Genomic DNA, 257,079 nt, shown 5'->3' on the forward strand with positions numbered 1-257,079 from the left:
AAGATGTTGGTTTGTTTTAAAACCTTAAAACACATATCTGGATGTGCTTTGAGTAAAATGTTTTTTTACTAAACAATGCATGGCTTATTATTTCAATGCTCAATACCAGTGTATTTGTTAAGTTGTTACGGTGACAATGTGCTCTTAAATGTGGCCAATTTGTTGGCCTCCAAAAAATTTAAGGAGTTGAAAAGCCATAATGTTTCTGAAATTCATACATTAGATCCATTAAGAACAAAAACATTGTGTGTAGCAGACCCACAGCACACCATTATAGTTAGCTGATGAAGAGATTATCACCTCAGGTATCATATAACCACTTTCAGACCGGACCAATTTGCTGGTCAAAGACCAGACCACTTTTTGCGATTCGGCACTGCGTCGCTTTAACTGACAATTGCGCGGCCATGCGACGTGGCTCCCAAACAAAATTGACGTCCTTTTTTTCCTACAAATAGAGCTTTCTTTTGGTGGTATTTGATCACCCCTGCGGTTTTTATTTTTTGCGCTATAAACAAAAATAGAGCGACAATTTTGAAAAAAACGCATTATTTTTTACTTTTTGTTATAATAAATATCCCCCAAAAATATATAAAAAAACATTTTTTTCCCTCAATTTAGGTCGATACGTATTCTTCTACATATTTTTGGTAAAAAAAATCGCAATAAGCGATTATTGATTGGTTTGCGCAAAAGTTATAGCGTTTACAAAATAGGGATAGTTTTATAGCATTTTTATTAATAATTTTTTATTATTTTTTTTTTTACTAGTAATGGCGGCGATCTGCGATTTTTATTGTGACTGCGACATTGTTGGGGACCCATCGGACATTTTTGACACATTTTTGGGACCATTGTCATTTATACAGTAATCACTGCTATATAAATGCAGTGATTCCTGTGTAAATGACACTGGCAGTGAAAGGGTTAACCAGTGGGTGGCAGTGTAGGGGTTAAGTGTTCCTAGGGGCGTGTTACTAACTGTGGGGGGGTTGGGCTTTCATTTAGTGTACACTGATATCTGCTCCAATCACATGGAGCAGAGATCAGCGTCACTAGTTGCTAGGCAGAATGGAAAAATGTTGTTTACACAGCATTTCCTCCATTCGGCCGCTCCGTGAGACGATCGCGGGGATGCCCGCGGCGATCGAGTCCGCGGGTCCCGCGACCGGACTCACGGGGGTCCCAACCAGCGCGGGAGCGCGCCGCCGGCGGCGCGCTCCCGATGGCAGGGCGGCATCGAATATTGGACGTACCTGTACGCCAATATGCCTGCCCGTGCCATTCTGTCGACGTACATCGTTGTGCGCTGGTCGGGAAGTGGATAAGGTACGTTTGCACTATTGTAGCAAGTGGCCAAAATAAAGGTAATTTGAGAGTATATTATACAGATAAGAAACACAGACAACAGTAGATAAAATGAAATATAAGTTTATGATCAAATAAAATTATTATTCAGGATCAGCTCCAATTTGCTGCCAAGACACTGCCCCCCATTTTTTACTTATATCTCTGGCATTTTGGGAGGGCAATCCAGCACGGCCAGTTTCTAGAGCTGTCATCATGCCCACAAATGGCCGAGCTGCAGCCTCTTCAGCTGGGCCTGCCACTGCAGGGTCTGCATCAGTTGAGACAAGATAGCTGCTAGCATTCCTCTGTAAAAAAATATGGAGTATACAGCAGCACAATACCACGTGGTTGATTTTGTCTAGCGCCAGGTTAATTGGTGTTAAAAACAGCCTGAACCGACTGGAGAGGATGCCAAAGGCATTTTCAACATCCCTTCTGGCACAAGAGAGCCTGTAAATAAATATTCTCTGCTCTGGGGTGAGGTTCCTCATAGGAAACGGCTTCATAAGATGTTCCCCCAAAACAAAGGCCTCATCTGCAACAAAAACAAAATTGAGGCCCTCAACATTCTCTTTAGCAGGTGGCAAGTTTAAGGTGCCATTCTGGAGCTGCTTGTAGAATTCTGTCCGCATAATGACTCCTCCATCAGAGTTGCAGCCGTTCTTCCCAACATCAAGAAACAAGAACACCACCACAGTTGGGAAAATCCCACTGATGATGGAACTGGGCTGCAACATCCTGCCATTGCTGTGGGTTGGAAGGAAACTGTGGATTAATAAAAAGGAAAAGTAAATTACTACTTCTGCTCAAAACACTGCAAGCAGATTTGACACAAACATGCTTGGCCAACATAAGTATAAAACTTAAAAGAGTATTTAAAGACAAAAGTGGAAGGTCAATTTATCTGTTTCCTCACCCCCTCTGGTGGCCCATTCTAAAAATGTTATGGTGGATGGAGGTAATGGGTAAATGTTTTGGACAGGTAACCCCTCTCTACTTCCATGAGAGCTGTTTGCATAAATAATGTGTGATACTTTGGCCAGCCCCTCCTTACTTACACTATTGGCAGCCCAGTGGACAGGTAAGAAGTGTCATAATCAAAAAATATGGATACACACTGTCCAAATTGCAGCACATTTTGACATTCAGAAATAACCTATCAAGATAATAGGAGACAAAAACTTTCTATGTTGCAATTTGAAGGTAATCAGGCAGGCTCTTGTACTACATACTTTGGTGAATTCATCCAGAAATATGACCACAAAAGAGGGATAGTGTGTATGGGTTTTGCAAAGTCAGCAGATAGACTATTTGCATACCTCCCAACATTTTAAGATGGGAATGAGGGACACCTACTAACAAATGTATGTAGGCATAGGACACGCCCCTGCCACCCCCCATTAAAGGAGAATTAACCCCAAAAAAAGTTAATTAAATCCACAAGGACTTTTTTTTACCACTACTATTCCTTTATATTGGCTTTTCAAATGTACACATATAGCAATTTAGAAATTGGATGAAAGGTTTAGCACTGGTAAACACTTTTGAAAGATAAAAAGTACATTTTATATACAGCTATATAGATTAGACCAAAATTAGGGACAAATGAGGTGGAATGAGGGACAGAGGGACATTGCTCCAAATCAGGGACATTCCTTCCAAATCAGGGACAGTTGGGAGCTATGTATTTGTATCTGTTGACTTTTGGGGGGTTACAAATGAGTTTGGACCCCAAAATATGGCCTCTTGCACTCTGCCTGTATTGGAGGACAACAATAACATTTGGACACATTTTAGGGGTTGTTTAGGGTAAGCACAAAAATGTAGCAGACAAAAAATATTGTTAAGGAACAGGAAAAGCTTACCGCATGAATGAGGACAAAGGGACATTCACAGCATATTACAATAATGTTAGTTATGGAATTAAGAAATTATTTCAATACATTAGCAAACATTAAATACATAGAATGTGATGTTACAGGAAAAAACCTACCCGTATATGGTCCTTCTGCAGGACTTGAAAAATGGCTGAGCAGGTCTCTAGAATAATGAATCCCAGAGCCTGGGGGGAAATCCCAGTGGTAAACTTGAGGTCCTGGAGACTTCTCTCCGTCGCCAAGTACAGCAAGGTGGCTATGAGCCTTTGCTCAGGAGTAATGGCAAGCCTCATGCATGTGTCCTGCTTCTTAATATAAAGGGGGTCAACAATGCCAAGAGTTGGTGAAAGCAGGGGTCCGTCATCTGGAGATAATTCCGAAAATCATCCGGATTATTCTCCTGGAGCTCCCGTAGCAAAGGCATATGAAATAATTGGTCATGATTAAGCAACCAATTTTTGGTCCAAGAAATGCTCCTGTTCCTGGACTGGACTTGGGTCAAAACAATAACTCCAAGGCCAATAATAGCACGTTCTCTCCTCCGATTCTGCAACATGGCTGGTTGACGAACAGCCATTCAGAAACGAACTGAAAAGCACAAACTGAAAAGCACGGATCAATACTCACCAAACTTCTACTAACACGAAATTAGCAGAAGGAGCCCAAGGGTGCGCCTGACAATTGAACTTCCTCTTTATCGGCTCGTAGTATGTCTAGTATGTCACTACATTTGTGTTTGTTGGCTGACAATTGTGTACCATTTGTATGAAAGACAAGTTCCTGGCACATGCCCTTTGGACAAAAGTCTGCCGCTCTGTTGGCCACCAATACGATCATGTGTACGAGACTTTAGTGTGAAGATAAGTGTTTACAGATTACTCTCTATGTATAAATCAGTATGCTTGGGGTATAGAGGAGTGCTCTTAGTGTGTTCAGATTAGAACTCTTGTATAGATAAGTACTCTGGGTGTACAGATCAGTACTGTTGGTGTATAAATGGGATATCTCAGGTACAGATTGGTAGTCTTGAAGTGTAGATGAGTACTCTAAAGCTATACATTGGATATCTCTCTGGGTATAAATCAGTACTCTCAGGGAATAGATTGGTACTTTTGAGGTATAGTTCAGTATTCTCAGGGTGTGGATCAGTACTCTCTGTATATAAATTAGTCATTTTGGTGTATAGATCAGTATTGTTAGGGTATAGATAATTACTCTTGATGTGCACTTTAGTACTCTTTGGTAGGGATAAGTACTCTGGGTGTACAGTTCAGTATGCTAGGTCAGTGGTTCTCAACCTCAGTCCTCAAGTACACCCCAACGGGCCATGCTTTCAGGTTTTACTTTACTTTGCACAGCTACTTTTAATCAATATAAATAGCATGGTATTGATGAGAGCTATTTTTTCGAAGGGATGTTCCCAAAACATGGCCCAAGGACTAAGGTTGAGAACCACTGCTCTAGGTGTATAAATTGGATATCTTGGGGCATAGATTGGTACTCTTGCAGTGTAAGATGAGTACTCTGAAGGTATCCATGGATCTCTCTCGGTATATATCAGTACCCTCAGGGAATCGATTAATACTTTTGAGGTATAGTTTAGTATTCTCAGGGTGTAGATCAGTACTATCTAGACATGTACATTAATTTTTGTCCAAATGCATTTTCGTCTGAATTTCGGGTATTTTTGTTATCGTTTTAACAAACAATAACGAATGTGCAGAATCCGAAAACCGAAAGATCCGACATAAACAAATGCAAAAGTTCGATATAGATAGGAGATTCGACATGACGCTGACAATAGCGATCTGTGTCCATCGAACCTGTGGTCGAATGTGCCTAACCTTAGCTCTATTAGTTCAAGATTATTTGACATAGAGAGAAAAGATTTGACATAGAGAGAAAAGATTTTACATTATAGAGACAATAGCAAAAAAGGTTGAATGTGCCTAAGCTACCTCTATTAGTCCAAGATTATTCAACATAGAGAGAAAAGAATTGACATGAAGATTCGACAAAGCAGTCAAATGCTCTGCCCATAAGCTATAGAAGAATTCTAATGTTGGTTGACTAGCAATAATAATTAATAAATATAATTATTACTAGTGCCATACAACATTAGAATTCTACTATAGCTTATAGGTGGAACATTCGACCGGAAATGGACGATTGCGGCGTCGTACAGTTTAGCTGCTTCATCGAATCTTCTTAGAACATTCGACAGACACCATAAGTACAGTTTAGCTGCTTCATCGAATCTTCTTAGAACATTCGACAGACACCATAAGCCTGATAGCCAATGACAGATTCAACCTTAATTATTTCGGATTTTCAGACTACTGCATTTTTTAACTAAACAAAATAAATAAAAACACATTTCGGGAGTAACTAAATAAATGTATTTTTTGGACGAAAACAAAATTCCGAAACAAAATATTTCAGTGTGCACATGTCTAGTACTATCTGTGTATAAATCAGTAATTTTGGGATATAGATCAGAACATTTGGAGTAAAGATGAGTACTCTCTATGTATAGACTAGTAATTTGGGCTATAGATTAGTACTCTGGGTGTATAGATGTGTATTATTATAATTATTCAGGATTTATATAACGCCAGCGCCTTGCGCAGCACTTTACACTATAAAGGGAGACAGTACATTTAGATTGCAGAAGTAGTAGGAGGGCCCTTAGAGCTCATGGAGCTTACAATCTGAATGGATGGGGGAAGTAGACATGTGCAAAAGGAAAAAATTAGTTTAGTTTAGTTTCATTTTAATTCGTTAATTCATTAATTTCGTTTAGTTATATTCGTTAACTTCCTTAAATTCGTTTTCGGATTTCATTTAGTTTTCTACCGAATTCGAAAAATCGGCCACATTCGAAAATATTTCAACCAAATTCGAAAATATTTCTACCGGATTCGAAATTATTTCAACATGATTCGACATTATTTCAACCACATTCGAAAATATTTTGTGACCCGACTTTAAGGCCATGTACCTCGGGGTCACTTGGTGCTAGAAACTCCAAATTTGGATATTTTGTAGTGCTAGTACTATTGTTTTTGCATACCATAATTTCGAATGCAGTTGAAATAATTTGGAATGCGGTTGAAATCATTTCGAATCATGTCAAATTCATTTGAATTCATTCGAATTCATTCGTTATATTTCTTTCGTATTCGTTGTAATTTGTTATTTTTTTATTCGGACATTCGGATGCATCCGAATGTCCGAAAGATGCAAAATTCGGCCGAATTTCGATTCGTTACGAAACTAATTGCACAAGCCTAGGGGGAAGTACTCCAAATTTGGATATGTTGTAGTGCTAGTAATATTGTGTTTGCATACCAAATTTGGGGTTTCTAGCTATAAGTGACCCCGAGATATGTGGCCCCAAATTCGGGTCGCAAAATGTTATTCTCTGCTGTAATAACTAATAACATTTTGTGACCCGATTTTGGAGCCACATATCTCGGGGTCACTTATAGCTAGAAACCCCAAATTTGGTATGCAAACACAATAGTACTAGCACTACAAAATATCCAAATTTGGAGTTTATAGCACCAAGTGACCCCGAGATACATGGCCCTAAAGTCGGGTCACAAAATATTTTCGAATGCGGTTGAAATAATGTTGAATCATGTTGAAATCATTTCGAATGCAGTTGAAATAATGTCGAATCATGTTGAAATAATTTCGAATGCATTCGAAATTATTTCAACCACATTCGAAAAATTTTTGTGACCCGACTTTAGGGCCATGTATCTCGGGGTCACTTGGTGCTAGACACTTCAAATTTGGATATGTTGTAGTGCTAGTATTATTGTGTTTGCATACCAAATTTGGGGTTTCTAGCTATAAGTGACCCCGAGATATGTGGCCCCAAATCAGGTCGCAAAATGTCATTCTCTGCTCTAATAACTAATAACATTTTGCGACCCGATTTTGGGGCCACATATCTCGGGGTCACTTATAGCTAGAAACCCCAAGTGTCTAGCACCAAGTGACCCCGAGATACATGGCCCTAAAGTCGGGTCACAAAATATTTTCGAATGTGGTTGAAATAATGTTGAAATAATTTCGAATGCATTCGAAATTATTTCAACATGATTCGACATTATTTCAACTGCATTCGAAATAATGTCGAATGCAGTTGAAATAATGTCGAATGCAGTTGAAATAATTTCGAATGCAGTTGAAATAATTTCGAATGCGGTTGAAATCATTTCGAATCATGTCAAATTCATTTGAATTCATTCGAATTCATTCGTTATATTTCTTTCGTATTCGTTGTAATTTGTTATTTTTTTATTCGGACATTCGGATGCATCCGAATGTCCGAAAGATGCAAAATTCGGCCGAATTTCGATTCGTTATGAAACTAATTGCACAAGCCTAGGGGGAAGTACTCCAAATTTGGATATGTTGTAGTGCTAGTAATATTGTGTTTGCATACCAAATTTGGGGTTTCTAGCTATAAGTGACCCCGAGATATGTGGCCCCAAAATCGGGTCGCAAAATGTTATTCTCTGCTGTAATAACTAATAACATTTTGTGACCCGATTTTGGAGCCACATATCTCGGGGTCACTTATAGCTAGAAACCCCAAATTTGGTATGCAAACACAATAGTACTAGCACTACAAAATATCCAAATTTGGAGTTTATAGCACCAAGTGACCCCGAGATACATGGCCCTAAAGTCGGGTCACAAAATATTTTCGAATGCGGTTGAAATAATGTTGAATCATGTTGAAATCATTTCGAATGCAGTTGAAATAATGTCGAATCATGTTGAAATAATTTCGAATGCATTCGAAATTATTTCAACATTATTTCAACCACATTCGAAAAAAATTTGTGACCCGACTTTAGGGCCATGTATCTCGGGGTCACTTGGTGCTAGACACTTCAAATTTGGATATGTTGTAGTGCTAGTATTATTGTGTTTGCATACCAAATTTGGTGTTTCTAGCTATAAGTGACCCCGAGATATGTGGCCCCAAAATCAGGTCGCAAAATGTCATTCTCTGCTCTAATAACTAATAACATTTTGCGACCCGATTTTGGGGCCACATATCTCGGGGTCACTTATAGCTAGAAACCCCAAGTGTCTAGCACCAAGTGACCCCGAGATACATGGCCCTAAAGTCGGGTCACAAAATATTTTCGAATGTGGTTGAAATAATGTTGAAATAATTTCGAATGCATCCGAAATTATTTCAACATGATTCGACATTATTTCAACTGCATTCGAAATAATGTCGAATGCAGTTGAAATAATGTCGAATGCAGTTGAAATAATTTCGAATGCAGTTGAAATAATTTCGAATGCAGTTGAAATAATTTCGAATGCGGTTGAAATCATTTCGAATCATGTCAAATTCATTTGAATTCATTCGAATTCATTCGTTATATTTCTTTCGTATTCGTTGTAATTTGTTATTTTTTTATTCGGACATTCGGATGCATCCGAATGTCCGAAAGATGCAAAATTCGGCCGAATTTTGATTCGTTACGAAACTAATTGCACAAGCCTAGGGGGAAGTAATACCTGCGAGTGATGATCTGATGGAGGTGATCAATGTACAGTTTTTATGTAGCAAAGTCTTTTAACTCTTTTGGTCTAATGAGAACCTCCAAGGCCAAATAGCTGACATCCTTCAATATGTGGTTGCTTGTGAAGCATAGTGGGTGCAAAGATGGTGAAAGTCATTGGGCACCAGACACTTCTTGGATGTAAAAGAGTTTTTATTTCTTTTGACAGTCCTTTTTATATAGTTTGGGGGAAAGAGGGTTAGGGACAGGACACCCTTAGATAGTTGCAAACTCAATTGGCAGACTCGAGACTTAGATAGGAGAACAGCCGTGTAGGGAAAGGCCCCAGAAAGGCGTCACTTCTGGACGTGCATGATTTCTGCCTCCTATGGTAACAGTCCTTTAACAGTTCCTAACTCAAACATATCCGTTCTTTCAGCTCCACTACAACTATTAATTGTAGTTCTTCAATACTGAGCTCCTGGTCACTCACTAGACTCACTGATTCATTGACTATGAATCCCTTGAGCTCCTCCAAGGCTTGCGGTGGTATCCTCACAAGCGTCACCCCCGCTTCTCTGCTGGGTCCCTAGCTTGGCACTCCAGATACTCCTCAAGCTTCACCCCTGATAATTGGCTCGGTCCCTGGCTTGACACACAAGGCTGCTCTGCAAGCATCTCTGCTGGTTGGGTCCCTGACTTGATCACCGCTTGAAGTTTCCAGATCCTCCACCGTGCCCTTCGGTGAGAATATGGTTCCGGTACTTGCTTCAGTTACTCACTGTGGTCCCTGGTAGCAGCCCAGGGCGTACGACACACATCCACCCAAACAGCCGTCCAGGTGGCACAAATCACAGATCACCTGAACTCACCCGAATATATAGGCTCTCCCAGCAGGCCAAGGGATTCAAGAAAACCCCTGCCCATTGGCTGGGACACCCACATACCCATAACCTGACCTTGAGTTGCCCTTCTCGTATCTAATACTACCAAGTACCCGGCCACCTAGTGGTAGAAGAGAAAAGTGCAACAAGGCCAAGCTAAGGGAGAAATTAGTAGATCCCTATCAATCAACCAAGATAACTACTCTTGGCAAATAAATTTGTATGGAGCTCCCTGACTAAACTCCAGGGTGCTACATTTGGATGGAAGCAGTGTGGGCTTTTCTGAAGAACTGAGTTTTAAGGGGTCGCCTGCAGGCAGATAGGGCAGGAGATGGTCAAACAGATTGGGGTAGAGAGTTTCAGAGGATGGCTGAGCATTGGAGGAGGTGATGAGGGAGCTGAAGAGCAGGAGGTCAGTTTGAGAAGAGGTTGATGGCTTTGTATGTTGTGGCTACTATTTTGAATTGTATATGTTGGGCTAGTGGAAGCCATTGGAAGAATTGACAGAGAGGGGAAGCAGCCGTGGACCAGGTAATAATGTAGAGTCTGGCAGCAGCATTTATGATGGACTGGAGTGGTACTAATGCCGCGTACACAGGACCGGACTTTCTGGCAGACTAGGTCCGACGGTCTTCCAGACGGGCTTTCTGCTGCGTTCTGACGGACTTTCCAAACAAACGGACTTGCCCACACACGAACGGACTAAGTCCGTTTGAAAGTCCATTCATTTTGAATGTGATGATGTAAGATGGGACTAAAAAGGAAGTTCAATAGCCAGTAGCCAATAGCATCCCTTGCGTCGTATTTGGTCCGTCGGAGCAGTATACAGAAAAACTGTTTTCCTGATAGGAATTGAGTCCATTGGACAGATTTTAAACATGTTCTATTTCTAGGTCTGTCAGATTTTTAAAACGAAAAATGATCGGATTAGCCCACACATGATCGGATTGTCCGACGGACTGATTCCGTCAGGCCTAGTCTGCCGGAAAGTCCGGTCGTGTGTACGCGGCATTACATGTGCAATATAGGCCAGTGAAAAAGGAGTTGCAGTAGTCAAGGCAGGAGTTAGCCAATTGAATACATTGTTTTGTGGTCGTTAGTTAGGAAGGGGCAAATTCTGGAAATGTTATGGGGGTTAAGTTGTCAAGATTTAGCCAGTGATTGGATGTGGGGCCTCAAAGAGAGCTCAGAGTCCAGGATTACACCTAGCACCCTGGTGTGTGAGGTGGGACCAATAATTTTGCTATTGAATGGTAAAGTCATGGGGAGGGGATCGGGAGAAGGAAATATTACAAGCTCAGTTTTAGACATATTGTGTATGAGGAAGTCCTGCGCCAGTGTCCCAGTGTGCCAACCTGTGCTTGAGCCCCTCCCTCTACCCGGCCCTTACCCCCACCTATGCAGGGCTCCACTGCGGTGGTCCGGAGGTGCCAGTCCAGTGCTGATCCTCAGCCATGGTGCTGGCACTGCCTGCTGATTGGCTTCTCCGCTGCTATCTCCCTCACTGTCTGAAACCAGCAACGCAATAGAGACTGAACACTGACACCAGCACCGTGATAGAGAGCACTGACACCAGCACCGAGATAGAGAGCACTGACACCAGCACCATGATAGAGAGCACTGACACCAGCACCGTGATAGAGAGCACTGACACCAGCACCGTGATAGAGAGCACTGAGACCACCCCAGCACCAAGATAGAGAGCACTGACACCAGCACCGAGATAGAGAGCACTGACACCAGCACTGTGATAGAGAGCACTGACACCAGTACTGTTAGAACACTGACACCAGCACCGTGATCGAGAGCACTGAAACCACACCAGCACCGAGATAGAGAGCACTGACACCAGCACCGTGATAGAGAGCACTGACACCAGCACTGATACCAGCAACTCACTGCGGGACCCAAAAATATGACACCGCTCAACCTCTTCAAACAGGAGGGTACAGGCATATAGTACAGTGTGCTTTTTCTGTACAAGGAAGTGAGCCAAAGGTAGAAAAAAGGTCCGTGTGCTAGATTAAATAAATCGTTTATAGAGTTATGCATATACATGGTCTACTGGTCACATGGGTTGAATTCCTCCGAGATCCATGCCTCATTCATTTTTATAAATGTGAGGTAGTTAACACTGTCGTGAGCTAGGCGAGTGCGCTTATCAGTTACGATCCCCCTGCTGCGCTGAATGTCCTTTCGGACAGGACACTGGATGAGGGGCAAGCCAACAGTTCCATTGCAAATTGGGCAAGCTCTGGCCAGAGGTCAAGCCTGACCACCCAATAGTCCAGGGGTTCATCACTCCTCAGTGCGTCCACATCGGCCGTTAACCCAATGTAGTCGGACACCTGTAGGTCTAGGCGTTCCCTGATGCTGGATCCGGATGAGACCTGTGGATGGGTCAGCTGAAAGAATGATCTCATATCAGAAGGGACCCACACATCTTCAAACCGCCCTCTTCTTGTAGGTGCTGTTGGATTGGCACCCACAATTCTTTCTCTGGGAGTGGGAATTCCTCCTCTGCCAGCGCACGCAAAAGCAGAATGCAGCATTTCTCGAAGCAAGGCCTGGAAGTGCTCCATTCTGACAGCCTTCTGTGATGGTGGTAACATTTCCACCATTTTGTGTTTATACCGGGCCCTTGACCTTTATGCTTTTATACGGGGGTCCCTGTTAAAACACTGGAGCATGAAGGCCTCCATTTGCACTAAACTGGAAGCGGTGTGATGGCCTGGCTCCTGCTCATCATCCAGTATAATGTCGTCCTCCTCGTTCTCCTCTGCCCATCCACGGACAACAACAGGGATCCCAGAAAGGTTTAAAGCATCCTCCTCTGACTCCTCTTCAGACTCCTGTTGTTGACTTGTCTCAGATAGAGTAGCACCCTATGGGAATTCATCCAGCATTGCGACTTCCTCATCTTCCTGCTCCTGCACAGCTTGATCAATGACACGACGCAATGCACGCTCCATAAAGAAGGCATAAGGTACGATGTCACTAATGGCGCCATGGCTGCGACTGACCAGTTTGGTGATCTCATCAAATGGCCGCAGAAGTCTGCATGCATCACGCATAAGCAGCCACTGGCGTGGTGAAAAAAAACCAAGCTCCCCAGAACCTGTTCTGCCGCAGAGTTCATACAGGTAGTCGTTAACTGCACGTTTCTGCTGGAGCAGCCTATCAAGCATATAGAAGGTTGAGTTCCATCGCGTTGGGCATTTGAAAATAAGACGTCTGACCGGCAGATTGTGTTGCCGCTGAATGTCAGCAAGGCGAGCCATGGCCGTGTAAGATCTTCTGAAATGGGCCGAGATTTTCCTTGCCTGCCGCAAGATGTCCTGGACCCCAGGGTATTTGACAACGAATCGCTGCACGACCAAGTTTAAGACGTGTGCCATGCATGGCACGTGTGTAATTTTGCCCTGTTTCAATGCGCTAAGCAGATTGGCACCATTGTCACACACCAATTTACCAACTGTCAAATTGAGCGGTGTTAGCCACTGATCTGCCTGTGAACGCAAAGCTGAAAGGTGTGGCTCTTGGCTTCCAGGCACCTGGCATGTCGAATGGGTTCTGGGGATCTTGGGCGGCGCAGCAGAAGAGATGCTAGCAGCGGAAAAGGAGGAGCCGAGGAGGAGAGGGAGGATGGAGTAGGAGGAGGAGAAGAGGCAGGCCTGCATGCAATCCATGGCGGTAAAACCAAATCTACATGGGTGCCACGGGTTACATGCTTGACGGCTGTCAGAAGGTTCACCCAGTGGGCAGTAAAAGTTATATACCTTCCCTGCCCGTGTTTGCTAGACCACGTGTCTGTGGTCAGATGTATCTTGGCACCGACACTGTGTGCCAGAGATACATTCACTTGCCGCTGAACATGGCCATATATCTCTGGGATGCCCATCTGTGAGAAATACTTCCTTCCTGGGACCTTCCATTGTGGTGTTCCAATGGCCACAAATTTTCGAAAGGCCTCTGAGTCCATCAGTTTATATGGCAGTAGTTGGCGGGCTATCAGTTCTGACAAGCCAGCCGTCAACCGTTGGGCAAGAGGGTTATCCGGCGTCATAATTTTTTTTTACGCTCGAACATTTCGCCCACGGAAGCCTGCCTTTTTCCAGAAAAACGTGAGGACGGCATGATGGAAGGTGGAGTGGAGGACAATTGTGAGGAGAGAGGAGAAGGAGAAGTAGAAGACAAGGCTGGACGGTGAGATCCTGGAGTGTGGCTTTGTGGGTTCCGTTGCTCCCACTGGGCTCGGTGATGGCAGCTCATGTGCCTTCTTAAGGTGGTCGTCCCTAGGTGAGTGTTGGGCTTACCGCGACTTATGCGTTGACTGCAAAGGCTGCAGATGGCAACACTATTGTCAGCAGCGGACACGTTAAAAAAAGCCCACACTGTGGAGCCATGTGCCGGCGTCCTAGGAGCACCAGATGTGACCGTACATGGTTGATGCCTAGTTCCTGATACATTAGCAGTCTGGTTTGTCCCTCCTGTGCAATCTAAGATCCGCCTGCTTCTCCTCCCTATCTGCTGGTCCATATCTCCCTCTGAACTCTCCTCCTCTTCCTCTCTCGTGGGCACCCACGTGACATCTCTAGACACGTCATCATCGACGTCACCTTCCCCACCGCTATAATTAGAGATCTTGGAGTAGGCAGCAACACCGGGGGCCAACCTCCTCCTTGGGCTGATCTGGGTACTGTCATCAGACTGCTGAGTGGCAGTTGTTGCTACCTCCTCTTCCTGATCCAATGCCAAGAGTGGCTGTGCATCGGCAATGTCTTGTGATGGATCGGAAAATAATTCCTGTGACTCAAGCGGAGGGTATATGGTGGTGGTAGTATCTTTGGGGGTGCACACAGCAGAGAGTGAAGCAGAGGGTGCAGATCGAGAGGATGAGGAGGGTGCAGAAGAGTAAGGCTGAGTGAGCCACTCAACCAAGTCTGGTGCATCCTTTGACGTAAACGAATGCACCTTCTGCAATTTGCCACTTTGGCTCAAGCCTGTTGCTCCTGCCCTACCCCTACCACCCCTGCGGAAGGGCCTGCCTCTTCCTCTGCCTGTCATTTTTTAAATGACCTTGTGACAAAAGTCTCTAGAGAAGTGCAGTATGTATGTGGAAGAAGGTATATAACACCCCGCTTCAATCTGTCATTTTGGGGGGCCACTGGTCTATCACACCAGTTATAATACTTTTTTTAAAATTGCGTTTGTCACTCTTTGTAGTATCGCTGCAGAACCGCTCAGCAGTCACAATGCTGCATAGTGGAAATGCACTATACTATGCTTTCTATATTTGCAAGTATTTTATACGTGTATTACACCCCTATATACTGCACACCAAATAGTACACCTATACCAGTCCTTAAAAGGACCTTTGTGGACCTAATAGTAGCTTGCTAGTAGCTAGTGAATTGCAGACTGTCCCTGCTCCAAACACCAAACTGTCCCTCCCTACACTGAGAAACGACAGCTGCAGAATCGGTCAGCAGCACAGCATAATATGCTTTCTATATTTAAAAGAAAGTATATTATACGTGTATTACAACCCTATATACTGTACACCTATACCAGTCCTTAAAAGGACCTTTGTGGACCTAGTAACTAGTGATTTGCAGACTGTCCCTGCTCCAAACACCAAACTGTCCCTCAGTCCCTACACTGATAAAAGACAGCTGCAGAATCGGTGAGCACTCAGCAGCACAGCAGTCAGCAGTGCACCATAATATACTTTCTATATTTGAAAGAAAGTATATTATAAGTGTACAACCCTATATACTGTACACCTATACCAGTCCTTAAAAGAACCTTTGTGGATCTAGTAGCTAGTGATTTGCAGACTGTCCCTGCTCCAAACTGTCCCTCGGTCCCTACACTGATAAAAGGCAGCTGCAGAATCAGTGAGCACTCAGCAGCACAGCAGTCAGCAGTGCACCATAATATACTTTCTATATTTGAAAGAAAGTATATTATACGTGTACAACCCTATATAATGTACACATATACCAGTCCTTAAAAGGACCTTTGTGGACCTAGTAGCTAGTGATTTGCAGACTGTCCCTACTCCAAATACCAAACTGTCCCTCAGTCCCTACACTGATAAAAGACAGCTGCAGAATCGGTCAGCACTCAGCAGCACAGCAGTCAGCAGTGCACCATAATATACTTTCTATATTTGAAAGAAAGTATATTATAGGTGTATTTCAACCCTATATACTGTACACCTATACCAGTCCTTAAAAGGACTTTTGTGGACCTAATAGTAATATCTATTAGCTAGTGATTAAACTGACTGTCCCTGCTCCACACAGCGTCCTTTCCCTACACTGACAAAAGACAGAATGTAAAATGGCCGCCAGATCAGTCTATTTATAAGGTAGGGGGTATGTCCAATTTTCTATGCTTTGAAATGTCTCAATTGGCTGTTCTGTACCCCATGATGGATGTGTTATGGGTCAAAGTTCTTCACAATGTAAACGCATATGTCCGCCGCACGAACAGCGCCAGAAGTCCGCCGGTTTGTCGAATTGCGAACGAGCAAAATTCACCGCGAACCGTCCGCCGGGCGAACCGTAAGGCCATCTCTAATCCAGACTGATATGTTACTCTGTAAATTAGTGATACATGAAGAGATCAAGGCAGTAACCTGAGGAGATCTGGGTGTCATAAGCGTAGACATGGTATTGGAAGCCATGAAAGGTTATCAACTGGCCCAGGGAGGAGGTGTAGAGAAAGAATAGAAGGGGACCAAGGACAGAGCCTTGGGGGATCCCAAGAGAAGCAGAGGAGATAGGAGTTGTAGGTGACCCTGAAGGTGAAATTAAATACATAGGAAGAGAACCACAAAAGAGAAGAATCATGGAGGCCAAGGCAGTGGAGTATATTGAGGAGGAGCGGGTGGTTGACTGTATCAAAGGCAGTGGAAAGGTCTAATGCCGTGTACACATGGTCGGACTTTCTGGCAGAAAAGGTCAGATGGAATCATTTCATCGGAATATTCCGATCGTGTGTGGGCTTCATTTGACTTATTTTTTAAAAAATTCTGACGGACCTAGAAATAGAACATGTTTTAAATCTTTCCAACGGAATCAATTCCTATCGGGAAAACCGTTCGTCTGTATGCTGTTCTGACGGACCAAAAACGAGGCATGCTCTGAAGCAAGTATGAGACGGAAGCACTCGGTGTGGTAAAACTACCATTCGTATTGGAGCTAGCACATTCCTCAAGCTGCTAATTCTGTGATCTTTTAATGCAGCACATTCTTTTATGCTTTAGAATGCTGTAAGAATGAAGTTGTTTTGCTGCTCATATTCACACAGAGTTCTCACAAACTTCTTTTTTCATTATTTATCCTCATCTCATGACTAATATTCTACTATTCTATAATCTCCATACAGTTTCTTTTTACAGTTACTTTTTATACTCATCTTTTATCATTTTTTATTTCATCAAGATTTATTTTATGATTACTTACATCTTTTTTTTTAGTGATCTCCATATAATTAGTTTTTTGGAGTGTCAAGTTACCACAATAACATTATTATCTTATATTTTTTTATTAAGCTCAAGGAGGTTGGTGTCCCTTGTTAATTTGACATTGCCTTTTTGAAATGTACCTACCTACTCACAAACAAACAGTCCTTTTTGAAAGAAAAAAACACATAGGAAAGTATTTTGTGCAAAGAAAATATCCATTTATTCTGGGTAAAAAAATAAAGAGGAAGTCAACGCTGGACAAACTTTTGGAATTTGCAAAGCCTTTTGGGCCCCATGGCACACATCAACAAGCCTGTGAAGAAAATTGGTAGCTTGAGGAGTCCATATAATAGGGAGTACAATCTGGTCCATGAATCCCAGAAATCGGGACCAGCAGCAGATGACATATCTGTCCCTAGTTTGTGGTACTACAACAGCCTGCGTCTTCTGTCAGACCAGATTGAACCCAGGACATCCCTTTCTTCTCTTCCCTGCCGACTTCCCTGCAGCCTTCCTTGGAGGCTGTGGCTCTGGTGGTGGACTTATTATGTAGAATAGTGCTGTGCAAAAAGAACTGAAAAGGGGATAAAGTGAGCAGAGGGTGCTAAAAAAAGTGGGAAAATGTGAAGGGGGGGGGGGGGAGGGAAGGGGAGTTGAAAAATATTGTGTCAAATCAGAGGCTAATTTAAATCAATAACACAAGGGTATGGGTAGTATACCATTCACTACCTGTCTGTATAAATACAAGGGTTAAAAAAAAAAATGTAAATAAATGAAAATCTATGCAATAAAAGGTCTCCAATCACAAATCATTTCATATGAGACTCAACAAAATTCATGTGCACTGATATCATATAAATTGTTATATTTTGATAAAGTGCAAGTGCCAATAATAAACGCGCAAACACTGCAAGCAATGTGCAAAATCACAAAATAAGGAGATTATAAGTGTCAGTGTAAGCAGCATAAAATACTATAAAGTCCTTCAAATGTCTTGGAATATTTCCCATAAAGTGCTGGTGCTTCCAAATGGTGTCCCAACAAAGAGAGGGGGGGGGGAGTGTGATGTGATATTCCTTTTCTTTGCGTTTAGGTGAATAATGTCCCCTTACCTTACTGCTGTAAGGTTACAGCAAAAGAGTGTCCCCACACGGGGTTTCCCCTGGGCGATTATACTGTTAGCTGATCATCTCTGGATGTATTTGGGACAACCTCTTCTTTCTCCTCAATATAGGGGGGGACCTCATGAACAGGGCAAAGAGGGATGTTTGATAGTGTGATATCATTTTTTAGACTTTTATTAAAATCATTCACAGGGTACTCACATTCAAATAGTAACAATAATCAGAAACACAGACGAACGGCGAGCTCGTAAAACGTCACTTTCGATGTCTCGGTCTCCGACGCGTGTTCGTCACGGTCACGTGACTTCTTCAGGGATTTTTTTTTTTTTTTACACTTGTATTTATATAGACAGGTAGTGAATGGTATTCTACCCATACCCTTGTGTTATTGGTTTAAATTAACCTCTGATTTGACACAATATTTTTCAACTCCCCCTTCCCTCCCCCCCCCTTTTCACATTTTTTCCCACTTACTTTAGCACCCTCTGCTCACTTTATCCCCTTTTCAGTTGTTTTTGCGCAGCACTATTCTACATAATAGTTCTTACTTTTGAGTTTGAATAGCTCTTTCCAGTGCATGCAGCAACATCCTCCCCTATCCATCTAACTGGCCAGCACAGAGATACCTCTATCTGATCTGGTGGTGGACCTGTGGCAGGAGGAGGAGGAGGAGAATGGGCGAGTTCACATATGTGGCTGTTCTCAGTCAGCTGGCCCCTCAACCCCTTCTGAAGGGCATCATAAATAAATGCCTCACAGATGAGGCGTTGACCCTTCTCCAATTCCAGCACCTGGTGGCTGGATAGCAGCCATAGGCCTCTTCAGCATTGGAGATTGCTGGCTTCCTTAATGAGGCCCAGTGCTGCTTCCTCCGTCATAGTCCCCTTCCTGGGCCTTTTCGTGGTAAGGCAGAGGGGAGGCACCTGGGATTGAGTGAGGCTCCTACTGGGCCCAGCCACCTCCTGGCTGACACTGGGCACGGCCTCCTCCTGGCTGCCACTGGGCAGGGCCTCCTCCTTGTTGACACTGGGCATGGCCTCCTCCTGGCTGACGCTTAGCATGCCCTCCTCCTGGTTGACGCTTTCCGGACCCTCCTTCTGGCTGAGCTCATCCTGTGTATAAATAAGGAACATAGTTTTAGTTTTTGCTTAATCAATCACACACAATTTTCAGCTCATGACTTGAAAATTGAATGTTAATAAATAGAAAAAAGTCTATCATTCTGACCCCAGCATTTTTCAAGCTGGTCACCAACATTTTTGACCACTACTGTCTAGTGATATGTATACATCATTATTGGTATAAAATCATTGATTTGTAAGCAATTATAACATCTAGTTAACATCATTAATATTAGGACAATAAATATGTCTAAAAACGAATATACCTGGCTCCAGCTGGGTGCATCCACTTCTTCCAGGATGGAAGGCCCAGGTTGTTCCTGGGAAGCATCTGCTGGGGTGGAGGGAAGGCTGCAGGGAAGGGTCGAAAGAGATTCCCTGGCTTCATTCTGGTCGTCCTGAAAACCTCAGTTTGTTGAAATACCACAGCCTGGGGACATAAACACTCTCTGCTGATGCTCCTGATCTGAGTGAAGCCTGGATCTTCTTGTGCTCCTTCTTATACATGTTCCTCAAGATCCCAATTTTATTTTCCAAAAACGTTATGTTTGCTTCGGGGACCCCAAGTCTTCACAAATACCAGAAGTATATCCAGCGTTACCTTCCTTACTTGTTTATTGTAATATAAACTGTGTTTGACCTCCCACAGATTCCTCATCTCCCTGTACTTGTCAATAAAACTGGACAGAAATTCTGGGTCCTTAAACTGATTAAGTTTTTCTGTCAGACAATACACAAGACAAAAACAAAAAATGTCAGTCTAAACTCTCATAATCTTATCCCAATATAGGCCTCCAACTTGAAGCAGTATAGACCACTGTGATGGGCCAAGTTCAAATTTTACCTTAGTTTAGAATGCTCGCCACTTCCATTCGTCCTTCACCCCACACACAGATTGGACATACAATGTGCGTTAGCTTGATAAGACAAAAACACCAATGTCAGCCTAAGCTCAAATTCTTATCCCAATATAGGCCTCAATCTTGAAGCAGTATAGGCCACTGGGATGGCCAAGTTCAAACTTTACCTTCATTTAGCTTTGCTCGCCACTTCCGCTTGTTCATCCCACACACAGATCATACGTACGACAGATGCGTGTTAGCTTTATATACACTGCCCATGTGACAAACTTCGCCCGCCCCTGACGTTCTTTTTAATGACCTTCAACTTGGTGCCATACCCCCTCATGGCTAGGTTTACCCTTTGTCGGTCTTGGAGGATAAAGCCATGGAGGAGTATGTTGCAGACGCACTTTCTCGAGGTTTCATCTGCAAATCCTCATCTCCTGCTGGTGCTGGTTTCTTCTTTCTGAAGAAGTATAGTGGTTAACTGAGACCTTGTATTGATTATAGATGTCTCAATCGTTTCATGATTAGGAATGCCTGATTCCATTGATTACAGAATTATTTGACCTCCTCAAGGGAGCAACGATTTTCACATAGCTTGATTTGAGAGGGGCATACAATTTCATAAGGATTAAGGAGGGCAACGAGTGGAAAACTGCATTTAATACCAGAACAGGCCATTATGAGTACCTCATAATAGTTTCATAGTTAGTAAGGTTGAATAAAGACACCAGTCCAACCTGAGTGAGTGTCCACAATTGTCCCTGTACATTGTACACTCACATCAGTCCCTACCCTCAAGGAGCCCACAATCCAAGGTCCCCATTCATACACTAGGGCCAATTTTGGACAGAAGCCAATTAACCTACCTGCATGTTGTTGGATTGTGGGAGGAAACCCACACAGGCACAGGGAGAAAAGTGCAAACTCCAGGCAGGTAGTGTTGTGGTTGGGATTTGAACCAGTGACCCTTCTTCCTGCTAGGCAAGAGTGCTAACCACTACACCACTGTGCCACCCATAATGACTTTTATAACACCCCAGCAGTTTTCCAGGAGTTTATTAACGATGTCCCCTGAGATTTGTTGCAGTTATGTGTGGTGGTTTATCTTGACGATATCCTTATATTTTCCAAGTCACTGGAGAGCCACCACACAGATGTCTGTTGTGTGCTTCATAAACTAAAGCCCCATACACACTATCAGATTTTCTTGATTGATTGTTTCCTTCAGATTTACCAAAACCATATAAAATGAGGTCAAACCTTAAGAGTTTCAATTTGTATGCAACCAGGCAGGCCCTTGCACTACATGGTTTTGGTAAATCTGAAGACAAAAATCAGCAGAAAAACTGATAGTGTGTATTGGGCTTTAGAGAGAACAATCTCTATTGTAAACTGGAGAAGTTCCATCGTGAACAGGTTAAATTCCTGGGTTATGTAATTTCCACTGCTGGTTTTTCAATGGACCCAGAGAAACTTTCAGCAGTTCTACAGTGGGCCCGACCCTGGGTTTACATCCTCTGCAGCATTTCCTGGGCTTTGCCAAATATTATCGTAAATTTATTCGTAATTTCTCGTCTCTGGTCAAGCCCCTGCCTGATATTACCAAAAAAGACAGTAACCCACAGAGTTGGTCTCCGGAGTCTATTAAGGCCTTTGAGAGTCTCAAGGCTGCCTTTGTTTCTGCTCCTGTGTTGGCACATCCTGATCCTACGTTACCTTTTATACTTCAGTTTGATGCTTCTGAGACTGGAGTTGGCGCCCTTCTGTCTCAACGGCCTACCTCTGAGAGCGCTATGCATTCTTGTGGCTGCTTTTCCAAGAAATTGTCACCTGCGGAGTGCAATTATGAGATTGGTGACAGAGAGCTGTTGGCGATCATTTTAGTCCTGAAAGAATGGAGACATCTCCTTGAAGGTACCACTGTGCCGGTTCTCATTCTTACTGACCATAAAAATCTCACATTCTGATGTGAGGCTAAACGCCTCTCTCCTAGAAGGGCGCAATGGGCTCTTTTCTTGTCAAGTTTCAATTACATTGTCTCATGCTTAACCAGTACTAAGACTGTAAGGGCTGATGCTTTGTCAAAACAAATTTCCTCCACTTTCAATTTGGAGTTGGTTCCGGTTCCTGTGATTCCACCTGCTCGTATTCTGGCTACGGTTCGCACCAGTCTCACTTCTCCTTTGGGTGACAAAAGTCTTGTTACTCAGGCCATGCTCCCCATGAGAAACCCTATGACAGCTGCTTTGTCCCAGAGATTCTCCGTACTCCGTAGAGGCTACAGACTTACCATTCTCCCAAGGCTGCTGGCCACCCTGGGAGGAATCAACTCTTTTGGGCCATTTCCCAACAATTCTGGTGGCCTAGGCTACGTGCTGATGTAACTTCCTACATAGCTGCCAGTTCCATGTGTGCTCAGAGTAAGACTCCACGTCACCTTCTAGTGGGTCTCCTACAACCCATACCCAATGGAGAGAGGCCCTGGACCCACCTGTCTATGGATTTCATTGTGGAGTTACCCAACTCCCAGGGCAACACAGTTATCCTTATGGTGGTTGACCGGTTCTCAAAGATGTGTCATTGTACTCCACTTAAGAAGTTGCCCACCTCTAAGGAACCTGCTTCCATTTTTGCTCGGGAGATCTTTCACTTACATGGGCTGCGCAAGGTGATTGTCTCAGGCAGGAGTAGTCAGTTTGTGTCCCGGTTCTGGCGAGCCTTTTGTGCACAGTTGGGAATTCAGTTCGCTTTCTCCTCTTCGTATCACCCGCAGTCTAATGGGGTCGTAGAATGGGCCAATCAGTCGTTGGAGCAACTCCTACATTGCTATATTTCTGGCCATCATAACAACTGGTCAGACCTATTACCGTGGGAAGAGTTTGCTCACAACAGTGCCTTGAATTCTGCTTCTCGATTATCCCCGTTTATGGTGAATTATGGTTTCCAACCTTCCATGTTGCCTTACTCGTTTGTTCTGCAGAATATTCCTGTGTTAGAGGAGCATCTCCATGGTCTTCATTACACTTTGGCACAAGTGGCTAATTGATATGATAGGTACAGACTCCATGCTGACCGCAGACGCCTGCCTGCGCCTTCCTACCAGGTTGGGGACAGGGTCTGGCTGTCATCTCGCAACCTCCGACTTTGTGTTCCTTTACTGAAGTTCGCACCTCAGTTTATTGGGCCTTTCTGTATTCTTCACAGGACTAACCCAGTGGCTTACGCATTAGACCTTCCTTCTAATATGCGTATTTCTTTTTTTTTTTTTGAAACTCCGTTTTTTATTAATAATATTTGGCACAGACATATATAATAAGCAGACTGTATACATCTTTGTGGGATATAAACAAAACTTGATAAACAATGACAAGCCGTACAACAATAATTGCCCTGTACCTCAGTTATAGCAAAATCCTATTCCACTTGCATTTTTTATTTCCACCCTCTCCCCCCACCCTCCCAACAACAACAAACAACCCAACAAAGAACAGATGCACTCATAAGGATACCAATTAGGTGGGTATGAGGTCTAGAACCTCAAATCATCTTGTCAAGGGCCTAGAAATCCTATGGCCGCGTTAATTACCGTATATCAACTCATAGAGGAGCAGAATTACATGTATCTATCCCATCCACCCAGTCTCCCCATATTTTGCGGAATTTCCCTGGCTTACCCCTTGTTTCATACGTTATTTTATATATTGGCAAGTCTTGGTTAATCAAAGCTTTCCATTTGTTCAGGGAGACCAATGATGTGCGCGTCCAATGTAATAGGATCGTCTTCCTAGCATAATAGAGGAGAAAACGCAAAAATTGTTTCTGATGGTTACTAATGCCAACCTCCTCAAAAACTGAGAGGAGGCACCATTTAGGGCTACAAATATTGGGGAGGTCAAAGGTAGTCGCCACAAAGTGGGTCACCTGAGACCAAAATGGTCTTATCCGCTCACAGTCCCACAACATATGTAGTAGGTTACCTTCTTCCCTACCACATTTATGACACAGAGGAGAAGGCAGTTTCCGCATACGGAAAAGGCGTAGAGGAGTATAGTATATCCTATGAAAAATGCGTATCTGAATCATTTTATCTCTGGCGGAAATAGCAGTGCTAAAATAGGTATCTAAAAGTTCCTCCCAATTATCGTCCGACAGGTCGGGCACATCCCTCGTCCATTGTTGTCTCAGGATTTGCAATCTAGAAATTTTAGGCTCATTCAATAATTTGTAATAATTGGAGACCAGTTTAGTATGTTCTGGTTGGGCAAGCGCCCCTTCCAAAGTAGAATTCTGAAAGGTAACAGCCCGGAGCCCAAGTTGTGATTCGGCCGCATGCTGCAACTGTAAATATCTAAACCTCCAGGATTCAGGTATACCCAACTCTTGTCGGAACGCCGGGAAGGTTTTAAATCTACCCTCCTCGTACAATTGGTGGACATATTTCAAACCCCTTTCGGCCCAATTGCCAGTGAAAGGGAGATCTCTAAAATGTGGGAACACCGGATTATTCCATATGGGTTGATTAGGAGAAATCGTGGGGTGGGGTTCAGGCACCAGTGTCTTGCATATCTTAAAGATTTTGAGAGAGTTTGCGATCATATCTGTACCCCTCCTTTCAGAAATCGCTCCTCTAAAAATCACATTTGATAGTGTTTCATAGGAGGAGAGCAACGCTGCCTCTGTTGCAGTAGCAGCATTGTTCAACTGTGGAAATAGCCACCAATGAACATATACCAACTGTGATGCATAGTAGTATAATCGCAGGTTCGGTATTGCTAGTCCCCCTTTGTGTATAGGTAATTGTAAAGTAGTCAATGCAATCCGTGGATTCTTGGGAGACCATAAAAATGTAGATATCAAAGAGTCAATCTCTTGAAAGATCTTCTTTGGTACGTACACTGGGCAGTTCGCCAAGACATACAGCAACTTAGGGAAAAACACCATTTTAAATAAATTAGCCCTCCCCATCAATGTAAGAGGTAAACCCACCCAGTTATTGAGTTTAGCCTTAAGCGAAGCTATACAAGGAAGAAGGTTATCCTGGATGTATGCCGAAATCGGTAGCCTAACCACCACCCCCAAGTATTTAAACGATGTTGTGAATTGAAGCGGACAATGTTGTGGCAAGTGGGCAGGGGACTCTGAGTCTAACGAAAATACAGTGGACTTAGTCCAGTTAATCTTCAGGCCTGAATATACGCCAAAATCAGTGATCAGCCTCAGCATTTTGGGAATCGTGTATTTAGGGTTTGACAAGTAGAGCAACATATCATCAGCATATAGCGAGATACGTTCTTCCAAGGAGCCAATCCACATGCCCTGAAGTTCCGGAGAACTCCTCAACAACCTCGCTAGAGGTTCCACTGCCAGGGCATACAACAGGGGTGACAGAGGACAACCCTGTCTGGTCCCCCTGTGGATTCTGAAGGGTCTAGAGATAATCCCATTAAGCCTAAGACGGGCAATAGGTTGATCATACAATATCCTAATCCAGGTGATAACATTCTGTCCAAAACCGAATTTTTCCATAATATATATAAGATACGGCCATTCCACGGAATCAAATGCCTTGTGGGCATCTAAAGATACAATAGCTCGGGGGACAGACAGTTTATTGGGGGCTTGTAAATTAGTGTATAATCTGCGAATATTACTATAAGTGGACCTACCAGGGATAAAGCCAGTTTGGTCTGGATTAATAAGAGCAGTAATGATGGTATTTAGACGGGTGGCCAAAATCTTAGATAAAATTTTTAAGTCCGTATTAATTAACGAGATGGGTCTGTAGGATTCACAGTATTGTGGGTCTTTATTGGGCTTGGGAATTAATACAATTAGGGCCTCCTTCATAGATGATGGTAGGCAGCCTTGCTCAAAAATAGTCGAGTAAAGTTTACTTAGTCTAGGGATTAGGACATCTTGATATTCTAAATACCATTCTATAGGGAAGCCATCTGGGCCTGGAGTTTTATGTTTAGCAAAACTTTTAATGGTAAGCAGTATCTCCTCAGCGGAGATAGGTGCTTCTAGAGACATCTTTTGTTCTAAGGATAGTACCGGGAAGTCAATTCTATCCACATATTCATATAATTCCGGGATGGTATAATGGGCTTGTGAGCGGTACAATTCCGTGTAAAATTTGTAAAAAGTTCCTACGATCTCCTCCTGTGTATCCCTGAGAGTGTTTGAAGTATCATAAACACAAGGGATGAAAATAGGGTCCGGGAGCGGAGCGGCCAAAAACGCCAGCAATTTCCCGCTTCTGTCCCCCATCTCAAAAATCCGTTGACGTTGGTATAGATTTTTCTTTTGTGTTTTCGAGAGTAGTGCGAGTTCATACTCCCTACTAACACTTTGCAGAGTTTGATAATGTTGAGGAGAGGGATCTCTAACGTAAGAGTCCTCTGCCCCCTGTAACTGATTGGTCAGAGTTCTCAAACCGTCCCCAGTCGCTCTCTTGAAGTCCGATACTCCCTGCATATACGCCCCCCTAGAGACTGCTTTGAAAGCATCCCAGGTGATTAGGTCGGGGACCTCTTCCCTGTTTTCCTTCCAAAAGTGTGTCACTGCATCCTTACAAATTGATGCTACCATGGTCTCCTGCAACCAATATGGGCTCATCCTCCACACACGCTCACCCAGGACAATGCCCGCTCTCATAGTCAGTTGTAGAGGTGAGTGATCCGATATAGCCCTGGGTAGATAGGAGATAGCCTCCACCTCTGGCAATGCAGCCCCAGGAAGGAAAAACATGTCCAATCTAGAAAGCGATCTATAGGATGCCGATGCACAAGAGAATTCTCGGGTATTCGGGTGCTTCCATCGCCAGACCTCCTTGAGGTCATAGGACGCAGCCCAGTCACTTAACACCGTAGATGATGGTCTAGTGCAGCGTAGCCTATCCTGATCAGCATTCATGACCTGGTTAAAATCCCCTCCCATAATAAGGTGACCACGCAACATGGGGAGAACCACCGCCATGCAGGCTCCCAATCTTTGTAAATCAAATGGAGGGGGCATGTAAAGGTTTACCAAAGTATATAACACACCCAGGTATTGCAGTATGACCACAACATAGCACCCCTGCGGGTCAGTCCTAACCTCTATTATCTGGACAGGCAGGGACCGTAATATGAGTATAGATACCCCTCTAGAATAGGTTGAGTAAGTGGCATGGAAAGCATGAGCAACATGCCTCTTTTTCAGGGCCATAACCTTTGAACCCATCAGGTGAGTTTCCTGAAGCATAATTATTTGCGCCTTAGTGCGTTTCAAATAGTCAAAGACCAGTGATCTCTTAATCTTCGAGTTCAGCCCCCTGACATTCCAAGTAAGACAGTTAAAGCTCATTCGTATAACGCAGTAGTCACATGGAGGGGGGAGAGGAGAGAGGGCAGGACATCAAAAGGGTCCCACTCCCCTCCCCTCCCCCCCCGACACATTATAGACAATAAACCTAAGATGAAAAAGTTGAAACTCCCACCAATATTTTCGGTGTCGTTGCGTGCATGCATCAGGTATAACAAGGAAAAAAAACAGGAGCAAACATCTCCAGACTAACCTTCCCCATTCCCCCCTCCCCCCTCCCTGCTCATTACCCCCAACCATAACGAGCTTTAGCCCTAAAAGAAAAACCAAAGGGAAGAAAAACAGAAAAACTGTTTAGTCCAGGGAGTGACCAGTCGTTGCTCCCAGTGTCAGTTTAGTAAAAAAAAGGGGAAAAAGAAAACTATGTCAGCTCAAAAAAGAGGAAGCTTGTGCCTCCTCCGGCAACACATATCACAAATAAGGCACCTGATACAGTAGCCAAAGAAAGATATGCGCATCCCAAAGTAATTGTAGACACCAGGTCCGGGTCCGCCAGCAGGGCAAAATGGCGGTTCAGTGTCAATGCCGGTGCTTTGGGTAGGACAACTGCAAAAAGGAGCAAGAACAGAATAAAGTCACCCAGAATGTACCGTATAGAGTGGTCGTCCTCCGCCATGTGTATAGAATTCCATCAGAAACTGTAGGGAAGGCCCACAACGTGACGATCATGAGAAAGCAGTCAGGGACCGGAATGTTACAGCCCATCCAACCAATCCGAGGCTTCATTTGGTGAAAGGAAAAATTGTACCTTGCCGTCATTAACAACTCGTAATTTGGCCGGGTACATCATACTATATGGAAGATTTTTCTCTCTGAGGCGTTTCTTAACGTGGAGGAAAGCCGCTCTTTGCTTTTGAGTAGTAGCAGAAAAATCCGGGAAAATGGAGATCTTTTTTCCGTTGTACTGTATATCTTGTATGTTCCGCGCGGTACGGATAATGCATTCTTTATCCCGAAAATGAAGGATCTTGGCTAAAATGGGTCGCGGAGGGGCTCCAGGGGGCATAGGGCGCATGGGCACCCTATGAGCCCGTTCGATTGCGAACAGAGGTGACAGTGCCTCCCGTCCCAACAGAGTGCTCAGCCATTGCTCCAGGAATTGCTCCGCGTCCTTGCCCTCCGCTCCTTCAGGGAATCCCACAAAACGTAAATTATTCCTGCGCATTCGGTCCTCAAGGTCTCCCAATTTAGCAGCATGTTCAGTAATCTCTTGTTGATGTGTGCGGAGAGTAGCAGACATAGGTTGCATATTGTCCTCCACCTCACTGATTCTTTGCTCCGCAGTGGAAATCCTAGAGCGAATCTTTTGCATGTCATGCTTAACAATAGAGAGATCCAGCCTAACTGTTTCAATCTGTGTGGTCAGAGTGGTTTGGCATTGATGGATAGCGTCCATAACATGCTTCAAAGTAAGTTCCTCCTCACCCTCTGCCGTTCTCTCCCCCTCCGACCCCCTGTCCACCTGTGGAGTAGGGTACCCCGGATCGCTGTCTCTCTCCCAGGCCTCACCCTCCTCCCAGGGGTCTACGGCCTGCTCTGCTCTCGGGGACGCTGGGGGGGGGGTATGCTGTCCATGCGGAGAATCCGCAAAGTGTTCCCTGATAGTTGTCGGTGGTTTTGGCTTACCCGGAACACCGGAGGGCACTTGTGAGTTCGCCGAGGGACCGGAGTCAGCCTTCGCCTGTGCCTTGCCTTTAGAGGATTTCCCCGTGGCGGAGGACGCGCCGGCGCCATCTTTGGCCTTGCTGCCCGTCAGCGTGGCCGCCCGGTCCGCGGCGGATTTCTGGCTCGCAGGACCGTTCCGACCCATTCCAGCGGGTGCCCGTGAGGGTAGTGGGTATTGCGGTGGTGGCTACAAGGTCGGTGTCTAGATAGGGATACCGGATGCTGTTCAGGATGAATCGGTGCCGGAGGAGCTCCGTAAGCTTGCTGCTTACATGTCCGCCGCTGGCCACGCCCCTAATATGCGTATTTCTAATGTATTTCATGTCTCCTTATTAAAACCTTTAAAACCACCTCGGTGCCACGTCCTCACCCTGTACATGTTGAAAACCATGAGGAGTATGAAGTACAGTCCATTGTTGACTCCTGTAGGTTTCGTGGGAGCATACAGTACCTGGTGCATTGGAAAGGGTACGATCTGGAGAAACGCTCTTGGGTCTCATTCTCGGACGTACATACCCCTGTCCTCCTCTGTGATTTACATAGACATTTTACCCTCAAGCCTGATGGTCCTCCGAGGGGGAGGGGTTGTTGAGTGAGGGGGTACTGTCAGGGCTGGGTTCAGCCCTTCCTTCTCTGAGCTGGCCGCTCAGCTGTCGACTAATTGCCAGCTCCTATCTCTCCACAGTTACTCAGCTGTTGATATCCTGCTCGTCAGTCCTGCCTACTTAAGCCGTCCAGAAGAGCTCTGCTTTCGCCTTAGTTAACATCACAGAGACATTCTCCTGCGATCCTGTTCAAGATTTGCTTTGCTGACATCCCTTCTGGCTCCAGATCCTGCTTGCTGTTCCACTACATTGATCCCTGGCTTCTGACTTGGCTGACTATCCATTCCGGATACTGAACTTTGGCTATGTTTTGACTATGTTTGTTCTTTCTACTTTTATTATTAAACAAGTGTAATTTAATTGTACTTCTGTCTCGGCCTGATTTCTCAGAGGGATAGATGAGTTCTCTCTGGGGTTAGATGAGTTTTCTCTGGGGATAGATGGGTTCTCTTTGGATATAAATGAGTTCTCTCTAGGGATAGATGAGTTCTCTCTGGGGATAGATGAGTACTCTCTGGTATAGATGAGTTCTCTCTAAGGATAGATGAGTACTCTCTGGGGATAGATTCGTACTCTCTGGTATAGATGAGTACTCTCTGGTATAGATGAGTACTCTCTGAGGATAGATGAGTACTCTCTGGTATAGATGAGTACTCTCTGAGGATAGATGAGTACTCTCTGGTATAGATGAGTACTCTCTGAGGATAGATGAGTACTCTCTGGTATAGATGAGTACTCTCTGAGGATAGATGAGTACTCTCTGGGGATAGATGAGTTCTCTCTGGGGATAGATGAGTACTCTCTGGTATAGATGAGTACTCTCTGAGGATAGATGAGTACTCTCTGGTATAGATGAGTACTCTCTGAGGATAGATGAGTACTCTCTGGTATAGATGAGTTCTCTCTGAGGATAGATGAGTACTCTCTGGTATAGATGAGTACTCACTGGTATAGATGAGTTCTCTCTGAGGATAGATGAGTTCTCTCTGGGTATAGATGAGTTCTCTATAGGTATAGATGAGTACTCTCTGGTATAGATGAGTTCTCTCTGATAGATGAGTTCTCTCTGGGTATAGATGAGTTCTCTATAGGTATAGATGAGTACTCTCTGGTATAGATGAGTTCTCTCTGGGTATAGATGAGTTCTCTATAGGTATATATGAGTACTCTCTGGTATAGATGAGTTCTCTCTGGTACAGAAGAGTACTCACTTAGTATAGATGAGTTCTTTCTGGGAATAGATGAGTAATCTCTGGTATACATGATTTCTCTCTGGTATAGATGAGTTCTCTCTGAGGACAGATGAGTACTCTCTGGGGATAGATGCGTACTCTCTGGTATAGATGAGTACTCACTGGTATAGATGAGTTCTCTCTGAGGATAGAGGAGTTCTCTCTGGGAATAGATGAGTTCTCTATAGGTATAGATGAGTACTCTCTGGTATAGATGAGTTCTCTCTGGGTATAGATGAGTTCTCTATAGGTATAGATGAGTACTCTCTGGTATAGATGAGTTCTCTCTGGGTATAGATGAGTTCTCTATAGGTATAGATGAGTTCTCTCTGGTACAAAAGAGTACTCACTTAGTATAGATGAGTTCTTTCTGGGAATAGATGAGTAATCTCTGGTATACATGATTTCTCTCTGGTATAGATGAGTACTCTCTGGAAGAGATGAGTACTCTATGAGGATAGATGAGTTCTTTCTCTCCCCGGATTAGGAGTACTGTGTTGATCTGTCACACTGCACATTGTCTGTCACACATTCTATTTCACGTGTTCCCCCACATTCTGCTCCTCCGGCCAATCAGCGCGGTAAGGGGCGGATCCAGGTAACTGGGACAACCAATCATCGCCCCAGTGGGCGGGGGACACAGGACTGCACTCACGTGTAGCACGGAATGGTTGGGAGAATGTGCGAGTGAGAGAATCAGAAGAGGAGAGAGAAGAGAAGAGACCATAGAGGAGCGCAGAGGACAGACCGACATCCCTCCATTCTCACTTCTCTCCTGGAATTCACATCTTATATAGAAGAACAATGTGATCACCCCCTGAGCCCATCACCCACCATTATCTTCACCTCTCTGATCACTCTGCTATCCTGAGACCAGCACTCTCCATACTGTAAGTACTCAGCCTGAAATATGTGACTGTCAGGGTGGTTTTGCAGGGTTGTCATTAGTCACATTCTCATCATCTCCCCCATTACATTTGTACCTGTGTCTGTGATTGTGTGCCCCCTCCTGATTATGTGCCCCCCTCATTGTGTGCCCCCTCCTGATTATGTGCCCCCCTCATTGTGTGCCCCCTCCTGATTGTGTGCCCCTCCTGATAATGTGCCCCCCCAATTGTGTGCCCCCTCCTGATTATGTGCCCCCCTCATTGTGTGCCCCCTCCTGATTATGTGCCCCCCTCCTGATTGTGTGCCCCTCCTGATTATGTGCCCCCTCCTGATTGTGTGCCCCTTCTGATTATGTGCCCCCCCAATTGTGTGCCCCCTCCTGATTATGTGCCCCCCTCATTGTGTGCCCCCTCCTGATTATGTGCCCCCCTCCTGATTGTGTGCCCCTCCTGATTATGTGCCCCCTCCTGATTGTGTGCCCCTTCTGATTATGTGCCCCCCCAATTGTGTGCCCCCTCCTGATTATGTGCCCCCCTCCTGATTGTGTGCCCCTCCTGATTATGTGCCCCCCTAATTGTGTGCCCCCTCCTGATTGTGTGCCCCCCCTCATTGTGTGCCCCCTCCTGATTATGTGCCCCCTCCTGTTTGTGTGCCCCTCCTGATTATGTGCCCCCCCCTCATTGTGTACCCCCTCCTGATTATGTGCCCCCCTCCTGATTGTGTGCCCCTCCTGATTATGTGCCTCCCCAATTGTGTGCCCCCTCCTGATTATGTGCCCCCCCTCCTGATTGTGTGCTTCTCCTGATTATGTGCCCCCCCAGTTGTGTGCCCCCTCCTGATTATGTGCCCCCTCCTGATTGTCTGTCCCCTCCTGATTGTGTGACCCCCCTCCTGATTGTGCCCCCCTCCTGTTTGTGTGCCCCCCTGATTGTCTGCCTTCTCCTGATTATGTGCACCCCTCCTGATTATGTGCCCCCTACTGATTGTGTGCCCCCCGATTATGTGCCCCCTCCTGATTGTGTGCCCCCCTCCTGATTAAGGGCCCCCCTGATTGTGTGCCCCCTCCTGATTATGTGCCCCCCTGATTGTGTGCCCCCCTTATGATTATGTGCCCCCTTCCTGATTGTGTGCCCCCTCCTGATTGTGTGCCCCCCTGATTGTGTGCCCCCCTTCTGATTATGTGCCCCCTCCTGATTGTGTGCCCCCTTCCTGATTGTGTGCCCCCTCCTGTTTGTGTGCCCCCCCCATGATTGTCTGCCCCCTCCTGATTGTGTGCCCCCTTCCTGATTGTGTGTCCTTCTCCTGATTGTGCCCCCCTCCTGTTTGTGTGACCCCTCCTGATTATGTGCCCTCCAATTGTGTGCCCCCCTCCTGATTGTGTGCCCCCTACCTGATTATGTGCCCCCTCCTGATTGTGTGCCCCCCACCTGATTATGTGCCCCTCCTAATTGTGTGCCCCCCCTCCTGATTGTGTGCCCCCCTGATTGTATGCTCCTCCTGACTATGTGCCCCCTGATTATGGCCCCCCTGATTGTGTGCCCCCCTGACTATGCTTCCCTCTGATTGTGTGCCCTCCTGATTTTGTGGTAAGGGGTAGCTCTGGTTTACAGTGGGTGGAGTGCCATCAACCCTCTAGGGGTGGCACTATATGGGCACTGAGCAAACGTTTAATATTTAATAAAAATGTTTATTGGTGAAAAATTATAAAATCTGATAAGACGTACAGATCATCATACAAAATATAACACAAGATACAAACAATTCATAAAAGAGGCGACACCTTTTGATTTTGACCTCCTGATTTTGTGCCCCTCTCATTGCGTTCTCTTTGATTGTGCGTCCCTCTGGTGTGTCCCATGATTGTGTGCTCCCCCTGATTTGGTGCCCCCATGATTGCGTGGTGCCCCCATGATTGTGTGCTCCCCCTGATTTGGTGCCCACATGATTGCGTACTCCCCCTGATTTGGTGCCCCCATGATTGTGTACTCCCCCTGATTTGGTGCCCCCATGATTGTGTACTCCCCCTGATTTGGTGCCCCCATGATTGTGTACTCCCCCTGATTTGGTGCCCCCATGATTGTGTACTCCCCCTGATTTGATGCCCCCCATGATTGTGTTCTCCCCCTGATTTGGTGCCCCCCGATTGTGTGCTCCCCCTGATTTGATGCCCCCCATGATTGTGTGCTCCCCCTGATTTGATGCCCCCCATGATTGTGTGCTCCCCCTGATTTGGTGCCCCCCGATTGTGTGCTCCCCCTGATTTGATGCCCCCCATGATTGTGTGCTCCCCCTGATTTGATGCCCCCCATGATTGTGTGCTCCCCCTGATTTGGTGCCCCCCGATTGTGTGCTCCCCCTGATTTGATGCCCCCCATGATTGTGTGCACCCCCTGATTTGGTTCCCCCCTGATTGTGTGCACCAGAAGACATCAGATCTACATCCTTATGTGTGAAGCGGATCTGAAGTCAGATATGAAAGATGCCTCAAGCTGAAAAAAACAAAACAAAAAACCTGTGAGAGATGGCGGCTCTGATTGATTGGCTTATAAGAACGTTCGCCTTCAAAGGCCAATCGAATTATAACAGCTGAAATGTATTCTGCTTTCCGTTCTCATTATACATCTTGTTCTACATCATCACTGGGTCTCTGTGCTTCTCTATGCAATGCTGGCAGATCACAGTACTGTACATAGGATCCTGGAAACATCCCAGCGCCTTGTCTCTGTGCCCCCCAGCCCTGATGCAAGGGGAGGGAGGGGCTATGCAAATATCAAATACACCTTGATTGGGGGGGGGGGTTGTCAGTTTGGGTATTCCTAGGCTGTATTTGGAATCAGTTGGAATAAATTAAATCCAATGAATGAGGGGGGGGGGGGGGGGGCTACAGGGACAGTCAGGCTTGGGAGGAAAGTGCTAGATGATGCTGGGCGTCTTCCAGCCAGGAAATTAGGTGGGCTCTGTCTGACTTGCAGCTTTTAATGCACATTGTGAGAAGCTCACAGTGTGCAGTGACATCAGATTGGCCTGAGCAGTGCAAGACTGAAGAGCATTATATATATAGATAGAGGGGTGGGAAGATATTAACATTTGTTGATTCAATGTTTTTATATTTACTTCATCTCTTTTATATGTAATATTTACAAAACAATCATTGTTATTGTCAATTTTCTTTTATTTTGTTATATAACATTTTTAAAAAGTGAGGTTTTTTTTTTGTTTTGTTTTTTAATATATGTCTGTATTTAATATATGACTAAGGATTAGCTGAATAGGCAGCACAGCAGTAGTTACCTCCTGTTAGGCACCCTGTCTATCATTGAAACCTCAGCAGGGGGAAAGGGGGAGGAGCCACTGCGCTGACTCATTCAGCCTTAGCATTATTAAGCTCAGTGTACAACCAGCAGATAGGAACAGGCAGCAAAGCAAGTGAAAAGTAGTCGAGAGCTCCACCTAGTGTCCTGAAAAGTGAATTGCTCCACCTGCTGTCTTAAAAAGAGAATTGCTCCACCTAGTGTCATGAAAAGTAAATAGCTCCACCTAGTGTTTAAAAAAGAGAATTGCTCCACCTAGTGTCTTGAAAAGAGAATTGCTTGTCTTGAAAAATTAATAGCGCCACCTAGTGTCTTGAAAAGAGAATTGCTCCACCTAGTGTCTTGAAAAATTAATAGGGCCACTTAGCGTTATTAAGCTCAGCATACAACCAGCTAATAGGAACGGGCAGCAAAGCTAGTGAAAAGTAGTTGAGAGCTCCACCTAGTGTCTTAAAAAGAGAATTGCTCCACCTAGTGTCTTTAAAAGAGAATTGCTCCACTTAGTGTCTTGAAGAGAAGTAGCTACACCTAGTGTTTAAAAAAGAGAATCGCTCCACCTAGTGTCTTGAAAAGTGAATTTCTCCACCTAGTGTCTCAAAAAGAGAATTGCTCCACCTAGTGTCTTGAAAAGTAAATAGCTCCACCTAGTGTCTTGAAAAGAAATAGCTCCACCTAGTGTCTTGAAAAGTAAATAGCTCCACCTAGTGTCTTGAAAATAAATAGCTCCACCTAGTGTCTTGAAAAGTAAATAGCTCCACCTAGTGTTTAAAAAAGAGAATCGCTCTACCTAGTGTCTTGAAAAGTAAATAGCTCCACCTAGTGTCTTGAAAAGAAATAGCTCCACCTAATGTTTAAAAAGAGAATCGCACCACATAGTGTCTTGAAAAGTGAATTGCTCCACCTAGTGTCTTGAAAAGTGAATTGCACCACCTAGTGTCTTAAAAAGATATTTCCTCCACCTGGTGTCTTGAAAAGTAAATAGCTCCGTCTAGTGTCTTGAAAAGTGAATTTCTTCGCCTAGTGTCCTAAAAAGAGAATTTCTCCACCTAGTGTCTTCAAAAGTGAATTGCTCGATTGGCTTGAAAAGAGATTTGCTCCACCTAGTGTCTTGAAAAGTTAATAGTTCCACGTATTATTTAAAAAAGAGAATCGCTCCACCTACTGTTTAAAAAAGAGAATTGCTCCACCTAGTGTTTAAAAAAGCGAATTGCTCCACCTAGTGTCTTGAAAAGAAAATAGCTCCACCTAGTGTCTTGAAAAGCGAATTGCTCCACCTAGTGTCTTGAAAAGGGAATTGCTCCACCTAGTGTCTTGAAAAGAGAATTGCTCCAGATAATATTCCTTATATACTATACAAGAAATGTGAATTCATATAATATAATTATTATAATAATAAATAATATTTACCTTTTTTTAAAATCCTGTCCCTAGTTAGAGAAAGGGGGTACTGCCCCTGCATCGCATAGTAGCCCATTATTTGTCACTTACCCGAAACCAAAGCCTGCGATGTCACTGCTGTCCCTACTAGCGGCGAGCGTCCTTCTTCGCCCCTCTTCCTTCTGAGGCTGCAAACTCCGGCTCTGTGACTGGCTGGAGTTGCGTGACGCCAGTCATTGCATGACCCCTATTAGAAACGGCACGATCTGCCCTAGGCTATGATTAATACCAGGAAGAGTGGTGTGAAACGCGTCAGTGAGGTGCATTCTATTCTGATTTGTATGGACTATGTCTTCAATAAAGGTATTTTCTTGGAGTGCGGCCATCCGGATTGTTTCTGCTCACATGTATCTTGCATACTGAGCCGGCACCCTCAATTGGCGGGGGGGGGGGTAATATTTTGGAACGGCCCCCTTGAGCGGGTTCTCTTGTCTACTGGGATGGGGTGGGTGTGGTGCTTGCAAAGACATGGAGCTACCAGGAATTTTGGGTGACATCCTTAACAAAACTTGGTCACCACCTGGGATTACTGGCGGTAAGCCTAAATGACTGCTGCTGGGAGTCAGTCATTTGTCCAGCAAGGGAGGGCAGAGAGCAAGTGTGTGTAGCGCCCCCCTCCTGTACTATAGCAGACCATATGCCTTCCAACATTGTCCGGGGGCGAGGAGTCTTATCTTGCCATGGGGGCCACCAGTCATTTCGGGTGACGTCCTTAACCAAACTTGGTCATCACCGGTGATGCCTGTTGGTAAGCCTAAATGCCCGCAGCCGGGAGTGAGTCCTTTGTCCAGTAAGAGAGGGCAGAGAGCGTGTGGCGCCCCCGTTCTGTACCATGGCAGGCCACATGCCTTTAACATTGTTGGGGGGGGATAGGTTATCTTGCGAGGGGGGGCACCAGGAAATTTGGGATGATGTCCTTTAACAAATTTGCTCAGTGACATTACCCAGGATTCCTGGTGATATATTTAAATGACTGCAGCTGGGAATCTGTCACTTTTTTTGCGGAAAGGTGGCATGTACAGCCCATCCCAGTTCACTCACAATTGACTTCAATGGTGTTTGAGTTTTTTTTTTTTTCCAGATGTTTGACTGATTGACTTCTTTAATGGCTCCAATTCTCCTGAAAAGCAATTGGCCCTTTCACCTCTGTCCTCAGCCCCCCCCCGCCCCCCCCCACCCTTTGTCTTACAGCACCCCCAAGCTGTCCGTTCAGCAGCACCTGCTACGTCTCTGTTCTGTAACAGACTGCTGCCTCCTGTTATGTCATCCTCCTCCTCCTGCTCATTCTCATTATATAACACCATAGTGACTTGGATAACACTCCTCACATAGTCATCCCCATGTTTCCTCGCAGACAGAGAACAGCGGCGAATGGGAACCGCTGTCTGCATTCTATAGCACACTGAAATGATAACAACCTTCATCGCTGTCTAAGTGTCCCGGTATTACCTCCAGTTTATGGAAAAAAAACAAAAAACATTAATATGATTTTTTGTTCTTTTTATGCTGCTAAATATGTAACCCATTAACCTCTTCTATACCGGACACTTAAACCCCCTTCCTGCCCAGGCCAATTTTCAGCTATCAGCGCTGTCGCACTTTGAATGACAATTGCGCGGTCATGCAACACTGTACACAAATGAAATTTTTATCATTTTCCCCCAAATAGAGCTTTCTTTTGGTGGTATTTGATCACCACTGCGATTTTTATTTTTTGTTAAAAAAATGTACAAAAAAAAAAATATATATATATTTTATTTTGTTATACAATTTTAAAACAGTAATTTTTGTCCATCATTGATGTACGCTGATGAGGTGGCAGTGATGGGCACTGATGGGTAGGAGTGATGGGCACTGATTGGTTACACTGATAGGCAGCACTTCCTTGTAGCACAGATTGGCACCACTGGTGGGCATAGATAGGTGGCACTTGTGGGCATAGATAGGTGGCACTTGTGGGCATAGATAGGTGGCTGTTTACATCACATGATCAGCTGTCATTGGCTGACAGCTGATCACGTGGTAAGAAGTCAGGATCGACCCCTTACTCCGATCTAAGATTAGCCGAGTCTCATAGACTCGTTGATCACAGAGCGCTCTGCGCGTGCTCTGCAGGGGGCGCACAGGCCACTCGAGCACGGGAGGACGTCTATGGAGACCCTCCCGGCAAATTAGGTCTGCGCTGTAGCCATCTTTTGGCTATAGCGTGGATGGGAGTTGGTTAAGGATGTTATCCAGGGCAAACTAAAAATCAAGGGGTCTATTTTTAAAAATAAAATCGTCCTGCATGTACGTTAGTTGTGCGTGAACAAGGGCAAAAAAGGAACATTACTGGGCTAATTTTCCTCCAGGTCGAATGTTTTTCATTCATACAGAATAGAGTGAATTAGGAGAGTACAGTATGGCCACTGTATGGCGCTGATGAATACTATTAACCTGCATAGTAGGATTTTATATACCACTCCAGTGAGCACAAAAAAATACATCAATCCTGTTAAAAATCGTTATTTCATCCAATAAAACATTTGGTATTTTGTATGTGCTTGCACACTGATATCCTCAATTATCATCCACCAAATAGGTGTAGACCATAGTGGTTTAGTCTAGACCAGGGAATTGCAATTAGAGGACCGCCAACTGTTGCAAAACTACAAGTCTCATCATGCCTCTGCCCCTGGGTGTCATTCTTGTGGCTTTCAGAGTCTTGCAATGCCTCATGGGACTTGTAGTTCTGCAGAAGCTGGACGGCCATAAGTTTGAGACCCCCTGGTCTAGACTAAGAAATTAGGTTGACATGTTTTTGCTGAGTCACCGCTTCTTCAGGACCCCCTATCGCTTACATAAATGCAAAGCGGTATAATAGGCCTCCGAAAACAATAATACTTACTTGGTTTACTTCATTTGCATAGTTTTGGATGGCGCTGATGGTCATAGTAAATAAGTATGTATTTGCTAGGACCATTAGCTCCATCTAGTGGCCGTGACATAACATTTTTCTGCTTCACTGTATTCTGTATAAAGAATAACATCCGACCTGAAGAGAAAATAACCTAATACATTTGATCTTTGTTGGCATTCGCTCAGATCGAATGTACATGCGATTTCACAGGGTTTATAGCTCAGCAAATTTTTTTTTTATAAATATTGAAATAGGCCTTGCAATAGGACATCAGTCCACCCTTCTCGCTGTGATTGGTGATGTGGGAACCCCTTTACCTACCGGTATGTAATGCGAGAAGGAGATTCGCAGACACACCCACCACAGGCACCTTGTTCTCTCTCACTGGCAAGACAGCCTGAGGTCTTAAACACTCCGATTTACTATAACTGGAGCACTCAGAATCTGGTACAGCTGTGCATGGGAGCCAATCGGCCAGTGTTCATTTTGGAACCAAATTTCGATTTCGTTTTAGTCTTAGGACTAAAATGGCATTTTAGTTTTAGTCCCATTTTTGTCTTCTGCAAGGATTTTAGTTTTAGCCATTTTAGCTTTCTTCCCATTTTAATCATCGTATTTTAGTCGACTAAAATCTCCAGTACTTTTTTGTCTAATAAAATCAAATCAAATGTGTTTAGTTAAATTGTAATGCCTTATTTAACCACCTGGCATCCGCGCTATGGCCGAATGACGGCCACAGCGTGGATGTGAATTCCTGGGACGCCGTCATAGGACGGCCTCCCCTGTGCACGCTCCCTGCACGCACCCTGCAGGGCGTGCGCAGAGCACGCTGTGATCACTGAGACTCGGGTGATCACCCGGCCCCTTACCATGTGATCAGCTGTCAGCCAATGACAGCTGATCACATGATCAAAACAAAAGCTCGGTGATCGTTTTTTTTTCTCCTCACGCTGACAGTGGAGGAGAAAAGAAAAGCCGATCGCCGGCTTATCCTAACAGGATTTTGGTCCCGAAAAGGAAGAGGCAATTATGCCTCATAATTGCCACCTATCAATGCCCACAAGTGCCACCTATCTATGCCCACAAGTTCCACCTATCTATGTCCACAAGTGCCACCTATCTATGCCCACAAGTTCCACCTATCTATGCCCACAAGTGCCACCTATCTATGCCCACAAGTTCCACCTATATATGCCAACAAGTGCCACCTATCTGTGTCCGCAAGTGCCACCTATCTCTGCCCACAAGTGCCACCTATCTGTGCCCGCAAGTGCCACCTATCTGTGCCCACAAGTCCCACTTATCTATGCCCACAAATGCCACCTATCTATGCCCACAAGTGTCACCTATCAATGCCCACCAGTGGTGCCAATCAGTGCTACATAGGAGTGCTGCCTATCAGTGTAACCGATCAGTGCCCATCACTGCCACCCATCAATGCCCATCACTGCCTGATTTTTTTCCTGGAGTAAAAAAAATCAAATATAATGTTATTATTTATGCTATTAAAGCGGAGATTCATACAAAAATTGAACCCCTGCTTTTCAGGAACCCTCCCCCCTCCGGTGACACATGTGACACCTTTCAAGGTGGAGGGGGGTGCAGATACCTGTCTAAGACATTACAGACAATTGGGCCTTTGAAAAGTTTGGAGACCTCGGCTCTAATGCCGCGTACACGCGATCGGAATTCTCGTCAGAAAAAGCGCTGATGTTTTACCTACACACCAAATTCCGATTGTCTATAACGCGGTGACGTACAACACGTACGACGGGACTAGAAAAAGGAAGTTCAATAGCCAGTAGCCAATAGCTTCTGCCTCATAGTTGAATCTGAGCATGCGTCATTTTTTTAGCGTGTCGGAATTGCATACACGCGATCGGAATTTCCGATAGAAAGTTTTTCCATCTGGAAAATTGAGAACATGCTCTCAATTTTTGGCTGGCGGAAATTCAGACAGCTAAATTCCGATGGAGCCTACACACGGTCGCATTTTCCGATGAAAAGCTCTCATCTGTCTTTTTCTGGTCGGAATTGCGATTGCGTGTACAAGAAGTCAGATCACAAGAAGTCAGATCACAAGAGGTCAGATCACAAGAAGTCAGATCACAAGAAGTCAGATCACAAGAAGTCAGATCACAAGAGGTCAGATCACAAGAAGTCAGATCACAAGAAGTCAGATCACAAGAGGTCAGATCACAAGAAGTCAGATCACAAGAGGTCAGATCACAAGAAGTCAGATCACAAGAAGTCAGATCACAAGAGGTCAGATCACAAGAAGTCAGATCACAAGAAGTCAGATCACAAGAAGTCAGATCACAAGAGGTCAGATCACAAGAAGTCAGATCACAAGAAGTCAGATCACAAGAAGTCAGATCACAAGAGGTCAGATCACAAGAAGTCAGATCACAAGAAGTCAGATCACAAGAGGTCAGATCACAAGAGGCCAGATCACAAGAAGTCAGATCACAAGAAGTCAGATCACAAGAGGTCAGATCACAAGAAGTCAGATCACAAGAAGTCAGATCACAAGAGGTCAGATCACAAGAGGTCAGATCACAAGAGGTCAGATCACAAGAGGTCAGATCACAAGAAGTCAGATCACAAGAAGTCAGATCACAAGAAGTCAGATCACAAGAGGTCAGATCACAAGAGGTCAGATCACAAGAGGTCAGATCACAAGAAGTCAGATCACAAGAATCACAAGAGGTCAGATCACAAGAAGTCAGATCACAAGAGGTCAGATCACAAGAAGTCAGATCACAGAGGCGAAAAAAAGACACTTGGAGGAGACTGGGAGAAACAGAAGGGACTTTGTAAGATAAGAATACACAATTGCATATAATCTTTAAAGCGGGAGTAAACCCGCAGAATTTTTTTTTTTCATTCCTGCAAGGCAAAAGGCATAATGAGCTAGTATGCACCGCATACTAGCTCATTATGAAATACTTACCTTAGAACGAGGCCCCGACATCTCGTCCTATAAACGCAGAGGGAGCTGACATGTTCCCTCGGCGTGCCTTCCGGATATCGCGGCTGCGGCGCTGTGAGTGGCCGGAGTGGCGATATCGTCACTCCCACGCATGCGCACGGGAGATTTCTTTCCGGCAGGGTCCGGCATCTGCCGGGCTTCCAGCCGAGAAACCCCTGTGCGCATGCGCCGCTGCAATCAGCGGCTCATTGCCAGGGGGATATCTCCTAAACCAGTGATGGCAAACCTTGGCACTCCAGGTGTTTTGAAACTACATTTCCCATGATGCTCCACTACACTGCAGAGTGCAGGAGCATCATGGGAAATGTAGTTCCAAAACATCTGGAGTGCCAAGGTTCTCCATCACTGTCCTAAACCATACAGTATATATTTTTTTACCTACAGGTAAGCCTTATTATAGGCTTACCTGTAGGTAAAAGTGAAAAAATATACTATACAACCGCTTTAAAGTTTAGAGTCACTTACCTACCACTTTTTGAAAAAGTTTCAGCCAGTGCATTGAAATGACCTATCCCGGGATCTACAGAACAAAATCCGGGCCGGAAAAAAAAAAATGAGTTGGTAAAATTCCGATAAAATCTCCTGCGATGTAAATCGTTGATCTGGAGATGATTGTTCTCTATTAATGAAGTTTGACGTTTAGTCCTCGTAGCTCTTTGCCTTTTGTGATCTTTCCATAAATAATAATAACGAGCGTTTTCTATTTTATTCCGATGATCTTCCCCTTCCGGCTCTCCATCCATACATGCGTCCTTTCCCCCGCTGACCTATTGAATGTCAGGTCTCTCTGTGACGCAGTTTCTCACCGCGTATCACCCGCCCCCCCCCCTAATGCGTGCCCGGCCCCCCCCCTAATGCGTGCCTGGCCCGTGTGGTTTCACGTTGAGCGCCACGCGCTGATTGGATGACCTACTAACCTAGACGGAGTGTTACGGAAAAAAATATTTTTGGCAGAATGCGGAAGCAGACAGACAACAACGCAGTCCCGTGTGAGAGAGCGAGCGGGCGGATCGGTCAGCCACGCCCCTGGTGTTCAAAGCATCGGGAGAATGTCCCCTCTACGGTTGTGAGGTCACCAGTTCTTGCTGCCAATTCAGGTGAGAACCTAAAAAAGAAGAACAAAACAAAAAGTTTTATTGCTAACGGAATTTTTTCTTTTTTTGGCACACGGAAAAAAACTACAACTAAAATAGCCGAGAAAAACGTAAATACTTGCTTTTGTGTAAATTCTTATTCATGCAGGGGGGGACCTTGATCCGAATTCCTGATTTTTGGAGACGATAGCATTTGCCCGAAGCCATTTGGCGTGAAGTCAAAAGCAAAACAAAAAAATGCGTTTTTTATTTTTTTTAATTTGTTGATTGCAGTTAAGGGCGCACAAAAGTCACATATATATTCTGTTCTCATACTACAGCGAGTAGTGAGGGAGTGCACATTTTAAGTTAATGTTGTAACATTTGCTGGAAATTAGAGCTGCACGATTCTGGCTAAAATGAGAATCGCGATTTTTTTTTTTTGCTTAGAATAAAGATCACGATTCTTGTGGCATAACATCATCTTTCACATTATACCAAAAAAAATAAAAATGTTTACTGTTTTGTTTCTTAAAGTTAATTAAATTAAAGTGTATGTTTTCCCCAAAACATTGCGTTTAAAAAAACGCTGCGCAAATACAGCGTGATGTAAAATATTGCAACAACCGCCATATATATATATTAGGGCTGTTACTGATTAAAAATGTTGTGTTCGATTAATCAATTTTTTTTAATCGATTAATCGACTAATTTCGATTAATTATGACGCACATGCAGATCCAACTACTTTTAGCTGATCTCCTTGCATTGCAACTCTGCATTAGTCAGTGGTAAATGTGGTTACACTATATACAATCACCCGACACTAATTCATTTCCACAATCCATGACATAACGTCACAGTTCACACAAACGTTTTAAATTCAAACTTTAGCACTGAAGTCAGTAATTTTTTTTTCCCACAGTAGTGCGACAATCCCTCCACCTCCGGTCTAACTAATCACTCTTACCTTATGGCATGGACCCCTGTGCAAACAGGTGGTCATGCAAGCGGGTATCAAAAGGGTTAACACGGACCATAAATTCTCTCACAATCTCAGGTCATGGGTAGAAAGAAAAGATGCTCACCGCTTAAGTATGCGATTTAATTTTTGTGTTCAAACACAAACTACTCACATAAAGATTATAAAAACACAGCATGTAAAGCCGACAATCGTGTTAGTTACGTAGGGCAGCAGCGGGTGACGTCATGCGTAGCTCCTCCCCCGTACGCGTTACGTTCAATCAGAAACTTCAACATCACCGGACTCCTCCCCCCTTCCCTTCATTAGCAGACAGAGGCACTTGGGGAAGGGGGGAGGAGTCCGGTGACGTCACTGGATCTCCGGCGGAACTCCCTGAAGACCCGGGAAGTCAGCGGAGAGGTGAGTACTGGTCAAAAGAATTTTGATCGATCAAAAAAATTAACGATTAATCGAGGAATTAATCTTTAATTTTCACAGCCCTAATATATATATATATATATATATATAATGTTTGGGGGTTCTAAGTAATTTTCAAGCAAAAAATACTAATTTTAACTTGTAAGTGTCAGAAAAAAGTTTAGTCCTTAAAGCGCAGCTCCAGCCGCAAAAAAATCTTTTTTTTACAAATACTGCAGCTGCTGACTTTTAATATTAAGACACTTACAGTGTCTTGCAAAAGTATTCACCCCCTTTGGCATTTTTCGTGTTTTGTTGCCTCACAATCTGGAATTAACATGGATTGTTTGAGGATTTACAACATTTAATTTACAGAACACGCCCACAACTTTGAAGATTATTATTATTTTTTTATTGTGAAGCAAACAACAAATAGGACAAAATAAAAGAAAAAGTCAATGTGCATAACTATTCACCCCCCTAAAGTCAAGACTTTGTAGAGCCACCTTTTGCAGCTATCACAGCTCCAAGTCACTTTGGATAAGTCTCTATGATCTTGCCACATCTCACCACTGGGATTTTTGCCCATTCCTCCTTACAAAACTGCTCCAGCTCCTTCAAGTTGGATGGTTTGCGCTTGTGAACAGCAATCTTTAAGTCTGACCACAGATTTTCTATTGGATTGAGGTCTGGGCTTTGACTAGGCCATTCCAACACATTTACATGTTTCCCCTTAAACTGCTCAAGTGTTGCTTTAGCAGTGTGTTTGGGGTCATTGTCCTGCTGGAAGGTGAACCTCTGTCCTAACCTCAAATCACACACCGAGTGCTACAGGTTTTGCTCAAGAATATCCCTGTATTTAGCACCATCCACCTTTCCCTCAACTCTGGCCAGTTTCCCAGTCCCGACTGCTGAAAAACACCCCCACAGCATGATGCTGCCACCACCATGTTTCACGGTGGGGATGGTGTTGGTTGGGTGATGTGATGTGTTGGGTTTGCGCCAGACATAGCATTTTCTTTGATGGCCAAAAAGTTCAATTTTAGTCTCATCAGACCAGAGCACTTTCCTCCATACATTTTGGAAGTCTCCCACATGCCTTTTCACAAACTCAAAACGCGCCATTTTGTTTTTTGCTGAAAGTAATGGCTTTCTTTTGGCCACTCTGCCATAAAGCCCAATTCTATGGAGCGTACGGCTTATTGTTGTCCTATGTACAGATACTCCAGTCTCTGCTGTGGAACTCTGCAGCTCCTCCAGGGTTACCTTAGGTCTCTGTGCTGCCTCTCTGATTAATGCCCTCCTTGCTCGGTCCGTGAGTTTTGTTGTGTGTGGCCGTCTCTTGGCAGGTTTGCTGTTGTGCCATGTTCTTTCCATTTGGTTATGATAGATTTGATGGTTCTCCTAGGGATCATCAAAGATTTGGATATTTTTGTATAATCTAACCCTGACTTGTACTTCTCAACAACATTGTCCCTTACTTGTTTGGAGCGTTCCTTGATCTTCATGGCAGTGTTTGGTTAGTGGGGCCTCTTTCTTAGGTGTTGCAGCCTCTGGGGCCTTTCATAAAGGTGTGTATATGTAATGACAGATCATGTGACACTTAGATTGCACACAGGTGGACATCATTTCACGAATTATGTGACTTCTGAAGGTAATTGGTTGCACCAGAGCTTTTATGGGCTTCATAACAAAGGGGGGTGAATACATATGCACATGCCAATTATGATTTTTTTATTTCTGAAAAATAGTTTTATGTATATATTTTTCTAATTTTACTTCACCAACTTAGACTATTGTGTTCTGATCCATCACATATAATTCAGATTAAAAAAAAACATTAAACTAACGGCTGTAATGTAACAAAATAGATAAAAAGCCAAGGGGGTGAATACTTTTGCAAGGTGCTGTACCTGTCCAGGGAGCCTGCGATGCTAGCCCCTCCCCCCCAAGGTGGATTTGTCCACTGGCTCGGGTGCAGGTGCTGCCATTCCAACTAAGGGAAACCGGCAGTGGAGCCTTCCTTAGCCAGTTTTCTTCTGCACAAGTGCAAGTCGCGCGGCGCTTTGTGATTGGCCAGCATGTCTTCTGGGACACACACAGGTCCCAGAAGGCAGCTGGGGAAGAAGGAGGAGGGGCTCGCCCGAGGAAGAGGATGTAACGTACTGCGCCGGGGCTGGGCTAGGATGGAAGTAAATGTATTCTTTCTAAAAAGGTAGGTTAAAAATAAAAGTAAATATCTAAAAACAAGGGGTGGAGGGGTGATCTTTAGTTTAAGACCACCTTGTAAAAGTGGGTGGAACTCTGCTTTAAGTGGTTAAACTGACCTCATTTACAGACCGAAGTTCATCCTTTTGATCTAAAAGAATGAAATGATACATTGTTTGTTTATAGTTATTTCCCAGCACCGGGCAATGTTCATAAACATTTGCCACCTTTTTTTTTTTGACAGCTGTGAGTGAGCAGAGAACAGCTCTGCACTGTATGAATCATGGAATTGCTGGATTCAGATCGTGTTTTTTTTTTTTACAGATTAATCGTGCAGCTCTACCGGAAATATCTTTTTAGGTGTTTAGGTTAATTTTCTACTTGCTTGCTGGGCCATATTTGTAAACTGCCCTGGGTTCTGTTCAGCAGGGGTTCGCTGAACTTCAAAATAAATTGGTTGCCAAACCCCAACCCCATTTTCTGGGCTAATATGCAATGGGGTGCCAAAAAAAGAGCATGGGGTTATGTACTACCCCGGAGAACACGTACCAATGGAAAAAAAAAAAATACCATGCAGTTGGTATGTTTTTTTTTTTTCAAATTGCTGGCAAATTAATTTGACAGCTGTTGGCATCTCTGTTTAAAAAAAAAAAAAAAAAGCAGCACAAAGACACCCCCCCCCCCCCCCCCGGGATCGTATGTGTATTTTGGGGGACTTTTTGGACTTTTTGGAAAGTTTTGTGTGCTTTTTTTATTTTTTTTTTTTTTTTTTTTTTTAAACACGAAGCTGCCAATGAATGTCCTTGGCAGGCAATTCAAATAGTTTCATCTATTTACTTAAATTAAAAATAAAATGTTTCTCATCGCATGTCACACGCCCCCACACGTGCCCGACCCGTGTTTTTTCCTCAGCGCCACACGCTGATTGGTTGCCCTACTGACCTAGCTGTCATCCTGCGGCGAGAGAGAAGTTAAGGAAGAATATTTTTGGCAGAATGCGGAACCAGACAGACAACAACACAGTCCCGTGTGAGCGAGCGCGTAATTCAGTCTGCCATGCGCCTGGTGTCCAAAGCTTCCGGAGCGTGACCCCTCTACCATTGCGAGGTCACCGATTCTTGCTGCCAATTCAGGTCAGAACCTAAAAAAAAAATAAAAAAAAAAAGTTTTATTGCCAACAGAATTTTTAAATTTTTTTTTTTTTGATACACAGAAAAAACTACAACTAAAATAGCCGAGAAAATACAAATATTTGTTTTTCCATTCATCCAAGTGACCTTGATCTGAATTCCTGATTTTCTGAGAAGATAACATTTGCCCGAAGTCAAAAGCGAAAAAAACAAACAAACAAAACAGTTATTTTAAAGTTTTAAAATTGCTGGAAAATGACTTTGACAGCTTTTGGCTTCTTTGTTTTTAAGGCGTCGTCTATGTATTTTGGGGGACCTTTGGAAAAATTTGTGTGCTGTCGTTTTATTTATTTATTTATTTTTAAACACAAAGCTGCCAATGAATGTCCTTTGCAGGCAATTTAAATGGTATCATGTATTTATTTAAATAAAAAAAAAATAAAATCGAGTCCCCCCCCAAAAAAAAAAAAATGTGGACCATACCCTTTAAATCTGGTGTGGATTTCAAGGTGGTACGTCACACAAAAGAAGAAAATGTGTGAAGTCCCCCTAGAAATCAGTACCAGATCCTTGAGGTAATGATTTTTAAGTCTCACCTCCCCTCTTGAAATGCATTGAAAACGCAGCAGTAATGCGTCAAAAATGCGTATGTGTATATATATATATATATTTATAGATAGATAGATATAGATAGATATAGATAGATATAGAGATAGATAGATAGATATGTAGAGATAGATAGATAGATAGATAGATAGATAGATAGATAGATAGATAGATAGATAGATAGATAGATATGTAGAGATAGATAGATAGATAGATAGATAGATAGATAGATAGATAGATAGATAGATAGATAGATATGTAGAGATAGATAGATAGATAGATAGATAGATAGATAGATAGATAGATAGATATGTAGAGATAGATAGATAGAGATATATCTATCTAATTAGATATAAATAATAATATTCATTTAATTATATCATTTTGCTTATCAACAGAAAGTGAGAGGAAATCTTCTAATGGGGACACCTGTTCCAGTAACCAATGGCATTTGTCTTAGCCCTTGTACACACGGTCGGACATTCCGACAACAAATTACGTCGGATTTTCTCCGAAAGTTGTGTTGCATACACACGGTTGGACAAAGTTGTCGGAAAATCCGATCGTTCAGAACGTGATGATGTTATTTCATTACGACTGGACTACGTTCAGGCTAGTAGCCAATAGCTTTGATGTAGGAATTTGATCTGAGCATGCGTGGCACTTTGTCCGATCGGAATTCTCTACACATGATCGGACTAAGTCCGATCGGATCATGTTGTCGGAAAGTTTTATAGCCCAGCTCTAAAACTTTGTCCGTCGGATATTCCGACGGAAACAGTCCGATGGAGCCCACACACTGTCGGATTATCCGACAACACGGTCCGATCGGACATTTTCCGTCGGAATCTCCGAACGTGTGTACAAGGGCTTAAGCCCAGCCATAGAAGGCTTTTAAAGCTGCACCCATGAACAATTTTAGGTACCGTGTGTTTGTCACCGATTCACAGGCATTCACAACATTCTTGTCACGTTTGGTATCTATTTACTCGATGCAATGCCATATTTTTATGTTTTACCCAAAAAATTGGGTAATGTATAATGTTTGTGCGCACTAACGATCATTTTTAGTGTATTTTTCCTGAAAATTTGGTTTCGATAAACAGTATTGCCAATATTGTGCATCATTTTATTCTCCAGGGTCTCTGCTTTAGAAAATATAAAATGTTTGGGAGTTCTAAGTCATTTTCTAGCAAAAAAAAAAACAATGCAGATTTTTTTTTTTTTTTTTTGGTGAAAAACATGAAAAATGTCAAAATTGCTCCCAGCAGCAAGCGGTTAGGGACCATCAAGGGGCAATATGTGAGCGTTTTGGGTTTAGGTTTGCTGTAAACGGCCATCAGAAGCGAGAACAGTTTGTGATGTTGTTGGATATGTGATTTATTTATATTTTTTTTGTAGTGAGAATTTAATGTCATGAATTGCGGGGTTGTCTTGTTCTCCTGTGGATGGTGAATGGTGCGGTATTTCACTTTTTTATTCTACACTTCGTGGATCACATATGACAGAATGAGTCACCCCATCCCCCGCACATACCCGCTTCCGGGGGGAGCTGTGTATTCAGACACTGGTATCCCTTATGAAATCCTGTTAATTACCCGAGCCGTGATATCAGTATCCACCCATTCCTCTATGTATGACTCTAATAACAGAACCTCATTATAGGGTTCCGGTATTTGGAGTGTGGAGGAACCAGACTGATGTCACAACCACCAGCCCTTCTCATGGGAAACCTTCTTTTTTTTATTTTTTTTATGGAAAACGATAATAGATGTGAGCCTACTTTAATTTTTTTAAAGTTTTTACCAGTTTTTTATCTATTTTATTTTAGTATATCAGCCTTTTCCATATTAAAGCAAATAGCCTGAACACTGGCAACCTGTGCAAGTACAGTTGCTCAGAGCTTAGTAAATGAGGTAAGGTTTCACTTTGCAAGGAAATAAAAAATAAAAAAAATCATTTTTGCTTGCACATGATTGGATTTGCCTTTAGTAAATCAACCCTATAGCTTCCTCTTGTTCAGCCCCTGGATTGCACAGGAGAAATCTAATAGGTTCCTCCCTTGCCATCTATTGTATTCTGACAGCCAGGACCTGCAGCTGCCAGAATACCCAAACAGTAACTGCATCTGATTGGAAAATTCAACCTCTGTTTATCCATCTAAACCAAAACACATGTACGATGAAAATATTCCCTTCCTTTAACTACCACCCTACCAGCCATTATACTAAAATGGCCAGTAGGGGGAGCAGTTATTTTGACAGGCCATTTAAAGTGGTTGTAAACCCTTACAACCAACTTTGATTAAGGCTTACCTGTAGGTCCAAGAAATATCTCCTAAACCTATACGGTTTAGGAGATATTTACCCGAAGACAGCCACCGCTGTAGACAGCGGCGCGCAGGCTCACTGGGCAGGCCGCAGATCGCTGCGATATGCCCCTCGTGTCGGCTCCTGTGCGCATGCGCTGGAGTGACATCATCGCGGCTCCAGCGAATCACAGCGCCGGGATACATGGCAGTGGCGAAGAGGAAGACGGAGGACCGCTTTGGGGGCTTTGTTCTCAGGTAAGTTATTCATACTAGCTCATTATGCCTTTGCCTTACAGGGTGTGTTTTTTGTTTGTTTTGTTTTTTTGCCTTTACTTCCTCTTTAAAAATGGGCTCTATGTTAGCCTTGGTGTGCCTGCCTATGTGCACGCAATGCTACTGCGCCTGCTGTCCTTGCACAGCGGAGATCATAGGCAAAAGGCACAGAGCCTATCAGAGCACCTCTGTGCCTCGTGATCACTGTTATTGCCAACCACAGCAAACATTGTCTTCAAGGGGATTTAAAGCGCTGCTGTCTGTGACTGCGTGAGGAAAGGAATGTCGATAACCGGCAAGTGTGTTTTACATCGTGATCAGCTGTGATTGAACACAGCTGATCATGTGTGGTAAAGGGCCGTGGGGATTGGCTCTGTACCCCGATCACAGAGCGCGCCGCAGCGAGCGTGCAAGGGGCGCGATCATGGGAGGAAGTCATATGCCCTCCCAGAACTGGCCGAACGCACTGTAGCTGCCATTTTGCTATAGCGTGGTCGGCAAGTGGTTAAATAAAAACCTAGTGGTTATTAGATACTACCAAAAGCAAGCTCTATCTGTCTCTGATATCAAAAAAATTGGGTATAGTGCTGCAAGACCTGTCAGCCAAACTATCACAGCAGTAAAAAAATGGCCTGGACAGATAGGGGGGTGTAACATGCTGGCATTTAGGGGGTTAAGCCATTTATCCCACCGCCTATGTATCGTCTGATTATTGGCTCCAATATCTCCAAATCTTTTGTTCCCGAATGTGTGATATTAGGGTGGATGTTTTCTTACCTCGGTCACGAATCCGGCATCTGTTCCCCCAGAAATCTCGGGATTCGGTATCTTCTAGAAAAGAGGAAGTCTTCCTAATATAGATCACTTGATCTATAAATACTGCTAATTACAGTTAAGGAAATGATGTTCCGCTCTTCATACTGACAAGTAAAGAAAACAAAGTGACGCGATTCTTCCAATACATATCCTGGAAGCTCTTGATACGAATTCTATTTTTTTAGCTGGTAGGAACCCATAAATATTCATTGACTTCCGGCTCACGCCTAAATTCTCACTGCTGGTTGCAGGAATTGGCAAAATATATTCATTCTGCGATAAATGTCAACCATAGAAGAAGGATGAACGGGCTCACAGTTTTCGGTTAAAATCTGCAGCCTTTATTCAGAATTCAAGCCGAGTATGGACCAACCGTTCATCTGACCAACATGCTGACTCCGGGTAGCCTTATTTCTCCTATCCCCATTAAAGTGACCTGCTTTGTAGCCCTTTAGAGCATAAGACACAAAAGAAACGCCAGATGATTAAAGTGGTCCAGTCGTTTTGATGACTCATAACATGATCACATAGAAAAGACAACACGCGTCGGGGGGGCAATGCTCTCCCTTTTCGTTAGGGCTTGGAATCATCATGAAGGCTTCAAGTGGTGGACCCCATGGAACAAGCCCCAGTTTGGTTGAAATGCATCGCTCTCTGACTGATCTGTAACTTATGTTGTGCTGCTTTTAATGGAATCAATAAATGTGAGATGTATACACTGCATGCAACTACTCCTTGCAATGAAGCCCTAGATAGCTCTGTGCTTGTGAAACAAGACCCAGTTGGGTCGAAACGCATTGCCATCTGATTGATCTGTAATGCCGTGTACACACGAGCAGAATGTCCGACAGAAAAAGTCAGACGGGAGCTTAACGTATTTTCCGATCGTGTGCATGCCCCATCAGACTTTTTAAGTCAAATTCTGATGGACCTAGAAATAGAACATGTTCTAAATTTTTCACACGGAACCAATTCCTATCGGGGAAAACCACTCGTCTGTAAGCTGTTCCGACATTCCAAAAGCGACGCATGCTCTGACGCAAGTACGAGACGGAAGCTATTGGCTACTGGCTATTGGACTTCCTTTTTCTAGTCCCGTCGTACGTGTTGTACGTCACCCCGTTATTGACGGTTGATCTTGATGGTTAGAATTTGGTGTGATCGTGTGTACGCAAGACAGCTTCATCAGAATTCCGTCGGAAAAACCTTCAGAGTTTATTCTGACGGGAAAACGGGTCGTGTGTACGCGGCATTACTTCTGTTGTGTTACTTTTTTTTAATGGAATCAATAAATGTGAAATCATAAAGCCCAGCATTAGCTCTGCACCTAACTATTCCTGCAGACTGAAGACCTAGAGAGCCCTGTCCTTGTAGAACAAGACCCAGTTTGGTTGAAACTCATTGTTCTCTGACTGGTTTGCAAATTTTGTTGTGTTGCTTTTAAAATAATCAACAAATTTAAAATAGGAAAGCCCAGTAATAGCACTGCACTTAACTATTCCTGCAAAGTGAAGAATTAGAGAGCCCTGTCCTTGTGGAACAAGAGCCAGTTGGGTCAAAACGCATGGTCGTCTGACTGATCTGTAACTTCTGTTGTGTTGCGTTTAATGGAAGCAGTACATTTGAAATAAGAAAGTCCAACATTAGCTCTGCACTTAACTAATCCTTCAGAATGAAAACCTAGAGGGCACTGTCCTCGTGGATAAAGACCGAGTTGGCTCAAAACACATCACCGTCTGACTGATCTGTAACTTCTGTTGTGTTGCTTTTAATGGAAAGCAATACATTTGAAATAGGAAAGCCCAACATTATCTCTGCACTTAACCACTCCTTTCGGAATGAAGACCTAGAAGACCACGTCCTTGTGGATCAAGACCCAGTTGGGTCAAAACACATCACCATCTGACTGATCTGTAACTTCTGTTGAGTTGCTTAACTAAGAAAGCCCAGCATTAGTTCTGCAATTAAATTCCTGCAGAGTGAAAACCTAGAGGGCCCTGTCTTTGTGGAACAAGACCCAGTTGGGTCAAAACACATCACCATCTGACTGATCTGTAACTTCTGTTGAGTTGCTTAACTAAGAAAGCCCAGCATTAGTTCTGCAATTAAATTCCTGCAGAGTGAAAACCTAGAGGGCCCTGTCTTTGTGGAACAAGACCTAGTTGGGTCAAAACACTTCGCTGTGTGACTGATTTGTATCGTCTGCTGTGTTACTTTTTATGGAGTCAACAAATTTGAAATAGGAAAGCCCAGTATTAGCTCTGCATTTAACTATTCTTGCAGAGTGAAGACCTAGAGAGCCCCGTCCTTGTGGAACAAGAGATAATTTGGTCAAAACGCATTGTCGCCTGACTGATTTGTATCATCTGTTGTGTTGCTTTTAATATAATCAATTACAAATTGGAAAGCCCAGCTTTAGCTCTGTACATAACATTTCCAGAGTGAAGACCTAGAGGGCTCTAGAGTTGCATTTAATGGAGTCAGTAGATTTGAAGTATCTGAAACAATAAACCCTCTATTGCTAAGTACGTAGAAGGTTGGTTGATTTCTGGGTGATGCCACACCGGACCTGACAGGGGTTTAGGAGAAGAGCCACCCATTGCAATTCAATAATTTCTACACTTTAAGTTACAAAGCTTCAATGGGGTGAGGCACCCAAATAAGCATATATGAGGTCTCTGAACTCATAGTCCTTCTCAGTGTTCAGAGCATTACAGCTTGGTCAAGGACCTGCACCAATCTGTAATTGGTTGATGAATGACTTGCACATAACTGAAGAGATCATCACTTCTCTCTTAGCCCTTGTACACACACGATCAGAGATTCCGTCGGAATGTGTCCGATCGGAGCGTTTTGACGGATATTCCAACTGTGTGTGGTCTGCATCGGACTGTTTCCGTCGGAATATCCGTCGGACCAAATTTTCCAACTTGCCGGAAATATTTTCTGCCAAAATGCTCCGATCGGACATACTCCGATCATGTGTAGAGAATTCCGATCGGACAAAGTGCCACGCATGCTCAGATCAAATTCCTAGACCAAAGCTATTGGCTACTAGCCTGAACGTAGTCCCGTCGTAACGAAATAACGTCATCACGTTCTGAACGATCGGATTTTCCGACAACTTCGTCCGACCGTGTGTATGCAACAGTTTGGGACAAAATCCGTCTGACAAAATCCGACGGACAAAATCCGACGGATTTGGTTGTCGGAATCTCTGATCGTGTGTACAAGGGCTTATTAGGATGTCTCTTATTGAAAACTTTAACAGAATTGTTCAAAGGGAGCAGGAAAGGAGGATAAAGAATTCAGCTTGAGCTATTGAATTCTCTAAACTCCGTGTTTACCCCAACAGTAACTGGAAACACGAAAAGGAGCAACCCATTGACTAGTACAAAAAAAAAAAAAGCAAAGTTATCATAATTTGATATTTACTGAACAACACTTTTTAAAACATATTTTTATTAAATGTAGAAATTCACTAAACATTCTTTTTAATATACCAGCAATTTTTATATGATCGATTTAATGAATAACCGCAATTTTTTAATATACAAGTTTCTATTTCTTCGATATTTTTTTACATTGACGTCAATGTTTCCTAATCCTCTGCTGGGATAATTGCTGTGTCATGGAAGAAATTGCAGATTTGCTCGTGGTTTATGGTCTCGAGGCGGCTTATTTTTGTTAAAGTAGTTGGCAGTATCTGAATGCACAGGGTCCTTTTTACGCAACGCAATCTATTTGAACGCTCAGAGCTCAACGAGATCCAGGACCAGCGAGAGTTCACCGCAATTTTTTGAGAATTTGCCTTCTCCACAGTGAGTTTCATTCAGTTTCACTCCTGGCTTATATCTGTAATGGCACCAGATAGATTGAACGAGAATATAAATAGATCAGACGTTTGTTCAGAAGTCAAAGAGACAAGCGGCCGCATTGGACTTTGGCCACAGGTCTCTTTATCTCTGCATGAAGCTTGTTCAGGAAAATATTTTGTGGTAGGCTTGTGTGTAAGCAAAAGATTAAACACTCAACAGATTTCTAAAGGTTAGCATTGTAGTGGATATGAGTGTTTTTCTCATTAGTGCTTGCTTTTGTCACCTGTTGCCAAGCTCTTCACACCTTGGTACAATGGGCACATATCCTGTTTGTTTTGGAGCAGGGGGTCTCCAAACTTTCTGAACAAAAACGCCAGCTTATTTCCAATCCAACACATTTTGGACAATTTCATGCTCCCAACTTTATGGGAACAGTTTGGGGATGGCCTCTTCCTGTTCCAACATGACTGCACACCATCCATAATGCATAGATGAGCGTGTTTGGTGTGAAGAAACTTGACTGGCCTGCACAAAGTCCTGACCTCAACCAGATAAAACACCTTTGGGGTGAATTAAAGTGGAGAATGCCAACCAGGCCTTCTTGTTCACATCAGGGCCTATCCTCACAAATTCACTTCTGGAAGAATGGTCAAACATTCCCATAGACACACTAAACCTTGTGGACAGCCTTCCCAGTTGAAGCTGTTATAACTGCAACGGTTGCTCCAAATCAATATTGAACCCTACGGACCAAGATTGGGATACCATTAAAGTTCATGTGAGCATAAAGGCAGGCATCCTAATAATTTTGCCAGTATAGTGTAGGTGTCAATGGGAGGAATGGCACCCTATCGTTGATGACAGTGGGAGGAATAGTGCCCTATTGGGGTGCTAGTGGGGGGGAATAGCACTCCATTGTTGGTGTCATTGGGTGGAATAGTGCCTCAACATTGGCGTCAGTGGGAGGAATAGAGTCCCATTGTTGGTGGCAGTGGGAGGAATAGTGGACTCCCTCCAGCAATACCTGCCCTTAATCCATTATTATATATGTGCTCCAACTTTGGAGACTCTCAAATTATAGAGCTAGGACTGCAGTACACTGGGTTTCCGGGATGCGGCCTCTGCAGCTTACGCACGTATTTGCAATTGTGTGCAAACTAAACCCCTTTGGTTTTAATGTGAACTGTTAGACGGGGCATTTCAGTCTGTTGCAGGCTGCCTGGTAAGTGAGCTGAGAATTTTTGTTGGTTGAGTGGGAGGAATAGTACCTCAACATTGGTGTCAGTGGGGGGAATAGCTCGTTGAGTGGGAGGAATAGTACTTCAACATTGGTGTCAGTGGGGGGAATAGCTCGTTGAGTGGGAGGAATAGTACTTCAACATTGGTGTCAATGGGGGGAATAACGCCCCACTGTTTTTTTTTCAATGGGAAAAATAGTGCCTTGTATCAGTGGGAGGAATAGTGCCCCAAGGGCCAGATAAAGGCAAGCAAAGGGCCGTATCTGGCCCAAAGGTCACAGTTTGGAGGCCACTGTTTTAGATTAATAATAAGCTAAATCTGACTTGCACACCTTGTTGAAAAACGGAATAAGAGTATACCATGTTAGTTACATAGTTGTAACTAACATGAGCAAAATGCAAGTCAAACATGAATACATTCAAGTTATAAACTAGGACATTCTTTCTTAATCAGGGTTCTGTGGAACGCTAGGGCTCCTTCAGAGTCTGCTAGGGGTTTCTCGACTAACCCCTAATGTAGCCAAAAACGTCTCCAGCTGTCTACCAGTCTCCTTTCCCAGTGACCACCAATGTAAGGAGTAGTCTTCTCCACCGATCACTAATGTAAAGGATATACTATTCACAACTGCCCACGGAAGGTCTCATTAGTCTCATTGGACACAAATGTAAAAGAGACCTTTCTTAACTGGCCATTAATTGGGGGACATTTTTCTACTGTCTACCAATGTAGGGTCTTCACCACTGATTATTAGTGTAAAGGACATACTACCTTCAATTGCCCACCATAGCTATCTATTGTCTCACTGACCAGAAATGTAAGAGAGAACCTTCCTCACTGACCATCAGTGGTGGTAGTAGGGGATTCATTATTTTACTGCTCCCCATTGTAAGGAGGAGTCTTCTTCACTGATCATTAATGTAAAGAACATACTTCCTCCAATGGTATTCCTTATCTCACTAACCACAAATTTAAGGGAGACCCTTCTTCCCTGGCCATCGATGGGGGGGACACTTTTCTACTGCCCACCAGCGTGTCTTCTTCACTGATCACTAATTTAAAGGACATAATTTCTCTAACTGTAAGGGAGACCCTTCTTTACTAAGGATCCATGTTGGGGACATATTGGTGGACGTACTGTTCCATGCGTTTGTGACTCGGCCTCCTAGTTTGGAAAATTAGCCTTTGCATGCATTGAAGGTCATCCTGTCAGATTAGTCTCTTATGCTGCGTACACACGACTGGACTTTTCAACACCAAAGGTGTGAATCCGCTGGACAATTCGATCGTGTGTGGGCTTCATCGGACCTTTGCTGTCCAAAAATCAGATGGACTTCAGAAATAGAACATGTTTAAATTTTTCTGCCGGACTCAGTTCCTATAGAGAAATCCGCTCGTCTGTAATGCTAGTCCGACAGATGAAAACCGTCGCTAGAGCAGCTATTGGCTACTGGCTATGAACTTCCTTATTCTAATCCGGCTGTACGTCATCACGTTCAAATCCGTCAGACTTTGGTGTGATTGTGTGTGGCCAAGTCCGTTCGTTCGGAAAGTCCGTCGGAACTCTGCCCAAAGTCCGTCGGGAAGACCGTCGGACCTAGTCCATCGAAAAGTGTGTACACGGCATTAGACACATTGGAAGATGAGTCTTCTTATGCATTTGGAGGGCATCGCCCATAATGTATTGAAGGGCAGCTTCTGAAATTAGTTGGGAGGCAACTCACTTTGATGTATTTGAGTTCCGCCTCCTTATTTTGAGGGATGAAGCTTCCAATGTATTAGAAGGTCAGTCTCATTGATGCTTTTGGAGGTTTGCCACCTATATGCATTGGAGGTCAGCCCCTTCAGTGCATTGGGAAGTCACTGTCCTCGATGTATTGAAGGTCAACTTCTGAAATTAATTGGGAGGCTAGCCTCCTTGATGTATTGAAGTTCAGCCTCCTTATATTAAGGGGTGAAGTTTCCCCTGCATTGAAAGGTCAGTCTCCTCAAGGCATGTGCAGGGTTGCCTCCTTTATATATTGGAGGTCAGCCCCTTCAGTGCATTGTAAAGTCACTGTCCTCAATGTATTGAAGGTCAGCTTCTGAAATTAATTGAGAGGCCAGCCTCCTTGATGCATTGGAGTTCAGCCTCCCTATATTGAGGGGTAAAGCTTCCCCTGCATTGGAAGGTCAGTCCTCCTCGAGTCATGTGTAGGGTTGCCTCCTTTATATATTGGAGGTCAGCCCTTCAGTACATTGTGAAGTCACCATCCATGATGTATTGGAGGTCAGCTTCTAACATTAATTGGGAGACCAGCCTTCTGGATGCATTGGAGTTCAGCCCCCTATATTGAGGTTAAACTTCCCCTGCATTGGAAGGTCAGTCTCCTTGATGCATTTGTAAGGTTGCTACCTTTATGTATTGGAGGTCAGCCCCTTCAGTGCATTGTGAAGTCACCATCCTTGATGTATTGGAGGTCAGCTTCTGAAATTAATTGAGAGGCCAGCCTCCTTGATGCATTGGAGTTCAGCCTCTCTATATTGGGGTGGGGGGGGGGGTAAAGCTTCCCCTGCATTGAAAGGTCAGCCTCCTCAATGAATTTGTAAGGTTGTCTCCTTTATGTATTGGAGGTCAGCCCATTCAGTACATTGTGAAGTCACCATCCTTGATGTATTGGAGGTCAGCTTCTGAAATTAATTGGGAGGCCAACTTCCTTGATGCATTGGTGTTCAGCCTCCCTATATTGAGGGGTAAAGCTTCCCCTGCATTGGAAGGTCAGTCCCCTTGATGCATTTGTAGGGGTGCCTCCTTCATGTATTGGAGGTCAGCCCCTTCAGTGCATTGTGAAGTCACCATCCTTGATGTATTGGAGGTCAGCTTCTGAAATTAAGTGGGAGGCCAGCCTCCTTGATGCATTGGTGTTCAGCCTCCCTATATTGAGGGGTAAAGCTTCCCCTGCATTGGAAGGTCAGTCCCCTTAATGCATTTGTAGGGGTGCTTCCTTCATGTAATGGAGGTCAGCCCCTTCAGTACATTGTGAAGTCACCATCCACGATGAATTGGAGGTCAGCTTCTGAAATTAAGTGAGGCCAGCCTCCTTGATGCATTGGAGTTCAGCCTCCCTATATTGAGGGGTAAAGCTTCCCCTGCATTGGAAGGTCAGTCCCCTTAATGCATTTGTAGGGGTGCTTCCTTCATGTATTGGAGGTCAGCCCCTTCAGTGCATTGTGAAGTTGCCATCCTTGATGCATTGGAAGTCAGCTTCTAGTTCTAACATTAATTGAGATGCCAGCCTCCTTGATATATTGAGGCCAGCCTCCCTATATTGGGCGAGGAGGCTTCTCATGCATTGGAAGGTCAGTCTCCCTACAGTATTGGAGGTCAGCTTCCTCAGTACAATGGGAGGTGGATGTCTCCGACACTTCGGAAGGTCATTTGCTTTGTTGCAAAGGAATATGGGCCTTAGCTGGCCTTTTCCTCCTCCTCCTCAGTGACGGCGAACCTTGGCACCCCAGATGTTCTGGAACTACATTTCCCATGATGCTCAACTACACTGCAGAGTGCATGAGCATCATGGGAAATGTAGTTCCAAAACATCTGGGGGTGCCAAGGTTCACCATCACTGTCATCACTGTCCTATGTAGTGACATTTGTGTGTTGCAGGAGGAACACAGACCTGTCTGAAGCCCCAGGAGGCCAGCAGCCTCTTTGGTGTAGTGAGGAGGCCACTCCTGATTGCATTAGTGAATATAATCTGTTTTGCCTGTAGGCCTGTCAGGTGGCTGCACTGAGGAGTTTTGTAACCCTCCAGGCCGAATGCCTCCAACATGTGCTAATGATGTAAACTCATATTATGACAAACTAAAAAAACAAAAAAAAAAGAAGAAATCTTCATAGAACAGCCGCAGTCGTTGGTCCGGCGATGCTGAAGAATCTCAGTATCTGCTGTCACACCGCACTGCACACTTTTACATAATTGCCTTTTATATAAGACGCTATCATGACACCGTGGGCCGCAGTGCCCTCTCGTTTATATAAGACCTGGTAACCTGATCAGATCAGCATACGGCTTGTGTGTGGGCTCTATTATGTTGGAGTCTGCCATGTCACCCGGGGGGATCCCAGAGATTTTCTCCTCCCCCGCAGTCGCTCTCCCCGCTTCAGCTCCGCAGCTTCTCCCTTTCTCTCTCCTGAAGCTTCTCTCACCACCTTCCATGATTGCTTTCCCTGGAACGCTATGTACTTGGCAGCGGCCCTGTCTGTCTCATGCTCTGGGTGTGTCTCTGATGAGGGTTTTTTTCTTTGTATTTGGCGAGAGAAGGGTTAAAGGAAAAAAAAGCAATTGATCTGCCTGCTGGCGGAAATTGTTGTTAAAGGGGAACTCCAGAACAAATCACTCTCTATATACCCTCCTGATTAGCAGCAGAATGCAAAAGCAACAGATCCCTTCTAATAGGGGGAGGCTGGGGAACTGCTAAACCGTCTACTAACTGCATTGTGTCTTGTCAGATAGTGGAGGAGGAAGCGGTGCTGGGTCAGTAATCTGTATATAAGGGGACAGTGTGAGTCTTGTCAGATAGGGGAGGAGGAAGCGATGCTGGGTCAGTAATCTGTATATAAGATGACAATGTGCGTCTTGTCAGATAGAGGAGGAGGAAGCGGTGCTGGATCAGTAATCTGTATATAAGGGGACAGTGTGCATCTTGTCAGATAGTGGAGGAGGAAGCAGTGCTGGATCAGTAATCTGTATATAAGATGACAGTATGCGTCTTGTCAGATAGGGGAGGAGGAAGAGGTGCTGGATCAGTAATCTGTATATAAGGGGACAGTGTGTGTCTTGTCAGTTAGAGGAGGAGAAAGCAGTGCTGGATCAGTAATTTGTATATAAGGAGACAGTGTGTGTCTTGTCAGTTAGAGGAGGAGAAAGCAGTGCTGGATCAGTAATCTGTATATAAGGGGACAGTGTGAGTCTTGTCAGATAGAGGAGAAGGAAGAGGTGCTGGGTCAGTAATCTATATATAAGGGGACAGTGTGTGTCTTGTCAGATAGAGGAGAAGGAAGCGGTGCTGGATCAGTAATCTGTATATAAGGGGACAGTGTGAGTCTTGTCAGATAGAGGAGAAGGAAGCGGTGCTGGATCAGTAATTTGTATATAAGGAGACAATGTGTGTCTTGTCAGATAGAGGAGAAGGAAGCAGTGCTGGATCAGTAATCTGTATATAAGGGGACAGTGTGTGTCTTGTCAGATAGGGGAGGAGGAAGAGGTGCTGGATCAGTAATCTGTATATAAGGGGACAGTGTGTGTCTTGTCAGATAGAGGAGGAGGAAGCGGTGCTGGATCAGTAATCTGTATATAAGGGGACAGTGTGAGTCTTGTCAGATAGAGGAGAAGGAAGCGGTGCTGGATCAGTAATTTGTATATAAGGAGACAATGTGTGTCTTGTCAGATAGAGGAGGAGGAAGCGGTGCTGGGTCAGTAATCTGTATATAAGGGGACAGTGTGTGTCTTGTCAGATAGAGGAGAAGGAAGCAGTGCGCTTTTCATTTCGTGCTTTTCAGTTTGCGCTTTTCATTTTGCGCTTTTCACTTAGTTTCTGAGCGGCCGTTCATCAACCAGCCATGTTGCGGAATCGGAGGAGATAACGTGTTATTTATTATTGGCCTTGGAGTTATCGCTTTGACCCAAGTCCAGTCTAGGAACAGGAGGAGGAGGAGGAGTTCTTGGACCAAAAATTGGTTGCTTTATTAAAGCGGGAGTCCGCCGGGACTCCGTTTTTTTTTTTTTTTTTAAAAGCCAGCAGCTACAAATACTGCAGCTGCTGACTTTTAAAATAGTGACACTTACCTGTCCAGCGCGCCCGCGATGTCGGCACCCGAAGCCGATCTCTAGATCGTCTGTCGGGTGCTGCCGCCGCCATCTTGGGTATGGGAATCAGGAAATGGAGCCTTTCGGCTTCATTTCCCGGTTCCCTACTGCGCATGCGCGAGTCGCGCTGAGCAATAAGGATGGTCCCCGCTGCCTCTGGGATCTGTGTGTTTCCCAGCAGGCAGCGGGGCACTTGCGGAAAGGGGCGGGCACTTGCGGAAAGGGGCGTAATCTACGCCCCTTTCCGCAGAGAGCTATCCCGGAAGTGGGTGCAGATACCTGTACTGTACAGGTATCTGCAACCTCCTCCCCCCTGAAAGGTGCCAATTGTGGCGCTGGAGGGGGGGAGGGTTCCAATGAGCGGAAGGTCCACTTTAGGGTGGACCTCCGCTTTAATCGTGACCAATTATGTCACATGCCTTTGCTGCGGGAGCTCCGGGAGAATAATCCAGATGATTTTCGGAATTATCTCCGGATGACAGACCCCTGCTTTCACCAACTCTTGGCATTGTTGACCCCCTATATTAAGAAGCAGGACACATGCATGAGGCTTTTATATTTTTTTTTGGTTTCTATAATGATTTGATTTGGTATATTTTCTATATTTTTGGATGCATAGAATGCACTTTTTGGTTAAGTTCTATTGGCAGAGAGCATGTCTAATTTTATTTGTTTTCTTTTTTTAATACGTATTTTTTATTTTTTTTATTGTGCATTAAAATAAGAAAACAAATGAAATAATAATTGTTTTCTTTTTTTAACACACAATAAAAAAAATTGTGTAGAATAATACTAATAATATTGGTGATGTGTTTTACTTCAAATGACAGTTTGGGAAAAAAAAAAAAAAAAAAAAAAAAAAAAATAGAATGTAAAATTGACAAGGGACACCAACATAGTTGTATCTTTGATCGTAAAAACTCCGGGATAATGGTGTTGTGGTAACTTGCCCAAATAATAATAATAATAATAAAAAAAAAAACATAATAATATTATTTTTGATATACGGTAACTAGAAAAAAAAAAAGCCTTTGAAAATTATTTTGCAATAACTCCATCAGTATCACCAGCAAAGCGGCTTCATTATTATCCCATTAAAGAAGAAGAGAATTGTGCGCTGCATTTCCAGATCTCATGGAATGTTAATTCTCCATTACGATCGCTGTTGTTTACAAGACCGACCGCCTCTGCTTCCGAGCATGCGCGTTTGTACTTTGGACTTTTGACCGATGGACTTGTGTACCCACGCTGGGAAAATCCGACAACAGACACTTGTCCGCGGCAAATTTTAAAACCTGTTTTAAACCGCCGAAAATCCGATCGTGTGTACGAGGCTCTGGAGTCTGCGATGCAGAAGAAGAAGAAGAAGTGCAGACAAGGACTCTCCTGCTTTCCTCTGGCTTGTCATCGGTCCCTGTACATGACAGGTGCAGCGTACCAGACGCACGCTCTGCGGTGATGTAATCGGGAGGTCGATCGGCACACCAACCCTCCGGCGTCCTCGCTTGCAGCCAGCGCGGGGTTAATCCATGTCCAATCCACGCTCCTCTATTTGCATGTTATGCAGGAGCTGCTCTCGGATTGGGCCGCTTCCAGGTTTCCAATCACAGAGCGGGGAGAGGCAGCACTGTTTTCCACGTGTGAGGGCGATTACCGCACGGGGGGGGGGGGGGCGGGGTCAGTGACATCACAGGGGCCGAGCACCTATAGGGAGGCAGAGAGGAGAGGATGGATGTTAGAGGGAGAGCGAGGAGACGAGGAACGCAGAACACAGGAGGAGGAGGAGGAGGAGACATACAAGGTGAGCTCCCATCTGGTCATTGTACTACACAGTGCACAATCAGATTGTATAGTGTATGATCAGCTTTAATCCTCTACTACTGGCTATACAATCTTATTGTACAATCACACGTGTGTGGTGAGCTTAGTGTAGATTGTCCAGTCTCCTTTAGATGTAGTACAAGGGCTTGCCTGATTTATATACAACTTGATTGGATAGGTAGAGCCTCTTAGTACATTGTTTTTGGTAGATGTATAGTGATTGTAATGTGTATGGTGACCCTTAGATCCACCATCGATTTATATAGTATAAGGGCCTGTCTGATTTGATACAACAGAACGAATTGTTCAGGTGTGTCCCCATATTAAAACCGTTTTCGGGTAAATCTGCTTTGTGTAAAGATTGTACAGCGATCGTAATGTGTATGGCGACCCTTAGATCCATCAAAGATTTATATAGTATAAGAACCTGTCTGCTTTGATACAATAGAACGAATTGTTCTGGTGTGTCACCATATTAAAACCGTTTTTGGGTAAATCTGCTTTGTGTAAAGATTGTAGGGCGACCTTAAAGTCTATGGTGACCCTTAGATCTACCATCGATTTATTTAGCATAATGGCCTGTCTGATTTGATGCAATAGAACAAATTGTTTAGGCGTGTCCCCATATTAAAACCGTTATTGGATAAATCTGATTTGTGTATAGATTGTACGGCGATCGTAATGTGTATGGCGACCCTTAGATCTATCATCGATTTTTTTTTTGTAGAGGGGTCTGTCTGATTTGATGCAATAGAACAAATTGTTTAAGTGTGTCCCCATATTAAAACCGTTTTGGGTAAATCTGAAGGAGATAAGATGGTACAATCAGATTGGATCGTGTATGATCAGCCTTAATCCTCTGCTATTGGTTACAAAAACTGTACAATCTCCTTCAGGCTTACCAGCAAGCCTGTCTGCTTGGATGATCATTTGATTGGCTAGAGTAGGTGGGTCGTCATAGTTTTTGGTAGATCTATGGTTGATTGTATAGTGATTGTAATGTGTATGGCGACCCTTAGATCCACCATCGATTTATATTAAAACCGTTTTGGGTAAATCTCAAGGAGATAAAATGGTACTATCAGATTGGATCGTGTATGATCAGCCTTAATCCTCTGCTATTGGTTACAAAAACTGTACAATCTACTTCAAACTTTCCAGCAATCCTGTCTGATTGGATGAAAATTTGATTGGCTAGAGTAGGTGGGTCTTCATAGTTTTTGGTAGATCTATGGTTGATTGTATAGTGATTGTAATGTGTATGGTGACCCTTAGATTCACCATCAATTTATATAGCATAAGGACCTGTCTGATTTGATGCAATAAAACAAATTGTTTAGGTGTGTCCCCATATTAAAACCGTTTTTTGGGTAAATCGGATTTATGTAAAGATTTTACAGTGATTGTAATGTGTATGGTGACCCTTAGATCTACCATCAGTTGTATAATATAAGGGCCTGTCTGATTTGATGCAATGGAATGAGTTGTTTTAGGTGTATCTCCATGTTAAAACAGTTTTGGGTCAGTCTGGAAGAGAGAAGATTGTACAATCAGATTGTATCATGTATGATTAGCCTCTACTACTGGCCATGAAGTCTGTACAATCTCCTTTAGCTCTACCAACAGGTATGTAGTATAACGTCCTGCCTTGTTGGATATAAATCGATTGGGTAGGGTAGGTAGGTCCTCATATTGCATAGTTTTGGTAGATGTCAGATTGCTTGTACAGAGATTGTACAAGATTGTAATGTGTATATTCTGACCCTTAGATCTACCACCCACATTCTATAATATAAGTGCCTGTCTGATTTGACACAATGGGATGAGTTGTTAGTGTGTGCCCCCTGTTTTTTAAAATGATTTTGGTAAAGTCCGAAGGATCTTGTATAAAGATTGTACAGTCAGATTGTATTGTGTATGGCCAGTTTAGGATGTAATGAGGACAACCCTGAGAAAATCGATTCAGGTAGTATCCAATTGGGTGGTCCCTTGCACTACATAGTTGTATAATCAGATTTTATAGTAAATGGTAAGCTTTACCTACTGAGTACTTTACCCCTGCAGTTCTGGGGGGGGGATTATGGGTTGGCGGGCCCTTTTCAAAGGTATTTTTTTTTTTAATACCGGAGTTTGGTTTTAAATTTAAAAAACGGCTTTTTTTTCATCCTCTGTTGCCAATGCTGCTGATCTCCTGCTGCCTCTTTGCAGCTACTTCATACCTCCATTTACTTGCACTATGGTGGCACGGCGGGTTCCCTGATTGGTGGTGACCACAGTGGACCATGCCTGTGCAATGGGCGTCAGGAACAGCTGCTTGTAGTCTCCACCAAAAGCCATGTGACAGGGTGACACCTGATAGGTGATGGGACACCTGATGGGACCTGGTATCTGCCTCTTGCAGTCCCCTGTACAGCAGGGCTGGAGTGTAAGAGGAGGAAGAAGCAGCACAAGAAGCCAATCAGTGCATGTGCCGACATAAAGCATGCTGATAGGAGGAGAGAACAGAGTGACAGAAACACCAGCTCATCGTTGTGCTGCTTATACTTTCACTGTCCAGTTACAGGCCGGGGGCTCGTCCGGGATGACCTAGTCTCAGATGAAGTGGGTTGACCGATGTTGCCCATCAGTGCAAGTACCTGGATGGGACCTGGTATCCGCCTCTTGCAGTCCCCTGTACAGCATAGTTGGAATGTGAGAGGCAGAAGCAGCACAAGAAGCCAATCAGTGCATGTGATGACATAAAGCATGCTGATAGGAGGAGAGAACAGAGTGACAGAAACACCAGCTCATCGTTGTGCTGCTTCTCCTTTCACTGTCCAGTAACAGGTTGGGGGCTCGTCCGGGATGACCTAGCTTCAGAGTAAGTGTAAGGAATAATGCTGGCCATCAGACTGAGGGCATCTAGTGGCAGAAAAAAGTACTGCAGGGGGAAATCTCTTAATGAAAGGTGTGCAATACATTGGGGGAGAGTGAGATGTGTAAAACATGGGAGGAGAGAGCAATACATGGGAGACAGCCAGAGCCTGAGTTTCCTTTGTGTAATTTCCACTGACCATTAAATGAGTTTGGTGTCTGCTGGATGCCGTCAGGGCATTGGTGGGTAGAACTGTCTGTTCACCAATCAGAAAGCAGGATATTCCTTAGGTGGCTGTCCGCACTCTGGCACGGAGCAGATCCTGAGATGTTGATAAAATGATTCCCACAGGTAAATCCTCCACTGAACGCTGCCCGGAAAAGCCCATTAACGAACGCCTTAACGAGCCGACCTACCGGTGATTTTTCCCACCCAGCTGCCAACTAGATGCTCTGAGGCACGGAGACGATGATTGGCGTGTGTCTGCTAAGGCTATTGCAGTCATTAAATGGCCTGTTATCCTGCTGGCACACACCGCGTAGCTGGCACTCCGTGATGGTTAAACGGGGAAATCTGTAGCTAATTATGGTGGCTCATACATGGCCTGTATTTTACCATTAACGAGACACAGAGCTTCTAACTTCATTTTTCACTCTACCTGTTTTTCGGTTTGGTAACTCGTGACATGAGAGGGACACCCCTCTTTGAACCCCATTTTTCATGATCTCTTCATTCTGGTATCATAATACTTGATGTGAAAAATGGGCTCTCGCATTTCTTAACTGATTTTTCCACCTTTCAGTACAATAAATCTTGACTTGATTTTCATGGACTAAGGTCCATATCCATAGGGAGGATAGTTCAGGTGATTGTAGGAGTTTACCTGAAGGTGGAGAGGCAGTGGAGGGTCCTGATGATGGTGAGTAGTAGGCCAGACAGCTGTTGGGCATGCCGGAGGCTGTGCAGAGACACAGGGGCTCATGGGGAATCATATAGGGGGACAGGGGTACTTTGGAAACACAGGGGTGGACTGGAGACACAGGTGCACTGGGGACACGGGGATGCACTGGTCACTGGAGACACAGAAGTGCACAGGGGTTCATCAGGATTGATGGAGACATAGGAGTCACTGAAGACACAGGAGTGCACAGGGGTCACCAGGATTGCTGGAGACACAGGAGTCACTGAAGACACAGGAGTGCACAGGGGTCACCAGGATTGCTGGAGACACAGGAGTCACTGAAGACACAGGGGTGCACAGGGGTCACCAGGATTTCTGGAGACACAGGAGTCACTGGAGTTACCAGGATTGCTGGAGACACAGGGGTCACTGAAGACACAGGAGTGCACAGGGGTCACCAGGATTGCTGGAGACACAGAAGTCACTGAAGACACAGGAGTGCACAGGGGTCACCAGGATTGCTGGAGACACAGAAGTCACTGAAGACACAGGAGTGCACAGGGGTCACCAGGATTGCTGGAGACACAGAAGTCACTGAAGACACAGGAGTGCACAGGGGTCACCAGGATTGCTGTAGACACAGGAGTCACTGGAGTTACCAGGATTACTGGAGACACAGAATTCACTGAAGACACAGGAGTGCACAGGGGTCACCAGGATTGCTGTAGACACAGGACTCACTGGAGTTACCAGGATTGCTGGAGACACAGAAGTCACTGAAGACACAGGAGTGCACAGGGGTCACCAGCATTGCTGGAGACACAGGAGTCACTGAAGACACAGGAATGCACTGTGGTCACCAGAGTTGCTGGAGACACAGGAGTCACTTAAGACACAGAAGAACACAGGAGGAACAAGGGTAACTGGAGACACAGGAGTCACTGAAGACACAGGAGTGCACAGGGGTCAACAGAATTGCTGGAGACACAGGAGTCACTGAAGATACAGGAATGCACTGTGGTCACCAGAGTTGCTGGAGACACAGGAGTCACTGGAGACACAGAAGAACACAGGAGGAACAAGGGTAACTGGAGACACGGGAGTCACTGAAGACACAGGAGTGCACAGGGGTCACCAGGATTGCTGGAGACACAAGAGTCACTGAAGACACAGGAATGCACCTTGGTCACCAGAGGTGCTGGAGACACAGGAGTCACTAGAGACACATAAGAACACAGGAGGAACAAGGGTAACTGGAGACACAGGAGTCACTGGGGGCACAGAAGCACGCAGTCATCATAGTGTACCTGAAGTTGAAGAGGCAGCAGGGGGTTCTGGCGATGGAGCACCTTGGAGACAAAGGGGTGCACTGGAGACACAGGGATGCACTGGTCACTGGAGACAAAGAAGTGCACAGGGGTCAACAGGGTTGCTAGTGACAAAGGAGTCACAGAAGACACAGGTGCACACAGGGGTCACCAGGGTTGCTGGAGACATAGGAGCGCACAGGGGTCACCAAGGCTGCTTGAAACACAGGAGAACACAGGGGTAACCTGGGTTTCTGGAGACACAGGAGTCAGTGGAGTCACAGGAGCGCACAGGGGTCACCAGAGTTGCTGGAGACATAGGAGTGCACAGGGGTCACCACAAACTTGCTCATCCATGTTTTTGTGTACTGGTGTGCAGTCATGTTGGAACAAGAAGGGGCCATTCCCAAACTGTTCCCACAAAGTTGGGAGCATGAAATTGTCCAAAATGTCTTGGTATGGTGATACCTTAAGTGTTCCCTTCACTGGAACTAAGGGGCCAAACCCGACACTTGAAAAACAACCCCACACCATAATCCCCCATCCGCCAAATGATTTGGATTGCATTTGCACCCGCTTCCCGGAAGAGCTGGATCACGTACAGTGTATATATATATGTTTTTTTTTATTGATTTCATAACTATCAGTTGTTGTTTTTCTTACATCTGCCTATAATTAGCTTAACAATGTTTTTTCTAAGAGGCTTTTATTATTCTTGGTTGCGAGTATTTTTTTTCTTTTTGCTCTACCCTTCCAATTTCTTCTTTTGTTTCTGATCTGCATTGATGACACACAGAATTCTTCATATATACATAATGTTATATGATACAGATTACTTTCTGTGTCATTGGAATGCTTGTGATGACATAAGCAGTCAGTAATAACAAGATTACATCATATAAGTGTAATAGTGTATAGAAAGTCAGGGAGGGAAGTTCTCCACCCCTAAGACTCCTGGTAATAGATAGAGGTTTCACTAAAGCTGTCCATACACTATACCAGGGGTCTCCAAATTTCAAAGCAAAGGGCTTCAGTGAAAGGAATAGTACCCCCCCCCCATCATTGGTGTCAGTGGGAGGAATAGTGCCTCATCATTGGTGTCAGTGGGAGGAATAGTGCCCCATCATTGGTGTCAGTGGGAGGAATAGTGCCCCATTGTTGGTGTCAGTGGAAGGAATAGTGCCCCATCATTGGTGTCAGTGGGAGGAATAGTGCCCCATCATTGGTGTCAGTGGGAGGAATAGTAGCCCATCATTGGTGTCAGTGGGAGGAATAGTGCCCCATCATTGGTGTCAGTGGATGGAATAGTTTCCCATCATTGGTGTCAGTGGATGGAATAGTGAAGATATTTGGCAGCACACCATGGAGCGACACAGATAGCGTCCAAACGGGTGATTTATTGCATGATCACAACACAAGGATGGTGCAGCGTTTCAGAGCCATGCAGGGCCCCTTTGTCGGGCATGTGATGAATGGAATAGTACCCCATCGTTGGTGTCAGTGGGAGGAATAGTGCCTCATCGTTGGTGTCAGTGGGAGGAATAGTACCCCATCATTGGTGTCAGTGGGAGGAATAGTGCCCCATCGTTGGTGTCAGTGGGAGGAATAGTGCCCCATCATTGGTGTCAGTGGGAGTAATAGTACCCCATCATTGGTGTCATTGGAAGGAATAGTGGCCCATCATTGTTGTCAGTGGGAGGAATAGTACCCCATCGTTGGTGTCAGTGGGAGGAATAGTGCCTCATCGTTGGTGTCAGTGGGAGGAATAGTGCCCCATCATTGGTGCCAGTGGGAGGAATAGTGCCCCATCATTGGTGTCAGTGGGAGGAATAGTGGCCCATCGTTGGTGTCAGTGGGAGGAATAGTGGCCCATCATTGGTGTCAGTGGAAGGAATAGTGGCCCATCATTGGTGTCAGTGGGAGGAATAGTGGCCCATCGTTGGTGTCAGTGGGAGGAATAGTGCCCCATCATTGGTGTCAGTGGATGGAATAGTTTCCCATCATTGGTGTCAGTGGATGGAATAGTTTCCCATCATTGGTGTCAATGGATGGAATAGTGAAGATATTTGGCAGCACACCATGGAGCGACACAGATAGCGTCCAAACGGGTGATTTATTGCATGATCACAACACAAGGATGGTGCAGCGTTTCAGAGCCACGCAGGGCCCCTTTGTCAGGCATGTGATGAATGGAATAGTACCCCATCGTTGGTGTCAGTGGGAGGAATAGTGCCTCATCGTTGGTGTCAGTGGGAGGAATAGTGCCCCATCATTGGTGTCAGTGGGAGTAATAGTACCCCATCATTGGTGTCATTGGAAGGAATAGTGGCCCATCGTTGTTGTCAGTGGGAGGAATAGAGTCCCAAGGGCCAGATAAAGGTAAGCGAAGGGCCAGATGCCTCTAACAGCAGCTCTAAAAACATCCAGTATGCATGAAGCCTTAAAGTGATACTAAAGTCTTGTTTTATTTTTTGTTTCTTTAGTTAAACATAACAAACATCATACTCACCTGCTCTGTGTAATGGTTTTGCACAGAGCAGCCCCCGATCCTCCTCTTCTCGGGTTGCTCTTTGGTGCTCCTTGCCCCTCATGTCGAGTGCCCCCCACAGCAAGCAGCTTGCTATGGGGGGGGCACCCGAGATGAGCCACAGCTCCAGGTGGCCATTCAGACATCGAGCCACAGTCCGGCCCCGCCCCCCTTTTCTTTCCTCATTGGCAGACTATAATTGACAGCAGCGGGAGCCAGTGGTGCGGTGCGGCTATCTCAGCCAATGACGGGCAGTCGAGACACTCCTGCAACATTGCTGGATCTAGGTGAGGACTCAGGTAAGTATTAGAGGGGCTGCTGCACACAGAAGGTTTTTATCCCAATGCATAGAATGTAGAAAAAAAAACTTTTCTGCCTTTACAACCACTTTAATCAAATTGCTTTCACTTGTAAAAAAAAATGTTTTTTTAATAGAGAGATGAAAGTGCAGAAATCTGGATTTTGTACCTTTGTAAATAGGCTGCTTTGAGCCTATAGTAGCAGGTGGCAAGAGGTGGCCTTTGACGTGCGTCCTCTTCATCTAGCGGACAATCTTCAGGCCTAGAGAGATCTAGAGATATATATATATATATATATATATATATATATATATATATATATATATATATGTATATATATATGTATATATATATATATGTATGTATATAATATAGATAGATAGAGAGATATATGTGTGAGTGTGTGTGTGTGTGTGTAGATATAGAGATATTATATATATATATATATATATATTTTTTTTTTATTTTTTATTATTATATTCATTTTTAAACATATATTTTTTTGTCTCTCCCCCCCCCCCAGATCGTCTTTATCCAACATCTATTCTCTGGTCCTTCCCACCACTGATTGGCCAAGACGGAGGGGATGAACGGATCCTGTGAGCCCCCTCCCCCAACGAGGAGAACACGGGGGGCGCGGGAGATGGAGGGGACCCAGCGGGACGAGACGGACACCAACAGCCACGGCTCCAGCGGGAACGAGTCCAATGGGAACGAATCTCGGCAAAGCCGGAGCTCCCACAGCAGCACGAGCGGCAACGGGAAAGATTCGGCCATGTTGGAGGCGACCGAGAGCAGCAAGAGGTGAGAGGGGGCGAGAGACCGGGAGGACGAATTGAACCCCTTCCTGCCTTACCCCGGCATCCCTTTAACAGGGCCTTTACACTGGGGGGGGGGGGGAGATCAGTTGACTATTGTGATTGGCTGTCACAGTAGCCACATATTCAGGAGCCACACCCACAGAGACCGAGAGCTGTCTTTGAGAGCTCGGTCACTGTGCTGAGAGCGGGCTCTCCACACAGAAAACTCTGCCTCCCATGGATTCGTATACGCATTATATGTGCGGCAAGAGATTAAAGCCCAACTTCAGACTTTTTTTTTTCCAGTTTTGGGTATGGAAAGAGTTACAATTTCTGCAAACTTTTTTTTTTTTTCCTGTAACTCCATTGGGGAGATATTTTAAAACATCCTGTGTTTAAGACACTCATGCAAGATATTGGGGGGGGGGGGGGAGGGGGAGGGGGGTTGTCACTGTGAATTTAAGGCAAAGACAGCAATAGAAACAGTTAAAAGTTCAAATTCTTTGCGACTTCACCAGAAATTTATTATTATTTTTTTTTGTCTGTGTCCCCATTTGGGAGATTTGTGATCACTTCCTTTTCCGACAAGAAGTGATGGAAAACCTCACCAATATGGTAAGGGGATATCTCTTCAATTGGGACACAAATACCTGGCTCTGACTCATCCTTGCTCTAGGTGAAACAAACAAAAAAAAAATGGACGGAGTGGGTCTTTAACCACTTACAGACCGGACCATTTTGCTGGTCAAAGACCAGACCACTTTTTGCGATTCGGCACTGCGTCGCTTTAACTGACAATTGCGCGGTCGTGCGACGTGGCTCCCAAACAAAATTTACGTCCTTTTTTCCCCACAAATAGAGCTTTCTTTTGGTGGTATTTGATCACCCCTGTGGTTTTTATTTTTTGCGCTATAAACAAAAATAGAGTGACAATTTTGAAAAAAAAAACGCATTATTTTTTACTTTTTATTATAATAAATATCCCCCAAAAATATATAAAAAAAAAATTTTTTCCCTCAGTTTAGGCCGATACGTATTCTTCTACATATTTTTGGTAAAAAAAATCGCAATAAGCGATTATTGATTGGTTTGCGCAAAAGTTATAGCGTTTACAAAATAGGGATAGTTTTATGGCATTTTTATTAATAATTTTTTTTTCATTAGAGATCAGCGATTTTTATTGTGACTGCGGCATTATGGCGGACACATCGGACATTTTTGACACATTTTTGGGACCATTGTCATTTATACAGTAATCACTGCTATAAATGCAGTGATTCCTGTGTAAATGACACTGGCAGTGAAGGGGTTAACCAGTGGGTGGCAGTGTAGGGGTTAAGTGTTCCTAGGGGTGTGTTACTAACTGTGGGGGGCTGGGCTTTCATTTAGTGAACACTGATCTCTGCTCCAATCACATGGAGCAGAGATCAGCGTCGCTAGTTGCTAGGCAGAATGGGGAAATGCTGTTTACAACGGTATTTCTCCATTCAGCCGCCCCGTGAGACAATCGCGGGTATTCCCGTGGCGATCGAGTCCGCAGGCCCCGCGACCGGACTCATGGGGGTCCCGACCAGCACGCGAGCGCACCGGCAACGGTGCGTTCGCGATGGCAGAGCGGCAAATTTAAAGGGACGTACAGGTACGCCCATTTGCCTGCCCGTGCCATTCTGCCGACGTACATCGGCATGCGCTGGTCGGGAACCGGTTAAAGCAAATATAATCTTAATACTTACAGCATGGGTTATTCTTCTTTGAATCTTGGTGTGCTTTGTGTATTTCTTATAGCTCTGTGCAGGAATCCAGTATGACATTTTCCCTTCCTGTTATAAAGACTGCTAACTGTTGCTCTCTTTCCGTGTGCAGGGTGACTGGTCTTGTCTCCGCCCCCTTTCCTGTAGTTTTTGGCAGGCAGCCTGTAGTGGGTGGAGCCTACTGGGCCCCTCCCATAGCTCTGTTCTTTTTCCTTGTGCACGGTGACTGGTCTTGTCTCCGCCCCCTCCTGACGTTTTCTGCAGGCAGCTTGTAGTGGGTGGAGCCTACTGGGCTCCTCCCATAGCTCTGTTCTTTTTTCCTTGTGCAGGGTGACTGGTCTTGTCTCTGCCCCCTTTCCTGTAGTTTTTGGCAGGCAGCCTGTAGTGGGTGGAGCCTACTGGGCTCCTCCCATAGCTCTGTTCTTTTTCCTTGTGCAAGATGACTGACTGGTCTTGTCTCTGCCCCCATCCTGTGGTTTTCTGCAGGAAGCCTGTAGTGGAGGGGGGCCTACTTGGTCTACTGTCTGTGCAGGCAATTTATAGCACAGTGATGATGCCACGGCTACTTTCACAAGGTAGTATCTGAGTTTGTGGATGTACTTCCTTTGTGGTTATCAAGAAACATACTAAAATGATTACTTTTTTTATTTAAATTAATTTTTAAAAAGTGTTTAATTACTTTTTTTGCTCAAAGTTTAGCCTTAAAGCTTATATCTCTATGTAATTGTTGCAATTCCAGGCCCCACGCATCTAGCAGCCTCTTGGAAAGAAGTAGTGGAATCTGTGCAGAAGTGAACCTATATAATATAAAGCTGATTTTCAGCACCATGGACAGCACACAGAGAACATATGGCTACAGTAGCGTATATTGTACTCTAGGAATGTGCGGGGTATAACATTTGCAAAGAGCACGTGCAGCAAGCGTCACAGGATGATACCCAGGAACCCAAGATGCCCCTTGCATTTGGATTTGCTGCATTTTGAAAAGATCCATTTTCTTCCCCCTGAAACTTCCTGATCCTTAACTAAATATGGTTATAAAATATAATATTATTATAATATTATAATAATATACTACATTAGGGCTCAAAATTTCAAGTTCTGAGCTACTAGCCAGGCCACTGCCCCTCCCAGCCCCTGCCCTCTTTCTGATGTGATGCCACACTTACCCTCAGCTTATTTCCATTTGCCTTATTTGAGGGCTAGCATGTAGAGTGTGTGTGTGTGTGTGTATATATATATATATACACACCGTATTTTTCGGACTATAAGGCGCACCGGATTATAAGGCGCACTAGCAACGACCGGCTGATAAAATGGATATTTCCATATATAAGGCGCATCGGACTATAAGGCGCACGGTCGATTTTGTGAGAAAATTTAGGCTTTTACGTGCGCCTTATAGTCCGAAGGTTTACGTCAAGAGACCGGGTGGCTTTTTCCACGAATCTCCATCCCTATTGATCTGTGACTCCATGCGCGCCCATCTGACAGATACTGTTAAAGCCCAAGTGAGTGCTTGCCATCATTCCGGGTGCATTAACCAAAGAACTCCAGCGATGTCAACAGGTCATATATAAGGCGCACCGGATTATAAGGCGCACGGTCGTTTTTGTGAGAAAATTTAGGCTTTTACGTGCGCCTTATAGTCCGAAAAATACGGTATATTTTTTTTTTCCAGCCCCACCTGCTGGGAGCACCCAAATCCCCCCGATGCTGCTCAACACACTCGCCCTCGGCTTATTTCCACTCGCCAAATGCAAGCAGGCGAGTGGAAATTTTGGGGGCTGTAATACATTATAATATAAAAACGTAGTCTTGGGAAAAGAAGGGAGGGGAGAGGTGTAGTTCAAACCTTTAAATATAAAAGGTGCTTATTTACGTTAGTGCTGGCTCCTGCTGCCTCTGAAAAGTGATCCGCATTGGATCTCTTTTTGACAAGTGGCTGGGAGGTGCTACATTTCCTCGTAAGCACCTGTTTAACCCTGAAAGTCCTGAACTGTGTGCATTAATTACATGGAGTTGCAGGACAGCTGCAGTGCGCCCCTATTCATTTGAATGGGCCACAAACACAACACGGGGTGTCATTTTTGGCAAGAAAAGTGTTGCAGCTGCAGGATGTGTACAACCTCCTCCAGCTACTGTGTTGGTTAAAGGGGGGCAGTTTGGAGGGTGGCTTAAACCGAAGCTCAACCGTCTATTCATCTTAATGTGGGACGTAGGCTTGATATGCATAGACTCTGGGTTATAGGCTGGTGCCTTCAGGTTATTGGATACTGAGAAAGCTTTTAGGACACCCCCTCTGGGCATCCCCTATAGCCCTACATTACTAAGCGTGTTCTCAGTTTCTGCTAATGTCGTAAGGTGATGGCCCTCTTCTCCTTCATAGATCACTCTTACCATAACTAGTTTATATTTTTTTGCTTTGGATTCTTCGATCAACTCTTCAATGTCTTCTAATACCACAATAGAAGCAGTGCCTCTAGATTGATGGTAGCTCAGTAAAACCATTGGAAGCCGTACCTGGACCTTCTGCTGGTGGGGTTGGCCTGTAATGTTGCTTCAGGCACTGGACCTTGTGTGGGCGCTCGCCTTGGCCTTTGATGCGAGGCGTGCAGGGTGCTATACGGGTCCAGGGTCGTAACCTGCACCTCAACCAAGCCCAGGGTTAAAGAGCCATAAGAATGTGAATTAGGTTAAGGAAGGCCGTATTTAATTTCTTCTTTTTTTTTTTCAATTTTATTTATTTATAGAATTCAACGAGATTACAAAGGAAAATTAAGGAGACAGTTACATATTGTCAGACTTGAAAAACTTAGTTCACATAGGCTTATTGGATGGACCCAAGCACAGAGGCCCAGTGGGACTATCACACCTTGACGGTAGGAAACCAGGACAATGAGAGTGAGGTGTTAATCGGCCCATCCTGAAACCACAAGAGAGTAAGGGAACATCGTGTGGAATCCAATTTGGAATTAAACAACATGAAACGAATAGCCTAGATAAGTATGAGGGGGAGAAAACAGTGAGTAAGGGGAAGTGGGGGTTTACATTGAGAGCGAACATGGGATGGGGGGGTCCAGGGTCAAAATTTCTTAGTAGCCTGGAAGATAAAGGGTAGAGGTTCCTCAGGTGGGGAGGAAGAAGAGAACAGGAAAACAAAAAGGGGGGAGGGGGGTATAATAGTAAAATAATAATAATAGTAAAATAATAGTAAAAGATGGGACAAAATGAAAGGGGTGCCAGAGAAGCCACCAAGGAGGACGATATTTTCAAGTTGAAGATAAGATGAAGAACACAAGGAGATGAAAGCAAACTAATAGGAGGTGACACTCAAAACTAATCTTATAAAGTATTATTTTACAGAAAGAGTAGTGGATGCTTGGAATAGACTTCCAGCAGAGGTAGAGAGTCAGTCAATAGTATGTAAATCAAACATACTTGGGACAAGATTTATATTCAAACAAAAAAAGGTTTAAAAAAAAATAAAAAATAGTAATAATAAAAAATAATAAATGGGACTTGATGAACCACTTTTTTTTTTTTGCTGTGGTTCTTCTATGCTTCTTCTCATGTGATGCATTTTATTTCCACCCACAGCACAAACTCTAACAGCCCCTCGCCTCCCAGCAGTTCCATCGCATACAGTCTCCTGAGCAATAGCTCCGAACAGGACAACCCTTCCACCAGCGGCTGCAGGTAAGTCCAATCAGCGTTGAAAGTCAGATTTCTGTTTTTTTGTTTTTTTTTGCTGCCAATAGGGAAAGGGAACGGTTAAAACTCCCATCAGGTTATATTTTGCTGTTTGTTTCCTACTGGGGAGATTTCCCTTCAATTCCTGTCCTGGAGGCACAATAATAATAACATTTAACCAAGTGAGTAAGATTTTCTCCCTATTCTAGTTCTGGTGATCAGAACTAGACAAGGTCTAGAAGTTCCCAGGGTAAAGATGCCAAGCGACGCCACCCCTAGTCTTGCAGGTGGGGACCCACCTCCAGCTGTCACCGTTCTTGTTTCCACCTGGGTTTCAGTTGAACCCGGAAGTGCTCAGTGATGTCACAGGACCTTCCTCCTGTGTGTTCTTTTCCTTTAGTGGTTTTCTTGCACAGATTGTGAAAAGGCACTGGACTAGATGACTTTGCAGAGCACCACACCATGTGATGATGGGGGTGCAACTCGAGACACGAAAATCAGCTGTGCTGTTGATGGACAACAAGTTTTGCTGTTTGTCCCTACATTTTTTTTTTCTGTTCGCTGGATCGGAATCGGTGGTGGAAAGTTGTGTACACGCTAGTCTAAAATTTGTATGATCGTTCCTTGGATGAAAATTTCTGCCCAATTTTTGACTAGTGTGTATCCCACATTATGAAACTTCTTCTCTCTTCTTCTTCTTCTTCTGACCTCCCCTTCACATAAAAACACTGTATATTGGGAAGCTTCTTCTGACCTCCACTTCACATGAAAACACTGCATCTAAGGAAGCTTCTTCTCCTGACCTCCCCTTCACATGAAAACACTGCATCTAAGGAAGCTTCTCCTGACCTCCACTTCACATGAAAACACTGCATCTAAGGAAGCTTCTTCTCCTGACCTCCCCTTCACATGAAAACACTGCATCTAAGGAAGCTTCTTCTCCTGACCTCCCCTTCACATGAAAACACTGCATCTAAGGAAGCTTCTTCTCCTGACCTCCCCTTCACATGAAAACACTGCATCTAAGGAAGCTTCTTCTCCTGACCTCCCCTTCACATGAAAACACTGCATCTAAGGAAGCTTCTTCTCCTGACCTCCCCTTCACATGAAAACACTGCATCTAAGGAAGCTTTTCCTGACCTCCCCTTCACATAAAAACACTGCATCTAAGGAAGCTTCCTGTCCTGACCTTACCTTCACATGAAAACACTGCATCTAAGGAAGCTTCTTGTCCTGACCTTACCTTCACATGAAAACACTGCATCTAAGGAAGCTTCTCCTGACCCCCCCTTCACATGAAAACACTGCATCTAAGGAAGCTTCCTGTCCTGACCTTACATTCACATGAAAACACTGCATCTAAGGAAGCTTCTTGTCCTGACCTTACATTCACATGAAAACACTGCATCTAAGGAAGCTTCCTGTCCTGACCTTACCTTCACATGAAAACACTGCATCTAAGGAAGCTTCTCCTGACCCCCCCTTCACATGAAAACACTGCATCTAAGGAAGCTTCCTGTCCTGACCTTACATTCACATGAAAACACTGCATCTAAGGAAGCTTCTTGTCCTGACCTCCCCTTCACATGAAAACACTGCATCTAAGGAAGCTTCTTGTCCTGACCTCCCCTTCACATGAAAACACTGCATCTAAGGAAGCTTCTTCTTCTGACCTCACCTTCACACGAAAACACTGCATCTAAGGAAGCTTTTCCTGACCTCCCCTTCACATAAAAACACTGCATCTAAGGAAGCTTCTTCTCCTGACCTCCCCTTCACATGAAAACACTGCATCTAAGGAAGCTTCCTGTCCTGACCTTACCTTCACATGAAAACACTGCATCTAAGGAAGCTTTTCCTGACCTCCCCTTCACATAAAAACACTGCATCTAAGGAAGCTACTTCTCCTGACCTCCCCTTCACATGAAAACACTGCATCTAAGGAAGCTTCTTCTCCTGACCTCCCCTTCACATGAAAACACTGCATCTAAGGAAGCTTTTCCTGACCTCCCCTTCACATAAAAACACTGCATCTAAGGAAGCTTCCTGTCCTGACCTTACCTTCACATGAAAACACTGCATCTAAGGAAGCTTCTTGTCCTGACCTTACCTTCACATGAAAACACTGCATCTAAGGAAGCTTCTCCTGACCCCCCCTTCACATGAAAACACTGCATCTAAGGAAGCTTCCTGTCCTGACCTTACATTCACATGAAAACACTGCATCTAAGGAAGCTTCTTGTCCTGACCTCCCCTTCACATGAAAACACTGCATCTAAGGAAGCTTCTTGTCCTGACCTCCCCTTCACATGAAAACACTGCATCTAAGGAAGCTTCTTCTTCTGACCTCACCTTCACACGAAAACACTGCATCTAAGGAAGCTTTTCCTGACCTCCCCTTCACATAAAAACACTGCATCTAAGGAAGCTTCTTCTCCTGACCTCCCCTTCACATGAAAACACTGCATCTAAGGAAGCTTCCTGTCCTGACCTTACCTTCACATGAAAACACTGCATCTAAGGAAGCTTTTCCTGACCTCCCCTTCACATAAAAACACTGCATCTAAGGAAGCTACTTCTCCTGACCTCCCCTTCACATGAAAACACTGCATCTAAGGAAGCTTCTCCTGACCTCCCCTTCACATGAAAACACTGCATCTAAGGAAGCTTCTTCTCCTGACCTCCCCTTCACATGAAAACACTGCATCTAAGGAAGCTTCTTCTCCTGACCTCCCCTTCCCATGAAAACACTGCATCTAAGGAAGCTTCTTGTCCTGACCTCCCCTTCACATAAAAACACTGTATATGGGGAAGCTTCTTGTCCTGACCTCACCTTCACATGAAAACACTGCATCTGGGGAAGCTGAAACCCGCCGCCTTGCTGCTGACACTATTCTCTTGTCTTTTTGTTCTTGTAGCAGTGAACAGTCTGCCCGGGAGAAGAATCAGAAGGAATTAATGAAGGCCCTGAAGGAGCTAAAAATCCGCCTGCCATCCGAAAAAAGAAAAGGCAAATCTGGGACTCTTGCCATACTGCAGTACGCACTTTCCTGCGTCAAGCAAGTCCGAGGTGAGCGGAATGATATATGAATGAATATATCATATAATATATAATAATATATTAAATATAAAAACGTTTTGTATTTATATAATTTATTTATATAAATATATTTAAATAATTTATTATTTATATAATGAACTATTGCTAATAAATCATATATAGTATATATTAATATAAAATCTATGATATATAATGATTTATGTGTATATATTATCTATCTATAATATACAGTATACTGTATACACACATATACATTTACAGTATGGGGGAGATTTAGTAAAACTGGTGCAGCTGTGCATAGTGACCAATCAGCTTCTAGGTTAGAAATTAGAAACTGATTGGTTACTATGCCTAATGGCACCAGATTGTGTGTGCACTAGTTTTTGCTAATTCACATCCCCCCCCCACTAAGGCACATTTGATAAATACTTTTTCAACATTAAAGTGGTAGTAAACCGTGGGGAAAAAAACCTGCAAGACAATAGCACAATAGCATAATGTGCTAGCATGCATCGCATACTAGCATATTATGAAATACTTACCTTAGACTGAAGCTCCTGCAGCTCGCCCGGTCATTGCCGAGGGGACAGACATGTTTCCTCTGCATTTCTTTCGGGATTGTGGGCTCCACCACTGTGAGTAGCCTGACATATATTATAGGCTTAGCTGTAGGTAAAAGTCATCACATGATCTCACTTAGTTGTCTCCGGAACAGATGACCCCATTTGAAGATGCTGCCTCTAGTCTTTCTTTTGGTGACAACTGTAAAATTTTACATTGTTTTCTGTCCCGATAACAGTACCACCAGGACAAAAAGTTATGTTTTTCTTCTCGCATGCTTGGCTCGGGTGTCAGATATATCCATATTTGTTTTCTGTGCTTGCTTAATAGTTAACTATGTTTTCTCAGCTAACCAAGAATATTACCAGCAGTGGACCATCGATGAATCCCAGCCATGCAGCCTGGACATGTCCAGCTTCACTATCGAGGAGGTGGAAAGCGTCACATCGGAATACACGCTAAAGAATCCTGTGAGTTCCTTTAGCTCTTAAAGTGATTGTAAAGTCTTGTTTTTTAAAAAAAATAAAAATAACAAACATGTCAAACTTATCTGCTCTGTGCAGTGGATTTGTGGAGAGCAGCCCAGGTCCTCCTCTTTTTGGGTCCTTCTTTAGTGCTCCTGGCCTCTCCCTCTTGTCGAGTGCCCCCCACAGCAAGCAGCTTGCTATGGGAGCACGAGCCAAGTCACAGCTCCCTGTGTCCATTCAGACATGGAGATGTGGCCTGGCCCCGCCCCCTCTCTCTTCTGATTGGCTGACTGACTTTGATGGACAGCAGCGGGAGCCAATGGCACCGCTGCTGTGTCTAAGCCAATTGGAATGGAGAATGTCGAACGGCCGAGACATTTAGCTTAATGCATAGAATGCATTAAGATTAAAAAACCTTGGGACTTTGCAACTCCTTTAAAAGGAGGGGGCAGCATGACCCCAACCTGATAGCTAGGGGGTTGATAGGTAGGTCTGGGGGTAAATTAGGCAATACCTGCAAATAAACTTTAAAGTGAACCCTTACCTCCTTTACCTCCTGGATCTGCACTGGGCATCATTGCTTTACTCAGCCCCCCTCTGCAATCTACAACAGCAATTTTTACATTTACCCTGATGACGTCCAGCTAGAGGAGGGCGGACGTCATCAGGGTACTGGGCTGCCTGAACCAGGAAGTGGCATCTGGGAACCAATGACATTGGGAGCAAATATGGCGGTGTGGAACTGCAGTGTGACGTATCGTAACAGAGCAACGCTGGATCTGTTGGGCAGGTTAGTATGTGAAGACCACCCTAGATAACAGGTAGGCAGGGGGAAAGGAAGGAACTGGGGTGGGGTTTGGGGAGGGAGGTTGGTTGGGCACAGGAGGGTGACTTTTTTTTTTTTTTTTAAAGCGGAACTAAACCGCTCCTGGATTACCTCCCCTCACCGCTGTTCCATGCCGCCATTTTTGCACGTGTGCAGATGTGCCACTGGTCTCTACCAGGCATTTGGATTCTAGAACAGAGTGGCGGGCATCTGCACAGCAGATTTGAACGCATGTGCGCAAATGGCACCAATTTCCATTAAGAGCTGGTCATAGGCTCCTGACATGCGAGCTGGATATGGGGAAACCTGCAAATTGTGCACTCTCCAGTTTTAGTAAATCAACCACTATGGCTGGCATCAGTTGCCTTCCTCTCCTCTTGTCCACTAGGAAATGTTTATGATGTCTGGTACTTTACCTATGTATGGTTGAGTGTGAGCAGCATTGTTCTAAAATCCTACATCTTTTAAATTTTTTTTTTCTCAAGGACACATTCGCTGTGGCTGTCTCCTTTATCACCGGCCGCATTGTCTACATCTCTGACCAGGTCTCCCATATCCTGCATTGTAAAAGGGACGTGTTTAAAGGAGCAACATTTGCTGAATTTCTGGCCCCGCAAGATGTCAGCGTCTTCTATGGGTCCACAGCACCTTATCACCTCCTATCTTGGAGCAGCTGCATATCTGGAGGTAATGTATAGATGATGGGTGCCAGTCTGCCCTAAAGGATGTGAGTCTGTCTTCCTGCAGGTCTGTCCTCCTGCAGGGTGATACAGACAGAGGGGGGCTATGAGTCTGTCCTCCTGCAGGGTGATATAGAAGGGAGCTATGAGTCTGTCCTCCTCCTGCAGGGTGATACAGACAGAAGGGGGCTATGAGTCTGTCCTCCCCCTGCAGGGTGATACAGACAGAAGGGGGCTATGAGTCTGTCCTCCTCCTGCAGGGGGATATAGAAGGGAGCTACGAGTCTGTCCTCCTCCTGCAGGATGATACAGACAGAAGGGGGCTATGAGTCTGTCCTCCTCCTGCAGGGTGATACAGACAGAAGGGGGCTATGAGTCTGTCCTCCTCCTGCAGGGTGATATAGAAGGGAGCTACGAGTCTGTCCTCCTCCTGCAGGATGATACAGACAGAAGGGGGCTATGAGTCTGTCCTCCTCCTGCACTTTGACTCCTGCTGACTCTCCATTTCTCATTCTTCCTCCAGATACGGCTTCAATGGACTACACTCAGGAAAAGTCTCTATTCTGTCGGATCAGGTAGGTATCGTAAAATTGGGGAGAAGTAAAGATAACAGTGACTAATTTTACTGCAGTTATCTTCTCCAAGAGGAGAGATGTGAGAGAAAGAAAAAAATCAATCACACATATAATATGCAAAACAGATAAGTGTATACAAATAGAACATTTTTAAATATATATATATATATATATAACTCTATTACATCCTACATATGGGGAGAGGGGACACGGATCTGCCATATTGGTGTACTGTGCATAGAGGATACACTGACCCATCACACTGTATCTACAGAGAGGATGCACTGATCTGCATATACAGAGAGGAGACATGAAAAAGGATGTGTTGATCTGTAGATACAGATAGGACATACTGATCTATCACACTATATGTACACAGAGAGTACGGTATACACTGACTCATCACACCGCATATATAGAGAGGTGACTACAGAGCGGATGCACTGATCAGTCATTCTGTATATACACATCACTATCATACTGTATATGGAGGAGGGGGGGGGGAAGATTACAGATCTGACACACTTCATATACTCAAGGGGGGCACACTGATCTATCCCACTATATATACACAAAAATAGGACACACTAATCTATTTTACATTTTATATACAGAGAGGACACTTTGATCTTTGTCACACTGTATACATATGTATACAGAGAGGACAGACTGCCCTAATACATTGCATATACACAGAGAGGACAGACTGACCTAATACATTGCATATACACAGAGAAGACAGACTGACCTATCACATTGCATATACACAGAGGACACACTATCCTATCACATTGCATATACACAGAGGACAGACTGACCTATCACATTGCATATACACAGAGGACAGACTGACCTATCACATTGCATATACACAGAGAGGACAGACTACTCTCTAACATGGTATATATGCAGTGAGTACCCACTGTCACACTGAGTGGGGTGGGGGACAGATTGATCCATCACACTGTATATGACAAAGAAGTGATACATTCATCTGTTGCATTGTCTATAGACTCAGGGATGTTTCATACACACAGGAGGTATGGATCATTTTATATGGTTGGGTTCACACTATTGCGAATTGGATGTGGGTTTGAACGCATCCAATTCGCATAGCAGGAGATTGTGATAGGCTCTCTATGGAGCCGGTTCACACATCTCCGGAGCGGCCCTGGTGTGAATTGCGTAGGAGGAGTCCTGTGCATCTTCTGCTCCGTTTCAGGTCCGAATTCATCCCAAAATTTTGGCTGAAATCGGACCTGAAACGGTGAATGGAGACGCACCGGAAACCCTGCGGGGAGCCGCTCTGTGCTCTAGTGTGAATCCAGCCTTAAGGAAGCAGACTGATTGATTCTCTCACCTTTTCAGAGAGAGGGAATGTGGACATCGCTCCTTAATGCCCTCATATACAGTATATATATATATACACACACACACACACACAGAGACTGGGACAGCTCCCCTCTCCCACCTCCGGAAGTCCCCTTCCTTATTGAAATAATTCTCAAATAGCTGTGACACAAAGCACCGTGTAATTAACATACTGACACGTCCTGCGTCACCCTCCCACACACCACCTCCTCTCCGCACAATCCCTGCGTCTGTAACCTTTCTCCGGCAAGCCCTGCAGCATGGTAGCCAATGAATTCCATACCTTGGTATTTATAGCCTACACATTCTTCATAGAAGAGTTCACAGCTCCATGGATCCATTTTAATGAATTCGCTGAGATATTCAATAAAGGCAGAGGATGTGAGAGGTGGAGGTTTTGTTCCAAATAATGAGACAAGCGCTTTTTCTTTCGCTGTTTTACGACCCGAAACGCACCGTTCTACTCCTGAACAATGATGGTGTTTACAAGTTCATCTCGTTTCATGAACAGAAGAGAGGTGGGCTTCTTATAGAAAAAAATTGTGAGAAGGGATGTTATTTTTGCATCTTTTAAATCTACTAGAGAGAGAGCCTACATACTTTGAGAAACAGAGTCATTACCATATATATGTGTATAAAGTACACTGACATCTAGTGATCGTTCTCAGTATTGCAGCCAATATTCCAGTCATCCCAATATGCAGTTTAGTACGTCCACCTAAAATACTGAGCTGTTTGAATATATCAGGTCTATGCAAGCTATGGAAGGTGATGGGTTCTATGGAGTCATCCAGGTTCTGGTGATGGGGGTCAGAAGGCAATAGAGCACCACTCTAAGTTTATAAAGTACAATCCAACTTTCTTTAAAGTGGAACTAAACCCTCCTATCGTTTTCAGCCAAGGAAGCTGCCATCTTGGCCTTTGTTTGTTTGATCTTCAACTGCCATAATGCTGTACATGTGATCACTGATGACACCAGCCATTGGAAGATTTAACAGTTGGGTTGAGAGCACAACCGATGTGACAGTTACATTTCTGGTATGTGCCGGAATTGTAACTGTCACATTGGTTGTGCTCTCAACCCAACTGTTAAATCTTCCAATGGCTGGTGTCATAACTGATCACATTTTTTGAAACAGTTAAATCGATGGGTTTACTCCTGCTTTAAAGCAGAAGATGTGTGTATGTGATCACTTTGTTCAAATGTGTCAGTAACAAGGCGTTCATTTATTTTTCTTTACCAGTACATTAATCATTTTGCACCTATACACCCCCTATGGACCAGAGCACTATTTACATTTCTGCTATAGTCCTACAATGATGGGGAACTGTTCCTCCCATTGACACCAACAGTAGGGCATTATTCCTTCCACTGACACCAATGATGGGGCACTATTCCTCCCACTGACACCAATGATGGGGCACTATTCCTCCCACTGACACCAATGATGGGGCACTATTCCTCCCACTGACACCAATGATGGGGCACTATTCCTCCCACTGACACCAGCAATAGGGCACTATTCCTCCCACTTACACCAATGATGGGACACTATTCCTCCCACTGACACCAATGATGGGGCACTATTCCTCCCACTGACACCAGCAATAGGGCACTATTCCTCCCACTTACACCAATGATGGGACACTATTCCTCCCACTTACACCAATGATGGGACACTATTCCTCCCACTGACACCAATGATGGGGCACTATTCCTCCCACTGACACCAATGATGGGGCACTATTCCTTCCACTGACACCAATGATGGGGCACTATTCTTCCCACTGACACCAGCAATAGGGCAGTATTTCTCCCACTGACACCAATGATGGGGCACTATTCTATAATATTCTAATATTCAACTATTCTCACACAACCATTCGGGTCAAGGTGAAAAGGGAAGCTTACACTGTCACTAGGACAAAGACCTCTATTTTTACATTCCTCTGTATTTATAGAATATCCTCCACATTCTATTCATTATTTAATGTCCTAACGAAGAGGACTCAACTGCAGAATGGTGCTGGTAATCAATCAAAAAAAGCTATTACTAGCTCAGCATGATGATAGATTCGGATTGGCTGCTGTGTGATGGTGAATGTTAGTAGAAGTTGTTATGATAGCCTTAAAGTAACATTAGGGCTCCGTTCACATCTAGGCATCCCGTACCGAGCATGGGGGCTCTGCTGCTCTGGGTGTCCATTCAGACATGAAGCCACGGCTTGGCCCCACCCCCTCAATCTCCTGATTGGATCACTGGCTATGATTGACAGCAGCGGGAACCAATGGCTCCTACTACTACCAAAAGCCAGTTAAGTGTGCGAGCCCCTGGAAAGACAAGGCTCTCCTGAACATCGCTGGATCGGAAGGGGGTTCGGGTATGTATTGGGGGGGTGGGGGTGCACACAGAAAGTTTTTTTAAAAAAACCTTGTACCTATACTTAAAGACAGAGTTCTGCATTCCTACAGCCTGATGAAGTCTGGCTTTATGGCACAACCCAAAAGAAGTCTCCATTTTTATGAATGTGTTTGTTTCCCCAAGTACTTGTGCTTTGTCCAGCCTTTCTATGTGCTGTCTAAGGCTAATTGTAAGGTCAGATAGGGCTCTCCCTCCACAGTCATCCGACAACGCAGCTAGCAAGGAGATGGCTGCTTTAAAAAACGGCGCACTTCACCTCTAAGCTTGCCTGGAACATTTTAGCTGATAAGCCCTCCCCTTTGCCTTACTTGTGAGATGTTTGACTCCGGCAAGTGCTTGGAGATGGAGAAAAGTGCTGTCTGTCAAAGCAGCTGTCTCCTTGCTAGCTGCGTGTTGGATGACTGTGGAGGGAGGAAGGTTACCCCATCTTAGACAGCACATAGGGAAATGGAACAAAGTATTACATGTACATTGTCCCCTGGGGAACAGAATACATAAATAAAAATTGAAGTGTACTGTAAAAAAGCTTCAACAAAGCTTGCTGAAAGCTCTGCAAATGCTTTGTCAAAGCTTGCCATTCACATTGATATTATGCAAGCTGAAGCCCAATGCAAAACCGGCCCTGACTTTTTTTCATTCCCCGGATCCTTTTTCTCATTGGCATTGCTTTTATTATTGTCCAGCCTGAATGGAGGAAACTGTTTTTTCCACCCATTGTAAATTGAGTAAATCTGTTTCCATGGCTTCGGACAGGCTTTGTTAAAGCTCCTGTCACTAAATAAAATGGTTAGCTTACAGTCCTGTTTACACCTTGCTTTTCTGACAGTAATGCCATGTACACACGAATAGGTCCGACGGAATCATTTTGTCGGATAGTCCAATCGTGTGTGGGATAGTCTGATCGTTTTTCTTTAAAAAATTCAGACGGACCTAGAAATAGAACATGTTTCAAATCTGTCCGACGGACTCAGTTCCTATTGGGAAAACCCTTCGTCTGTATGCTGGTATAACGGCCCAAATATGATGCAAGGGAAGCTATTGGCTACTGGCTATTAAACTTCCTTTTCTCGTTCCGTCGTACGTCATCACGTCCAAAATGAACGGACTTTCGAACAGACTTTAGTCCGTTCGTGTGTGGGCATGTCCGTTCGTTCGGAAGTCCGTCGGGAAGACTGTCGAACCTTTTCTGATGGAAAGTCGGGTCGTGTGTACGCGGCATAAGTATAATGGAGTTGACAGCCTCCGTTCCTGGCCGATGCCTTGTATGGGGAAACGCGTCGGGTGGAGCACTAGTCCTTGATGTCATCACGCTAACAGTCAGCTGGCTTGAGCCACAGCTGTTTTTGAAATTTTCTTACCGTGTTCTTGGATGTTAGCGTTGCTGGATTTTTTTAAAATACATTTTCTTTGGACATACTACACCATGAAGTCCTTTCTTCTATGCTCTATTTAATGAGACCATCCAGGACTATTTGAAAATATAGGATGATTCTCGTCTTGAAGCCTTGTCTTTCAAATTGGATATCCCGCTGTAACAGAAGGAGTATTTTCCTCTGAAAAGAGCTACAGGAGGATCGTATTCCTGCCGGCAGGCTTGTGCACAGGCGTCTTTGACCTCTATAATTTGAGATCCAACGACTCTGGTAAGAGGCATTGATATTATTTCCTGACTTCGGAATATTGGAAGATATACGGTGTCTCATATTGCGGTCATTAAACTTATTTGGACATTTTTTTGTAACATATGCAATAGTTTCTTTGATCACTTTTTTATATTGATCAGTTCCGTATTGTGTTATATATGTATTTTCTTGTTTATTGGCATTTCATATGAATAGTTTTTTTGAGATATAACACTTTTTTGGTATTACTTTCTCAATTTTTTACTTACTCACTTTTATTAATTGAATAGTAATGAATGCGCGCTTGTTTTTTATTTATCCATACACCTTGCTTTTGCTTGGTGCTTCGATGAGCCTTTTGTGGAGCTCCATTGGGGCTTTGGTGGGGCTTTGGTGGGGCTTCGATGAGCCTTTGGTTGGTGGGGCTTCGATGAACCTTTGGTGAAGCTCCAGTGTGGCTTTGGTGGGGCTTCGGTGAGCCTTCAGTGGGGCTTTGGCGGGGCTTTGGTGGGGCTTTGGCAGGGCTTCAAGCGAGCTTTGTCATATACTTCTATAGAGGCTTTGAAGCACCACTAAAGCTACATGGGGTATAATTTTTGAAGCAAAGCCTAAGCCTAAACCATTTTATCTAGTGACAGGGACTTTGACTAGCGTTCAGAGAGCTTTGACAAAGCCTGTCCAAAGCAAGTGTAAATGAGACCTTACTAATTTGCTGTACTGGTTTCTGTAACTGCATGTCTTGGAGAGAGATGGTTTTTGGCTAACTGGACTGCAGACGTCAGTGCTTCGTAGTATAGAAGACCCTCAGGTTGCTATTTTTTATCGTGCGGAAAAACTAGCAAGGTTTGCATATTGGCCGTCATGTGATTGGACTTTCTGTTTCAGAAAAATCAGTACCCATATGAAAAGTTATTGTACGGAGGTTGTGTTTACTGTAGGATATGCTTAATCAGCGTCCAGGGACTGGGCATCTATAATTACATAATTGTGGCATGTTTGGCAGACTTACAATGTTGTGTGTTTTGTATATGTAGAGAATGGAAAATTTGAGCTTCATTTACTTTAGAAAGTTTCCCAGATTGCTGTGAAGTGTTTTACCACATGCTGTTCTTGGGCTGAATCTTACCCTGCCATATGTCTACAATTTGCAATTGAAGTTGTGTACAGTGAAAGAAACTGAACCACTAAATATAGGCTATATTGGTTACAGGGGTCTCCATAGTTTATAAACAACGTTCTGAATTATTGTCATTCAGACGTTAGGAGGGCCTGGACTGTGGCCATCATTAGTAGACAATGTTCTAGCATCGGTGGGAGTAAATATTGCCACATTTGATATTAGGAGGAGGAATAGTGCTTCATTGTTGGCATCATAGTGGAGTATAGTGGCCCATTATTGGTGTTTAGTGGGAGAAATGGTGTCCCATTGTTGGTGTTAGTTGGCAGAATAGTGTCTCGTACGAGTGGGAGGAAGAGTGCCCCAGGGGCCTGATTGGAGACCCCTGGCTTAAATGTTTGGGGACATGTAGACCTTTGTGGAGCTTGCTGGACATTCCATTCCAAAGCCATGGGTGTTCATATAGAATGGCCCCCTTCCATTTGTGGCTCTTATAGCCTCCACTGTATTAGAAAGGCTTTCCACAAGATTTTGAAGTGTGTCTGCAGGGAAGTGTGCCCTATTAGCCAAAAGAAAAGCTGTATGAGCTTATTGGCCATCCAACTCCAAAAGCATGGCCATTATTATCGAGTTGGCTCTTTTTTTGTGGCTAAATTGCTTCCACTTTTCTGGGAAGGCTTTCCACAAGATTTTGGAGTGTGTATGTGGAGATTTGTACTCATTCAGCCAAAAGAACATTTGTGAGGTCAGGTACTAATGTTGGATGAGAAGTCCTGGCTTACAGTTGGCATTCCATATTATTCGAAATGTAGACAGTAAGGGGTAGGGTCAGGGTTCTTTGTAGACCACCGAATTTCCTCCACACTAAACTTATCAAACCATGTCTTTTTGGAACAGATAAGGACCTTCCCTAAACTGTTCACACAAGTTTGAAGGCACCACACTGCTGTAGCATTAAGATATCCTTCATGGAATCACCAGCATTTGGAGGGGTGTCCTCATATTTGTAGGCACATAGAAGCTGTGATGGTGAGGTGTCCACAAATGTTTGGTCTTATCGTGTAAATATGAATGTAACAGAACATGTGAAGTAAATGTTGACGTAGCACAGGGATCCATTTTTTTAAAAATTCCAACCACTAGCTTATCTTTTACATTTGAGGTTCCCCGACTATCCCTCAATCCTCACCAAACGTGCATGTTATGTGCCTCTCATTACAAGGGCACAGGCTGATTTGGCTATAGGCAAAACTTTTTTTTTCATATTGGAGTAACCCCTCTCAGTATTTTATGCCATCTGTGCCCCATTGGGGAGATTTCCCTTCACTTCCTGCCCTGTAGCCAAAACAGGAAGGGAATCCCTGCAAATTAAGGGACCTTGGGGACTCCCAGGTCACCAGAACTAATGACCCCATTGACTGATTTCCCCTCTATTACTTTTTTGGGGACGACCCAAAATGTGGGATTTTCTTTTACTTTCGCTTTCAGTGGTAATGGTAAACCGGACAGATGGAGAGGGTGAGTCTCCCTAACGGGGGGCACAGACAGCAATAAAAACCCAACAGGGGTTCTAATTCCTCTCCACTCTATCCAAAACTAAAAAAAAAAGTTTTGCCTTTAGTTATACTTAAATTTTGACCAGAAATCAACCCAGCTGTGATGTGGGAGAAAATTCACCACATTGTTGGTGGGTAAGGCTCAGGTGCGACTGTGTTCTGCATGAGTCAGGTCAATAGTTATATGGTGGTTGTACCCATACATAAGGTAAAATGATAATGCCATAAGACGTTTGCATTACTTTTGAGTTATATACCCATACCCCAGAGGGCAAAAGTTGGCCATTTTGTTTGTCAGCAGTCTATAGAAATGGAGAGGTATTTGCAATTTCTTCCTTTTACCTTAATTTGCTGAAACTATCAGTATTTTCGTCATTGAGTGATTCTTCGCTCCCATGTATGGGTACAGAGTTTCCCAATGAAGATCAACATTTTATGCTGATTGGGTGGCCTCGGGTGCATTAATCTCACCACATAGATTATATATAATATCTCTGACACTGCAATTTTCTTCTGTCTCTCTCAGCATCTCTCTCAACCCTCCCTAATATCATATCAAATGTTTGTCTTCTCTCCATTTCATACATATTCTCCTTAGTAGGAAATATGCCAAATTTCCACACCCAGCAACCTCCTACCCCACCAACATCCCCCCCCCCCCAAATGTACCCTTTGTTTGCCCCCTTTGTTTCTGTGCTCTCCCTGGCTCTGGTCTTATTGCAGGCGTGTGTTTTCAGTGGGGGCCGAGAGCGGCATATGAACATCCGCTATCACCCTTTCCGTCTCACCCCGTACCTGATGAAGGTGCGAGATTCGGACAACGCCGAGGGGCAGCCCTGCTGTCTGCTAATCGCAGAGAAGATCCACTCGGGATATGAGGGTAAGAGAACAAACCTTAAGTCATCAAACAACTAACTAATTAAGGTAGCAGAAGGTGGGATGGAGGTTTTCAAATGAAGCTATTTAAGTAGAGTTGTAATTGAAGTTGCTCTTGTGCTTGAGGCCCTCTTGTTAAGCGCCACTGAGATGTCCTACCCTACCTTCCTAGTTCTCCCATACCTGGGAAGAACTAGGGCACAGTGGATATGAGTGTAGTCCTGACATGAGATCTAGGCATGTGATATAGAAGTCTGTTGGGGAGAAACTTGGGTGAAGTTTGGGTGTTTGGGGTATCAAAGGATTGTGTTTTTTTGATTTGAGAAAAGATAGTTAGTAGTGCAGCTAAGAAAAGTCTAGCTAGAGTGTCGATGGAGATTCAGTAGGATATTTTCCTGATATTTGATAGAAGTATATATTTGATATATATTAAACAGTATCTTTTAAACAAGAAATCGTTTGATTCAGAATTCTCCTCTTAAGAAGTTTAAGGTGATGTCCCACCAAGAACAGTAAGCGGCGAGACATTCGAGTCCATACAAATCGATGGACACACCAGTGAGCTGCAGTTACATACTCCTTTTATTAATCCACCCACAGGGATAAATACTCACAGAAACAGTTGACGCATTTTTCACAAAAAAGGCCTTAGTCATTGTTATGACTAAGGCCCTTTTGGTCAGAAATATGTCAACTTTTCATAAAGGGAGGATTTTACTGGAGCTTACTGGTGTGCCGATCATTTGTATGGACTCAAGTTTCAACAGTAGTGTAGCTGATGATCTTGTCTGTTCCCATGTGATATTGGTTGTCAGTTTGTAGCACCGAACCCTCCCTTCCTTGTCTTGCGACGAGACATTTGCCTATCCTGCAATCCACCAAAATCCACCTCAATGTACTTTGCAACTCAACCACTTGGCAGGCGCATAGTTTTTCTCTTTTCTATTTAGAGAAGTGAAGAATTATTGCTTCCTTCACACAGGTTTTTTTTTCCAGCAAGTTGGAGAATCTCTGTTAACAATCATGAGCTCCTCTGCTGGTCACACATCTGTGATCTTGCTCTGGGGATTTGCCCTATGCAGCTTCATTGCTGCAGATGGTGGAAAAATAAAGCAAAACTGCACATAACCTGATCTGCTATGAGTTTACTTTTCTTGATTGGAGTTTTATGGTTGTTTAGCAATTCAGGGAGATATAGGTAGCAGACAGCATCTAGGTAGGTAGGTAGGAAGGAAGAGGTAGGGCCTGTTGTCTTGCTGACGGTTACGTCTCTTTCCTCAGCACCACGAATACCTCCGGATAAGCGTATTTTCACCACCAGGCATACGTCCAGCTGTGTGTTCCAGGAGGTAGATGAGAGGTAAGTTTCATGTCCCTCTGTCTGGGCATCTTATATGTTCATCTTCCTGGAACGCTGTCTGATGGTCCTCCATTATCTTACAGAGCTGTCCCTCTCCTTGGCTACCTCCCGCAGGACCTTATCGGTATGCCTGTTTTGTCTTTCATTCATCCTGAGGACCGGCCACTCATGCTTGCAGTACACACTAAAGGTATTTTGTTTGGGGGGGAAAAGGAGTTTGAAGAATTTACAATTTTCAATTCTTTTTTAACTTGTTTTTAGATGTTTTAAGTATTGCTGATGGACCCCTAAAGTCATTCTAAAGAAAAGATTTTTTTTTTTAATAACAAACATGATATACTTTTTTAGAGCAGCCCTGATCCTCTTCTTTCTGGGTCCCCTGTTGGTGGTCCTGGCTCCCCCCCCCCCGCCGAGTGCCCCTAATAGCAAGCGGCTTGCTATGGGGGCACTCGAGCAGGCTCGCCCCCGAGCCATGATGCGTGTCCATTCACACACAGAGCGGCACCCCCGCTCTCTCCTCATTGGCTCATTGGCTGTGATTGACAGAAGCAGAAGTCAGTGGCTCCTGCTGCTGTGTGAGTCAATGAGGAGAGAGAGACCTGGGAAAGCTGCTGCTCTCATGTACATCGCTGGATCAGGTTGGGGCCCAGGTAAGTATTAGGTGGGGCTGCTGCATGTAATAGGAACAGCAATTTTTAAATAGTTACATTGGACCAACATGGACTAATGTAGGTATGTATTTGCCATACCCATGGGATCCCAGTGCAAGCTGGAAGTCATTGTATTGATCACCGCTATTACAGTGATCTTCCAGGTCTTGTGCCAAGTGCCTGCCCTGCTGCATTGTAAAAACAGGATGTTGTTTACTCGGCATGGACCCCATTCACAAATCCAACATCAGTACCTGACCTCAGAAATGTTCTTTTCCTGTGGGATTCATTCCTAGAAGAGTGGAGACTGCCATAGCATCAAATAGAGGGTCAGCTCCATATCAATGTCCATGGTTTGGGATGTCCAACAACCTCAAATAAGAGTGATGGTCGGGTTCCAAAAAATCTTTGGCCAAATAGCGGGGGATTTAAAAAAACTGGGGAGTGTAAAATCTGATGCAGCTCAGCATAGAAACCAATCAGCTTCCAGGTTGTATTGTCAAAGCTTAATTTGAAGAAGCTGAAGTTAGAAGCTGATTGGCTACCATGCACAGACGCAACAGATTCCAAATGCTCCAGTTTTAGTAAATCTCCTATAACAGTGATGACGAACCTTGGCACCCCAGATATTTTGGAACTACATTTCCCACGATGCTCATGCACTCTGCAGTGTAGTGGAGCATCATGGGAAATGTAGTTCCAAAACATCTGGGGTGCCAAGGTTCTCCATCACTGGTCTATAAGATGCTATAGCTGTTTCCTTGGGTTATATTTATAGATAACATTTTGCATTTTGGGTGTAGCAGAAGAGAAATGTGCTTTTTTTGTTGTCATGAGGTTGGACTTGATGGACTTGTGTCTCTTTTTTCAACCTCACCAACTATGTAACTATATGAGAAGAAATTGACTTATGTTTTTTTTCATTAGCTGTAGCTTTATAGTGTGATGGAATGTGTGCCGTATGAAATAATGATCATCTTTGGCCCTTAGTCTTACAGCAGGCTGGCCAGCCTTTCAACCACTCTCCCATCCGCCTATGTGCACGTTCCGGGGAGTACGTCACCATCGACACAAGCTGGAGCAGTTTCGTGAATCCGTGGAGTCGCCAAGTTTCCTTCATTCTTGGAAGGCACAAAGTTCGCACGTAAGTTCTGCTGTGGCACAACCACCATAGGCCTGTTTTTTTTTTTTTTTTAGGTGCCTCGCTAAATAGGGCCCACTGCTAAACAGTAATGGATTAAATGTTGTGTAATCCCCTGCATGTAAGATTCCCATTATTCCTGGCACTTCAGCTGAAATGTGAAGTTAGGCAGCAGGAGTGACCTGTGTTGGGTCCTAAAATAAGAAAGGGGAAGAAGCTGTACTGAGTGAAACAAACTCATGCATGGTGACAGTTCTGTGTGTCTCTGACAGCCTCCTATTCCACACAGTACAGATGGCAGGTAGGTATTGCATTCAGTATTTCAGATACAGATGGAAATTGGTATGGTGGTTCCAGGGATAGAGAGCAGGGTGATCAGGAAACTCAGGTTACCTTTTAAGCAGCCATATAACATAGGGGGCTATGACACAATGCTACTGGTTACCCTTTTTTTTTGGAAGAAAAAAGGGTAGCCAGTAGCTGTTACTAGATTGGAGGAAAAAACATTTTTATTTTTTAACCAATTTTGAAGTTGTCCATGTCTCTTCCTGCTCCCTCTAACTGTTCAGGCTGCGTGTTTATATCTTTTCCCTTATCTGCTCCTTGTCTTGTCTTTCTGCAGAAGTCCTCTCAATGAAGATGTCTTTACTGCCCCCAAAGGGGCAGAAATGAAGCCTCTAGACCCAGACATTCAGGAACTGTCAGAGAAGATCCACAGGACATTAATGCAGGTATGGACCCTTTTCTCCTCTCCGTTCCCTCCATCTTTTCTCTTATTTTATCAACATTTTCCTTCCTTTCTCCTTCTTGCTCCTCCCTTCTCCTCTCCCTCTCTTTTTTTCTCTTTCCCCTCATTTCTTTTTTTCTCCTCTTCTTTCCTCTAATTTCCTCTCCTCTCCTTTCCTTTCCACTCTTCTCCATTATTTCCTGCCTTCCATTCCCATTCACTGTTCTCTTCTCCCTTCTTCCCCTTTCTTCTCCTCTCTTCCCCTTTCCTCTGTTCTCTTCTTCTCTCTGTTTCTTTCCTTTCTTTTTCCTTCCTTTCATTTCCTTTTTTTTCTCTTTTTCTTACTGCCTTTCCTTCTCTCTTTTTACTCTCCTTTCTTTTCTGTCTTCCTCTCCCCTTTTTCTCTCTTCTCCTCTCCCCTTTTTCTCTCTTCTCCTCTCCCCTTTTTCTCTCTTCTCCTCTCCCCTTTTCTCTCTCTCCTCTTCCTTCTCTCCTTTACTCATTCCTTTCTTCCCCTCTTCTTTCTTTTAATTTCCTCTCCTCTCCTTTCTTTTCTGTCTTCCTCTCCCCTTTTTCTGTCTTCTCCTCTCCCATTTTTCTCTCTTCTCCTCTCCCCTTTTTCTCTCCTCTCCCCTTTTTCTCTTCTCTCTGTTCCTTCCTGTCTTTCTCTCCTGCACCCCCACCCCCCCTTTTTTTTCTCCCTCTCCTCTCCCTTCTCTCCTTTACTCATTCCTTTCTTCCCCACTTCTTTCTTCTAATTTCCTCTCCTCTCCTTTCCTCTCTTCTCTGGTCTTTCCTGTCCTCCCCTCCCATTCCCTCCGTTCTTCTCTTCTCTCTTCCCCTTTCCCCTCCTCTCCTCTTCTTTCCTTTCTTTTTCCCGGTACAACAATTTTATTTGAAAATAATACAGAAAAGCAAAAACAGCGAACCCCATGTAGGCGAAGCATATATAATGGAGCAATTTCACAGAACTTTTAGGCCTTTTTTTCCCTTACTTTTTTCTTTTCATTTCCTTTCCTATCTCTTCTTTTCCTACTGCCTTTCCTTCTCTTTTACTCTCATTTCTTCTCCCCTAATTTCCTCTCTTTTCCGCTCTTCTCCATCCTTTTCTTATCTTCCTGTGTCATTCTCTCCTTTTCCCTCTTCTCTCTTTTTTTCTCCCTTCTCTTCCTTCTCTCATTTACTCTTATTTCTTTCATCTCCTTTTCTTCTCTTCAATTTCCTCTCCTCTCCTTTCCACTCTTATCAGTTCTTTCCTGTCTTCCCCTCCCATTCCTTTCCTCTTCTCTTTTCCCCTTTCTTCTGTTCTCCTCTTCTTTCCTTTTTTTTATTCTTCCTTTCGTTGTCTATTATTTCTCTCCCTTTCCAACTGCCTTTCCCTTTTTCCTGTATTTCCTTTTCCCCTCCTTCCCTTTTTTTAGTCACCTCTTGTTGTGTTGTGTGTTTTTTTTTTGTTTTTTTGTTTTTTATGTGTTTGCACATTATTTTGTGCTCTTTGTGTTATTTATTGAAATATTTAGATTGGCTTTTGAAACAGCTGCCATTTGTCCATAGGCATCAACCTCCTTGGTGCAGCTGCCTAAACCTAATTGGCTGCCTTTAGGTATTGAATTGAGTGCAGTGGAGGAGCTGCAAATCTCTGTAAACTGCTGCACGAGATCTGTTAACATGCAATGTCTTGCAGCAGTTGCAATAGATCGCCTTGGCTGAAAACCTTAAAAATACTGTATATGTTTTCATCCAGCTGCATTAGTCTGCTTTAGGGAAGTTAAGACTTAACTTTGTCATTATATTACGGTTGTTGTAGTGTTACAGCTGTGGACATTGTACTTTACAGCCTGTACATAGCACGTCCCCTGGTGGTGGGAATGGTAGTGGCGGCAGCAACACATCTCAAGAACCTTATCACTGCAATGCTTCATCCAGTGACAGCAATGCCATGGTCATCGAGGAGGGAAGAGAGCCGAAACCTGTACGTGTGATGATGAATAAGTTAACGCTGAGATGGTCAGATCTTAATGAATAATAATACAGTGTATGAGGGGGGTTGGCTTTATTCCGGCTAGACGCAGATCTGTCTGAGCTTGCTAGGGATAATTTTACAGATGAGTATTGCATGTCTTTAGTTTTATTTCATTTAGTTCTTTCCAAGAGATTAAAAACTTTAGCTATATGGTCAAAACTATGTGGAGACTCCTTCAGATTATTAAGTTTAGGTGTTTTCAGTGAAGGGTACTGTTAATGCTACAGCATGCAAAGACATTTTAGATAATTGTCATAAGGTTGGGGAAGGTCCTTTACTGTTCCAGCATGACTGTTCCCCTGTCCACCAAACCGGCTCTGTAAAGTCATGGTTTGATGAGTTTGGTGTGGAAGAACTTGAGTGTCCTGCACAGAGTCTTGACCTCAACCCTACTGAATGCCCATTATGAGCCAGATCTTCTCATCCAATATCAGTGTGTGCTTCCAACTGCACAGAGTCTTGACCTCAACCTTACTGAATGCCCAATATGAGCCAGATCTTCTCATCTAATATCAGTGTGTGCTTCCAACTGCAGAGTCTTGACCTCAACCCTACTGAATACCCAATATCAGCCAGATCTTCTCATCTAATATCAGTGTGTGCTTCCAACTGCAGAGTCTTCACCTCAACCCTACTGAATGCCCATTATGAGCAAGATCTTCTCATCCAGTATCAGTGTGTGCCTCCAACCTTGTAGGAACAGTTTGGAGAAGGTCCTTTACTGTTCCAGCATGGGCATCCCCTGTGTACAAAGTCAGCTCCATAAAGACATGGTTTGATGAGTTTGGTGTGGAGGAACTTGAGTGTCCTGCACAGAGTCTTGACCTCAACCCTACTAAATGCCCATTATGAGCAAGATCTTCTCATCCAGTATCAGTGTGTGCCTCCAACCTTGTAGGAACAGTTTGGAGAAGGTCTTTTACTGTTCCAGCATGGGCATCCCCTGTGTACAAAGTCAGCTCCATAAAGACATGGTTTGATGAGTTTGGTGTGGAGGAACTTGAGTGTCCTGCACAGAGTCTTGACCTCAACCCTACTGAATGCCCATTATGAGCAAGACCTTCTCATCCAGTATCAGTGTGTGCCTCCAACCTTGTAGGAACAGTTTGGAGAAGGTCCTTTACTGTTCCAGCATGGGCATCCCCTGTGTACAAAGTCAGCTCCATAAAGACATGGTTTAATGAGTTTGGTGTGGAGGAACTTAAGTGACCTACACAGAGCCCTGACCTCAACCCTACTGCACACTTTTGGGATGAATTGGAAAACCAATACTCAGCCAGGTCTTATCATCCAATATCAGTACCTGACCTCACCAATGTTCTTTTGGCCGAATGGGCACAAATCCCCACATTCACACTCAAAAATCTTGTGGCAAGCCTTCCCAGAAACGTAGAGGTGGCTATAGCCACAAAGTGGAGCCAACTAATGCCCATGGTGTTGGAGTTGGCTGGCCATCAAGCTCATATAGATGTGATGGGCTGGTGTCCACAATCTTTTGACCATATAGTATAAATGGCACAAAATATCACTACTGTGTGTTTACACTTTTGTACTAAAACTTAAAGTGTATTTAAACCCCAAAACATATGTAATATATTACAATTTACCCCTCCTTAGATGTGGTGGGTACATGAGTTTTCATTTATTCAGGCTTTATTCAGGCGTTTTTAGCAAAATGACAAGTGCGAACCAGGGCCTAATGTAATAGAAGGTTTGCACTCTTAACTCGGAGATCACGCAACCACGTTCTGGTTATAAAACGAATCAAAAACAACTGGGGGTCTGTGATAGAGAGGGGGTTAAAAAATAAATAAAGTGTAACTGCTCTAAAAGTGAAAAAAATCAATAAGTAATACTGAAATAGACCCCAAACCGATATAGGTTCCTTTTTAAAACGGTGTTAGGATGGTTAGTATATTCTACTCATAACTGACTGTCGTCAGCGCCAAGATTGAAGATATTATGTTTCTGGAGCAAATGAGAAGTTTTTGTCTTGAATCCCCCTCATTCCTCACTATGTGTTTTTTCAGGAGCTTTGCCAGAAGAGCGGGGGCCAGCAGACCTTCCTGGGCTCCAGGGCCATACGACCACCTCATCGAGGATATTTTCAAGGTAAGTCCCCCAGAACTTATTGTTTTCAGACATCTCTTGCAGTTTTGCGCTAATCTTGAAGCATAAGTTTAGGCGCACACAAACACACCCTTTAGGCCTCCAAATGTGTGTAGATTTTAAGCCGCTGTTGCATCTTAGGACCTGTTATCGACACAAAGAAACAGGATATACACCGATCAGCCATAACATTATGAGCACTGGGAGGTGAAGTGAATAACCTCTCAGGGCGCTTTTAACCTAAAAAAAGTGGTTAAAAACTCCTGTGTTGCGGTGCTTCCAAGTCGCATTTTAGGTGCTTCGGAAGCGCTGCCCATTCATTGGAATGAGCAGGGGCATTTTGGGAGCAGGAGCAGGGGGCAGGGGCATTTTGGGAGCAGGGGCAGGGGCATTTTGGGAGCAGGGGCAGGGGCATTTTGGGAGCGCTGTATACAGTGCTCCCAAGCCACCCCAAAGCTGCTACTTGCAGGACTTTTTCTAACATCCTGCAAGCGCACCGCCCGGGGTGTGAAAGCACTCATTGCAATGAATGGGAGGCAGTTTTCAGGCGTTATTTCTATCGCTAAAACGCCTGAAAACTGCCTCAGTGTGAAAGGGGTCTAAGTGTAAGTATTTGAGTAAGTTTGACAAGGGTCAAATTGCAATGGCTAGATGACATGGTCAAAATGACTCTAATACTGCAGATCTTGTGGGAAGGTCCTGGTCTGCAGTGGTCAGGACCGACCAAAAGTGGTCCATGGAAGAAAAAAGAGTGAACTGGTGAAAGGGTCATGGGAGACCAAGGTTCATTGATGCATGTGGGGAGGGAAGGCTGGCCTATGTAGTCTGATCCAATAGAAGAGCTGCTGTAGCTGTATTATTGAAAAAGTTAAGGCTGGTTCTGATAGAAAGATGTCAGAACACACAGAGCATTGCAGTTTGCTGTGTATGGGGCTGCATAGCCACAGACCAGTCAGGGAGCCCAGGTTGACCTTTGTCCAGAGCTAAAAGCACCTACAATGGGCATGTGAGCGTCAGAACTGGGTCATAGGGCAATAGAAAAAAATAGCAAATAAATAAAAAATAATATGGTGTATACAATTATGATACAAGTCATATTGTAATTGAATGTTATTAAAAATGACCTTTCCTTTTCAATCTACAATTTTCTGTAAAATGCAATATGGCAACCTGGAGGCGTTCTGTACACAGAATGTATACTGACCACTTCCCAGAAACATAATTTCCTGCTTGTGTGATTGACTCACTAATTTTTTTCCCAGAAGTCTGCACTAAGATACAAGTCAGATTTCCGGCATCCCCTGCAACAAAAATGTCATTTTTGCTGAAATACTCCCAATAAGAAAATAACCTCTAAAGGGATGCAGGCCCAGCAGCTTTCCTCATTAGTGCCCTGCAGATGATTGATAACTATGAAATCCACTCCCATTAGATTCACTTACCAAATGGACACAGACAAACACACAGGGATTTCTTCAGAATAACAAAAGGAATCTGCAATACAGTTTGTTAAAATCGTTCTAATGTACATAGATCTCCCAGGGGGGAATGTTTTTTTCTCAACAAAAGTGGAGTTACTCTTTAACCATTTCCCATCCACGCTATACCTGAAAGACGGCTGCATCGCGGACTTAATTTGCCGGGAGGATGTCCATGGACATCCTCCCATCCTCGAGTGGCCTGCGCGCCCCCTACAGGGCACGCGGGGCACGCTCTGTCATGTCATCAGCGAGTCTATGAGACTCGGCTGATCACAGATCGTAGTAAGGGGTCGATCCCTACCCCTTACCACGTGATCAGCTGTCAGCCAATGACAGCTGATCATGTGATGTAAACAGAACCGGTAATCGGCTATTTTATTTTTTAGGGAAAAAAAAGGCGATCACCGGCAGCTGTGAGAGGGACATCAGTCCCGATCGTGGAGAACCTCTGCAGAGCCTCTTCTGTGCCACCTACCAGTGCCCACCAGCGCCAGCTATCAGTGCCCACAGTGCCACCTATAAAAGTCACCAAAGTGCCTCATCACCAGTGCTGCCTATCAATACCACCTATCAGTGCCCATCAGTGCCACCCATCATTGCCCAATAGTGGCGTCTTATCAGTGACCATCAGTGCAGCCTTATCAGCGAATATCAATGAAGGGGAAAAATTACCTGTATGCAAAATTCTTTCAGAAGTTTTTGTCTTTTTTTTGGTTTGTTTAGCAAAAAAATAAAAAACTAAGAGGTGATTAACCACTTGCTTACTGGGCACTTAGACCCCCCTCCTGTCGAGACCAATTTTCAGCTTTCAGCGCTGATGCACTTTCAATGACAATTGCGCGGTCATACAACACTGTACCCAAACAAAATTGTTATCATTTTTTTTCCCACAAATAGTGCTTTCTTTTGTTTATTTTTTTTAAAAAGACAAAATAAAAATAAAAAATTTTATTTTGTTATAAAATTTAGCAAACAGGTAATTTTTATGCCTCATTGATGTACGCTGATGAGGCTGAACTTATGGGCACCGATGGGCTACACTGATGGGCACCAATGGGGCAGCACTGGTGGGCACTGATAGGTGGCACTGATGGGTGGCACTAAAGGTCATTGATAGGTGGCATTGGTGGGCACTGAGAAGTGGCACTAATAGGTGGCAATGATAGCTGGCAGTGATGGGCACTGATGGGTGGCAGTGATGGGCACTGATAGGTTAAATTGAAAGGCAGCACTGCTAGGTGGCACCGATGCGGCACTGATTGGCACCACTGGTGGGCATTGATAGGTGGCACTTATGGGCATTGATAGGTGGCACTTATGGGCATTGATAGGTGGCACTCATGGGCATTGATAGGTGGCAGTGGTGAGCACTGTGGGCAATGGCAGGTGGCACTTGCAGGCACAGAGGAGGAGGCAGATGTGCCTCCTTCCTCTTCGATACTGATGTCCCTTGAGCATAAGCCAGTGATCGCCTTTTTGTTCTCCTCATGCTGTCAGCGTGAGGAGAAAAAAAAGCTGATTACCAAACTTTTGTTTACACTTGTGATCAGCTGTCATTGGCTGACAGCTGATCACGTGGTAAGTGGCCGGGACTGGCCCCTTACTCGGATCGGTGATCACCCGAGTCTCGGTGACTCGCGATCCCAGCGCGTGCCGTAGGGGGAGTGCGCAAAGGGGAGGATGTCCTATGACGGCCTCCCGGAAATTCAGGTCCGCGCTGTGGCCGTCATTCAGCTATAGCGTGGACCTCAAGTGGTTAAATACCACCAAAAGAAAGCTCCATTTTTGTGAAAAAAATGTTAAAAATGTAATTTGGGTAAAGTGTAGCATGACTGTGCAATTGTCATTCAAAGTGCGACAGCCGCTGAAAGCTAAAAATTGTTCTGGGGCAGGAGCCCCCCTCCTTTAAGTGCCCGGTAAGCAAGAGGTTAATTTGATGTGACTTTTCTCCACCCAGCTCTCGGTCCGGCTCGCACGGTCCCTCCAGCCAGCATAGACAACACTCTTCCTGACACGGCAGCTCCTCGAATCCCTGAAGAGCTGACACGGAAAGAGACCTCCAACTATTCCTACCAGCAGATCAACTGCCTGGACAGCATCATCAGGTAAGAAGGGAACAGGAAGCCACCTGTGCACTGGGAAATATTGTCCTCTCTGTAGTGCTCTCATGCCTCCTTTGCTGGTTGGCAGGATCAATTTAAACTGGACTTCAGCGCAATAAATGAGACCCATTCAGTGAAATGTGGCCTTGTGTCTATTTCTCCTTTGCTTATATTCCATCTCCTTTTACAGATACCTGGAGAGCTGCAACCTCCCCAGCACACTGAAGAGAAAATGTGTCTCCTCATCGTACGCCTCGTCCACCTCCACCTCAGAGGAGGAGAAACAGAGGACCGGGGAGAGCGATAAAGAAGGTGAGACTGGGGACAGACGCTGGTGCATGTAGCCAAGATTGAGGGGTAGAAATGTTAAAGTCGTATTCTGCTGTTTGCATTTCTTCGCAGATCCCTCGGCTGGCCCACCACAGCGGCAGGATCTGCCTCCTCCACCCACACCAGCAGCAGTGGGCTCCTCACCTCTGGCTCCTCTGCCTCCTCTACCCCCCAGAAAGGCAGAGAGCGTGGTGTCCATCACTAGCCAAGGAAGCTTCAGCAGCACAATTGTCCATGTGGGAGACAAAAAACCGCCAGACTCGGGTAATTTGCTTAGGGGCCAGTCTACTGCTGAGGATTCGGGGTGGAAGGGACTGGTGGACCAGTGCTGAGCAACGGACTTGTGTGCAAAAAAATTCTACGTCTTGTGCTGAAAAGCTTGTATCTTTTTTTTTTTTGTGTGGTAATGCTGGGGTCTGTCATTTTGCAACAGGGCAGATAAGGTGTGACGCTTAATTATTTCAGAAGACTAAACAAAACTAAAAGAAACCAAAGCTGAAAGTCTAAGTCAGGGATCCTCAAACTACGGCTCTCCAGCTGTTGCAAAACTACACATCCCATGAGGCCTTGTAAAACTCTGACATTCACAGGCATGATGGGAATTGTAGTTCCTGAACAACTGGAGGGCCGTAGTCTGAAGACCCCTGAAGAAACATTCTGTGAACTTTACTGGCAGTGAAAGGGAAACTCATAGGCCCCTGTTCACACCTGAGCGATTTTCAGCTTGCAAAACGCTCAGCTCTGAAGCCCCAAAATGCCCAACAAGCAAAATTCCATTCATTTCAATGGACCCTGTTTACATCTGAGCATTCTGTCGCCTGAAACAAAATGCTTGAAGCTCAAAAAAAGTACATGAACTTCTTTTTTGGGCAGATTACCATTTTTAGCCCTATAGACCAGTGATTCTCAACCAGGGTTCCTCCATAGGTCGCTAGGGGTTCCTTCAGCATTGGGCAATTTCTGCCTCTCAGATAAGTTCCCACTCACACCATTGATCTTTTTAGCTATCTGTAAGGAGGTAATTCTTCCCAATGACCACAAGTGTAAGGACCATTCCTCCCACTGACCATCACACTAATGTATCATAAGTTGTAGATTTTTAATTTTTAGCAGGGGTTCCCCGAGACCGGAGAACTATTTCAAGGTTTCCTCTGTGTTGAAAAGGTTGAAAATGGTTGCTATAGACCAGTGATGGCGAACCTTGGCACCCCAGATGTTTTGAAACTACATTTCCCATGATGCTACCCTACACTGCATCATGGGAAATGTAGTTCCAAAACATCGGGGTGCCAAGGTTCGCCATCACTGCCCTAGACAATAGAAACGCCTGACTTGAGCAGAAAAACGATCAGATAGCAGCTCTCCACCTCTAATTTCCTTTCCATCTCCTCCCCCTAGTGCAGTGATGGTGAACCTTGGTACCCCAGATGTTTTGGTACTACATTTCCCATGATGCTCATGCACTCTGCAGTGCAGTGGAGCATCATGGGAAATGTAGTTCCAAAACATCTGGGGGTGCCAGGGTCTGCCATCACTGCCCTAGTGCTTTCTATTGGCTAACGCCTGAAGCTGTAAAACGCTTGCAATACACTTCTAAAACTCTTTTAAAAAGTTTTAAAAAAATAGGCACGAAATACGCCAGTAAATCGTTACGCTCAGGTGTGAATGGAGCCATAAATTTGATAAAATTGAAACTTTATTACAAAAGCTTAAAATTTACATCAGGCTAAAGAAGCCATAAAAACAAACATGTAGCGTAATTACACCATAACATGTTTGGACTTGCTGACCACTACATAAATTATAAATGAATATAATCACCTAATTGGTAGATATATGCATATTAGTCGTGGTCGTAAGTCCTCATGAGTCAACGTGTTTCTCTGTTATGCTTTCTCAGGACACTTGAGAATTCAGCAGCAATCGAATGCGTGTGAAAGGAAGGGCCGGTTCACACTGCGAGCCGCGGCGAGGCGTCTCCGACTTCCTCGCCGCGACTTGCAGGGGGGGTCAGCGGCGACTTGCAGAGGACTTCTGCATAGAAGTCAATGCAAGTCGCCCCCGAAGTCGCCCCGAAGTAGTACAGGAACCTTTTTTCTGAGTCGGAGCGACTCGAGTCGCTCCTCTCAGAACGGTTCCATTGTACTCAATGGGGACAACTTGCGGGAGCGAGGCGAGGCGAGCCGTGTCGCCTCGCCTCGCGCCGCAGTGTGAACCGGCCCTAAAGAAATATGTATAATATAGTGCAGTCATATAGTATAAATACATACATGATAAGTTATGCTGTATATTCCTAATATAAAAGCACCTTTCTTGTATGCGTGCAACAGGCCTGTACAGTTCCCCCTGGGGCAGGCATCAGAGCAAAAGGTGGCCAGACAAGCAACGAACAGTGGGACACTCCTTCTAATAATATAAAAATGAAATAGTAATTAAAATGGCAGTAGACTCTGGGTAAGATATAACCTAAGATTATATATATACATATATATATATATACACATAGATATAAAATCTCCACCAAGGGGTTAATCCAGGCAGAAAGAAAAAACGGGAACTAAACTTTCCTCAATTGTAAACCTCTAAACAGGATCATCAGAGCCCTGGAGAACCAGATTCTCAATCACCTAGGTATAAATGTATAGATTTACTGCTACAGGGCAGCCGTTCTGTGCAGAATCACATGTGTGTGTGTGTATGTGTGTATATATATATATATATATATATATATATATATATATATATATATATATACACACACACACAAATACCTATATATGCGATTCTGCACTTCCTCGTAGGGGGTGCACTGCTTCTGTTGTGATTAGTCACAGCAGAAGCCAATCAGCGGGTGCCGGCCAATGAATGTCCGCTGCCACCCACTGATCATCGAGGAGAGACACAGAGCAGAGATCTGTTCAATGCTCTGTTCAATGCAGAGCTCTGTGATGAAGTTTATGTTCCTGCAAAGCGGGGAATAAAATCCATCACATCCTTTAGTAAAAACAGCACACATAACACACAAGCACTGGTTAGGCTCGCATTTAACCCTTTGATAGCCCTAGATGTTTAACCCCTTCCCAGCCAGTGTCACTAGTACAGTGACAGTGCATATCTTTAGCACTGATCACTGTATTAGTGTCACTGGTTCCCACAAAGTGTCAGCGTCAGAATGTCTGCGCAATATCGCAGTCTTGCTATAAGTCGCTACCATTACTAGTATAAAAAAAAATAATAAAGAATCCATAAGTATATCCCATAGTTTGTAGACACTATGGGGTTGATTTACTAAAGGGAAAAAGACTGCACTTTTGCAAAGTGCAGTTGCTCCAGAGCTTAGTAAATGAGCAGAAAGTCGGCTGACTTCCATCATCAAATCACGTGCAAGCAAAAATGCTTCTTTTTTTTTTTCTTGCACGTGATTGGGTATTTTTTGCAAAGTGAAGCCTTACCTAATTTTACTAAGCTCTGGAGCAACTGCACTTGCAGAGGGCAACTTCACTTTGCAAAGGGCACAGTCTATGTGCCGTTAGTAAATCAACCCCTGTAACTTTTGTGCAAATCAATCAATATACGCTTATTGGGATTTTTTTTTACCAATTGGGATGTATTGTCAGAAAGTAAAAAAATGTTTTTGTTTTGTTTTTTGTCAAAATTGTTGTTTTTTTTTTTGTTTATAGTGCAAAAATGAAAAAACCCAGTGGTAATCAAATACCACCAAAAGAAAGCTCCATTTGTGGGAAAAAAATAACATTTTTATTTGAGTACAGTGTTGCATGACCGCACAATTGTCAGTTAAAGTAACACCGTGCCGTATCGCAAATAAATGGCCTGGACTTGAAGGGGGGTAAATCTTCTAGAGGGCAAGTGTTTAATGACTCAAAGTTGGATAGGGGTCTATAATAAGGTATGCTAACCTTATTAATGATGTGTCCGGTCCAACCCACATATCCAACATACCAGTAGTGATCCAGGGACCTAATTCCAATTAAAAGAAGAAGCAGGATCAGGCATAATTACATTAGCTTGCCAGGATACGATCCCAATTATTATTAACCACTTCAGCCCCGGAAGATTTTACCCCCTTCCTGGCCAGAACATTTTTTGCGATTCGGCACTGCGTCACTTTAGCTGACAATTGCGCGGTCGTGCCACGCTGTACCCAAACAAAATTTACGTATTTTTTCCCCCACAAATAGAGATTTCTTTTGGTGGTATTTGATCACCTCTATGTTTTTTTTTTTTTTGGCAGGGAAGGGGGATAAACACTAGGAGGCGATCAAGGGGTTAAGTGTGTCCTAGGGAGTGATTCTAACTGTGGGGTTGGGGGGGGGGGGGGGGGCTACAACTGACATGACAGCGATTACTGCTCCCGATGACAGGGAGCAGTAGATCTCTGTCATGACACTAGGCAGAACGGGGGAATGCCTTGTTTACATAGGCATCATCTCCCTGTTATACCTCTCCTCGCCACAATCGTGGGCCGTCGGCAAACATCGAGTTCCCGGGACCCGCGGGCATGCTCCTGCGGCGCGCGTGTGCCCGATAGGCGGCAAATTTAAATGGAGGTACCTGTACACTCATTTGCCTGCCTCTGCCATTTTGCCGACGTATATCTGTGTGCGTGGTCGGCAAGCGGTTAAAGCATACCTAAAAGTCTGACAGGCCCAGATGACAAGAGCAGGAAAAAAGATTTAAAAAAAAAAGGTCTTATTAGGTAGCAGCTCCTTCCACCCTAGACTAAGAAATGATTGAAGTAGCCTTTCTCATAGTTACATAGTAGGTGAGGTTGAAAAAAAGACACAAGTCCATCAAGTCCAACCAAACCTCTCAAGCTTTTTAACATGGAGGAACCCTTGACATAACTTGACAGCCCCAGGGAACCCCTAAATAGAATTACTATAGGTCAAAGTACAGTAGGTAGGTCAGTGGGAAATTCCAGGTATGGATATTTTATACATTGTCACATTGGTCCAGCCTGGACCAATACCTAGAAGGGCCGTAGCTCTGACAAACCCCTGGATGACAATTCTCAGATACTCGGACTTCAGCTGTTTCCTACCCATGCAGGTCAAACGCAGGCCTGCCTTGCTTGATTGGAATGCACGTTTACATTTTATAAATGGAATAAGTGTGTTGTCTACCTTACCTGCCCTTCTCATATGTACAAGCGACCGCCAATAAAAAATAAAAACAAAGAATTCTTCGTTCTGATGTTATGAACTAATGCCTTCCGTTCTTGTGTTTTCTACCCACAGCTGAAATGGTGCCTTTGGAGGAGTCCTCGTGCCCAGCAGCCCCACCACCTCCACTGCGACCGCTGGGGCTGACTAAAGAAGTCCTCTTTGCCCACACTCAACGGGAGGAGCAAGCCTTCCTAACCCGCGTACACAACCTCAGCCAGCTGCGGGTGTTTGACCCTGTTCCTGCGGGAGCATGGGAAGAGCAGAGCCAGCGGGGTCCTAGAGGTCAGTTCTCCGTCTCCACTGCTACTTTTAGAAGGTTTCAAATCAGCCATATGTTCTCACTTTTTTTGCTGACTGTTCTTGTCTCTCCCATTACCCGTGCCTCCAAACACTGCGGTGTAGACATCGCATTGCAATGTATGTGAGGCTATGGGACAAGGACATAATTACTCCTGTCACACCGCAGTATATTATACACAAAGGAGAAATGTAATTATAGAGCAAGTCTAGAGAAAAAACCCAATTTGAAAGCGCCACATCCCTCTTAAAGTGCAGAAAAGGACGTTTTTGGGACTTTTTAAGCGCACAAATTTAATTCAATTAAAAAATACATAAATAATCAATAATTGATCACTAACAGATACCACTGTAAGTGTTAATTATTATCTCTACATGTTTCGCCTGTTAAGGCTTCCTCAGGAGACTCTTTTTTTGCAATGAACACTGTAGGTGTAGACTGATCACTACAATAAAAAAGATTATTACTTATAGTAAATCAAAATCTTTAAAAGATCAATTGGTAAGCGCATACACTTTTAACAAAATTTGCTACAAATAAATAAATAATACATTTGAAAGTAGATATTAGATAGAAATATTACATTTCTAAACCAATGGCACAATTACTACAGAAAAGGCTTGAAACTTAAAGACTCATTCAAGCCTAGGTGCATGGTAGCTGATAAATTGTGTATCCATTTCGATTCCCGGTGAAGGAGTATCCTATCTATGTCTCCACCCCTTTCACAATCTGGTACATGTCCAAGGGCAAAAAACTGAATTTTTGAGCCATCAAAGGCACGGTATAGCCCCATATGCCTACTAATCAGAATTTCCATCTTCTTCTTATGCAATAACTTTACACAATCTCTTATTCTATAAAAGAAGGGCCTTTTGGTTTTACTCACATAGAAGGCATTACAAATGCATTTCATGTAGTAAACCACACCGATTGTTTTGCAGTCTGCGAAAAAATTAGGATTATAGACTTGACCATTGGGAAGTGTTATCACATCTTCCACAGGCATAGGTCCCCTTACGTCTAAATTTAGTTTTAGGTTGAATATGACTATGTACCAATTGATCTTTTAAAGATTTTGATTTACGATAAGCAATAATCTTTTTTTTATTGTAGTGGTCAGTCTACACCTACAGTGTTCATTGCAAAAAGAATCTCCAGAGGAAGCCTTAACAGGCGAAACATGTAGAGATAATAATTAACACTTAGAGTGGTATCTGTTACTGATCAAATATTGATTATTTATGGATTTTTTAATTGAATAAAATTTATATTTTTCTATACGTATTTCTCTTTCTGTATGTGTATGCGCTTAAAAAGTCCCAAAACTACCTTTTCTTTTTTTTTCCGCTGTATATTATAGTAGAATATATTATTGCATATATTTCTGGGCTCTTGCGGCCAGAGCTGTACTGGAGTGGCCTACTAAAAGCGACTCGGTCATTAAAATAGAATTGTCAAAACAATCTTTCCCTGGAAATGAGAACATAAGTACTTACCTCTCCCATAACCCATGCTGCCGAATGCAACTGTAAGTAATAGGAATGCCACCAACCATACAACATAGTTGGTGGATATCCTATATACCTATATACCATACAACATAAATGGGAATATAACATCCTTCCCTGGGAAAAAAAACAATGGAGTGCAATGAAAAAGTACCATGCCTTGTCTGGGAGCTGTAGAAAGGGCAGGACTCCACCAACCTGGAACCACAGAATGGGTCACCGGCCAAGGTGTCAAACAGTCATCACCACAGCCAGCCATTCTACTAGGGACTCCTCTGACTGTGGTGATGGCTGTTCAGGGCTAGTTTACACTTGCTTAAAACCAAGGCTTTGGACAGGCTTTGTTAAAGCTCTCTGAATGCCAGTCAAAGCTCCTGTCGCTAAATAAAATGGTTGGCTTACAGTCTCATTTACACCTTGCTTTTATCTGGTGCTTTGGTGGGGCTTCTGTGAGGCTTCAGTGAGGCTTTGGTGGAGCTTCAATGGGGCTACGATGAGCCTTTGGTCGGGCTTCTTTGAGGCTTTATGGGGCTTCGATGAGCCTTTGGTGGGGCTTCGTTGAGGCTTTATGGAGCTTTGATGAGCCTTTGGTGGGGCTTCGGTGAGGCTTTTTGGGGCTTCAGTGAGGCTTTGGTGGAGCTTCAATGGGGCTTCGATGAGCCTTTGGTGGGGCTTCTTTGAGGTTTTATGGGGCTTCGATGAGCCTTTGGTGGGGCTTCGTTGAGGCTTTATGGGGCTTTGATGAGCTTTTGGTGGGGCTTTAGTGAGGCTTTGGTGGAGCTTCAATGGGGCTTCGATGAGCCTTTGGTGGGGCTTCTTTGAGGCTTTGTGGGGCTTCGATGAGCCTTTGGTGGGGCTTCATTGAGGCTTTATGGGGCTTAGATGAGCCTTTGGTGAGGCTTTATGGGGCTTCAATGAGGCTTCTGTGGGGCTTCAGTAGGGCTTCCAGCAAGCTTTGCCATAGACTTCTATGGAGGCTTTGAAGCGCCACTAAAGCGACATGGGGTATAATTTTTGAAGCGAAGCAAAATGTAAACAAGACTGTAAGCTAACCATTTTATTTAGTGACAGGAGCTTTGATTGGCGTTCAGGGAGCTTTAACAAAGCCTGTCCAAAGCCTTGTTTTGAAGCAAGTGTAAATGAGCCCTAACACCGCTGATGTTTGTGGCATGTTTCTAGGATTTAACGGCAGCTTCTAGCTACCTATTATATGTTTGACACCGTGGCCAGTGACCCCCCCCCCCCCACCCCATTGTGTGGTTCCTGTTGTGTGGTTCTCCTGCCCTTTCTACAGCTCCCGGATAAGACGCCTCCCATGGTACTTTTCCATTGCAATCTATTGTTTTTTTGTTTGCTGGAGAAGGATTTTATATTCCCACTTATGTTGTATGGTTGGTGGATATCCTATTAAATATTATCTCCTGAAGAAGTGAACATTGCATCATGAAACGTTTCGAGTTTTAGGATATCAACCGGCTATTTCTATGTGTATATATGTTATTATGCAACTATTCATCTTTTTTTTTTGTTTTTTTATATACTTAGTGTAATTTTTATATTATTTGAATTTAATATGTGAATAAAAATTTGACTTTTTCAGAATGCTGTGGTTTGCTGTTTCTGGGTGCAACTCCCTTAAAGTGTTACTAAACCCAAAACAGTGAAATCAGTCTGTATATAGAGTAAAACACGCTCACTCCGGAACCTAAGGGGTTAATCCTTTGCATTGTGTAAAAAGGCTGTTTGATCCTGTATGCACAGATCCGCCTCTTCTTGCATTGTCTCCAAAACATGTCCGGATATGACAGAGTAAATGGAGTCAAGCTGCACATGCTCAGTTTGGTGTGTATTGCTAGAGTTTTAGTTTTTTCCCTTGGGAGAGTGCATGTGATCAGCACAGGGCCAATCAGCACTGTCCAGACAGAGGGTCAGGGGTCCTGCATCCTGATAGGACAGCCAGTGCAGTATGAAAACTCCTCCTACAAGCTTTAACCAGGCACTGATAGAAGTCACAAGACTGCTATATACTGCAAATGTATTTAGCAGTTTATATTTCCTAAAATAATTGCATTTCCATGTTCTGTGGAAATGGCTCCTACCGCTATTAATCTATCCAATGAGGACTCGAGACAGCGGCTGGAGCTGCTGGGCTCGTTCTCGTCGGTGGAACGATCGGACTTAGGTAAGAAAAAGGGGGGCATGGGGGGGAAGCTGCACCCCAGAAGGCTTTTCACCTTAATGCATAGAATGCATTAAAGTGGAGTTCCACCCAAAATGCATTAAAGTGGAGTTCCAACCACTCCTCGCAACCCGACATGCTACATTTTGGGGGGGGGGGGGGGGGGTTGTAACCCTTTTTTCATGGGACTTCCTGTCCCGCTTCCTATCTTCGGCTGCCTAGGCGACTCCTCCTCTCGCCCTAGGCGGCCCCTCCCTGACAGCAATCTTCTGGGACACAACTCAGGTCCCAGAAGAGCGGCTGGCCAATAGGAGAGCGCAGCGCGACGCGCGCATACGCAGTGCGTGCCCGACTTTGAAGCCATAAGCTGTCACAGCTGAGTGCCCACAGTTACCATGACGGCGCCAAAGAGAGGAGGGGGAGAGGAGCGAGGCTCTGGGCCGCCACATCGCTGGACCGTGGGGCAGGTAAGTGTCGGTTTATTAAAAGTCAGCAGCTATGCTTTTTTTGTAGCTGCTGACTTTTAATAAATGAAAAAAAAGAGTGGAACTCCGCTTTAAGGTGAAAAACCTTGAGACTTTACAACTCCTTTTAAAGGGGGGCAAGTTTTCTCAGCTATGTCTGTATTGCTCCTTTCAGTGTTGATACAAGGCTGTTGCTGAGATTGCAATCCCTGACTCACTGTCAGCTAAGTTCAGCAAATGGGATTCACCACACTTGGCCAATCAGCAGCGGGGGATTCGATTACATGTTGCTTCACATGATAATTTGGCCCTTGAACCAGACATGCTGCAAGGCAGGTGAGGCAGCTACACATGCAAGGAAGGTTTGAGTTGAATCTAGGAAAAGATGTCCGTTATAGACATTCAGATTTAGTAATTTGGCTATGAATTGCTTAGATATTTTCAGAAATCAGTACTTGTTATATAGTCATGTTTAGATATTAAATTATTTTAATTTTCTTCTACACAGGAGCTAAGCCCTCCCGATCCCACCAACACCACCACAGCTCTGCCAGCAATCCTGCCCCCCTATCGCGGGAGGGGACAAATAACGGAGGCCGTCGGGGCAAAAGCAGAAAAACCAAAGTAAAGCGGCCAAAGCAATGCATACATTTGTCACCCGCTTCCATGCCAACGACCAACCTCCCCGAGGCTCCTCTTCTACCTCCTCCACCTCCAGTTATCCCTGGTTACCCCCTCCCTATGTTCCCCCACCAACCTCCTGCCCCTGTACCAGCCCCATCCCTCCCGAGATACCCTCTTGTCACACCCATTGTTGCCCTCGTACTCCCCAATTATCTTTTCCAACCTCCCCCAGTGGCGCCGCCCTTCTTTCCTGGAGTTCCAGGGTTTCCTACCTTTAATCCCACCGCCGAATCTCCCACACCACCCTCTCCTCCCATCCCCGTGGCCACCTGCCAACCCCCTCCCCCTTCCCGCTTCTCCTCCCCGCCCCAGCGGCTCCTCCCGTCACGATGCAGCTCTCCGCTCCAGCTTGACCTGCTGCAGATGGAGGAGCTGCCGCAGCCCAGCACTGGAGGGGGAGGACCAGGAGGGGAGCTGGAGGAGGAAGGAGGAGGATCGGCCCCTGGCAATGCTACAGCCGGAGGGCCAAACCAGGGGACAGGAACTGGAGAAGAAGACAGACAGCTGGAGAACTGCATGGTGATTATTCATATGTTTAAATGCTTCTTTCACATCATCATTGTGTATAAACATTGATTTTGCTATACTCAGCTCCTCGGCATTGTCATTGCCTTTCCCATCTTGTCCAACCATTACAAATGAGAAAATATAGTGGTAGGAAAAATGGACTTTAACGCCACGTATGGAAAAGTATAACCAAATTTTAATAGTTCATATAAATTACACATGTATACAGTACACATTTAATAACACACACAAATGTACATAGGAAAAGGACCCATTGGTTGACCCAAGGGAAGTACCAATATACACTTCCTGTGGGGAGATACTTATAGTATCAGGAAAAGCCCACACTGAGTATGGTATTGTCTCCTAGTTATTCAAAGGTCATTGAAGAATTAAAATTGCTCTACATGTTTCGCAACTGAGTGTCGCTTCTTCAGGAGCTTCACTGTTTCTAATTAGAAGAACAGACTTCAATTAGAATATGATATAGACAATGAGATGTAGAATTATTGAGGTACATACATGCATGCATATACATAACATATGAACTCACCACAATTGGTGCTAGAGAGGGTTTCAACGCTCACCTATACCAGATTGATGCAGCAACTGAACAACATTCGGCACCGGGGCCCATGGTCCCCTTCTCCCTGTAGGAGAGGTGGTTGTTCAGTTGCTGCATCATTCTGGTATGGGTGAGCGTTGAAACCCTCTCTAGCACCAATTGTCGAAGGAGTGCTTGAGCCCGTAAAGCAAGCTTATGGGCTCAAGGATCAGGTTCCACCCTTTACCAGTGAAGTCCCACTGCTTTGACTGAGGCATGTTGGTAGTGGGAAGGGCCTACATTTTCCGTTTGCTTGTTAGGGTCCATTCCTCCTCTAGGGGGCAGTACAACCTGAAGGGTTAAAGGCTTCTTGTGTCTCTTATTGGTGTCCTACGAAAACAGTTTTATGGTGGGTAAAAAAATTCTATTTCTCCCCATCTCCAGGGTGATAATCAGGAGTCCTCGTCACACCACGATGCTCTCTCGAGTTCTAGTGGTCTTCTGGATCTCCTCCTCCAAGAGGATTCCTGCTCTGGCACCGGCTCTGCCGTTTCTGGTACCATGGGCTCTAATGGAGGCAGCACGTCTGCATGTGGCACCAGTGAGATATTTGATTTATTTGTGTTTATTGCTAGGTGAATTGACAAACGACATTATTATGACTGATAAATGAAAAGGCCTAATGTCATCAAGACAGCTGAAATGGGGAGTTTTTCCATCCCTGTGTATCCATGCGAGAAAATGTATTTTCTTGTCTTGTATAGTGTTTGGGACACACATTTATACATTTTTGTGTTAAAAAAAAAAGCAAACCCATCATATAAACCAGGGATATGCAATTAACGGACCTCCAGCTGTTGCAAAACTACAAGTCCCATCATGCCTCTGCCTCTGGGTGTCATGGCTGTGGTTGTCAGAGTCTTGCTATGCCTCATGGGACTTGTAGTTCTGCAACAGCTGGAGGTCCGCTAATTGCATATCCCTGATATAAACCAAAAGCCAAACCTACACTCCAGTGCTCTGTGCTTCTAGTACAGTGATAGCAAACCTTGGCACTCCAGATGTTTTGGAACTACATTTCCCATGATGCTCCACTACACTGCAGAGTGCATGAGGATCATGGGAAATGTAGTTCCAAAACATCTGGAGTGCCAAGGTTCGCCATCACTGTTCTAGTGCCTCTCCTTTCCCTGTGCTTGCTGCTTAGTCAGTAACTGGACACTGGTAGCCTCCCTGTTGCCCACCAGACCTCGCTTGGGGGTCCTCTGGATTGGCTGTAGAAGCCCCAAGCGAGGTATGAGGCACGTCTTGTGCTCTTGTACTTTGAATCGCCAGAATTTTGAAAAAAACACACAACACCAGGTATTTCAGGGATCTTAATTTAACCGCTTAATTCTTTCTAATCCGTATTCTGATTCGTTGTCCCTTTTCTTCTCTTACTCAGGGAGCAGCGAAAGCAGCAATACCAGCAAGTACTTTGGGAGCATCGATTCTTCGGAGACGGATTTGAGGGTTAAAAAGGCCGAGCGGGAAGAGGCCGAGAGGAAGGTTATCAGATACGTCATGCAGGACCCACTGTGGTTACTGATGGCCAATGCTGACCATGATGTGATGATGTCGTACCAGATCCCTTCAAGGTTAGAACCCTAGGGGGGGGGCTTTATTACATGAATAAGGTCTTTGGACTGCTCTAAAACTGATCTCAGTCAGTTTCTGTTATACTTATAGAAAAAAGAAAGAACTGCGCTAACCACGAATACCCAAATGTGAGTAGGGTATGTATATGTGCCAGACCCACAATATGGGTCTTAATGTTTCCAAGACCACCTCCAAAGTATAATGCAAACCATATACAAATAAGTGCAATTTGAATGCAAAAACAAACCATAAATACGTGTCAAGAGTGTGAGTTCCCCAAACACAATATGAATAAATCAAATTCAGTGCATATACCTCTAGAAATAAAGAGTTAAAAAATAGAATAGAATATGAAAAAAATATTTGCAATTTTTTTTTTTTTTTTTACATAAATGGAATATCAAGAAAAAAGATTATATTTAGAGACACCCTATATAATGTCCATATAGTCATATGTCAAAAAATAATAAAATGTCCATATAGTAAACAAACACCAGTGAAGTAAAGCTTCAAGTGGAGTGCAGCAGTGAAGGACAAACTTCAAACAGCTGAGTTATGAGTACACAAAATAAAATCTTCTCCAAAGATGTACTGTGCTTTTCCCAACACCGAATGAGTGAATTGGCTTCTTACCAGATCCAAGCGACCCCCCGTTACAGAGGGTCACCACAGGCGACAATAGTCAAAGGGTATCCGGATAGCGATTCCTCCTCAAGCGATCCTGAATCAGAAAATATATGAAATGAAGCATATATAAATGATCAGTGGACAACATCCAGGTCAGCCTTCCTCAGCTGGGTCAGCACTCCATCAAGGTTGCTGAAGATCTCCACTATTTCTTAATACTGGCCTTGGAAGAATAAGTCTTGCCTTATATCGAGACCACTGAACAGATCATTATCCTGAAAGACCGCTAAGGGATGGAGTGCTGACCCAGCTGAGGAAGGCTGACCTGGATGTTGTCCACTGATCATTTATATATGCTTCATTTCATATATTTTCTGATTCAGGATCGCTTGAGGAGGAATCGCTATCCGGATACCCTTTGACTATTGTCGCCTGTGGTGACCCTCTGTAACGGGGGGTCGCTTGGATCTGGTAAGAAGCCAATTCACTCATTCGGTGTTGGGAAAAGCACAGCACATCTTTGGAGAAGATTTTATTTTGTGTACTCATAACTCAGCTGTTTGAAGTTTGTCCTTCACTGCTGCACTCCACTTGAAGCTTTACTTCACTGGTGTTTGTTTACTATATGGACATTTTATTATTTTTTGACATATGACTATATGGACATTATATAGGGTGTCTCTAAATATAATCTTTTTTCTTGATATTCCATTTATGTAAAAAAAAAAAAAAAAAAAAATTGCAAATATTTTTTTCATATTCTATTCTATTTTTTAACTCTTTATTTCTAGAGGTATATGCACTGAATTTGATTTATTCATATTGTGTTTGGGGAACTCACACTCTTGACACGTATTTATGGTTTGTTTTTGCATTCAAATTGCACTTATTTGTATATGGTTTGCATTATACTTTGGAGGTGGTCTTGGAGACATTAAGACACTAAGACCCATATTGTGGGTCTGGCACATATACATACCCTACTCACATTTGGGTATTCGTGGTTAGCGCAGTTCTTTCTTTTTTCTATTTCTGTTTGGTGTATTCTTGGTGTACATTTTGAATTGCAGCTTCCGTTCAATACCATTTGTATTCCGTAGCGCAGTTTTTTCCCTTTTTTCGCTTCTGTTATACTTATGGCTCATGTTGTTTGTTGTACCCGTGCAGAGACATGGAAAGTGTCCTTAAGGAAGATCGGGAGAAGCTAAAGCAACTCCAGAGAAACCAGCCTAGGTTTAGCGAGGAGCAGAAGAAGGAACTGGGGGAGGTCCATAGCTGGGTCAGAAGAGGACGATTACCGCACGTCTTCAATATCACTGTGAGTGTATACATGTGTATGGAATGCATAGAACATCTGTGATATACATTGCGCGAATTCCAGAAAAGAAAGAACTTCTGTAGACAAAAGTTTTTCAAATGGTCACGTTGGGTTTCTTTCATTCCACAGATAATCAATATCACCAGCTCAGTAGTTCCCATAATAGTTTTGTACTCGCCGTAACATTTCTTTTCTTGGAGTCCATTGGGGCAAAAAGAAAGTCTTAATGCTGGAGTTATACAGCTGCCTACAGGAGGAGTGGACACTGGCAAACAAAAATCTGTAGGCCAGTCCAGGATGACTCCTCCCACTACCGGCACACCTTCATTTTATTTTTCAGCAAAGCAGTACTGAGAGCATGATAACACTTTACAAGGAGGTGGGACCTGGGCTGTTCAACAGACTCCAAAATAAAGATTTTATGCCTAGTACAAAATCCCATTTTCTTTCTCATCTCGGGTCTTGGAGCACAGGAAGTCCCAACCTTTAAAACGCCGAAAAGCAGCACAAATGAGGTATTAAAGGTGCGCGGCCCCTGACCAGGCTACTCAACAAGTGGCTGTTTAGCGACAAGGCAAGTGTCAAAGGCTCTGGACCCAGAAAACGTTATGTAACAAAATGTCCCACACTCCGCTTGAGTGCTTTCGTCATAAACCGTTTCCTCCCAGTCTGAATATAGATATCAGATATTCCAAACTGCTCACAACAAACAAGGCAATACTCATTTGGTTGCTGAACATGGACTTATGGACATGGATTTATTTGAGATGACACACAAATATATACAGCAGGCTGACAATACAAACTGTAACCAGAAACCTAATTAACATGAGCTAGTTATCTAATCATTTACCCAGACTTGGTAACTCAGAGATATGACTTTTCTGGGTATATTTGCCGTCTCCTCACTCAACTTGCAATACACAGCAGTATAAAGGCACCCCCCAATAGTTTGCTAGGAGACAAAGGTGCGTTAATGAGAACAATAAACTATTGGGTGAAAGACCCGGGCTTTCCAGATCTCATCAATAAGCATTCCTTTCACTTACTTCTGTCTACTGAGTCCCAAGCTGGTAGAGACCATCATGGCCTCCTTAATAATGTTCTTTTGCATTATATAATAGAATATCTTCCTAAATGCTTGTAGCTCCCTCAAATGCCAAGGCCCATAGTCAGTAGGCCAGAGGCTAGCATTCAGTCCCCTCCAAAAGCCTCTGACCCGGGTGAGTCTGTCACACTCTCCACAGCTAATGCCCTGTACACACGACCGGACTTTCCAGCAGAAAAGGTTAGACGGAATCATTCTGTCGGACATTCCGATCGTGTGTAGGCTTCATCTGACTTTTTCTTTCTAAAAGTCTGACAGACCTAGAAATAGAACATGTTTCAAATCTTTCCGCCGGAACCAGTTCCTATTGAGAAAACCGTTCGTCTGTATGCTGTTCCGACGGACCAAAAATGGGCAGCTATTGGCCATTGAACTTCCTTTTTCTAGTCCCGTCATACGTCATCTCGTTCTAAACGATCAGAATTTGGTGTGATCGTGTGTAGCCAAGTCCATTTGGCAGAACTCTGTGGAAAAGCCCTTCGGAGTTCAGTCTGAAGAGAAGTCCGCTCTAGCAGAAAGCATCCTATGTGGGGCCCTGTGCCTGAAGGTAATTTCCAGGCTCTCCTTGCAATGCCCAATCCATCAAAATCTGGCCACAGTACTCCAAAGGCTGGTGGTAAATAAAGAGAACAAGCCACAGATGGGCAATTGTAAGAAGCTGCAACTCCAATCTTAAAAGTACAACTAAAGGCAAAACTTTTTAGATAGAGAGGGATTAGAACATCTGTCAGCTTCACCCTCTCTCTGTCACATTTACCATTATCATTGAAAGTGAAAGTAAAGAAATTCCCAAACTTTGAGGTGTTCCCAGAACAATAATAGAGGGTAAATCTTCCAACGGGGACATTAATTCATATGACCCTGGTGACAACCAAGAATTTCCTCACTTCCGGTTTTGGCTGTGGGTCAGGAAATGAAATAAAATCTCCCCAATCGGACACAGATGGGGAAAAAAAAAAAAAAAAAAACCTTAGAGGCCTCTCTCCTGCCCGCTTAGGGTTGATAACTGATATATATATATATATATATATATATATATATATATATATATATATATATATATATACACACACACACATAGATATATGTATGTGTATATATATATATATATATATATATATAAATATTATATGTATGTGTGTGTGTATATATATATATATATATATATATATATATATGTATATATTATATGTATATATATCAAAATCAGTGGGTGAGGTGCACAGACCGGTCAATCAGAAATATAGTGCAAGCAATCAGGTCCTTCCCAAGGACTAAAATATATAAAAAAATTATTAAAAAAATATTTTAAAAAATGTATTTGTAAAAAATTACATCACGTCAGGCATTTTCTGGAGAAAAATGCCTGATGTGATGTAATTTTTACAAATACATTTTCACTGTTTGTGCAGCAATCCCCTTGCATTTTTAGATTATATATATATATATATATATATATATATATACACATTTTACATCCTGAGGTTTTGTTATGTAAATGTTTGTACAGGTACATTTTGCATATACCAATAGCAGGTGATTTTACAGGGGAAGGGGTCTTGACATTATAAGTGACCCTTGCACAGTCTGATTTAAGAGATGTAAAGCAGAGTTCCACACGCTCTTCAGATTTAAGAGATTGAAAGTGGAGTTCCACTCGTTTTTCCGTTTATTAAAAGTCAGCAGCTACAAAAAGCGCAGCTGCTGACTTTTAATAAACGGACAGTTAGCTGTCCTGCGATGCAGATGCCTGAAGCCTCGCTCCTCCGTGGCGCTGCCCAAATTTGGGCAACCGGCCGTGACAGCTTGCGGTTTCACAGCTGGGCACGCACTGTGCATACGTGAGTCGCGCTGCGCTCTCATAGTTGTCAGACCATCTTCTGGGACCTGTGACGTGTCCCAGGAGATGGCAGAGAGGGAGGGGCCACCTAGGGGGAGAGAAGGAATCGCCTAGTTGGCAAGAGGACGGAAGGAAGAAGTGGGAAACCCACCCTCAAAAAAAAGGGCATGCCAAATGTGGAATGTAAGGGGGCGAGGAGTGCTAAAACACTTTTGGGTGGAACTCTGCTTTAATGGGTTGAGCTGATTTGCCGTTTCTGATGATTGTTTATGTCCTCTCCAGGCCTGCACGGGTTGCTCTCCGGATGCACCTCCATATGAAGAAGACCTGGACCTCTCAATAATGATGGAAGAAGGAGGGGAGTGCACAGAGGGGGGAGAAGAGGCCAGGGCTAAAACGACGACGGCCAGCTGAAAAGCCTCCTTGCTTCTTCTGAGCTGATCAGTGACAATCCTAAGCTGCCTTATAGACAATCTTGCCAGTGAATCACTCGATAGAACTGCTAGAGCGCCCACGCACTGCCGCTGGGAGGGGCTGGAAGATGGACCAAGCTGCAAAAGGTGACATTTCCCCTCTTCTCCGCTCTGATTCAGGGGCAGTGGATTTCCACAATCCTACGTTTGGGTTTCGCAGAACCCCTAAGTGCTATCCTTGTGGGCTACAAAATAAACTAAATGGCTTAACCAGGCCACCATTGTGAAGAATGAAAGGGATCGGATGAATGTTTATTTTTCCCTATATATATTTTTGTAAAGTTTTAATTTATCAAGTTGTGAAAGATAGGGGATAGAAAATGATTTATGTTGTTTTGGGCTGCTGATCAACGTGTCGTTGTCCGCTGTTCATACAGTTTTTGTAAATAAAGATCTGTTGTTTTTTTCATTCATTACAAATGTGGAGTAAGTTATTGCTGCAAGCCTTTGCTCCGCCTAACCCTTTTTAAGGGCTACATGGGTGTCAGACTCAGAAAAGGTTAAATCAATGCAGCTACAAGGAAGAGGCTTTTTAGGAAAAGTGGAGACACATATACCATGGAGGAGATTTCCAAAAACTCGTGCACACAGAATCTGGTACAGCTGTGCATGGTAACCAATCGACTTCCAGGTTTTATCGGCAAAGCCTAAAGTGATTGTAAAGTCTCGTTTTTATTCCTATAAAAATAACAAAACATGGTGTTCTTACCTCCTGTGTTGCAGCGGATATGCACAGAGCAGCCTGGATCCTCCTCTTCTCTGGTCCCTCTTTGCTGCTCCAGGCCCCTCCCTCCTGTTCAGCGCCCCCACAGCAAGCAGCTTGCTAGGGGGGCACCCAAACTGAGTCGCCGCTCTGTGTGTCCATTCAGACAGAGCCTCGCACCCTATCTCCCCTGATTGGCTAGCTGAATTTGATTGACAGCAGCAGGAGTCAGTGGTGCCTCTGCTGTGTCTAAGCCAATAAGGAAGGAGAATCTGGGTGGCTGAGACACTCATGGACATTTCTGGACAAAGAGGGACCTCAGGTAAGTGTTAAGGGGGCTGCTGCACACAGATTGCATAAAAAAACCTTCTGCCTTTACAACTCCTTTAATTGAACAAGCTGAAGTTAGAAGCTGCATGGTGATGTCATAAGTGAGGGACGGAGACAGCTTAAGCTACCCATTTGCTGAGGAGGCAGCAGGGGGTGGTGCAGCCTGTAGCCTACAAGCTGCACCGCCTCCTCAGCGAATTGGTCTGCTGTCCATCTGCAATTTTAAGTTCATCCCGCGGGCTTCCTTTGAGTACAGATGCCCACTGGAGCAGCGATTCTGATGCGGGGAGAAGCCTGTAGACAAGATGCTGAGTGCCCTGTCAGCAGTGACCCCTGTCCTTTCTCTTTTATGCTACGACCCCTGTCCTCTCTCCTTCCAGAGGTGACCCCCCCCCATCCTCTCGCTCCTTCCAGAGGTGACCCCCCCCATCCTCTCACTCCTTCCAGAGGTGGTGACCCCCCTGTCCTCTCTCCTTCCAGAGGTGACCCCCCTGTCCTCTCTCTCCTTCCAGAGGTGACGGCTGAGACACTCATGGACATTTCTGGACAAAGAGGGACCTCAGGAAGTGTAAGGGCAGCTGCTGCACACAGATTGCATAAAAAACCTTCTGCTTTACAACTCCTTTAATTGAACAAGCTGAAGTTAGAAGCTGAATGGTGATGTCATAAGTGAGGGACGGAGACAGCTTAAGCTACCCATTGGCTGAGAAGGCAGCGGGGGGTGGTGCAGCCTGTAGCCTACAGGCTGCAACGCCTCCTCAGTGAATTGGTCTGCTGTCCATCACTGCAATTTTAAGTTCATTCCGCGGGCTTCCTTTGAGTACAGATGCCCGCTGGAGCAGTGACTCTGATGCGGGGAAAAGCCTGTAGACAAGCTGCTGAGTGCCCTGTCAGCAGTGACCCCTGTCCTTTCTCTTTTATGCCACGACTCCTGTCCTCTCTCCTTCCAGAGGTGACCCCCCCCCCATCCTCTCGCTTCTTCCAGAGGTGACCCCCCCCCGTCTTCTCTCCCCTTCTAGAGGTGAACCCCCCCCGTCCTCGCTCTCCTTCCAGAGGTGACCCCCCGTCCTTTCCTTCCAGAGGTGACCCCCCGTCCTCTCTCCTTCCAGAGGTGACCCCCCCCTGTCCTTTCCTTCCAGAGGTGACCTCCCCTCCTTTCTCTCTCTCCTTCCAGAGGTGACCCTCCCATCCTCTCTCTCTCCTTCCAGAGGTGACCCTCCCATCCTCTCTCTCTCCTTCCAGAGGTGACCCCCCATCCTCTCTCTCTCCTTCCAGAGGTGACCCCCCATCCTCTCTCTCTCTCTCCTTCCAGCGGTGACCCCCCATCCTCTCTCTCTCCTTCCAGAGGTGACCCCCCCATCCTCTCTCTCTCCTTCCAGAGGTGACCCCCCCCATCCTCTCTCTCTCCTTCCAGAGGTGACCCCCATCCTCTCTCCTTCCAGAGGTGACCCCCATCCTCTCTCTCTCCTTCCAGAGGTGAGCCCCCCCATCCTCTCTCTCTCTCCTCCCAGAGGTGACCCCCATCCTCTCTCTCTCCTCCCAGAGGTGACCCCCCCTGCCCTCTCTCTCCTCCCAGGGGTGACCCCCCCCCCCCATCCTCTCTCTCCTCCCAGGGGTGACCCCCCCCCCACCCTCTCTCTCTCCTTCCAGAGGTGACCCCCCTGTCCTTTCTCTCCTTCCAGAGGTGACCCACTGTCTTTTCTCTCCTTCCAGAGGTGACCTCCCTGTCCTCTCTCTCCTTCCAGAGGTGACCCCCTGTCCTCTCTCTCCTTCCAGAGGTGACCCCCTGTCCTCTCTCTCCTTCCAGAGGTGATCCCCCCTGTCCTCTCACTCTCTCCTTCCAGAGGCTACACCCCCAGACTCCATACTTGATATGGCAGCTTTTCACTTGCCACCGTCATCTGCAGCCAGATGTAGTGTCACTTGCCACCATCGTCTTTAATATTGATTGGACCCTAGGCAAAGATTTTCTTGGGCCCTCCTGAATCCACTTATCAATTTGTGGGCAGTGTGGGCTCAAGTGGCAGCTGCTTTGGTCCTCACTACAATGAGTGGGCCCGGGGCAGCTTCCTATTTGCCCCCAGTTAAAGATGACCCTGTCTGTTGCTATATAAAAAGGGCACTTGCCCATTCAATAAAGTAATATGACAGCCCTTATGAAGGTATATAATAAATTTATTAAAAATTTATTAAAACATACAATAGACAGTAATTTCCATATAAATATATTAGATCATCTTTAACAAAGAATAAATATTGCTTCATAACAAAAATATATATTCAGTAGAATTCCTGATTAATCTAGAAAATACACATCTGGAAGGCGCGCAGATTTAATGGGCACACGGCTGGCGCTCTCTGATCAGGCAACACAAGTCGCGGGGCTCCACTTCCTGCAGCTGCAGACAGGTCAGAGTGGGAGGAGGCGGCACACGGGTCACGTAGTCTCTGTCCCCTCGGGTGAATCTGGTAAGCTGGGCCACTGCGGGGGAGGGGAAACAAAGTATGCACCAATCATTTTAACATACAGAGCAGAAGACTTTTTTTTTTTTTTATAATAAGGTGGAAGTTAAAGCGGAACTTTACCCATAACAACTTGATGAAAAATATTGTTCTTTAGCAGGGAAAATACATTCCACATGAATAATGATGCTACTAAAATGAATGTGTGCTGTAAATTGCCTCCAGCATTGCTCTTGTTTCTTCGCGCTGGAGGCGACCATTTTTGCTGAAGCCCAGAGCAGCAGTAAATCATGAAGCGGAACTGAACCCATCAATTTAACGGTTTCAAAATACAGATGATAACTGTCACATTTGCTTGTGCTCTTAACCAAACTGTCAAACCATCAAATGGCTAAAGTCATAACTGATCACATGTGCAGCACTATGGCAGTTGCAGATCAAACAGAGGCCAAGATGGCAGCTTCCTTGACTGAAAAGTAGGGTTTCACCGATACTACTTTAAGACCGAGTACAAGTACCGATACTTTTTTCAAGTATTCACCAATACCGATTACCGATACTTTTTTATACTGTCATGTGACAGTAGCACTAATATGCAGCACTGATGACACGTGGGCTGTTTTATTTTTTACAATGTTTTTTTTGGGGAGGGTGTACAGTGTCAGTATGTTTTTCTTTTTAGTTTTTAATTATTGTTACAATTTAACCTTTTAAATATTTATTACAATTCTTTATTTTTATTTATTGTTTATCATCCCTTTGGGGGGCTTTGGTGAGATATCAGGGGTCTTAACGGACCCTGGACATCTCCCTTTTTAGACACAGAAAGTGACTGAGGACACAGATTCCCCAGTCCCTTTCTCAGCAGTCCTGAAGATGAATGGAGAGGAGACAAAGGCTCCTCTCCATTCATAAACTGAAGTATCATAAACACAGTTTACGATGCTCAGTTATGAATCAACACAGCCAGTGATCACTGACTCTGTTCATTTGGAATAGGAAGGAGCCGACAGATTTACTGGCTCCTTCCTCCGCTCTCCACCCCGAAAGATTGACACAGAGGGTAAACCGGAGCGGAGAACACAGAGGGGGGGACCGGAGCGGAGAACACAGAGGGGGGACCGGAGCGGAGAACGCAGAAGGGGGACCGGAGTAGAGGACATGGAGGGGCCACTGGAGCGGAGGACATGGAGGGGGACCAGAGTAGAGGATATGGAGGGGGGGACCAGAGTAGAGGATATGGAGGGGGGACCAGAGTAGAGGATATGGAGGGGGGACCAGAGTAGAGGATATGGAGGGGGACCAGAGTAGAGGATATGGAGGGGGGGACCAGAGTAGAGGATATGGAGGGGGGACCAGAGTAGAGGATATGGAGGGGGGGACCGGAGCAGAGTATACGGAGGGGGCACCGGAGAGGAGTATACGGAGGGGGCACCGGAGCGGAGTATACGGAGGGGGATCAGAGCGGAGTATACGGAGGGGGATCAGAGCGGAGTATACGGAGGGGGACCAGAGCAGGGGACCGGAGCAGAGTATACGGAGGGGGCACCGGAGCGGAGTATACGGAGGGGGATCAGAGCGGAGTATACGTAGGGGGATCAGAGCGGAGTATACGGAGGGGGACCAGAGCGAAGTATACTGAGGGGGACCAGAGCGGAGTATACAGAGGGGGACCAGAGCGGAGTATACAGAGGGGGACCAGAGCGGAGTATACAGAGGGGGACCAGAGCGGAGTATACAGAGGGGGACCAGAGCGGAGTATACAGAGGGGGACCAGAGCGGAGAACACAGAGGGGGGACCGGAGCGGAGAACACAGAGGGGGGACCGGAGTAGAGGACATGGAGGGGGCACTGGAGCGGAGGACATGGAGGGGGGACCAGAGCAGAGTATATGGAGGGGGACCAGAGTAGAGGATATGGAGGGGGGGACCAGAGTAGAGGATATGGAGGGGGGGACCGGAGCAGAGTATACGGAGGGGGCACCGGAGAGGAGTATACGGAGGGGGCACCGGAGCGGAGTATACGGAGGGGGACCAGAGCAGGGGACCGGAGCAGAGTATACGGAGGGGGCACCGGAGCGGAGTATACGGAGGGGGCACCGGAGAGGAGTATACGGAGGGGGCACCGGAGAGGAGTATACGGAGGGGGCACCGGAGCGGAGTATACGGAGGGGGACCAGAGCGGAGTATACTGAGGGGGACCAGAGCGGAGTATACAGAGGGGGACCAGAGCGGAGTATACAGAGGGGGACCAGAGCGGAGTATACAGAGGGGGACCAGAGCGGAGTATACAGAGGGGGACCAGAGCGGAGTATACAGAGGGGGACCAGAGCGGAGTATACAGAGGGGGACCAGTGCGGAGTATACAGAGGGGGACCAGTGCGGAGTATACAGAGGGGGACCAGTGCAGAGTATACAGAGGGGGACCAGTGCGGAGTATACAGAGGGGGACCAGTGCGGAGTATACAGAGAGGGACCAGTGCGGAGTATACAGAGGGGGACCAGAGTAGAGGATATGGAGTGGGGACCAGAGCAGAGTATACAGAGGGGGACCAGAGTGGAGTATACGGAGGGGGACCAGAGTAGAGGATATGGAGGGGGGACCAGAGCGGGGGACCGGAGCAGAGTATACTGAGGGGGCACCGGAGCGGAGTATACTGAGGGGGACCAGAGCGGAGTATAAGGAGGGGGACCAGAGCAGAGTATACGGAGGGGGACCAGAGCAGAGTATACGGAGGGGGGACCAGAGTGGGGGACCGGAGCAGAGTATACTGAGGGGGACCGGAGCGGAGTATACGGAGGGGGACCAGAGCGGAGTATACGGGGGGGGACCAGAGTGGGGGACCGGAGCAGAGTATACTGAGGGGGACCGGAGCGGAGTATACGGAGGGGGACCGGAGCGGAGTATACGGAGGGGGGCCGGAGCGGAGTATACGGAGGGGGACCGGAGCAGAGTATACGGAGGGGGACCGGAGCAGAGTATACGGAGGGGGACCGGAGCAGAGTATACGGAGGGGGACCGGAGCAGAGTATACGGAGGGGGACCGGAGCAGAGTATACGGAGGGGGACCAGAGCGGAGTATACGGGGGGGGACCAGAGTGGAGGACATGGAGCAGTGGGATTGCGCAACACGACTCGCGCATGCACAGTAGGGAACTAGGCTGTGAAGCTGCAAGGCTTCACTACCCGATTCCCTTACGTAAGATGGCGGTGCCTCCACCTGAGAGCCGAAGGACAGATCAGCTTCGGATAAGGACATCACGGGCGCCCTGGGCAGGTGAGTGTCCATATTTTAAAAGTCAGCAGCTGCACAAAAATTGTAGCAACTCCGCTTTAAGTATAGTCAGTATTTGACTGGACTTCCACTTTAAACATACGTTCTGTATACATGAAATTGAAGAAGGTGATTCATCGATTGTTATTTACATTTACATTACATTTTAACCACTTGCCGACCAGTGCAGGTCGGCTCTCCTGAGCAAACCGACATACCCACACGTCCGACCGTTCAAGTTAAACTGCTGCACACTGTGGGAGCACGCCCATGGGTCCCACAAACGTGATGCCAGCGGCCTGCAATCACGATACACAGAGGCAGAACGGGAATCCGTCCATGTTAATAAGTCGGATCCCTGTTCTGTCAAGGGACATCATGGAGATCTGCTGTTCCCAGTGATCAGGAACAGCGGTCTCTGTGGTGTTCCAGTAAGCCCATCCCCCATACAGTTAGAACACACCCAGGGAACACATTTAACCCCTTGATCACCCCCTCGTGTTGGGGCTGAAGAGGTTAATACAGCACTGTAAAAGCAACTTTTTAAGTGAATTAAAGTGGACCCTCAAAAAGTGAAGACTTGCTTTTTTATAGGGGACATAGAGAGCTTGTGGAAGCAGTGGTCTCTTTGCAGAGCTGCAACATGCAACGTTCTGAGTCAGACTTATAGCTTCACAATCAGCAGGAAACATGACCTTTACTATTGGTGAGCTCTAGCTTTGACTCAGCAGGGAGATTATCACACCTCAGTAGAGAGACCACTACTTCCACACAGAGCAAGGGCCCAACTTTGTTGCATGTCTCAGGCAAATCGGCTTTAGCTGCTTCTCTAAGAAAAGCAAAGACTTTGCACACCTGGAAATGTAGTGATCTTCAACCCATTACATAGTAGATTGAATAAAGACAATAGTCCACCAGTTCAACCTGTGTAGGAGTTATGTGTGTCAGTGTCTATAATTGGTTATATGTTGTGTTCTTTAAGATGCACATCCAAGAGTCTTTTAAAAATATCCATACTCCCCGCAGCCACCACCAATTGTGGAAGAGAGTTCCACCTTCTTATAGCCCGACAGTGAAAATCCCCCTGTGCAGTTTAAGGTTAAACCGTTTCTCCTCCAATCTCATAGGGTGGCCCCGTGTCCTTTTACACTCCCTGAGACTGAATAGCTTTTTTCCTATGCTAGGATCACCTTTGAGGTACACTTGTGCTCATAAGTTTACATACCCTGGCAGAATTTATGATTTCTTGGCCATTTTTCAGAGAATATGAATGATAACACAAAAACTTTTCTTTCACTCATGGTTAGTGTTTGGCTGAAGCCATTTATTATCAATCAACTGTGTTTACTCTTTTTAAATCACAATGACAACAGAAACTACACAAATTACCCTGTCAAAAGTTTACATACCCCAGTTCTTCCTTTAATTAATCTTTATTGAAAAAGGAAACATTTAATTTATACATACATAAAACATAATTTTCCAATTATAAAAAAAATATGCATAACAACAGGGAATACCGAGTTATCCTTTAAAAAAAAGAAACATTGCATAATGTCAAAGTCGTAGCCATGACTAACACTCTAGTTATCCCTGATAAACTGCAGAACTAGCCCCTACTCCCCCCCATAACCCTGTACTTCGAGGACATGCTGCTAGATCCAGTCAAGTCTATTTAGCTAAACAGTAACGGAGCGGCGAAGCGACTCAGGAGCGAGAGTAAAGATCTTCCGGTAGCCTCCCAGATCCCACCAGGCCTGGGCTAGGTAAGATGCGACCTAGGTCCCGTCCTACGCTATCTCGTCTAAGGGGTAACCAATGTCTCGCAACCATGGATTCCAAAGCAACTTGAATTTTTTGAGATTATTTTGTCTGATGTACATTGCCCGTTCACACCAGATTGTGGAGTTTATGGCATTTGTCCATGCTTGCAGTACTGGAGGATTTTTTGCTTGCCAGTTCAGCGCAATCAAGCGTCTAGCCTGGTACAAGCACCTAAGTATGGATATTTTTGTTACAGCAGAAATTCTACCCGTTTCCATAATCCCTAATAGGCAGTACATACCCCAGTTCTTAATACCATGTATTGCCCCCTTTAACATCAATGATAGCTTGAAGTATTTTGTGGATGAGGCTCTTTATCTTCTCAGATGGTAAAGCTGCCCATCCTTTTGGCAAAAAGCCTCCAGATCCTGGAAATTCTTGGTCTGTCTTGCATGAACTGCACATGTGAGATGTCCCCAGAGTGGCTCAATGATATTGAGGTCAGGAGACTGAGATGGCCACTCCAGAACCTTCACTTTATTCTGCTGTAGCCAATGACAGGTTGACTTGGCCTTATGTTTTGGATCATTGTCATGTTGGAACGTCCAAGTACGTCCCATGAGCTTCCTGGCTGATAAATGCAAATGTTCCTCCAGTATTCTTTGATAACATACTGCATTCATTTTGCCATCAATTTTTACTAAATTTCCTGTGCTTTTGTAGCTCAAACATCCCCAAAACATCAACGATCTACCTCCGTGTTTCACAGTAGGAATGGTGTACCTTTCATCATAGGCCTTGTTGACTCTCCAAATGAAGCATTTATGGTTGTGTCCAAAAAGATCAATTTTGGTCTCATCACTCCAAATGACTTTGTACCAGAAGGTTTGAGGCTTGTCTCTGTGCTGTTTGGCGTATTGTAATTGGGATACTTTGTGGCATTTGCGTAGTAATGGCTTTGTTCTGGCGACTCGACCATGCAGCCCTACTTTCTTCAAGTCCCTCCTTATTGTGCATCTCGAAACAGTCACACCAAATGTTTTCAGAGAGTCCTGTATTTCACCTGAAGTCATTTGTGGGTTATTCTTTGCACCCCGAACAATTTTCCTGGCAGTTGTAGCTGAAATTTTAGTTGGTCTACCTGACCATGGTTTGGTTTCAACAGAATCCCTCATTTTCCATTTCTTGATTGAACACTGCTGATTGGTATTCTCAATTCCTTGGATATCTTTTTATATCCCTTTCCTGTTTTATACAGTTCAACTACCTTTTCCCGCAGATCCTTTGACAATCCTTTTACTTTCCCCATGACCCAGAATCCAGAAACGTCAGTGCAGCACTGGATGAAAGATGCAAGGGTCTGTCAGGAGTCCAGAAACTCACTGACCTTTTATACACACACACACACACACCAATTACAAGCAAACAGATCACAGGTAAGGATGGTTATCTTTAATAGCCATTCAAAACCCTTTGTGTCAATTTGTGTGCATGTTATCAGGCCAAAATCACCAGGGTATGTAAACTTTTGATCAGGGTCATTCGGGTAGTTTCTGTTGCCATAATGATTTAGTAAACACAGTTGACTAAAAGTAAATGGCTTCAGCCAAACACTAACCATGCATGAAAGTTTTTTGTGTTATTATTCATATTCTCTGAAAAATAGCCAATAAATCATAAATTCTGCCAGGGTATGTAAACTTATGAGCACAACTGTATTTTTAAATTGTCCCCTCTCAAGCGTCGCTTCTCCAGCGAGAATAAATGAAGTGCTTGTGGACTTAATTGAGGTCCTCCAGTCCCCTTATTCATTTTGTTTCCCTTCTTTGGACTTCTCTCCAGCACATCCCTTCTGAGGACTGTTGACCAGAACTGGACGGAATTCTCCGGATTGGCATACCCGAGTTTTATAAAGTGGCAGGCTTATCCTTTAATCTCTGGAGTGTAGCCCCTTTTTTTTATGCATGCTAATATTCTGACGGCTTTGGTAGCCGCAGCTTGACACTGCATGCTATTGCTCAATCTGTCATCTACTAGGACCTCCAGATCCTTCATCCTTGATTCCCCCCAGAGGTTCTCCCCCTAGCGAGTAGTTTGCTTTTATGTTTTTTGCCCCCAAATGCATTACTTTACATTTCTCCACATTAAACCTCCTTTGCCATGTAGTTGCCCACTCCATTATTTTGTTCAGGTCTTTCTGTAAAATGTCTATAGCCTGATGTGAAGTTATTGCTCTGCTTAATTTTGTGTCATCTGCAAAAACTGAGATTGAACTATTTATCCCACCCTCTATATCATTTATAAATACATTTAATAGAATCGGTCCCAAGACAGAACCTTGGGGTACCCCACTTACTCCTTCAGACCATTCTGAGTATACGTTATTTATCACCTCCCTTTGGATACGCCCCTATAACCAGTTTTTTACCCAAGCACCAACCTTATGGTCCACGCCTGCAGATCTCAGCTTGTAAATTCAGAGTTTATGGGGAATTGTATCGAATGCTTTTGCAAAATCCAGATACACCACATCCACAGATTGGTCTGATAGGAACGACCCTCCGTAAACCCATGCCGATTACTACTAAACACAGGCTGTATGCATGTATGTGGCAGCATGGTGGTGGGCTTTTACACAGCTGCTATATACATGCATACAGCCGACTTCCCTTGTTTGTGCTACGAGGGCACTCAGTGTTTACAGCTACCGGTCACTGGAACAGGTGGGACAGGATCCCAATCACGTGATCACTGAGAGCCAATCACAGTAATCATATGGCTAGGAAGCCCGTATGACACCCCTGGTGTTACAATCATTAAAGGCCAACTCCACCTTTTGCACCATGTTATTCGACGTTATTCATTTACATAAATCTGTGAATGAATAAACTACAAGTCCCAACAGCCACTACAATGGTTGGACTTGTAGTTGTCAATGGAACATGAGTGTGGTGATGAGACTTGCCAGTGTTCTATTCCAGCTATGCCAGTGTTCTTAGTCGAAAAATGGGTCTGCACATGCGCGGTTACGGAACGTCGCTCCAGCTGATATGTTGATCAGCTGGCAGGACCTGAACATAGCGCTTGTGCAGATCATCCACGGCATTATCTGATGCTATGCAAACAGCGGAGGGAAAACTTAATTGTCAGATTATGCCCTGCTGCTGCGTACTGCAGGGCGGCTTCAATGTGCTGAACGGCGGGTTTTGTATGTGTTGCAATAAGACCTTAGACACAGGCGAATCCCACCATTCAACACACTGAAGCCACCCTGCAACACACACAAAACACGCCCCGCAGCAGCGGGGCATAATTTGACAATTCCGTTCTCCCTCCACTGTTTGTATAGCATCGGATAATGCCACAGACAATCTGCGCATGCGTTATGTTCAGGTCTTGCCAGCTGATCATCATATCAGCTGGAGTGGCGTTGCGTACTGCGCATGCGCAGATCCATTAGAGGCATTTTTCGATGGGAGGCAGTATTCGACAGAACACCGGCTCCCGCTGACTGTAAGGGATTACATAGATGCAGAAAGGGGAAGACCGGTGTACACATGTTGTCTCCAGCAATTACATGTACAGGTCCGCAGTCATTACCTGAGGCCTGGGCTCCACTAATACCGGTCTGTCTGAATGTCACAACCAGGGGACGAGAAACAGCTGGGCGGGACATAAGGAGGCTCACGTGATCCATCAGGGAGTCTTCACTGTGCTCTTCACTCTGTGGAACAAGCGGTAATTTGGACATGATCAATATCGGGGGTGGGGTGCTTAAAGATTGGAGCTGGACTTTACAGCAAAGCCTATGCTTTATCCATACAGGGCTACCTAAAATGGTATTATCACACAGGTCTGGTAAAACAAATGCATGTGTCATATTTGATGGATTCTTATCATATAAAAGTGTCAATTTTCATTTTTGCTCAATACATTTATGGAGATAATGGAGTTTCTATGAGCGGTTTATAGTAGAAAGCAAGGAAAGGTGCGGTTTGTGGAGGTAAGAAAAAGGACTCGTGAGATAAATTCCAGATTTATTATAATTACACTTTTTTTTTTATGAAATGTTTTTTTTTTTTATTTCACACAAAAGTGACATTTTGTTGGAAAAACTGGGGACGTTGGGATCGGTGGGAGCAACCACAGTGGGCAGCAGGGGGGACCAGATCTATGACAAACTTTTGGGTGAAGATTTGAGCTTTGCTCAGAACGGGTCTTTATTATTTTCTTTGCAGCGACATCTTTTTTCAGTTTTTTTTTTTTTTTTTTTTTTAAATAGAGTCCCTTTTACTTCCACTCTTCCCAGTAGCCTCTCTGTTCATCTGCTAGGTGCAAAGACAGGAGTCCCCAAGTAGGTCATGACCTGGAGCTTGCAGAGGTTTCAAGACGCTCTACTTCAGGGATATGCAATTAGCCGACCTCCAGCTGCTGCAAAACTACAAGTCCCATCATGCCTCTGCCTCTGGGTGTCATGCTTTTGGCTGTCAGAGTCTTGCTATGCCTCATGGGACTTGTAGTTCTGCAACAGCTGGAGGTCCGCTAATTGCATATCCCTGCTCTACTTGTGAAAGTGCCGGAGTTCTGTTAAATTAGCCAGCTCCTTAGAAACTCCAACATCCTCACTTCAGGTTTTTTTTTTTAAACCATCAGCAATCAGAGTTCGATGAATTGCTGTTTGGACACAACACCGGCAAACTAACACAGTCCGCTGCATGATATTATGAGGGGAGACTGTTACTCGCTCCGATACTAACCATTAAAATGGCCGCCTCCACGGTGGCGACAACATTGTCCTCGTGAGCGGCTGTGGTGTCAAAGCAGCAAAATCTTCCTGCACCGGACTGTATTCGGTCGCTGGTGTCGTCTTCAAACAGCAACCCACCAAAATCTCCAATTACTGATGGTTTAAACAAACCTGAAGTGAGGTGGGTTGGAGTTTTACAAGGAGTTGGCTAACTTGACAGAACACCGGGCCAATCACCAAGCACAAGAGCTGTCACATGGGACGAAGCAGAGTCAGTCACATGCTCCTCCATACCTAGTATTGTCCTTGCACCCAGAGCATAGCGGCAGGGGAGCCATGGTTTTTTGTCGGTGGGGAGGAGGGCATTAAAGTGAACGTACAGGTTCACTTTAAATGTGACATAGTTACGTATAGTTACATAGTAGGCGAAGTTGAAAAAAAGACACAAGTCCATCAAGTCCAACCTATGTGTGTGATTATATGTCAGTATTACAATGTATATCTCTGGATGTTGCGGTTGTTCAGGTGCTTATCGAATAATTTTTTGAAACTATTGATGCCCCCCCGCTGAGACCACATCCTTGCCGCTCTTACAGTAAAGAACCCTCTACGTAGTTTAAGGTTAAACCTCTTTTCTTCTAATTTTAATGAGTGGCCACATATCTTGTTAAACTCCCTTCTGCGAAAAAGTTTTATTCCTATTGTGGGGTCACCAGTACGGTATTTGTATATTGAAATCATATCCCCTCTCAAGCGTCTCTTCTCCAGAGAGAATACGTTCAGTGCTCGCAACCTTTCCTCATAACTAATATCCTCCAGACCCTTTATTGACTTAGTTGCCCTTCTTTGTACTCGCTCCATTTCCAGTACATCCTTCCTGAGGACTGGTGCCCAGAACTGGACAGCATTCTCTAGGTGCAGCCAGACCAGAGTCTTGTTGAGCGGGAAAATTATCGTTTAATCTCTGGAGTTGATCCCCTTTTTAATGCATGCCAATATTCTGTTTGCTTTGTTAGCAGCCGCTTGGCATTGCATGCCATTGCTGAGCCTGTCATCTACTAGGACCCCCAGATCCCTTTCCATCCTAGATTCCCCCAGAGGTTCTCCCCCCAGTGTATAGATTGCATTCATATTTTTGCCACCCAAATGCATTATTTTACATTATTTCTACATTGAACCTCATTTGCCATGTAGTTGCCCACCCCATTCATTTGTTCAGATCTTTTTGCAAGGTTTCCACATCACTGCGGAGAAGTTATTGCCCTGCTTAGCTTAGTAGCGTCCGTAAATACAGAGATTGAACTGTTTACCCCATCCCCATCCTTCAGATCATTTATGAACAAATTAAATAGGATTGGTCCCAGCACAGAACCCTGGGGGACCCCACTACCCACCCCTGACCATTCTGAGTACTCCCCATTTATCACCACCCTCTGAACTCACCCTTGTAGCCAGTTTTCAATCCATGTACTCACCCTATGGTCTATGCCAACGGACCTTATTTTGTACAGTAAACATTTATGGGGAACTGTGTTAAACGCTTTTGCAAAATCCAGATACACAACGTCTACGGGCCTTCTTTTATCTAGATGGAAACTCACCTCCTCATAGAAGGTTAATAGATTGGTTTGGCAAGAACGATTCTTCATGAATCCATGCTGATTACTGCTAATGATACCGTTCTCATTACTAAAATCTTGTATCTAGTCCCTTATCATCCCCTCCAAGAGTTTACATACTATTGATGTTAGGCTAACTGGTCTGCAATTCCCAGGGATGTATTTTGGGCCCTTTTTAAATATTGGTGCTACATTGGCTTTTCTCCAATCAGCTGGTACCATTCCAGTCAGTAGACCGTCATTAAAAATGATTTGGAGTCAGTGGGTAAATTGAATGGTTGTACATATTTCTGTCCTTGAGTGCCTATAGAGCAGAGCTGATGGTATTTCCATGGAGAGAATGACTCGTCCTGAAGTTTAAAAGGAATGTAGGAAGATGTGGAGCTATACCTCAGAAAACAAAAGATACAAAATTAAGAGGACCTCCCTCTATGTTTGCCTAAATTTATCTGCTTATATTAAACATAAAAGGGACCTTAAAAAATAGTTCTATAGCGTTGGACCCCCTGGTGTGTTTATTTGGGGTTACTCCCAAAAACTTCTTAGATGGTAGTGTAAAGGCCAACTATATTAGAGTCTGTGCAGTGCCTTGAAAAGTTAATACTAAAGGGATATTAAAAATATGGTATGTTCTTGTTAAGTGATAAAAAAATGTAAATAAAAATACAAAAATCTTGGAATAAAGTGAATCTATGAATAAATTACTAATTGTTAAGTGACTGAATAAGTAAATATATAGAGTGAAAAAATAAATTAATGTAAAACCACTTGAGTGTTAGTTATACCCTCTGTCTGGTGTTGGACCCTCTGTCCAGCTTTAAGATACAGGCAAATTAAGTGTTGGTTCAAAAAACGATATGTATATGTGTATCTCCATATATACCCACATACATGTATATATTTCCGTGTATGAAAGAAAAAAAAAAAAGAAAAATAAATGTAAACCATACCGGCAGTTCACTTCTGCCCCGAGTCCTCACTGTTAATTTCCCTCTAGCCAGAACTTGTCTCTTCAGCGCCTCCCAGAGGCTGTTGGGCATGGCCAAGAGCAGACAGACCGCGTCATCCTGGAGGTACAGCTGGACCTCCCCTGAGCCGTCCTCTGCCTTCACACTGGAGATAAAGAATAGGATGATGAACAGGTCAGCGCTGAGTACAATACTCAACCCAGAAAATATTTACAATGCATCAAAAGTCTTTATCACGGTAAGGCTTTATGCTGCTGGTAAACTGACGTTTAGGAGCAGTTGGATGTTTTTTTTCAGCTGCCCCTGATCTCTCCTCAACGTTACCTTATCAGTACATGTACACAGGGTCCTTTATAGTCATTTCTAGGCAGTTGAGTTTAGAAGGGTTTTTTAGGAAAACAAAAAAAAAAATGCATTCATGACGCATTTAGACGCATTTCGTTTACAGAACATTTTTGACTATTTGCAAAAAAAAAAAAAGAAAAGACAAACGCGGCATGTAAACATTATACTACTATACTATACTGTTATATATATATATATATATATATATATATATATATATATATATAACATATATGATACTATCTGTCAAGTTAAGTTATTCAGGAGAGCTTTTAAAACATCCCATATACATGAAGTCTTATAAGAGAGCTCAATTCTGTATGCTGTGCAGTACATGACATACCCACACTGCTCCACATTGAACATTGTGCTGTGTGTTACATACTCCATCCCGCACAGCACAGCATTGTCACCTAAGTTTGCAATAACTCCGTGCATCCAGGTGAATTATACGTTTTTTTGGGGGGGTTTTAGGACAAGTTGGGCCTTAATTTGGTGGTAAATTTAAATTTTTAATTATTAATTTTAATCATTATATGATTTTTTTTAATTATTAATTTAATATCCCCCCCGAAATAGTAAAACATAATTTTTTTTTTTTGTCATTATCATAAGCTACCAAACCTAAGAACAAAAGAACAAGCCAAAATAAAGTCTCCTACTCCCCATGAGTAGGGGCCAGAAACAATAGCGACTATTTTGCTTTTTAAAACCTACCTAAAACAAAATAACCCCGACCTTTGACCCTAACCCTGAACTAGATCATCCTCTGATCTAGCCAATTTATCGTGGTTTTTTTTTTTTTTTTTTACAAAGACAAATTTCTTGTAAACATATTTCTCCTCTAGCAAGGTGAAAAAGATACAATATATCTTTTTCTCCATTGCAGAGGAAAAAGAACACAGAGGCAGCTTGTATCATCAGTAAGAGACCCAAAGCTGTTGGTGACAGCATGGTCTCTGCACTGGGAGTGCGCTCCCGGCACAAAATACAGGTACGTAAATATGCAGTCTCTAAGAAAAAGACAGACTTCTGTGAGGACACATATGTGCATACGCTTAGATCAGCTACCCAGTGCCGGGACAAGACTATCCAGTGCCCAGGGTATAGATGGCAAATTGCACCCCCCACTTCATTATGTGAAAGATTATGAGGAGAGGAGATAGAGAGAGAGAGCACAGTTCACACCTCCTCCCGGCTCTCTCCTCCTCTCCTTGCTGCTTCCAGCACTGGGCTGACAGAAGTAGTGATGCCGCTGTCACTACTCCTGTCAGCCTTATAGTAGAAGGAACTTGCGGCACCCCCATTTCTACAATACACTCTGCGCCCAGGGCAGCATGAGGAGAGGAGATGGAGAGAGAGCACAGCTCACACCTCCTCCCAGCTCTCTCCTCCTCTCCTTGCTGCAACAGCACTGGGCTGACAGGAGTAGAGATGCAGCTGTCACTACTCCTGTCAGCCTTATAGTAAAAGGAACTTGCAGCACCCCCATTCCTACAATACACGCTGCGCCCAGGGCAGCCTATCCCTTCTGCCCACCCCTTGTCCTGGCTCTGCAGCTACCCTACCTATCAGTCTCCCTAAATATATAAATACAGTGCATAGATACAATTTTTTTTATGTATTTAGATTTGTAGCTTAGATACAACTACAGGCATATCTTAATAGTAGCCCTTAACACTTCCAAAGGTAAAGTTAAAAAGCCCTTTGGAGTTGCTATGTGTAGCGGCATCCCCGACCTCCAAAGGCCTAATGGTGACCTCCAGAGTCAGGGAGAGCTGACAGCCTTTTTATAGTCTAGGTTATTGGGCATGGTGGGTGTAAACATGGAAACCGTTACTTTTTGCAATGCAAGAAAAGACATTTCATGTCTCTTAAACAGAACTGGGGGGGAGAGGGTTAGGGCAAGGACACCCTTAGGCAGATGCTATAGTAATTGGCAGACTCCGAGACAAAATAATAGGCAGACAGCTACACAGGTAGAGGGCCTTTAAGCTGGATGCAGGAACTGTATTTGTAGAATGGCTGTCTCCTATGGCAACTGAACTTTGAACAGTCGATAGAGATCCATAAACGTAACTCATAGTAACCCGTTATAGATCTTTTCTCACATCCCACAGTATGTTACTGTAGCTCTTCACTCACTGAGCTCCCTTTAGACTTCAAGGTCCCAGACATCACTGGATCCCCTGAGCTCTTCCACAGCTGACCTGCTGTAACCTCCTCAAGCTTCACCCACGCTAACCCGCTGGGTCCCTGACTTGGCACTCTGCTGAAGCTTTCCCACTTCTTCCCCGGCTGGTGAAAAGGTTGCTCTGGTACTTCAGACTTCCATACACTGGCCTCTGATAACAGGAATGGTTGTCCCTTACTGGCGACTATTCCTCCCTTTACCTCTGGCCTTGATCATCACTTGCCCCCCGGCGACAGGAGTGGTCGTCCCATGTGGCAACTGCTTCTCCCTCACCGCTGGCAATGATCCAGTTCCCAGGTCTGGCGGAACCTCTGCAACTTGGCTTGGCTTCCGGCCTAAAGCCCCAACGCAGTGCTGCCCCTCTCAAACCTGGATAGGCATCCTTCCAACTGTCCCTGATTTGGAGCAATGTCCCTCTGTCCCTCATTCCTCCTCATTTGTCCCTCAAGTTGGTCTGATCTATATAGTTGTGTATAAAATGCACTTTTTATCTATAAAAAAATGTTTCCCAGCGCTAAACCTTTCATCTGATTTCTAAATTGCTGCATTTGTAAATTCCAAAAGCCAATATAAAGGAATAGTAGTGGTAAAAAAAAGCGCTTGTGGGTTTAACCAATCTTGTTTTTTTGTACAACTCTCCTTTAAGGGGGTGTAGCAAGGGATGTGTCCTATGCCTGCATACTTTTGCTGATAGGTGTCCCTCATTCCCATCTCAAAAAGTTGGGAGGTATGGATAGGCCTCAGACAGCCTAGCAGCTCCCAAGATAGGCCGCAGGATTCTGCCTAGCAGCCCGGAGCCTTGTGACACATATCCAGCCAGACAGCCATCCAAGTGGCACAGAACCCCAATCGACTACTCACGAATAGGTGCTCCCAGCAGGCCAAGGGACCAAAGAGACCCCTGCCAATTGGCTGAGCCAACCTATTCACTCCTGGTCTGGATTCCCTATCCTATACCTTGATCATTCTACTTCCACAGGAAACAATGCCACCTAGTGACAAAAGAGAGGTGCATCAAATCCAGAGTTAGGGGGAAAAAAAACTGCGAATCCCCTATCAATAAGCAAGGCTAGTTACCACCTATACAAGCTAAATTTTTTAGCAACCCTGCCTACTATGAGGGTGCTACACTGTTAAACAAAAAAAGTCACTTGCCTTTCTAGTAATTTTACACTATTTGCCCCAGACTGTCAGTCCCTTAAAGTAAAAAAAGAGGTGGTGGTGGGTGGGATTGTCTTGCAACTTGCCAGTGTAAGTGGGTGTAAGGTGCAGGCAATGGATATACCAAAACTCCCAAGCAGAATTCCACTTCATGTAAATGGAGGGTGTGCTATTGGCAGTTACCAGCCACGGCACTTGGGAGCTGGACTGCACGGGATACACGTTGGCAGGGGTGTTGCTAGGTCTACAAAATATCTGGGGATAGAGCCCATAGTACCGTTGTAAAGAAAGTCATATGTTTGGGCGGGCATACACATGTATATACAGTAATATATGTGTTTGTGTATATATATATATATATATATATATATATATATATATATATCTCCACAGAGAGCCCCCCTTACATCAGGGTCTCCAGAGAACCTTCCCTCCCCTTGGGGACCCCTGCAGAGACTCGGGGGCCATGGGCCCCAGATTCGGGGTTATAGCCCCAAAAGCCACCCCCTAGCGACGCCACTGCCCGTTGGTGACAGCTGAGTGGGGCCTGTGGCTAAAGGAAATGCTAACAGCTTGTCCATCAGAGGAGAGAACAGTCTTGTCCATGTCTCCTCCCCAGCACCAACGTGATGTGCTTGTGGGAATAGCTGATGAAAGGGTGACAACACTGGAATTCCTCAAAGCTCTGCCTAGCATTGCCGCCCTCTAAGAAAAAAACACATACAGCAGAGAGCTCTGGAAGTCTCTTCCTCTCCCCTCCTCCACTGAGAAAATGTTTTATATTCTTTTCATGGAATGCAAGGTGTTCTGTGAATGTAAGAGGAGATCGTGGCATTCTCCTCTCCCCTTGTCCATTCACAGAAGATCCTCGTTGTGAGTGGATCTGGTCTCACTGAAAGGAGATTTTTTTTTTTTTTACAGTAACCAGCAGGAGGCAGGATATTCTTCATTAGTGGATAGTTATGTGACTGGTGCTATATACCCAAAACCTTTTTTTTTTTTTACTAGACTTCAGCTTTCAGAAAGAGACCAAGCAGGGTTAGAACGGCCATGTGGACATCGATTGCATTTTGCTTTTGTTTTTACTTTCACCAAAATGTCACAAGGCAGCAGTACGGCCTCCAATCACATAACGCTCTCTGCGGCATTAGACTGAGAGAACTTCAGGAACACCTTGCAGGTTCAGCAGCATGGCCTACATTTTAGGAATGGGTACGGAGGAACATGGGAAAGTAAAACCGAGAGCAAATAACGATATCCGCTCTGTAAATCAACCCCAAGTGGGGAAAGGTGGATAAAGAACTCTGGGAACACCTGCAGGCTCAGCAACAAGGCCTACATTTTAAGAATAGGCAGCAGAGTGCAGACTGTGGTACTAAAAAACATGTCAAACCTCACAACCTTTTAAAATCAAGTCGGCTTCTTTACCTCTATCAGAAAAAGTTCTGGGGTAATTTAGTGTTGCACTCACCAAGCATTTGCTCGGAAGACTCCGGACTGAGAGGTGCAGAGGGGCGAGCGCTCACATAATCCCTGGAGACAGAAAAGAGAAAACCGATGGCGGCTGTCAGGTTTAGGTGGCGTACCATGCAAATCACACAACACTGGAAGAACCATACACTTTTCTGACCATTTTACCATGAGGAGAGGTGGGAGTATGAAAAGGAGTTAGGTATGTGCAAAGCACAGGTTGAATTTAAGCTGCCTACATCCATTACAATCTGATTGTACAATCCCAACAAATGATGGCCATACACAAAACAATAAAATTACTGATTGATCAAAAATGTTAAATTACATACAGTTTAAGTTTACATACCCTGGCAGAATTTATGATTTCTTGGCCATTTTTCAGAGAATATGAATGATAACACAAAAACATTTCTTTCAGTGTTTGACTGAAGCCATTTATTATCAATCAACTTTGTTTACTCTTTTTATATCATAATGACAACAGAAACTACCCAAAACAACCCTGATCAAAAGTTTACATACCCTGGTGATTTTGGCCTGATAACATGCACACAGGTTGACACAAAGGGGTTTGAATGGCTATTAAAGTTAACAATCCTGACCTGTTTGCTTGTAATTAGTGTGTATGTATAAAAGGTCAATGAGTTTCTGGACTCCTGACAGACCCTTGCATCTTTCATCCAGTGCTGCACTGACATTTCTGGATTCTGAGTCAGGGGGAAAGCAAAATAATTGTCAAAGGATCTGCAGGAAAAGGCAGTTGAACTGTATAAAACAGGAAAGGGATATAAAAAGATATCCAAGGAATTGATAATGCCAATCAGCAGTAGTGATGGCCGAACGGTTCGCCCGGCGGTCGTTTCGCGGCTAATTTCGGCTGTTCGCGGTCCGCCCGATCGGCGGACTATTGCCGCCGTTCGCCCGGTGGACTTCCGTGTTTACTGTGTAAAAGAACTTTGACCTATGATGACACATCCATCATGGGGTACAGGACAGCCAATTGAGACATTACAGCACATGGACACTTGGACATTCCCCCTAACTTATAAATAGACCCGATCCGGCGGCCATTTTACATTCTTTCTTCTGTCACTATAGGGAGAGGTTGCTGTGCGGAGCAGGGAGAGATTGCAGTGACCCAAATCGCTAGCTATTTGGTACACAAAAGTTCTTTTCAGGACTGGTATAGGTGTTAAGTGTAGTTCAGGATATAGGTTTGAGGCACTGCTGTGCTACTGATTGTTGCAGCAGCCTGAGTGTCTTTTGTCAGTTTAGAGAAAGGGACAGGACGGTGTGTGCTGCAGGGACAGTCAGTTTAATCATTAGCTGTTACTATCAGGTCCACAAAAGTGCTATTCAAGTTATTGTTCCAGCAGCCTCTGTTTTGTCAGTTTATATAGGGACAGGCAGGAAGCTGTGTGTGAGGCAGTGAGGGTCAGTTTAATCAGTAGCTGTTACTATTAGGTCCACAAAGGTTCTTTTCAGGACTGGTATGGTAATAGGCTTGTACACGTATAATATTCTTTCTTCCAAATATAGAAAGAATATTATACTTGACTGCTGCCCTTCTGCTGCAGTCTGCTAATCAGTCACAACCTACTTGTTCCACAAAGGTCCTTATAAGGACTGGTAACTTGGTCTAGGGTGCTAAAGTACATAGGGTTGAGTGAGGTACAGTCTGCTATTCCATAAGGCCTGGTATAGGTCCACAATACATAGGGTTGAGGTGCACTACTGCTGACCGCTGCCCTATACTGCAGCAGTCCTTCATCAGTATAGGGACTGACGTACAGTCTGCTAATCAGTCACAACCTACTTGTTCCACAAAGGTCCTTATAAGGACTGGTAACTTGATCTAGGGTGCTACAGTACATAGGGTTGAGTGAGGTACAGTCTGCTATTCCATAAGGACTGGTATAGGTCCACAATACATAGGGTTGAGGTGCACTACTGCTGACCTCTGCCCTATACTGCAGCAGTCTTTATCAGTATAGGGACTGAGAGTTTTGCCACAGGGTCATTTAAAAAATGACAGACAGAGGAAGAGGCAGGCCCTTCCGCAGGGGTGGTAGGGGTAGGGCAGGAGCAACAGGCTTGAGCCAAAGTGGGAAGTTGCGGAAGGTGCGTTCAATTACTTTAAAGGACGCACCAGACTTGGTTGAGTGGCTCACTCAGCCTTATTCTTCTGCACCCTCCTAATCCTCTCGATCTGCAACCTCTTCTTCACTCTCTGCTATGTGCACCCCCAAAGACACTACCACCAACAACACCACCACCACCACATACCTTCCGCTTGAGTCACAGGAATTATTTTCCGATCCATATCAAGACATTTCTGATGCGCAGCCACTCTTGGTATTGGATCAGGAAGAGGAGGTAGCAACAACCGCTACTCAGCAGTCTGACGACAGTACCCAGATCAGCCCAAGGAGGAGGTTGGTCCCCGGTGTTGCTGCCTACTCCGAGATCTCTACTTATAGCGGTGGGGAAGGTGACGTCGATGATGACGTGTCTAGTGATGTCACATGGGTGCCCACAAGAGAGGAAGAGGAGGGGAGTTCAGAGGGAGATATGGACCAGCAGATAGGGAGGAGAAGCAGGAATAACTTACATTGCACAGGAGGGACAAAGCGACTGCGAATGTATCAGGAGCGAGTCATCGACCATGTACGGTCACATCTGGCGCTCCCAGGACACCGGCACATGGCTCCGCAGTGTGGGCTTTTTTTTTAACGTGTCTGCTGCTGACAATAGCGTTGCCATCTGCAATCTTTGCAGTCAACGCATTAGTTGCGGTAAGCCCAACACTCACCTAGGGACGACCGCCTTAAGAAGGCACATGAGCAGCCATCACCGAGCCCAGTGGGAGCAACGGAACACACAAAGCCACACTCCAGGCTCTCACCGTCCAGCCTCGTCTTCTACTTCTCCTCTCTCCTCACAATTGTCCTCCACTCCACCTTCCATCACGCCAAGCTCACGTTTTTCTGCAAAAAGGCAGGCTTCCGTGGGCCTAATGTTCGAGCGTAAAAAAATGATGACGCCGGATAACCCTCTTGCCCAACGGTTGACAGCTGGCTTGTCAGAACTCATAGCCCGCCAACTACTGCCATATAAACTGGTGGACTCGGAGGCCTTTCGCAAATTTGTGGCCATTGGAACACCACAATGGAAGGTCCCAGGAAGGAAGTATTTCTCAGAGAAGGGCATCCCAGAGCTATATGGCCATGTTCAGCAGCAAGTGAATGTATCTCTGGCACACATTGTCGGTGCCAAGATACATCTGACCACAGACACGTGGTCTAGCAAACACGGGCAGGGAAGGTATACCACTTTTACTGCCCACTGGGTGAACCTTCAAGCATGTAATCCGTGGCACCCGTGTAGATTTGGTTTTACCGCCACGAATTACATGCAGGCCTGGCCCTTCTTCTCCTCCTCCTCCATCCTCCTCCCTCTCCTCCTCGGCTGACTCCTCCTTTTCCGCTGCGCCGCCCAAGCTCCCCAGAACCTATTCGACATGCCAGGTGAGACGTTGCCATGCCGTGCTGCGTCTGTTGTGCCTGGAAGCCAAGAGCCACACTGGCCCGGCACTCCTTTCAGCTTTGCGTTCACAGGCAGATCAGTGGCTAACACCGCTCAATTTGACAGTTGGTAAAGTGGTGTGTGACAACGGTGCCAATCTGCTTAGCGCATTGAAACAGGGCAAAATCACGCACGTGCCATGCATGGCACACGTCTTAAACTTGGTCGTGCAGCGATTCCTTGTCAAATACCCTGGGGTCCAGGACATGTTGCGGCAGGCAAGGAAAATCTCGGCCCATTTCAGAAGATCTTACACGGCCATGGCTCGCCTTGCTGACATTCAGCGGCGACACAATCTGCCGGTCAGACGTCTTATTTGCGATTGCCCGACGTGATGGAACTCAACCTTCTATATGCTTGATAGGCTGCTCCAGCAGAAACGTGCAGTTAACGTCTACCTGTATGAACTCTGCGGCAGAACAGGTTCTGGGGAGCTGGGTTTTTTTTCACCAGTGCCTTTAATGCGCGACGCATGCAGACTTCTGCGGCCATTTGAGGAGATCACCAAACTGGTCAGTCGCAGCCATGGCGCCATCAGTGACATGGTACCTTATGCCTTCTTTATGGAGCGTGCATTGCATCGTGTCATTGATCAAGCTGTGGAGGAGCAGGAGCGGGAAGATGAGGAAGTCACAATGCTGGATGAATTCCTGGGGGGGCTACTCTATCTGAGAGAAGTCAACAACAGGAGTCTGAAGAGGAGTCAGAGGAGGATGGTGCCCGGGCGGATGAGGAGGAGCAAGAAGAGCATACTTTAAACCTTTCTGGGATCTCTGTTGTGCGTGGATGGAGAGAGGAGAATGAAGAGGACGACATTATCCTGGATGATGAGCAGGAGCCAGGCCACCACACCGCTTCCAGTTTAGTGCAAATGGGGGCCTTCATGCTCCAGTGTTTTAATAGGGACCCCCGTATAAAAAGCATAAGGGTCAAGGACCAGTACTGGGTGGCAACGTACTTAGACCCCCGGTACAAACACAAAATGGCGGAAATGTTACCGCCGTCACAGAGGGCTGGCAGAATGGAGCACTTACAGGCCTTGCTTCGAGAAATGCTGCATTCTGCTTTTGCGTGCGCTGGCAGAGGAGCAATTCCCACTCCTAGAGAAGGAGTTGCGGGTACCAATCCAACAGCGCCTGCAAGAAGAGGGCGGTTTGAAAATGTGTTGGTGACTTCGGATATGAGGTCATTCTTTCAGCCGACCCATCGACAGGTGTCATCCGGATCCAGCATCAGGGAACGCCTAGACCGTCAGGTGTCCGACTACATCGTGTTAACGGCCGATGTGGACGCTCTGAGGAGTGATGAACCCCTGGACTACTGGGTGGACAGGCTTGACCTCTAGCCAGAGCTTGCCCAATTTGCAATCGAACTGTTGGCTTGCCCCTCATCCAGTGTCCTGTCCGAAAGGACGTTCAGCGCAGCAGCGGGGATCGTGACCGATAAGCGTACTTGCCTAGCTCACGACAGTGTTAACTACCTCACATTTCTAAAAATGAATGAGGCATTGATCTCGGGGAATTCAACACATGTGACCAGTAGACCATGTATATGTCTATAAACAATTTTTTTAATCGAGCACACAGACCTTCTTTCTTCATTTGGCTCACTTCCTTGTCCAAAACAGCACACCGTACTATATGCCCGTACCCTCTTTGAAGAGGTTGAGCGGTGTCATATTTCTACTGGGGCTGCTTATTATGAGGGGCTCCCACCAACCCTGTGCTGTGCTGACTTCCTCCTGGGGCTGCTTATTATGAGGGGCTCCCACCATCCCTGTGCTGTGCTGACTTCCTCCTGGGGCTGTACCTCTGCTGTGCATATTATGAGGGGCTCCTACCATCCCTGTGCTATTCTTATTATGAGGGGCTCCCACCATCCCTGTGCTGTGCTGACTTCCTCCTGGGGCTGCTTATTATGAGGGGCTCCCACCACCCCTGTGCTATGCTGACATCCTCCTGGGGCTGCTTATTATGAGGGGCTCCCACCATCCCTGTGCTGACTTCCTCCTGGGGCTATACCTCTGCTGTGCATATGAGGGGCTCCCACCATCCCTGTGCTATGCTCATTATGAGGGGCTCCCACCATCCCTGTGCTATGCTCATTATGAGGGGCTCCCACCATCCCTGTGCTATGCTCATTATGAGGGGCTCCCACCATGCCTGTGCTATGCTGACTTCCTCCTGGTGCTGCTTACGGTGCAGGTGTCAATGCTGTATAACACGGTGCTGATGTCAGTACTCTCTATCACGGTGCTGCTGTCAGTGCTGTATATCACGGTGCTTGTATTAGTGCTTTATGTCACGCTGCTGATGTCAGTGCTCTCTATCACGGTGCTGGTGTCAGATCACTCTATCACGGTGCAGGTGTCATTGCTGTATGTCACGCTGCTGATGTCAGTGCTCTCTATCACGGTGCTGCTGTCAGTGCTGTATATCACGGTGCTGGTATTAGTGCTTTATGTCACGCTGCTGATGTCAGTGCTCTGTATCACAGTGCTGGTGTCAGATGACTCTATCACGGTGCAGGTGTCATTGCTGTATGTCACGCTGCTGGTGATCATCTCCTGCACCCTCTTCTTTGCCTACCCTGACCTTCCCTCTCCTCCATTGCCTTCATGCGCTTCACAGTCCTGAATTGTCACAACAATTTCCCATATAAAAAAAGAATGCTTGTAGTTGTCGATCCCAGATTCACCTCATACATGTGTTATGTCATTGGCCATGTGGTGGGACTATGTTTGCACAGCTATTAATTATTTTGTGGCTGCAAATTTGACCTTTAAATTTGCAAAGTTCGCCTCCCATTGAAGTCAATGGGGCCCGCCGCGAACGTTACGGTTCGCGAACTATCGGCCGCTTTCACGAAACGTCCCGTCGGAAGTTCGTCCATCACTAATCAGCAGTGTTCAAACTCTAATCAAGAAATGGAAAATGAGGGGTTCTATTGAAACCAAACCATGGTCAGGTAGACCAACTACAATTTCAGCCATAACTGCCAGGTAAATTGTTCGGGATGCAAAGAAAAACCCACAAATAACTTCAGGTGAAATACAGGACTCTCTGAAAACATGTGGTGTGACTGTTTCAAGATGCACAATAAGGAGGCACTTGAAGAAAGATGGGCTGCATGGTCGAGTCGCCAGAAGAAAGCCATTACTATGCAAATGGCACAAAGTATCCCACTTACAATATGGCAAACAGCACAGAGACAAGCCTCAAACCTTCTGGCACAAAGTCACTTGGAGTGATGAGACCAAAATTGATCTTTTTGGCCACAACCATAAACGGTTCATTTGGAGAGGAGTCAACAAGGCCTATGATGACTGGTACACCATTCCTACTGTGAAACACGGAGGTGGATCGCTGATGTTTTGGGGATGTGTGAGCTACAAAGGCACAGGAAATTTTGCAAAAATTGATGGCAAAAGGAATGCAGTATGTTATCAAAAAATATCGGAGGAACATTTGCATTCATCAACCAGGAAGCTCCGCATGGGACGTACTTGGACATTCCAACATGACAATGATCCAAAAAACAAGGCCAAGTTGACCTGTCATTGGCTACAGCAGAATAAAGTAAAAGTTCTGGAGTGGCCATCTCAGTCTCCTGACCTCAATATCATTGAGCCACTCTGGGGAGATCTCACATGTGCAGTTCATGCAAGACAGCCCAAGAATTTACAGGAATTGGAGGCTTTTTGCCAAGAAAAAAACTTCCCAAGTCTTCCCTTCAGTCTACATTTCTGGTAAGAAAACCAGCGTATTAACAGAAAAAAGAAAAAACACATTTGACATATTGTTTACAGAGAAGCGTCAACCAGTGTGCCAAATGGCTACCTAATGCACTTCTTTAATATGCTCTTAAAGCAAACCCATCTCTCCTCCTTGTTCTTTGTTCCTAAGATTTTATCCCAATAAATGCCTTCTAGCAAGATTCCTAGTTTAGGGAAGTTGGCTCTTTTGAAATTCAGTGTTTTTGTATTTACCTTGTTTCCTATTTCCTATCATGAGAGGAGTACTGAGGCAGGATGCTGTGATGCTTTCAAAAGGCTGTGTAAAGCACCCTGCTGGCCCCTCCAATCAGCCAACATTGCATAGATGAGCACAGAGACATCACTGGGTCAAAAATATGGTATGTAATGAACACTGAAAGATTTTATTTAAACATTTCATTAGCATGCTGGTGAGGAATGAGGAAAGACAAAATGAAGCAAAAAACTGTACAACAAAGAGGCAGTGAGATCTCATAAGCTTTTTTTTCTATGAGAGCAGATGTTGGCAGGCTGCTAACCCTCTTATACACACTCACCAGGGTAATTCTAAGCTGTTGGAACCCGAAACTAGAATTTAGAGTCTTTGCTGTGATCTTAGAGGATATATGAGAATGAATTACTTCACAGTGCAAGCAGCTACAGAGGTCAGTTATTGCTTGTTTTACGAAATCTCATTTATGGCTTAATACAAAATACGTAAAATAGTTTATTGTCTGGGCCCAGATGCACTTTAAAGAACATCGATTGAAAGTGGTCAATTTTTTTCTAGCTACAAAGATTGGATTGTACACAGAGTGTGGACACTTTAAATGGGAAGAGATCTAAAATGCTTACCTGGGAGAATGTGCTGCAACACATGGAGCAGTCCCAGGACAAGGTGACACCGAGGACATGGGTTACTGAGCACACGGCACGCTGGGATGAAGGCAAACCAGAGAGTTGTCTGAATAGCACAAGAGGTGGAGCTGGGTGACTACTATCACTGTACACAGCATGAGGGGGAAACAAATGCACACAGACAAGATTTAAGGTAGGACAACAAATAAAAAAAAAAATCAGCAACCAAGAAAGCAAGAAAGTGTCAGATAATTCAATCACCTAATCACAAAGTGAGACTTAACCACTTTCAGACCAGACCATTTTGCTGGCTTAAGACCAGATCGCTTTTTGCGATTCGGCACTGCACGCTTTAACTGACAATTGCGCGGTCGTGTGACGTGGCTCCCAAACAAAAATGTCCTTTTTTTTCCCACAAATAGAGCTTTCTTTTGGTGGTATTTGATCACCCCTGCGGTTTTTATTTTTTGCGCTATAAACAAAAATAGAGCGACAATTTTGAAAAAAAAAAAATGCATTATTTTTTACTTTTTGCTATAATAAATATTCCCCTAAAATATATAAAAAAAAATTTTTTTTTTCCTCAGTTTAGACCGATACATATTCTTCTACATATTTTTGGTAAAAAAAAAAAATAAATAAAAAAAAAAAATTGCAATACGTGATTATTGATTGGTTTGCGCAAAATTTATAGCGTTTACAAAATAGGGGATAGTTTTATGGAATTTTATTAATAATTTCTTTTTTACTAGTAATGGCAGCAATTAGTGATTTTTTATTGTGACTGCGACATTATGGCGGACACATCGGACATTTTTGACACATTTTTGGGACCATTGTCATTTATACAGCAATCACTGCTATACAAATGCACTGATTCCTGTGTAAATGACACTGGCAGTGAAGGGGTTAACCAGGGGTGGCAGTGTAGGGGTTAAGTGTGTACTAGGGCGTGTTACTAACTGTGGGGGGCTGGGCTGTGTGCTAGTTTGGAGCAGAGATCAGTGTCACTTGTTGCTAGGCAGAACGGGGAGATGCTGTTTATATCGGCATCTCCCTGTTCAGCCTCCCCGTGAGACGATCACGGGTATCCCCACGGCGATAGACTCTGCGTTACCCGCAACCGGACTCACGGGGGTCCCGACCGGCGTGCGATGGCATTCTGCCGACGTACATTGTCGTGCGCCAGTCGGGAAGTGGTTAAAGTGGAAGTCCATGCTAAAACTAAAATCCCTGCATCTATAGCCACCAACAATCTAACACTAACCTATCTAGCCCTGTAAAGAAAAAAAATCAGTATACATACCTTTTCTGCAGACGATCCGACCCGATCTCCAGCGGCGGAAGCACTGACCCCATGCTGAGCTGTCAGCCGCGGCTTTGCTGTGGAGGTAAGTGAAGAGGACACATCCGACATCCCATTAATTTCACAGCAGTTGTCCGACGTGTACGCAGCAGAGCTTCTGCCGCTGGAAGGTATGTATATTTGTTTCTTCTTTACAGGGCTAGATAGGTTAGTGTTAGAATGTTGGTGGCTATAGATGCAGGGATTTTAGTTTTAGCATGAACTTTCACTTTAAAGTAAAACTACAGTGAAGTATTTGATCCCCTGCTGATTTTTGTACGTTTGCCCACTGACAAATGATCAGTCTATACATTTTAATGGTCGGTTTATTTTAACAGTGAGAGACGGAAGAACAACGAAAAAAAAATCCAGAAAACCGCATTTAAAAAAAAGTTATAAATTAATTAGCATTTTAATGAGTGAAATAAGTATTTGACCCCTTCACAAAACATGACTTAGGACTTGGTGGCAAAACCCTTGTTGGCGATCACACAGGTCAGATGTTTCTTGTAGTCGGCCACCAGGTTTGCACACATCTCAGGAGGGATTTTGTCCCACTCTTCTTTGCAGATCCTCTCCAAGTCATTAAGGTTTTGAGGCTGATGTTTGGTAACTCGAACCTTCAGCTCCCTCCAGATATTTTCTATGGGACTAAGGTCTGGAGACTGGCTAGGCCACTCCAGGACCTTAATTTGCTTCTTTGTGAGCCACTCCTTTGTTGGGTTGGCAGTGTGTTTTGGGTCATTGTCATGCTGGAATACCCATCCACGACCCATTTTCAATGCCCTGGCTGAGGGAAGGAGGTTCTCATCCAAGATTTGACGATACATGGCCCCGTCCATCGTCCCTTTGATGCAGTGAAGTTGTCCTGTCCCCTTAGCAGAAAAACCCCCAAAGCATAATTTTTCCACCTCCATGTTTGATGATGGGGATGGTGTTCTTGGAGTCATAGGCAGCATTCCTCCTCCTCCTCCAAACATGTTGAGTTGATGCCAAAGAGTTTGATTTTGGTCTCATCTGACCACAACACTTTCACTCAGTTCTCCTCTGAATCATTCAGATGTTCTTTAGCAAACTTCAGAAGGGCTGTACATGGGCTTTCTTGAGCTGAGGGACCTTGTGGGTGCTGCAGGATTTCAGCCCCTCACTGTAGTGTGTTACCAATTGTTTTCTTGGTGACTTTGGTCCCAGCTGCCTTGAGATCATTGACAAGATTCTCCTGTGTAGTTCTGGGCTGATTCCTCACCGTTCTCATGACCATTGAAACTCCAGGAGGTGAGATCTTGCATGGAGCCCCAGACTGAGGGAGATCGACAGTTATTTTATGTATCTTCCATTTGCAATTGCTCCAACTGTTGTCACCCTCTCACAAAGCTGCTTGGCGATGGTCTTGTAGCCCATTCCAGCCTTGTGTAGGTCTACAACCTTGTCCCTCACATCCTTGGACAGTTCTTTGGTCTTGGCCGTGGTGGAGAGATTGGAATCTGATAGATTGCTTCTGGACAGGAGTCTTTCATACAGGTAACAAGCTGAGATTAGGAGCACTTCCTTTAAGAGAGTGCTCCTAATCTCAGCTGCTTACTTGTATAGAAGACACCTGGGAGCCAGAAATCTTGCTGATTGATAGGGGATCAAATACTTATTTCACTCATTAAATATATTGCAAAATAAATGTATAACTTTTTTAAATGTGTTTTTCTGGATATTTTTGTTGTCCTTCTGTCACTCACTAAAATAAATCTACCATTAAAATTATAGACTGATCACTTCTTTGTCAGTGGGCAAACGTACAAAATCAGCAGAGGATCAAATACTTTTTTTCTCCCTCACTATAAAAGAAAAACGTTTTTTTCTCATTTTGGATAGTGTAAGCGAGGGTTATAATCCCTGCCATATTTTTTTTGCCATCTGTGTCCCATTGGGGAGATTTCCCTTGACTTCCTGTCCCACAGCCAAAACAGGAAGTGAAAGGAAATCCCTGCAAATGAAGGGAAAACCTTGGGGCCCCCCAGGTCACCAGAACTAGTGTCCACATTTGAAGATTGTCTTTCCATTACAACCCAAATTTTTGAATTTTCTTCATATAACAGTAAACATGATAATACGGAGCGTGAATCTCCTTAATGCAGACACAGTCAGCAATAAAAAAACAAATCTCTTTCCACTCTATCCAAAACTAAAAAAATAAAAAAGTTTTGCCTTTAGCTGCACTTTAACAGGAGAAGCTTGGGGTTCACAGAATACAAACTTGCATACTCAACTCCATGCTGCAGCATCAATCTGAAGAACAGAGCAATCACAAGACCGCTGATGGCTCAGTTCTCAGTCAATTGAGTATATAGTCACTTCTCTACATTCTGCCCCTCCAGTGCTCACTGGAGTTCTATGCTGGAGAGGGAGCTGACGCAGCTGGTTTAAGGCTCTCAACTGCGTGCTGGAAGCCCGGAGCAAGCTGTCAATCAGCTATCTGGGTGGATCCTGACAAAATGAAGCCTGGAATGGCTCTGTGACATCAGCCAGCATGGACCTTAGCAATCCTGTGAAAAAATGTTGCCCATACTTCTCTTTTAACAAACTGTGCACACTGGGCATGGGGTACACATGCAAAAAAAAGTCATAAACATACATAGGGCATGTGTAGTATGGCCTGTCCTTCTGCTGCTCCTACCTTTACACTTGGCAGGATTTCCTGACTGTCAAAATGGCAGCAGGGTTTTGCTGTGTAAATACAGCAGCTGTAATAGTTGCTGCTGTCAAGAAGGGTCTTCTAACACAGTGTTTATAAACATTGTTCAGGCATGAAATAGAGATATGCAAAGAAATATTTTTACTTTTATATCTGCTGATTAATTAATCTGCAGATGGAAGGGATGTGTTTCAATTTGCATATGATTACAGTTAAAGCAACCTAACAAGACTGAAAAAAAAAATGTTTTTGAAGAAAATGTGGTACTTTAACCCTTTTTATTCCTTAGTATACTGTAACCAGACCTAATTAACACCCTTTTTCTAACCACTAAAAAAAAAAAATGTCATATTGTTTTGCATTAGAAAGAAATACAAAACTGAAATAAAAATCCATAAATTCATTTGTAAATAACTTTGCAATGCTTTGTACCAGAATCCTAATTTAAGTGTCATTTAAACAGGACAAATTCTAAAAATAAAATCTATTCTTTTTCTCTACAGTAGCAATATTTTTTTTTTTTTTAATTAACACGGATCAAAGTAGAAAAAGTGCATTGTTTTAAAGTTTTTTTTTTTACTTTAGGTCTATAGATTTGATAAGCAGCCATTTTTGCAGGATAATTTTTGTTGTAATATCCACGTCATCTCCCCCCCTGTAATATCCACGTCATCTCCCCCACTGTAATATCCACGTCATCTCCCCCACTGTAATATCCACGTCATCTCCCCCCCTGTAATATCCACGTCATCTCCCCCCCTGTAATATCCACGTCATCTCCCCCCCTGTAATATCCACGTCCTCTCCCCTACTGTAATATCCACGTCCTCTCCCCCACTGTAATATCCACCTCCTCTCCCCCACTGAAATATCCACCTCCTCTCCCCCACTGTAATATCCACGTCGTTTCCCCCACTGTAATATCCACGTCCTCTCCCCCACTGTAATATCCACGTCCTCTCCCCCACTGTAATATCCACGTCCTCTCCCCCACTGTAATATCCACGTCCTCTCCCCCACTGTAATATCCACGTCCTCTCCCCCACTGTAATATCCACGTATTCTCCCCCACTGTAATATCCACGTCCTCTCCCCCACTGTAATATCCACGTCCTCTCCCCCACTGTAATATCCACGTCCTCTCCCCCACTGTAATATCCACGTCCTCTCCCCCACTGTAATATCCACGTCCTCTCCCCCACTGTAATATCCACATCCTCTCCCCCACTGTAATATCCACATCCTCTCCCCCACTGTAATTTCCACATCCTCTCCCCCACTGTAATATCCACCTCCTCTCCCCAACTGTAATATCCACATCATCTCCCCCACTGTAATATCCACCTCCTCTCCCCCACTGTAATATCCACGTCATCTCCCCCACTGTAATATCCACGTCATCTCCCCCACTGTAATATCCACGCCCTCTCCCCCACTGTAATATCCACGTCCTCTCCCCCACTGTAATATCCACGTCATCTCCCCCACTGTAATATCCACGTCCTCTCCCCCACTGTAATATCCACGTCCTCTCCCCCACTGTAATATCCACGTCCTCTCCCCCACTGTAATATCCACGTCCTCTCCCCCACTGTAATATCCACGTCCTCTCCCCCACTGTAATATCCACGTCCTCTCCCCCACTGTAATATCCACGTCCTCTCCCCCACTGTAATATCCACGTCCTCTCCCCCACTGTAATATCCACGTCCTCTCCCCCACTGTAATATCCACGTCATCTCCCCCACTGTAATATCCACGTCATCTCCCCCACTGCAATATCCACGTCATCTCCCCCACTGCAATATCCACGTCATCTCCCCCACTGCAATATCCACGTCATCTCCCCCACTGTAATATCCACGTCATCTCCCCCACTGTAATATCCACGTCCTCTCCCCCACTGTAATATCCACGTCATCTCCCCCACTGTAATATCCACGTCCTCTCCCCCACTGTAATATCCACGTCCTCTCCCCCACTGTAATATCCACGTCATCTCCCCCACTGTAATATCCACGTCATCTCCCCCACTGTAATATCCACGTCATCTCCCCCCCTGTAATATCCACGTCATCTCCCCCACTGTAATATCCACGTCATCTCCCCCACTGTAATATCCACCTCCTCTCCCCCACTGTAATATCCACGTCATCTCCCCCACTGTAATATCCACGTCATCTCCCCCACTGTAATATCCACGTCATCTCCCCCACTGTAATATCCACGTCATCTCCCCCACTGTATTATCCACATCATCTCCCCCACTGTAATATCCACGTCAAAACTACCCCCTATTTTGTAAACGCTATAACCTTTGCGCAAACCAATCAATAATCGCTTATTGCAATTTTGCAAATTTACCAAAAATATGTAGAAGAATACGTATCGGACGTATAGGAAAAAAATTGTTATTTTTTTGAGGATATTTATTATAGCAAAACGTAAAAAATAATGCGTTTCTTTTCAAAATTGTCGCTCTTTTTCTGTTTATAGCGCAAAAAAAATAAAAACCACAGGGGTGATCAAATAGCACCAAAAGAAAGCTGTATTTGTGGGAAAAAAAGGACGTCAATTTTGTTTGGTAGCTACACGTCACATGACCGCGCAATTGTCAGTTAAATGCGACGCAGTGCCGAATTGCAATAAGTGCTCTGGTCAGGAAGGGGGTAAAATCTTCTGGGGCTGAAGTAATTAAGTAGGACTTTTATAGTGTTAAAAGTTTGAACTGGCAGACAGGTCCACTTATGGAACAGAAGGAGGGGTGTATTCACTGAAAGAGGTGGGGATACAAATCACTCCTCCAAAATACCCAAAAAGAGACAAGCCAGACCACCCCCCTTTATAACTAGTATATGACACACCGACTCTTCCACGATTACAGGTACTCTTTACTGTCATATCAAAGACCTGGCACAGACCTGATCTCTGTCGGAGGGCTCAGAACCCTGATGTAGGTGGTGGACACACTGCGGAGATATACTTTTCCAGACCTGAATAGACAACAAAAAGAAGAACATACACAAGTATCAGCATCAAGACAGGCAAACAACACATGGCTTTCATAGTGTAGTTGTCACCTTGCATGCTGCTGGTGACCTGAAAGTGAAATTCACTGGCAGCCAGCAATGTCACCAAGGTGCATCTGTGACACCACCGCTTAGTACCAACAGGTTACATCCAACTCCCATAATGCACTCCTTTGGCTTCTCTGTATTTTAAAGTTGAACGCTGAACCATAGCTCCCAGCTGTCCCTGATTACGAGGGACTGTCCCTGATTTGGAGCAATGTCCCTCATTTTGGTCTGATCCATATAGTTGTATATAAAATGCACTTTTTATCTTTCAAAAAGTGTTTCCCAGAGCTAAACCTTTCATCTGATTCCTAAATTGCTGCATTTGCACATTTTAAATGCCAATATAAAGGAATAGTAGTGCTAAATAAAAAGTCCTTCGTGGATTTAATTAACTTTTTTTTTTGGTTAATTCTCCTTTAATGGGGTGTGACAGGGGGGCGTGTCCTATGGCTACATACGTTTGTTAGTAGGTGTCCCTCATTCCCATCTCATAATGTGCCCCCCCCCCCCTCCGCTCACAACCACCATTCCCCCCTCCCCCACTGTATTTCCTTTATTTGTTATACTTCTGAATTCTAAAGTCCTCTATAATTCAGAAGTATAACAAATAAAGGAAATATTTAATATTTTAGATCTTCTGCAAGTGGTGGGCGGTCCCCAGTAAAGCCGAGACTGATGCTTTCTGCGTCATTACACTGGAAACGCTGGGCACTGTGGTGAAGTCCCCTCAGGGGCGGGTCCATGATGTTCCTACACGGAACTTCAGTAATTTTTTCATCTTCCCATCTATTAAATCTTCTGCCCTTGTTGTTTTAACTTTGGATAGTAAAACATTTTATTTTCTGCCAGTAAATACCTTATACAGCCCACTTCCTGTTTCTTTCAATTTCATTCCCGCTGTCGGTGTGAACCTAGGCTCAAGTGTATTTTGGCGTTTTGAAAGACCGCTGTGCAAATACAGTGCGGCGTAAAATATTAGAATAACCCCTTTTTTTTCTCTATGCTAAAAAAAATAAAAAAAATTTATATATATATATATATATATATATATATATATATATATATATATATATATATATATATATATATATATATATATATATATATATATATATATATAATGTTTGGGGGTTCTATGTAATTTTCCATCAAAAAGTACTGATTTTAACTTGTAAACAACAAATGTCAGAATTGACATCGTCTTGAAGAGGTTAAGGAGAAAGATAATAATGAAGATAGAATCCCACCACTGCCTCTGAAAATCCAATTTCCTGGCTGTCATACTTTTCCTGTCTCCGGTACTTTACAAGTATACAGATTAGGTTCTCTTCCTAAGATCTGCACACTAGTCATAGGTCATTGTCCCAAAGTAGTATTGAGGGCAGAGACAGCCAGGCAATTTGTGTTTTCAGAAGGAGGTCAACAAAAACAGCCTTGCATTTAATTTAATTTAAAACAGATTGTTTAAAAGTAGGGCTCGTCCGGGATTTGAACCCGGGACCTCTCGCACCCAAAGCGAGAATCATACCCCTAGACCAACGAGCCAGCTGATCTGAGTCACACGAAAGGCATACAGACATGACATCAGCATATGGCCCTGCAGCTGCAGAAGAAATATGAGAAAGCCCTGTTAGCTAGCACAGCCGTGTTATACGATACCTGGACACTTTCCTCTCCAGCCCTTGCATTAGCACAGTGGCCCCCGGAAGCAGGCCCAGAGGGTAGGAGCCCAGTGTCAGGTCCAAATAGACTGATACTGATGTTAGGCTGGCGGGTTGGGTCAGGATCACCTTGATGGAGACACCGGGTGGCAGGAAGTTGTCTGTAGAGAGAAGATTGAGAGTCAGCGCCACATGGATTCTGCTGCTGCAGGAAAGGTATGATGCTTACCGTGAGGGCGCACTCGCCGCGGTTGGGTGTGCGTGTTCTTCATGTCACACACGGAACGGGAGGACACCAGGCCACTCACAGACACCAGACATCCACTACCACTGAAAGAAAACACCAGAAAATATCCAGAAATACGGGGCTATAGAATGGAAAACGAGCAACCCATAACATTACAGTGGTTATAAAAGGCAAAAAGTTTTTTTTTTACCTTAATACATTTTTTGCATTAAAGGGGTTGTAATAGTAAGAGTTTTTTCACCTTAATGCATTCTTAAAGTGCCCCTGTCCCCATGTGCTCGCATGCAGAAGCGAACGCATACGTAAGTCCCGCCCACATATGAAAACGGTGTTCAAACCACACATGTGAGATATCGCTGCGAACGTTAGAGCGAGAGCAATAATTCTAGCCCTAGACCTCCTCTGTAACTCAAAACATGTAACCAGTAAAAAAATGTAAAGCTTTGCCTATTGGGATTTTTAAGTAGCGAAGTTTGGTGCCATTCTACGAGCGTGTGCAATTTTGAAGAGTGACATGTTAGGTATCTATTTACTCAGAGTAACTTCATCTTTCACATTATGCAAAAACATTGGGCTAACTTTACTGTTTTTTTTTTTTTTTTTTAACCAAAAAAACACGTTCGAAAAATTGCTGCGCAAATACCGTGCGAGATAAAAAGTTGCAACGACCGCCATTGTATTTTCTAGGGCCTTTGCTAAAAAAAACATATAATGTTTTGGGATTCTATGTAATTTTCTAGCAAATAAATGATGATTTTTACATGTAGGAGAGAAATGTCAGAATTGTCCTGGGTGCTCCAGAACGCCTGATGGCGCTCCCTGCATGTTGGGCCTCTGTATGTGGCCACACTGTGTAAAAGTCTCACACATGTGGTATCGCCGTACTCGGGAGTAATAGCAGAATGTGTTTTGGGGTGTAATTTGTGGTATGCATATGCTGTGTGAGAAATAAACTGATAATATGAATAATTTTGTGAGAAAAAAAAAAAAAGTTAAAAAAAATCTTGATTTTGCAAAGAATTGTGGGAAAAAATGACAACTTCCAAAAACTCATCATGCCTCTTAATAAATACCTTGGAATGTCTTCTTTCCAAAAAGGGGTCATTTGGGGGGTATTTGTACTTTTCTGGCATGTTAGGGTCTCAAGAATTGAAATAGGCCGTCAGTACTTCAGCTGTGATCAATTTTCAGATATTGGCACCATAGCTTGTGGACTCTATAACTTTCACAAAGACCAAATAATATCCACCAATTTGTACTTATTTTTACCAAAGATATGTAGTAGTATAAATTTTGGCCAAAATTTATGAAGAAAAAAATTACTAATCTGCTAAATTTTATAACAGAAATGAAGAAAAATTATAATTTTTTTTTTTTTTTACAGAATTTTTCAGGCTTTTTTCTTTTATAGCACAAAAAATAAAAAACCGAGAGGTGATTAAATACCACAAAAAGAAAGCTGTATTTGTGTGAAAAAAAAAAGGACAAAAAAAATTTCATATAGGTCCAGTGTTGCATGACTGAGTAATTGTCGTTCAAAATGTGAGAGCACCGAAAGCTGAAAATTGGTCTGGTTATTAAGGGTGTTTAAGTGCCCAGTGGTCAAGTGGTTAAAGGTGGAAAAAGTTCTGAAATTATTCATCTTTGTCTGATTTTTTCACATCACAGAAACCTGACATTTTACCAGGGGTGTGTAGACTTTTTATATCCACTGTAGCTCATCCTCACATTTTTTTTTTTTTTTTTACACAGTTTTCTGCCAGGAATCGGACGTTCATACATCAGTACCATGTACAAGAACCCTATAGGGACTTGTTAGAATAACATTTCTAAATAATTACAAAGAAGGCATGAGTAGGATGAGTAGGCTGCAAGAGGCCCAAAAGAAACCACCAGATTGACAAATCTATTTTACAGGAATCATCAATGTGATGACTAACAAGCTGGCAGACACCACAGGGAACCTGTATTGCAGTATTGGCAGTACCATGAACATCTAAGCCCTTGTACACACGGTCGGAGATTCCGACGGAATGTGTCCTATCGGACCGTTTTGTCGGATAATCCGACTGTGTGTGTGGTCTGCATCGGACTGTTTCCGTCGGAATATCCGACGGACCAAATTTTTCCAACTTGCAGGTAAAATTTTCAGACAAAATGCTCCGATCGGACATACTCCGATCATGTGTAGCCTACTTCGAGGGACAAAGTGCCACGCATGCTCAGATCCAATTCCTAGGCCAAAGCTATTGGCTACTAGCCTGAACGTAGTCCCGCCGTAACGAAATAATGTCATCACGTTATGTACAATCGGATTTTCCGACAACTTAGCCTGACCGTGTGTATGCAACATCACTTCCGGACTTCTTCCGGAATTAATCAGTCGGAATTACTCCGACGGATTTGGTTGTCGGAATCTCCGACCGTGTGTACAAGGGCTAAGGCAGGTCAGGTTCACCCTAGTGAAGAACACTTTTAAAGCACTACTTCTCCAGCTTCCCATGCTCCAGTGCTGTCCTTGCCAATACTCCTCTTCAGGGTTCAATGACTTCCAGTGAGGCCAGGCTGTCACATGCATGCCGTCCGGTGGAGTGTCATCACACCATCTTGGGACTACAGGATTATGATCACCCCACCTAAGAAATGTTCTCTGCAATACCGAGGACTGCCCACCTCTGGAGAACAAGGGAGGTTAAGGAGTCGCACATGATGTGAACTACCTGGAGTTTGCATGTTCTCCCTGTGCCTGTGTGGGTTTCCTTTCAGGTACTCCGCTTTCCTCCCACACTTCAAAAGACATGCTGGTAGGTTAACTGGATCCTGTCTAGATTGGTCCTAATATCCATATGTATAATTGTGAGTTAGGGACCCTAGATTGTAAGCTCCTTAGGGGCAGGGGCTGATGTGAATGTACAATATTTATGCAATGTGCTGCGAAAAATGGACAGCGCTATATAAGTAAAAGGTGATAAATATACAGCCAAAAAGACTTCTATATTCAAATATATATAATTTAAAAACTTAAGAAAACTGCGAACACCCCTTGGGATGGGGGTAGGATTAGGTGTGCCAACATGGAGTTCTGTAATAAAGCCTATTTCTAGTGTGGGCAAAATACATAGGGGGAAGAATTACTAAAACAGGAGAGTGCAAAATGTGCTGCGGCTCTGCAGAGAAACCAATCAGCTTCCAGGTTTTATTGTCGAAGCTTAATTGAACAAACTGAAGTTAGAAGCTGATTGGCTATCATACACAGCTGTACCAGATTCTGAGTGCACCAGTTTTAGTAAATCTAGCTATTTATGTTTACAAGATAGGTTTTAGAGTTAAAAAAAAAATAAAAAAATAAAAAAATAAAAGATTTATTTTGGGGTTCGTGACTAATATATTTCAAAATGATATATATTTAAAGCCCAAATCTAAACTAAAATCAAAAACAAAAATCAGCACAGGGAACATACCCTATTTTTTCATTCCATAAGACGCACTCCCCCCAAAAATGGGGGGAAATGTCTGTGAGTGACAGGTAGATGTGATGACATCCTTGCCATTCACCACACATCAGGCTGCATTTCATGGGCAAAGGTCAGGCTGTATTTCACGGGCATAGGGCAGGCTGCATTTCATGGGCACACGTCAGGCTGCATTTCACGGACAAAGGTCAGGCTGCATTTCAGGGGCACAGGTCAGGCCGCATTTAATTGGCACTGGTAAGGCTGAATTTCACAAGCCCAGGTCAGGCTGAGTTTCATGGGCACTAGTAAGGCTGCATTTAATTGGCACCAGTCAGGCTGCATTTCATGGGCACGGGTCAGGCTGCATTTCATGGGCACGGGTCAGGCTGCATTTCATGGGCACGGGTCAGGCTGCATTTCATGGGCACGGGTCAGGCTGCATTTCATGGGCACGGGTCAGGCTGCATTTCATGGGCACGGGTCAGGCTGCATTTCATGGGCACGGGTCAGGCTGCATTTCACGGGCACAGGTCAGGCTGCATTTCACGGGCACAGGTCAGGCTGCATTTCACGGGCACAGATCAGGCTGCATTTCACGGGCACAGATCAGGCTGCATTTAATTGTCTCTGGTCATGCTGCATTATTTGGGCACTGGTAAATATTTTAGTACACCATTTGGTTCAGAATATTTTTTTTCTTATTTTCCTCCTCTAAAACCTAGGTGGGTCTTATCGTCGGGTGCGTCTTATGGAGCGAAAAATATGGTAACTTATGCCGCATACACGCGATCGGATTTTCCGTCGGAAAAAACTTGGATGGTTTTTCCAACGGAATTCCGCTCAAGCTTGGCTTGCATACACATGGTCACACAAAATTTCTCTGAACTTTCGACCGTCAAGAACGCGGTGACGTACAAAACTACGACGAGCCGAGAAAATGAATTTCAATGCTTCAGAGCATGCGTAGAAATTTTGCGTGTCGGAATTGCTACAGGCGATCGGAATTTCCGATCTGAACTTTTTCCGACCGAAAAATTGAGAACCTACTCTCAATCTTTTACTGGCGGGAATTCCGCCAGCAAAAGTCCGGTGGAGCATACACACTAGGAAATAATCCAGGCCTTTCTTAAAGCAATCTACTGAGCAGCCAGAACCACCTCTGCAGGGAGTCTATTTCACATTTTAACAGCTCTTACTGTGAAGAAACCTTTCCGTATTTGGAGATGAAATCTCTTTTCCTCTAGCTCTCATCTGACATTTGCTGGCGGAATTTCCGATCGCGTGTACGGGGCATAACAGTTAGTATGATGTGCCCCTTGTGCCGATTCCTTCTCTTTTAGGGGAAATCTTCATCTGTTCTACCCCCTCCAATCGCTGTAATCGTCTGATGTAGCAGAGGTTAATACACCGAATAGGTTATCAGGAGCGCTCATCAAGAGTGCCCAACTATGTCCGCCCTTTCCTGCCATGTATAGAAGCCGGCTTCTATGAGTGACAGAGGATCTCTGAATGGAGGACAGGTGGATGACTGATAGCTCTGCCCCCAATTCAGAGATCCTGTATCACTTCTAGAAGCTGTAGTACGACTTGTATGAATGGCGAATTTGGCAGGAAAAGGGCGAGCATAGTCAAGCTTTCTTGATGGGAGCTCCTAACAGCCCTTTAACTGTATTACCACCCACTGCACTGGAATATTTCAGTGGAGGGGAGGAAACTTGGATTTTGAACCTTTTGCACACAAAACAAGCATGAAGCTAAAAACAAATGCATTGTTGTGGACTGAAATATCTATACTGGAGTTCCTGGCCATCAGTTTATGGTCAATAGAGGCAAGACGGGGTTCACTTCTATTCTCTGACATGCTCATAAATGTATAATGGCAAGGACAGTCCAGTGGTCAGAATGACGCCCCCTCCCCTCATAATGGCAGTGGTAGATGGATGGGAAGTCTCGGGAAAAATAGAATGCATTCATACAAGTATCCACCTAAAACAGAATACATTTCTGATTGACACAAATTGAATCCATTGGGTTACCTGCTTTTCACTGCCTCCTCTATGGAGAAGCTTTCAACATTGTATGGATGTTCGGAACTCTGTGGAAACGCGAACAAAATATCACATATATTGCAGATACCAAATACACAGCTCATCCGCTATATAATCAGAAATGTACCTCTACATCTTCCAGCATCCAATCACTGGGGACCTTCAGACACCGCGGACCACGCGGCATATCTACACCACAATCCGACAATGAATCAAATATTCCAGGATCCTGCAGAATACAAATAAACAGGAAACGGAGTCTACAGACAGAAGGGAGCTATGAGTCTGCCCTCCTTCTGCAGGGTGATACAGACAGAAGGGGCTATGAGTCTGTCCTCCTCCTGCAGGGTGATACAGACAGAAGGGAGCTATGAGTCTGTCCTCCTCCTGCAGGGTGATACAGACAGAAGGGGCTATGAGTCTGTCCTCCTCCTGCAGGGTGATACAGACAGAAGGGGGCTATGAGTCTGTCCTCCTCCTGCAGGGTGATACAGACAGAAGGGGCTATGAGTCTGTCCTCCTCCTGCAGGGTGATATAGACAGAAGGGGGCTATGAGTCTGTCATCCTCCTGCAGGGTGATACAGACAGAAGGGGCTATGAGTCTGTCCTCCTCCTGCAGGGTGATACAGACAGAAGGGGGCTATGAGTCTGTCCTCCTCCTGCAGGGTGATAGACAGAAGGGGGCTATGAGTCTGTCCTCCTCCTGCAGGGTGATACAGACAGAAGGGGCTATGAGTCTGTCCTCCTCCTGCAGGGTGATAGACAGAAGGGATCTATGAGTCTGTCCTCCTCCTGCAGGGTGATACAGACAGAAGGGGCTATGAGTCTGTCCTCCTCCTGCAGGGTGATACAGACAGAAGGGAGCTATGAGTCTGTCCTCCTCCTGCAGGATAATACACACAGACAGAAGGGGGCTATGAGCCTGCCCTCCTCCTGCAGGGTGATACAGACAGAAGGGAGCTATGAGTCTGTCCTCCTCCTGCAGGGTGATACAGACAGAAGAGGGCTATGAGTCTGTCCTCCTCCTACAGGGTGATACAGACAGAAGGGGGCTATGAGTCTGTCCTCCTCCTGCAGGGTGATACAGACAGAAGGGAGCTATGAGTCTGTCCTCCTCCTGCAGGGTGATACAGACAGAAGGGGGCTATGAGTCTGTCCTCCTCCTGCAGGGTGATACAGACAGAAGAGGGCTATGAGTCTGTCCTCCTCCTGCAGGGTGATACAGACAGAAGGGGCTGAGACTGTCCTCCTCCTGCAGGGTGATACAGACAGAAGGGAGCTATGAGTCTGTCCTCCTCCTGCAGGGTGATACAGACAGAAGGGAGCTATGAGTCTGTCCTCCTCCTGCAGGGTGATACAGACAGAAGGGAGCTATGTGTCAGTCCTCCTCCTGCAAGATGATACAGATTAGATGTGGCCCTTTTTTGGTAACCATCACCAGTCTTTCTTACCGTTTGTCTGCTGGCAATAATCTGATATTGTGTGTTGGACCGGAGTAAAGGAAACCATCGTACAGAGGAGGAAGAGAAGAGCAGCAGAACCTGCAGATGAGAGAAAGACATTACCGGATGGTTATATTAGTATTATTGCAATACTTCTTAATAAAGACAATGTTTAAGGTATTCTAACTAAAAGGAAGAACAAGGTGTAAATATTACAATCTGTAACTGTGTAGTAAAAACAGTTACACGTTATATGAAAATGACAACATATGTTCAGAAATAATGATAAATGAAAGATGAACCTTTTTAAATCTTTGTCAATTACATGCTATGAACAGATTTTAGAAGACGTTATTTTTACTTGCTTACATCCTGCAAATGCTGAGATTGGCCACTGTAGTAACTTTTTCTGACCTAAAGCGGAGCTTCAGGCTCCTTCAGAAAAAAGTCAGAAGCTACAAATACTGTAGCTGATGACTTTTAATATAATGACACTTACTTGTCCAGGAATCCAGCGGTGTCCTCACCCAAGCAGATTTTTTAATTGGCTATAGGGTGCTGCTGCCCTCTTGACTAAGGGAAACCGGCAGTGAAAACAACCAGCTTCCTACTGTGCATGTGCAAACCGCACTGCTCTTGTCAATGGGTCGGCTGCGGGTGAAGGAGGGGGTGCTGAACTTCCTCGGCAAATTGTCAACAGCTGGTACCCGCTCCTCCCCCCAAAAGGTGTTAAACCTGGCAGCGGGGGGGATTTGACAAGCAGAGCTTCCCCTTTTGGGTGGAACTTCACTTTATTAAGGTGGCAGGGCCTGCCTATGATAACAAGATCAGTTCCAGTAAGAAAATAATTGCATTGTCAGCACTCCTGTAGAGATATAACCAGTATAAGTCCAAATATAAAAGGCTCATTGCACTTAACCTGAGATGTGCCGGGGATGGCTGAAATATTATCTCAAGCTCTGTGCAGAGTAAGCCAACATTAGCCTGCTTACAAAATAGAAATTCGATTTTTATTTGGCTAAAAAATGCTAGCTGCCAGGTTACTAGAATCAAAGGGTAACTTTAATTAACATTAATGTGGATTTATTATTAATCAACAGTTGATTGATAGTAAATGGCTTCAGCCAATCACTAACCATGAGTGAAAGAAAAGTTTTTGTGTTTATCATTCATATTCTCTGAAAAATGGCCAAGAAATCATAAATTCTGCCAGGGTATGTAAACTTATGAGCACAACTGTGTGTATGTATATATATATATATATATATATATATATATATATATATATATATATATATATATATATATATATATATATATACATACATACACACACGCACACATCTAATTTATTTTTTAATATAAATTGATGTTTATACTGTATATGTTTTTTTCTTTTTTTGTAAAAAAATAAAATAAATGATAATCCTATTTATGCTTTTTAATTAGAAAGCAGCATACTTTTTGGCAGCTCATATAAAATTGACTAATCTTCTTCCTGGGAAGGGGAGAAAAGGAAGGTGCGACCCTCCTCAAAGTCATTCTGATTGGTGTGTAGTCTGATCTCTCCTGTTACTCAGATTTCATGTCCGTTTTTTATTATAATCCCTGTACACAATCCTGTGTGTACCTTACCTTGCTAGGTGGCTTGTCTCCAACTTTTGTACTTTGTCCTCCATCTTGTCCCCTGCAGGCCCATTCTTGCACATTCCCCCATGAAGCTTTAGCCTGAAACTGAAGCCCCTTTCCATGGCCCGGCTTAGCCAGCATACCCTCAATGCTCTCGATCAACAGGAGACGCCTTGCCCAGGAATTATCAACCCGCCGCACCTTACTGGGCGATGGCCCGGCAGGTCTGGGGACTGAGCAAGTGAGACAGCTTTGCGGTGAGTGAAGAATGGTCACGTCTTCAGCAAGAAACACAGCATAGGTCCTGAGTGAAAAGACAGAGAGACACAGAGATGGGCCAGTTAGTCTTCGTTAAGGTGAACCTGTTCTCTCCACATGAGTGAAAAAATGTTGGGATGCCAGATCTACCGCTTTGTTAGTATAAACTAACCTGATTAATAAATGTAAAATAACGATTCAACCTTTCACCATGCAGCATTGACTACATGGCACAGTCCATGCGACCAAAAAAACGCATATGAAAAAGAAGGAAGGAGGAGGCCTTCTAAGAAGGTCAACACATGGTGCAGTCCATTCTTCTTGGAAGGCCTCCTCACTCCTTCACTTTAATTCCAGCCCCACCAGCAGTACATTACACCCCCCTTGCACCATTCAGAAGAAAGACAACAGTGTAAGTTTCAAATCACACCATTTAGTGGTTAGATTTGGGAAACTTAACATTAATAAATCACCGGGACTAGATGGCTTGCACTCGAGGGTACTTAGGGAACTCAGTCAAGTAATTGCCAGACCATTGTTCCAAATTTTTACTGACAGTCTACTGACTGGAATGGTACCAGGTGATTGGAGAAAAACCAATGTAGCACCAATATTTAAAAAGGTCCCAAAATACATCCCTGGTAATTACAGACCATTCAGCCTAACATCAATAGTATGTAAACTCTTGGAGGGAATGATAAGGGACTATATACAAGATTTTAGTAATGAGAACGGTATCATTAGCAGTAATCAGCATGGATTCATGAAGAATCGTTCTTGCCAAACCAATCTACTAACCTTCTTTGAGGAGGTGAGTTGCCAGCTAGATAAAAGAAGGCCCATAGATGTGGTGTATCTGGATTTTGCAAAAGCATTTGACACAGTTCCCCATAAACGTTTACTGTACAAAATAAGATCCGTTGGCATGGACATAGGGTGAGTACATGGATTGAAAACTGGCTACATGGGCGAGTTCAGAGGGTGGTGATAAATGGAGAGTACTCGGAATGGTCAGAGGTGGGTAGTGGGGTCCCCCAGGGTTCTATGATGGGACCAATCCTGTTTAATTTGTTCATAAATGACCTGGAGGATGGGATAAACAGCTCAATCTCTGTATTTGCGGACGATACTAAGCTAAGCAGGGCAATAACTTCTCCGCAGGATGTGGAAACCTTGCAAAAAGATCTGAACAAATTAATGGGTTGGGCAACTACATGGCAAATGAGGTTCAATGTAAAAAAAAAAAAAAATATTGCATTTGGGTGGCAAAAATAGGAATGCAATCTATACACTGAGGGGAGAACTTCTGGGGGAATCTAGGATGGAAAAGAACCTGGTTGTCCTAGTAGATGATAGGTTCAGCAATGGCATGCAGTGGCAAGCTGCTGCTAACAAAGCAAACAGAATATTGGCATGCATCAAAAAGGGGATCAACTCCAGAGATAAAATGATAATTCTCCCGCTCTACGAGACTCTGGTCCGGCCGTACCTGGAGTATGCTGTCCAGTTCTAGGGACCAGTCCTCAGGAAGGATGTACTGGAAATGAAGTGAGTACAAAGAAGGACGACAAAGCTAATAAAGGATCTGGAGGATATTAGTTAAGAGGAAAGGTTACAAGCACTGAACTTATTCTCTCTGTAGAAGAGATGCTTGACAGGGGATATGATTTAAATTTACAAATACTGCACTGGTGACCCCACAATAGGGATAAAACCTTTCCGCGGAAGGGAGTTTAATCAGTGGCGGACCATCAATGGGGGGAGCATGGGGCTGCCGCCCTAGTCACAAGAAAAAAGGGCCCTTTAAAACATTTTAAAAATTAAAAAGGTCCTTTATGTGCACTGTGTTTGGGCGCCGGACACAGTGCACTATAGGAAGCGTCATGTCTATGCAAATACGTGATTGCAGAGAAGACTCATTTGCCTGGTTTTGAACTGGTTTGTGGTGCAATTGAGTGTGCCAGAATACTTCCTCCCGTACTGCTTGTATAGAAGATAAATCAGCGCAATAAAAAATTAATTAATGTTAAGTTTCCCAAGTCTAATTTTAAATCTGTCCTCTGTTAGCCATAAGGGTGCTTCCTGCGATGTGTCAGGAGGATGCAGTTTTGGTTACTGAAGCCCCCCCCCCCCCGATTCGAACTCAGGAGAAGAATAAATCAATACCTTCGCCATCTCCCCATCCTTTTGTAACCAGATGTCCTTCCTCATTCTTTATGGGGCCAATATGGTCTGTCATGCCTTTTTTTTACTGTTTACATACTTCAAGAATTTTGAGGGATTTGTTTTTGCTCTCCTTTTTAGCCGCCCTAATTGCACCCTTACATTTCTTGTTGCATTCTTTGTAAAGTCTGAATGCTGATGATGATCTCTCAGCCTTGTATTTTTTTAAGGCCTTCTCCTTTGCTTTTATATGCATTTTTACATTGGAGTTAAGCCATCCAGGACTTTTGTTCACTCTTTTAAACTTTATTGGGATGCACTGGCTAATGCCCTTATTTAATATGCTCTTAAAGCATACCCATCTCTCCTCCATATTCTTTGTTCCTAAGATTTTATCCCAATTTATATCTTCTAGCAAGGTTTGTAGTTTATGAAAGTTGGCTCTTTTGAAACTCAGTGTCTTTGTTTCCTTATGTTTCCTATTTGTGTGATTTATACTGAAGCCAATTAAAGAGGAAGTAAACCCTGATGAGTTTACTTCCTCTTTCATTCCCTGCAAAGGCAAAGCATAATGGACTACTATGCATTGCATAGTAGCCCATTATGTGTCACTTACCTGACACAGGAGCCAGCGAAGTCACCGCTGTCCCCTGTAGTCCGCCGCATCCATCTTCTCGGTGGGTCTCGCAGCTCCGCCGCTGTCATTTGGCGAAGCCGCGATGACGTCATTCCCGCGCATGCGCACGGGAGCCGAGAGGCACGGCATTACGCGGCATCTTCGTTATCGAGGATGCCACGCTCAGTGCGCCTGCGCGCCGCTGTCTACGGAACATGCGCCGTAGGCAGCAGTGCCCATCTTCGGGCAAATATCTCCTAAACCGTATAGGTTTAGGAGATATTTCTTGGAACTACAGGTAAGCCTTAATCTAGGCTTACCTGTAGGTCAAAGTGGTTTGTAAGGGTTTACAACCACTTTAACCTGTGATTGCCGTTTCCTAAATTGCCCCGTATGTCCACATCTGAGGTCTGTATTGTTGGTAATGAGTAGATCTAGTAACGCTGTTTCTAGTTGGTGCGTATACCATCTGACCCATGAAATTGTCCTGCAAGACTTTAGGAACTGACGCTTTAGACAAATGCGTGGTTCCCTCCGCACAGTCTATGTTTGGACAATTAAAATCCCCAATTATGATAACACTTCCCATCTTTGCTGCTAATACAAATTGTGATAGGAGATCCATCTCCCCATCCTCCCTCAGGTTAGGGGGCCTATAGCATACTCACAGCATTATTTTTTTCCTAAGCTTCATCCCTTTGGATCTCTACCCATAAGGATTCCACCTCCTCCCTAGCCCCCTTATTGATGTAATCTCTCACATTCACTTGTACATTATTCTTGATATATAGGCACACCCCTCCCCCTTTTTTACCCTCTCTAACCCTGCGTTTAAGGGAATAACCTTGAATGTTTGCCAGCCAATCGTGAGAGCTGTTGAACCAGGTCTCTGAAATTCCCACAAAAATGAAATCCTCCCGTTCAACAGTATCTCTAGTTCACCCATCTTGTCCGCCAGGCTCCTGGCATTGGTGAACATGCCACATAGTTTAGACCGGTCGCATACTATCCTCTTATTGGGTGTTCCGAGATTGCAAATAGGAATTGTTACTATACTTACCTTGGGTTTACGTGCTTTAGTCAACCTACCATTAATGCCCCAATACTACCCTCTGGAATATGTTCCACGTTGGCTATTTCTACCTCTGGACCCTCACCCCCGTCGCCTAGTTTAAAAACCCCTCTAACTTTTTGGCCATTTTTACTCCCAGCAGATCTACACCCTCCTCATTTAGGGGCAGTCCATCCTTTCTATAGAACTGGTGACCGACTGAGAAGTCGGCCCAGTTCTCCAGGAACTCAAACCCCTCCTTACTACATAAGCTCCTCAGCCACTCATTTACTTCCCTAATCTCCCTCTGCCTTTCTGGTGTGGCTTGAGGTACCGGTAGTATTCCTGAGAATACTACATTGGAGGTCCTTTTCCTTAATTTAGCTCCTAAGTCCCTAAAATAGTTCTTTAGGACACTCTATCTTCCTCTGACTTTGTCATTGGTGCCAACGTGCACCATGACAGCCGGGTCTTCCCCAGCCCCTCCCAGTAATCTATCCACCAGAGCCGTGATGTGCCAAACCCGAGCACCCGGTAGACAGCATACAGTTCGGCGCTTCAGGACTTTGTCACAGATTGCCCTTTCTCCATCTAAGAATTGAGTCCTCTACCATCCAGAATCTGTCTATCCTTTCCCTTCACTTCCCCCGCACTCTCACTGGAGGAGTTCTTCCACTGGCAGCTAGGAGAATCCCTCAGCTCCAGCAGTGCTGGTCTCTGACTGGCACTGTGAGTTGCTAAATGTTGTACCTTCATTAAATGTAACCATATTGCTACACTTAGAGGCGCCTCTCTTCTCTTTTATAATCTGTTGTGACATGACGCTACTTGTATATCAAGACATCGCTCATTTATCAATTCAAAATGTATTAAAAAATTTTGTTTGTCTTGCAAAACACTCTCAAACTAAGTTACCATTAAATCCAAAGTTTTACTGCATAAACTTGCCTTGGAAGTTGGAATTTGACAATACACCAAGCAGAAAGACCAAGGACGTTACACAGCTTAGGATTCGGGAAGCTGACCCACCCTTCGGCAGCACTGCCCATTCCTTTCAATGGCAGGGGCGCACCACACCAAAAATGCTGCTTGCAGGACTTTTCTCTCGTTCTGCAAGCGCACCGCCCCCGTGTGAAAGCACTTGGGCTTTCACACTGGGGAGGCATGAAAGGTGCTTTTCAGACGCTTTACAGGTTCTATTTTTAGTGCTAAAACGCCTGAAAAGCACCCCAGTGTGAAAGCGGTCTTAAGGTTTGGCAATAAAACCTGGAAGCGGATTGGTTTCTGTGCATAAGCGAGCCAGCATTAGTAAATAAACCCCATTGTCTTCAATACAGGGTATCTTAGATTTTTTTATTATGGTTTGCCAACAGATTCTCTTTAATAATCTCCATTCTCCTTTTGAGCCAGCAGTTCATGCTTTAGGTTCTTTTTCAAATGTCTTCCTTGAGACTCCTTCAACCCCTCTGTGGAAACACCCTTTCTATGCCCCTTGCTTTGCGTTGGCTCCATCTGAGGTTATAGTAAAGTTAGCATTTTCTGAATATAAAAAAAAAAAAAAACACTATAGTTATGCTGTCTCTTTAGCTAAGCCATATTGCTTTTGGAATCCTTTGTCACATACATACAGTATGTAATAAAGCGTCAGTTTAAAAATATATAACTTAAAACAAAACAATTAAAATCTATTCAAATCTATTAGGCCCCTTTCAGACAGAGCAGAAGCCATCATGTGGATCCCCCTGTTCAGCGGGGGATCTCTCCGCGCATCCCCCTGTTCAGCGGGGGGATCTCTCCGCGCATCCCCCTGTTCAGCGGGGATCTCTCCGCGCATCCCCCTGTTCAGCGGGGGATCTCTCCGCGCATCCCCCTGTTCAGCGGGGGATCTCTCCGCGCATCCCCCTGTTCAGCGGGGGATCTCTCCGCGGATCCCTGCTGATCAGGCAGATGACAGGTCTGTGTCTGCTCCATCTCTATGGGGCAGTTGGATGGACTGCCTGTCTGTTTCCATTTGACTGTCATCCGATCTGATCCCCGGGATCCAATCCCCATCCGTCTGTTTTTAGTGGACATGATCAGATCAGATGATGGCGGGTGTTAGCGGACTCATGTCCGCTGACATCCGCTGCTCCATAAAGAATAATGGGTGGCCTGATCGGGTCTGCCTGAAAATTGGACAGGCCGACCCTATAGGCAGTGGCGTCACTAGGGTTGGTGTCACCCGGTGCGAAAAAAAAAAACAACTATAGTCCCCCCTCAGTACAGACCTCCCTCCACTAACTACAGACCCTCCTCCCACAGTATAGACCCCCCTCCCTCAATACAGACCACCCTCCATCAATATAGACCCCCCTCCCTCAGTACAGGCACCCCTTCAGTGCAGACCCCTCTATCAGTACAGACACCCCCATCTTGGTGCAGACCCCCCCACCTCAGTACAGACACCCTTCAGTACAGACACCCCCCTCAGTGCAGACCCCCCCCCCTCACTACAGACACCCCCCTCAGTGCAGACCCCCAGCAATACAGACACCCCTTCCATGCAGACCCCCATGCACACACCCCCCTCCGTGCAGATTCCACAGGGCAGACCCCCCAGCAGTACAGACACCCCCCCAGTGCAGACCCCCGTGCAGGCACCCCCCAGTGCAAACACCCCTCTCCATGCAGACCTGCGTGCAGACACCCCAGTGCAGACCCCCCAGCAGTACAGACACCCCCCAGTGCAGACACCCCCCAGTGCAGAAACCCCCAGCAGTACAGACACACCCCCTTACAGACCTCAGAACAGCAGATAATCATACCCACACAGCGGTGTGTGTCCCTCGAACTTGGGCTCCTCCTCCTCTATGGATGTAAACAGAGAGGAGGGGGAGGCGGCTTCGTTCTGCTCCGCTGAGGGACACAGCCGCGGCGTGGGACACAGTGCAGCAGGCGGTGTTGGCGGTGCCACTACCCACGGGTGTCACCCCTCTGGTGGGTGTCACCCGGTTGCGGCCCGCACCCGCCTAGCAAAGCCACTGCCTATAGGTCCGATAGTGTGAACAGGGACTTGGAAGTAAACTTTGTGGACTTTCTGCCTTGGCACAGATGCTGTGTGGTTGCAATTAGCCACACAGCAGGCAAGCTGACTTATCCCACTTGTTGCTGCTCTGTATAAATACTTCTAATGAACTGTGTAACATTTACACAACACTAATGAAGAGGATTCTCATACGCCCACAGTTGTACATGCTGTTTCACGACTGACTCAGATAATAAATAACACACAACGCAAACAAGTCTTTATGTGTTATCAGCTGGGAAATTCTTTCTACGTTTCACAGATCATCACAGCAGGACCCCCGCTGTAATGAATCATTAGAGCAACCACCTCATCATTCCTTTTATACAAAATACCAGGGCTTCAAACAGCAACCGGCTTCCATGTTGACTAGTTAGGTATTATGTCCAGGAATTTGATCTTATTATTTTAGCTGAAAGACAATGGAAGACTGAATTTTGGCATAGCTGCCCAGTCAGCAACTCTCCCTTTCAGCTGGGATCATACGACCCTCTCATGTCTTTGAAAACCTTTTGAAACCTAAAACAAGAGTAATATATGCAAGTAAAAAAGATACCAGCAGGGACACTCATTCAGTCTGAGCGTTTGTGGCTGTTGAGGGACCATTGGTATTTCAACTACAAATACGCCACACATCTGCTGCCGGAGCCTTCTTAGGAGGTAATGTCCATGCAAATACTACTACAGGTACGAATTTCAGATTATTGTAAAAAGAGCAAACAGAATTCTGGGATGCATCACTAGAGGGATCATCAGCAGGAGGAAGGAGGTCTCAATTCCTCCATATATATCTTTATATAACTAGAAGGATCACCAGCAGGTGGAAGAAGGTCCTAATTCTTCTATATAGATCTTTAGTTATCACCAGAGGGGTCACCAGCAGCAGGAAGGGTTTCCTGATTCCGCTATATAGATATATATTTATTGCAAGAGGAATCACCAGCAGGAGGAAGGAGGTCCTGATTCCTCAATATAGATCTTTAGTTATCACCAGAAGGAGGAAGAAGGTTCTGATTCCTTTATATAGATCTTTTTATTTATTTATGTTTTGGAAAAAAAATGTTACCCCTTCAAGAGGAAGTAAACCCTGATGGGTTTACTTCCTCTTTCATTCCCTGCAAAGGCAAAGCATAATGGACTACTATGCATCGCATAGTAGTCCATTATGTGTCACTTACCTGACACAGGAGCCAGCGATGTCACCGCTGTCCCCTGTAGTCCAGCGCATCCATCTTCTCGGTGGGTCTCACTGCTCCGCCGCTGTCTTTCGACGAAGCCGTGATGACGTCACTCCCACGCATGCGCACGGGAGCCGAGACGCGCGGCATCGTCGTAGTTGACAATGCCGTGCTCAGTGCGCCTGCGCATGCGCCGTAGACAGCGGTGCCTGTCTTCGGGCAAATATCCCCTAAACCGTATAGGTTTAGGAGATATTTCTTGGACCTACAGGTGAGCCTTAATCTGGGCTTACCTGTAGGTCAAAGTGTGTTGTAAGGGTTTACAACCACTTTAACAAGACATTTCTCTCCCTTTTTTTTTTTTATTTAGAATCAGATACTTTTTTTATATAGAATTTTTAAAATTTTTTTTTATAGATCATAGATCTTTAGTTATCACTAGAGGCTTTACCAGCAGGAGGAAGGAGTTCCTGATTCCTCTAGATCTTTATTTATCACTAGAGTTGGAGTGGCCTTTTATCATGGCCCCCCTGCTGGGCAACCATCCTATGAAAACGTACCTGTTACGTTGCTCTATGTCGTTTTCTTTGCATTGCAGAGTTTCCACCACCAGCTGATACCGACGCACCTCAAGGACACACCCTGAGACACAGAGTAAACCAGAGATCAGGGCCAGACTGGGATAAGAAGCACCCATGCATGGTATAATTACAGCTAGGTATGTGTGCAAACCCTGCTGAAACTGATGGAGACATAAGCGGACCATGGAATCCATCCATAATTGCTTTTCCTCCTCTACTGACCAGATGTATGCTTACACCATAAATCTAAGTTCAAGTTTTAAATACCTTGCCTCTAATGGCCACTGGAGTTCTAAATGACGAGGGGCTCAGGCCCAACTCTCTCATTCAAATGTCAATTGCCAGAACTTCAGTGGGCAATGGGGCTATGGTATTTTGATTACAGGGGGCGAAGCTTAATCTAGACTTGGGTAGAAGCCAATGCCCTTTGTAAAGCCTGGGAGATCCACAGAGATCTACCTGAGGACTAATGCAGGTATCTGCAAATGCCACAAGGTAAGTGAACTTCAGCACAGTTATTACCTTGGATATATTTTAGGCCATGTTGAGTCAACACTCAAATTGGTGCCTTGATGTGTCTGTGAGCCCATGTGTACAACCCATACTACAGTCACCTCGTTTTATGATGATCACCAGCTAAAGGAAAATAGTTTTATAAGGTGCTGAAATCATGACATATGGCTTTACATTTTACCCTTTCTAAAGTAGAAATATAGCCTTGCATTAATACATTTGTGCTGTAGCAGTTATAGGTCCATCTGCACTTACAGTTTTCTCTTAGCCCCTAAAAATACCTGTTGATCCTGCCAGTGTGGTCCACCTAATGCAGCTTCCTGTGATGGGGTGGCAATGATGCTGCTCTGCTCCTAAATTCAGAGCAGAATTGTCGCTCTCATGTAGGCGGTGCTTGCTTCTACTACAGTGGTATAAAAAGAAGTTGTAGGGGGCGGGGGTATTAGCCCTGTCACTTCCTGTAACTTGTCAATCAGCACTGGCCACTCCTTGTCCTGCCCACTGCTGGGTTGACAGCACTGCCTCTGTTACAGAACCCCCTCCCCATTGTGAGCGGCAGTGTCTGGGAGGGGGGACGTGAGAGACACAAATGGAGGATTTGGCTCAGTCATTGAAGGTAAAGAAGTTTTAGGTTTGCCTTCTGAGACTTGTTCTTCACATTATAACTGGATTTGGCACTTCTTTAGAATCTCATACTGGAGACTTTAGTTGTATTTTAACTGCAATAATGCAGCAAGCATGAAGACAAGAACACAACACCTTAACAGACTATGCCCTTCCCTTGTACCTATCCTGCAAACAATGCCATTCTAATTGACAGCATTGTTATTGTTACAACACTGTGTAAGGTAATGCTTTAGAAATACATTTTCATGGATTTACCTATCCAAGCAATGGGAGAGTTTGGCAGAAGCAGGCAGGTGAGGGAAGAGGACTGATCCCTTAACTGGAGGAATCCTGAGGATGAAGCATGAAGAACACCAAGCAGGACCTAGGAGTTGGATAGAGCAAAAGAAAGAGAAAAAAAAAGAGAAAGAAAGAAAAGAGAAAAAAAAAGAGAAAGACATGAGAAAGAGAAAGAAAAGAGAGAGAGAGAGCGCGAGAGAAAGAAAGAAAGTAAGTGAGAAATAGAGAGAAAAAGAAAGCGATAAATAGAAAAGGAAAGCGATAGAGAGAAAAAAAAGTGAGGAATAGGGAGAAAAATAAAAATAGAAAGAAAGAGAAAGAGAGAGAGAGAGAGAGAGAGAGAGAGAGAGAGAGGGAGAGGGAGAGGGAGAGGGAGAGGGAGAGGGAGAGGGAGAGGGAGAGGGAGAGGGAGAGGGAGAGGGAGAGGGAGAGGGAGAGGGAGAGGGAGAGGGAGAGGGAGAGGGAGAGAGAGAGGGAGAGAGAGAGAGAGAGAGAGAGAGAGAGAGAGAGAGAGAGAGAGAGAGAGAGAGAGAGAGGGAGAGGGAGAGGGAGAAAGAAAGAGAGAAACAGAAAGAAAGAAAGAAAGAAAGAAAGAAAGAAAGAAAGAAAGAAAGAAAGAAAGAAAGAGAGAAAGAGAGAAAGAAAGAGAGAAAGAAAGAAAAAAAAAAAAAAAGAGAGAGAGAAAAAGAAATATGGTGTTAAGAGATGTCATTAAAATGAATGGATGAGAAGCAAAACAAGATTTTGCTCCTAGTCTCAGTCAACTGGCATCTTTTATATTTTAGGCACACATTCCACATGTGCCAAACAGACAGGTGACACCCGCAGTTCCTAATTACACAAATCATTATCTGGAGGAGGAGGGGTGTTACTAGAAAGCTAAATTGACAAACCCAGTCTCCTCATTGGACAGCGAGTCAGCACCATCATCTCTGTCCAAGGAGTAACTAGATGACCCAGGAAGGAGTAATGGTAAACCAGGAACCATCAGAGTAACTTTTCTAGCTGGCAGAGTTGTGTATATCACAAGAATAAACACAAACAGAAGTGAGAGGTGATCCCTCCAAAGTCGGGGAAATCCCCTCTTAGAAAGAGGTTGTCGGAACAAGTGTCTCCATTGGAAGATTTCCTTTCTACTTCCGCTCAGTGACAACTGAACATTTTAGACTTTACATCTCTTCCCTAGAGAAAAATAAATAAAACCTGACAGAGGTCCTAACCCTTAACTTTACTTAAACCCCCCACCCCCCATCCCCCCCCCCCCCAAAAAAAAATGTCAATCTACTTATAATTTGACTCCCAAACACAAATACCATACTGGGTCCATGTGTCCTTTACTCAATGCAGATAAATCATGGTTGAGTGGAGGGGCTGACAGAGGGCTGTACACTGCTTCCTGGAAACATCACAGTACTCTGCCTCAGTACTCCTCTCCAGAGCCCTCAGTCATGATGCAAGTAGTAGATTGGCTTTTGGAAGGGGCTATGCAAACGCCAAAAATGCCTTGATGTCAGTCTGGAATAATGGGCGTTCCTAGGCAGGTTGTATTTGCATGCAGACCGACCTGGGTAACACTCACGTATGACGCTGAGCCTCCATGATTGAAAGAACTGAACTTCAATGAATGAAAGGGGTGGGCCAGAGACAGTCAGGCTAGGGAGGAAGGAGCTAGATGATGTTGGACTTGCTGAAGCTTCTAATGCACATGACGTGATTACCCTTTTGCAGTAGCTCACTAAAAATGACATTTTTGTTGCAGAGAATGCCTAAAATCTGGCATACATCTTTGTGCAGACTTTTAGGAAAACCGGTGAGCTGCAACGTTACAGAAAATGTCAGCGGCTGCTACTTGAAAAGGAAAGATAATTTGTAATAACATTCAATTACAATATAGCTTGTGTAACTATTGTATACGTTATATTGTTTTTTTTTTGCATGAAAGTGGAGTAACACTTTAAAAAAAGACAGGTACTCACATGAGGAGGAGAGAGGTCCTCTGATGGCAGAGAGTAATGACACCAGTCAAGGCTGCGATTGGACTCCTTCCTCTGCAGATACTGAGACTTACAGGCTAAAGATGAGAAGTGAGAGAGCGGCGGGAGACACCAGGGCGGAGGCAGGCGGGAGTACTGAAAACAAGATCCAAAAAAGGGAAATTAGTATATATCTTTCAACAAAGAAGGTCTTCCTGAAACAATAAAGCCTGCAACTCTAACATCCATTGCAACAATTCTTTTTTGGCTACATGGCATAATACAGCAGTAACAAGCTAACACGTTTCGTCCAAAGTCTTACACATAGTATGCATGAGTAAGGCTTCGGCTGAAATGCGTTAGCGTGTTACTGGTGTATCCTGCCATGTAGCCAATAAAGAATTATGGATGTTACTGAGTAGCCGACTTTATTGTATTAGATGAGAATTCCTACAATTCACAGGAATCTGGGCCAGAGCACCGGTTTCCAGGCTCCCAGGTAATTTGCGTTAGATTGCGAAATATTTCCCATTTTTAGAAGTTTTAGAAACCTCTTCCTCCAGTTTTTTTTAAAACTAAACAAAGCCCCAAAAAATGACAGCTTAACCCATTCCTCCGGAAGGACAAGAAGCCAGAGGAGTGTTGAAAATATTCTCCCTAGCTATACAGTATACAGTTATTTAGTCCTGTCCCAGTTGTTGTAGACCCTTTAAGTTACCAGATGAATGCAGGCCCTTAAAGGGGCCACCCTGCATTCACCAGCAGTACCGGGACAAGTTGTCCAACTCCCAGGATGAGGATGCGGAACTGCCCCCCCCCCCCCCCAGCTGCTCATGAGAGCTGTAAAATGGGTGTACTGCCCTGCGCCCATTCTCTGCCCCCTGCTCCGGCTGGCCATGGTTGGTATGGAGTGTGCAATGCCCGACCAATTGTTTGCTTTATGGTGCAACTGGGGCAGCCTTCCCTCCTGCTCTCCTCTTGCCCCGGCCCTGTTCCCCAGCACACCCCGACACACTATGACTGGTGACAGATTACAGCTAGCTATGAAAATAAACATTGGGAGAGGAGATTGTAATCAAACAGTGTCAGGGAAGGCTTACCCATAGCACAGATGAAGTTTCTGGGCGCATACGTATGCGCAGGGAGGCAACTGGCCGAGCAGAGGTGCATGGACGTGGGCATAGGTGCGAATGCGCACAAGCACATGGCCATCACCAATACTGGCACCAAACGGCTATTTAAACAAGGCTGCAGCATTGGCTGTTTGGTCAACAGCGTTCTGTGTGTTTATCCCAGGTTCCTGTGCCGGAGTTCTGATCCTGACCCTGCTTGCTCCTGACTACATTTGCCTGCTAGCTGCCTTGGCCTCGGCTTTGTTCTTGGATTCTGCTTTTGCCTCCCATTGCTGATCTAATCTGCCTCACCCTTGCCGACATTGGCCTGTGACCCGACTACTCTTCTGCCTGACATTTATGTCAATTACCAACCCGGCTTGTCTGACCCTGCACTCTTCTAATCCTGCCTGCTTCAGCTCCTTCAGTCCAGCAAGCTCACATCTGGCTCCTGCTTCTTGCTGTACAGGGATCATTGTTGCCTGTATTTTATTTCGATGTCTATATTGCTTCCAATCAATACCTCCTTTTTACTCCTGAGGAAGTGGATGCAAGGTCTGTTGAGAAATCAAATGCCCTCACCACTTGTACTGTATATTAGCATCAATATGTCAATTGCAACATAATGCAATACTGAAACAGCAATGGGGAATATTTTTACCCCAACTGTATGCTGAAGTGTGATCACCTGATACCACTAAAGTCTTGTTTATATAATAGTATTGTGATAGCGAATTCTTCAGGGATGTGGGAACCTTAAAATATTGAAACTAGTTTACAACCCACATTTGCTTTATACGTTAAGGCAGGGGCACCCAAGCTTTTCAGTACAAGAGCAGCATTGTATATTTTACAAATAGTCATGAGCCAAAAAAATTCCCATCAGGGCCCCCATCAAAGTTCCTCTATACATCAGAGTCCCCCTTTACATCAAGGACCCCATCAGAGTCCTCCCTTACATTAGGGTCCCTATCAGAGTCCCTCCTTACATAAGGGTCCCCTCTCAGGGTCCCCCCTGACATTAGGGTCACCTATCAGAGTCCCACCTGAGTAACAGAGTGAGGTCTATGCTCAAGCCAATGCCAATGGGAAGGTATAAATGGGTTTCTTGGAAATAACATCAGAGGACATCCAGAATAGTCCCCAAGGGCACTTCTCAATATAAACCAGCAGGAGGAGAAGAGCGCTTAAAAGGGGAACTATACTCCCCTCTGCTGCAGCGAGCTCCCTCACTTGGCATCTTTCTGGTTTTTTTCTAGGTGTGGGATCTGATTGGCTAGGCTGGGATGACAACTCCCGCACAGCTCAGCGTATAGCTGTAGGCAGCCGATGGGTAGATCGCAAACACTGCTTTGCTGATCATCCCCCCTATCCTCTGCTGCTCTCATCTTAACAGCGGAGTGGACAGTGGGAGGCAGCACAGAAATGATTGGACCTTTCAAGTTAACCCACAGGTAATTGGTTGCTTGGACGCCGGGTGGTCACCAACTCGACCAGCTCCCACTTGCCCCTTCGTCCAATACTGTGCTGCCTGCCGCTCTCCACTCTGCTGTACACCCCCAAGGTAGGAGAGTGCTACCTACACCCTGCTGCCATGGAGGCCAATGAACACCACTGGGGGGACAGAGGACACTACTGTTGAGGTCGGGGCGGGGGGGGGGGGGGGTTATGCAAAGAGCACTACTGTATGTGTGTTTTGAGGGAGGGGGCCAGAGGGGTACGGAACACTACTGTAGGGTGGGTTGATGTGAAGAGGGACAGAGGACACTGCTATTGGGGGTGGGGGGCAGAGGATAATACTGTGGGGGGTGATGTGAAGGGGGGCAGAGGGCACTGCCATGACACACTATGTGCTCCTTATGCCTTCTTTTTATTGGGGGGGCTCAACCTCCCCCCCCCCTCTCCTGAGGAAATTTACTAAAACTGGAGCAATCAGAGCCTGGTGCATCCATATATTGTAACCAATCAGCTTCTAACTTCAGCTTGTTCAATTAAAGGGTTTTTTTTTTTTTTTTTTAAATAACAAAGACTTTATACTTACCTCCACTGTGCAGCTCGTTTTGCAGAGTGGCCCCGAACCTGCTCTTCTGGGGTCCTTCGGCAGCTCAGATAACCCCCCTGGGAGAAGCGCTTTCCCGGGGGGGTTTTACTTTGCGGGCGGCTCCCAAGTCCAGCATTTGCATCCACAGATACGAATGCCAGACTCGGCCCCATCCCCTGGTGCCCGAGTCATTTGTTTTGATTGACAGCAGTGGGAACCAATGGCTGTGCTGCTATCAATCTATCCAATCAGGACACGAGACACCGGCCGGAGGTGGTGTGCTCATTCCCTTCACGCAAATTTTGGGGCTCAGGTAAGTATAAGGGGGGCGCTGCTTTAAAAAAAGTTTTTCACCTTAATACATACAATGCATTAAGGTGAAAAACGGCAAGGGTTTACAACCCCTTTAAGCTTTGACAATAAAACCTTGCACTCGCCAGTTTTACTAAATCCTCCCCCAAATTAAGTCTCTTCTGCAATTAAAAGCCTTCCTACTTAAAAATATTAAAATTTTTAACTAAAGTTTTCCAATAAAGAAAAGACCAGGATACCGCCTACCAGGCTGAGCTGCAGGATTCACAGGAATCCCAACTTTTGAAATTTTACGCACATATGCCCGGAGTGGGCCTTTAATGCCCAAAAGCTGCAGATATGCGTCACTGGGGGTCCACTGTTTCTGTGCCGAGAGCATGCTCATGGTGTGCTCCCACACACAGGGGCCGAGCTGTCAGAGACAGCTCTCAGTTCCCAGTAACAATCGGTAGTTGGCGGGATCGGTTTCTGATCATGTGACCACTGTGAAAGCCAATCATAGTGGTCACATGATCATGGTTCTTTCCTACATTTTGGCCTACAGACTCTATTAACTACCTGCTGACCAGCCGCCGTCATTATATGACGGCAGTTGTAATATGAAGGAGAAGGGGTCTCACCGCTCCAGGAGCACACATGCAGGCTGTAAACGGTCTCTTCGGCTGGGAAGCCACAGGTGCTGGCTATTACCACTAGCAACAGACGAAAAACAAGCTCTGGACTGCCGCACTCTTCAGAAGATCACTTTCTTTTATTGGAAAATCACATCACAGCTCAACACTTTGTTGAGCTGTGATGTGATTTTCCAATAAAAGAAAGTGGTCTTCTGAAGAGTGCTGCAGTCCAGAGCTTGTTTTTCGTCTGTTATTATATGACGGCAGGTTGGCTCTCCTGTGTGAATCACTGTAGCTGTACGGCGGAAGCTTTAAGGGTTATAGGGGGCGTGCACGTGCCCACCGCACATTCCTGAAGCCAATGCGCATGGCCGTAATATCCGCCAGCCACCCGTGATCGCTCCTCACAGAGCCAGAATGGGGATCTGTCAATGTAAACAGACAGATCCCTGTTCTGACAAGGAAGTAGAGAGAGGTCTGCTGTTCCTAGTGATCAGGAACAGCGATCTCTCTCCTCCTCCAGTCAGTCCCATCCACCCACAGTGAGAAACACCTCCCTAGGGAACACATTTAACCCCTTGATCGCCCCCTAGTGTTAACCCCTTCCCTGCCAGTGACATTTACAAAGTAATGTCGTTATTTTTAGCTTTGATCGCTGTATAAATGTCAACGGTCCCAAAAAAAAGTGGCAAAAGTGTCCGCCGCAATGTCACAGTCCTGCTAAAAATCAGAGATCGCCGCCGTTACTAGTAAAAAAAAAATATAAAAATGTCATAAATATAATTTTGTAGACGCTATAACTTTTGCGCAAACCAATCAATATCCGCTTATTGTGATTTTTTTTTTTTTACCTAAAATATGTAGAAGAATACATATTGGCGTAAACCGATGAAGACATTTTTTTGGGGATATTTATTATAGCAAAAAATTAAAAAATATTGTTTTTTTCCCCAAAATTTTCACTTTTTTTGTTTATAATGCAAAAAATAAAAACCAGAGGTGATCAAATACCACCAAAAGAAAGCTCTATTTGTGGAAAAAAAAGGAGTCAGTTTTATTTGGGTGCAGCATCACACGACTGCACAATTATCAGTTAAAGCGACGCAGTTGCGTATCGCAAAAAATGCCCTGGTCATTAAGGGGGCAAATCCTTCTGGTCCTTAGGTGGTTAAAGGGATGCAGAGGCTGGGTGGGAAGAGGTTAATCTAAACCTGAAATTTTATATTTTGCGGCCTTCTAAGCATCAATACTACTCAACAACTCTCTTCTTCCTCCATCTAATGGTCCTATGTCCTCCCTTCGTGATGCTCCTACCTCATGGAGTGGACAGTCATGTGGATTGGCCACCATCTCCTCATACAGGTCCCTTTCCTCCCTCCCATCCGACAAACTTGACAGCGAGGAATTCAGCAACTTCTCCGTGACGCTCTGTGAAGAGGACCCCATGTGTCGGGTGAGGCAGCGCTGCCGGACAAACTGAGGCCGCAGTCTGGAAGATACAGTGCAAAGTAACAATTAAAGCTTAGCTAAAAAAAAATATGATATATTGCATCTTACCAACCAGACGATAGATGTGGTGGCTGCATTCGTTTTTTTTTCCAGGCTTTGTTTCCTTTATTTTTTTCCTGGTGATCCTGTCAGTAATGCACTTCCTGTAATAGGGTGACAACCCTCCTTCATTTTACTGGAGGAAGCAGAGTTGTCATCCTAGGACAGGGCTAAAAAAACACCTCCAGCTCTCCTCCTCTCCAGAACATAGAGGGGAAGGGCTCTGTAGGTCTCAGTGTAACTGATAGCAAAGCACAGGAAAGGAATCCTGGAAGTTATCAGATGACAAGATTTCTGGCAGGATCAACAGCTATTTTCCAGAACTTATTAAAACAGTGATAAAAAAATTTTCAATAGTATATTGAATGGATCAAAAGGGAGCAAAGCCTAACTCCAGGCAAAAGTTTTATCCCTTGCAGTGCTCATACTGAAAAGGTAAAAAATTTTTATTAACCACTTAAATACCGGGCACCTTTACCCACTTCCTGCCCAGGCCAATTTTCAGTGCCGTCACTTTGAATGACAATTGCGCGGTCATGTAACACTGTACCCATATGACTTTTATCATTTTTTTCCACACAAATAGAGCTTTCTTTTGGTGGTATTTAATCACTTCTGAGTTTTGTTTTGTTTTTTGCTAAAAAAAACGAAAAAAAAAGGGCAAAAGGTATGACAGAAACTAAAATAAGTAACTTTTCTCCTTCACTGATGTGTGCTCATAAGGCTACACTGACGGGCACTGATAGGCTGCACTATTAAGCAGCACTAATAGGTGGCACTGATAAGCGGCACTTATGGGAAATTACTTGCATATATGATGGTCACAGATTGGCATCACTGATGGGCACTGTTGGGGCTCCACTGATGATCAGTGCCCGGATTATCTGTACAGGTCTCCCCTGTGAGGAAATGCCACTGATCGATTCTCCTCACCATGAACATGAGGTCACCATGATATGTCACCAGGTCACCATGATACATTTTCCATCAGCTTCAATGAACTGTGGTCACCACAATATGTGCTCCATTAGCTTCAACGAACTGTGGTCACTGTGATTTGTGTTCCATTAGCTTTAATGAACTGTGGTCACCACAATATGTTTCCATTAGCTTCAATGAACTGTGGTCACCACGATATGTGTTCCATTAGCTTCAATGAACTGTGGTCACCACGATATGTGTTCCATTAGCTTCAATGAACTGGTCACCACGATATTTGTTCCATTAGCTTCAATGAACTGTGGTCACCACGATATGTGTTCCATTAGCTTCAATGAACTGTGGTCACCACGATATGTGTTCCATTAGCTTCAATGAACTGTGGTCACCACGATATGTGTTCCATTATCTTCAATGAACTGTGGTCACCACGATATGTGCTCCATTAGCTTCAATGAACTGTGGTCACCACGATATGTGTTCCATTAGCTTCAATGAACTGTGGTCACCACGATATGTGTTCCATTAGCTTCAATGAACTGTGGTCACCACGATATGTGTTCCATTAGCTTCAATGAACTGTGGTCACCACGATATGTGTTCCATTAGCTTCAATGAACTGTGGTCACCACGATATGTGTTCCATTAGCTTCAATGAACTGTGGTCACCACAATATGTGTTCCATTAGCTTCAATGAACTGTGGTCACCACGATATGTTTCCATTAGCTTCAATGAACTGTGGTCACCACAATATGTGTTGCATTAGCTTCACTGAACTGTGGTCACCACGATATGTGTTCCATTAGCTTCAATGAAACCTTGGTCACCATGATTTCTGCTACATTATCTTCAATGAACTGTGGTCACCACGATATATGTGCTCCATTAGCTTCAATGAACTGTGGTCACCACAATATGTGTTCAATTAGCTTCAATGAACTGTGGTCACCACGATATGTGTTCCATTAGCTTCAATGAACTGTGGTCACCATGATTTCTGCTACATTATCTTCAATGAACTGTGGTCACCATGATATATGTGTTCCATTAGCTTCAATGAACTGTGGTCACCACGATATGTGTTCCATTAACTTCAATGAACTGTGGTCACCACGATATGTGTTCCATTAGCTTCAATGAACTGTGGTCACCATGATTTCTGCTCCATTAGCTTCAATGAACTGTGGTCAGCACGATATGTGTTCCATTAGCTTCAATGAACTGTGGTCACCATGATTTCTGCTACATTATCTTCAATGAACTGTGGTCACCACGATATATGTGCTCCATTAGCGTCAATGAACTGTGGTCACTGTGATATGTGCTCCATTAGCTGCAATGAACTGTGGTCAACACGATATGTGTTCCATTAGCTTCAATGAACTGTGGTCACCATGATTTCTGCTCCATTAGCTTCAATGAACTGTGGTCACTGTGATATGTGCTCCATTAGCTGCAATGAACTGTGGTCAACACGATACGTGTTCCATTCGTTTCAATGAACTGTGGTCAACACGATACGTGTTCCATTCGTTTCAATGAACTGTGGTCAACACGATACGTGTTCCATTAGTTTCAATGAACTGTGGCCACCATATGTATTCCATTAGCTTCAATGAACTGTGGCCATTGTGATTTGTGCTCCATTAGCTTTAATGAACTGTGGTCAGCACAATTTGTGCTCCATTAGCTTCAATGGAGGGCAGGTGAAACATCAGGGGTCTAAAAGTCCCCTGATGTCTCATTAAAATGAACCTGCTACAAAGACATTACTGTAGATCACATAGGAGCCTTTTTTTCCCCTCTCTCATATAGAGTTTTAGTGAAAAAAAGAAAAAGTGGCAAAAATAAAACAATTTTGAAAAAAAGACCAATATTTTTAAATTTCTGCTATAAAATACATCCAATAAAAAAATTGGAAAAAAAACTAAATTTCGTCAATTTAGTCCAATATGTATTCTGCTACATATTTTTTGGTAAATAAACGTATATTGATTGGTTTGCGCAAAAGTTATAGTGTCTACAAAACTATGGTATTTGTTTTTTGTTACTAGTAATGGCAGGAATCAACGACTTATAACAGGACTGCAATATTGGGGCAGACGTAATTGACACTTTTTGGGAACAAGTGACACAAATACAGGGATTAGTGCTAAAAAAAATATGCACCGTCACTGTACTAACGCCACTGGATTGGAAAGGGTCAACAGGGATGCTTTGACTAAGGGAAGACAAAGATCTGTGTTCCTGCTTTGCAGAAACACAGGATCAGTACCTTCCCTTCTGACAGAACAACAATCCTTGTTTACATAGGCAGATTGCCGTTCTGCCTGTGTCCTGTGTAATCAGCAGGTGTTGGCGGACATCAAGTCCGTGGTACCTGGCGCTGAGCTCCCACTGTGTGTGATCCTAGCTGGAGCGGGTCTCTGGCGGTTCGCGCACACGCCCCAGACCTGGGACTGTTCAGATCACATACTAGGTACATGATCCGGTACAGAGCGGCCTCTACGGTAAATGTACGGTGGGCGGCCTCCAAGTGGTTAAAGCATTGTATATGGAAAATATAGGGTACCGAAGTCTGTTGCCGTTTTGCGGGCGTGTGCAATTTTGACGTGTTTTGGTGTTGGGTATCCATTTACTTGCCACCATCTCATCTTTTATATTTTATGAAGAAATGGGGTAACATATTGAGTTTTTGCGCCCTAAAAATAACTTTAGTGCATTATTTCCTGAAAATCCATGCTTGATAAACTGTTGAGCAAATATCACATGACATATAAAATTGAAACTACCAACCGTTTTAGTTTCTAGGGTCTCTGCTACATTATTTCATGTTTAGAGGTTTCAACTAATGTTCAGGCCATAAAATGATTATTTAAATGTGTGCAAAAATGGAACAATGGCTCTAGTAGTGAAAGGGTTAAGACACTGAGCCAAATAAAAGCCTTTAAAAAACAAAAAAATATATATATTTTTTTTTAAACAACAAACATGTTATACTAACCCGCTCTGTGCAATCGTTCTGCACAGAGCAGCCCTAATACTCCTCTTTTCGGGTCCCCTGCTGGCGCTCTGGGCTCCTCCCCCAGCAAGCCGCTTCCTATGGGGGCAATCGTGCATGCGCGCTCACTGAGCCAGTCCATTGACACACAGAGAGTGGCTCAGCCTCGCCTCCTCCTCACTGGCTGTGACTGACAGCAACAGGAGCCAATGGCTCTCACTGCTACCTCTCTGTCCAATGAGTAGAGGGAAAGCTGGGAGAACTGCTGCTCTCATGCACAGCACTGGATCGAGATCAGGCTCAGCTAAGTATAAGGGGGCTGAGGACGGGGAGCTGCTTGCAGGCTTTTTATCTTACTGAAGAGAAAACAAAAACCTCATACCTTTAGAACCACTTTAAACTACTTTCTGCCTGCGCTATAGCCGCAAAGACAGCTACAGTGCAGGCTTCCAGTGCCAGGAGGGCGTCAATAGACGTCCTCCTGCTACTTGCGCACCCCCTGCAGCCTGTGGCCGGGGTGATTTCTGATCATCGAGTCCTTCAAACAAAAATTTGGTGCAGGGCGATTTTTGGTCTGCCATGGAGAGCACCGACACCCACTGCGATTGTGTCCAATCACAGCCCAGAGCCCTCTGTTGACAATCAACACGGGGCTCTGTACAGAGAGAGCGATCTCTCCATTTCATATCCCTGCAAAGCAGGGATAAGAAATCAAGAGATCTTTAGTAAAAAGCAGCACACATTACACACAATAACACTTGTTCAGCACACATTTAACCCATTGATCGCTCTAGGATGTTAACCCCTTCCCAGAAAGTGTCATTAGTACAGTGACAGTGTATATTATCATTGATCACTATTAGTGTCACTGGTGATGTCAGTGGCAGTTAGTCAGTTCCCACTCATTGTCAGATTGTCCACCACACTATCATAGTCCCATTAGAAGTCGATAATGACTGCCTTTAGTAGTAAATTTTATATATATATATATATATATATAAACTCAATATACACTTATTTGGGATATATTTTTAACAGAGACATGTAATAGAATATATTTTGGGCAAAATGTATGAAGAAATTAGATTTTTTTATTTTTTTATTATTGCATATGTTTTACAGCAGAAAGTAAAAAGTATTTTTTTTTTTTTTTTAATTGTTGGTCTTTGTTGTTTATATAATAAAACATTTTAAAACGCAGAGGTGATCAAATACCACCAAAAGAAAGGTCTATTTGTGTGAAGAAAAATTATATCAATTTAATTTGGGTACAGCGTTGCATGACTGCGCAGTTACTAGTTAGTTAAAGTAACACAGTGCTAAATAGCAAAAAAATGGCCTGGTCATGAAGGGAGTAAAACCTCCTGGAGCCGACAACCCCATGCACCTGTAAGCTTGTGTGCCAAACTGTAGCACCATGCGGTTTGATGCTGCGCATTTCTGATAAAGAGTCAGGGACTTCTGTTCCACTTTTTTCAGGGAAGCCAATTGAAATAAAAGAGCTGCCCTTCACGCGACGAGCAGAAATGCGACCACGCTTGGTCACACCTGTAGTTGTGAACCAAGCATAAGGCAAAGCAATTCCTTTTCACTGCATGGGTGCAAAGATTTCACACAGGGCCGTCTTTCATACTGATTAGACCCTGGGCAAACACTTTCTTGGGTGTGCCCGAATCCACTTATCAACTATTTGTGGGCAGTGCGGGCTGAAGGGAAAGCTGCATTGGGCCACACGACAATGACTGGGCCCCGGGCAGCTTCCCCTTTTGTCCGGTGTTAAAGAAGGCCCTGGTTTCCCAGATCATATATCTCTCCCAGGAGGCATCTCCCCAGTCAAGATGAGATTACAGCTAATGCCCCATTTCTCCTGTAAATGGCCGTGGCATAGATAAAACCCTTCAACAACATCTCCAATCCACCAATGTTTAGCTGCCTAGTGCCAGCTCTGGCACCTTTCCAGCTGCTGAGTCACGCTCTGCAGTCTCTTTGGCTGTGCGCCCATGGAAACACTGGGTATTAAAGAAATGGATTGCAGCAAACTGAACGCTCTTAACCCTTTCTCTTTCATTTCTTCATGCATGGCAAAATGTGCATTTTTGGGACTGAAAACACCCCAAATTATATATATATAAATAAAATAGAATGGTGGCAGCAGAAAATTTATGCTGTACAATATTTGTCCATCAAATATATGATTTTAGTAAAAAAAAAAAAAAATTATATATATATATATATATATATATATATATATATATATATATACACATACACTCAAAGTGGTTTAGACAATAATGGCTGTGTGTTGCGTTATTTTGAGGGGACAACAAATTTACACTGTTATACAAGCTGTACACTCACTACTTTACATTGTAGACAAGTGTCATATAGAATAAAATATTTACAAAAATGTGAGAGGTGTACTTACTTTTGAGAGATACTGTACAGTATATACACACGATATTACCAAATGTATTGGAACACCTGTCTTTATAAACTTTAATGGCCTCCCAGTCTTAGTCCGTAGGGTTCATTATTGAGTTGGCCCACCCTTTGCAGCTATAACAGCTTCAACTCTTCTGGGAAGGCTGTCCACACGGGTTAGGAGTGTGTCTATGGGAATGTTTCACCATTCTTCCAGAAGAGCATTTGTGGGGTCAGGCACTGATGTGGACCAGAAGGCCCGACTCACAGTCTCTGCACTAATTCATCCCAAAGGTGTTCTATCGGGTTGAGGTCAGGTCAAGTTCCTCCACCCCAAACTCGCTCATCCATGTCTTTATGGACCTTCCTTTGTGCACTGGTCCAAATCGTTTGCTGGGGAGGTTATGATGTGGAGTTGTTTTTCAGGGGTTGGGGTTGGGTTTGGCCCCTTAGTTCCAATGAAGGGAACTCTTTGTAAAAGGCGTAAAGATATCAAGACATTTTGGACAATTTCATGCTCCTAACTTTGTGGGAACAGTTTGGGGATAGCCCTTCCTGTTCCAACATAACTGCACACCAGTACACAAAGCAAGATCCATAAAGACATGGATGAGTGAGTTTGGGGTGGATGAACTTGACTGGCCTGTACAGAGTCCTAACCTCAACCCGATAGAACACCTTTGGGATGAATTAGGGAGGAGACTGTGAGCCAGGCCTGCCCATCCTACATCAGTGCCTGACCTAACAAATGTTCTTCTGGAAGAATGGTCAAACATTCCCATAGACACCCTCCTAAACCTTGTGGACAGACGTCCGAGAAGAGTTGAAGCTGTTATAGCTGCAAAGGATGGGGAACTCAATATTGAACTCTACGGACTAAGACTGGGATGCCATTAAAGTTCATGTGCGTGAAAAAGCAGGTGTCCCAATACTTTTGGTCATTTAGTGTGACACAAATAGCGTCCAAACAGGTTATTTATTGCATGATCACAACACAAGGATAGTGCAATGTTTCGGAGCCGCGCAGGACCCCTTCGCCAGGCCTGACTTTGCACTAGCCTTGCAATAAATCATCCGTTTGGACGCCAATTGTGTCGTTCCATGGTGTGCTGGCAAATATCTTCACATTGGGCACAGCAGTCGCAGATCACAATGCTGCGTGCCCCAGGGGGCGTGTCAGTGTGCATTAATGGGGCAACATACGGGTATGCCGCGATGCCTGCTCAAGCCACCGGCCAGCAGTAAAATTACTGTCGATCAGTTGCCAAGTGGTTAAAGAATAACAAAAGGTACTTCCAGGAATCACAAGGTGCTACCAGGTTAGGTTCCCTTTAAATAACCTATAGACATAACTTCTCCCACCCACCTGCCCCACCGCTTACTTCTCCTGCAGCTTGTTTATGACATCACAGACCCACAGGTACTCTGGAAGCCTCAGTCGGTAGTGGAAGAGAAGGTGGAGGTAGACATTCCCAGAACCGGAATACACAGAACAAGGAGCACTTAGATGAGAGAACTCAAAGACTTGGACTCTGCTTCTTAGACAGGTGGAGAGGACGATGGTAGGGAAGAGGGGGCTCGGAGACTGCTGGAGGTGAACGTTGCATACCTGAGACAGATAGGAGGGACAAACAGACAAGTAAATATTGCTGATATATTAGTGATAGCCCCCCTTACCTTCAATGGGCAATTTGCAACAAGCATTGTACAGAACACCCCCCTACTTTATGTTATAGAGATGAGGAGAGGTGGAGGTTTTCTGTAGTCCAGCAGTAGAGACCTCAGTCAGGTGTGAGGACACTGCTTGGGATTTCAGTGCACAAAAGGCAGTGTTGGCCGACCAGACATACAGTTTAAGCTAAATGTGAGATACTGGAGGTATCTTCTATGATTGGCATGGCGATATCACTGTAGCAGAGAGATGATGGCACAGGACAACATAAAATCTTTAAAGTGGGGCTTAGATTATCCACAGATAAATACACAAAGTAAAATGTAACACAATGCCCAACAATAAAGTGGTTCTAAAGACTTAAAGCGGGATTCCACCCTAAAGTGGAACCTCCGCTGATCGGATCCCTCCCCCCCCTCCGGTGTCACAATTGACACCTTTCAGGGGGGAGGGGGGGTGGAGATACCTGTCAAAGACAGGTATTTTCACCCACTTCCGGGCATAGACTCCCGTGGGAGGCTACACCATTTCCTGCCCTGCCGCGCTGTCTGCTGGGACACACACGGGTCCCAGTGACAGCGCGGAGATTTCCTATTGCGCGGCGTGACTCGCGCATGCGCAGTAGGGAACCGGGAAGTGAAGCCGATTTGCTTCACTTCCTGATTTCCTCACCTAGAATGGTGGCGGCAGCAGCCGAGGGCCGAGCGATCGATCGGCCTCGGCTGCCGGCATCGCTGGACCCCGGGACAGGTGAGTGTCCATTTATTAAAAGTCAGCAGCTGTAGTATTTATAGCTGCTGGCTTTTAATATTTTTTTTTTGGTGGAATCCCTCTTTAAGGTTTTATAGCTTAATGGATTTTATGCATTAAGGTAAAAAAAAAAAACCTTCTTTGCCCCCCCCCCCCCCCCCAAGGTGACTCGAAGGTTTGTTGCACTGCTGGAGACAACTGGAATGTAGGCTCTTCTGAGAAAAGGATAAAGAATAATGATTCAGTGCTCTCAGTACATTGCAGAGGTCTATGCTTGTACAGATGAATAATGATCGCAACATTACAAAAGATGGAAAAATGTATATTATTTAGGAAGCTGCAGGCCGTCATAAAAGGAAAAGCATGCTTCCATTGACAACAGGAAGATCTCCAAAGACTAGCCATCAACTGCAATATTTGAGACATGCTGGTGACGGGGCATATGGAATTACAGTGCCTTGAAAAAGTTTTCATACCCCTTGAAATTTTCCACATTCTGTCATCTTACAACCAAAAACATAAATGTATTTTATTGGGATTTTATGTGATAGACCAACACAAAGTGGCACATAATTGTGAAGTGGAAGGAAAATGATAAATGGTTTTCAACATCTTTTACAAATAAATAGGTGAAAAGTGTGGCGTGCATTTGTATTCAGCCCCCTTTACTCTGATACCCCTAACTAAAATCTAGTGGAACCAATTGCCTTCAGAAGTCACCTTAGTAAATAGAGTAATCTCAGTATAAACACAGCTGTTCTGTGAAGCCTTCAGAGATTTGTTAGAGAACCTTCGTGAGCAGTATCATGAAGGCCAGGAACACAGCAAACAGGTCAGGGATAAGGTTGTGGAGAAATGTAACCACCAAAGGACCGAAGATTTGGTGTTTACAAGTTAGAAACAGTTTTTGTTTTTTTTTGCTAGAAAATTACTTAGAACCCCAAACATTTTATATATATATATATATATATATATATATATATATATATATATATATATATACACACACACACACACACACATATATATATATAAATAATTACACCCTAGAGCAGTGATGGCGAACCTTGGCACCCCAGATGTTTTGGAACTACATTTCCCATGATGCTCTGGCACTCTGCAGTGTACTGGAGCATCATGGGAAATGTAGTTCCAAAACATCTGGGGTGCCAAGGTTCGCCATCACTGCCCTAGAGAATAAAATGGCAGTAGTTGCAATACTTTTTGTCACACCGTATTTGCGCAGCGGTCTTACAAGCACACTTTTCTTGGAAAAAATTAAATTTTTTTAATTAAAAAAAATAAGACCGCAGTAAAGTTAGCCTAATTGTTTTCATATTGTGAAAGATAATGTTATGCCGAGTAAATTGATACCCAACAAGTCACGCTTCAAAAGTTGTGTCTGCTCGTGGAATGCCGAGAAACTTTTACCCTTAAAAATCTCCATAAGCGACGTTTAAAAAAAAAATCTACAGGTTGCATGTTTTGGAGTTACAGAGGAGGTTTAGGGCTAGAATTATTTCTCTCGCTCTAACGATCGCGGTGATACCTCACGTGTGGTTTGAACACCGTTTTCATATGCATGCACTGCTCACGTATGCGTTCGCTTCTGCACGCAAGCTCGGCGGGACGGGGCGCGTTTAAAAAAAAACACTGTTCTTTAAAAAAAAAAAAAAAAAATTGGGTTGATTTTATTCCTATTACAAGGAATGTACACATCTCTTGTAATAGAAAAAAAAGCGTGACAGGACCTCTTAAATATGAGATCTGGGGTCCAAAAATGTAATGTCATTTAAAAAATAAATAAATAAATAAATGTCCCTTTAAGAGCATTGGGTGGAAGTGATGTTTTGACGTCACTTCCGCCCTGCAATGATATGGAGACGGTGTGGGCCATCTTCCCCTCACTGGTCTACATGTCAGGCTAGGGAGAGGATCCAAACTCCTCCACCACTACCGACGTCTCTGGTAAGCAGTGGAGGGCACCGGAGAGCGGCGGGAGGGGGGGGGGACCTTCTCCTGCTGCTGATAAAAGTGATCTTGTGCTGCAGAGACCACTTTTATCTTGAAGCGGACCGCCTGCTCTTGAAGACGATACCGGGGTTATGGTAGCTAGCTGCTACCATATCAATGGTATTCCTCTTCAAAGTAGCAACCCAAAAACGATGGCGGGTGGTCCAGAAGTAGTTAAAGCAGGGTTAGGTTATAAAAAAATATCCCAAGCTTTGAACTTCTCACGGAGCACTGTTCAATCCATCATCTGAAAATGGAAAGAGTATGGCACAACTGCAAACCTACCAAGACATGGCCGTCCACATAAACTGATAAGCCGGGCAAATAGAGCAATAATCAGGGAAGCAGCCAAGAGGCCCATGGTAACTCTGGAGGAGCTGCAAAGATCCACAGCTCAGGTGGGAGAATCTGTCCACAGGACAACTATTAGTCGTGCACTCCACAAATCTGACCTTTATGGAAGAGTGACAAGAAGAAAGTCATTGTTGAAAGCCATAGGAAGTCCCGTTTGCAGTTTGCAAGAAGCCAAGTGGGGGACACAGCAAACATGTGGGAGAAGGTGCTCTGGTTAGAGGAGACCAAAAGTGAACTTTTTGGCTTAAAAGCAAAACTCTATGTGTGGCAGAAAACTAACACTTCACATCACTCTGAATACACCATCCCCACCGTGAAACATGGTGATGGCAGAATGATGTTGTGAGGATGTTTTTATTCAGCAGGAACAGGAAAGCTGCTCAGAGTTGATGGGAAGATGGATGGAGCCAAATACAGGGCAATCTTAGAAGACAACCTGTTATGCTGTGCACACACAACCGGACTTTCTGGCAGAAAAGGTCCGACGGTCTTCTGACCGAACGGACTTGCCCACACACGATCACACCAAAGTCCGTTCGTTTTGAACGTGGTGATGTACGATGGGAGTAGAAAAGGAAGTTCAATAGCCAGTAGCTGCCCATGCATCGTATTTAGTCAGTCGGACCAGCATACAGACAAACGGTTTTCCAGATAGATTTGAAACATGTTCTATTTCTAGGTCCGTCTGAATTTTTGAAGAAAAAGGTCAGATGAAGCCCACACAATCGTAATATCCGACGGTATGATTCCGTCAGACCCTTTCTGCCAGAAAGTCCGGTCGTGTGCGACGCGGCATTAGAGTCTGCAAAAAACTTGAGGCTGGGGCGGACGTTCAGCAGGACAACGACCCTAAACATACAGCCAGAGCTACAATGGAATGGTTTAGATCAAAGCATATTCATGTGTTAGAATGGTCCAGTCAAAATCCAGACCTAAATCCAATTGCGAATCTGTGGCAAGACCTGAAAATTGCTTTTCACAGATTCTCTCCATCCAATCTGACAGAGCTTGAGCTATTGTGCAAAGAAGAATGTGCAACAATGTCACTCTCTAGATGTGCAAAGCTGGTAGAGACATCCCCAAAAAGACTTGCAGCTGTAATTGCAGCGAAAGGCAGTTCTGTAAAGTATTGACTGAGGGGGGCGCCATACAGATGTACCCCACACTTTTCACATATTTATTTGTAAAAAGAATTGAAAACCATTTATCATTTTCCTTCCACAATCATGTGCCACTTTGAGTTGGTCTATCACATAAAATCCCAATAAAATACATTTACATTTTTTGGTTGTAACATGACAAAAGGGGTAAAAATTCAAAGGGTATGAATACTTTTTAAAAGGCAGTTTATTTCAGCCCCCTCTCCCATGTCAGCAGGTTTCCTCCACATAACCTTACCTCAACCCTCGCCCCCTCTCTGAGTCCTCTTCCTCCATTATGAAGCTGTGTGTAAGCAGTGCAGAGTACCACCCCTCCATCCAGCTCATATAGTCCGGCATTGGCATCCCGGACACGTGTCACAACACCCTGAGGATACAAGAATAAAATATTATAATGTGAGGAGTATAAATCATGAGTGTCTGTGATGTCACTGGTCTCTAGTGAATAGATGGGCTGTGTTCTCATAACTATGAAGTGTTGCTGATGTCACTGGTCTCTAGTGAATGGACAAGCTGTGCTCTCATGAATATAAAGTGTCAGTGATGTCACAGGTGTCTAGTGATTGGACGGCATAAGTCACCATGGCTATTTTAATAATTTTTCTATCATCGCCATGAAAAAGTGAACAAAAATCGCTTTAACAGATAAGACAGACCCATTAAAAGAGGTAGAATTTGAATTTGCTCACCTCATAGGTTAGGGTCTTTGACATATTTTTTTGCTTTTCTCTCATTTTTTCCTGTGGGTTAAAGTGCTGCTCTTCCCCTCCACTGGAGGGATCTGTAAGCTCTTCGGAATTTTCTTTTGTAAGGCTGGAGGAACATACCGGAGAAAGTGCAGGACGAGGGATAAGACAGGAAGAGGAGGTGATGGCAAAAATCTGCTGCACAGACCCACGGAGAGAGGATACTGAGAGTGATGTCACGTCATATGTATTACCAATGTGTAGAGCGTGATACCAACACAACTTTTGTGGCACCTGCAAAGACAGGAACGGAAAGGAGAACGGGAACACAGACAAAAGGGAGCTATGAGTCTGTCCTCCTCCTGCAGGTTGATACAGACAGAAGGGAGCAATGAGTCTGTCCTCCTCCTGCAGGGTGATACAGACAGAAGGGGGCTATGAGTCTGTCCTCCTCCTGCAGGGTGATACAGACAGAAGGGAGCTATGAGTCTGTCCTCCTCCTGCAGGGTGATACAGACAGAAGGGGCTAGGAGTCTGTCCTCCTCCTGCAGGGTGACACAGACAGAAGGGAGCAATGAGTCTGTCCTCCTCCTGCAGGGTGATACAGACAGAAGGGGGCTATGAGTCTGTCCTCCTCCTGCAGGATGATACAGACAGAAGGGAGCTATGAGTCTGTCCTCCTCCTGCAGGGTGATACAGACAGAAGGGAGCTACGAGTCTGTCCTCCTCCTGCAGGGTGATACAGACAGAAGGGAGCTATGAGTCTGTCCTCCTCCTGCAGGTCTGTCCTCCTCCTGCTGGGTGATACAGACAGAAGGGATCTATGAGTCTGTTCTCCTCCTGCAGGGTGATACAGACAGAAGGGGGCTATGAGTCTGTCCTCCTCCTGCAGGGTGATACAGACAGAAGGGGGCTATGAGTCTGTCCTCCTCCTGCAGGGTGATACAGACAGAAGGGGGCTATGAGTCTGTCCTCCTCCTGCAGGGTGATACAGACAGAAGGGGGCTATGAGTCTGTCCTCCTCCTGCAGGGTGATACAGACAGAAGGGGGCTATGAGTCTGTCCTCCTCCTGCAGGGTGATACAGACAGAAGGGGGCTATGAGTCTGTCCTCCTCCTGCAGGGTGATACAGACAGAAGGGGGCTATGAGTCTGTCCTCCTCCTGCAGGGTGATACAGACAGAAGGGGCTATGAGTCTGTCCTCCTCCTGCAGGGTGATACAGACAGAAGGGAGCTATGAGTTTGTCCTCCTCCTGCAGGGTGATACAGACAGAAGGGGCTATGAGTCTGTCCTCCTCCTGCAGGGTGATACAGACAGAAGGGGCTATGAGTCTGTCCTCCTCCTGCAGGGTGATACAGACAGAAGGGGCTATGAGTCTGTCCTCCTCCTGCAGGGTGATACAGACAGAAGGGAGCTATGAGTCTGTTCTCCTCCTGCAGGGTGATACAGAAACAAGAGAGTGATTTCATGCATGTTTCTGATTCATTACACGTTGAAAAATACACACATACACACCTTCACTATGACTGGAACAGACTTTGTTGTATCTCTATCCTGAAGAAAGAAAAAGAAGAATGTTTTGTCCCGGATATTGATGAGTGATGTGATCGATACAAGCTGACCAGTCACCGAAACTCGAAACCCTCGAGGATGGGACCTGGAAAAAGAAGAAAAAAGCAGCAGACAGTTATTAGATGGAATCACTACCAATATGAAAAAGAACAATATATACTAACACAATATACAATAATACAATGTAACTATAGAGCTAACCGATACAATAGCAATAATATAACAAATCTATCTGCTTAAACTTTGGACCTCCATATATAATCAGCAACATCCATAAACCAATACTCTTGATAGCTTTTTACAAAAATTTGCCATTAATCTATATCAGATCCTCAGAAGTTGAAATTAAGAAATTAAACTAAAGTAATTTAATGACTATACTGTAGTTACACTATCACAAAGAGACTCAAGTAAAGTGAGAGTTATAGAAAAGGTTTAAAAAACTGAGAGGATGTAGAAGAAAGGAGAAACAAATCAGGGAAGGAGGATAGGGAGAATAGAAAAGGACCGAAGAAGCCAAGGAGGATGCGGAGGACAGAAGAAGATGACAAGGAGGATGCGGAGGACAGAAGAAGATGACAAGGAGGATGCGGAGGACAGAAGAAGATGACAAGGAGGATGCGGAGGACAGAAGAAGATGAAAAGGAGGATGTGTAGGACAGAAGAAGATGACAATGAGGATGCGGAGGACAGAAGAAGATGACAAGGAGGATGCGGAGGACAGAAGAAGATGAAAAGGAGGATGTGTAGGACAGAAGAAGATGAAAAGGAGGATGCGGAGGACAGAAGAAGATGACAAGGAGGATGCGGAGGACAGAAGAAGATGAAAAGGAGGATGTGTAGGACAGAAGAAGATGACAAGGAGGATGCGGAGGACAGAAGAAGATGAAAAGGAGGATGTGTAGGACAGAAGAAGATGACAATGAGGATGCGGAGGACAGAAGAAGATGACAAGGAGGATGTGTAGGACAGAAGAAGATGAAAAGGAGGATGCGGAGGACAGAAGAAGATGACAAGGAGGATGCGGAGGACAGAAGAAGATGAAAAGGAGGATGTGTAGGACAGAAGAAGATGAAAAGGAGGATGCGGAGGACAGAAGAAGATGACAAGGAGGATGCGGAGGACAGAAGAAGATGACAAGGAGGATGCGGAGGACAGAAGAAGATGAAAAGGAGGATGTGTAGGACAGAAGAAGATGAAAAGGAGGATGCGGAGGACAGAAGAAGATGACAAGGAGGATGCGGAGGACAGAAGAAGATGAAAAGGAGGATGTGTAGGACAGAAGAAGATGACAAGGAGGATGCGGAGGACAGAAGAAGATGACAATGAGGATGCGGAGGACAGAAGAAGATGAAAAGGAGGATGCGGAGGACAGAAGAAGATGACAAGGAGGATGCGGAGGACAGAAGAAGATGACAAGGAGGATGCGGAGGACAGAAGAAGATGAAAAGGAGGATGTGTAGGACAGAAGAAGATGAAAAGGAGGATGCGGAGGACAGAAGAAGATGAAAAGGAGGATGCGGAGGACAGAAGAAGATGAAAAGGAGGATGTGTAGGACAGAAGAAGATGACAATTAGGATGCGGAGGACAGAAGAAGATGATGAGGATGCAGAAGACAGAAGAAGATGACAAGGCAGAATCAGAGAGAGGAAAAAAAGTCAGAAGGCAGGGACGGAGGCTGGAGAACTAGATAAATAGAAAAAGGCTGGGGTAGCTGAACCAAGAGGAAACAGACAGAAAATAAAAAGAGGAGACAATCTCCAATACCTGCTACACAAAAGCTGTGAGGCTTGGTCAGGATTAAGAGCTGAGGCATTGGTCTGGTCCGGCACTTCTGGTCTCACCACTTGGGTGGTGACTGAGATAGGGGAAGACAGGACCTCCACATAACCTCCTCCATGTTGGATGGGAATGTAGGTCCAGCAAGGGAAGAGGACTAGTGACCCCAATAGGTTTAAATCAAACTTGGAAACCTGGAGAAAAAACAAAAAAAACAAAAACAAAACATACTGTGCTATAAATCCACAGTTACCCATCCAACTTAATGCAACAGTTCGAATATATCAGGAGTAATAAAGACACAAAATCACAGCCGATTTAATATTGTGCAACAAGCACCATTGATAATGCAGATTTAATTTAAACCCCGGCAGCAGAAGTTGATAACAGTGCAGTCAATGACTGGATTGAAAAGCGATACACACTCACCTTCTCTTTGCTCCACAGCCTGTCAGTGAGCAGAACCAAGCCTCCACTTGGACCTTACATAGGGTTGAGGACCCTCCCCCTGTCCCAGGTAGCTGGATAATCACAGCAGAATTACAGGGTATTCCGTTCAGGCAGCAGGGAAGCAAAGGCTAAGTGAGTATAGACTGCTGCAGGGACTGACATTAAAGTGTAACTATGGGCAAAAATAAAATAAAAACTGACATATACAATGCCTTGAAAAAATATTCATACCCCTTGAAACTTTCCACATTTATTCATGTTACAACTAAAAACATAAATGTATTTTATTGATATTTTATGTAATAGACCAACACAAAGTGGCACATAATTGTGAAGTTGAAATGGTTTTCAAAATTTTTTACAAATAAATATGTGAAAAGTGTGGCGTGTATTTGTATTCAGCCCCCTTTATTCTGATACCCCTAACTAAAGTCTAGTGGAACCAATTGCCTTTAGAAGTCACCTAATTAGTAAATAGAGTCCACCCGTGTGTAATTTAATCTCAGTATAAATACAGCTGTTCTGTGAAGCCATTGGAGGTTTGTTGGAGAACCGTAGTGAACAAACAGCATCATGAAGGCCAAGGAACAAACCAGACAGGTCAGGGATAAAAGTTGTGGATAAATTTAAAGCAGCGTTAGGTTATAAAAAAAAAATAAAAAAAATATCCCAAGCTTTGAACATCTGGTAGAGCACTGTTCAATCCATCATCCAAAAATGGAAAGAGTATGGCACAACTGCAAACCTACCAAGACATGGCCGTCCACCTAAACTGTCAGGCCGGGCAAGGAGAGCAATAATCAGAGAAGCAGCCAAGAGGCCCATGGTAACTCTGGAGGAGCTGCAGAGATCCACAGCTCAGGTGGGAGAATCTGTCCACAGGACAACTATTAGTTGGTCTCTCCGCAAATCTGGCCCAATCAAGTCCTATTCGAAGTTTGCGAGAAGCCATGTGGGGGACACAGCAAACATGTGGAAGAAGGTGCTCTGGTCAGATGAGACCAAAATTGAACTTTGTGGCCTAAAAGCAAAACGCTATGCGTAGCGGAAAACTAAACACTGCACATCACCCTGAGCACACCATCACCACTGTGAAACATGGTGGTGGCAGAATGTTGTGGGGATGCTTTTCTTCAGCAGGGACAGGGAAGCTGGTCAGAGCTGATGGGAAGATGGATGGAGCCAAATACAGGGCAATCTTAGAAGAAATAAAAATAACAAGGGGTGCCTGGATCTACCACAGAATTCAATTAATTCAATATATAATATTTCAATAATGCACGTTATTTCATTCACAGCATACTTATGAATGTAGTTCGGGTGACCCGATTTGCATAAAGAAAAAATAGGAGAATAGATATCTCCAAAAGAAGGTCAACACCAAACACTATAATCAGTGCAAAATTAGTTTTATTACAAAAATGTACCAACTACCAGTACTTTAATTCATACAACACCAAAGGAAAGGGGATTTATATATGAGAACCACAGACTCATTTAAAAACATTGACAATGTTGTCAAATTAGTTTAAAACAGATGGAGCCGCGGCTGCATTCATCACACTCACACCACATTCACCATCCCTAGAATGATAATACTGAATTTATACTATGATATCCAAAAGAACAGCATTCCGATAGATTCAGTCAATCAATAAAAGGCGATATAACTGGTGTACTGGGTGGGTGAATAGCTGACCGAGTGTTTATCACTTCAATGAAGATCTCTGCTATTAAAGAGGAAGTAAACCCTGATGGGTTTACTTCCTCTTTGATTCCCTGCAAAGGTAAAGCATAATGGACTACTATGCATCGCATAGTAGTCCATTATGTGTCACTTACCTGACACAGGAGCCAGCAAAGTCACCGCTGTCCCCTTGTGTACGGAGCCTCCATCTTCTTGGTGGGTCTCGCTGCTCCGGCGCTGTCATTCGACGAAGCTGTGATGACGTCACTCCTGCGCATGCGCACGGGAGCCGCCACTCGCGGCATATCGCCGTTAACAGCGGCACGGTCAGTGCGCCTGCACGCCGCTGTCTACGGCACATGCGCCGTAGACAGCGGTGCCTGTCTTTTGGCAAATATTTCCTAAACCGTGTAGGTTTAGGAGATATTTCTTGGACCTACAGCTAAGCCTTAATCTAGGCTTACCTGTAGGTCAAAGTGGTTTGTAAGGGTTTACAACCACTTTAAGTATTTCAATATACAGCTACCGTTGGTAATAAAGCACTGGGTGCAGCTTCTTTACTTTGGTTTTTTTGATAAAGTGCATATGAATCTAAAGAGTCACCATTAGATTACAAATAGTTCATTTTTCGGGGGAGTACTGAAAGCGGGGAATGTATTTTCAATACAGAGCAATGTCATAAAAGGCTCATGATGCTCTCACCACCTCCGCTGTATTACGCTTCCATCCTTCGGGCGCATTCCTCTATCCCGCGGTGTCTCCAAATAAAAACAGCTGCTTCCCGGTTTGTTCTATCCTTAGTTTGCCACTAAAGATTACTTTCTTCATAGAAGAGGAGCGCTGTAAACTCAGCTCTTTACGTCCTTATATGTCGGCAATCCCCCTCCGATAGAACTACAAGCCATCCATCGCCAACATTGCATACAGAGAGCTTCAGGTCAAACAGCACGTGGTTCCGCTGTAGCATGCCGACTTCACTGTTGACGCGTTTCACTGACCAATTGCCGGCGGTTTCTTCAGAGTGAGTGTAACGTCTTCAGTGAGTGTGTTGAATACAGCCGTGGCCCGTCTGTTTGTTTTTAAACTAATTTGACAACGTTGTCAATGTTTTTAAATGAGTCTGTGGTTCTCATATATAAATCCCCTTTCCTTTGGTGTTGTATGAATTAAAGTAGTTGGTAAATTTTTGTAATAAAAACAATATTAAAAGAAAACCTGTTTGAGTCTGTAAAAGACTTGAGACTGGGGCAGAGGTTCACCTTCCAGCAAGACGAAGACCCTTTACATACAACCAGAGCTACAATAGGATGGTTTAGATTAAAGCATATTCATGCCCAGTCAAAGTCCAGACCTAAATCCAATTGAGAATCTGTGACAAGACTTGAAAATTACTGTTCACAGACACTTTCCATCCAATCTGACAGAGCTTGAGCTATTTTGCAAAGTAGAATGGGCAAAAATCTCACTCTCTAGATGTGCAAAGCTGGTAGAGACATCCCCAGAAAGACTTGCAGCTGTAATTGCAGCGAAAGGAGGTTCTACAAAGTATTGTCTGAACATAAATGTACCCCACACTTTTCACATATTTGTAAAAAAAAAAAAAAAATGAAAACCATTTATCATTTTCTTTCCACTTCACAATTACGTGCCACTTTGTGTTGGTCTATCACAAAAAATCCCAATAAAATACATTTACGTTTTTGGTTGTAACATGACAAAATGTGGAAAAATTCAAGGGGTGTGAATACTTTTTCAAGGCAGTGTATGATGCAGTCCATCAGTACCATTAAAAAATATTTTTTTCCCTCTAACATGGGCTTTCCTATCTATTCCGTTTGGACAGGGACCTGAAAGGGTGACCATACAACAGACAGGGACCTGAAAGGGTGACCATACAACAGACGGGGACCTAAAAGGGTCACCATACAACAGACAGGGACCTGAAAGGGTCACCATACAACAGACAGGGATCTGAAAGGGTCACCATACAATTGACAGGACCCTGAAAGTCACCCTCTATTATCTATTTTCCAGGAAAGAGCTGAAGGTTTCCTGCTGTGGGGTCATAATATATGGCCAGTGTTTTGAGGAGCCCAAGAGGCCCTTTCCTTGACTCCATATACAACTTACCTCACAAGGTATACATCCAGTAGAGTCCCTGACATAAAGGTTCCCATCATGCACTGGGCTGTCTCCTGTCCGGTAGTCTGATATGTACCCCACCAGGAGGAGGCGGGCTCTGGAGAGGACCACTGGAGGTTGGCTTACTTTCGTCTGCTGCAAACCCTGGTGTCTCCATTGCTGAAAATGCTCGGTGTCCCAGCCCAGGGCGGACACACATGGAGATTTCTGCAGGGACAGGAGCTGAGAGATTGTTGTGAAACTGCAATAGAAAAAGAAAATACCATATGTCACTTCTTGGTTTTGCCCATAGTTTATATTTTAGCTATATAGGCAGTAGGGTTGCACAGATACTGTTTATGTATTTTATTTTTTTTACACGGGAGAGTGCGAGTACCGATACTTTCAGTCAAGTACTCGCCAATACGGAGTCCTTTGCGGTACGATTTGAGCCCATACAATTATGGCTGCACCCATAAACACAAAGAACCCCAAATCACGCAAAGCTGAAGCAGATCTGTTATACATGCACATTTGTAGTTGCTATATACCCTGGTGTCACAGTGCACTGTGGGCATTCAAAAGAGATAGATTAGTGGAAGCTGTTTGCTTTCAGACTATCTCTATCTAAATCGAAAGTCCATAGGAGCCGTCTCAGTAGTCTGGCTGAATGGAGGAAATAGTGACAGCTGAGGTGAATAGGTCTCTAGCATCCATACCACAAGAGATTTCTGCACCCAATGACTTGTCCTGAAGGGCAGGACTGAAAACACTGCACTGAGGCTAATGGAGTTAAACAAGTCGAGGGCCAAGCAAAGCCTTCATAATGTCTTGTGCTGTGCAATGTAGGATGAACATGGCTACGCCCTCGCCTCTTAGTAAATCCGTTCCATCTGCTCTGTGACTATGCTGAGCTACACATATCAGGTTACAGTCACCGTGGTGTGAACTTTGCTATTGCAGAAGACTTGTTAAACTGATGCAAAAGAGAGTATGCAGCAGATGTGAACACGTTTTCCCTGTATTCCGTGTACAAAACCTTTGAGTACAAGCATATTCCATGTATGTCAGCTGGCTCGTTGGTCTAGGGGTATGATTCTCGCTTTGGGTGCGAGAGGTCCCGGGTTCAAATCCCGGACGAGCCCCACTTTTACTTTACCTACTTCACACCCGGCCCAAAGTAATACAGACACCAACACATTCTAGTTAAAGCAGAGTTCCGCCTACCCCTTTAAAAATTAAAAATCAGCAGCTACACATACTGCTGACTTTTTCATATTAGGACACTTACCTGTCTTGGAGTCCAGCGATGTCGGCATCACAGCTGATTTTTCCATCGGCAGGTCGAATGCTGTCGCCGTCGCCACTGCGGGTAAGGGAATCTGGTAGTGTAGCCTTTTGGCTTCATGGCCAGATCCCTACTGCACGCTGCGCTCTCTCACTGGCCCCGAAGAAGGGGAGGAGGAGTGTGACCGAGCTGCTGACGTAAGTCTCCCAGAAGTGGGGACAGGGTACCTGTAAAAAACAGATACCCGCTCCGCCATCCCCTGGAAAGTTCCAAATGTGGCACCAGAGAGGCGGAAGTTACACATTTGGGTGGAACTCTGCTTTAACCCCTCCGCTGCCAGGCCCTGTGCTCCATTTTGTACACTCAGGTGGCCAGACCAAGTTTGCAATTTTTACTTTGCTTTTTTATTTTTCATTTATAGCTTTCAGAATTTGTGAAAGATCCCCCCCCCCCCCCCCAAACCATATATTTTCTGAAAGCACATGATCAGTAGAATAAAAAGAAGGTGCTACTTTTTTTTTGACCTTGCGGTATTTGCGCGCATGTTTATCAAACCAATATACTTGCAAAAAATACACTAAAACCATTATTAGCAGATAAAAACACAGCAAATTTGAAAAAAATCCTACTAAATATAAAAGCTTAACCTGTATTGAGTTAATAAATAACAAATATTTGTAACTTTCAAAATTACATCTTTTTTCGAAATGGTGAAAATTGAACAGACACAAAAGTGTAAAAATCCAAATTTCTCTAAAAATCTGACGGTTTTCATTTTTCCCTTTCAGCTTTCAGAATTTGTGAAAGACCCCCCCAAACCTACGACCTCTAGAATAAAAAGAAGGTACTTGACCCCACGGTATTTGCACAAATGTTTATCAAACCAATATATATATAAAAAAAATAAAAAATACACTAAAATTATTATTAGCAGTTAAAAAAAAAAAAAAAAAAACAGCTAATTTTACAAAATTCCTGCTAAAACCCTACTAAATATAAAAGCTTAATCTGTATGGAGTTAATAAATAACAAATATTTGTAAATTTTAAATTGCGCCTTTCTGCAAAATGGTGAATGTACCCAGAAATTTCTCTAAGATCCCTTTCACACCGAGGGCGTTTTGCAAACGCTATAGCGTTAGGGTCGGTTCACACAGGGGCGACCCGTCAGGCGACTTAGCCGCCTGACAAGTCGCGTCCCGCTCTATGCAATGGAACCGTTCTAATCGGAGCGACTCAAGTCGCTCCGACTTAGAAAAAGGTTCCTGTACGACTTTTGGGGCGACTTGCATTGACTTCTATACAGAAGTAATTTCACAAGCCGCCGCTAAAGTCGGATCCCGGTCGCCTGAGGCAGTCGCGCTGCAAGTCGTGCTGCCTCAGTGTGAACGGGTTCTTAGAAATAATGCCTGCAATCAGCCCTCAAAATGCTGCAACATTGTCTCCAGTGAGAAAGCCCGTTTTACCGCCAACCCTATGGGCGGCGCAGGGTGAAAGCCCCCTAAAAATCTGGAGGTTTTCATTTTTCCCTTACAGCTTTCAGAATTTGCAATCCCTCAAACTAGACATTTTCAAAAAGCACATGGACAGCAGAATAAAAAAAAAAAAATGTATACCCATGAAGGGCCATGTTTACCTGCAGAGGGATGCACAGGTGTTCTATGCATCCCCGTACAGGCAGGTCTCATTTATGTCAATTGGGATGCAACGGCTACATAGGCATAGCTGCTGTCCGCAATCTGACATCCGTGTGGGTACACGACCCTGAATTCAGACAGTGTGAGCTTGGGGGGACATGCATGCGGACCTACATGGATGTATAATTGGGAGTAGGGATGAGCTCAGGCGTGTTCACATGGAACATGTGCAGAGCCCGCCAGGAAGTCGGTGCAGCGCTGTGCTAATCACAGGCAGTGAGACATTGCCCGATCTCTGCAGCTGCGCATCGGGGCAATGATTTGCGCATCGCTGCACCGACTTCCTGGCGGGCTCTGCACGTGTTCCATGCAAACACGCCTGAGCTCATCCCTAATTGGGAGCAACGGCTCTGTTCATGCAGGTGCTACATCCCAAATGACGTCAATGGGACTGCCTGCAGAGAGAGATGCATGGAACCCGTTTGCATCCCTGTAAATGTACGCTGTGTATGCCCTGTGTGAACAAGTCCACGCAAGCACACCGATTGGGTCTGTCCGTTTTTCAGGTGGGCCCAATCGGACCACCCATTGATCTCTATGGAGAGACTGATGTAAATGGCCATGTGTCTGTTACACCCGCCTGCATCCAATCCAGTCCTCTAAAAACAGACAGATGGGGATTCCATTCCCCATCCATTTAGCAGATCGGATCGCTCCGACTCTATCCGACCGTCCCATAGCGGAGCAGACACAGACTTGGCATTCGCCTGCTCCGCGGGGATCAGCAGACAGATCCCCCCCGCTGAGCAGGCGGATCTGCTTGACAGAGTCCACTCCATGTGAAAGGGGTCTTACCAGGAGCGATCGGTCCATTAGGGGGTGCTGCCCCTCCCCTGCAGGGTGCTGGACTCATACGTTTGTATGAGTTTTATTTTTTTCAAGCCACATGATTAGAGCCTGAGGCTCTAATTGGCTTGAAAAAGGTTGGGCTCGGGGCACAGAGCATTGCACCCCAAACCCACCCACTTGTGACAATAGCGAATTAATATTTGCCATCATCTTCCAGCTTCTCCTCCTGGCCAATCAGAATGGATCTGGTTGGCCCGGAAGAAGGAGAAGCTGAGGTATCCATGGAGGGGCGAGTGTGCGTGGGGGGGGGGGGGGGAGATCGTCGCCGTGGAGGGTGGACTTGGGGGGGGGGGGGGGGTCTTACTATGTTTGCGTTTTTGGTTTTTTACATTTTGTTTTTTTTACAGTCTTTTTTTTAATATTTTTTTGGGGAGGGGGGTTGTTTGGTGATATGGGGGTCTGTTTATACCTCAGATATATCTCTTTTTTGAGACAGAGAAAGGGACTGAAGGTAGTCCCTTTTCTCTGTATCACTTTACTTGAATGAATGAAAAATCTGTATAGAGTTTCCATTCATTCAGAAAATTGAGTCTGATATATTGTAACCGCGAGTGTCACAATGTATCAGCTGTCAGTGTCAGTGGGCACATAGCAGTGATCAGTAGCGATCACTGCTTGCGCCCTCTCTTCTACAGGGGGAGTTTAGTAAACAAATGTTTACTAAGCCCCCCCAAGTCCAAACTTCACACTCACCTGCAGGAGATCTGTGCAGGGAGAAGATGCAGGCGGAGGGAGGGGAAGGAGAGATGACGCTCCGAGTGGCCATGGATTGGGGTTGTGGGGAACATTTGGGGGGTGATCTGACTGGCGGGGAGGACACATCTGGACCCCCCCCAAGCCCCATGCAGCACCCTGAAGCTGATGGGAGTGGAAGCAGAGGGATGCCGGCTGATGATGGTGGCAGCAGGGAGTGGATTTGCGGGGGGGGGGGGCAGTTTTAGATGGAAGGGTGCAGCGGGGGATGGAGAGGCAGGGGGCAGGTAAGCAGTGGCATGGGTTGGTGAAGGGGGTCACATTAGGAGTTAATAACTCTGATGAGCGGGTTGTAATGCACTGATCAGAGTTATAGAATCGTTCTGCATAGTCTGCGGAAAAAAAAATTCTGATATAAGCTTATGGTCATTGAAGCTAGATTGAGAAACGGGTCCGTATGCCGTACTGACTAGGCCACCTGCAGGCACTTCTGTAGGTCCATAAAGGACATATGGACTTGGTAGTGAAAGAGATGAAGGGAAACTGTACTGTCCTTTTAGTACTGTAAGGGCTCGTTCACACTAGAGGCGCTCTATGAAGAGCGATCTGCTTTCAAATCGCTCGTCAGAGAGTGTTTGATATGTGGAATGGAGGTGTTGTATCGCCTCCTCACTGCCTGTTTTAACCCCTAAATTCAGGACTACCATGCTGCAACTGTGTACATTGCAGGTGCTGGAAACTGGGATGTTTTCAGCTTCCAGGGATTGTGTACAGATCCTTGCAACATGGGGCCGTGCATTATCATGCTGCAACATGAGGTGATGGTCGTGGATGAAGGGCACAATAAGGCCTCAGGAACTCGTCACGGTATTACTGTGCATTCAAAATGCCATCAATAAAATTATGTTCGTTGTCCATAGCATATGTCTGTCCATACCCCACCGTCACCATGGGCCACTCGATCCACAACGTTGACATCAGCAAACTGCTCACTCACACGTCGCCATACACGCTGGTCTGCCATTAGCCCTGTACAGTGAAAACCGGGATTCATCCACGAAGAGAACATCTCTCCAAAGTGCCAGATGCCATCGAATTTGAGCATCAAAGATGATTACGACGACAAACGGCAGTCAGGTTGAGACCCCGATGAGGATGACAAGCAGATGAGCTCCCCTGAGAAGGTTTCTGACAGTTTGTGCAGAAATTCCTTTGGTTATGAAAACCGATTTTTGCAGCAGCTGTCCGGGTTGCTGACCTCAGACGATCTTGGAGGTGAAGATGCTGGATGTGGAGGTCCTGGGCTGGTGTGGTTACACGTGGTCTGCGGTTGTGAGGCCAGTTGGATGTACTGCCAAATTCTCTGAAACGCCTTTGGAGTTGGCTTATGGTTGAGAAGTGAGCATTCAATTCAAGGCCAACAGCTCTGGTGGACATTCCTGCAGTCAGCATGCCAATTACACCCGCCCCCAAAACTTGCAACATCTGTGGCATTGTGCTGTGTGATAAAACTGCACATTTTAGAGTGGCCTTTCATTGTGGTCAGCCTAAGGCACACCTGTGCAATATAGACAAAGAAAGAATTGCTCCCGCGCTCGTGAAGGCGTTATTGGCATGGTGGAACTTTTGCAAAAAAGAAAAAGGGGGGGGGGGGGTAGAGATATAGAAGATGATCGTGCGTGTCCCGCTGCCTAAACTGACCAGGGGTGGTCTGAAGAAGGCTGAGTGGAAGAAAAGAGGTGGAAGGTGCGTGATCAAACGCTAGGATCAAGATAATAAAATTTATTCACATACAAAGTAGACAAATGCATATATAAAAAAGTTCCTACCTTTTCATAAAAACTGGGTTACAAAATATACACATTAAAAGTTTAAAAGTTGAAAATGCCCATGCAAGAGCAAGTACTCAAAGTGGGCTGACGTGTTTCGGGGGAATTCCCCTCTTCATCAGAGCCTTGCAAAAAGCAGAAAAATCTGTATAGTGCAGTAGACCAACATGAAAGGAATGGCTAGTTGGGACGTACCTCTGCAATAATCATGCTGTCTAATCAGCATCTTGATATGCCACACATGTGAGGTGGATGGATTATCTTGGCAAAGGAGTAGTGCTCACCAACACAGATTTAGACAGGATTTGTGAACAATATTTGAGAGAAATAGGCCTTTTGTGTACATAGAAAAAAAAAGTCGTAGACCTTTGAGCTCATGATAAATAAGAGCAAACAAAAAAGTGTGTGCGCGTGCGTGTGTGTATTTATATTCAAGTAACTAAAGACTCCAGAGACCGACACAAAGATAAGATTCTGAGATGTGACAGCTGACCAGAGCAGTGGAAGAACTTAAAGCGGGATTCCACCCTAAAGTGGAACCTCCGCTGATCGGATCCCTCCCCCCCTCCGGTGTCACAATTGACACCTTTCAGGGGGGAGGGGGGTGGAGATACCTGTCAAAGACAGGTATTTTCACCCACTTCCGGGCATAGACTCCCGTGGGAGTCTACGCCATTTCCTGCCCTGCCGCGCTGTCTGCTGGGACACACGCGGGTCCCAGTGACAGCGCGGAGATTTCCTATTGCGCGGCGCGGGTCGCGCATGTGCAGTAGGGAACCGGGAAGTGAAGCCGATTTGCTTCACTTCCTGATTCCCTCACCTAGAATGGTGACTACAGCAGCCGAGAGCCGAGCGATCGATCGGCCTCGGTATCGCTGGAACCCGGGACAGGTGAGTGTCCATTTATTAAAAGTCAGCAGCTGTAGTATTTATAGCTGCTGTCTTTTAATATTTTTTTTTTTGGTGAATCCCTCTTTAAGGAAGGTAGGTACCAATGGATGGGTAGGTGGGGGGGGGGGGGGGGGAGACTACCTCCCAAACCGGTAACTTAATGGGCACTTTACAGATTTAATAATGGAGTTCCACCCAAAAGTGGAACTTCCGCTCATCTGTCTTCTCTCCCACTCCGGTGCCAGAATTGCCACCTTTCGGGGGGATGAAACGACAGTGTCATTTACACAGTCATCAGTATATTTTTATAGCACTGATCGCTGTATAAATGACAATGGTCCCAAAATAGTGTCAAAGGTATCCGATGTGTCCGCCATAATGTCGCAGTCACGAAAAAAAATAATAATAATCATAAAAATGCCATAAAATGATCCCCTATTTTGTAAACGCTATAACTTTTGCGCAAACCAATCAATATACGCTTATTGCGATTTTGTTTACCAAAAATACATAGAAGAATACATGTTAGCCTAAACTGAGGAAAAAATAAAGTTTTTTTTATATATTTTTTGGGGATATTTATTATAGCAAAAAGTAAAAAAATAATGCTTTTTTTTTCCAAAATTGTCGCTCTTTTTTTGTTTATAGCGCAAAAAATAAAAACCGCAGGGGTGATCAAATACCACCAAAAGAAAGCTCTACTTGTGGAAAAAAAGGATGTAAATTTTGTTTGGTCACACGACCGCGCAATTGTCAGTTAAAGCGACGCAGTGCCGAATCGCAAAAAGTGCTCTGGTCAGGAAGCGGGTAAAATCTTCTAGGAAGCGGTTAAGTAGACAGAACATTTATATTGTGAAAAGATATGAAATCAAAATTAGGGCTCGTCCGGGATTTGAACCCGGGACCTCTCGCACCCAAAGCGAGAATCATACCCCTAGACCAACGAGCCAGCTGAAGTTTACATGTAATAGGAGAGCCAGTTAGACAGGAAATAGCATTCCTGCAGCACTATATGTAGTTCATGACTGATGGACTTTCCAAACACGCCTTGTGTACACACCCCTCCCATCATAGAATTAGTCTAGTTACATTTTACAACTTGCAATGTGATCCCCACATTCCCGAGATTTCAAAAAGCTTCATTCGTGTATTGTAAAAGTAGGAGAGATTTCTCCGAAATGTATCATTTATAAATTCACCCCAAGCCATTATATTTTATCATACCTTTTTATCTCTGAATTAGTATTGTTATGATTAATTATTGACTAGATTTTCTCTTCGAGTGTCTTTTCCTCTCAGTGAAAATGCTGCGATGTGCTCTCCCATCGCAGTGCCCTGTGCTGGCAGAGTTGAGTGACAGTCACACCCCTCAGCACAGGTGTCCTCATAACAACTTTTACAGCGGAGGAAGAGAAGGGGCAAGTCTGATCAGCTCTTTTAGGCCTTGGTGCGTAATGTTAAAAAACTTTTTTACTGCTTCTCCTTAAAGTGGCACTAAAGTCCTGATACTTATCTCTCCTTTAACAGACTGACATCCCGCGCCAGCATCTTCTACCCGAGTTCTTTCAGGGGCTAGTTAGGATGTGGCTGTATTCATTGGCTGGTGCGCAATGACATCACACCTGCACATGCACGAGACTGGGGGCACGCCGCACCGGATGGCCTGAGACTGGGGGCACGCCGCACCGGACGGCCCGAGACATCATAGGATCAAGCATGAGGTCAACTCTCTTTCTACTTGAGTCATTTACATACATAAAGCAGGGCAAAGAGGCGACATGAAGCCAGGACATTACCAGAGGGCAAGGTCCACTATGCTGTGTACGCTACAGTGAGAACAAGACTGGTTCTATTTAAAAACAACCCCTCGCTACCATCTCTTTTATAGCAGTGACCCAACACAGATTCACCTTTAACAACGTGTAATTTCTCAGTTGTTGTCTGTACCTGCAGTATGGTACGGGTAGCTTTAGGAGACCGGTCCTGCCACAGTTGCTATTGGTACAGAAGGGGCAAGCATACTGCTGAAGGAGGTTTATTAGAGTTTGTGGTCCAAAACTGGGGATGCCCTACACGGGTTGTGGCCCATGACAGTTGTCGCTACCATCTCTTTTATAGCAGTGACCCAACACAGGTTAATCTTTTACAATGTGTCACTGCTCAGTTGTTTTCTGCACCTGCAGAATGGTGTGGGTAGTTTTAGGAGACCGGTTCTGCCACAGTTTCTATTGGGGCAGAAGGGGCAAGCATACTGCTGAAGGAGGTTTATTAGCGTTTGTGGTCCAAAACTGGGGATGCGCTACATGGGTTGTGGCCCAAGACAGGATGACCAGAGATTGGGGGCACGCTAGACGGGATAGTCTGAGACTGGGGGAATGCTACACCAGATGGCCCCAAGGCTGGGGGCACGCTGAGCCGGATGGCCCCAAGACTGGGGGGCATGCTACACTGGATGATTCGAACACTACCAAACATTTCTATTGTGCATCAGAAAAGATGCAAAAGCAGGGCTCGTCCGGGATTTGAACCCGGGACCTCTCGCACCCAAAGCGAGAATCATACCCCTAGACCAACGAGCCAGCTGAATTTATTAGCCACTGGAGAGCTAGTTAGACAGGAAATAGTGTCACCATAGCACTATATGTCATTCATGATTCAGGGCACGCCCCACCGGATGGCCAGAGACCTGGGGGGGCACGACCCACAGGATGGCCAGAGACGGGGGGGGGGGCACGCCCCTCCGGATGGCCCGAGAACGGGGAGGGCACGCCCCACCGGATGGCCCGAGACCGGGGGACACGCCACACACTGGATGGCCCGAAACTGGGGGCACGATATATGGGATGACTCGAACATTATCAAACAGTTATATTGTGCATCAAAAAAAATGCAAAAGCAGGGCTCGTCCGGGATTTGAACCCGGGACCTCTCGCACCCTAAGCGAGAATCATACCCCTAGACCAACGAGCCAGCTGAATTTAATAGCCACTGGCGAGCCAGTTAGACAGGAAATAGTGTCACCATAGCACTATATGTCATTCATGATTTATGGCACGCCCCACCGGACGGCCCGAGCCCAGGGGCACGCCCCACCGGACGGCCCGAGCCCGGGGGCACGCCTCACCGGACGGCCCGAGCCCGGGGGCACGCCACACACTGGATGGCCCGAGCCCAGGGGCATGCCACACACTGGATGGCCTGAGACCGGGTGCACGCCACACACCGGATGGCCCGAAACTGGGGGCACAATATATGGGATGACTCGAACACTATCAAACGGTTATATTGCGCATCAAAAAAGATGCAAAAGCAGGGCTCGTCCGGGATTTGAACCCGGGACCTCTCGCACCCAAAGCGAGAATCATACCCCTAGACCAACGAGCCAGCTGAATTTAATAGCCACTGGAGAGCCAGTTAGACAGGAAATAGTGTCACCATAGCACTATATGTCATTCATGATTCATGGCACGCCCCCCCGGATGGCCAGAGACCCGGGGGGCACGCCCCACCGGATGGCCAGAGACCCGGGGGGCACGCCCCACCGGATGGCCAGAGACCCGGGGGGCTCTCCCCACCGGATGGCCAGAGACCCGGGGGGGGGGGGGTCGCCCCACCGGATGGCCAGAGACCCGGGAGGGGGGGGCTCGCCCCACCGGATGGCCAGAGACCCGGGAGGGGGGGGCTCGCCCCACCGGATGGCCAGAGACCCGGGGGGGGGGGCTCGCCCCACCGGATGGCCAGAGACCCGGGGGGGGCTCGCCCCACCGGATGGCCAGAGACCCGGGGGGGGCTCGCCCCACCGGATGGCCAGAGACCCGGGGGGGGGCACGCCCCACCGGATGGCCAGAGACCCGGGGGGGGGCACGCCCCACCGGATGGCCAGAGACCCGGGGGGGGGGGGCACGCCCCACCGGATGGCCAGAGACCCGGGGGGGGGGGCACGCCCCACCGGATGGCCAGAGACCCGGGGGGGGGGGCACGCCCCACCGGATGGCCAGAGACCCGGGGGGGGGGGCACGCCCCACCGGATGGCCAGAGACCCGGGGGGGGGGCACGCCCCACCGGATGGCCAGAGACCCGGGGGGGGGGCACGCCCCACCGGATGGCCAGAGACCCGGGGGGGGGGCACGCCCCACCGGATGGCCAGAGACCCGGGGGGGGGGGGCACGCCCCACCGGATGGCCAGAGACCCGGGGGGGGGGGGCACGCCCCACCGGATGGCCAGAGACCCGGGGGGGGGCACGCCCCACCGGATGGCCAGAGACCCGGGGGGGGGCACGCCCCACCGGATGGCCAGAGACCCGGGGGGGGGCACGCCCCACCGGATGGCCAGAGACCCGGGGGGAACGCCCCACCGGATGGCCAGAGACCCGGGGGGGGGGCACGCCCCACCGGATGGCCAGAGACCCGGGGGGGGGGGGAACGCCCCACCGGATGGCCAGAGACCCGGGGGGGGGCACGCCCCACCGGATGGCCAGAGACCCGGGGGGGCACGCCCCACCGGATGGCCAGAGACCCGGGGGGGCTCGCCCCACCGGATGGCCAGAGACCCGGGGGGGGGGGGGCTCGCCCCACCGGATGGCCAGAGACCCGGGGGGGGCTCGCCCCACCGGATGGCCAGAGACCCGGGGGGGGGCTCGCCCGGGGGGGGGCACGCCCCTCCGGATGGCCAGAGACCCGGGGGGGGGCACGCCCCTCCGGATGGCCAGAGACCCGGGGGGGGCACGCCCCACCGGATGGCCAGAGACCCGGGGGGGGGCACGCCCCACCGGATGGCCAGAGACCCGGGGGGGGGCACGCCCCACCGGATGGCCAGAGACCCGGGGGGGCACGCCCCACCGGATGGCCAGAGACCCGGGGGGGCACGCCCCACCGGATGGCCAGAGACCCGGGGGGGCACGCCCCACCGGATGGCCAGAGACCCGGGGGGGGGCACGCCCCACCGGATGGCCAGAGACCCGGGGGGGGGGGCACGCCCCACCTGATGGCCAGAGACCCGGGGGGGCACGCCCCACCGGATGGCCAGAGACCCGGGGGGGGCACGCCCCTCCGGATGGCCAGAGACCCGGGGGGGGCACGCCCCACCGGATGGCCAGAGACCCGGGGGGGGGCTCGCCCCACCGGATGGCCAGAGACCCGGGGGGGGGGCACGCCCCACCGGATGGCCAGAGACCCGGGGGGGGGGCACGCCCCACCGGATGGCCAGAGACCCGGGGGGGGGGCACGCCCCACCGGATGGCCAGAGACCCGGGGGGGGGGGGCACGCCCCACCGGATGGCCAGAGACCCGGGGGGGCACGCCCCACCGGATGGCCAGAGACCCGGGGGGGCACGCCCCACCGGATGGCCAGAGACCCGGGGGGGCACGCCCCACCGGATGGCCAGAGACCCGGGGGGGGCACGCCCCACCGGATGGCCAGAGACCCGGGGGGGGGGCACGCCCCACCGGATGGCCAGAGACCCGGGGGGGCACGCCCCACCGGATGGCCAGAGACCCGGGGGGGGCACGCCCCTCCGGATGGCCAGAGACCCGGGGGGGGCACGCCCCACCGGATGGCCAGAGACCCGGGGGGGGGCTCGCCCCACCGGATGGCCAGAGACCCGGGGGGGGCTCGCCCCACCGGATGGCCAGAGACCCGGGGGGGGGGGGGGGGCACGCCCCTCCGGATGGCCAGAGACCCGGGGAGGGGGGCACGCCCCTCCGGATGGCCAGAGACCCGGGGAGGGGGGCACGCCCCACCGGATGGCCAGAGACCCGGGGGGCACGCCCCACCGGATGGCCAGAGACCCGGGGGGGCACGCCCCACCGGATGGCCAGAGACCCGGGGGGGGGGGGCACGCCCCACCGGATGGCCAGAGACCCGGGGGGGGGGCACGCCCCACCGGATGGCCAGAGACCCGGGGGGGGGGGAACGCCCCACCGGATGGCCAGAGACCCGGGGGGGGCACGCCCCACCGGATTGCCAGAGACCCGGGGGGCACGCCCCACCGGATGGCCAGAGACCCGGGGGGCACGCCCCACCGGATGGCCAGAGACCCGGGGGGCACGCCCCACCGGATGGCCAGAGACCTGGGGGGCACGCCCCACCGGATGGCCAGAGACCTGGGGGGCACGCCCCACCGGATGGCCAGAGACCCGGGGGGCACGCCCCACCAAATGGCCAGAGACCCGGGGGGCACGCCCCACAGGATGGCCAGAGACCGGGGGCGCGCCCCACCGGATGGCCAGAGACGGGGGGTACGCCCCACCGGATGGCCAGAGACGGGGGCACGATATATGGGATGACTCGAACACTATCAAACAGTTATATTGTGAATCAAAAAAGATGCAAAAGTAGGGCTCGTCCGGGATTTGAACCCGGGACCTCTCGCACCCAAAGCGAGAATCATACCCCTAGACCAACGAGCCAGCTGAATTTAATGGCCACTGGAGAGCCAGTTAGACAGGAAATAGTGTCACCATAGCACTATATGTCATTCATGACTAACGGACGGACTTTCCAAACACTCCTTGTGTACACACCCCTCCCATCACAGAATTAGTCTAGTTATATATCCATATAACAGAATAGCTTGTTCTGCTATTTAGGTGAAGCGCTTTGTTGCCTGGGAGCTGTAAAATTCTACCCACATGTAGGAGAAACAGCCAGATGTTAAACAGCTTTATCGGCTTACTGTAAAATTAGGAAAGATTTCTTGGAAATGTAGAATAAAAAATAAAATTCACCTCAAACCATTATATTTTATTGTACCTTTTTATCTCTGTATAGTATTGTACCCTTGCAAGTTACGATTAATTATTGACTACATTTTTGATTTAGGCATCTTTTCCTCTCAGTGAAAATGCCGAATTGTGCTCTCCCATCACAGCGCCCTGTGCTGAGCTGAGTAACAGTCACACTCCTGATCAGCTATTTAGCTGTTTAACCCTGCGGTGGGGTAAAGGTAAAAACATGTGGTTGAGCGGCATTTTTACTGCCCCCCTTCCCAACTACTCCCACTTACAGTGGTACTAAAATCTCAATACTTACCTCTCATTCAACGGTCCGGCATTCCTCGCCAACATCTTCTACCCATGATTCAGACAGAGACAGAAGTACAATTAAATCACACTTAAACAAAAAAATATACATTAAATAAAAAGGTAAATAGAAAAAGCGTAGTCAGAGCATAGCCAGAGTCCAGTAACCGGATCGAGTAGTCAGCCAGGGCAGAGTTCAATAACCAGATCAGGTAATCAGCCAGGCCAGAAGTCAGGGATCCAAGTACAGCAACAGCAAGCAGGATAAGGAGCCAGAAGGGATGTCAGCAAGCCAGTCTTTAAACAGAACTGCGGGAGATGGTTTCTTGTGATGTGACCAAGGCGAAGGCAGGAGGTGAAGTGAGCTGGACAGCTTTAAGTAGGCAGGTCAGACGAGCATCATCAGGAACAGCTGGTAACTGTGGAGAGAGATGAGAGCTGACAATTAGCCAACAGCTGAGCAGCCAGCCCAGAGAAGGAAGGGCTAAGCCAGCCCTGACAGTACCCCCTTCTCAATGACCCCTCTCCCTCGGAGGGCCACCGGGCTTGAGGGGAAACCGTCTATGGAACTCGGAGGAGGACAGGGGCATGTACGTCCGAGGATGAAACCCAGGAGCGTTCCTCCGGACCGTACCCCTTCCAATGCACCAGGTACTGTATGCGCCCACGGAACCTACGGGAGTCAACAATGGATTGTACCTCATCGTTCTCAACCTGAATAGAGTTGAATAGAGTGAGGTGGTAAATCGGTTACAGAACAACAGTTTCAATAAGGAGACATGAAACACATTTGAGATGCGCATACTAGGAGGAAGGTCCAATGTGTAAGCCACTGGGTTAATCCTGCGAAGGATACGGAAAGGCCCAATAAACCGAGGTGAAAACTTCAGTGAGGGAACACAAAGCCGGAGGTTGCAAGATGACAGCCAGACCCTGTCCTCAACCTGGTAGGAAGACGCAGGCAGGCGTCTGCGGTCAGCATGGAGTCTGTATCTATCTTTAGCATGACACAAAGCCTCCTGGACTTGTACCCAAGTGGAACGAAGACTATGGAGATGCTCCTTTAACGCAGGAATACTCTGCGGAACAAACGAGTCAGGCAACATGGAAGGTTGGAAACCATAATTCGCCATAAATGGAGACAATCGGGAGGCAGAATTCAAGGCACTGTTGTGAGCAAACTCTGCCTATGGTAATAGGTCTGACCAGTTGTTATGGTGGTCAGAAATATAGCAATGTAGGAATTGCTCCAAGGACTGATTGGCTCGCTCTGCGGCCCCATTAGACTGCGGGTGATACGAAGAAGAGAACGCAAGCTGTTTTCCCAACTGTGCACAAAATGCTCGCCAGAACCGGGGGACAAACTGACTGCCCCTGTCCGAAACAATCACCTTGGGTAGTCCATGTAAGCGAAAGATCTCCTGAGCAAAAATGGAAGCCAGTTCCTTAGAGGTGGACAACTTCTTAAGTGGAATACAATGACACATCTTTGAGAACCGGTCAACCAACATAAGGATAACAGTGTTGTCTTGGGAGTTGGGCAACTCCACAATGAAATCCATTGACAGGTGAGTCCAGGGCCTCTCTCCATTGGGTATGGGTTGTAGGAGGCCCACTGGAAGGTGTCGTGGAGTCTTACTCTGAGCACACACGGTACAGGCAGCTACGAAGGCAGTAACATCAGCCCATAGACTAGGCCACCAGAATTGTTGGGAAATGGCCAAAATGAGTTGATTCTTCCCAGGATGGCCAGCTGCCTTGGGAGAATGGTAAGTCTGGAGCACAGCAATACGGAGACTCTCTGGGACAAAGCAGCGGTCACAAGGTTTCTCAGAAGGAGCATGGACCTGAGCAGCAAGAATTTTGTCACCCAAAGGAGAAGTAAGACTGGTGCGAACCGTAGCCAAGATACGATCAGGAGAAATCATAGGAACCGGAAACGACTCCGACTTGGAAGTGGAGGAAAATTGTTGTGACAAGGCATCAGCCCTTACATTCTTAGTAACGGGTAAGAATGAGACAATGTAATTAAAGTTCGACAAGAAAGGGGCCATTGCGCCCTTCTGGGCGAGAGTCGCTTAGCCTCAGACAAGAATGTAAGATTCTTATGGTCAGTAAGAATCAGAACAGGCACAGTGATACCTTCAAGGAGATGTCTCCATTCTTTTAGGGCTAAAAGGATCGCCAACAGCTCTCTGTCACCAATCTCATAATTGCACTCAGCAGGTGACAATTTCTTGGAAAAGTAGCCACACGGATGCATAGCGCTCTCAGAGTAAGGACGCTGAGACAGAAGGGCTCCAACTCCAGTCTCAGAAGCATCAACTTCTAGGATAAAAGGCAACGTAGGATCAGGATGTGCCAACACAGGAGCAGAAACAAAGGCAGCCTTGAGAGGCAAAGGCCTGAATGGACTCCGGAGACCAACTCTGTGGGTTACTGTCCTTTCTGGTCATATCAGTCAGGGGCTTGACCAGAGACGAGAAGTTACGAATAAACTTTCCGATAGTAGTTGGTAAAACCCAGGAAATGCTGCAGAAGACGTAAACCCACGGGTCGAGGCCACTGTAGGACTGCCGAAAGTTTCTCTGGGTCCATCGAAAAACCAGCAGTGGAAATGACATAGCCCAGGAATGTAACCTGTTCACGATGGAACTCGCACTTCTCCAGTTTACAATAGAGATTGCTGCCAGATAACCAATAACCAGCGGAAGCCTGGGAGAGGAAATAACTTGGAATTGGATTATCTCATGGTGAAGAGCCTCTACAGCTATGGACAACGGAACCGTCTCATGAGTCACATGGGCAGGCTGTAAAGGTCTCCCGTCAAGAGCCTCAAATGGCAAGTGGAGTGTCACGCAACTGCAGCGGAATCGAGTGCTGCGAAACAAATGCAGCATCAATGAACAGGCCTGCAGCCCCAGAGTCATTTAGAGCCTGTATCTCGATGGACAACTCAGCCCAAGAAAGGGTGACCGAAACCAGGGGCTTATCCTTCTGGATAACTGGGGACGAAACAACGCCACCTAAAGTCTGTCCATGACAGGACCTCAAGGTTTGGGCGTTCCCTGGAAGGGTAGGACAAGACTTCAAAAAGTGACCTGCCTGGCCACAATAAAGGCACAATCTCTCCCTCCTCCTCAAGGCTCCCTCGTCCGCAAGAGAGACGTGTGAAGCCCAGGTTCATCTTCACTGACCGACTCGGTACCAGGAGGCATGGGAGGTGAAGGAGGCATGGGTGGGACTAAAAAGCTCGCAGGCAAACGTACAGGAGGCCTCTGCAAGCCCTTCTTAAGAGAAAGTCTTTCTCTGAGTCTGGAGTCAATGAGGATGGCAAACGAGATCAAGCTCTCCAGCTCAGTGGGTATATCTCGGGCTGCTATCTCATCCTTGATGGAATCCGAGAGACCATGAGAAAAAGCAGCCACGAGGGCCTCATTGTTCCAAGCAACCTCTGCTGCCAGAGTACGGAAATCAATGGCGTAGTCGGCAACATTTCTCGTACTCTGTTTGATGGACATGAGGCACTTGGCAGCAGAAGCGGAGCGTGCGGGAACGTCAAATACCCTTTTAAAGGAGGCCACAAACTCAGGGTAACTCAAGACAACAGGTTTTTGCGTCTCCCATAGAGGGTTAGCCCAGGCCAAGGCTCTCTCAGAAAACAAAGATATCACGAAACCTACTTTGCTTCTGTCCGTGGGAAAAGCCTGGGGCAGCATTTCAAAGTATATCTCAATCTGATTGAGAAACCCTCTGCATTGAACTGGATCACCCCCAAATCACTGGGGAAGCGGAGAGGAACCAGACATAACTCTTATAGAGGTAATATTCGAGGCGGTTGCCTGCACAGAGACTGGCGCAGCAGCAGGGACAGTCTGTGACTCAGGTTGTACCGGAGCAGCCACCGCGGGGGATTCCAGGTGAGCCGTGCGACTCAGGAGCATTTGTAATGCCATGGCTAACTGATCCATGTGGTGATCTTGCTCATCCAATCTGGAAAAAATATTACCAACAAGTGGATTGACTGTATTTTCCGAATTCATGGCCTTCACGTATTGTCAGGAACCATGAATCAGACCGAGACAGAAGTACAATTAAATCACACTTGTTTATTAAATAAAAAGGTAGATAGAAAAAGCGTAGTCAAAGCATAGCCAGAGTCCAGTAACCGGATCGCGTAGTCAGCCAAGCCAGAGTTCAATAACCAGATCGGGTAATCAGCCAGGCCAGAAGTCAGAGATCCAAGTAGAGCAACAGCAAGCAGGATAAGGAGCCAGAAGGGATGATCCAAGACTGGGGGGGGGGGGGGCACGCCACAGGGGATGATCCAAGACTGGGGGGGGCACGCCACAGGGGATGATCCAAGACTGGGGGGGCACGCCACAGGGGATGATCCAAGACTGGGGGGGCACGCCACAGGGGATGATCCAAGACTGGGGGGGGCACGCCACAGGGGATGATCCAAGACTGGGGGGGCACGCCACAGGGGATGATCCAAGACTGGGGGGGCACGCCACAGGGGATGATCCAAGACGGGAGCATGCCACAGGGGATGATGCAGGACGGGAGCATGCCACAGGGGATGATCCAGGACGGGAGCATGCCACAGGGATGATCCGAGGCTGGGGGCACACTACAGGGGATGATCCAGGACGGGAGCATGCCACAGGGGATGATCCGAGGCTGGGGGCACACTACAGGGGATAATCCAGGATGGGAGCATGCCACAGGGGATGATCCGAGGCTGGGGGCACGCTACATATAGCGCAGTAGGGAACTGGCTGTGAAGCAGAAAGGCTTCACTGCTGGTTTCCTATCTCTATCTCCCCTAGTAAACATGTGTGTGCTTTGATCTGTTTGTCATTGGAGAGTAAGGATGAGCTCCGGCGTGTTCACACAGCCCACGTGCAGAGCCCGCCAGGAAGTTGGCGCAGTGCTAATCACAGGCAGTGAGACATTTCCCGATCTCTGCAGCTGCGCATCGGGGCAATGTCTCACTGCCTGTGATAAGCGCAGCTCTGCACGGACTTCCTGGCGGGCTCTGCACATGGATCATGCGAACACGCCGGAGCTCATCCCAATTGGAGAGTATCCTCCCCGCTTCCTGTACTAACAGGAAGTGAGGGGATGTCTCCTCGGTTAGGACACAGACAACAATAAAAACCTGACAGAGCATATAATGAAGACATTTGGTAGTCTCCCGGCTCATTAGAGATAAGTACACGTTTGTTTTGTACCTGTAGCTGAGTGGCAACTGGGGGCAGAAATTCTGAATGCACCTGATGACATCATCACAGAGCCCAGGGACCCCTGCCCCTCCTCCCTCCTCCTGCAGGTAGTCCAGGACATGTCTGTGAGCAGCCTGCAGCCAACCACTGACCTGTAACACAAAACATCCTCATTATACAGACACTTCTATCATTCCCAACCCCAGTCTGCAGCACTCACACCCACCTGGGCCCCTGGGAGCCTCTCTGCTTCCATAGCAACAGCAGCCCTGCACCTCTCCTCCTCTCATCCATCCATGCTTTCAACTTCGAGGAAGTAATGGCAAAAAAAAACACGGAAGCAGCGTCACCGAGCAGCTTCATTGTACTGGCGGAAGAAGCTGTTCCCGGTCTCTATCGCCACCTGCTGTTCACATTACAAACGTTAGCTAACTAGGTAACTACGTACACTAAACATAGTATTTAGCGCCACCTGGTGTGCACAGGTGAGCGATGTGGATGAAGGGTGAATGTTGAGTAGGAATCCAACAATTCGCCAGACCCAGCATACCAAGCACTGTGCAGCTCATGGTGCATTGTAAAAAAAAAAAAAAAATTATTGCAATATTTTGTATATATAGATAGATAAAAAAAAAAAAATATATATATATATATATATATGTATGTATATATATATATATATATATGTATGTATGTGTATAGATCTATCTATCTATCGATAGGTAGAGGTAGATATCTATCTATATATAGATATCAATAGATAGACTATATAGATATCTATGGAATATATATATAGAGAGAGAGAGATCTATATATATATATATATATATATATCTATCTATCTATCTATCTATCTATCTATCTATCTATCTATCTATCTATATATATATTCCATAGATATCTATATAGTCTATCTATTGATATCTATATATAGATATCTCTCTCTCTCTCTCTCTCTCTCTCTCTCTCTCTCTATAAATCTATCTATATCGATATCTATATATATATATATATATATATATATATATATATATATATATATATATATAAAATGCAGGTGTTTTCTACGATAGAAAGCCTTACTGCTCCCATTTCGCAGTTTTTACACCTTAGTCCTGCTTTAAAGCCTAGCACCAACCAACCCTTTTTCGAGCAGTTACAGTGACAGTTTTTTTTTGTTTTCCTTTTGGAAATATAGTTTGTCCCAACTGTCACTTTTGCTGGACAGTTTTTCTTGCATGTCTAATGCCGGCCATACACGGTTCAAATTTCAAAAGAATTTTCTTTCGAAAATCGTATCTAAGAATTTTCGTACGAATTTTGCACCATTAGTGGGCAGCAGCAACAGCCGATTTTCGTGCGGCAATCAAATTTGAGAAATCTGACATGTTGGAAATTTTTTGAAAAACAAACGATTTTCTAATCAATGATGCGAGACTCGTGCGAGAAATGTAATAAGGGAAAAAAAAATGCGCATGAGCAAGAAAAGAAAATTTACAGAGAGAAAAGAAGATTCCGGGATACGAAAATTCTTTTCTGTAGCAACATGAGGTGAAATTGAAGGCTTGGTCGGGCTGAATTTTCGAAATCACAAAAAAAAAAAAACTTTCTTATTTTGAAAAGAAAATTCATTCGAAATTCCACCATGTATGGCCTTCCTAAAGGAGAAGAAAAAAAATATAAACAGAGGTATGTGAAATAAAATGAAAAAAGGAATTCTTATACTGAGCCCTGGTTCACACTGATATGATGCGGGAAATGCACAAGTTTCGCTGCATTTCCCCTGCTTGGCGATCGCGCGGCATCCATGCAATCTGCTAGGGGTGTCAGTGTTAAACACTTAGACCCCCTTCACACTGTGCCGCCACCGGCGTCAGCGGTAAAACGTCAATATTTTTAGCGCCGCTTTACTGTCGTTTTAGCGCCGCTATTCGGCCGCTGGGGGGGTGGCTTTAACCCCTGCTAGCTGCCGAAAAGGGCTTAAATCAGCCTGCAAAACGCCGTCAGTGCTGCCTATCACTGCTACCCATCGATGCTCATCACTGCTGCTCATCAATGCCCATCACTGCTACCCATCAATGCCCATCACTGCTACCCATTAATGGCCATCACTGCTGCTCATCAATGCCACCCATCAGTGCCCATCAGTGCCGCCTATCTGTGCCCCCCAGTGCGCCTATTAGTGCCCACTAGGGATGAGCCGAACACCCCCGGTCCGGTTCGCAACAGAACTTTCGAACGGACTGAAAATTCGTGTGAACTTTAGAACTAGGGTTGCCACCTTTTGTTCAAGTCAAACCCGAACACTTTAGCGGAGCATGCCAATTTTTGTTTTATAGTAAAAACTATACATATATTTTGCTATTAAATTACATTTCTAATCATATGAAGTTAATAACAAGAGTTCCCCTTTACATCAGAGCCCACAGAGTTCCCCTTTTTACATCTGAACTCGCTGAGTTCCCTTTCACTGTAAGGGGGGACTCTGCAGACTCTGATGTATTGGGAGAACTCTGGGGACTCTAACATAAGGGATGCTCTGGGAACCCTGATGTAAGGGGGAACACTAAGAACTCTGATGTACGAAGAGGACTCTAATGTGGGGAACACTATGGCATCTGGTTTAAAGGGGAAATCTGATGTAAGGGGTGCTCTGAGAACCCTGATTTACCTTAGTGTACTCACTCAGAGGCAGGAGAGAGAAGGGGGAAGACTTCAGTCACAGACAGGGATGGATGGTGAGCTCACTCACCCCTTGGCATCCAGATGTATCTGAGGCTGCTGAATTAAAAATTTTCCGGCCCCAACTTTCCTTTTCTTAGGCACAGCGCCGGGGATTGGAGTGTGGGCAGACCCAGAGGGGTAGAGGTGGGGGAAAGAGGTGCTGATCGAGCCCTCTCTCCTCTCCCGTCTGTGTGTGTGTGTTTCGGAGGAGGGGGGGGGGGGTTAGTGCTGGCTTTGAGCAGTATGAAAGGGTGTAACAGACACTTTCAGCTTAGACAACTGCAGCCAGCAACCCTGCTGGGAAGCCATAGCCCAGTCTAACTAATGTGTCCGGGTTTCAGGCAGTCTGAAACCCGGACGCATGATTCCAAACGCCGAACTGTCCGGGTGAATCCTGGACAGGTGGCAACCCTGTTTAGAACCCCATTGAAGTCCATGGGACTCGAACGATCAAAATAAAAGGTGCTTATTTTAATGGCTAATATGCAAGATATTGTCCTAAAAAGGGTTTGGGGACCTGGCTCCTGCCCCAGGGGACATGGGTCAATGCAAAAAATGTTTTTAAAAACGGCCGTTTTGGCGGGAGCAGTGATTTTAATGACGATTAAAGTGAAAAAAAAAGTGAAATATTCCTTTAAATATGGTGCCTGGGGGGTGTCTGTAGTATGCCTGTGAAGTGCCACGTGTTTCCCGTGTTTAGAACAGTCCCTGCACAAAATGACATTTAACAGAAAAAAAGTAATTTAAAACTGCTTGCGGTTTTAATGTAATATCTGGTTCCGGCAATATGGAAGAAAATCATTGAAAAAAATGGCATGGGTAGCCCCCCCTGCCCATTACCAGCCCCTTTGGGTCTTGTACAGATATTAAGGGGAACCCCGTACCCATATTAAAAAAAGGAAATGCGTGTGGCCCCCAGGCCCTATATACTCAGAACAGCAGTATACAGGCGGTGCAAACAAGACAGGGACTGTGTAGGTTTGTTGTGTTAAGTTGAATCTGTTTGTAATTTTCAACTGGTACATTTTTAAAGTGTAGCTCCAGTCAAAAAAACAATTTTAATCTTTTTGGAAAACATAGGGAAGGGTTATCACCCCTGTATAATTTGTTTTGTCGTCCATCTTTTTTCATCTCACTTGCTGCTGTCTCCTTGCGTTTGCAAGTAGGAGATGTTTGTAAGTTGGATGTTTGAAAGTAGGGGCCTGCCCTATATGCTCTGCAGAAATGGCGGAACAAGGTGTTGGTTTTGCCACAACATTGTAAGCCCTCAAAGTGACTCTTGGTGGGCGCTGGAGCACCCTGCTGTGAACGATTATATCAAGAATTGTAATTACATGCCGTTGTTGAACAGTGGTAGAAAAATTGGGCCTTTGGTGGTTGTGGTGCTGGTGCCACAACACCCACTAACTCCTGCAGATGGCTCTATTAGAGAACAGCAATAAAGGGTAGATACAGGTGTATACTGTGCTGTGCTGGAGGCACACAACACCCACTAACTCCTGCAGATGCCTTTATTATAGAACACCAGCAATAAAGGGTAGATACAGGTGTATACTGCGCTGAAGGCACACAACACCCACTAACTCCTGCAGATGCCGGAACACTACAGAAGGCCGCCGCGCTGGCAGCCTTATATAGTGTGGGGCGTGTACTAAACAGCCTGAGCTATAATATGCCTGTGGCCAATTATGACTTTCCTCGCTGCCGGCACTGTGATTGGCCAAGCATGCGGGGTCACAGTGCATGCTTGGCCCAACATGAGCCAGCAATGCACTGCGATGGCGCAGTGCATTGTGGGCCACGAGCGCCACGCGAATTTGGCGCGAAGAGCCCACAGAGTTTGGCTTCGCCAAATGGGCGAACAGCCGGTGTTCGAGTCAAACATGCGTTCAACTCGAACACCAAGCTCATCCCTAGTGCCCACCAGTGCCACCCATCAGTTTCGCCTATTAGTGGTCATCGGTGCCACCTATCAGTACCTATAAGTGCGGCATATTCGTGCCTCATCAGCGTCCATCAGTAAAGGAGAAAAATTACTTATTTACAAAATTAACAGAAACTAAGAAAAACTTTTTTTTTTTGGTCTTTTTTTTACATTTTTTTTTTTAGGAAAAAATAAAAAACCCAGAAGTGATTAAACACCACTAAAAGAAAGCTCTATTTGTATAAAGAAAATGATAAAAAAATGTCACATGATTATAGTGTAGCATGACCGCGCAATTGTCATTCAAAGTGTGACAGCGCTGAAAGTTGAAAAATGGCCTGGGCAGGAAGGGGGTGAAAGTGCCCAGATATTGAAGTGGTTAAACTGATAACAAGTTATACTTTCCTGAGCTCTGGGGGGACCGGTTCCTTATCATTCTCCACAATACAGCTCTCGTTCATAGATCAGCAGGTAGCGTGGCCGAGCGGTCTAAGGCGCTGGATTAAGGCTCCAGTCTCTTCGGAGGCGTGGGTTCAAATCCCACCGCTGCCAGTAATTTTTTTTTTCTTTTGTAATTACTACAAAGCTTTAGAGAGTCCATTAGATATAAATTCCAATCCTCCCGGTGTGCAATTCCCCGTCTGGACCTTTCATAACATTTCTGATGTGACATCATCAATACATAGATATACCCCTTCACTGTGCAGTCTATTGGAAGCTGGCATCATACTTTGTCCCTATGATGAGTCAGCTCCTGTGATATGGCATTGTGCTCATAGTACACCCAGACTATGACGTCACATCATTCCATTCACATCATGGTATTAATGATCTAATAGATATCACATGAGAGATCAGTGTGTGGATCTGTACACCACAGCTCTGTTATTCCACTACATGTAACACAGACAGTGTACACAAGGCACTGGGGAACAATGGAGTGCATTGTTACATTGTAATGTATAACATTGTTCATTGTAACATTGTATTGTATAGCACTGTATGTTAATACACTGTACTATACAGCTCCTTATGTTGATACATTGTACCGTATACAGTACAATGTATCAACATATAGAGCTATACGGTACAATGTATCAACATAAGGAGCTGTATAGTACAGTGTATTAACATACAGTGCTATACAATACAATGTAACAACATATAGTGCTATACAATACAATGTAACAACATACAGTGCAATACAATACAATGTAACAACATACAGTGCTATACAATACAATACAGCGATATACAGTACAATGTATCAACATATAGAGCTATATCGCTGTATTGTATTGTATAGCACTGTATGTTGATACATTGTATTGTACAGCACTGTATGTTGATACATTGTACTATACAGCTCCTTATGTTGTTACATTGTACCGTATAGCGCTATATGTTGATACATTGTATTGTATATCGCTGTATGTTGTTACATTGTATTGTACAGCATGGTATGTTGATACGCAGTACTATACAGCTCCTTATGTTGCTACATTGTACCGCATAGCTCTATATGTTAATACGGTGTATAGTATAGTGCTGTATGTTGTTACAATGTATTGTACAGAGCTGTATGTTAAAACAATGTATTGTATAGTGCTGTGTGTTACATTGTACCGTAGCGCTCTTTAAGTTGTTACATTGTACTGTATAGCACTGTACATTGTTACATTGTACTGAATAGCATTGTATGTTGTTTTATTGTACAATATATCGCTGTATATTGTTACATTGTATTGTATAGCACTGTATGTTCTTACATTGTATTGTATAGCAATGTATGTTATTACACTGTACTATACAGCTCCTTATGTTGTTACATTGTACCGTATAGCCATATATGTTGATATATTGTATTGTATAGCACTGTATGTTGTTACATTGTATTGTATAGCACTATATGTTGTTACATTGTATTGTATAGCACTGTATGTTAATACACTGTACTATACAGCTCCTTATGTTGTTACATTGTACCGTATAGCCATATATGTTGATACATTGTATTGTATAGCACTGTATGTTGTTATATTGTATTGTACAGCACTGTATGTTGATACAATGTATTGTATAGCTTTGTGTGTTGTTACATTGTACTGTAGTGCTCTTTATGTTGTTACATTGTACTGTATAGCATTGTATGTTGTATTGTATAGCACTGTATGTTGTTACATTGTATTGTATAGCACTATTAGGGATGAGCCGAACACTCCCCGGTTCGGTTTGCACCAGAACTTTCGAACGGACCCCAAATTCGAACGAACGTTAGAACCCCATTGAAGTCTATGGGACTCGAACGTTCGAAATGAAAAGTGCTAATTTTAACGGCTAATATGCAAGATACTGTCCTAAAAAGGGTTTGGGGACCTGGCTCCTGCCCCAGGGGACATGGGTCAATGCCTAAAATGTTTTTAAAAATGGCCGTTTTGGCGGGAGCACTGATTTTAATGATGATTAAAGTGAAAAAAAAAGTGAAATATTCCTTTAAATATGGTGCCTGGGGGGTGTCTGTAGTATGCCTGTGAAGTGCCACGTGTTTCCCGTGTTTAGAACAGTCCCTGCACAAAATGACATTAAACGGAAATAACACCATTTAAAACTGCTTGCGGTTTTAATGTTATATCTGGTTCCTGCAATATGGTTGAAAATCATTGAGAAAAATGGCATGGGTAGCCCTCCCTGCCCATTACCAGCCTATTTGGGTCTTGTACGCATATTAAGGGGAACCCTGTACCCATATTAAAAAAAGGAAATGCGTGTGGCCCCCAGGCCCTATATACTCAGAACAGCAGTATACAGGCGGTGCAAACAAGACAGGGACTGTGTAGGTTTGTTGTGTTAAGTTGAATCTGTTTGTAATTTTCAACTGGTACATTTTTAAAGTGTAGCTCCAGTCAAAAAAACTATTTTTAAGCTTTTTGGAAAACATAGGGAAGGGTTATCACCCCTGTATAATTTGTTTTGTCGTCCATCTTTTTTCATCTCACTTGCTGTTGTCTCCTTCTGTTTGCAAGTAGGAGATGTTTGTAAGTTGGATGTTTGAAAGTAGGGGCCTGCCCTATATGCTCTGCAGAAATAGCGGAACAAGGTGTTGGTTTTGCCACAACATTGTAAGCCCCCAAAGTGACTCTTGGTGGGCGCTGGAGCGCCCTGCTGTGAACGATTATATCAAGAATTGTAATTACATGCCATTGTTGAACAGTGGTAGAAAAATTGACCTTTGGTGGTTGTGGTGCTGGTGCCACAACACTATAAGTCCTCACCGTTACTCTGGGTGGGCACAGGAAGGGGCCCTCCTGTGAAATATTATATCAAGAATTGTAATTACATGTCCCTGTTAAACAGGGGCAGAAAAATTTGGCCTTAGGCACTGCTGCTGGTGCCACGACACTGCAACCTCTCCCATATACTCTAGTTTTATTGCAGGAATTAGCCCTGCTGCAAAGCATTGCATCAAAAATTGTACTTAAACGCCCCTGTTAAACAGGGGCAGAAAAATTGGGCCTTAGGCACTGGTGCTGGTGCTGGTGCCACCACACTGCAACCTCTGCCATATACTCTAGTTTTATTGCAGGAATTAGCCCTGCTGCAAAGCATTGCATCAAAAATTGTACTTAAACGCCCCTGTTAAACAGGGGCAGAAAAATTGGGCCTTAGGCACTGGTGCTGGTGCCACCACACTGCAACCTCTGCCATATACTCTAGTTTTATTGCAGGAATTAGCCCTGCTGCAAAGCATTGCATCAAAAATTGTACTTAAACGCCCCTGTTAAACAGGGGCAGAAAAATTGGGCCTTAGGCACTGGTGCTGGTGCCACCACACTGCAACCTCTGCCATATACTCTAGTTTTATTGCAGGAATTAGCCCTGCTGCAAAGCATTGCATCAAAAATTGTACTTAAACGCCCCTGTTAAACAGGGGCAGAAAAATTGGGCCTTAGGCACTGGTGCTGGTGCCACCACACTGCAACCTCTGCCATATACTCTAGTTTTAATGCAGGAATTAGCCCTGCTGCAAAGCATTGCATCAAAAATTGTAATTAAACGCCCCTGTTAAACAGGGGCAGAAAAATTGGGCCTTAGGCACTGGTGCTGGTGCCACCACACTGCAACCTCTCCCATATACTCTTGTTTGATTGCAGGAATTAGCCCTGCTGCAAAGCATTGCATCAAAAATTGTACTTAAACGCCCCTGTTAAACAGGGGCAGAAAAATTGGGCTGATGGCATCAACCAGAACCAGAAATGTTCTTCCAACATATCAGCGGAGGAGGAAGAGGATAGACAATCAACATAACAGGACAGTCACTCAGCATCAGCATAGGCAGTCTTGAAGGGATGTGGTATTTCATAAAAAATAATTCGGTTACATCAGCTTCAGGTGCTTGGTAGCTGTGGGTGATCCAAGACTGATTCATCTTGATGAAGGTCAGTCGATCAACTGATTCGGTGGACAGGCGCACCCTGTGATTGGTAACAAAGCCACCAGCAGCACTGAAGGTGCGTTCCGAAAGAACGCTGGATGCAGGACAGGCCAGTAGCTCAATTGCATACTGTGCAAGCTCTGGCCAGTGATCCATCCTCAAGACCCAGTAAGCCAGAGGATTTTCGGTGGGAAAGGTGTCCAAGTCTGACCTTGCCCCTAGGTATTCCTGCACCATGTAAATCAGACGCTGGCGATGGGTGCTGGAACCGATCATACCTTGGGGCTGCGGACTAAAAAATTGTCTGAAAGCATCAGTCAGACGGCCACCTTCTCCACCGCTCCTTCTGACCGATGCCTCAGCAACACGTTGTCCAGGACCAGGAGTTTGTAACCTCCCAGTCTCTGGGAACGCGTTGCACAGACCTTTCTGCAAGGCCTCCCGGAGATGTCTCATCCTCTGCTCCCTCTGCGATGGCAAGATAAGGTCGGCAACCTTACTCTTGTACCGTGGATCAAGGAGAGTGGCCAGCCAGTAATGGTCCCTCTCCTTGATCCGAAGAATACGAGGATCCTTCCGCAGGCTTTGCAGGATCAGGGAGGCCATGCAGCGTAGGTTAGCTGAGGCATTCGGTCCGGAGTCCTCTGGGTCACTAAGGACAACATGATCCGCAGCTACCTCCTCCCAGCCACGTACAAGTCCACGTGTTTCTTGGGACTGTAAATCATCCCTACAGGACTGCTGCTGCTGCTGCTGATGCTGAGTGCCAGCCTCCACCTCCATGCTGACACAATCATCCTCCTCCTCCTCTTCCTCCTCCTCATCCTCTTCCTGTGTGATGGGTGGCATAGCAGGAACACTGTCTGGATAAAGGGGGCCTTGAGAGGCAAGGAAGTCCTCCTCTTCCTGCCTCTGTTCTGCCTCAAGTGCCCTGTCCATTATTCCACGCAGCGTATGCTCCAAGAGGTGGACAAGAGGTACAGTGTCACTGATGCATGCACTGTCACTGCTCACCATCCTTGTGGCCTCCTCAACCGGTGACAGGACAGTGCATGCATCCCTGATCATGCCCCACTGGCGTGGTGAGAAAAAACCGAGCTCCCCTGACCCTGTCCTGGTGCCGTAGTCGCACAGGTACTCATTGATGGCCCTCTGCTGCGTGTACAGCCGCTGCAGCATGGCCAATGTTGAGTTCCATCTGGTGGGCATGTCACATATAAGGCGGTTCTTGGGCAGGTTCAACTCCTTTTGGAGCTCAGCCAGCCGAGCACAGGCATTAAATGATCGGCGGAAATGCACACAGACTTTCCTGGCCTGCTTCAGGACATCCTGTAAGCCGGGGTACCTGCCCAAGAACCACTGCACCACCAGGTTAAGGACGTGAGCTACACAGGGCACATGGGTCAGTTGTCCCTGTCGGAGGGCGGAGAGGAGGTTGGTGCCATTGTCGCAAACCACCATTCCTGGCTTAAGCTGGCGTGGCGTCAACCACCTCTCGGCCTGCCCCTGCAGAGCTGACAAAACATCCACCCCAGTGTGGCTCCTGTCCCCCAAACAAACCAGCGCAAGCACGGCATGGCATCGTTTTGCCTGCGTACTTGCGTAGCCCCTGGAACGCCTACAGAGCACCGCTGGTTCTGAGGACAGAGCACTGGAAGAGGCCATGGAGGAAGAAGAAGAGGAGGGGGTGGAGGAGAGAGGTGTGTCACAACCAATAGTAGCATTTTGGAGGCGTGGTGGCGGAACAACCTCCAACACTACTGCACCTTGTCCTGCATCCTTCCCAGCTGCCAGAAGAGTGACCCAATGGGCCGTGAAAGACAGGTAACGTCCCTGTCCATGCCTGCTGGACCATGAGTCAGCGGTAATATGCACCTTACCGCTGACCGCCCTGTCCAGCGAGGCAAGGACATTGCCTTCCACATGCCGGTAGAGAGCCGGAATCGCCTTCCGTGAGAAAAAGTGGCGTTTGGGGACCTGCCACTGAGGAACCGCACATTGTACAAACTCACGGAAGGGGGCCGAGTCTACCAACTGAAAAGGCAGCAGTTGAAGTGCTAGCAATTTAGCCAAGCTAGCATTCAACCGCTGGGCATGTGGATGGCTGGGAGTGAACTTCTTCCGCCGGTCCAGCAGCGGGGGCAGGGACATTTGCCTGCTATAATCGGACGTGGGTGTACCGCTAGCAGAGTTCCCGGAAGCACTTGGCTGTGACACACCTAATTCTACACCTTCATTCCTCTCAGAGCAGGTTTCAGAGAGGACTGAAGATCTAGTGGGGTTGGAGATGCCAGCTGATGAGGAGCAAGGAGAGGTCCGCTTTGTTCTTTGGTGTGGGTCTTTGAGGTACGCTTGCCAATGAGCTGCATGGTAGGTCAACATATGTCTGGTCAAGCATGTGGTGCCCAAGCGGCTGATGTTTTGGCCACGTGAGATACGCTTGAGACATATGTTGCAAATAGCAGCGGTGCGATCTGATGCACTCGTCTCAAAAAAGGCCCACACCAAAGAACTTTTAGAATAACGCGCAGAGGCAGCGCTCTGCACAGGCGGAGCTCTGCGGTGTGATTCAGTCGGTGTGCTGCCCCTAAGCTGGCCCCCGGAGGGCATCCTGCCTCGTTGGACATGTGCCTCCTCCTCCTCTCTCCTTCCAGGCACCCACGTGGAGTCAGTGCCCTCATCATCCCCTCCCTCTTCATCGCTGTAGCAAACCTGGCAGTATGCTGCAGCTTGTGGAACATGACTGCCAGATTGCTGTCCTTCTTGAGCATCCCCTCTCTCTGCGCTCACGCTACTGCCTTCCTCTAGCTGAGTGTCATCATCAGAGCCCACAAAACACTGGGCATCCTCCTGGAGCATGTACCCAACACTGTGCTCAAAGAGTTCAGGAGACTCCTCAGGAGGACGTGGTGGGTCTAGGGAAGGAGTCACTGATGATGACATTGAGAGGAGGGAAGACGATGCGTTGGCAGCTGCTTTGCTACTACCCTGAGACTGGGTGAGAGAGGATGAGGAGGATGAAGAGGGCTTGGTCATCCACTCTACCAAGTCGTTGGCATGTTGCGGTTCAACATGTCCAGCTGCCGAAAAGAAGGACAAGCATGTCCCATGGCCACGTGCTGATGACAATGCACCGTGTCCATGACCAGCACTGTTGTCTCTAGACACAGAGCCTGCTTGCCCTCTTTTATCGGCTCGCGCCTGTCTGCCTCTCCTTGCTGGCCTTCCAGACATGGTAATGGCCTGAAGGGAGTTGGGTAAAACAGCAGTTGGGTAGTGTATATTGTGCTGGAGGCACACAACACCCACTAACTCCTGCAGATGCCTTTATTATAGAACACCAGAGATAAAGGGGTATATACAGATGTATACTGTGCTGTGCTGGAGGCACACACAACTTCCAATAACTCCTGCAGATGGCAAGTGGGCTCAAATAGAGAACAGCTATGTAGGTGGATATAGCGGTATGTACTGGGTACAGAGCACGCAGACAGCACGCACTATCTCCTAACACTACTGACTGCAAGCTCTATTATAAAAGATAGATCACTACTACTAGCTATATAGGTGAGGTGAATATAGCGGTGTATACTGCGGTCAGGGCACGCAGACAATAACCAGAGAACACCAGAGATAAAGGGGTATATACAGATGTATACTGTGCTGTGCTGGAGGCACACACAACTTCCAATAACTCCTGCAGATGGCAAGTGGGCTCAAATAGAGAACAGCTATGTAGGTAGATATAGCAGTATGTACTGGGTACAGAGCACGCAGACAGCACACACTATCTCCTAACACTACTGACTGCAAGCTCTATTATAAAAGATAGATCACTACTACTAGCTATATAGGTGAGGTGAATATAGCGGTGTATACTGCGGTCAGGGCACGCAGACAATAACCAGAGAACACCAGAGATAAAGGGGTATATACAGATGTATACTGTGCTGTGCTGGAGGCACACACAACTTCCAATAACTCCTGCAGATGGCAAGTGGGCTCAAATAGAGAACAGCTATGTAGGTGGATATAGCGGTATGTACTGGGTACAGAGCACGCAGACAGCACGCACTATCTCCTAACACTACTGACTGCAAGCTCTATTATTAAAGATAGATCACTAGCTATATAGGTGAGGTGAATATAGTGGTGTATACTGCGGTCAGGGCACGCAGACAACAACCACTACACAACAGCAAGATAGGAAATCGGCCGAAAACGATCGGTGTGTACTGTGTTGAAGGTACACAGAACACCCACTGCTTCAGACGCCAACACACTACACGAGGCCGCCGCGATGGCGGCCTTATATAGTGTGGGGCGTGCACTACACAGCCTGAGCTATGATTGGCCACAGGCATCCTGCCTGTGGCCAATCATGGCTCTCCTCGCTGCTGGCGCTGCGATTGGCCAAGCATGCGGGGTCACAGTGCATGCTTGGCCAATCATGAGCCAGCAATGCACTGCGCCATCGCAGTGCATTGTGGGCCGTGAGCGCCACACGAATTTGACGCGAACGGACCAAAATGTTCGGACTTCGCCAAACGGACGAACAGCCAATGTTCAAGTCGAACGTACGTTCGACTCGAACACGAAGCTCATCCCTAAGCACTATACGTTGATACATTGTACCGTATAGCTCTATATGTTTATACATTGTATAGTATAGTGCTGTATGTTGTTACATTGTATTGTACAGCACTGTATGTTTATACACTGTACTATGCAGCTCCTTCTGTTGTTACATTGTACTGTATAGCGCTATATGTTGTTACATTGTATTGTACAGCATGGTATGTTGATACGCAGTACTATACAGCTCCTTATGTTGCTACATTGTACCGCATAGCTCTATATGTTGATACATTGTATAGTATAGTGCTGTATGTTGTTACATTGTATTGTACAGAGCTGTATGTTAATACAATGTATTGTATAGTGCTTAGGGTGCCCACGTGTCCCGGATTGCCCGGGATTGTCCCGGATTTCATATTTTTGTCCCGTGTCCCGGGCACCTTCATTCCGGGACAATACAGTGTCCCGGAATGAAACAAAACACAATCTGCTCCGCGAGTCTCCCTCTCCCTGTCTGCCGTCGCGGCGCCGCCACACACAGTCACAGACTAGTGTCAGACTCACACTACACAGCGCACAGGAGGATGACTCATATGCTGGCAGTCTGGTTGCTAGGCTAGGGGCCGCCCCGCGTCTAGCAACCAGTGACGTCAGCCTGAGGGGCGGGCTGAGAAGGAGCTGGTGGCACTGGCAGTGAGTGTGGGCAATGCACCCCCCCCCCCCCCGCAGGCCCCACACAGTAACGTACCCCAGCCAGAGTGACGCCACTGACGACACAGGGCGCCTCACTTAAGTCAGCAGCTTCAGTCTCGTGTCCTCTCATCACTGCCTGTGCTCTCACTGAGATTCCTCCTCAGATTCCTCCTCCAGAGCCCAGGCTCCTCCCGCCCACGAGGTCCTGCAGTTAAAATACAGACACTGACAAACTTCCAGGAGTCCAGGTTAGTGTACAATTCTGCTGCTGTCCCCCTCCCCCTCCATTCTGCTGCTGACTGTCCCCCTCCATTCTTTCTGCTGCTGTCCCCCTCCAGTCTTCCTCTGTGTCCCCTCTTTTCTGTTGCTGTCCCCCTCCCTTCTTCCTCTGTGCGCCCCTCCGTTCTTCCTCTGTGCGCCCCTCCGTTCTTCCTCTGTGTCCCCCTCCGTTCTTCCTCTGTGTCCCCCTCCGTTCTTCCTCCGTGTCCCCCTCCGTTCTTCCTCCGTGTCCCCCTCCGTTCTTCCTCCGTGTCCACCTCCGTTCTTCCTCCGTGTCCCCCACTATCTCTCCGTTCTGCTGCTGTCCCCCTCCAGTTTTCCTCTGTGTCCCCCTCCATTCTTCTGCTGTCCCCCTCCAGTTTTCCTCCATGGCCCCCTCCGTTCTGCTGCTGTCTCCCTCCAGTTTTCCTCCCTGTCCCCCTCTGTTCTGCTACTGCCTCCCCTCCAGTGTTCCTCCATGTCCCCCTCCGTTCTGCTGCTGTCCCCCTCCGTTCGGCTGCCCCCTCCATTCTTCCTCCACTTTCAGTGTCACTTACAAATCCTCCTCTGTTCCTCTTTCTGTTGGGGTACCCCAAGGCTCCGTCCTTGGGCCTCTCCTATTCTCTCTTTATACCTCTTCCCTGTGTCAGTTGATAACCTCATATGGCTTCCAATACCACCTATATGCTGATGACAGACAGATCTCTCTCCCCTCTTCAACTAACCTCCTCGATCTCCTCATGGATCTTAAACTTACTGAATGACATATTGGTATGGATGTCACAGTCACACCACTTCCTCAAACTCAGTCTTATTAAAACGGAGCTTGTTACATTTCCTCTTTCTCGGTCCCCCCCCCCCCCCCCCATGATTTTATCAACAGCACAACCATTAGTCCCTCCACACATGCCAGGGTGCTGGGTGTCATCCTTGACTCTGACCTCTCCTTCAGCCCCCACATCAGTGTTGCCAACCGTCAGTATTTAGTGGCAGCCAATAAAAAACAGACAATTTTCTCCTGCAAGTAAATGTAAAAAAAATGCCAGTAAAAGTAAAAGGTTGCCAGTAAAAAATATGGCTGTGACGCTCGGCTTGGTCCAGAGCCGGTTGAGACCATCTGAGTGCCTTCTACAGTATGATCGGGGAGCTCAGGCGGTGCAATGGAGCCAAGCAGAGCAGCCAAAGCCTTGTCTGCGGTATGGAAGCCAGATAGGCTGGGACCATCGGTGCTGTTTTGACTGGAGTGGACTGAAGGGACCACTTGGCTTGGTGAGAGACTGTCACTGTGACTCAGGAGGGGACGTATTGTGTCAGCGAGGTCACATCCTCATCTGTGTTGCTGCACACTGCTGTCAGTGTCACTATGAGAGTCCATTGTGCTGCCCATTCTAATTTCCTGCCCTTGAGCTATTTACTTACTATATCAAAAATAAAATAAGAAATATGTTGTTTGCCTTATTATCTACCTTAAATCATATTGCTAATTGCATATTTTATATATTTGTAGCCTAAATACTCTAATTTGCACTTAAAAATGTAATTTTGCAACTTTCGGAAATGCCAGTAAAACTTGGCTGTGCCAGTAAATTTTGGGTGTTGTGTCAGTAAATTTCAACCTGGTAGGTTGGCAACACCGCCCCACATCCAATCACTGGCTAAATCCTGCCGCCTTCACCTCTGCAACATCTCCAGAATTTGACCTTCCTAACTAATGACACCCCAAAGCAACTTCTTCAGTCCTTGATTATTTCCCACCTTGACTACTGTAACTCTCTCCTTAATGGCCGACCCTTACGCAGGCTATCCCTCCTTCAGTCTATTATGAATGCTGCTGCTAGACTAATACACTCACTAACTGATCCGTGACTGCGGCCCCTCTCTGCCAGTCTCTTCACTGGCTTCCCCTGCCCCACCGTATAAAATTCTAAATGCTAACCGCAGCATACAAGGCCATCCACAACATTGCCCCCATCTGCATCACCAACTTCATCTGCAGATATCGCAAAAATCATCCCCTCCGCTCCTCCCAGGACCTCCTGCTCTCTAGCTCCCTTGTTACCTCCTCTCATGCTCGCCTTCAGGACTTCTCCAGAGCCTCTCCCATCCTCTGGAATGCCCTGCCCCGGTATATCCGATCGGCCCCTACGCTGTCCACCTTTAGGAGATCCCTGAAAACTCACTTATTACAAGCAAAATGTATTTTGGGGTGTAGTTACAAGTATGCATATGCTGTATTAGAGAAATAACCTGTGAATATGACAATTTAGTGAACACTAAAAATCTTGATTTTGCAAAGAATTGTGGTAAAATATGACAACTTGAGAAAACTCACCATGCCTCTTACTAAATACCTTGGAATGTCTACTTTGCAAAAAGTGGTCATTTGGGGGGTATTTGTACAGTCCTGGTTTGTTAAGCCCTGTATACACTATGAGAAAATAGGACAAACAATCGGCCGGTTTTCCTCAATGTTTCACATCAAGTCGGAACCGAGGATAGAAATAATGCACAAAAATTCACGTGCGACAAAGGCTTTTTTGGTGTTTGTTTCTGAGCATGCGCAGTCTTTGGTATCTGCTATTTCTCGTACGAAAATCATACGAAATTGTCCATTCTGTTCCCATACAAGAAAAATGTCGGCGTTTTTCCCTTTGGAAATTTGTGTTCGGAATTGGCTGTCAAACGTTGTGTACACACTTTTAGAAAATTGTATGATTTTTCCTTGGACAAAAATGTTGGCCCGATTTTCTATATGGGCCATTAGTGTCAAGAAATGAGAGAGGCCATCAGTACATCAGGTGTGATCATTTTTCAATGAAACACTAGCTTGTAGACTCTCTGAATTTTATTGCTGTGGAGTTCTGTGGCGTGTTGGTAAATACTTTGTATTACAAGTTGGCTTTTCCATTTCATTCTACAGTTAATGTGTTTGGATCATCCCTATAGGATCATTTACACATCGTGCAACTGGTACTAAGATGGCTAGCAGTGGGGATGAACAGGGGCCATCGACCTCTAAATCAAAGAAAATAAAGCGATTGTGCCGTTTTCGAGACTCATGGAAAACAACTTATACATGCATTACAGCAGTGACTGGTAACTATCATAGAGCATATTGTACTCTGTGTAGGCGCGAGTTTGGAATTGGTCATGGTGGTGAAGGTGATATCAAAATCCACATATCTAGTGAAAGTCACAAAAATGCTGATCGGGCTACAAAACAAAGTGGGATGCTTTCCAAATTCATGATTCCCTCTAAGGATATAGCAATGCAAGATGAAATTATTGCAGCTGAAATATCAATGGTTTACCATTCCGTGTGCCACAGTCATTCATATAGATCTTTGGACTGCACCATGAAACTACTTCCTGTTATATTTCAGGATTCGGCTAAAGCCACTAGGATGTCATGTGGTCGTACCAAAGCTGAAGCCATTGTAACAAACGTGCTGGCTCCTTACAGTGTGGAAATGGTAGTCAAAGATTTGAAAAACAGCTATGCGTATTTTAGTGTTGGATCGGATGCATCTAACCATGGACACACCAAACTTTTCCCCTTAGTTCTGCGTTACTTTAAGCCCTCCAAAGGAGTGGTAACAAGCTTATTGGATTTTTATGAAGGTGAGGAAAGTGCTGCTGCAATTTCAGAGCAAATTTTAAATGTGATTACAACAAATGGCCTATCTGTGGATATGATGTCTGCTTATTCCGCTGACAATGCAAGTGTGAACTTTGGTAAGCATAATGGTGTGTATCAGAAGCTTCATGCTGTGAATCATCGGATATTGCCAGCTGGCTGCCCAGCTCACATACTGCACAATACAGCTAAAAAGGCTTCAGATGTCTTAAATTGTGACGTGGAAAGTCTAATTTTGAAATTATATAATTATTTTTCAATATCAGCGAAGAGAATTGCCACATTAAAAGAAATGTTTGACTTTGTTGATCTTGAGTGGTCAGAACTTCTTCGCCATGTACCAACAAGATGGCTGTCTCTTTATCCAGCAATCGAGAGAGTTTTAAAAAATTGGCCAGCTGTAAAAGCTTACTTCCAGAGTATTGGTGAGGACGAAACACCTCAAGTAATATGGAAATTTATTGTGGATGAAGATAGTGAGACCACAGAACAGGACCCGCCATCAGTTCCTGAGTTATATCTCCAGTTTTTACACAACTGCTTGCCTATTTTTCAGACAGCCATATTAAAACTGGAGCGAAATGAATTAATTGCAGTTGATGTATATGAGATCATGACATCAGTCAAAGGCAAACTAATACAAAGACAGACAGACCATTTTTTTGGATATCTAGTTGGGAAAGCTTTGAAAAAATTACCTCACCTGCAAGCCAAAAAAATTTAATCAGAATACCAAAAATTTTATCAAAAAGCTGTTCAGTATTTAGAACAGTGGTTTGATTTTTCAGACAAAAACTATTTGTCAAAAATTCAATGTCTAAATTTGAAGGAGAAGCTTACATTTGATAACCTGGTGGCATCAGTTGAAGCTCTGAATTTAGACTCTGTTTTAATAGATGACCTTTACGAAGAATTTGCTTGCGTTTGTCCACACTTGCAAACGGTTTCTACCAGTACTGAAGCAGATGATGATCTCAACACCGATGTTAAATGGTCAACAATATTCACGAAGGCTGGACCTGACAAACTGCCAAACCTCTTGATAGTGATGGACGAACTTCCGACGGGACGTTTCGCGAACGCGAAACGCGAACGGACACAAACGTTCGCGAAAACGACCGTTCGCCGCGGGCTCCATTGACTTCAATGGGAGGCGAATTTCGCAAACCTTTAGGTCGAATTTGCGGCCACGGGGTAATTATTAGGGGGTAGCACGTAGTCCCACCACCTGGACAATAGCATAATACATGTATGAGGTGAATTTGGGATCGATAACTACAAGCATTTTTTTTTTATTTGGGAAATTGTTCTGACAATTCAGGACTATGGAGCTAATGAAGGCAATGGAGGAGAGGGAAGGTCAGGGACCAGGGTAGGCAAACAAGAGGGTGCAGGAGATACAGAGCACTGACAGCAGCACCGTAATACAGAGCACTGACATCAGCACCGTGACATACAGCGCTGACAGCAGCTCCGTGACATACAGCGCTGACAGCAGCTCCGTGACATACAGCGCTGACAGCAGCTCCGTGACATACAGCGCTGACAGCAGCTCCGTGACATACAGCGCTGACAGCAGCTCCGTGACATACAGCGCTGACAGCAGCACCGTGACATACAGCGCTGACAGCAGCTCCGTGACATACAGCGCTGACAGCAGCTCCGTGACATACAGCGCTGACAGCAGCTCCGTGACATACAGCACTGACAGCAGCTCCGTGACATACAGCGCTGACAGCAGCTCCGTGACATACAGCGCTGACAGCAGCACCGTGACATACAGCGCTGACAGCAGCTCCGTGACATACAGCGCTGACAGCAGCTCCGTGACATACAGCGCTGACAGCAGCTCCGTGACATACAGCGCTGACAGCAGCTCCGTGACATACAGCGCTGACAGCAGCTCCGTGACATACAGCGCTGACAGCAGCTCCGTGACATACAGCGCTGACAGCAGCTCCGTGACATACAGCGCTGACAGCAGCTCCGTGACATACAGCGCTGACAGCAGCTCCGTGACATACAGCGCTGACAGCAGCTCCGTGACATACAGCGCTGACAGCAGCACCGTAAGCAGCCCCAGGAGGAAGTCAGCACAGCACAGGGATGGTGTGATCCCCTCATAATAAGAACCCCCAGGAGGAAGTCAGCACAGCACAGGGATGGTGGGAGCCCCTCATAATAAGAACACCCAGGAGGAAGTCAGCACAGCACAGGGATGGTGGGAACCCCTCATAATAAGCAGCCCCAGTAGAAATATGACACCGCTCAACCTCTTCAAAGAGGAGGGTAGGGGCATATAGTACGGTGTGCTTTTTTGGGTCAGGGAAGTGAGCCAAATGAATTAAGAAGGTCTGTGTGCTTGATTCCAAAAATTGTTTATAGACATATACATGGTCTACTGATCACATGTGTTGAATTCCTCCGAGATCCATGCCTCATTCATTTTTAGAAATGTGAGGTAGTTAACACTGTGGTGAGCTAGGCGAGTACGCTTATCGGTCACAATCCCCCCTGCTGCGCTGAACGTCCTTTCGGACAGGACACTGGATGAGGGGCAAGCCAACAGTTCGATTGCAAATTGGGCAAGCTCTGGCCAGAGGTCAAGCCTGCCCACCCAGTAGTCTAGGGGTTCATCACTCCTCAGAGCGTCCACATCGGCCGTTAACCCAATGTAGTCGGACACCTGACGGTCTAGGCGTTCCCTGATGCTGGATCCGGATGACACCTGTCGATGGGTCGGCTGAAAGAATGACCTCATATCCGAAGTCACCAACACATCTTCAAACCGGCCTCTTCTTGCAGGCGCTGTTGGATTGGTACCCGCAAATCCTTCTCTGGGAGTGGGAATTGCTCCTCTGCCAGCGCACGCAAAAGCAGAATGCAGCATTTCTCGAAGCAAGGCCTGGAAGTGCTGCATTCTGACAGCCCTCTGCGACGGCGGTAACATTTCCGCCATTTTGTGTTTGTACCGGGGGTCTAAGTACGTTGCCACCCAGTACTGGTCCTTGACCCTCATGCTTTTTATACGGGGGTCCCTATTAAAACACTGGAGCATGAAGGCCCCCATTTGCACTAAAGTGGAAGCGGTGTGGTGGCCTGGCTCCTGCTCATCATCCAGGATAATGTCGTCCTCTTCATTCTCCTCTCCCCATCCTCGCACAACAGGGATCCCAGAAAGGTTTAAAGCATGCTCTTCTTGCTCCTGCTCATCCGCCCCGGCACCATCCTCCTCTGACTCCTCATCAGACTCCTGTTGTTGACTTGTCTCAGATAGAGTAGCCCCCCCTGGGAATTCATCCAGCATTGCGACTTCCTCATCTTCCCGCTCCTGCTCCTCCACAGCCTGATCAATGACACGACGCAATGCACGCTCCAGAAAGAAGGCATAAGGTACCATGTCACTGATGGCGCCATGGCTGCGACTGACCAGTTTGGTGATCTCCTCAAATGGCCGCAGAAGTCTGCATGTGTCGCGCATGAGCAGCCACTGGCGCGGTGAAAAAAAACCCAGCTCCCCAGAACCGTTTCTTTCGCAGAGTTCATACAGGTAGACGTTAACTGCACGTTTCTGCTGGAGCAGCCTATCAAGCATATAGAAGGTTGAGTTCCATCGCGTCGGGCAATCGCAAATAAGACGTCTGACCGGCAGATGGTGTCGCCGCTGAATGTCAGCAAGGCGAGCCATGGCCGTGTAAGATCTTCTGAAATGGGCCGAGATTTTCCTTGCCTGCCGCAAGATGTCCTGGACCCCAGGGTATTTGACAAGGAATCGCTGCACGACCAAGTTTAAGACGTGTGCCATGCACGGCACGTGCGTGATTTTGCCCTGTTTCAATGCGCTAAGCAGATTGGCACCGTTGTCACACACCACTTTACCAACTGTCAAATTGAGCGGTGTTAGCCACTCATCTGCCTGTGAACGCAAAGCTGAAAGGAGTGCCGGGCCAGTGTGGCTCTTTGCTTCCAGGCACAACAGACGCAGCACGGCATGGCAACGTCTCACCTGGCATGTGGAATAGGTTCTGGGGAGCTTGGGCGGTGCAGTGGAAGAGACGCTAGCAGCGGAAAAGGAGGAGGCAGCTGAGGAGGAGAGGGAGGAGGATGGAGTAGGAGGAGGAGAAGAAGAGTCAGGCCTGCATGCAATCCGTGGCGGTAAAACCAAATCTACACGGGTGCCACGGGTTACATGCTTGACGGCCGTCAGAAGGTTCACCCAGTGGGCAGTAAAACTGATATACCTTCCCTGCCCGTGTTTGCTAGACCACGTGTCTGTGGTCAGATGTATCTTGGCACCGACACTGTGTGCCAGAGATACATTCACTTGCCGCTGAACATGGCCATATAGCTCTGGGATGCCCTTCTCTGAGAAATACTTCCTTCCTGGGACCTTCCATTGTGGTGTTCCAATGGCCACAAATTTGCGAAAGGCCTCCGAGTCCACCAGTTTATATGGCAGTAGTTGGCGGGCTATGAGTTCTGACAAGCCAGCCGCCAACCGTTGGGCAAGAGGGTTATCCGGCGTCATCATTTTTTTACGCTCAAACATTAGGCCCACGGAAGCCTGCCTTTTTGCAGAAAAATGTGAGCTTGGCGTGATGGAAGGTGGAGTGGAGGACAATTGTGAGGAGAGAGGAGAAGGAGAAGTAGAAGACGAGGCTGGACGGTGAGAGCCTGCAGTGTGGCTTTGTGTGTTCCGTTGCTCCCACTGGGCTCGGTGATGGCTGCTCATGTGCCTTCTTAAGGCGGTCGTCCCTAGGTGAGTATTGGGCTTACCGCGACTAACGCGTTGACTGCAAAGATTGCAGATGGCAACGCTATTGTCAGCAGCGGACACGTTAAAAAAAGCCCACACTGCGGAGCCATGTGCCGGTGTCCTGGGAGCGCCAGATGTGACCGTACATGGTCGATGACTCGCTCCTGATACATTTGCAGTCTGCTTTGTCCCTGCTGTGCAATGTAAGTCATTGCTGCTTCTCCTCCCTATCTGCTGGTCCATATCTCCCTCTGAACTCCCCTCCTCTTCCTCTCTTGTGGGCACCCACGTGACATCACTAGACACGTCATCATCAACGTCACCTTCCCCACCGCTATAAGTAGAGTAGGCAGCAACACCGGGGACCAACCTCCTCCTTGGGCTGATCTGGGTACTGGCGTCAGACTGCTGAGTAGCGCTTGTTGCTACCTCCTCTTCCTGATCCAATACCAAGAGTGGCTGCGCATCAGAAATGTCCTCTTGATATGGATCGGAAAATAATTCCAGTGACTCAAGCGGAAGGTATGTGGTGGTGGTGGTGGTGGTCGTGTTGTTGGTGGTAGTGTCTTTGGGGGTGCACATAGCAGAGAGTGAAGAAGAGGGTGCAGATCGAGAGGATGAGGAGGGTGCAGAAGAGTAAGGCTGAGCGAGCCACTCAACCAAGTCTGGTGCATCCTTTAAAGTAATTGAACGCACCTTCTGCAACTTCCCACTTTGGCTCAAGCCTGTTGCTCCTGCCCTACCCCTACCACCCCTGCGGAAGGGCCTGCCTCTTCCTCTGCATGTCATTTTTTAAATGACCCTGTGACAAAACTCTTAGTCCCTATACCGCTGAAGGACTGCTGCAGTATAGGTGAGCGGTCAGCAGTGGTGCACGTCAACCCTATCTATTGTGGACCTATAGCGGTCCTTACAGAACAGCAGACTGTACCGCACTCAAGCCTATGTACCGTAGCACCCTATACCAAGTTACCAGTCCTTATAAGAACTTTTGTGGACCAAGCAGGTTGTGTATTAGTGTTTAGCAGACTGTACGTCAGTCCCTATACCGCTGAAGGACTGCTGCAGTATAGGGCAGCGGTCAGCAGTGGTGCACGTCAACCCTATCTATTGTGGACCGATAGCGGTCCTTACAGAACAGCAGACTGTACCGCACTCAAGCCTATGTACCGTAGCACCCTATACCAAGTTACCAGTCCTTATAAGAACTTTTGTGGACCAAGCAGGTTGTGTGTTAGTGTTTAGCAGACTGTGCGTCAGTCCCTATACCGCTGAAGGACTGCTGCAGTATAGGGCAGCGGTCAGCAGTAGTGCACGGCAACCCTATGTATTGTGGACCGATAGCGGTCCTTACAGAACAGCAGACTGTAACGCACTCAGGCCTATGTACCGTAGCACCCTATACCAAGTTACCAGTCCTTATAAGAACTTTTGTGGACCAAGCAGGTTGTGTGTTAGTGATTAGCAGACTGTACGTCAGTCCCTATACCAATGAAGGACTGCTGCAGTATAGGGCAGCGGTCAGCAGTAGTGCACGGCAACCCTATGTATTGTGGACCGATAGCGGTCCTTACAGAACAGCAGACTGTAACGCACTCAGGCCTATGTACCGTAGCACCCTATACCAAGTTACCAGTCCTTATAAGAACTTTTGTGGACCAAGCAGGTTGTGTGTTAGTGATTAGCAGACTGTACGTCAGTCCCTATACCAATGAAGGACTGCTGCAGTATAGGGCAGCGGTCAGCAGTAGTGCACGGCAACCCTATGTATTGTGGACCGATAGCGGTCCTTACAGAACAGCAGACTGTAACGCACTCAGGCCTATGTACCGTAGCACCCTATACCAAGTTACCAGTCCTTATAAAAACTTTTGTGGACCAAGCAGGTTGTGTGTTAGTGTTTAGCAGACTGTGCGTCAGTCCCTATACCGCTGAAGGACTGCTGCAGTATAGGGCAGCGGTCAGCAGTGGTGCACGTCAACCCTATCTATTGTGGACCGATAGCGGTCCTTACAGAACAGCAGACTGTACCGCACTCAAGCCTATGTACCGTAGCACCCTATACCAAGTTACCAGTCCTTATAAGAACTTTTGTGGACCAAGCAGGTTGTGTATTAGTGTTTAGCAGACTGTACGTCAGTCCCTATACCGCTGAAGGACTGCTGCAGTATAGGGCAGCGGTCAGCAGTGGTGCACGTCAACCCTATCTATTGTGGACCGATAGCGGTCCTTACAGAACAGCAGACTGTACCGCACTCAAGCCTATGTACCGTAGCACCCTATACCAAGTTACCAGTCCTTATAAGAACTTTTGTGGAACAAGCAGGTTGTGTGTTAGTGATTAGCAGACTGTACGTCAGTCCCTATACCAATGAAGGACTGCTGCAGTATAGGGCAGCGGTCAGCAGTAGTGCACGGCAACCCTATGTATTGTGGACCGATAGCGGTCCTTACAGAACAGCAGACTGTAACGCACTCAGGCCTATGTACCGTAGCACCCTATACCAAGTTACCAGTCCTTATAAGAACTTTTGTGGAACAAGCAGGTTGTGTGTTAGTGATTAGCAGACTGTACGTCAGTCCCTATACCAATGAAGGACTGCTGCAGTATAGGGCAGCGGTCAGCAGTAGTGCACGGCAACCCTATGTATTGTGGACCGATAGCGGTCCTTACAGAACAGCAGACTGTAACGCACTCAGGCCTATGTACCGTAGCACCCTATACCAAGTTACCAGTCCTTATAAAAACTTTTGTGGACCAAGCAGGTTGTGTGTTAGTGTTTAGCAGACTGTGCGTCAGTCCCTATACCGCTGAAGGACTGCTGCAGTATAGGGCAGCGGTCAGCAGTAGTGCACGGCAACCCTATGTATTGTGGACCGATAGCGGTCCTTACAGAACAGCAGACTGTAACGCACTCAGGCCTATGTACCGTAGCACCCTATACCAAGTTACCAGTCCTTATAAGAACTTTTGTGGACCAAGCAGGTTGTGTGTTAGTGATTAGCAGACTGTACGTCAGTCCCTATACCAATGAAGGACTGCTGCAGTATAGGGCAGCGGTCAGCAGTAGTGCACGGCAACCCTATGTATTGTGGACCGATAGCGGTCCTTACAGAACAGCAGACTGTAACGCACTCAGGCCTATGTACCGTAGCACCCTATACCAAGTTACCAGTCCTTATAAGAACTTTTGTGGAACAAGCAGGTTGTGTGTTAGTGATTAGCAGACTGTACGTCAGTCCCTATACCAATGAAGGACTGCTGCAGTATAGGGCAGCGGTCAGCAGTAGTGCACGGCAACCCTATGTATTGTGGACCGATAGCGGTCCTTACAGAACAGCAGACTGTAACGCACTCAGGCCTATGTACCGTAGCACCCTATACCAAGTTACCAGTCCTTATAAGAACTTTTGTGGACCAAGCAGGTTGTGTGTTAGTGATTAGCAGACTGTACGTCAGTCCCTATACCAATGAAGGACTGCTGCAGTATAGGGCAGCGGTCAGCAGTAGTGCACGGCAACCCTATGTATTGTGGACCGATAGCGGTCCTTACAGAACAGCAGACTGTACTGCACTCAGGCCTATGTACCGTAGCACCCTATACCAAGTTACCAGTCCTTATAAAAACTTTTGTGGACCAAGCAGGTTGTGTGTTAGTGTTTAGCAGACTGTGCGTCAGTCCCTATACCGCTGAAGGACTGCTGCAGTATAGGGCAGCGGTCAGCAGTAGTGCACGGCAACCCTATGTATTGTGGACCGATAGCGGTCCTTACAGAACAGCAGACTGTAACGCACTCAGGCCTATGTACCGTAGCACCCTATACCAAGTTACCAGTCCTTATAAGAACTTTTGTGGACCAAGCAGGTTGTGTGTTAGTGATTAGCAGACTGTACGTCAGTCCCTATACCAATGAAGGACTGCTGCAGTATAGGGCAGCGGTCAGCAGTAGTGCACGGCAACCCTATGTATTGTGGACCGATAGCGGTCCTTACAGAACAGCAGACTGTACCGCACCCAAGCCTATGTACCGTAGCACCCTAGACAGACCAAGTTACCAGTCCTGATAAAGAGCTTTGTGGAACAAGTGAGTTGTGAATGATTAGCAGACTGCAGCAGAAGGGCAGCAGTCAAGTATAATATTCTTTCTATATTTGGAAGAAAGAATATTATACGTGTACAAGCCTATTACCGTACCACTGATACCAGTCCTGAAAAGAACCTTTGTGGAACTAATAGTAACAGCAAGTCTTTAAAATTATCCTCACTGCCTGACACACTGCTTCCTGCCTGTCCCTATACAAATTGGCAAAAAAGAGTAGGCTGGAACGATTAGCTGGAACAGCTCTTTTGTGGACCTGATAGTAACAGCTAATGATGATGATGATGATGATGATGAAGAAAGACTAATCTGGCTGAGCTGTCCCTAAAATAGCAGCATACAGCGCTCTGTCCCTTTATCTAAACTGACAAAAGAAACTCAGGCTGCTGACCTAACACCTATACCAGTCC

The 257,079-nt window shown here is 45.4% G+C and overlaps 2 protein-coding genes and 8 non-coding genes across 14 annotated transcripts; 3 read left to right on the top strand and 7 right to left on the bottom strand.

Annotated features, from left to right (window-relative positions):
* The first annotated feature begins 31,770 nt into the window (after positions 1-31,770).
* PER1 (period circadian regulator 1) lies at positions 31,771-125,124 on the top strand. Of its 4 annotated transcripts, none has more exons than XM_077470608.1 (23): positions 31,771-31,978; positions 73,549-73,829; positions 79,177-79,275; positions 82,188-82,339; positions 83,240-83,361; positions 84,670-84,871; positions 85,388-85,439; positions 94,266-94,408; positions 95,686-95,764; positions 95,848-95,954; positions 97,405-97,558; positions 98,178-98,286; positions 100,120-100,254; positions 102,336-102,417; positions 105,853-106,000; positions 106,188-106,309; positions 106,400-106,591; positions 111,586-111,795; positions 116,474-117,168; positions 118,145-118,301; positions 119,145-119,337; positions 121,133-121,283; positions 124,514-125,124. In XM_077470608.1, exons 2-23 carry the CDS (start codon positions 73,612-73,614, stop codon positions 124,643-124,645), a joined length of 3,654 nt encoding a protein of 1,217 aa, XP_077326734.1. In that variant the 5' UTR covers positions 31,771-31,978; positions 73,549-73,611; the 3' UTR covers positions 124,646-125,124. The 4 variants fall into 4 exon arrangements, with proteins under 4 accessions (XP_077326734.1, XP_077326737.1, XP_077326736.1 ...); XM_077470610.1 differs by lacking the exon at positions 31,771-31,978 and adding an exon at positions 56,118-56,234; XM_077470609.1 differs by lacking the exon at positions 31,771-31,978 and adding an exon at positions 64,983-65,117.
* Positions 125,125-127,891: 2,767 nt separating this feature from the next.
* CTC1 (CST telomere replication complex component 1) lies at positions 127,892-229,887 on the bottom strand. Of its 2 annotated transcripts, XM_077470612.1 has the most exons (24): positions 229,793-229,887; positions 229,576-229,718; positions 210,082-210,334; positions 205,803-206,008; positions 203,978-204,119; positions 202,465-202,755; positions 202,014-202,142; positions 197,209-197,435; positions 189,230-189,404; positions 183,840-183,992; positions 181,840-181,948; positions 180,424-180,505; positions 171,540-171,837; positions 169,914-170,003; positions 168,589-168,690; positions 168,450-168,508; positions 162,941-163,041; positions 162,710-162,872; positions 160,895-160,966; positions 153,940-154,087; positions 145,744-145,805; positions 140,555-140,717; positions 136,839-136,962; positions 127,892-128,219 (listed from the first exon to the last, which is right to left on the bottom strand). In XM_077470612.1, exons 1-24 carry the CDS (start codon positions 229,820-229,822, stop codon positions 128,071-128,073), a joined length of 3,471 nt encoding a protein of 1,156 aa, XP_077326738.1. In that variant the 5' UTR covers positions 229,823-229,887; the 3' UTR covers positions 127,892-128,070. The 2 variants fall into 2 exon arrangements, with proteins under 2 accessions (XP_077326738.1, XP_077326739.1); XM_077470613.1 differs by lacking the exon at positions 229,576-229,718 and having other exon boundaries at positions 229,793-229,877.
* Positions 162,524-162,595, bottom strand: TRNAP-UGG (transfer RNA proline (anticodon UGG)). The gene has a single exon. It is a non-coding gene; the product is annotated as a tRNA-Pro (tRNA).
* On the top strand, positions 211,146-211,217 carry TRNAP-UGG (transfer RNA proline (anticodon UGG)). The gene has a single exon. It is a non-coding gene; the product is annotated as a tRNA-Pro (tRNA).
* On the bottom strand, positions 218,196-218,267 carry TRNAP-UGG (transfer RNA proline (anticodon UGG)). Its single transcript has one exon. It is a non-coding gene; the product is annotated as a tRNA-Pro (tRNA).
* On the bottom strand, positions 219,826-219,897 carry TRNAP-UGG (transfer RNA proline (anticodon UGG)). Its single transcript has one exon. It is a non-coding gene; the product is annotated as a tRNA-Pro (tRNA).
* TRNAP-AGG (transfer RNA proline (anticodon AGG)) lies at positions 220,217-220,288 on the bottom strand. The gene has a single exon. It is a non-coding gene; the product is annotated as a tRNA-Pro (tRNA).
* Positions 220,631-220,702, bottom strand: TRNAP-UGG (transfer RNA proline (anticodon UGG)). Its single transcript has one exon. It is a non-coding gene; the product is annotated as a tRNA-Pro (tRNA).
* On the bottom strand, positions 223,655-223,726 carry TRNAP-UGG (transfer RNA proline (anticodon UGG)). The gene has a single exon. It is a non-coding gene; the product is annotated as a tRNA-Pro (tRNA).
* Positions 229,888-234,684: 4,797 nt separating the features above from the next.
* Positions 234,685-234,766, top strand: TRNAL-AAG (transfer RNA leucine (anticodon AAG)). The gene has a single exon. It is a non-coding gene; the product is annotated as a tRNA-Leu (tRNA).
* The last annotated feature ends 22,313 nt before the right edge of the window (positions 234,767-257,079 follow it).

Source organism: Lithobates pipiens, unplaced genomic scaffold (genome assembly GCF_037356315.1).
Source record: "Lithobates pipiens isolate NorthernLeopardFrog02 unplaced genomic scaffold, aLitPip1_a1.2 Scaffold_8, whole genome shotgun sequence".
In the NCBI taxonomy this organism is placed as follows: domain Eukaryota; kingdom Metazoa; phylum Chordata; class Amphibia; order Anura; family Ranidae; genus Lithobates; species Lithobates pipiens.

What these genes read in the sequence shown, in the direction of transcription:
- PER1 (XM_077470608.1), top strand. Translation starts at nt 73,612, where the DNA reads ATGAACGGATCCTGTGAGCCCCCTCCCCCAACGAGGAGAACACGGGGG. An exon ending in CCTTCCACCAGCGGCTGCAG is followed by an intron (nt 79,276 to 82,187) that starts GTAAGTCCAATC and finishes TTGTTCTTGTAG; the next exon opens with CAGTGAACAGTCTGCCCGGG. An exon ending in TCGTACCAGATCCCTTCAAG is followed by an intron (nt 119,338 to 121,132) that starts GTTAGAACCCTA and finishes GTACCCGTGCAG; the next exon opens with AGACATGGAAAGTGTCCTTA.
- CTC1 (XM_077470612.1), bottom strand. Translation starts at nt 229,822, where the DNA reads ATGGAAGCAGAGAGGCTCCCAGGGGCCCAG. An exon ending in GAGACAAGCCACCTAGCAAG is followed by an intron (nt 170,004 to 171,539) that starts GTAAGGTACACA and finishes TCTCATCTGCAG; the next exon opens with GTTCTGCTGCTCTTCTCTTC. An exon ending in AGCCCTCCGACAGAGATCAG is followed by an intron (nt 154,088 to 160,894) that starts GTCTGTGCCAGG and finishes TGCTGTGTACAG; the next exon opens with TGATAGTAGTCACCCAGCTC.